The following is a 209,557-nucleotide window of genomic DNA, read 5'->3' on the forward strand; positions in this document are numbered from 1 at the left end:
TTGAAGATGAATAGTCAAGAGTCCAGCTGGAAAGTATAGGAGGAACTTAAATCACAGTTCAGGTTTTTCTTCAATGGCCAACACACTATATATAATAAACTTGGATTTATACCAAGTGTTGTCAGTTGCTTGCCAGCGTGAAAAAACACCTGACAGATGATAGATTCATTGCAGTGGTCTCAGCCTGCATTTCCTGGAATAGGTAATTGATGTCAATCCATGTAAAGCTGTGTATAGAGAGAAAGCTCAAATGCATCAATTTCTGGATTGCCAACATGTCTATGTACCTCAAAGATTGTTCAAGTGGTTACCAGAAAAGCTTCTGAAGCTTGGTGGGCTGCTGCTGCACACTAACTGTGTTGCAGTGTTGTGAATGCTGACAGGTATGTTGTGTGACTTTGAGCGAAGATGTTTATTTTCTTTTCTGTCTGTTCTTTCTGTGTATAGTTTATGCTTCTTGTACAGGCCAATAGAAAAAGCAGTTAACAACCCCATGAACTAAAGGCAAAGAGCACTTCTCTTCTGCATTGTAGAATATTATTTTGTGGGAAATGTTGCAAGACAATTTGTTAATTCCAGTTGGAGTCTATGGTAATGAACTTACATGCTACAAATTTTGTTTATGTAGTGTAAACTAATATTTCCTGTGGAAGTGTAGCAGTAAATGTTTTCTGAATTATTATGAACACAGAGGTGTAATGAGAAGGAACTCTAGCCTGAAGCTATGGGGTCTGTGAACTAAACTAATGATTGAAGCAATCATTCTGTCAATGATATGTTCCAGAAGCTTGGCCTATGTTTATTTCTACATGTTGAGTATAAGTAAATACCTCGATGGAAGCAATGTTCTAATGAAATGCAATGAAGCAATATCTGACATATGTTACTCCAACCTTTTAACAGAGACATTGACTGTGTTTGGGCTAATTGCATATTACTTACTGGAGAGGCCATTCTCTTCAATTGCTTTTTTTCTAGCAGAAAAGGCAGAACATAGCTTTTGCATATAAAATTAGCATGAGCATTGCTCTGGAGAAGAAAGTGGACAATGACTCCAATGCATATCACCATAGAAACAGAGAATATGCAAAACTGGAAGGGACCTATGAGGATCATTGAGTCCAGCTCCTGGTCCTGCACAGGACACCCTAGGAGTCACACCATGACCCTGAGAGTGTTATCCAAACTTGGACAGGCTGTGCTGTGCCTACTTCCCTGGGGAGCCTGTTGTAGTCCCCGACCACCACTCCCCTGACACAGCTTCAGGCCATTCCCTCAGGTCCTGTCACTGCTCACGAAACTGAAGAGGTCAGTTTCTGTCCCTGTTTTTCCCCTTGTGAGGATGTTGAAGACCACAAGGTCATCTCCCCTCAGTCTCCTCCAGGCTGAACGAGCCAAGTGACCTCAGCTGCTCCACATAAGGCTTCCCCTCCAGACCCTTCACCATCTTTGTGGCCCTTTGTTGGAGGCTCTCTAATAGTTTAGTATCTTTTATTATATCTTGGAGCTCAAAACTGCCCCCAGCACTCGAGGTGAGGCCGCCCCAGTGCAGAGCAGGACAGTCCCCTCCCCTGCCCGGCTGGCAATGCTGTGCCTGATGCCCCCCAGGACACGCTTGGCCCTCCTGGCTGCCAGGACACTGCTGGCTCATGTTCACCTTGCCATCGACCAGGTCTCCCAGGTCCCTTTTCACAGTGCTGCTTTCCAGCCTCTCGTTCCTCAGTCTATACACACCACCAGGGTTGCCCTGTCCCAGGTGCAGAATCCAGCATTTGCCCATTTTAAACTTCATACACTTGCTGATTGCGCATATCTCTAATTTGTCAAGGGTCTCTCTGTAGGGCCCCTCCTCCCTCAAGGCAGTCAATAGCTCTTCCCAATTTAGTGTCATCAGCAAACTTAGCATTCCTTCAAACCTGTGTCTCTGTGTGAGCTTTAGTTTTAAGACACAAACATGATATTGCAATCTGACAATTAATGCAGAAATTCATTAGTATAGGAATAGGGCAATAGTATACAAAAGGAATCTGCACTAGAAAAGTTAAAAGCATAATGTGTAATGTCAGGTTTCATGGTTTGTGATGACAGCTGAGGTTTGCTTTCTTGGCGTTTCCTTCACTTGAGCACTGCTGACCATGCTTCCTTGCATGATGAGCTAATTATCCATTTCAGGGGGTTATAAAGTGTAAAATTAAGCTGTGATAAGTTTCTAGACAACTTGTTTATATGGTAAGGCCTAATCATGACTGTCATCTTCATAAGATTTTTTTGAAATATCATGATTTGGTGATTAACACTGGAAAATAAGCAGCAGCCTCAATGGGAGACTGAGGAGTAGTTTTTGTTCCTGTAATGTTTATAAATGACAGTAGTATTACCAGTACTGATGATAGGGTGAAAATTACAGTAATGTGAGGGTAAAGTAAGACAACAGAGGAAATGGCAAAATGGAAAAAGTAATCCAGATAGAGGAGATTGTTAAAGAGATTGATAGAATAGGGTGGTGAAAATGGACTGGCTTTGTGGAATGCCTGGGGGTTCAATAATTCAATTAACAGTACCAGAGCAATTAAAACTTTGGGCAAACTGTAACATTCTACTGAAACATTCTATCCAAAAGGTCCATCTGGGTAAGAAGGCAACTAAAATCCTGGAAAATATGATTGTGCAGGGAACCTTGCTGTTATTTGCAAGGCTGTCAAAGTAATGGTTGTCACAACTGAAGCCCTGAAACACTTTGAGAGTAAGCACAGGAGGAATTTCTTTGAGCTATTTAAGGAGCATTTGGAAAATTGATCAGATGAATGTATATATGAAAACTGAAACAAAAAATATTGTTTTAAGCTAGACCTGTTGCTTCTATATCTCTAGGTTTTTCAACTATGTGAACCTACATAATCTAACTTCTCAAATGTACTATGTGTAACCTATAAAGGGTTACTTATCAAAAAGATCAACAAATTGTTACTAGTCATCTTGAAAAACCCTTGTGAGCTCAAGCTGTGTGCTATTCCTTATGCTGCTGTGTAGAGGGAACTGCTCAATCTCAGCAGCAACAAGCTATGGTTGAAGTTAAAGTTGCCATTTAAATACCTAAGATTCAGTAGCTAAAGTTTATATCAACATAGAAATAACACAGATTTGTCATTTTGATTTGGAGTTGAAATCTGTTTTTCTGGGTTTTGCATATATAAACTAAGTCCTGGTTTGTTCCTTTTCTTTAGTTTATTCTATTCTTACTCAATTTCTACTTTACTTCAGCTAAATAGTTTTGTGGCTTGTGTGATACACATTTGAAATTATTTTTCTTATCTCTTAATAGACTTTCCTCACGCGTGGATAGTAATGTGAAACAATTGTGAACTGATTTATGAACAGGTAAGTTAGATGATGATTGGTTGGTAGGAAAAAAGAGAAAAAAAATCGGAAGTCTGATCTGTTCTCGCAGAAGGGAAATGGATGTCATAAAATCCATTTTTCAGCCCTTTTTCACATTCTGGAACTTCGAAGATAACAGGTCAGCAGTAAGTCACTTTATTATTGCTGCAATGTGCTGCTGACAGTTTGAGGCAGAACATTTATGAAAAGCGGGTGATTTAGAAGAATAGAAAATTAAAATGAAAGAAATGCTACAGTTCCTCACACCTGAGCATTCTGTGGTAGGAATTTTTCCTTTGTTCTGGATAAAGACAGCCTTGATGTAAATCCTTAACTAAATGCCCCAGCATGGCATCATGTGTAAGGACATTGATTATAGCCAGCTAGTTCTCTGCTGGTCTGTCTTTCTGAATCTTTGTCCATTATTTCATCTTTACTCTTAAAGAAAAAGCTTTAGCACTATATTCTCCTAGCATTAAAACTTGAAAGAATGCACTTGAACTATTTTGAAGGAAGCAAGGGAAATGTGCATTTTTTTGTAATTGAGGTTAGAAGTCCCTGAACTTGGGTTTGGGGAATGGGGTGAGGGATGATGCTCAAGTAACTCTTTTCTTTGTTTCTGCTGTCTTAAGAAAGGTTAAATTTCTTTCCTTCTCATGGTTATTGATATTGTATGCATACATTTTTTCCTTTTAGGTAGTTTGAGTGACACAGTGTTCAGGAAAAATTTCATACCTGCCTATGGAGGTGCTTTTCTTTCATGAAGGCTGGAAAGAGGGCTGAAATCATGGCCATACTTTTAAAATAGCGTAGTTTTATTGTGCATGAGGAGCAACGGTATATTCCAACTCAAGATGTAATGGAGTACTTGAATGCAAATTTTTCTGGGGAAAGGAAAAAAAGGACAAAATTATTATTGCTAAATGAAGTATTACATCTTATGGCACATAAGTGGATATTTTGTGATGAGTGTAGTCTTTATTTAAACAACTGTATGATCCTTGTGATTAGGCATAAATCTTCAGGATGTGAATCACTGGTGTGATGCTCTGCCTGAATCTGCAACTATTAAGTAACAGCTTCAAGATAGCAGGCGCTGAGTTACAGCCTCAGTGGCACGTCAGCCTCTAGTATCAGTAGAACTGCTTAGTTACTGCTAGCTTATAGGACAGTGCAGGACTGATCATATTGCAGATTTACAAAATGCCTAAGGAGTGCTTTCTTTGCAGCACTCCAGATGAAGCCAAGGGGAATCCCTTTTATGATGAAAAAAGAGCTCAAGTTAGTCATTAAATGAGAGACTTATGAACACTCCACTATTCTTGAGTTCACGACAAATGTACAATTGTAAATCATTCTTAGTTTGGCAGTTCAGGTGATGATATCCAGGGTCATCTTCTAATTGACCCTTGTCCAACATACTTGTGAAGGAATAGACCTTTTTTTTTTGTTACCTGGTCTACAAGAAGCAGGTGCTGGAACACAAAAGCTGATGATTGTTCCATTGTTTGCATCCCTGTTAGTCAAATCCTTAGAAGCCAGGAGTCTGGTCATTAGTACTGAAATATGAATGCCCGTTTAAAATAAAGCTTTGTCTTAAGGACTACTTGCTGTTTTGTCAGATTTCACCCTGAGCTATTGCTTGTTCTTCTAGCTTTTTCACTGAGTAAGGACAGGTCTTGGACTGATAGAAAGTACGGTGGCTTAGCTGAAACCAACAGCAGCACCCAATTTTACCTTGTCTATGAACTTTCCCTGGTAAAGCTTAGTAATTATGTATAGGGTTATGTTATGTGATGTATTGTTGTTGTCTAACTGGGCAACAGGAGAGTTGTTAGTAGTACAGGCAGCATTGCTTCCCACTGACAATAAATTTAATCTGTGAAAAGAATTCATTTAACTGAGTGTAAATACGAGGAGAGGTTAGGAGATAAATTGTCTTTTTAACTAGAGGTTTGGATTAGTGCCTGTATGTGGGTCCTAACAGAAGGCACATGGTCTATAGACTTTTACAGTAAATACTGAGCCTGCTCACATCTCAAATCCATTGAGTAGAATTTTTTTACTGTGTGTTAATAATTATTAATATTTATTTGTTAATAAGTAGCTTAATAGAAAAAACCTTTTCTTCAACTTTTCTTGCACTTGTAGGTGTGCAATACTGGCTCTAATCCCCACCTCGCCTTTTAATTTTAATTGTCAGGTTACTTCAGCATACAAGGGATCATGGTACTGGTTGAAATGTACACTGATAACGCAGTAACTTCTCAGCAGACCCTTACGAACATCAGCAAGGAGTCCTTCACAAGAAATTGCAGTGAGTTCACTTCTTATTTTCAGCTTTTTTTTCTATTTGCATCTGTAAGAATTAAGAAAGATTGAGCAAGTAAGAAAGTGGGAATAGAGAAAAACTTCATAAAACTAAGAGGCAGGCTACAGATTTTGGATAGTGTAATAGCAACAGTTTTACTGTTGTTGGATAAGAAGTTTTTTTCTGGACTGCTTTTTTATATTTTGAATATAAATATATCAATTTAGCGTTTAGACACTAATTCATCAAAGCTAGAAATATTTTTGAATAATAAAACTCAACAATAAATCAATCATAAGGATTAATGGTAAGACTTCTTAAAATCATAAAATTAAAATAGTAGACTGGAAGTTAGAATTAAATTGTTCATAGGCAACTGTACAGAATGATTTTCAAAGGCAATGTGTGCAAAGAAAATTATGGCTGTTCAAACAAAGTAATTCAAATCTTACCAGAATTAATCAGGAAGAAGGCAGAATGGTAATATCTTAATTCAAGTATCTCAGTTAGCAACTGATCTAATTTAGTGGGAATCTTAAAAACTCCCCTGAGAAGGAGAAGAGCTCATACTCCAGAGGACACAGTAGTTTTCTTCTTTATTTAGCAATGATGTATTTAAGTCAAATTTTCCTTGTCCACTTTAATGCTAACATAAAACTGTGTCTACACAGAACTGGCTTCCAGGGATAACAGAGTGAGATGATAGTGTCTGTTTTCAAAGCATCTATTGATTTTAGACTATATTGCATAATTTTGTAGGAAATAGTAGAATAGAAAACTTTTCATCTCTTTAGAATCAATGGAATAGAAATATCAGGAGGTTTTGATTAAAAATTGATATAGAACTGTAGAATAATGTAAGTTGGAGAAGTTCCCTGAGATCATGAAGTCCATCCATTGCTGTGTGTGAGAAGAGAATTTTCATTGTACTGATTTGGTTGTAAGTGGAAATTTGCTGGAGAATAGTGCACTATTCTCCAGTATAAAAATAAGAAGTTGCACTATGTTTGTTATTGTACCAAACCTCTTGTAAACTTTAGACATGTGCATTTTCTTTGTGGCCAGATTGCATAGTCACAGAATCCTGAAATAGCTGTGAAACAGAGCTGCTTTGTTATTTCTGAGGGTAAAGCTATGATATTTTTATAGTAACAAGGAGTCTGTGTTAATTGAAGATGGTTTCTATTTTGATGAGCATTACTTACAGAAGGACTTTTTAATATTGCAGAATGCAGACAGGAACTAATCTCATTCTCTGGAGTATACTACTATGGGGCACCTCCCATAAGATGCATCTTTATTTTCAACAAATTGTTTTTGCTATATTCAATTATTCCATGTGAAATTTTATCAGATTCAGGATCTTTTCTGTAGTCCATTGAGAGGAAGAGGTTTCTGTGATTTTTACTTTTGCAATTACCCTCTTCTTCCTTGTCTGAAACACTTGCAACTGGTGAAAACACAAAATAATTTTATTAGTGCAGTTTCTGTCTCAGCAGATTTTTTGACAATCCTTTAGCCCTTGTGTTCTGATGAGCCTAAAAGCAGACTTAATTTTTGATTTCATGTTGACTTAAATATTTCCAGCTTTATCTCTTTTACCAGCCTAGTGGAGGTTCAGATTTCTTCATCATTTAAATTATAGAAGCTTTGCAACTAAATTCTGCCTTTTTACTGCCAGAAGATGGCATATCCTAGAGTAATTTTTGTCAAGGTGTACTAGTTTGAAAACAAACCAGTGGGAGACACCAAGTCAGAATAACAATTTAATGGAAATTAAAGAAAAGGGAAAAAAAAGGTAAAAGAAAAACACTGTCAAACTGACAGAGTCAAGGTACAACCTGACACCCTGTGAGGCAGGGTGGTGGTAGCAGTCTGGTAGAATGGTGGCTGCAGTCCTCTGAAGCAGTGATCCTGTAGTAAAACAGTCTGCTCTTCCTCAGGAAGTCCAATGGTGGCTGTGTAGCTCCTGTCCTCTGGAAATCCAGTAGGAAGCGGTGTCTCTGGTGTTCAGCCTCAGATTATATCCACGATGGGATGCTTGGTTCCTCCCTCTGGGTGGAGCATCTCACAATGGGGTAATGAGTCATGAGGCCAAGTGTTGATTAGGCTCATTAACAGAAGATAGTCCGGAGGGAGTTATCTCTGAGTCAGGCGGCAGGACAATGATGGGCCATTAACAGCAAGATAGTCTGGGGGGAGGAGGCAAGGAAACACTGCCCCACCTGGTTTCAACAGCTCCTGAGGATGGTAATAGAATACACTGCAACCCAGGACACAAGGTAATACATTTGTTCTATTTTTTTGGTGCTGGGGCTTTCTAGAATAAGGGCAAAGCAGAACTTGATATTCTTTTTGTCAATGAAAATGTATTTTTCCTGAAAAGTAACTTAAAAGTTATGGAAATTATTTATTTTCATGGAGATGCTTTATAACATTATTTTCCCTGTGCATTATGCAGAAGATATATAAAGTAATTTCTTTACTGGTTTTCTTTCTTAGAATCTTTTTCCAGACAAGTTGCTGAACATCTGTCTCTGCTATAAGTGTCTGTATTCATTCAGAATGATAATATACAGATTCCTTGAGCATGCATAAGTCTGCAATGTAAATATTTCTATCAGGTCACAGGAGGGAGGAGAACTTTTGTTTAGTTCTCTAGGGAGTCTAATCTAGAAACTAAGATGTGAAGCAGACAAGAAAAATGTAGGCAGATTGTGCTATGATGTGGAACAGACCTAGTAAAGTAGTTATCGAAATTTTGTAGAGGAAAAAGTGCCCTGAGACAAGGGCACAGGCCCAGTTCAGTGCTCAAATGTATCAAAACAGGTTTCTTCAAAGGAAGACAGGAGTGTCACCAGCTTACAAATTGTTTTCCAAGGAAATGTAAACAGGGTAGTATTTGTGAAGCCAAGCAGCATGTCAGTTGCAGTTTTTGTTTTTCGCTCTAGTATCAGCACAGCGTTGATAGGGGGCTGCACTGCCAACCTGATTTGATGCCAGAAGGGAGCAACCCTACCCGTGTTCCGTGCGTGGTTTGTGGCGACAGAAGCAGATTACCACAGTAACTCAAGGCACTTCAAAGCCTCGGTACTTGGCAACACAAATTGTATCTTGCACTGATGAGCAAGAGCTCAAGGAACTTTTGCCCTGTGCGCCCTGGCAGTGCTCATCTACTGCCAACTGTCTCTGCCGACTCCTTCTGCAGTTTCCAGGATGTTATTTCTGATATGCCTGTGCACTCACTGGTACCATTCACCAGTGATCTCCATTCCAGTCCCATTTCCCCAGCTCTTCTACCCATTTCTGCACTGCCAGCTCCTGGTTGGTAGTTCTTGATCTCGCTGTAGTTCTGCCTGTGCTCTAAACCTGGTGTCTTTTCTTCATACTATGTTCTTGAGGGAGGGGTGTAAACCCTATGGAGGCTACATGCTGACCTGAGCGATCTAGGAACAAAGCAGATGGGGCTGTGCATATGCAGGGTTATGAACAGGGCTGACACCAACAGGGTTCTCTAGCAGACATTAATTGGTTTTTAAAATAGTCCAGCTTTTGGTTTTCAAAAGCAATCAGGTTATCAAGAATAAACATGTAGCCAGTGAGTCCGAGAATGACACAGCACTGGTTACTACTCATGCAGTGAACTAAGTGACTTATCAGAATTCTTTTCTACTTTGTAGTCTTTTTCACTGGTTAGTGCATAAAAGCCTGCCAAACTGAGCAAGAGGAAAGTAACCTCTGAAGTAGAAATCCATGTTTAAAGACGCTCCAAGAGATACACAGAGGGGACATTTTTAATAACCATGCAGAAAAGAAAGGTGTACTCAATTGAATGACTATGGCAAACATCAGATTTAGGTATAAAAGATTACTTTCTCTGTCTCTCATATCTGACAGATGTGTTTTTTACTTGGATAAGTCTGGAGAAAGAAAATCCTTGGGATTTGATGGAACTTAGTATGTAACTATGAGAAAATTCAGACAGCAGCTATTGCAGGTTGACAAGAACAGTGGCTTGGGAACTGTTAATTTGACCTTGAACAGCAGGGCTACTTAAGCTATCTTAAACCTGTGTGTGCTGCTCCATGGCTTTTATTCTTATCTCTGTTTCCTCACCTGCTCATTAATGGAACTAATCTTTCTACAGTGATTCAATCTTCTCTTTGGAGAATAAATCCTGCTGAATTGATTATGGGTTTTTAATTTTTCTTTTTACTTTTTTGGTTATTTTCCATTATAATCAGTTCTCTAATACTTGTAGGAACCCAGAGTGCCGAGAATATTTCTCTGCCTGTTTTTAAGGGTTTTTACCCCCCTGGACACCACTGGTATAGCTTTAAACCTTGGAAAAAATTACCAACAGTCAGACAACAGCTAGAAAATACAGTGGTGTGAATTAGGTTATAGACTACTATGTAAGATTGTCACAGGGTGAAAAATTTAGAGGTTTTAGGCTTCTTTTTATAGTAATTAGATAAAAGTAAAAAAATACCAAAATGGAGGATTGTTGTTGTTCTCTAAGCCTTCTTCTCCTTCTCCTACTGCTCCATATTTTGCAGTAAAAGTAGTTTGGAATGATTGGATAGAAAATTCCTCAGTTCCTAGTCGTGTTACTGAATAATTGGTAGGAAAGTGAAAATAATGTACGTTTTTAGTAACTATTGGTTAAAATGTCTTTAAAAGGCTGTGTAAATCTTGATAATTGCTCCCACTCCTACTTTTCCTCCTTCCATGCTGTACCTGGGTCATGCTAGTGGCTCAGTTCCTCTGATAAGACTTAATAAACAACTATCTGGAAGCATTGAAACTACAGAAGACCTCTCGTTTTATCTTTTAAACTCCTTGCAAGGACTTTCAGCAAATTCTCTCCCATCAGGAGAGACTCAATTTATGGCACGTTAAAGTGTCAATACTGCTGTTTGGAAGATACCTTTACAAATCTTCCTGCCAGCAACAAAAGTATCTAGAGACAGAACCCCCCTTTTTTTGGCAATATGGTAGCTTAAATGCAGGCCAAACATATGGTGTGAATGACGCAAGTTATTTCTTGATTGGGAGTTACCATTTTTATTTCCTGTCCTGTAGCTACTACTGTTGTGTAGGTTTCTTGTAACTCTTCTCAAGTGTTTTTATTTACTTTCTAGAGAGGTTTGTCTGTGACTCCTGTGGCAGTATTTTTGTGGCAATACTTTTTTTCAGTTTCTTTGAAAAACGTTATCTAGATCTTCTAGGATACATTCCACTGCATCCTCTTCATTTGGATCATCTTCAGTCAGCATACGAGAGTATTCTGTATCACAGGTCTGGAAATGGGAACCAGGAATCATTACTGTCCACTGTGTAAAGATTTGATGAGACACACGCACACACATTCTCTGGGGAGATGGGGAAATACTTTTCCACAAAAATATGGTGAAACTGCTCCTCTGCTGAGGAATTAAATAGAAATTCCTTTGTGTCCTCACAGCCTCTCTTATCTTGGATGCTATGCATTCAGTAAGACTCAGGTCCTCCTTTTTTGTAAGTCAGGGTGTTTTCTTCCTCTTCAACATAGTTGTGATTTTACAGAATTTCTGCTCTGTTGTGACTGCTGTTATTATTTATTCTGGGTCCCATTTCATACATCTGCTCCACATTCAGAGTGAAAACTGCCAAGATACTGCTCTCACATCAGCCTTTCACCTTTTCCTACTGTCACAGCGATACTTTAAATTCCTTACTGTTCTACCAATCCGTTTACCAGTAGCAGGATGTCACATTCAAGACAGTTGATAGGAAAGATTTAAAGGTGGTACATGGTAGCAATGACAGACTTGCCTTGATGTCCAGTAAAGCTTTTTTGATGCAAGTCAGCCAGAATCAAGTGAAAAGATAAAGGAAGAATAGTCAGGAGAAGGTCTGTTAACAAAATGGGATGAGATGGTAATGAATGGGGATTAATGAGGCCAGATTCCTTGGGAAAGGCTTGCATTGCAGAATAATAAAACGGATTTCTCTGTTAAGTTTTGTTCTAGAGATAAATACTTCACTCTCTGAAGTGCATAAAAGACAACTGAAGACATGTCAACAAAATGCAGTCCACTGCTTTGCGAAGATGTGCTGACTTAGCTCTAAATGTGTTACCTCGCTCCTGGCTGCATGAAATTTGAGTGTTTTTCTATTTCTAGTAAAGTCCTGCCCTAAAGCCAGGGTGGAATATCCCTCTGCAATTATATCAACTAGGCAAAAAAAACCCCATGTGCATTCAACCTGGCTTGGGAGCATTCACTTGTCCCTGCAGATTCTACCTGAAGGAATTTGCAGAACTTTGAAGAAAACAAAAGAGCAGGTGAGGTATGAAAGGTGTACAGATATATTTATTGAGTATAAACAAGTAATCACATATTTAGTTGCCTGCCCTTTGTAAGCATTGTGACAGAAGTGGGAGGTGTTCAAAGAAGATTTTAAGAATAGTTTGGAGCATTAAATGTGTGTAAAGCATTGTGATGCACAAGGGAAACATGGAAGAAATCATAAGGCCCCTCTTGAACTGGAAAAAAAGAAAAGCATTTTCCGGAAAAGCATTTTCCCAGGAAAGATGAACTCTGACTTCCTGATAATGAGGTAGACAATGCCCTCTGTAAAAGAGCTAAGGGGAGGAGCCAATAGGCATGTATTTGAATCAACAAGAAGTTGAAACTGATAGAAAATTTGGTCTTTTAGAGCAGTGATATGGAATCTCTGACATGTGGGAGGAAAATTGAGTAAAATTCCAAAAGTGTGAGAGAGAGTACTTGAAATATGATAAATTTGTTTTGTAAAAGAATTATTGTTACTATTGAATGTGTCATATAAATTATGCTAGTCAGCTGCTCTGTTTGTATTTTTCATTTAATGCCATATAGGGCTTCTTGATATGATTGGAATAGCAAAAGAAACTTTATGAAATTAAACTTTCAAAATATGTTTTAGTTGGTTAGTGGCTTTGACAGAAAGTCAGTGGAGAAAGAATCATCTTCTTGCTGGCTCAAGATCCACTTTAAATTTAAGCAAAAACAACGAGTGCAGGGGAAGAAAAAAATGCCAAACAACTTAGTGTTTTGCCTGTGTTTAGAACTTTCTGGTGTTCAGATTTTTGTGGACTAGCTAATGCTTGTTTTTCTATGATTTTGAGAGTATAATAAGTTGCCATTTTTAAATGAATGATTTGACAAATATTCTTCATTTGTTCTAATAGCTGAAAGCTAGATAATAGAAGCATATGGAAGAGTAAATAGGTTCTTGTTAACAACCTGTTTGGGAAAAAAAATTGATCTCCTTTTGCAAACTGGACTCTGTATTCATCCAGGCAAGGAGAAGGTCAGAAAACCTTCATATTAACCTTAAAAATACTAAAAATCCTCTGTAAACTGCATTGAATTTGTTGCAGTAGCTGGAAAGACCACTTATATCCCCACTTCGACCCCCAGTAACTATGAGACATGAATAGCTTTCTTTTTTCTTATAAATGAATTACATTTCTATTATAGAGAGGCAGCCAGTTAATACATAGAAAACATTCACATGAGGTCAGAAATTTTGACTTTCTTCTTTCATTTCTGCTCCAAAACTGCTTCTGATATTTTCCTCAGTATTAGAATGTAGTCTTGGAATCTGCAGGTAGCTGATTTTTTCTAAGATTTCTGTAGTGCTTATGTTCATGTACATCTGCCTGTTTTCCAATGCAACTGTTCAATGATTTTCATGTGGAAAGATTCCCAAGTGCATTTGTTGCATATATGACTAAGCACAAAGCTGAATATTGGCATGGGTAAGCCTGGAGAGTAGACATAAAGGACAGTTTCAGTCTGTGAGATGTAACACTTTATTTTTTGTGTCCTTATTGAGTAACATTAAGGTGTGCTTTAACACCTGACTCAGCAGAATTGTGTGCTTCTACAGGAACAGTTTTTGTAGCTTGACTACAGGAGCAAATACAGACAGATCCTTGTAGGGGTAAAAGTCCTTACCTGTGCAATTTCTTTCCCTTTATAGTGCATCTGACCAAAGCTGTCTTGAAATCTCTATTACTGCCTATGAAGTGAGCAACTTGTTTTGCAACAGTGAATCAGCTTAGTAGTGGAATTAGTAGCTAGAACTGGCTCCTGTATCTACCGGGGACCTGCCCTTCTGTCTTCTTTACAATGTTGTTATGTTTGTAACTAATTGGTCATTCTACTCTGACTCAATTCCTGCTCTCCTTCACATATACACGCCTTGAATTCACTTGAAAGGAAGAATTTTCTTGTTATACTCAAATAAATTTTCTTGTATGCTTTGGTTCACATGAAACAGAAGTGGATAATGAAAATAACGTTAAAGAACCTTCACATTGTATTAGTTTCATTCTTTGATGATCGTAGCGCAATTACCTAAATAAGTTAATATAAGGCCAACTTACAGCGCTAATGAAAAACACCAGAGTGATGGCCTTCAGAAATCTGACTTAGAAGAACAATTGCCTTCTGTACACACCAATCCTTCCTGTCTCTTGTAGACCATTAGCTTCAACATCTTTAATTATTCTTCCTTTTCCTGACCATTTTTTTCTCATGTGTCTAGGTAGGCTTAATGGGTGACACACAAAGCCTCTTGAAAAACTGGAAGATAAGCAAACTTAAAGCATACACTGCTCTTTCTCTCTTAGGTATGAAAAATAGGCAACAAGCCTTAATTGTGTTTTCCCCATTTGGAATATTTCAATTCCTGCAGGAAGAAGTGGCATTCCTCCTATATGGATTCAATGGAAGTTGCTGGACAGATACCACTTTACACATAGCTCAAGTACCATGTAAACTTTCCATCAATGTCTTTTTATGACACTCAGGTGTGAGTATGGGGTAGACTTCAGTAATGTAGATAGTGGAAGGTGCTTTAAAGAAGTGAGCAAGTGCACACCATCGATGAGAACTGTATGAGATACCTTCTGGGATCTTCTGAATAAGCCTTTGGGTGCCAAATGTCTCATTTCACTGTCTAGCTTATAGTAAAGATAAGTTCAGTCTCTTTTTATCTGTCAAGTGTCTGAAGAGAGGCACTCTACTGACTAGGTGAAAAGCAAATACTGCTAGTAAAAATGGGAATAGATACTGATGGGAAAGGACAGTTCAGCTAGAGTTCTTACTCTCAAGGGTGTTCCCATTTTCTTTTAGAATCCTCATGGAGTACTCTTTTGCTTCACACTCTGCTTGATACAGTTGGGCCTCTGCATTGCTCAGTGTGGTCCAACAGTTTGTTTATTCTAAGTTTCTTTATCACAATAAAGTGACTGTCCTGGACACTGCTATTTTTGTTACTGCTTTTTACAATAGTGTCTGTTTGCTGTAGCCTTAACCTGTGAATTAATGAGATTAGGAATTCAAGCAGAGCTTTCTGTTGCTGCAAGTTGTGTTGAGCTTATGTTAAGGTAGGTATCTAAAGGTGGGAAGTTTTCCAACAGTGGTAATTAAACAGCAGAATGCACTTCCAAGTTCAGTGCTGATTTCTGAATGATATTTTAGCAGCCATCAATGAGAGTTTGAAATCTATCACTTTAACAATTAAAGACATCCCAGTGAGGAAACCATTGCCAAATCTAACTCCTGTTTGTTTCACCTGTTGCAAAATAATGAGAACAGCCTGATGACAAATCTAATAATCTGTGACACGTTTGATTATAAAATGCCCTCATCACTGTAGGCACAGTTTATTTCTCAATTTGCAGAAGCATCATTCTTTACTTTTAGAAAACAACCAATTACATGTGTGTGCATTTTTTGAAGAAATTGAAATTAAACTTAGAGATTTGTTAGAAATAAAATTAAATAATTGATATAATAAGTTTGCAGGACATTCTAACTTACATTATATTCCACAAAAGTTCTTAAACATTTAAGTTCTTTAACATTTAACTTCATTTCACCCAGAAGACTCTGTATAACAACAGACTTGTATATGAGACTTTGTACTGACAGCACTGCAAACTGAATGCACCATGAGGGCAGCATTTGGCTCACTGTCTTAGGAGCACTGCTCAATGTTATTGCAGTGGTGTTTGTCACCCGTTCTAGTGCGTTTTAGAGACTGTGCTATGACTTGAGCTCTAGCAGAAGGTCACACCCCAGAAGATCAGTGCACAGAATACTTCCTGCTCCATTATTGTCTGCTTTCTTTTACTTGGTACAGTCAAGCAAACATAAACATAGTAATTTACTATGGACAAAGAAACTAGAGAGAGTAAGAATCTTTACAAATATATGAGGAAAAAAGTGGAGTTAAAAACCAAGAAAACGAAAAGCTGTTCATTAATGAAGGAGAAAATAATACATTATTGTAAACTGAATTTCTTTTTTTGAAGAAAGGGCTACTGCTGTAAACCCCTGTAAGCGTCTATATAAATATGAGGTGCAATGAAGTAGACCAACTACAAAAGCCAAGGAAGATCTGTGCTTTCCTCAGAAGTGTCATATGAGAGAACAAATAACAGTCTTTTCTGTTTCTTTTCTGTTAATTGTAATTCTTTAAAGCATGGTAGGAAAAATATTGTAACACAAGTTGTAATAAATAACTTTTTTTTTTTTCCCCTAGGAAAGCTATCAGATGGAAAATTTAGGCACATTTCTGTGGTAGAAAACCAGTGGTGGTCATCTTTAATGCATTGAAGATGACACTACAGTACTTGTTTTTCCTATGGAGCCTGCCAATGTAGTCTTTCCCACAGGGTAATTTGCAGGGGGACTGATGAAGAGCAGAGAGTGAACAAGTTGGTGAGAAGAGTGGTTTATGGCATTCCATCTCACCTACAAGCTTTGTGGTGTCAGATTTTTTTGGTCTTTCATCTTGCATGCTTAAACTTTTCAGATGTCTGTAAAAGTAACGCACACTTAAACTTTGAGGCTTGATGTTCCCTGTACTGCTTTAATCAAATGTTATGAGAAAGTACTTTACTTGCTAAAACAAAACTTTTAGTGGGTGCCGCTGAAGTTTCTGGCTGAAGGTCTATGCAGCTTTTGCATATGCCTGAGGTGGGTCATTTTAATTCAAGATTCAGTAAGTTTCACTAATTTCTAAGGGGAAAGGGATTGGCTTCTAGAAATTATTCTTAAAATTCGTTCCAAATTTACCAAGACTAAAAACTTCTGGTTGCAGTGGGAAGAAGGACAATGATACTCTAGTTAGGTATTGAGCTACTTGGTTGTGTCTCAGGGAACTCAGCTGTGTGCCCAAATACCTACACAGGCACACACATTTAGCTAGTAGTTGAGTTGAAGCTCTCTTGAAAATATGACAAAATCTAAGTCTCTGATTCTTTGGAGATATTTTTTTCTTCTCTAAGCTGTTTTGTGATTTGATCCTTGTGTTTTTTTCATGTTCTTTCAGCTGCATTGTAGTTGTAAGGTGTTTTGCTACATAATGTTCTCTAACGATGACTTCTTTGGCTTTTATTTAGTTGTGAAATGATGCCCTGATCTCAATGGTGAACACTAGCAATAGCAAGGGAATAGCTGAGGCTAAATATGTGCTTTCTGTGATGCTTACTAGAAAGAGAAATATGTTCCAGACATGAAGGTGTCAACTAATAGTTCTTGCTACTCAAGGGACATGAGTGATTGCTGTACATTCTTGTAATGATGGGGTGTGTGCATTTTGTAAGATACCTGCCCAGGAATAATTTTCAGTGATACTTTTGTTAGCTTTTTTCCTTTGTGCCTGTGATTAATCCATTTCAGTACCTGAGTTGCTCAGAGAATGTGCATTACACTGTTCAGCTTACAAGTTTCGTATTTACATTATGGTAGCTTTCTGCCTTGTCTTATGTGATATAGTGGTTTCCATAATTTGTACCCACACACTGGTAACAACACCTTCCTAGCCATGATTTCAAATCATAGCACTGTGAGGGCAGCTGTGGGGAAAAGTAACTCCATCATATTCAGGCCCAATACAATCTCCACCCTTTATTCTATATTGTTTACACTATGCTTACATCCCACATAATTTAATACACACACACACACACACATATATATATATATCAGTTTGTAGCATTAGATTAGTTGTTTCTCTTTGCTTCTTACTGTGTTGCTGGGGGTTTTATCATGTGTTATGGAGGTTTTTTTCTTCCCCTGGAACAGAATGTTCCACTTATGACAGTAATTCAGGCAAGCCACTTCTTAGACTTTAATACTTTAATATTTAAAAAGAACCTTTCAGTCAGGCCCTTTTCTGTTTAGATACTTTTGCAGAGGAGCAATTGTGTGGATAAGAATAAAGGACAACCAGTTCCCTGAATTCCATTTTTTGACACATGTACCTGAAACCTGTTTCACAGAGGCTAAAGCAACTAAGTTATGACTTTCTACTCTATAGCTGTCATTGAGGTAATAGCTTGTTTTCAGTGCATTTGCTTCATATTTGCAAAAAAGATTGCTCTGAAATGTGTTCTTTCATCTCCACTTTATAATGTCACAACTTACAGCATTGAGATCTAGTATGTGCAGTGTCAAGCATCTTTGGCAAGATGCTGAAATACTTTAAAAGCATCTCCCTTGACTTTGTCAGGACTTCAGAGAAAGATGCTCTTCTGTAGTGTGAAAAGACCTTGCTTGGAGTGAACTAAATGACTCAAATACAGAAAAGAAACAGTGTGTGATGGTTTAGACCCTTTGTTTCAGCCCTTGGTTTCTCAATTGAGGAGGGAATAATGAGTTCCAACTGTAGTAGTGGGAAATTCTGTTTAAATTCAGATGTAGTAAGTCCCCATCACTCAACTCACTAAAGTGCCCTCCCATGTCAGGCGTGGTGCCATGGATACTTTGGGAAGGTCTGTATTTTCTTAATGATATCAGTGACATCCTGAACTCAGAATGTGGTAGACCAATTGCAGAATAACCCATATTAATAGCTTTTAGAATATATAGAAAAGCAACTCTTGCTGTTTAATACACTCAACTTTTCAAATTATTTTGTCTCTTCAGGTGATTTTGCCTATTACAAGTTCTTGCTTTTATGCAGTTAGGAAGCAGGATTTGTGCTTTTGAAAGATTGACTGTAGCTGTGTTGCCTTGCAGTCAAGATTTCCATGCGTGTTGGATTAGTTAAGAACTGAAAGATAAATATCAGACAGTTGTGGAGCAAAAGTCACTTGAGACAGATCATAAACTCTTTATTAACAAGGTAAACAAAATCATTAAAAGCTAGTAGTTCCAAGGGACTTAGGATGAAAGACAAAATTCTTCTAGCAGAAGCCAAAGACTGCTGTGCAACTTGCTGCCTCAGTTGGCTGTGCTCTGTGCCCACAGGGGAGGATTTTATTTCACCATTGTGGTGTATCTTGCTTTCAAAAGACATGGGGTTCTGAGAACAGACTCTGGCTGTTACATTTCTGATAATTCTAAGATTTCTCTACAAACACCCACTGTTGCACAGCAGGAAAGGCTTTTCCTCTTACATTCAGTAAATTAAATAATTTGAATAGCTTAGTGGAAATACCTAAGGTCTCTTTAATGTTTGGATACTATAAGTGCTTTTTTCGTTCACTTCCCTGAGGATAAGTCCTGCCTGACCAACCCAGTGGCCCCCTGTGGTGGATTGTCTATGTCAGTGGACACAGGGAGGCTACAGATTTCATTTATCTGGACTTCCATAAACGTGACATGGTTCCCCACAACATCCTTCTCTCAAAATTGGAGAGAGGTGGATTTTATGAGTGGACTTTTAGGTGGATCCAAAAGTGGTTGGATGGTCACGTCCAGAGGATAGTGGCCAATGGCTCAGAGTTCCAATGGACATCAGTGGCAAGTGGTGTCCCTCAGAGGTCTGTATTGGGACCAGTGTTATTTAAATATCTTCATTAATGAAATAGATGAAGGGATTGAGTGCAGCTTTAGCAAGTTTGCAGATGACACCAAGCTGAGTGGTGCTGTTGCCACACCTGAAGGATGGGATGCCATCCAAAGGGACCTGGACAAGCTTACGAAGTGGGTCAATGGGAATCTCATGTGATTTAGCAAGACCCAGTGTGAGGTGCTGCATGCGTGTGCAGAAAACTCCGGTACCAACACAGTCTGGGGAATGGACAGATCAAGAGCAGCCCTGCTGAGAAGGACTTGGGGGTGCTGGTGGATGAGAGGCTGGACGTGACCCAGCAATGTGCACATCCAGCTCAGAAAGCCAAAAGATAAGATATTAGTAAAAGGTTTTTCACCAGATAGTGGCTGGGCACTGGGCTCTCCAGGGAACTGGTCACAGCACCAAGCCTGACAGAGTTCAATAAGTGTTTGGATAATGCTTTTGGGCACGTGGCGTGATTCTTGGGGCTGTCCTGTGCATGACCAAGAGCTGGACTTTGATGAACCCAGTGGGTCTCTTGCAACTCAGCATATTCTATGATTTCAACAAAACTTGTCATTTATAGCTCTATAATTTTAACAAGTTCTCAATTTCTGTGTAAATGGATGTGTGAGGTGCAAAGCAAAGCTAAGGAAAATAATGGTATGTTTTCTTCTTTCTATCGGAATGAATACAAACAAAACATTACAATGAAAATAGCTGGGTCAATTTTTCTCAGTCGTATCAGAGTGAACACTGTGTTGATTTAATTAACTTTGTTGCATACAGTTGAAAAGAATATAGTATTTCGTCCCAAGTATTCTCTCTCAGACATCTGTTGAATTCAGTGTTAACCTTGCCAGGAAAGAGAGGCACTGTACTTTTCTGTTGGGAGAACTGGGAGATGTTTTGAGAGCCTTTTCTGATTAAGTTGACTAATACTATTAGCAAACCTATTTTCTTCTGCTAGTTCTTTGTGTTACATTTTAATTTGAAGCACATTGAAGCAGCAGTTTTGTTTTCTGTTGCATGAGATACACAACACAGTGTGGCTTACTCCATGGCAAGAACTTTGTCAGTATTATATTACTAATGTGAGAGAAATAAGTACAGTGCTTATATGTTAGGATTATGAAATGATAATAATTTATTTTATTATACTAATATCTATAAGATGAGATATATCTATGCCCTGTCAGTTTTCAGTGCCATGTTTACCCAGTACCTTCCTCGGGTACACAGTTTGATATGTAAAAAGACCTATTGCTTTTTCATATTAGAATGGTACAGACATGTTTGTACTTTGATAGTAAAAAACCATAGATTATCTGGTGGTGGGAAATAAAAAAGTTTTTAAAAAGCTCTCTTAACATTTGTGGGAAAATGAGTTGAAAGGAATTACCTTTGCCTTCCTGCCACCTCCCCCTCTATTTCCAGTAAAAGCTTTTCTGGTATGCTCATTGAGGAAAGTGCTGAGCTTTAAAAATACACATTTAATGATTTCTATAGCTTAGAGACTGACTGCTTTCCCTCAGAGTAAACAAGATTAATATACTTTTTTTTCCTATTCTTTTCTCTTTTCCCTTTATCTCTTACTCTTTTTTCCCCTCTGAAATTCTTTGAAATAAAATGAATAATCAGCTATTTCTAAGAGTGTTATTTAAAAGCATTTCCATTGATTATTTAAGGGGACAGTACATAACTATAATCATGATCTGACATTTGCTGCTTTGAATCTGTGTTAAACAGTAATTTTTTTCTTGTTGAGTACTAAATCATTTTCTGCAATTCTCATCTTTAAGATTGTGAACAAACCTGAGTTATCCCCTTTCCATTTACAGAATTTGGGACAAGCCTTCTAAAAGAGGAGGAAGATCTGGAGACTAATGTTTCTCAGCTTTAGTGGCCTAACTCTAACACACTTTTCTTGTGGAGGTGGCAATAATTCGATAGGACTATTTCCAGGCTGCCTTGCAAGTACAGGCAATGCGTAATAGTCAGCTAGAGGAGCAAGAGAAAAGAAGTGGAATTTATGAATATGGGCAGAAGCTGATGATGAAACTGATAACTCTACTTAATCTACTGGAGAAAGACAGAAACTCCAAATATTTTCAATGGATTGAATTTCATCAGTGTCTTACGCTGCAGTAGTGTGATTTTGTGCAGCATTCATCCAAGCTGTGGAAGAAGAGAGCAAAATCTGCTTTTGATTAATAATATCATAGTAAAGTCTGACCCTGTGCATCAATAACTTGTGATAACAAGTTACTTACATATGCTAATTTAATTTGTGTTCACAGTCCTGGGTTTCTAAAAGCATCCAGTTGATGCTCAGTTGTTACAAGTGTCAGCTGCTCTCAGGATAGTTATGCTGCTTCTTTGGAGGTTGACTGATGTATAATCCCAGCATAGACAACAGAATTCTCTGCCTTCCTCTTCAGTCTGATTAAATATGCCCCATGAAAAGAGAGCAGATGAAGTTACTTCTTAGTTTGAGGAAAAACTTTATCACATTAAAAAAAAAAGAGGAAAGGCCCTGTACAAACCAGGAGACGGGTTTGAGAATCAGCAGCACTAGTACATCTAGAGTAGTGTGCTTGCTGAGTCTGTGCCACGGTAGGCACAAGTAGCTCCAGGTGAGGTTTATGGCTCTTTTCCTCATGATTTAGTGCTCTGCTGAACATCAATGTGCAGGCTTCTTCTTCTGTGGTCTGAGTTATGTGTTAGAATTGCTGCTTCTGGTGTTCCCCAACACCAGTGAACATCTCTCCAGAGACAATACTTTTATGAATTTCAAATTCACGTCTGTCAGGCAAAAGGTAACTTCTTATTCTAGTCTATTCTGTTCAATTTTTCTCTACCCTTAGGGTTTAGTCAGGAATTGAGGGCCTTGCAGAGTTAACAGCTCTGATATGTACTCTACCTCCTTAGCAAAGTTAATTTAGTATTTGACCTTAATTTTTAAGAGTTTTCTCAGTGATTGGAAAGACAGAATAATATTAGCAGGGCTTTGTCAATTAAAACATGAAGACCTGTTCTAATATATTCAGAAGCATGTGGTGCCTTGTGTAAGAGGAATTTAATTTTTTTTCTGTTTTCAATTACCCCTAAAGCCAAAGGCTTGTATTTTGGTACCCAAACTCAAAGTTCCTTTATCACCTCCACAGAGGCCTCAAAAGAATTCAGACCCTTAATGCAATTATTAGCTTCCAGGCAAAATTTTTTCAGTAAGACAGGAATATGCATTTTGGGCTGAAGATCACATTACATTGATTAGGCAAATGGTGACCCAGATCCCCTTATAGCTGTATATCAAAATTTTATCAACCTCTGACACATCCATGTGGGTTTCTATAGAAATACTCACCTGACAGTGGAAGAAGATAGGGAGATTATTAGCCTTCAACTATTGGGTTGTCCCCGTGTCTCATTTCTGAATTCCTGTTGGGTGTTTATTATATTACTTAAAAATTCTTACAAGGATCTGAGCTCTGTGAATGGGCCTCAGAACCACTGCTAAGCGTACCGCTAAGGTACACTGGGAAGTTGCATAGTTCTTTTCTGTGGATGAAACTTGTGGATTTCATTCAGGGTCTTTTTCCTTCCCTGGAACTTGTGTATGTGTGTATTATTTGTTCTATTTCAAAGAATTTCTGTGGAACACCCACACTGGTATTTCCTGGTGGCAGGCAAGGCAAATGGAATTGTTTGGTAGAAAATGGTTAAGATTATCACTCCTGGCTCTTTCCGGTATTTAGGTCTATGTTGAGACAAGGTGTGGAACTCTGTGTCAGAGCTTGCAGCAGTGAAGCCACGCTGGGAAGTCTGTCAGGCTGTACCACAGCTCCCTCATACCCTTAGGGTCAGGCCCCTCTTGGGTTGAAACAAGGAGGGCTTGCCAAAGGTCTTGTTATGGCAGTAAGGTGGGAGGTGTGTAGGGTGCGTAAAGAGTTCTACACTTTCCTTTTTTGAGAGCTTGGCAGATGGTTAGACTGAATTTCACCCCCACCCTTGGTATACATTAGGATAATAATTGCTTTAGAATGTGGAGGTAGCTACATGTATTATGAGTGGGATGTATGTGATTAGGGATAATAGAAATGATCCAGCCAAATGCCAGCATGGGCAAGTTTACCTGTGGTAGTTTGGTAACTTCAAGGTAAATCTTAACCCTCACAGAGCTCTATGTCAGTAAGTCTTGTGCTATTTTTTTGTACCTAAGCTTATCTGCTGCTAGCTCTGAAGTGTCTCTACATCCTGTTAGTTTTATGGTGGTTACATGTCTGACAAGCTATGAAAAGTAGTTTTGGGCCCAGAGAAAATTTGTTTGGCTGCTTTCTCCCTCCTCTGTTAGTACTGGTCCTGCTACCCCATACACATTAGCCTGGCTAGGTGACAGCAGTGGCATGACTTAGTAACCATGAGGGTGCTGCAGTGCAGGGCATACACAGGATGAGAAGTGAAGATCATAATGCTTCTATTATTACTTCCTTTCTGCCTTGTTGAAGTTGCCAGTCCTCAGGAGAACTGTTTCAGGTGAGCCACCTCACCTGGCCCATGCCTTCCTGGTGATACGTTTGTCTATATGTTTTTAAGAGTCCAAACTCAACTAAACAAAAAAAGGCAGTGAATGTATTAGAACACACTTCTGAATAAAAGCTTACTTTGTCTAGTGTAAGGCCCTGCTGAATAGAGCTTCAGGTCAAGGCAAAGCTGTACCTTTGATCATGGAGGTGTTGCTGGCTGCCTTAAATTTTTCAGTTCTCATACAAGATGTAGATTTCAGTATTGCAAACAGGAAAGAGCTGCTGGCTGGACTGCTCTGTGAAGTCCTTTAATGCTGGAACATTTCCCTGTCCTTGGTCAGAACTCGCGTGGTGGAATCTCTGCAAATTTGGAGATGCTGTCCGGGAAGTTTTCCCTTGCATTCAAGAAGGAGCTTGCCTGAAGTCTAGGTGTGTATAGTATCTACAGACTTGATTTATTGTTACTCTCATTTGCATATGAATTTGTGGGCAATGTTGAAGTGCTGCTGAACATTTCAAGTGTTGACAGATTTGTAGGGTTTAATTGGTGAATATCTACTGATTAAATTATTAGTTGGTTGGTTTGTTGTTGTTTTTTTTTTTAATCTAAAGCATGTAAATCCAAGCAAGCTGGGCAGCATGAATTTCCATAGTAAATGTACTTGGGAAACACTATTCATGTGACTGGTCCTGGTGTCCCTTTTTCTTTCTGCATCACAAATATTGCAGTGAAAAACTCATTGTTTTGAAACTTAGGAATGGTGATTCCAGAGGCTATGTTACAGAGTACTCGTAACAGGCAAGTTTGGTATTTGTAAGCTTAACCTTTGCTTTGGGAAACTTGATTCCAGTTGTAATACAATATGCATGTTCCAGTTTTATACATGGGAGAGAGGCAATTCAATTAGTAACTATATCCCATGTGATATATGAACCCATCTAAATACAATTTTTATTTAAATACCCACAGCAGCTGCTCATGGGCTGATAATTCTTTATCTTTGACTGGTTTTGACAGATCATTTTGAATTATGAACATAGAACCACTTGAATCTGCTCATGAGCAGGAAGACAGATTGAATGGAATGCAATATTTAATACAGGAAACTCACAAGACATTTGTAAACAGTGGTGTATCCTTAGCAGCATCTCCTGCATTTTTTGTAGTAATCTGTGGAGGTATTTCTTAACAAACAGCCCATAATATTTGGCACTATAAATTTACATTCATCTTAAATAAGAGGAAGAAGTTTGGCACATGTAAATTTCTACTTGAAATAGGCACTTCAAAAGCCTTGAAATAAATGCAACAGGAGCAAGAGTTTCTCTAAATTCCTGGTGGGCACAGCCTGAGAGATTTTGAAATTTGTATCAGTGAAATAGGTTCTTCTTCACTGGTGCGAAAGATGTTCCCCAGTACTAAAGTAGAAACATCCACATCCAAAATACCTGAATGTTTTTATTTATATAAAAAAGCACCAACTTCTAAAACCTGTTTTGCTCTCTTTTTTTATATTTGTTCCTTTTGTATGTTATTTTTGAAAATATGTATTGGTATTGGTCAGTGACCTTCCTCAGTGATGCATTTAGTTACCAAATGTAAAGATGCTGCAAATAGCTCATGCTGTGCAGGTCTGCCAGTGCCTCCCAACCTTAGCAATGCGCCATAAGTGAACTGGAAGGAAGGCTGTCACGGGATTCCTGTCAAAGAGATACAGGCTGTAATCTACTGAATGCATCTTGTCTGAGTACTGTGAGCTTGCTTGAGTCCGTTTTTCCTCTCAAAATCATGCTTTTATGTGGAAGACTGTTGTGAATCCTGATTTAGTATTCTGCTGACTATGCCAATTTGTCACAATTGAGTGGTTTAGGCAGCTTAAAAAATCACTCTCAAAGGCATTGATGAAAGTAAGTTTTAATATAAATTTCTGGAAGGGCAACAAAGTTCAATGGCAACATTCGCTCTATTATTTAATATGTAAATGAAACATGCAAAGGAAAATTGGCTTAAAATCACTTTAGAATGATTTGCATAGAGACCAGGGACGCAAGTTATAAGGGTGTAAAGGGTAAGGAAGACCCTCCCATAGAGTCACAAGGTTCGGAGTGGACCCCATCACCAAACTTAACCTTAGATGTGATTGTTTTATGCTTAAAGGTTTTAAGTAGCACTTACTCAATTGAGTAAACCAGCATTTATAAAGTAATTCAATAAAATTGACTACAATTGTAACAGTTACTTAATTATAGTTCTGAGGTATCAATATTTATGCTATACTTGCTATAGGTTATTTAAATCCGTTCACACATATGCATGCACACAGACACAAACAAGTGTGTATGAAGGTACCTGTGAAAAATTCCCTGTGATTTCAGTCAAATACCTGTGTTGAGTGCCTTGGCTTTTCTCAGCTGAGGTGGGTTGATGCTCAAAGAGTGAGACTTTATCAGCCAGTGCCCTCACAAACATGAGAGTTTGCAAGCTCCAAGAACCATCTCACTCAAAGGGATATTCTGGCACATCCCACTGAAGTCCAGGAAAGCTCAAAGGGCCACACTTAGGACCCCTATTTATAGGGTAGCAAGACGTAATCTGTAAAATTTCCATCCTCAGACCAGTAATCACTGGAGTTTCCAAAACAATTATAAATTGTTTCCAATACAATTTCAGATTGTTTTCAAAACTCCAGCCACAATGGTATAATTCCCCATGGGCTATGGTTCAGATAGGGAAAATTGCAAGGCTGTAAGTGGGGGACTGATTGTGCTCTTGCCCTTCATCTAAGGGATGTTCCCAGCTTAACCATGCAAGAGTTCCTATATGGTCCAGGGAAGCTTGACAACCCAACTCATCACGCAAAGGCTGAGGCCCAGTGGGGCTTCCTGAGGTCATTGAGGGGTTCCAAGGAAGAGTGTGGGGAGGAGAATGCGCCACCATTGAGACTTGAGACAAGAAATGAGTGGAGGGGGGTTATTGTTTAAATAGTTATGTTTAGCTTTTGTTGGTTGGTTGGTTTGGTTGTTTTCTTTTTTTTTTTTTTTTCCTTCTTTTTGCAAGTTTAGCCAATGTCAAGGGAATGACAGGATAAACTGATACTGAACATTCTGTGAAACTCCTCTACCAAGGGAGTCTCCCGGCAAAATGGCTGTTCAGGGAGCAATGAAATCTCTTCATCACATACGTGTTTTAGAGGCAGAGTCCAGTAGGAATTTGGGCTGAAGTACTATAAACTCTTATACTGGGAAGGGCTAATATGTTTCAGGAGATTTTCAAGATCAGAAGACCTTTCCGGATGCCGTTTATTGTAGCTGTTTTGGAGTATTATTGTGCCCTTCTCAGTAAGAAGCTAGCTCAGTCTGTTTTCCTTTACTCCTAGCAAAATTGAAGAATGTGGATTGAAGGTTGCAGACATGAGACAGCCACAGTGCTGCACCAGCAATCACACAGGAGCATGTACTCTGCGTGCAGGCTACTACTTTGAGCAGTCTTATTGACACAAACTGGGGATGACCTGATTTCCTCTGCACTCAGTAAGGAGTGTCAGGAGGCCTACAAGGAATTTTATAGTGACCAGGCCACTTGCTGAAAATGTTTGTTCAGAAATAGTAATTCATATGGAAACTGCTGTCAGTCATAGCTTTTGCTGTGCTGCTTGTTTAACTGTGTAAGCCTGCATATTGTTGGGGGCTGAGACACAGAGATTTATTTGCACTATGTATCGCTGTAATGTTTTGTTAAAGCAATGCTGTGATTACAAGCACAGGTTTCTTCATTTGTTATACAGGAATATCCTGTAACTTCAGAGGCGAACTACAGGAATCGTGATGGTGTTTTTTATACCTCTAGCCTACCAAAATATAGCGAGATTATCAACGGGCTAGTTGTCCAGGAGGTTGCATCATAAAACAAAGTGAAATTGTTTCACTAGAGGTACAAGTTTGAGGAAGCCACCATTGCTTTCTTGATACTTGTCACTGAAGAATCATAAAAGTTACACGAAGATGATGTTTTATACATTCATGATGCTGTATTTTTGTATACAGCTTTTTCAAATTTATCGTCTACATTTAAAAACAATAAATTTATCAACACTGATTTTGTGATAGCCATAGTTAGAAAAGACAGTTTATTTAACAAGTATACATTTTCTCTATGTATGTTTCTCAGAAGTTGTACATGAGCAGACAGAGGACTTCACAGCATATGTTTGTAATACATCACCATCAGGTTAATATACTTAGGGTAATTTTTTCATTTGTGTGTGGCTGGCTGTCCTGGATCTTCTCAACAGAGTTGTTAAAAACCTGTGAAGATTTTTAAGTTCTTAAAACAGTATTTCAGGGGAAAAAATGTAAAAGTATTTTATAGGCATTGCATGACATTTGCTGGATTACTACACACGTCAAAAAAAAAAAAACAAAACCCAAACAAGGACAAGTGAGAGTACTGCAATGACATGATGGAAAATAGCTGGGTTTTTTTAGAGAAACAGACTGTTGAAAAGCACGGACTGACATTAGAAGGAAAGTCATTAATGAACGGAGCTCTTTGCTTCAGTGGATTTAAGATCAGGCCATAGATGGGAAAAGTATAAGTCTGGAATTGTGATACATTTTTATAAGAGTACAATACTCTATGACCAGGTTCTTTAATTATTCCATGCATAGAGAGTTTAATGTACTAGGTTTATGTATTTGAGGATATTTTACCTGATGCAGGGTTTTGATTTAGTAAGTGATACCACAGTGCACTGAATTCACTATACAAGTTACACTTAGCAGAACATAACAATTGACTATATACTTGAATCACAATACAAACATGATTCTTATTTTACTGTTCTTGTATGATATGCACACTGTTGCAATGCTCATTATCCCCAGTTGCTGGGAAGGAATGTGGACTAAAGCCAGCTCAAGCCTTTCTTCAAACTTCTCTTTATCAATTGCTCAGCTTTGGTGCCGTGTTGGGTTCAGCCAGATAAACACTGCCCTGTGCTGGTTTAGCTAACTCGGGAAGACATTCACACTCTTTTGCTAATGTTTTAACTGTTTGATAACAAACATTTATGTAACCAGTCTATCCATGCAACTGACATGTCATTTAACTAAAGTAGTTATTTAGTAATCATTTAACTAAAAATAAAGTAGTCATTTAACTAAAACAAAGGCTGCTCTCATTCAGCTTTCTCTGCAACAGTGGATTTTGTCTGATTTTGGTGGGAACATGTCTGTGTAAGAATGCCTAGCATATTTTCAGATGCAGGCACAGGAGTATTTTTACATGCATCAAGCTATGAAAAATTTGTGAAAAGAGCCCAAATTTTTTTTTTTCCCTTGTGGAAGTTTTTCATCATGAATCTTGTTACTTTATCTTTTGCAGAGAAGAGTTCATTGCCACAGTGGTATTTTTTTCATATGCGAATCTCCAGTTTAAAATCTTTTGACCTTTCTAAAGTCAATGAGAAGGGTTCTGTTAAGGTCACTGGAGACAGACTTAGTACTAAGGTACAAAGCTGTTAGACATTCATCAAAGCAATATATTCCCCTGGAAGTACAGATCCCATTAGAATCTAATGTTTACTAATATGCAAACTTTGGTAGAATTTAACTTAGTCTCCTAGTCATGTTCTCCTGTTCTTATATGTATTTGCAAAATTGTACTGCTGCAGGCAGAACTGAACTGCATTCACGTGAACTTAATTTTATCTATTTGTCTGGGAATGGGACTAAATTGTAAAACAGCTTAATAGACATGGGGCTCATTAGGTGTTCATTATAAGTACATTTTTATAATCAAATCTTATGTAATTTTGTTACTGTAGAATTAATACACTCGTAATGGAAAACATTGTACATTTCTGCTACAATAAGTAAAGGAGCCTGTTACATTTCAGGAAGTCAAACATAAATACCAGAGGTCGGAGACAACTCAAACGAAGTTTTTTATGCCATTGATTTATTTTGGATAATCCCTACAAACACTGTTGTGTGTAAGGTGCAACTGTGCTTTTGGACTGAGGCATATGTGTGTCTTCAAATTCCTCTTTCTCTCCCAAGCAAAAAAAGTAAGAGATAGCTGAAAGTCTCACAATATTTATAGCTAGGGTTTGTTAGTAGAATCTGGTTTGCTTTCCTGTGGTATGAATATCAAGTCCCAAAGTAGGAGAACGTTGACCAGGGTTGCCCTTCTAGCAATGCGGAATGTTTAGGAATAAACATCTGCTGATGTGTGCAGTGAACTGATGAGGCTTGAGGCCATGGAGGCGGTCTTGGAATTCCTCTGTGAACAACCATTGAAGTTCAGGTCCCTTGGAGCTGCTCTTTTCTTATGGCTGGTGTGCATGCTGTCTCCATCATTAGTGTCGAACACCACTGTCATGCTGGAGTCCATCCTGGACACAGCGTAGAGGCTGCTTTGCCGTGTGGGGTGAAACCTGGCTGCCTTTAGCTCCAGCTCATCATAGCTGGACACCTCAATGAAGGGGCACCAGTGGAAAGCTCGCTTGAAGCCAGCTCGGAACCTAGGAGGGAAGAAGCCTGGTGAAAGCCTGTGCTTGGCAAGAGCCAGCCTCAGGCCTTCATCTGAAAACATACATGGTGCTGGCAGGGCACTGACTTGGCAATTATCCTGCCCCTACACCTGGGTGTGGTGAAGTCAGTTGGAGTTTCCTTGACTGAAGTCTGAATAGGGTAAAAAAGATGGTAGTAACAACTAATGTTGGTTTCTGATTTTCTATATGCTTTCCCTGCATTTTAACAGTGGTATTTTCCTCATAATAAATTTCCTGTCCTTTGCCCGTGCTTAAGTAAACAAACACCAACTTTCATAGAACTGTCTTCACAGAAACTATTTTTGATTTGACCTCTGATGAAATCTGCATTTTCATCTTCTTTCAGCAAGAAACTTTGTAACGCTCTTTTCTCTAAAATACTATCCCAGTTTCCAAATTTCAATATCTCTTCTGTGTTTCTCTCTTAAGAGATGCTTTTACAGGAATGGTGTAACGACTAATAATTGTGTAAAATATTTGGAAAATAATTTTTAATAATTAAAGAGGATCCTAGAAAGTTGAAATCTGAATGTGAGCAATATAAAAACAGGTGTTTTGAGGCTTTAGATTATTAGAGTTTGCAATATTCATACAGAGTTATTTTAATTCAGAGGCAGGGATTTACCATAAAGACCATTATGTTTTGTGTGTATCCATTTCCAGAATAGACGTTTAATATAATAGAGGAGCAATTCCCTAGATATCTATGTATAACTGGAAAAATAACACCTTTTCACCTAGACCTAAAGCTTACCTGACTTTCTCACTTGTCTTGCGTCTTTTCTTTTATTCCAACAATCAGCTCTGTTGTTTATCCTGTCTGTAAGTTTTTTTACAAAATGGTTCAACTACCACAGTGATGTCTGCAGTTAAGAATTCAGATGAAGTGTTCAGTTAAAGTTAACTGATCTCACAGAAGTGACTTTTCCTTCCTCAAACTTTTAAGTTTGCCATGGAGTTCTCACATGATGACAATGGAGCAGGTAGGTTGCTATGCAGCATTCTCTGTTTACATGCAGTCCATATTTTGGAAAAATACTGAAAGAACCTCAGATGGAAATGGATTTAGTGATGGGAACTGTAAAACCAAAACATCTTTAAACTGTATTACTTTTCTTGGCACTTTCCATCCTCTTTCTAATTCAGGGCATGTTTTTTTTTCATCTTGAAATAATGCTCTCTTTATCTAGATATGTAATATCCTAATTAGCCTGGAAGATGAAGCTGGGAATGGATGTTCTAACTCTGTCTGATACTAGATCCAGCAGAGACATGAATTTATCTGACTCCCAGCAACAAGCTCTATTTTCCTACTTAATGAAAAGGAAGCAGACATTCTGGCATCTTCATTTCAATATGGACCTTAATTATAAGAAAATTGTCACCAGTATTTCATTCTTGCATCAAATTCTGAACAAGATGACCTTTAGTGTGTCTCAAAATTATTAATTTTTCTTTGGCTGTATTTTTTAATCCAGACGTTTAATTTTGCAATGTGCAAGTGTCAACATAAGCCACATCAGAAATAATTTTTTTTAAGAATGCTTTTGTAACTGTGCCATTAAAAGTTTTTCGAGAAAATGGGGTTAGTTTAGAAGTTTTAGGGTAGTAATTGAAAAATATGAGGCCTCATTCTTCCTTGCCTTTGATTTTTGCAGACACTTACTGAAATCTGGTTTCTGTTGAAATTAATGGAAAATTTGCCATTTGAGTTACGGTTCTGTTCTGGCATGCTAAAATTTTACCTCATCTTTTAGCAGGTGTAAATGATGAAAAGAGGCAGAGAAGGCTGTATGAATTTAGTCATTACCTTGTCCTTTTAAAAGATCATGAATATTAATTGTCATAAGTTATCCTCATCAAGGAGCAAGACTCCAGTGTTTTTACACCAATAAAAACTCATTAGGATTTGTTAACTTCATTTTTGATTAGACTCCTTTTGTCAGGTACTGCATGATCTTTAGCGGGGGTTTAGAATTATCTTGCAAAATTGGTATAAAGTTTGACAGTAATTAAACTTGGCACTGGCTGCTAAGTCAAAAGAGATTTGAAATAATATTTAGGATTACTGATTCATACTGACTGAGTTTGTGAAGTAATTAATTGTTCTTGGTGATCTTTATTTGATAATGCTAGAAGAAATACTGGAGAATAGGATTGCCAGGAAGATGTTTGTGTAGATCCTGGTCCTACAAGTTGAAATGAAAAACTTGAGTCCCTTCTGTAATGCAGTAGTCTCAGACTATCAAGTATCTGTAAAATGTCACCAAACTCAACAGGTGCAGTGCCTTTGAAATTCCGACCATAATGTGTTGCTATCAAACAATACTGTAATTTAGTATTGAGTAATGAGAATATAAGTCTTTGTATAATATTTATGAGCCTGTTGCAGCTCTCGGAGCACAGCAGAAATCTAATGGTGAGGTATACAAAACACAGTAAATCACATTTTATGTTACGTCCTTCCAGCAAAACAAAATTGGGGCTGCAGTTAGTGAACATATGGCTTGCACTTTATATTGCTAATGGCCATCTTCTTTATTTTAATCTTTTGCAAACCAAAAAACATTAAACTGCCATAGATGTTTAAATTTTGCAAGTGGACATAGGAAGGACTGGTTTCTGAAAACTGAATTTTGCTCTGAAATTTTAAGTACACCAAAATATTTACTAGAAGTACACCTTTGGTTTTTTGGGATTCTTTTCGAGTACAAACCTAAAGAAAGGTTGGTTTGTTTTTGGTTTTTTTCATTTTTTTTTCTTTCCCACTCACTGAAAACTATTTAAGTGAAAAGTCTATGTCTTTTATTTGATTGAAACAATTTATATTCTTGTTGACATTATGCATCTCGTTTCATAACCAGCTCTTACCTCTTATTAAGACAGCAGTAGATAATGGGATTGTACATTGTAGAGCTCATGGCAAGCCAAAAGCTGGCTAAATAGATTTGCTGAATGTATTTCCACCGATTTAATTGTTGATAGATCCCAGTAACTATGAAGTAAATGTGGTAGGGCAGCCAGCAGACGGCAAATGTCAGCACAACCACAATCATCATTTTTACCACCTGAAAGAAAGAAATAATAATGATATTTTGCCTTTTTTATTTGGACTAGCATTTCAACATCCATTAATAATTTTCTTGTAATTAATTTTTAAAGTTAGTCAAAGGAAAGATGAATATGCTTTTATATAGTTTTTCATTTTAATCTGACTCTCTTAATTATTTTTTTTCTTGACTGGAGATATTCTTTTACCTAAGAAAAATAACATGAAAATCTTCCCTAGCTTTATTTGTATTTATTTTTCCAAGTAGTGTGTTTGCTTACTTATATTTGGCTATCTAAAATAGCACTTTTTTCTGTAGGCGTAATCATGGCATAACGTTACAGGGTGTTTTATTAGGACCCCTCATTTTGATCTTTATTTACCGTGGTGTGTCTTTTTTTGTTGGCTGAGAGTCTATTTCTTGTCCCCAGTTTTCAGATGTGATTTGAATAACACTAGGTTGTAGGAAATGAGCAACTGCAGTATCCTGTATAATTTCAGAGCCTAACAATTCGCTTGGCTGGTGATCTTTATTTGTTGTTTTCTGCAGGCATCACAACATCTGTTAGCTACTATAGTTTCCAGTAAGCACAAATGAAGAGGAGCTCTGTTTTGTGCTCCAAACACATGAAGAAATCTTGCAAGTCATGTAAAATTTTCACTCCCATCTTTCTCTTTTCAGCTATGTGAAACACTAATCCAGCTACCATTTTCAGTGCAGTATGTCACATGTTTACACCACAGGTTTTCTTTTTGTAGCTAAAATGAAACTAGACATGATAGATCTATGCTGGGAAGTCTCTTGCTCCTTTGTACTTGTGAATACTGAGGAATAACAGGAATTGCTATTAACAGTCCCTTTATTTTCTCTGTACAAGGTGGCATTTCATACTGTTTCTAGTTTTACCTGAGGGAAAAACCAAAAAGCTGAAATTTGCCATACTTATGTGCCTTTGGTTAATACTTTTATAAAATTCCAACTAACATAATTAAATTATTTTCCCTATAAATGTTATGGTGTCCTATCCCATATTACATCTTCCTATGGGAAACACAAAGCAATTTTTCATTTAATAGCTGGCACCAGTTTACAATCTTTCCTGCTGGGTGGGACTGTAGGGTACAAGATTTTACTTATAAGAATATTTATTATTGCTGATATATATACACTGATCATCAATTAAAGGTAAAAAAGAGGCATCTGACCACATATACAACATTAATAATAGTTGGTTCTTCTAAAGCACTTTTCATCAGTTAACTATAAATCACCCTGTGATCAGGAAGATCAGTATTATTATAAAGGAAGGCAACACAGCAAAACATTGTATCACTTTCACCTTTCACATGTACATCTGTGTGTCTATATCTAAGCATATATAGAAGTTTATGGGACTATATATGCAATTTTTTTGGGTGGGAGGGAAGAGGTTATGATATTATGTGGACTTCCACTTTCTTCTGCTGGGGACTGGGCACTTCCAGCTCTGCTTTGCACACATTGTATAGATAGAAGACTTAACTCTGTAGTTTTACCACAATACTTAAGCTATCTGTCCGCTGATTTACAGGTGCACTTTGCTGGTTACTGTGTTCTTATAGATCTGTCAGGAATGGTAAGTGTTACCTCAGCGACTTTCAGGACTTCTGTAATTTCAGAACATTTGAGAGTCTAATTACTTACCTTGATTTAATTAGCAATTCTTGCAGTACCGTCTGTGCATGTGAAATTGTTCCTAGAGTTATTAATCATTGGACTATCATAGGTCCTAAATGAAAGGATTTGTGTGTCCAGATTTTCAAAATGTAAACAGACAAACCTCTATTTACAGTTTACATTTCATCTGTGCAGTGCTTGAGAACCAAAACAGTAGAGCTTCCCAGCAACTAATGTAGCTTAATGTGATTGAACACTGTGTCACTCATGCCCCAGAGTTGCTAGAAATCACAGAAAGAGTCCAGGTTGCTCATTTGGCATATTCAATTGTGTTAATATTTTCCAAAAGAAAGTTGTTAGTCTTTTTTCTAACATCCAAATGCTTACTGTCTAGTTTTCTGTGTTATATTGAAGGGCAAGGCAAGCAGTGCTTCAAGAGCCTACTTAAAAGTCTCCTAAAATCTAATAAACCTCCACAATCTGTACAAAAAATAGCTTTTAGATTTCAGCTGCTGCAAAAATTAACCCTGAAGGAATGAAGTTTTGGTTTATATTGCTGTTAAATATAATATTTCAGATTTTCTTTAAGGGAACAGAAATCCCCAAATAACTTTTACCCTGCAAAGAAAATCAAGAATTTTTATTGTCAAAATTTCAGGCAATAAAATCCTAATTTTGAATGTTTTAACTTTTTAAAGTTTTGAAATGAAAAATGCCAAATCACCCCCAGAGAATTGCATCTTTTCCTGCAAATTTACTGTTTCATTTAAAACAAAATAGTAATTTTTAAAACAGTGAGAGTAGTATAAGATTTTTTGTTGCTGTTTCTGTCTGGAAATCTATGATTAAATATTAAGTCATCATCATTCTGAAAGCAGAAACTTCTGAAGCAAATAGTGGAACTAGATAAAAAGCTAAAGATGATTTTAGATGGGCATTAGCATTTGATTTAATTTGTGAAGTAACAAGTCACTTGAATGACACACAGTGAAACGTATTACATTTTTAATCCTTCAGGTTTGCAGCTGTTTTTCATAAATGTAAAAAATAATCTAAAATGTACAGAATCATTTTTCTCTCAAGTAAGGCTGTATCAGTCTGCATTCCACTGACGTGAATGGTGATATACTGATAAATGTATGTCTATGGGCAGACATAAGATGGTGTTTCCTTATTCATGTATAAAATGGTTTTTCCCTGGATCAAAAAAGTACAAATTTTTCCTGGAGAAAGGGACATTTAAGAAAAGTCAACATTTAGTTGTCATTTTGAGTATTTGTGCACTTACTGACATACTTCCTAGAAGATAAGTGAGATATTGCAAGTCTGTGTGGTGTAAAGTTGTTGGAAACACAAGGCAATTAGGGTTAAATTTGAAGTCAACCACAGAAGTCGTGAGAGGAATCAAAAAGCCCTAGTCTGTTCTCATTTTGTCATCTAAGAATGACTGTGTGTTGGCAGAAACAGAGGAAAAAAAGAGAATCAGAGGAAAACGAGGGAGATTATTACCAATTTCCTCTTCTCTTTCAGAGAGAGGCACGCATGCTGTGCAAGGCCCTACCTTGCAGTTTATAGCTGCAGTTCTTGTCCATAATGTTGGTCTTCCCAGTATAAAGTTTCATTTATTGATTATATCAATAACTATGAACAGAACGTGACTTCAAGGTCTAAAAGTCCAGGGCACCTTGAGTTTACTTGGAATAAGTTCTGATGAACAAGTGCCCACAAACCAATAGGGCAAATAAATTAAACAGACCCACTATGAATTTACCACATAAACCTGATTGTCTTTTCCCAATTCACTAAAGAACCTCCAGTGACACTTCACAGGTCCAACTGCAGAGTATAAAAGACAGCTTCAGTGTTGGGGTTGTTTTTGACTATTTAAACCTGTGACTGGATTAAAAAAAAAGTTCTTTTTAATAAGCCTGTTCTGTTTCACTTTTTTGAGATATTACCATTTTTCAGTTGCTTTTCCTTCTGTTCCGAGTTGCACAGAATTCATTAATAAGGGTTTGCTCTTGTGCATTAGGAAACATTTTCAAAGCAAGAAAATTACTGAATTCAGTTGCTTGGCTTAAAGTCTAGCTCTGTTCCTGCCACCATTTCACCATGGAGCTTTCCAAAGTGTGAATTGCAGTGAAAATCGCTAACCTTTATCCCAGTGGCACCGTTTTCCCTGGTGTTCTGTTCAATCTCCCTTTGTGTATTGTGGGCACCAAGCATGACTGGAGGAAAGAGTGTTTTTTCTGTTCTAGGCAATAGTTTTGTTAAAATGAGTCATACTGAGTCTCTGTTATGCAACCTTCGTGCAAATCTAGAGGCTAGATTGGTAAATGGAAAACCAAAGTGTTTGTTTTCTGCACTGATTTTCATCAACCTGTTCTGCTGATATTGATGCACTGCTGCCTGTGTCTAGTAAAGAAAGTTAATTTATGTGCTTTGTGGTCTTGTTCATTCCTTTAAATCCTTTCTGTCTGAGTAAGAAGCATTCTTTCATTAATGAATGTAATGAGGAAAAAATACCTTTTTTGCTCTTTTAAGTATATAAGTTCATTGGAATTGGAGTTTGCAGGTTTGCCTTTGCTGTGAAACATTTGAAACAGTAAAAGTGAAAAGGAACCAGCAGATTCAGCTGCACTCAGAAAAACCAGTAAGTACTTTTTTTCCCCCCCCCATACTGTTTTTATTTTGCATGAAGAATAGCTAGAAAAACAGTCTAATTTAGATGTAGCATTGAGAACGACTCTTGAAAGATTAGGAATAAAATATACTTTTCTGAGAGACTCAGTTGCTGCTGGAGGAATATAGCAATTCACATTGCAAGGCATTGATTTGCCAGCAGTACCTAAGACTTGAACCATGCAATCATTTCCTTTTCGATCTTCTCTGCAGCTCCTTATTGTCTTTCTAAGTCATCTTTGATACTGCTGCTTCTACAAGTACAAGAATTTGGCTTTTGATTTTATTTGCACTTTTATCACACAGAACAACTTAATTACTTGCAGAATTTTTACTCCTGGGTGTTATGCAGATAGAAATGAGAAGCAACCAATTTGAGCCCATGGAGTGTAAGAATGTCTTTGTTTACCCTCTCCTGGATGTTATTTATTCATGAAAACAACTTAAACACAGTCCACAGATAATCCCTGAGGATCATAACTTTTGCCCTGTGCTCTTTTGGGAGAAATAAAATGCCGCACTAACATTTCACAAAGTGTTTCTTTCAACATGTTAGCATGCAGCCAGTAAATCCACTTCCCAGTCCTGGGGACATACATAGCACTTATGCATGAAGCACCAGAGAGAAAGGAACACAGATATGCCTTTGCTTCTCCACAATGCTTATTTGAAGTGAACTGTTTTTTGTGCAAGAAAAGTAGGATTCAAAGGGTAACTCTAATGGCAGTAGTACAGAAATAGGACTGACTGCTAAGATACCAAGTGCTTTGACAAGCTCAGGGATTTTCTGTGTTCTCTCAGCTCATAGGAAAGGACAGATTCTTAATAGCTGAAGGAGATGCACGTTTAGGAGGAGAAAGTATGCGAGAGCTTGGAAGTCTTTCAGCTAGGTAAGGTACTTGGCAATTCCAATGCTCCGGATAATTTTAGTCTTCTGACTTATGCTTTCCATCTGTTTTTCTCAATTGCTTGAAGTAAAGAAACTGTTATTCATTTCAGTTTGCATAATCCCTTGTCGCAAACAGAATTAATAATCATTTACTTTGTTATTTAAGCTCTGAAGTTCAAAAATGTATTCTCTTCTAGTGTGAATACTTTTTAATTAGTTTGCATACTTCCAAATGCTAAAATGTGGGGCTCCCCTCAAACCAAAGCAATTCTGACATTTTTTGTGAGTGGCCTTAGCTACTGCTATTTTTAAATGATGTTTCCCCAAAGTTGCATAGACCACAGGTTTGACAGTGCCTTTGAGTTTCTCTCAACATGTCAAGAAATATCTGTTCCATTGCAAAAAGGGGTAAATATTTTGCTCAGAGTTTTATTTTGCTTGAGAATGAATGATTTTACAAGCATCTGATTGGGGACAAGGAGGAAAAGTTTCCACAAGCTTTATGTTACTTTATCTAAGAAGAGATGTCTAAATTTCTCACAAGAGAGATTGTTGGATATTAGGCAATATGATAATGTCTGCTGCTGAGACTGAGAGTTTTTTTTCTGTAAGCTGGACAACAAGTAAAGGTAAGTGGCTTTGTATCATTGTCTTGGTCTTAAGCATTGAGTAGCATAAGAAGTTTATGTTCTTTAGAAAATGACTCTGTGTGGCTATTGTGGGATTGACATTATTGGGCATGGTTATCTACCTGAGACCTAGTTCTGGGAAAAAAGTGAAAAAGCTGATCTAGTGCTTTTGTACTTAAGGTTCATACCACCACTTATTTTACAAGACTTTCATTCCAGGTAAGGAAGGAATGATGGGACATAATTCACTTCCATGCCTCTAACTAAATATGAGATTTAGTGTGGGGGAAACAAAATAATACTATCTTCTTTTGTTTTCCCAATAGGGGTAGTTAATTCTGAAGTCCACTTTCTGACACAATTCTGAAAGCGTTCTGGAGTCTTTAATCCTCATTGAAGGCTCTCCCAGAACCTTGCCAATGTTTAAATGAATTTTCCATATAAAACTTCTGAAGGAATGGTAGTAGTGAATGTTCTCTTTTGGAAACTAGGTCTTATATATTGGACACTGCAATAAACAACTGATGAATTATGCCAATGAATTATGCAAAAGTTGCATACCATCCTACCTGTGGTTTACTTTATCTGGACTCCTAATAATGGAAACTGTCCTCCTGAAACTGAGATGGTACCTTTGGTTATCTTCAATAGAGGAGCACAGGCTCTTATTTCATATGGAAAGACTACTTTTTGAATTGTTTTATTTCCAGTTTATTCACCTAGGGCAATTAAATAAGTGATTTATATAATTAGAAGCCATTTGAATGTTTACCATATTTCTCTATAATTTTGGCACCAGAATATCATGGGAAGGAATGCAGATTATTTACTACATAGTTTGAAAAACCTCTTCCTTCTCTTTTCTGTTGATAAGAAAAACCTATGAATTATTCCTGGACTTTACTTGTGTAAATTGGTAGGCAAAATTCTGTTAGGAAAAAAAGCACAGTTAAAGCTATTTTCTTATTGCCATCATAATTATGCATTTGCAGTGGTAGTAGCATCTTCCCTTACAAAGGTTGAAAAAAAATGTTTATTACCACCTAAGAAAAAAAAAAAAAGGCAAAAAAAAATAATATTGTCCCGTTGTCCCCCAGTCTATTTTCTTTTAAGTTGACTTCAAAGAAAACTGTTAATGTCAGTGATGTTGAGGTTTATATTTTGCATTTGATGCACCTAGTTTATTTTCGTCATTCTGCAAATGGCTGTACAATGTTGTGAATTTATTAGGAGAAGTAGACTTGTGACTCACTCACAGAACATCTTGGAAATACTTGGTCAATAAAAAGTGATATATGCTCTGGTCAGTTATTGTTGAAAAGTATCAGGAGTGTCATTCTCCTGACAGCATCTACTTTTGTACAGACAAGCATTGCTTCAAGAATTAAGGTAATCACATGACTTGGCCATAATGGTCAACACTTTGGTCATTATTGCACTGGTTTGATACTCCTGTGATATCCCAATTCTGTGGAATAAGGTATAAGCTGACCCATGCCAGGGTGGCTGAAAGTGTTTCCTAGGAAACCTGCTCTAAAACCGGGAGAAATCAAAAAACTACTATTCACCCCAGCAAATGAGTAATGAAATAAAGCTGCTTTGAATAGGTTATTTACAATGTTGCAGTACAGTAACTTCTAAACAATGAAGTATTTGAGTTAAAGGATTATATTTGTTAGGTGAAGGCATTAATAGACATAACATAGGCACCCCTCTGTGTGTAGGTGTGTAGATTTCTGCTTTAACTCAGAAAAAAAACTGTGCTGAAGTTATGTTTTGTTTTCATATGAAGAGCAGCCTGGAATGAATGCAAAAGTGTGTGAGTGCAATACTGGAACTGCAGTTGTGTTCTGCTGAATATACAGATCTTGGTTCTGCAGTCCTCCAAAATGACTGATCAGATTTCCTGGGTTTTTCACCACACAGATGCTTGGCAGTATTCCAGAAAGATCAACAGACTGAAAACTCATGCTAAACTAATTAGTTCATGACTTCCCTCCAAGGACTCGATGAGGAGGAGATTTCTTATGTGCTCTCTCTTATCTCTTTGTATATATATGTGTGTGTATATATATTTACACACCCATGCATACACAGGACTATCCATGTGGTCATAATTTAGGATATATAATGGGATAACTTTGACTGCAGATTATATAAGACAACAAAAGACCTTTTGAAGTTTCCAAGGTTTGTTTATATGCTGGTGAAAAAATTTGCATACAACTTAAAGAACACACTTTGTCCTTCCTGAATGTGGGATTTTAAGGTTATCTGTCTGGAGGATCAGGTCCCAGACTTGAACTTGGGGAGAGCTGCACAGAGAAAATGAAGTCTGTCTTAAAAAACCCAACTCTATAGTTTGAAACATGGAGGTCATAATCTCCATGCTGAAAATCTGAATGTTGAAAAGGAGACATTTGACTTTCATTTGTCTTTCTTGTAGGTGTCTTGGTTTTATTGTTAAAGAACATTTATAGTTGAATTCAGCAATGCATTTGAAAACACACTGAACTCACTAACATTGGAGTGAAGCATTGTTGAAATTTTTGGTCTGTTAACCTAGTGTTACTTCCCTTCTTAATAAATATGAGACATTACTAAGCAGAAATTTTTGCCCTAGGACTGTCCCTAGACTTAATATTTCACATAAGTTTTCTGCCACCAGTTATCAGAAATAGAAAAATAACGAGGAGAAACATCACAGCAACTGTGAGTGCACAATTCTGAGCGTAATCACTGACCCTGCAGAACCAGTCTCTTAAATCTGCCCCTGACGTGGAGATGTTGCCGGCTGTTCTATGGAAAAGTTATAACCAGAAAACTTCCATCAGTTTGTCAGTAAATACTTAAACTGGCAAGGTTTATGCACAGTATAAAGCCACTTTTAGTATTTACTCTGCTTTTACTTCCCTGTGGTTGCTGCTTGAACCATGGATGATGCCTGTGGAAAGATGTGTTTGTTCACAGTTCATAGCTGAGTTTTAGGAACTTGAGACAATGAATGGAAGCTGGCACTGCTGTGGAGTGTTCTGTAGCTATTCAGATATAGAGAGCAGAGAAAGCAGCTTCCAGTAATTTTGTTACATTTCACTGTGTCAGTCGTGTTCAGAAAATGATCAAGAGGTCTGACTTTATTTTTACCTCAGTAGGAAATCTCGTTCAAAATTGTGGGCAAATCATTAAAAAGAGAACAAATTGCTAAAAAAAAAAAAAAAAAAATCCTGAAAAGGAGAACAGATGAACCCTTTTTTCTTTCAAGTTCTAAGACCATAAAATAGCTCTGTAAAAAATATTTTGAGTTTAACATGCAATGAAAATAATTCCCCTGTACCTCATGTCCCAATCTTTCCCTAGGCAACTTCTAAGCATGTGAAGAGTGAGACTGTGAAATAAAAATTATGATTCACAAAATTAATAATTACTTCGCTCATTCCCTACATGTTTAGTAGGTTTTCAGTCCATATACTCAGTAATATAAAGAGTTTAACAGAACTTTTTAAAACTTAAACCCAAAGATTATTGGTTATTCTGCCTCATGCTACTGGAAAAAATGCTTCTTTGTGTGCATGTGTTTAGGGAGGGGGTTGTACATTGTAATCAATGTGATGATTTTGCTATAATTTAATTAATGGCAAATGAAAATGCCCAAATCAGGCCTTCCTGTCAATACTCTATATTCTTGCTGAGATTTTTGATAACTATGGGAATGTATTACGGATCAAAATAGGAAAAGATATCTTATTCTGCTAGTATTTTCACCACAAAGATATTCATATGATATTCTGACCCTCATTACCCTTTTGAAGTTTTTCTTAAGAGAAAATAAGCTTAAAAAAAATCCTTTTAGCTGTAATAGCAATTACTTGCAAGTAGAGACTTTGACTATTGTGTTAATACCAATCTGGTGAGTCTGGCAGGGTATTTGTGTTTATGGTTATGGAACAACTGCTCAAAATCTTAGTGGAACACTAACATTTGCAGTCTGGTCCAATAACCTTCTTAATGAGCAGTCATGACTCACACATGCAGAACCATGGAGAAGAGCAGCAGACAGGATCAGCATCTGTGCTTTGTAAGAAGCATACTAAGCAGTGTGTCACATCTCCTAGTGTAACTAATTCCATCTGCAGGGTTACAAACCAAGTTTTAGGCACATGTAAGTTCATGAAGTCAAGCTCTAGCTTTATTAGGATTGTTTTACATCTACCATATTAACAAGGGTTATTTCATGCTTCCCATAAATGATCAGAGTTAAGGATATCATAGTAAGAGGTGCCCTGAAGCAGAATGAGAGGAAACATACCTTTAGTATTAATTTTTGTAAGTAATTTTACCTGTTACATTTCACTACTGAGCATGATTTGGGAAACACTTTGCACTGGAAAGGTAGTTGAGAGAAAAATATTTTTGTTAGAAAGTATTTAATACTAATTTCCCTCTAATCTGGGATATAATCTCTATATACCAGTCTTGATATCTGCCTCATTTAATGTATTTACTGAGGAGTTTTGTACAGCAAAATAAAGGCATGCCAAATAATTTTGATGATGAGACACTTTTAAGCAACTTTGCTGCTACAGAAGCAAGGCAGAGAAAGAATGTGGATATGGGAGAACTGCAGGAGCAGAAATCCAGCTTTGCAGTGCTGGTCATATACTTTGTATGGTACCAGTAGTGATTGTGTCCCTGGGTGGGGTGGTGGCAGTGACAGATATCACAGAGCAGATCGAAACTGCTGGACTGGTACTGTGCTAGTTTTGGGGGACATTTTACACTGTACTTCCATGGGTAGGATCATACTCAGAAAAATTCTGGCATTTGCTCAATTAAGGGCTAATAAAATTATCTGCTGTGAATTTGTTTGCCTGTTGTGAACAGATGAAGAGGAGACAGATGTTATTGACTGATTATAGCATGACCAGGTCATGCATTTAATGAAAGGAAAAAATGAGATATTAGGATCTTCCAGATGAGGCATTCTCAGTGGAGAACAGAGAATTACCCCTGTGCAGGACCATGGTGACACTACATTGCTGGAATTCCTTGTCTGGTTTTGGTCACTTGTTGCATAAAGATGTTATGTAAAGATGCTATAGAAAAGATCGGAAGCACTTTTTTCATTTATATAACAAATGTAAACAAAACCAGAGAGAAAATGGATATAAAAACATCTGTAGAGGTGACACCACTGAGGGATATTAAGTAATTAATTAAGCTATCTGAAAATAGTGACATAAATAGAGCTGTTTATAAAGAAATTTAGCCTGGAAAAGTGAACTCTAGGATTGGTGAGATTTTTTAGAAGATGGAGGTTTAAGATGATACCAGAGGAATTCTGTTAGAGTTGCCTGTGGTGACAGGTCTGAAGGCTGGTTCCTATTCTGTTTTCATTTAACATTTAAATATTGAAAGAGACAAAATGACACTCAGTGAGTAAGTGGAGAAATTACTGGACATAGTTCAACATCTTCCAGTGTCTGGCAAACAAAGGACGAGCTTGTTTTCAGGAGAGCCTTTAAAAGGATCTGAGAATTCCTTCTTACTGTTTTTTTTTTTTTCTTTTTCTTTACATTAGGTAAGAAATGTGACATTGTCAAACACAACCATAGATTAAAACTTGCCATGACTCATTGATGTGAAGATCTTCAAAAAGATTGTTTCTAGAGTAGTTTCACAAAGTCTGAGGTATGTGACTGTGATTATAACCTTGGAGGAGACTGATTTAAAAGTATGAAGTCATAAAGTCAGACTAATTGCTTCAGAAATTTCTCATTCAATTTTTTGTATTTCACACAGAGGAAACACAGTGTATGAGCATAACAAGCTGACACTTTGTGTGGTATTTTTGTCACACCTTCAGTTGCCTGAGGAATTAATCAGCAGACATTTCCATGTAAGGACCGGAATCTTTAAAAAGCATCTCTGTTTCTCTTGATTGTTAGCTGATAACAAAGCAGTGGAGTGTACAGGAGTGGTGCTAGCTGGGTTGTCCTTCAACCTCATATTACTTAGTATTTTTGCTTATTTGAATGTGCTGAACAATGATTGCTAAATTTGTGAATGTGGCTGCACTGAAGTACACCTGTGGTTTTCAATCACAATAGAGCTTTGGCCTACAAAAGGTGCTCACAGTGCATCAGCATTTTGGATAAATGATAATTTAACTGTAGCTGTAGGAAATTTCAGCTAGTCAAGCAATACAGCCACCGACATGTTATCATATAAGTTATAGGGCTATGACTGTTAGATCAGTGAGACCACCTGTTATTAAAACAGGTTTATTTAAAATGTAAAAATTTATTTCTCCAGCTTAATCTTTGCTGTTAGTTCTCTTCTAGTATTTATTTATTCTGTTTTGCATTTTATTTTCATTGTCACTCTCTGAAAAGTCAAAGAGTAGACCTATTTACAGAAGGTGAATACGGATGGACAAAAAAAAGCTATACAGACGCCTATTTTTGACAGGAGGGTTTGAAATTGAGACACAAATTGAGTTTCTGAACCTCATTACCCCACAACAGAATGGGTAGGTTGTTCCACGTATCGCTCCCAGAAATGTGAGATCAGCTAAAGGGAAGAGGTGCCTTCCCAGGGGAAGGTGCCTGTGGCACTTTGTGTATGTTTGTACCATTCTGGAGTGCATCCCTGATTCATCCTCTCAGTATCTCCTTGAACATTAGGGAGAATTTTTGGACATCAGGAAGCATTTCTTCACTGAAATGAAGTTGAATGGTTAAATGTTTGTCAGCCATTGGAAAAGGCTGCCCAGAGAAGTGGTGGAGTACCTGAAAGTGTTCAAGAAATGAATGGACATGGCATTTAGTGCTGTGGTCTACTTGACAAAGTGGAGACTGGTCAGAGGTTGGACTTGATCTTGGAGGTCTTTTCCAACCTTAAGAACTCTATGAGTTATGAATTTATTGCTTGTTAATTTGCCTAAAACCTTTCTGAATCTTCTGAAATCATAAGCATCTGGCAGGAGAGCACCTCAGATGCTCTTTACCAACTTTTAAATGACCCTTTCTTAAAATACTCTCTCTTCTACCTGCCTTAAGCTGCTCTCATATCAGTTCTGGTGTTTCAGGATTTGGTGACCAACAGTTCTTCAGCCACTTTACCCACCACCTTTGTGTTTCTCTAAAACCTGACATCTTGTCCCTTGGCCTCCTTGTCTCCAAACTGAAAAGTTCAGGCCATTTTCATCTCTTCGTAAGTCCATTGATGATTTTTAGCTGCCATTCCTTGGACTTTTTCTAAATCTATGAAATGGAGGGGGAAGAAAATGAGAACAAACCTGAGAAATATGTATGAAGTGTTCATACAGGAGTTCTCACAAAGACTGTGACTCGCCAGCAAACATATGGGGTTTTTTTTCTTGTTTTAGACTCAAATTTGAGGAAAAATTTTTATATTGAAACAATGCAGTTTTTAATCAATCTTCATTGCTAAAAGAAGTTGAGATGATACCTCAAACTGTGTTAGGAGAAGCAAAAATTACAGGCAGAAGCATAAGTGTGGAGGAATGAAAATTACTGAAAAAGATGCCTGATGACATATTATCACAAAGTTAACAGTCATAAGTAAAAGGAACAGTAAAGAAAATATAAAAGTTAAGCACATTTCCCATTCCTCTATATTCTTCTCATTGTGGCCAGGCAATGGCATCTTCTGTTGAGATGAATGTTCTTTTTTCAGAAAACAGTTGTATCAGAACTGTATCTCTTGATAAAAACAATAGTAACTGATTTTATTTGCAGTACATGGTTATTCCCTCTTATGGGTTAATTAAAGCTGAAAGAGTGATTGAAACTTGTTAGATAGCAAAAACAGGGTGTAGAGACAACATCTGAGAGCAAGTATTTGCAGTGGATATAAAGAACATTTTGACCTAGTAAATCTTATAGTAATATTATGAGACACCTGTATAAACTTATGTATGACAGCATTGAGACTATAATTCCATATTATGAAAATGAGAATTGCAGGAGAATAAATGATGTTCAGCTGAACATCAGTCAGTCTCATGCCAGGAGCTTTAAGAAGAAGGGATAATGGCTGCAAAGTCTGTGTGTGAAGCAAATATTCAGAAGTTCAAAAGACTGACGTCAGGCAGATTTAAATGAGTCAGTCCCTGAGATATTTGAGCTGTCAAAAAAAAAAAAAAAAAAAAAAGAAAAAAAAAAAGAAAAAAACCCGAAAAAGTAATGATGTAGTTGCATCCAGTCCTGAACTTCTAAACATTTTGTCTTTGACCTTAAAGATACTAAGCATGACTTTGTGTTGTCCAACCTACAGTATGCACTGTGAAATTCTTTGAATCCTTTGTTCCTTAATTTCACTTTCAGGAGGATTCAGGACTGTGTTGCACAATCATGTGTATGAAATGATGAGACTGTCTGTTGAACTACTAACAGCTTTCTTGAGCTTCAAATCTTTTGTTGGCAAACATTGTTTCCTTTAAAGGTTTTACATGAACTGTTTACATGAACTACCTTCTTAATATTAAATACCATTTCAAACAACCCTAATCCAACACCTTTGCACTGTATCATTGCCTGATATGAAACATAGTCAACTATTGTATATTTCTCCTTCATTATAAGTGCACAGATTTTCCATATGTCTAGATACCTATATATTAAATATCAAGAAAAACAGATGATTTCTTTGCCTGAAAAGGGCAAAGCACTAGCTCTGTTATCAGAGACAGGCTGAGTTATAGCTTTATTTGGATTCCAGTCTGTTAGTTCCTCTCCATGAATAACCAATTATGATTCATCTTTCCAAATACCAGTTATTTCATAAATCCTGCTGGAGAGCACAGCAGTGTAGCTAAAGTGCTGTCATGGAGCTCTACCCAAAAAGTCACTGATGCAGTTATAATATATCTGCACATAATTTAATTCGCTTGTTGCATGTCTTGAAAGTATGCATTCCTGTACTCTCACATTTAAAATCCTTTAATTAAGGATGCTATTCCTTGTCTCTTAAATATATTTAGAATTCTAAACAGGTGCTGTTTTTAAAGCATTCAAGGGATTTAATTGGGCCCTCTATTTCATATGATAAAAGTCAGATTTTCTCTTCATGTCACAAGATGATTATTTTACTTAGTCATTATGATAACAGGTCCTGAAGTTCTGGTATGTCCTGGATCTCCAATAATTTAATAATTTTCTTTCCACATTTGCTTTTGCAACTTGTGTCTGTTACAGAAAGTGATTTCTCAGGTTGTCTTTACGATCAGAACCCCGTCACCACCAGCGGAGTATTTGCTTTATTTTTTTCTGATGGCTGGGTTAAAGGGGAGCATTGGTGATAGCACAGCTAGTTGACCAGTGAAATCTTTTTCTGCTTATGTTCTGTAGGAAGGGTAATCTCATAACTTTGAAAATACACTTTTGGGTAAGTGACAACATGCATGGTGAAGACTGTAATGGTAATGTTGAACTTTTTGGGTAATGTCAGAGTGTGAAATCTGATCTTTTGAAATGATTTCAGTATTTCTGGAAATTAGTCCAATAATATTGCTTTGGGGCAAATATGCAAAGCATACTGAGCATACTGCATAGCTTTGTATGATTTTTTTTTTTTTTTGTAGTTTTCTCTGCTTTCATTCCAAATAATCTTTGAACATTTACAAAGCAATAGTAGTGACAATACTGGTCAAGCTGCATTCTGGTTCCTTAAGAGAGGCTAACATTTTTCCCTCTTAAAAAAGCTATGTTGAAACAAAAATAAATGACACTTTTGGTTTCATGGTAGACATTGCATGTCATGCCATAGAGCTGTCTAGGCATCTCTACTATTCTGACAACTGAAACTTCTGACAACTTGGCACTTTTCTCTTATGAGTCTGAAGATGCGTGAAGGAGAAAATGATCCTAATATTTCTTTTCATATATCCTCTGCCATAACAACTTTTTCTGTGTAGTATGGTGGGGGAAAAAAACCCCACTTTCATATTCCTTGCAGTGTCCTGAAAGAAATGAAAATGTTAGCGCTCTCCAGAATTTGCAGAAGATCTCGTGCTCTCTCAGGACCCAATATGTCCCACTCTGCTATTGCTGCAGCAGAGGAGCGTATTCCGCTGTTCAAACATACTCACAGTGATAGGAAGCAAACTGAGCAACTGAAAATGTTCTCATCATTGTGAATGAGAAGTTTGTATTAGGGTACCCTTTTTTCAAATCTGAAAAGTTAAATACATTTTAGTATGAAAAAAATTTTGTCAGAAATAAAAAGGAGAAGGCTGCCTTATTAAATAAGAAAAGTTAGGTTAAGAAAAAGAATGTTATAGGAAAGAAACCTTCATGGCACTGAAACATTATGAAAACTAAACTGGAGATAGTCAAATACTCAGTTCATAAGAAGTCCCAAATCTAGTTTAAGCAATACCTACAGTGAAAAAGATTGAAAGAAAATATCTGGGAAAATTTATTTGCATTTCTCACAAAAAGGTTATTGTTTAAAAATCTAAATTATTCATTACAAATGGGCTGATCAGTGCTTCTCTCAAATATACATGGACCTTAACCACCTGAGAATTACAGCAAGATTCACTTTTGTTTCAGTAGGATGAGAATCTTATCTAACAAGTGCTGATGGTTTGCTAGCCCATTGTCCAAAACCCAGTATTTTAACTCTGTGAAGGCTAAACTTTTTGTCTTAGTTTCCATATATCAGATACAGTATGTGCTGCTACATGTGGAGTAAGAAGTTAAAACCCAAATGCTTCCTTTATTTAATGACAAACATTAAAGTTACAAGAAGAACAGCTAATGAACATAGAAAACAACTTGTCCAACTTAATCAAATTTTGTATTGAAGATGATCTCTCATTGCTGCTATTTCTAGTGATTTGGTGTTTCTGAAAGAATCTACTGTGATACATTGAGACACAATTGCAGATGATTTTGTAAGTATTCACTTAGCGGGATTTAATGGAACAGTACCTTTCTTTTAGCTTTGAGCTGCTCGTGATATTTGTTGGATGTGTCGCCTGGTATTTCTCCTCCCCAGAGAGTAATTCCCACCATGGAATAAGTGATGCCCATAACAAGCAGTGGAAAGCAGTAGACCAGCACAATCACAATAACATGATACCTGCAATGAAAAGGTATTAAGGTGATAAGTGCTTTCAGAGGAGCTATACCAATGGAATGGGCTACTAGAAGTCAAGACTGCTACTTTAGTAGAAGGCATGTTTTATATTAACTGGCTAGTCCTTGGTGTTTTCACTGTCTTTTTGAAAGTCTTGAATTGTGCTGCAAATTTACATGTGTTTTAGTGCATGTGCTTTGTGGGGTGTCTAATGCTGAGCCTGCACTAGCATATATTATGGATTACTCTATAATTATCATGATTAGTGACTACAGAATAAGGTATGTTTGTCCATAACTAGCTGAGTTCATTTAATTGCACAGCCAAGTATCATGAGGGCAAGCTAGGCATTTGGAGCTCTAGTCTGGACCACAAATGAAAGAGGAAAATAAGTATTTTAGTGATACATTGATGCAAAGACCCTGATAAGAGTCCTGTCACTCAGTGTTCTTCATATAGCAGATCTGTTGCACACAGACAGCACAGATCTGTAGCCTATGTGCAATATAGTCACTACTGCTGATGTAAGCACTGGGAAAACAAAGATCATTTCTTTTGCCCTGTTAGTTCCTGGTTAAATGCCAACTTCGGATAAAATCCCCGTGAATGATCAGTGAAGAATCCTCAGCTGTCACTGAGCGTGACCTTCCTGCCCTAAAGAGAAATGTCTGTGTATGGCTCTTATAGTGATAAAAATTACATATGACCAGGACTTCTTTCACCTGCCTCAAAAAGAGCAAAAGGTCAAATTTGATTCTAGATGGTTACACAGGCTTTCAGCCTTGAACACAATGTTTTTCTTAAATGCCAGTGAAGACTTGAAAGGACAGATGCCTAAGCAGCCACTTATTCCTAATTCTACCAGAGGACAAACAGGATATATTTAATGACTGGTATTCTCACTTTTAGAAAGTGGAACCAGTTATAGGTTTATCCAGTTTTCTCTTTTGGACTAATAGCTGACATAAGTAATTGTGACAGTGTAACAGAATGAAATGCCAAAATCCATCCAGCCCTCTCATGAAGAGATCTAGAGAAAAAGATCTGGTTAGAGCCATCTCATTCTCTACAATTGCCTGAAAGGTAATGGTACCTGAAAGGAGATGGTAGAGAGGTGGGGGTGTTTCTTTCTTCTCCCTAGTTACAAGAGAAGAAATAGCCTCAAGTTGTGCCAGGAGAGGTTTAAACTGGATATTAGGAAAATTTTTTTCATGAGAAGGGTTGTCAAACATTGGAACAGGCTGCCCAGAGGAGCAATTGACTCACCATCCCTGGATGTATTTAAAAGATGTGTAGATGTGGCACTTAGGGGCATGGACTAGTGGTGGACTTGGTAGTGTGACTTGATGACCCTGGAGGTCTTTTCCAGCCTATATTATTTTAAGGAGAGACTAGAAATCCTTGTTTTCCTGGTTAGGATAAAAAGGAAGCTTGCTTTGAAATGCATGTTATGTTCCTGATTCTGACCTGTCTCTGTCCGTATAGAAGTAGCCATCTTAGATGGAGCAATGATGGTAAACGTGCAGCATGGGAGGGAGCACACTCAGAGATGTGGAAGAGAATAAATTCGTACCATTTATCACGTATAATGCTCTATCATCCTTACTTGGAAAATTGGCTCTACATTTCTCAGTGATCAAAGCTGCTAGTTATTCTGCATGTAGAGTATCTTCATGACACTCTAGAGATTTTGCCAAGCCTATTGCAAGTCTAGACACCACCATACACAAGTTTAAAAGAACAAAAGCTTACGTAAAATGCTGTTTTGGACCACCTGGCCATGCTACATAGCAAAGAGTTCTTCCAGGCATCACCTTGGTTATGGAGTATAGGCACTGGGGAAAGGCCAACAGGAAAGCCAAAATCCATATGCTCCCAATGACCACCTTTGTAGCAGTTGCAGAGAGCCTAGGTTTCAAGGGATCAATAATGGCCATGTATCTGTAAAAGAAAGCAAAGACCTTTGTGTCAGAGATTCATATATATCTAGAATCAGCCAAAGCTTAGAATGAAAGAGAAGGATAAATGCAGAGATAGTCGTGTTCCTGGAGTTTTGATGTCATTGTGCTCATTGTGTGGTTCAGCTCCAATGAAGGCAGTGCGGAAACAAGAAGGTTCATTGGATATTGTTTTGCAGGCATGGGACACCCAGTTAATCATATGTATATCAGTAGGGCAACGATTTTGCTAAGACCTAGACCACTCTGTTACTGTACAGCCTGATTGAAAATCAACAATGCAGCTGGATCCTCTGTTTCTCTGCTAGGTCATACAGCATTTATTTCTAATAAGAAAATTAACAGCCAAGCTGTCAGGACTGTTAGTCATCTGTCCCAAAGCTACAGGAACCTGGTAAGTCCACATGCATTTATTTCAGTAGAGATAGACTTGACTTTAGAATGTTTGCCAAAGAACCCCAGAGCAACTGGTTCATACAGAGGCTGAGAAAAGAGCCAGTTTAGAACTGGTAAGAGCACCAAGGGAAATAGATGCATGAAGCAAGAAAACACCTCATTTGCCTTCTCAGTTCCTGTAGGATAGCATTATATCCGGGTAGGATAGTGTTCTTCTTGCTGCCCCATAATTGTATTGGCAATTAATGTATGCTGGTAACCTAAGAAGAACATGCAAAAAATCATCAAAAAGTTTACTCTAAGCAATTACAATGCAAAAGCTTAGGGGAAAAAAAGCAACAAGAGAGAAAGCATCGAGACACACAGTAATAGAAAAACAAGTCTTGTTTCCTGCCTCTTGATCTCTGTTAGAGATACAAGGAGCAAGGGAGAAAGAAAATTTTTATCAATCACATTTTTATGAATATATTGTGTTTGCTGCAATTAAAAAACAAGTGCTCATCTCAAATGAAGGAAGGTGTGATATATCTTAATTGTTACAGTACACACCTAGGTTCTTGGTAGACTTTCCCAAGATTTTTAGGTACAGACATTAGCCACGACACAATAATAGTTGCAGGATAATGTTCCTGATGAGAATTTGTGCAAGAATCTTCTGCATCTGTATTTACCTGCTATGGTACATAAATTTCACTCAAGATAGTCTTATTTTTTTGAAAATTTTATACTTGACAGATGAGTAATTACAGAACAGATGTTTGTTTTAGCAAAGGTAACTCTGTTTATAGTTAATGATAAAATATGTGATAATCCAACAAAAAGTGCTATGCATCCTCTAGTAGACATGGTAACTGCGCTAATGTCTTAAAACCTCTAAATGCTGTCAGAAACAGGGAGTGATCTAAACCAGCTTCAGTTCTGAATCGTCAATTTCCATATCTAGAATTTTAAGCTTGTTCATTTATTTAGTGTTTTTACTGCACTTCAACATTTTTCTCCACAGGGTAACAATTAGTTCCCCTCTCTTTCACATGCCTTTTAGTTTTTTATTTCAGCTAAACTGGTACTTTTGGTATTACATACTGTGAAATAGTTTTGAGTGCTGGGTGTCTCTTGTTTCTTGAGAATAGCAGTTTCCAAGAAAATATACATCAGTTGGATTGTTGCCCTCTACCATGTAGGTGCTTTTTCCTCCAAAGACTAAGTACAACTTGGTAAAGCAGTCAGGTTTGCCAGTCAGGCATGAGCCCCGTCTTTCAAATTTGTGTTGACTGCCAAGTACTGTCCAAAAGCTTGATGATCTTTATTTGTTGTAAGTGATAAGCCATAAACAATCATTTTCACATGCTTGTGAGACTCTTAAGGCATCTCCTTCTAGCCTGGAATTATTCCTTCAAATTGTTACTTTTCTTCAGATTGCACGTTGCTATTATTTTATGTGCTATTGTCAGATTTCCATTACATTCATATTATTCTTATTCCCAGTTATATTATTCTTACTCGCAGTAGATACCAACAGAAGTTCTTGGTGCCTAAGATAAAATTTGGTTGTTTTATCTCCCTGTCTGCCCTTTAAAGACATAGATTGTTTGGGTGAAATGACTCATACAGCTGTACTGATGGAAATTTTAACAATTGGGTGTCTGAGTAAAGTAAGTCAAAGGACAAGGATTAGATGAAAAGCAGGCTATTTATCTTTTGAGTTCAAATTTGAGTGATAAGCCAACAGCCTAGATATTGCACAAGATCAATTACAAAAATGTAGGAGGTGATCATTCTAACAAACAAGATTGGAAGGAAGTGGAGGAACCTTGACTATTCCCTCAATAATACCTTTGTGCAGGATAGATTTAGCTGAGGAGAGTATTGACAGCTCTTTGTTACAGAGCCATGGATAACAAATCTAATTTATTCTACTTTGCCAATACACTGACAATTACAGTGAGGTATCTAACTTGTTCTCTAAGTGAGTTTTCTTAGAAACAAAATTGCCTAATTAGCATAGTGAGATATTACTTTATAACTGCAATTGTTACATTCACTCAGATTTGTCATAACAAGTTTGGTACCATTTTCTTAGAGAAGCCATCATTGCCACAAGTATAGTAGAAAACATGGAACGACTCTCAGTTGCAGGTCAAAAACTACCTCCACCTTTGAACAGAATCTGGATGTTAATCTCTGTAGCTAAAAGAAGCTGAGTTCTTGAAAAGAACTGAGTTCTTCCTGCACTGTTAGCTGTCATTTGCAAAGGAGACACACACACTTCTGCCAATAATTTTGTTTGCTGTAAATGTTATCTTGCCATTACAGGTATCTAAGGGTAGTTTATCTCTTTAGGCTCAATCTGAAGTAGCAGTAGCGAATTTTTCAGTTGGCTCTTTGATCTCTGTCCATTTAGCAAGGGTCTTTCCAGCAGGAATGAAAGTTCCTGCTAGCACAGGCTAGAGGTTCCATGCTTACATGTTGCTCAGAAAATCAATGAGGAAAGGAGGGTAAGGATGGGATAATGTGTATGTATAATATTGCCCCTATATATTACAATTACTCATGGCTGACAACTGTGTGTTGTGTCTCATGGTGTAGCTGTGTCATTACGGCTCATTTTTTTTACTCTGTGTGATATCCTTACATATATTAAGGATGGCAAAATGCCAGTTACAAGGAGGAAGAGTAGACATGCCATCTGAATTGTGCACTGAATGGTGCTGAACGTGGTGTAGGAAAAATAGGAATGTTTGAGTAGGCCGAGAGTGAAAGGGAGAATGATGAGATAGAGGCTCTATCAAAAGCACTGAGACTGGGGAACAGCTTGCTGAATGAAAAAACAGAAGTGAAAAGAGGAAAATGAGAAACCAATAGAAGCAAAGAAAGGAGAACTGTAGAACAACAGCATATAGAAATTGTGTTGAGAGAGGAGAGAATAAGAAAGGAAACTGGGGTCATGTAAGAGCAAAAGACATGACAAAAATCAGCCCTATCATACCAGAGATTCCAAGGTAAGTAGAACTGGTATAAAACCAGAGCATTTTGGCAGTGGGGCTGTGTGGTGGCAAGCCCTTCTGTCTCTGCAGGTGTATGGGAGAGAACTCCCAAAGAATTATTCTCTCTGTAATCAGTCAACCATAAACTGTATGCAAGGGCAACAGCAGGACTTCCTGGATGCTCTGGTGTCATCTGTCTGTATTACAGACTGTTCTGCTACTCCACTGTTTTTTCAAATGATCTGAACTTCAACATGGAATCACAGAATATGCTGAGTTGGAAGCAACCCACGAGGGTCATTGAGTCCAACTCCTGGCCCTGCACAGAACCATCTCCAAGAATCACACCGTGTGCCTGAGAGCATTGTCCAAACACTTCATGAACTCAGACAGGCTGGTGCTGTGACCACTTCCCTGGGGAGCCTGTTCCAGTGCCCAACCACCCCCTGGGGGAAAAGTCTTTTCCTGATACCTGGCCTAGACTTCCCCTGACACAGCTTCATGCTGTTCTCCCAGGTCCTGTCACTGGTTGCAAGAGTGGAGAAATCAGTGCCTGTCCTTCTGCTTTCCGTTGTGAGGATGTTAAAGACTGCAATGAGGTCTTCCCTCAGTTTCCTCCTCTCCAGGCTGAAAAAAACCAAGTGATCTCGGTCACTCCTCATAAGACTTCCCCTCCAGACCCTTCACCAGCCTTGTGGCCCTCCTCTGGGTGCTCTCTGATAGATTAATGCCTTTTTTATGTTGCAGTGCCTAAAATTTGGTTGTTCTGAAGCCAGTGACAAGTGCAGAAGCCCTCAGAGGTTCACCATGTTCTGTGATATTTATACACAGACCTCTCTACACCTTGTCTCCAAGGACAGTAAAAGGTGGTAGTCATTTGAGCTGAAGAAGGATTTCTAATGGCTACAAGCAACGGAAGGCTTGTTATACCACTGAAAAGTATTCTGTAGCTACACAGACATTTTTTCAGAGGGGTGCTGTGCCAATTTGCTTTGCAGTCTTTGGACATTTACTGTTCAGTCTGTCACCAGCCTTGAGCAGTGAGACTCCTTGCTGAAATAAGGACTCTGAACTTCCACTGAGGTGGTTTGATTTAAAGATTGGACTTCTAATGCTTTCTCACTCCAGTGGGAGCTGCTGATAATGCCACAGATAGCTTATTCCACACATCAAAGCAGGGATGAAGAATGTAAAATATACATTGCTGAAAGGAATGATCTCATTATATTCATTTATCACAACAAGCAGAAATCATTATTACCCCACCCAACATAAACATTTATACTTGGAAAATAATTATAAGATTGAATATGCACATTTAGAAATGCAGGGATGGAAATATGTGCAGGTAGACTCAAGCCAGCACTTCTAAGAATGTGGATTGCTCAACAACTGCACCATCTTCTTCTACGTATGACTCTAAAGTATTTTTAGGTAGCATTCCAGTTTAATACGCACATGATTAGCATGTGATTTTGTTTGTTGTGACTATGTGATATCTCACTGTCATCACTTCTCTTACAGTTTTATCTTGTGTTAATCTTTGTCCCTAACTGATTACTTCTGAAGTCAACAAGAGTCTTTCCACTGAGCTTAATGAGAAATCATTCAGGCTGCATGATATAATGGTTGGTGCATCATGGTGTACTTGCTGCTGCACTCTTTTCTTAGCTGCTGGGGTCAGAATAGATCTAGTTCCCTTCTGAACTGCTCTATTTGTCTAGAATCTACAGTTTAGTGTTCTGTTCTTGTTTCTCGGGTTCACCAAATCAAGAAAATCTGTTTTCTCTGAAACAATAGTAGAGACAGTCGTCTTTTGATTAATACTTATACACTCTTTAAGTCAGTAGTTTTACTGGCAGCATAATCATGTATCTCTTACAGTTTGCAATGAACATGAGACAAATAGCTGGTACATACTATAAAAGCTTAAGAAGATTGTGTATTATGGTCCCAACAGTAGAAAAGATAAAAAAATAAACCTAATTTGTCTTTTTGTAAAATAGCATACACTGGCTAATACAGCCAGGAAAACCTTTCATCTTTAATACATCGTTTAGAAAATTGTGGCAAAAATACACAATATGTTATTAAAACAAAATGGTGTTCAGAATTGGATCCTACAAATGCCCATCTGGAGACACAGTTGGAAGCCTTTAATCATCCTAACTGATTTGTTTCACCTGTTTACAATGTGTTTATAAACTCACATGGGGCAAAATGTAATCGTCCCAGATTGCAACAGGAAATTGGAACTTGACAGAGGAAGAGACTGAGAGAAAAATCATAATGCTTGCATGTAAGTGGCTTGTCAACAGGAGACAGGAGAGCATGCTTCCTTCTTGAATACACAGAAGCTGTTATTCCCTCAAGACAGAAGCTGATTTTGAGGCTTTGTATTTAGAATCAACTGGTATTTAAGAAACTTAGGTAGGGAAATTGCTGTGATTCCCTGTCCTTGTTTAAAACATTGCTGTGGAAAATCCTACAAAAAGTAAGCTATATAGAATAGACTAAAGGTAATGGAATGAACTGAGCTTTTAAAGGCATTTTTTGTATGTTGGAAACCAAGTCTTTAACTTTTGTATCCTTTAATCTCTATCTGCCTCCTACTAGAGCAAGGCTTCTTCTTCTCTTGCAGGACTGGTTTGTATTCATTTATTCAGACTCACTTTCTCTGCAGGAAGAGTGGCTGTGGGCTTTTCTGTAGGGCTGTAACCGGCTGTTGAGAAGGACTGGTTTTGGTGGCCTGAAGGGTCTGTTGTGCAGTGATCACCTTAAAGCTAACGCCAAAAAGAAAGAGTGTGTGACAAAGTGTCAGATAAACACATGGTACATTTGAGAGATCAGTGGGCAATATCCCAGGGGTGTAACCTGGCCTTGATTTACCCAGAGGAATGAGTGTTACACTGGGTGAATGGCTGTTTGTGCTTTGAGAAGGGAGAAACACTGAAGTTTTTCTGAAATCAGGACTGGCTTCCAATGCCTTATTTACAAGTACCTCTTAATGAAAACCAGGAATACTGAAAGTCTTCAGGAAGGCTGAGCTCTCATAAACAGTGCTTTCTACTTGAGGAGCATCTGGTAACTGACAATGGGCTAGATTTTTATGAGTATGTAATTGATTTTACACAATATATTCCATACCTATGAATATTGATAGAAAAGGGATAAGACTTTTCTTTGGTCTGTCTCGTAAAATGATAGACTAACTGACTTCCCCTGACAAAAGGGTTTCTGTTTCTCCTTTTCTTTTAATGTGATCTATGGGCTATCAAGGACCAGTATCAGTGCAAAGTCTGTGGAAACAGCTCCATCTGCATAAACCCACTTTTAGTGTCTGTGTTTCTGCCACTGTCATCTAGATGGCTTACTTCTTCTTTTTGCATTTATTTTGAAATAATTTTATTTTAGGTAAACACAAATATGTGAATGATACAACTTTCTCTCCTGGTTGGTAAATCAGTCAGAAAAGCATGCATTTAGGCAATAATATATAAGAAAATAATCAAGCAAACCTCTCTCCCCAAAACACTCCACACCTCAACCCTTGACTAACTTTTAGAAGTACCACAGGCTACATTGCATAGTAAACCACAGATACATATTTTGATAGTTTTCATTAAATTATAAATCAGAGGATGTACTTAAGGCTAAGACTGTCTTAAAGGAACCTCTTGTTTGAACATAAGGTTGAAACTTATCGGATATTTCCTGTCTGGACAAAGGAGTCTGGGGGCTAGTTGCCGTTGCTGTTGTAAATGTGGCTTATATTTCTAAAGATATTGGTGTATCAACCTCCATTTTTTACAGTGCCTATTGAAAGCAGCTTTTAAAATACTTACTCAGTACAAAACAAAAAGGAAAATATAGCTGTTATGCCTGTATTTCTTCCCAGACTGCCCCAGTATGTTATTAATAATGTAACTCTGACATGAATTTTGACCAAAACTGAAAAAAAAAAAAAAAAAAAAAAAAAATCCTGTCTTTTTGCCTGATCACTATGAAATTGTCCCATTGCAAGAAAAGGATTATTTTTCCTAGGGTTCTGCATGCTGAATTCTGCAGCCATTGCATCAAAATGTTCTGCAGAAATGATTTCTCTTTTCTAGGAGAGAAAGAAAGAGAATTGTCAAATCCAAGAAAATATTTTTAGGCCCCCAGGTTATAGAGAGTCTTTCATGTTTCAGCTCTTGATATTTGAACCCTTAATGCCCTCCTATTCAACTTTTTCCCTCCAGTTCTGAGGACTAGTATTTTTCTGAGGGCAGCCCAGGTACTGGAATGCACAAATAAGATGTGCTTCATCTTCAAATACTCTTTAAGGAAGACAGAGAAATGAGGAAGAGATTTCCTCTTTGAATTCTATAGTTTGATGGGCAAAGTAAGAATAGAAATAATAGTGATAATTTCTAAAGCATATCTTGCATTTTTTCCCTTCATGATATGCAGTGACCAAGGCTGATTCCTGAAGTCATGATTATGAACTCATCCATTAGTTTGAAAAAAACGTAGTATTGCACTTCAGTGTGGCAGTAGGGGGTATGGTAGGTAGTGTTTTCTGTAGTTATGTGGCACCAGAGGCTTTAGGAAAAGCTAGGTAACAGTATAGTGGCATCTTATGGAAAAAAAGACAGAAATGCTATCCATTTCTTCTGGTGAAAATATTCTCAGGTATGAGGGGGAGATCTCTAGCCTGTGAAGCACAAGAAACCTGAAAAAAACTCCATCTTCTTTTTTGTTTTTCTTGTTCTGATGTTCTTCCTCTCACAAGTCTTCAGTGCAAATTCCCACTTCTTTTACATGAAAATAATTTATTTTGAGACATCTAAATTTGAGGGAAAGGGAACGAGAGAGAGGCCAAAGGCTGCAGTTCTGTTTGAGCTAAGCTCTGCCAGGGCTGGCAACTGTCTGGGCAGTGCAGCTTTCCTGTCTGGGACTGCTTCAGCCTCCTCCATTGACCAGTGAGCCAAGAACAAAACACTTGGTGCCAAGCTCATGTTCAAGGATGCAAGTACCAATAGACCTTCTCAGTGTGCATCTTCTGCTCATGCTGCTACCATGTGACCACAAAACAGGGTCATGCCCTGTGCACTCCATATCTTAACCTGCTAGAAATGTTTGAGATCATTTTTACACATACATTTTCCCTGTACTTCAGTATTTCTGGGCACACAAGGTGGGTAACAGATACTTAATAACAGTTAGATAATAGATAGTTTGGAAGGAATATCAGTTTAAAATGTTTATGGTGCATGAAGGCCGTGAGTAATTTGTCCCAGGAATAGGAAATCATGCAGAGACTGATACCAAAATGTATTCTACTGGAAAGATAAGACATTTTTCAGTGTGCCAACTGCCTACTTCAGAATTGCAGTAACATTAATTTATAGGGCTTGTGCTACTATTTTGTGACAATAATAACTGCTCTTACGGAATACACCTGGAGAGATTGAAGAGCCTAAGTGATATTTTGAGGCTGTGAGTGTGTATATATGATGAGTTTGGGTTTTATTTTATAAGGTGAATCATGTGTTTATGCCTCATATCTGTCTTCTGTTACAAGCTTGTATCATATTACTTATGCTGGAGTCTAATGAGTGTATAGAGAGATTATTAACAGCCATCAGTAACTGAAAAATGTCACAGAAAAAAAGAAAACTGACCTAGTATATGTGTACTTCTGTAGATCTATTGAAAGTGAGAAAATAAGGTGGGAAACTAGAATGACAAGTATTGAATAAGGACATATATATGTGTGCTAGAAACTAGGTAATACTAAGGTTCATAAAAATGAGAAAAGACTGTACAAGAGGAGAAATAAAACTGTATATTAAATATATTTTAAAGTCACATAAATGTTTTTTGCTTCAAAGACCAAAAACTTGCTTGCATACTAGAAAAAAAAAAGAAATGCTAAGATATGAATAGGATTAGCAACTGCTCACCATCGCTATTAAAATACTTTAAGTCCAGACGAGCTGTTTTTAAAAAGAGTTAAATTCATTGACATGAGAAAATCATTATGGAATTGCAGAGGGAAAAGTAACTGAGGAAGTAATACTCTACATGTGCTAAAACCAGGAAAAAATGCATAATACTAAGTGCTCTACTGAAGGCATGTTATTTTATGCTATATTACTACACCCCCAAACTTGCACTGTAACCATCAGGTATCTGCAGAGAATTTTTAGGCCCACACACAGAACTGGTTATATGATGAGGCAGTCTTGGGACTCAAAATCAATTGCTGGCATACCTGAGCCACTTTCTTTGCATGCAAAGATCTCACAGGAAAGGACAGTGGGTCTTCAATGACCAGGTGGCTTAAATTCTGCCTAATTTACTGTCATTAGTATGTCCAAGAACAGTACTGCAGTCACACACTGTATTGCAATGATCACAGAGTTTAGGATCATGGATGGGCCCTTTAGGATCATGCACTGGTCAGTGACAAGGGCATATTGGCTCCAGAATTATCTCCTATTCTGTCTGTCTTGGACTATTTACCAGTTTATCCCCATAAGGTAGCTAAAGGAACTGTTGCACTGGAAGCAATGTAACTGTGGAACTGTGCAGCACAAGCTACAGAAGAATGCAGGAATGAATGCCCATGAAGCAGCACAGTGTAAAATCTGTGCTGCTTCTGGCACCTGAGACAACTCCGTTAAAGCTACCTATGGCATCTCTATAGTAGACTGCAGATAGCCTGTTGGAAAAGGAGAAAGCAGGGGGGAAAAAAACCACCAGGAAGGGGTGGTCAGAAGTGTGAATAAACCCACATAAATTTGAGTCTGTGTTCAATGATCAGGTACTCTTACACCAGTCTTGGATACTTTCATCCTCAGCTTCCAGATGCAGCTCACCCCACTGCAGGAACTGCCTAGTGCACAAATTCTGTGTCAGTTCAGTAATCTCACAGTTCACACAGTTTAGAATGCCCTACAGAATCAGATGTGAAAGGAAACATGTACTACCCATGACCTATGTTCAGTGATGTCCAGGTTTACAGTGACACATTTATACTCTATGAACATCTGGATGCTCTAAAGCAACCAGTGGAGAATATCACAACATACTTTTTAGTGAGTTACAACCCATGACCTTTCAGTATTTTGGGATGGTAACAATTTCTAATGGAAAGTCATCTGATCCCATCATTTCAGTTTCCTCAGCAGCTTTATCCTAATTTGCAGTTTTGTTTTAAATTTTTAAATTAATGTTTAAAGATGAGTTTACTGGGTTAAGACTAAAGCAGAGTGTTCTGTCTAAAGTATTGGCTGAACTTTTACGAAAGGCACATGGGAACCCAACTTCTAAAAATCATCCACCCAGCAGATCTTTGCCTTGAATAGGGCAGTCTGTACATCCAAGGACATTTCTTGGGATCTATTTTGACCCTTGGGTTTCCTCAACTCGGCAGAATTGTTTTTCAGAGGTAGCCAGGGAATGTTTAAAAGCACTGAATGCATCAGGTGTGATTTGGTATAAAAGGAATAGCAGTGAGAATAGGGAAGGAGGCATAGACTGCTCTTCTGTTTGTTTTATGTGATGCTGCATGGTACTACAGAGAGATCACCTAAACACAGCTATGGCATTGTTCACTGGGAAGATTTCGATTTGCCTTTGGAGGCAGGTGAACTTGGAGGATGTGATGGGGTGCAAATTGTGATTTCTTCAGGGGATTTTCAGACAAGAAGTAGATCAGAGTGAATAACAGTAGTTATTTACTCACTTCTGAGCACCAGCATTTCATTGGTAAACCAAGGAAAACATTTCCAATATATTTGTCCATTGCACATTGTCAGTGTGGAGCAGAGCTATTTTCTCTCACTCTGGAAATGCAGTTTGGATTCCTAAGGAACTGTATTCACTTTTGTTCCCAGTTTCCTAGCATAAATTTAGGAACTGCCAAAGTAGTAAGTACTACATGTCTGTGGATAATTTTTTCAGGAAAAATGAAATAAAGCCTTACTCAGAGCATCCAAGTAACTGCTCAACTAATGCCTTGATGAGCTGCAGCAGTAACTAATAAATACACAGCTCTAACTGTTAAATACTTCAACTAAAGCTCTTTTATGGTTCTGAAAACCTCAAGCTAGATGAGGCTCTTAAGCTAAACTCAAAAAGACAATGAAAGAAATCTTTGCTTGGTTAAAGGTACAATCACTGGTGTTACACTATCTTCTCAATTTTTAATGGGGACTAACAGTTGAGAAGATACATCACTGGCAGGAGGAAAGCATACTGATTTCCTCATGTCTTCACCCATTCCCAGAGCAGAGAAGTACAAGAGTTGCCAAGAATCTCATTTGCTCTTTCATTTCTAGCTTTACAGAATAGAAATGCATCTAGCTGAGAATGCCACCAAAAATTTGCAATTAGTAGGGTAAACAGAAAAGCATTATTATGAACTTGTCCATAAGCACAAACAAAAGGCACAACAACGTACCCCAATTTTTGTACCTGGAAATAAGAAATAACTTTTCAGAAGGTGGATTGAACCTTATAAAATCTTAACTACCCTCACTTGGAAATACTGCAGTTGTGACAAGTCAATTCAGCAAAGATGTATAATGTGATTTGAAAATGTAGAATGGAGTTTAGTGAGTAATTTCAGTGCATTGCTAAAAGGAATAAAAGATCTGAAACACAAATCGATGTGTTTTTCTAAAAGAAAATACAGTAAGTTATCTCTCCAGCACAGCAAATGTGTAAACAATAATAAAGAAACATTTTCCAGGGGAGACTTGCAGCACTCTCTGAGAAACAGTCCATCAATGCATCTGTGTAGGAAACCTGGGAACTACATCTCCCCTTTGCTGTATGGGTACTACAGCTCTCCTATTCCATTATCGTCAGGAGTACAAACGTAAAGTTTTTCCCTGACCTTTTTTCTTTGACAGTCACAAAGCTTTATTTTGTTTCAAGAAATCAGGAAAAAAAGAGAGCACTTTGAAACTATGTTCTTACCAGACCTCCAGATATGCACAGATGGCAACATAAATAGTCTCATTAGTTAAAATCAGGAGGAACAAAGCATCTCAGAGCTGTCTGTGAGAAAAGCTGTTAAAAACAGGGTCTGAAGTGATTTCTGAAGAGGAGGCAAATGTCTTTGCCAGCTGCAGAAATACAGAGAAGAAGGAAATTTGAAATCTTCCCCCTTTACACACAATCTCTAGAGCTCCTTGTCAGTATGTATTAGATGACTGGCTGAGAAACAGACTATTTTCACAATGGGAAGCAAAACCCTGAGCAATGGCTGCTGTTACAAAGTGTTAAAAGAGCACAGAAAGCAGCTGAAGTCAAACAGAGAGAGGAAATGTTTATTGTAAAAGAAAGCAGAAGAATAAAAACAATGAAAGACTGAAGGAGAATGACCAGAGACCAGGAGAAAAAGTGTGTTAGGGAGAGATCCTAAAGAAGTGCAGAGGAGCACAAGGAATGAACTATTGAGGTCTTTGCCTCTCACCACTATGATTGTTATCTCTGTATTTTTATTTTGGCAGAGAATCTGATCGCAATCTCTCACCCCTAAACTTTTCTCACCTGTCCACAGCGATCGCTGTCATGGAGTAGATGCTGGCGAAGACAGCCGTGATTGGGAAAAAGTTGTGGAAGCGGCAGTAAGCCTCTCCAAAGTACCACTCACTGTGCAGTGCATAGATGAAGTTGATGAGAGTATTGAAAGCAGCCATGGAGGCATCAGAGAAGGCCAGGTTCACCAGGAAGTAATTTGTTACTGTCCTCATGCGCTTGTGAGCCAGGATAATCCAGATGACAATAAGATTTCCAAAAACAGCTACTGCCACCACACCACCGTAAGCCAGAGACCACAGGGCAATGCGCCAAGAAGGTTGTACGAACTGATTGGAGAAGTTGCCCTCCGAGGAGGCTACAGGGGCAGAAGTATTTGCAGCTGGTGCTTCTGGTGCCTGTCCCCAGGGATTGCCTGCTTCAGCAAGGCTCACATTCCACCTGCTGCTCATGCTCATGTTCCAGTTGGCTGTGGGGACCAAAGTCATCTTGGGTGTTCCTCTCCTCTCTTCCAGAAATGATGTACCTCTCCCACCTCCCTCTCCCAACCCTCCAAAATCCCCAGCACCAGGTAAGAAGAGGGAAGGAAGAAAAGGGGAAGTAAGGCAGCTGAGCAGGTACTGGGAAGGAGAGCTCTGTGAGAAAAAATCTTCGGCTGTGCTGCTCAAACTGTTAGAAATGCTGTAACAGACGCGTCAGGAGAGCTACCTCAGAGTAGAACAGCATCCTACTTCTCCTCTGTACAGCCTCGTGCTTTTGATTTTGCTCAAGGAGAAGGGGACTGGGAGCCAAGGCACGTTTTATAGGCTTGTGAGTTCCCAGCGTCATGAAGGGAGTGGAGCGATAAACTCCATCGGCTGGTAAGCTAACACCTCTTTCCCTCTGCTCTCCCTCCCCTTTTATTTCATTCGTTTCCAGCAGCAGGCACTTTCAGAAGCTGTGGAGACCATCACAGGGAAAATGAATTCTCATCTCATTTATGTTGAGAGATTTGTTTTATATTGTCTTTCTTTAAGTTTCATTATTGTGGTTCCTTTTTTAAATAGTCTTTTTGCTTTGTATTTGCAGGGCTAATCAGCTGGCTTAGTTGAAAATCCCAGGACTGAGGCTGCCTTTTTTATTAAAGCTCTTTCCAGATGAATTTATTCCAGATCAATTCAGATCTGCTTTTTTGCTGCTGTGTTTTAATTTAGTACACGCTTTCCTTTAAACCATTCTGTTACCTACAGATTTAGAATAGTGACTCTTTCAGACAAATAAATACATCCTGCTGCTCTCTAATTTCACTTTTCATTCTGTAATACGTAACTGATATCAAGAAACATTTATAAAGCCATTTGCATATTCAGCAGACACTGATTTTTACTGAAACAGTATGCAGCCCTTAACATATGTGTCCCTAGTTATGGGCAAAATATTGTTTTCTTTGTCTTTGAAAAACATTATTTTAGTTCTTTTTACTGATTTGCATTTATTTTGCTTTTAGTACTATTATTATTTTGAGCAAACAATATTTTTATGTGCCTTTTTTGTATGATTTCTATAATGGTAGGAGAGGGTAAATGAGGAAATTTAAGACCTGTGGTTTCACATCCCAAATCGGTTTTCTTCTTAATATGTTAACAGCAGCTGGCATTAGAATGCATGCTTTATGCAAGGATTGATTGTAAGGGACTTCAACTAACAAACCTTTGTTATTCAATAAGCTGCACTCTTAAGGGAGAAAATCTGTTTTGGTGACAATCTTTCATGTTTCAACAATTTAGAGCTACTACTTTCATCAGCAGAGATTTCAATTGTATCACAGCAGTGGGAGCTATTCAATGTCCCTATCAGCAATGACACATTCAGTACTTTTTAAACAAAAGCTTCAAACAAAAATCAAATACTCCCGTGTACCATGTCCTCCCTGATGTATTTACCCAGTGGAAGCAGTGCCTGCACTTTAATTGTCAGGTCTTCACTGCAGTTTTAATTTGAATGACTGTAATTGTGGCTGTTTCTATATGAGCTTTTACCAGCTGACCCCAGCCCAAGCAGCAGCCCACGTCAGGCTTAGAAGCTTTGCTGAAAACCAGAGGCTCTGCTGTAAATCACCTGGTGCTATAGCATGTCTAGAACCCACCCATACACTGCAGATGCTTGTAACAGGAAAGTCACTGGAGTTAATCCCACAGTTCCATTTTGAATTCTAAATCTTCCACCTACCTCTTCTTTCTTCCTCTCCCTGGAGGTGAGCCTGAAGAAAGGCATGGTAGAAAATCTCTGAGTTTGAGAGATGAAAAAATTCAAATGGTGGTTCCAAAGAGTGAGGAACAATGGACTGACTAGTTATAGCAGAGACTTGGACACTCAGCTCTTGACTCCAGCAGTTTCGTTCAAGATTTTCATATGGCTATAAGCCAGAGAGTACAAACCCAGCCCTGTAGCCTATACCTTTCTACCTTTATGCCAAACTAGGAACAAACTAGGACTAGGACTTTATCCTTTTACTAAGCTGATGTGTTTTTCACATTCCCACACCAGCAGCACAAGTGTCCCACATGCTTCTGTTGCTTCCATCCAGCTCTCCCAACCTCAGCTCTATTATTCCTTTCCCTTGATTTCAGCAGAGACACAGGTACCTTATTTCGTGCACGCTGTACTGACAAGTGTGCAGCAGAGTGCAAACATACAGGAGCAGAGTCCTGTAGAGCACTGTGGTAACTTTCCCTGTATAGGAACATAAAGGATCTGTTTGAACTACTTGCTATAGTTCATGGAGTCACATTCTGGTCACACTTGCAAATTCTGTCTCATGTTTTCCTGAAAAATGTGCAATATGCAGTAGTGCTGCAAACTAGGGGCTGGATTTTGAGTTTGAAAGCAGAAGTCTAATTTCCTGTTCTGGAATGAGGCTTATTCTAGCTTTGTCTTGAAAAACTGCTTGCCATTGCATGTCAGGGTTTCAGGAGAGACCATTCCCATGTGTGTTTTCCTAATCATCTACAGTGCCCCCAAAGGAATTTGTTTTTAATGCATTCTTAGTCACAACGTGAGAAGTCAGTACAAGGTAACGTTTCCTTATTCTAGCAGAGCTATAGGTAAACTGAGTCCTTGAGGCTTCCTTTAAACACAAATCAGGGAGCGCTTTGTAGTCTGTGTTTATGAAATGTCAGCCAGGCCACCAACACAGGAGTGTCAGCTTTGCAGTGTAGAAATCAAAGTATCATTCATTCTGTTTTCTTCTTCAGAGGTACCCTGAGGAAATAAGCCTTTCCTGTAGGGAAATTTTTATATGCTATGCTGTTCCCCATCCCCTCTCCCCCATAGATGAGAAGAAAAACTGTGGGGTACCATTAGCATAAAAGGACAATCTAGATTTTTTTATTAGTCATTTGCTCAGTAAGGTGAATGTTATTGGCCTGCAGTATGCATCTGAAACTGGCAGAAGAGGTGGCTAATACCCGGAGTTGCTTTGTTTTGAAAAGTGAGAAACTGAACAGCACAGGACAAATGTTGGGCAGCTAGATCACTCTCCTGTGGGGAATATTTATGGCTCCTTTTGGAGATGTAAAAATTTGTTAGAATAAATTCTCTGTGTTCTGTCATTCATTCTTACTGAAACCACAGAGAAGCAGTTTGGTACAATCAATTGGAGAAAAACTAGATTGTCCTACACCCAAAAGGCTACAGCAAAAAAATAGGGTGACCTGCCTTGCTAAAATTTTACTTAACTAGATAAGAAAAGATGCTAGGCAGCCAGTCATTAATTAGATCTTATCTATAGGGGAAATTCACATATATAGAGAGATGTCAGCTGTGCTTCTCCATCAAAATTTGTATTGGTTACACATGTACTGATTGGAGTTTAGTCAGCTGAAAGCTATCTGTATTGAGTTTCTCAAAAAAGTTCCACAGTGACTTTGGTGAAAATGTTTGTATTAATAACTTCTGAGTAGCATAATATGCCTAACTGGGATGCACCTTATGCAAAGGAGTAGTACAAAAGAGAAGGATCTGTGTTTTTTCTCAGTATCTCCTAGACAATAGAGGGTAACTGTGCTGGCATTTTCTTCCACAACTCTTACAGGTATGTGATTTCTTACGCTAACTTTTGGCCATTCCAGCTTATGCATACTTGCAGTGGGAATGTTTGATTTTCCGCTCTGTAAGACTACTCAATTTTAGAGTGACTTTTTTCTGGTCGTCTGCTATCTGCTATTTGCTGATGGTCATTTGCTCCTTTGCTTTTCCACTGATTTGCTACTTTGTGCTTGTGTAAAAGCATGTTGTATTTTTAAACTGTGGTTAAGCTTGCCACTATTAGCAGCTCCCCATTCCCAGCTTCACAGAAACACTAGGAAATGTAAAAGAAATATCTGAAGTGTGAACAGAAAAGTAGCTGTGATTGTCTCTACTTCTTTCTTTGTGTTATATAGTTTGAAGCTATTTATTTCTTCACAGTTCCAGCTTAGCTGGCTCCTACATAGCCAGAGTGGAAGCTAAGCTCTTGACTTAGCATCTTGACTAGAAGGCAGATTTAATAGTTATGCTTTTCTTAGCTATTTATGAGATTATGATTTAATTTTCTACAGCTCTTCTGGTGTTCTTGAAGTTTTTGTTGGAAATCGTTCTTCCAGTAAATTTTTCTGTGTGCTATGGGAATGATAGACAGAGAATATCATCATTATTGCACAAGTAGGGATTGGTGGTAAAATAGCAGCCTGCATAGTATATCTAATTAGCATAAGCGATAACTGCATCATTAAAATATTTTACAAGGCCTGTCCTCCGTCCTTTCTTCTGTATATAGAACAGAGGGCATTGTGAAGTTTGCTTTTGGATTTGCTTGCTTGATTAGGCTTAGCCTATTAACCTCATTCCCTGCCTACTTCCTGCAGTGCCCAGCTGCAAGAAATGATCCTTCAGCAGGAACTTTTTTTATTCTTCAGCTTTGATAGCTCCCGTTCATCAGTCGGTCATGAAAAGGTTCAGCTAGGGCAGCAGAATTTATGCAATTTAAGGATGTTCAGCACTGTCCTATTTATCATGCCTGCGTATTTGCATTGTGCTGCTGTCATGACAGTGCCAAACTACCTAGATTTTGAACGGGTTACTTTTGTGTAGCTTAAAACACAGTTGGAAAACTCTGTTTGAACTTGGTTTCTGATAATTGTTTATGAATGCAAAAGTTTTATTCCTGTCACCAACTGCAAATGACTCAGTAGGATATTTAGCCCCAAACGACACCTCTGACCTGACCCTGAGACACTGGGGAAATGAGGTTTTTTTTTCCCATGGAAAATGGCCACCATTAGTGTCCAGGTGCATGTGGCCGACAGTGGGGTGCTGCCTCCTAAAATGGTGAACATTGCAGGATTTCTCCCAGACTAAAGCTGCCAGTAACTAGGATGGTGGCCGCCCTTGGAGCCCCAAATGCCGCCTCTCACCTGACCCCGCCCCATTGTCAGCCATATGTGACTGGAGGAGAAAGATGGCCATTTTCAATGGGGCAAAAACCTCAGTCCCCAGGTGTCTTGGGGTCAGGTCAGAGGTGGTGTCTGGGGCTCCAAGCATAACAAGTCCTAGATGTGGGCAGCTTTGGTCTGGGAGAAATCCTGCGCCATTCACCATTTTAGGAGGCAGCACCCCACTGTCAGCCATATGCGCCTGGATGTGAATGGTGGCCATTTTCCATGGGAAAATCCCCTCATTTCCCCAGTGTCTCAGATGTTGCAGCAAAGAGGTAGACCAAAACCAGAAATATGGTATGTGGCTCTTCATCATGGCTAGAGTGGGTCAAAGGGTGGGGAAAATCAGAGCCAAAGAACTGATCAGAAAGAAGTTTTCTTCTGGAAGATGATGCTGAGATTCAACTTTGCTGGAACTATTTTTAGAATAAAGTAAAACTCAATGTGTCTAGAGATCAGGTATGAGAAACAAACAGTAAATAGAAATGAAGACTATTTTGAATTTCAGATAATATTCACAAATTATTTTCTATGAGAAAACTTTTTTCTTCTTTGATGAAAGATTTCTTCAGCCATTAAGAATCTTCTTATCCTCCTGAAAGGATAAATATATGTGTTTTACATTTTCATCAGCATAGCTTAACCCTCTGTTCTTTAGCTGCTACACACAGGACATGAGTGAAGGTGCTAAATAGCTGGTACAGTGAGGTGCCCGTGCCAAAATGTAATTTGTAGGGCACAGTCATTCTGTGAAAAGTAATTCTTATTCATTTGCTTTCCTGGTCAGCTAGGGCTTTGAGAGGAAAATACATTATACAAAGTGTGATACTACCAATTTTTTGGAAGAAATTTAGTGGATTTATTCAAGTGGTTCTTCTACCTGACAGCAGTATATCTGGAGAGGAGGTAAAGGCAAAGTGAAATGGACCATGGTATAAAATAAATATTTTCTTGGGTTATTGTGATTAGTGTTCTTTCCTGCTATTATTGTTTTCCCCTTTACATTCTGTGGGACAGTCCTTGACACAAATTAGTGGGGAACCTTCATGATCTTTTTTTTCCCCTAACTGCTGTACATGCTTTATTTTCTCTAGTGGGAGACAATTTGTTTGCAATTGTAAATCCAGGAACCTCTTCCTTTTTATCTTTCTCCAACTTCTTAAGTGGCCATCTAATGACATAGGTGAGATGAATTAGCAACTAACTTCTATGTGTGCACTGAAGACGTGTTTCCCCATATTCTTATCTTCTTTTAAATTGCTTAAATAACTTTTTAAAAAGTTACATTTAACAACAGAATTATACGTAAGTCAGAATGTGTTCAATTGGATCTTGTAGGTTCAGAACCTACAGTCTTGAAATTAATGGGTAGCTGCTGTAGCCACCTTAAATTCCTGTGGGCCTGTTTGCAAGTCCACTGATGTCAATTGAAAATACACCTACTGGCAAAGCCATTTCCTCTGTCACCTATGGGGCTCTTTCCAGCAATATTTCCTTGCAAACATCCAAATTAAGGGGGATTTTATTGGTCACTTTTCTGACTCTTGAAGCTACTTATTCAGTTATATATATCGCGTATAATAAATTTACATCCATATTCTTACATAATAAAATGCGTATTTTAAGGTCTCAAGCAAGTTGAAAAGGCATGAATGGAGTCACAGGAGTTCAGTGCTGAGTAAAATCAGAAAATAAGATTTTCCGATAGCTTTACAATGTTATTTATATAGCATTAGTGACACGTCTGTGTTTCACTGTTACCAGAAAAGTAAAACAGACAGACTTTTTGCCTTGTTTTTTTAATAACAGGAGATATTACTTTATCACTGTGGTATCAAGAGAATATTCTATTTTTTTTTTCCTTAACTAAAATAAAATTTTTATGGCTTGGTCTTCATATAAAGCACTACAGGCAATTCACAGATTTAAAATACTGTCTAGAGAGTATTTAAAAAAAAAAAACAATAGAATCTCATCCACTTTAGAAGACTAATTGGAATATTTGTATGAAACTGTATTCTGTCAGCATAGAAATAGTTGGTTGCCCTTTGTTGTACAAGGGAAAAAAAAAGAAAAAAGGTATAAATTTACATATGATGTTACTATGTCCATATGACTTTTGACCAAAAATTATTTTACATTCTAAGTGCTAGAGCAGGATCGGAGTAAGTGAATTTTGTAATTGTTTGTGTGGTAGGCATGTGATAATTTAGAAAAGCTGTATCTGCCAATGTGTAATAAATATAGGGGGGAGCCTTTGGCAACACAGCAAACTTTTGTCTTGAAATATATCTATTTTGCATGGGAAGTAAAGGATAAAATGAAGATATTCTCAGCTATTCTCTCAAATGTGCAACAACACTTGTGTTTCCTGGTCTACATTTTCTAATCTGATTTGTGCCCTGCCTTTTTCAGAATCCAGTTTTTTCATCTGAGATACAAGTGGAAAGGATATCTGAACTTGTCTTTTCCACATCCTAAACTACTGTTGTGGGCTAAATGGTGACAATGTCTTGTCATATCTTGTGCATTTGCCCAGGTGACTGTCAGTGCAAAAAAAAATTACTGTCAAAACTGATGCACACAGATTATGGTATTCTCATGACATGTTATCACACACCTTCTATTTCTAAACTATAGAGTTTCTTAAGCCAAAACTTCTGCTGGTTAGTTGGTGTTCAGCAAAATAATTCATTTATTTGTCCAAAATCCCATATGAATCACCTCTGTAGACTTTTATGGAGCCTATTACTGAAATTATCATGTTTTAAGAACTAGTATTTTTTGCTGAAAGTTTATCTGTTCCAAAATGTATTTCTTTTCTTCTCCCTAATATTAAGGGTCTGTTTCTCTGTTGTGTGATCTTTCTTCTGCCTTTGGAATTGGAATGAAAGGAAAAAAACTACTGCCATATCAGTGAAATTCAATTTGTGGCTTCAAGAAGTCAGTCAATCTCTTGCACCTTTTCTGCAAACCATTGCACTATCTTATTTCTGCTATGACATATATTTACAAAGGAGTTCCTATTAATTTGATTTTCTATATTCGTGTTGAAAGAGATTATTTAAGTGAGAACAAGAGTTCGCGTGACCTAACCTTTCTCAATAATTCAGCAAGTTCCGGAGGTATTGTAAGGCAACAGCAAGGAAGGCAATTAATTTTCTGAGGTGAAATGACTTAGGCTAATTTATTTTTTGTGGATATGACATATATCACTAGATGAGTTTTGAACAAGCAGTAGCAAAGAGGGAGGGAGAGGCATGAAAGCAAAATGTAGTAACTAAATATAATTTGCAAAGAATGCATCTTATTAATTTGGCTCCAAGCATTAGCATTTAGATTTGGTGACTAATAACTTTTGAACAATGTAGAAGGTACTTAGATTTTTATCATAAGGTTCTTTTACAGTTTTTTAAATTAATTCTCAAGTAACAAGCCACTTCTGATCCTCATTGCTGGTTTTGGAACAAGAAAGCAACTTTCATGTGGAAATGATAAAAAAATCAGTAGATAGCCTTGTTACGGCTTTCCTGATCCCAGAGTCAAGGCAGGTGGATTGACAGTGTGTCTACACCTGTAACGTGTCATTGTGTTAACAGTGACGGTAATTGATCCTCTGGCGATTTCTCTAACCACATTAATCTGGCAAAGACATTGTTCTCTTTAAAGAGTACCATTTATTTAGGATTGGCACCAGGTAGCTATATCTTGCTAAAAATGCCTTCTAGCTTTGCTGGATTTCTTTTAAAATAAAGATGAACAGCCTTTCATGTCTAGGTAAACAGCGAAGGAAGAGGCTCACAGCTTGAATTTTTCACACATGTGCACACCCCTGTTCAAAGACTTAAACAAATACAGACAAGGTTGTTTTGAAGATAATTTTTTTGTCTTATGGTTGAATAAGATGTTTGACTTCAACAAGTGACAAATGAAAATGAGTTCTATGGAATTATGAACTTAAAAACTAAACCTCGCTGTAGAAAAACAGATGCAACTACCCTTGCCTGATGCAATGGTTCTTATAAGAGAGTAGCTGATAAACAGTCTATCAAAGGAGGTAAGGGAACCAGAATTGTAAAAATTAAAATGTGAGTCTTCCTTACCCTTCCTGAGGCAAACAGGAAAAAAAAAATCTTTCTATTAAATCTCTTACATTCCCTTCCAGCTATTGTCTGAAAATAATTTGTTCTCATATAGCAAGCACTGGGGATTGAAGCTATTTTATAAATCTTTAGCTCTTTTAAAACCAGATGGTGGGTGTTGATAAATGTTTGTTGTCTCTCTAAATTGTTCAGATAATCTCATTTTATCAAGTAGAATTTGTAGTGGTAGGAATTATGTGTAGAGGTAGCATTTGTAGGCTGAAGAAACGAATTTCTTGTGTCTGACTTCATGTATTCAGAGTGTTATCTAATGTATTTATTTCCGGATTTATCTGGTGGAGAAAGGGCCCTCCATCTCTCCTGCTGTAGAACACACATTTTCTTTTATGGATGATAAAGATAGGGAAATCTTGGGTTGGCATACAAATTCCAGCATTGCCCTAATGAAACACTGCTATCTTAGAAAGATGAACTAATGTTCCCTGCTGCAAAGCAGTGTTTTTCCTTCGTGTTCTTGTTCCTTACTGAGTTAGTGTGGGGGATGCCCAAGAAGGAAAAGCGCGGGGCAACTGGAGTCTGAATCTGTGGAAGTAGACAATGACAGCTACTAAAACCAATTTACATTCACTACAAAAAGAGAGAAAACTGAAGAGAAGGAATCCAAAGAAAGAATTAAAGGGTAAAAGAAAAATCACTGAATAGCAGAGAAATGGGTGATTGGAAAGAAAGCATTGAAGATAGTTGGAAACTGAACCAAATTGTTTGGGGGATGAGGGAGAGAAGGAAGGACTGAAACACTGCTTTTGTCTGTGGTTGTATTAAGGCTTGTATAATGATGAATTTTGACAGGCATCCATAGTGATGGATGCAGTTTTATCTGTCATCACAGAGCAGCCTTTTTTAGACCCCTGTCTTTCAGCAGCAGAATTTTATTCATCCTCCATTACCACAGAGTCCAGATGCTTCTCATGTCTCCAGACTTCAATTGAAAGCATTTGACTTGCAGACTGTGGAAATTGTTTCTGTTGTGAAATACAGCAAAGCATTTTGCTTGGGGGTGGGATTTTTAATGTTTGGGTTTTATTTTTTTTTAAATCTAAACTTTTGAGAATTTCCACTTGGGAGAAAAATCTCCAGCTCTATGTTGATATTTTTGTCTTGATTCAGGACCAAAGTACATATTGGAATTTCTCATGGCTATACACTGGAGGCTGAGTTTTTGCATACTATCCAGATTATGGCATCTCTTACCGGCATCCCTAAGTCATAATGTCAAGAAATTGCATTTTGATAATATGGACATAAAATGGTATGTTTCACTTAAGGATTTTCTTTACCCAGTTGCAACTTCCTCACCACAACTGCCATCAGTCTGCAGCAATCAAATGTGTTTTTCACTGCTGTCACCTCTTGTTTGAAAAGAGCAAACTGTTCTTTTTGTAAAGCAAAGTGCAACCTGGCATTCCAGGTTTATATGACTGACAAATTCACATTGATATGTTAATCAATGTATGTTGTCACCTTTGTGCCAAGCTCTTTCCTGTCAGAATGGCTCTTTGTCCCACAGGCTTTATTTTCTGCAAGATGCTTTGCTAATGCAATTAATCATCTAATCCAGGAAATCATCTCCCAGCACAGAGAACTGACATCATCTTCTCTGCTGTATATACTCTGCATCTTTTGTCCATGGTGCAATCATAGACTCTTGGATACATCTACGATGCATTTTATCATTGTAAATTGTTACCAGCCCTAGCTGGGAATCCCATGCAAAGGGGTTACTGTATATGTATGCATATATATATATATATAGGTATGTATGTATGTATTTATAAGTTTTTCTATCTTTACCATTGATTTCACTGAGCAGTTGGTCCAGTGGAAATCTCTTCTTCAATCCTATGATGTTAAGTCTTGAAAAGCACATGTATCCAAAAGTTCTAGTTCTAAGCTCTATACATAGTATTTCCTGGTTGGCACAGAATGCGTGAGGCTAGATTTAGAGATAAAAACCTTCAATTTTTAAAATAAAGGAAGCTTTATTTTAAAATAAAGTGAAGTAAATTACTTTCCTGAATTTCTGCTGCAATGAAAATTTTATTCAACAGCCACTGAGGATTTCGAATAAAGTGATGCTGCCTCTGTTTGTTTTAATCCAATAAAAGATGCCTCAATAGTTCCAGGTAAGTACGGGATGGCTCTTGAAAGGTGGGCTTCTGGGTGAAGAGCTGGCCACTAGGTCTTTTCCAGTACAAAGATGGGTAAAGCTGAACCCTCTATGTGACTATGATCAGCTGTAACTTTCTATGTCAGACATATAAAGAAATGAAGACGTGTATTACGGTCTTTCCCCCAGTGTGCTATTCAACTTTTTGTTCTATGGTGTCCTGGGAACTTACTGAGGAGATCAGATTTAGGGTACCATTCTTAATAGTCATGATGAGACCTAGAAAAAGTGGTTTTATTTACACTTTTGGTAGATCCAAAAGTAAATAATATCCTTCCCCAAAAAGGTATTCCATCTTGTCTCTTAAATTTGTGGCCTGATAATTTCTTTGGACTCTCCCTAATATTGTGGTTTATAAAACTCAAAAAATAGCCATTCTCTATTTTCTCCAAATCTGTTAAGATGTATCAGATGTCTTTCTCTTGCAAGGAGAGGATTTATAGTATTTTTAAATGTTCCCAAGTGTAAAATACATCATAAGTCTCATTTCTGTTAAATGTTGTTGCCTTCCTCTGCAAATCTTGTAGTTACCTGTATCTTTTTTCCTGAATGGTTATAGTTGCATTATATATTAATAGAGCAGTATAATTGTGTTTTGTTCTTTATACCCTTTCTGGCAGTTAATATGAAGAGTTAATATGTGAATTAGCATGAATAGTTAATATGTGAATTTTAGTTGCTATAAGCCAATGCTTTCTAAGAGTCAAGCAGCCATTTAAAGCCTAACATGGTGGGCCCATAGCCACAGGGAAAAGCTCTTTATTCTGTGAAATTTGTTACTGACTCTTGGTAGTAAAGGCTCTTTCTATACATGCCATGTTGTTATTTATAGGATTTTAAATTTCTTTCATTAAAATAATATTTTAAAAAGTCTTGCAGAAGGTAATTTGAAGAACTGAAAACATACCCTGAGAAACCAGAAGGCAAATGAGAAGGATTTTCACTGGACCGCTTTTGCCTTCCAAGATCAGAATCCTAACTTCTGGATTCTTGATATGATTGTCCTTGTGTTAGGGAATTGCAATGGATGAATGCCCAGAGAAAGAGAGAGAGGATAGGAGTCTGGCTGTAGAAATCTTTGAAGCAGCTATCCCTTAGGAGAAGACATAGATTAGGATAAGTGAGACATGAGAATTGCCCTGGTAGAAGAAAGCTGGGGCACCTGTCAATTAATTTCTTTTAGAATTATCTATGTATCAGCTAATGAGGTAGGAAAGGGCAGGTTTTTGTTGTATGATGAGTTGATAATTTATAACTGAGGCAGTAACATGATTTTACCTTCTTGTATTTCTTGGACTATTAAGAGAAAATATAGGCATTCCTGTAGGACTTAAAAAAAAGGGAACATCAATAGATTGTCAAAAACCTGTATAAAAATATCACTCCCTATTACATGCTACTGTTTTTTTACAATGTATAAAAATAACATTTCTTCTAAATCTTGTAAGATTTTTCTAGTTGGGATGAATTTTAAAATTAGATTCATAGTAGGCTTTAGCTAGAGATTTTAGCAGTGCCTTTCAGAAGTATAGAAAGCAGAAAATGTAGAAGGAAACTACTGAATAATCATAGAATGGTTTGGGTTGGAAGGGAACTTAAAGGTCATCTAGTTTCAACCTTCCATCATGGGCAGGGACACCTACTGCTTGACCAGGTTGCTCAAAGCCCCATCCAGCCAGGCCTTGAACACTGCCAGGGATGGGGTATCTGCAGTTTTTCTGGGCAACCTATTCCAGTTCTTCATCACCCTCACATTAGAAGGTTTCTGCCTAATATCTAATCAAAACCTACCCTCTTAGTTTGAAACCATTCCCTCTTAACCTGTCACTACATGCTCTTGTTAAAAGTCTCTCTCCATCTTTCCTGTAAGCCTCTTTTAAGTACTTGATGGCTGCTGTCAGGTACCCCTGGAGCCTTCTTTGGGCTGAACAACCCAAACTCTCCCAGCCTTTTGTTGGCAGTTTAAATTTTCTGGAAAATTACCATCATGGGTAAAATGCATAATTCCTCTATAAGGAATATGCATTAGATGAAAAGCAAGCAACAGCTTTAAGTAGTAAGTCTCAAAACTGGTAGGACTGTGGATTAGAAGTGGATAAATATACCCTTTATTTAGCAAAATAACATAGAAAAAAAAGAGGCAAAATATACAGTTAGTCCCTCATTAATTATTACTTTTGAGGTCACAAGTGGTGTTTCCCACCAGGGCTCAGTATTGGGGCCAGTCTTGTTTAATATCTTTATTGACAAACTGGATGAGGGGATTGAGTGCAATTTGCAGACAACACTAAGTTGGGTAGGAATGTTGATCTGCTGGCAAGTAGAAAGGGTCTGCAGAGGAGTCTGGACAGGCTGGATCAATGTGCCAAGACCAGTTGTATGAGATTCAACAAGGCCGAGGGCCAAGTCCTGTCCTTGGGTCACAGCAACCCCAGGCAGTGCCACAGGCTGGGGACAGAGTGGCTGGGAAGCTGCCCAGTGGAAAAGGACCTGAGGTGCTGGTCAGCAGTGGCTGAACATGAGCCAGTGTGTGCCCAGGTGGCCAAGAAGGCCAGTGGCTTCCTGGCCTGTGTCTGTGGCCAGAAGGACCAGGAGGCCACATTTCAAATTCTATGTCTGGTTCTGAGCCCCTCATTACAAGAAGTACATTGCAGTGCTGAAGCATGTCCAGAGAAGGGCAATGGAACTGCAGAAGGGTCTGGAGCACAAGTCCTGTGAGGAGTGGCTGAGAGAGCTGGGGGTATTTAGCCTGGAGAAAAAGAGGCTCAGGCAGAGGGAACCGTATTAGGCTACAACTGCCTGAAAGAGGTTGTGGATAGGTGGGGGTCATTCTCTTCTCCCACATAACAAGCAATTTGACAAGAGGACATGGCCTCAACTTGAACCAGGGGAGGTTTAGGTTTGATAATAAGAAAAATATCTTCAAGCATTGGAACAGGTTGCGCAGGGAAGTGGTGGAATCATTAACCACTAACCCTGGAGGTATTTGCAAGATGGGTAGATGTGGTACTTGGGGAGATGGCTTAGTGGTGACTTAGTGGTGCTGGGTTAGCAGTTGGACTTGATGATATTAGAAGTATTTTCCAATCTTATGATTCTATGATAATTAGGCTGGTTGATTAATTTTATCTTCTAATCTGCCTTGTATCTGAAAAACAGTCTGTGCCAGAAATACCTTGACTGCATAACTGCTATTCTCTTGGGATAAGAATCTAAGAATTACACTGACAAGAGAAAACTGAAAACAGCCTAAATGATAAGGGGAAAAACTAGCATTTGCTTCAGAAGGGCGGGAGGCTGTTTACATTTATGTCTGTCACATCTACTTCTTAAAGGTCAATACAGTTTCTTTTTAAGAAAACAATAAATTAAGTAATACAGCAATAAGACATCAAACACTGTAAAAAATATACACTGTCATTGAAGAAGAATGCTGGCATTTTGTAAGAGATGTTCCATTGACTAATGGAAAACACTGAAGAGGGGAAATTATTTATTTTCAAACATTAATAAGAGTTAGTGATATTTTCATGAGAGTGACAGTATTTGCAGTTCAGTAATGGCATTCATTTCAGGCACTTGGGGCTGAATTTTGATTTAGAGCAGCTGAAGTAGAATTGTGAGCCCTTCATCAGCCCAGCTACTCCAGTGGAAGCTAACAAAACTGTGTAAGGAACTGCTCAGGAGCTCTTGTTTGTAAATGAGCCTGGTGTTAACAAAAATCATTAGCACTTATTCAGATAATTTCCAAAGCATCTAAATTGAGGTACAGGATCTTCTTGGAAGAGAGTACTGTATTTTTGGTGATGAAATGTTAGTCTGCTTTTACACCTTGGGAAAATACCCTGTAGTCCTTCCTTTCAAAGCCTCTGGTATGGACATCCGTGAATAAATTGTGCAGTCTGGGAGGGTTCTCCATTGCTCTTATAGTGACCTGTGTGTGCCACTTCCTTGCTGAAGGTGGAACTTCCAGCTCCTTCCAGATACCTGTAAGATTGGTGCTAATTAGAGAGAAGGAGAGGTAAGAAAATGTAAAGGTGTTTGTCTTGAGGAAGAAGCAGCTGATGGATGTATAGAAGCACAAAGGACAGAGCTCACTGTGTAGCTGCTGTCCACTAAAGAAAGCCTCTGGAAAAGTAGCAGAATTAATTTCAAAGAAGGACCTTCCACCACCAAGCTCTTATTAATAATAGTCAAACTTTTAATAAATGTTAGTCAAGCTACTTATTCCCTTTTATAAAAGCTGGCAATATTTTTTTTCTCTAAATATGAATATTTTGAAAATAGCTGCCTGAGAGCAGTGAGAAACATAGAGCAGAAACATCTTGTTTTGTTCTTAATAAAGTTTACCATGGTGTCTAATTGGCTGCGCTTGGAGAGGTACAGGCCATCTAGGACAGCAACAGCATTCTGAACAAAGAACAGCCACCTTTCACAAAGTCACCCATTGCCTGTCCTTTGATGCTGTTTAATTGCAAAGACCTTAGTTAATAGGAAGATTTTTTGAAAAAGGGTAAGACAGTCTGTCTTTTAAATGGTTCACTTCTGCAGCTGAAGTAGAAAAAATAAACTTCTAAACAGTAATTCACAGTAATTATCTGAATAATTTTCTGGCAGAGATTTATGTTAGAAGTATGTGAAAGTCAAAGCATGAGAAAAGGTTAAAGAAAATACCTCTAGGTTGTGTTCTTCAGGCATTTATCTAATAATCACTTCCTTTGGATGCTTATTTTGTAAAGTAAATGACTGATGTTTATAAAGCTTTTTGGAAAATATGAATATGAACAGTGTGCAAATGCTCACTGTTGTTACTACGTGTGAATCATTGCATTAACAACAGCAATGACTTGTCTCAGGCATGGAGCCAATCCATCTCACAATGGGTTTCATGGGATGCATTTCTCTAGGCTAATGAGGAGGTCTGAGTTGACTTTTTCATGTTATTTAGGGAGGAAAACCAATTCTTCTTCCTAACATTTTCGTTCTATATGGAGACTCTAATAGAAATCCTGTGAATTTTTTTTTATGCGTAATAGCAGTTCCTGTAAGTGTTGATTGTTCAAATGGTACAAATAATATTCTTGTCTTGGAAAAATAGCTGAAAGCCCAGACTTTCTAGTACAGAGGAATAGCTTGGGAGTGACAATGCCTGCTCAAAGGTAAATTCATCAGCCAGTTCACATTGTTGTTTCAGAGTACTGAAATAATAGTTTTGACAGCCATCGCTTCTTGACAGAGACTGAATAGAAATCCTTGCAATTTGGGACTTTTGGTTACAATTGCTTACCTATCTCCGTTTTTCACAGCTGTTCCCATTGTGAGAAATACTTACTACTATGGAAACTTACTCTAACAGAGCTTTGTTTCTTGTCTTTTCTGCCAGCTGTTATAATAGTACAGAAAAGACTATGACACAGAATCGTCTTAAGCATCATGACTTAAGAAAATTTTAATACATGCTGGAAGTGAGTGAGAGAAAATGGATCATTGAAGAAATATTTAAGAAAACTGACATTAGCAAAGAGAATAATACTACGTTCTTAAATCATCCATATTACTTACACTGCCTGGAGTAGCTACTGATAGTGTAAGCCCAGTTGGATATTACTTGCATAGGTTTTTGGGTTTTTTTACAATTTCCTTTTGTCAATTTCTTCTCCTGTCTTTTCATTTGACTTTGTTCCCTGATTTCAAGATTTCAGTGAGTATCATTTTGGCAAATGTGGGTCCTTTTCACTGCACCTCATTTCATCGCAATCCATTTGGCTGCAGTCACTCCATTTCAAAATTTTTTTTTTTTTTTTAACTGCATTTTGTTTTATCATATCTCCTTTCCAGAGTGTTAGTTAGACTTTCTTCTCTGATTTCAAGAAATTCTTCATTTCATGAAAGGAAATGAAATCTTGCGATTTCAATGAAGATCAGTTTGGCAAGGCTCGTTCAGTCCATTTCACTGTCCCTCATTTCATCCCAATCCATTTCATTTTAGTCACTTTGTTTCAGAATTTTTATCACCCCACATTTAGTATTTGATAAGAAAATACTGATTCAAAGAAGGCTTTTTAAGGTGTTGCTTTCTGTCTGCACTGAAGTCTTCTGTCCTTGTTCTACCAAAGCTAGCAGAGTGCCTCTCTGACTTCACCAGTCTATTATGTGCAGCAACTTTTTATTGAGGTTTGCTATCTATCACCCTGCTATGTAATTTCCTTCTATTTTCTTAGCAGACATTATTTTTCCTTTATAGACATGCTGGCAATCAGATGTCTCTCAGTTCCAGCATTTTTAGCATTCATGTATGGGAAAGTTTAGTAGTGTTAATTAAGCTCTATGTCAAAACCAGGCAAAATGGTTGTGACCTAGACTCGTGCTTCAAGAGCATGGTGTGTCTTTTGCCCTCATGGTGTTACAAAAGTATTAAGATTAAGTATAAGAATAATTAATTATTATAATTAATAATTAATAATTAAGTATTAAGTATTAAGAATACTTAGCTGCCTGTTTTACTCAAGTGCAACAATATCAATGAGCACCCAGAGCCTTTCTGTGAAACTTGTGGGACTGAACAGGAGATTTGGGCATGTGGCACAGAGAGCTGTGGGCTGAGTGAAGAATCTTCGTGTGCACACGGGAACATCTGCCTTGCTTGTCTGAAGTTACTTATCTGACATGTTTTGTCGTGTAGAGTGTTGAAGTCTGTGAGTCAGAGGCCTGAGCCCAAATATAATTATAAATTCATTTTATAAATATGTCTTGACACCATTTTTCTGTTTTCTTAGTATTCAGCTCAACCAGCAGCACAGGCTTTTTTTTTTTTTTTTTTTTTTTTTTTGACAGTTTGAAAGAGTTGACTTCCCCTTGCTCACCTTTCCTATACCATTGTTGCCTGGAACAGCCCCATGTTAGAATACAATGAGTAGACTAGACAGAAACATCAGCTTGGAAAACACAGATCTAAGATTGTGGCAATGGTGTTAGAGAATTTATTTTAACTTTTATTGTACAGTTAATTTATCTATCCTCAGGGCTCTCTCCACATCTCCGTACATGGCATGAAAGGCATAAAATTCCAATGATGAGATCCATACAGTATCTGAATCAACTTCTATCTCTATTGTTTCTAAAGCCTAGTTTTACTTCCGTTTGCTCTAAACAAAGATCATTGAAGAACACTAAACCCCCTTGATTTCTGGACCATAAAAAGTTTGACATTGAATGTATTGGGCTTTACATTTTCTAAATTTAATCCACTGAAAATGGCAGGAAATGTAAGTAAAACCTCTTTATTTTAAGTGTAAAATTTTCAAAGTTATAACAATTTCTTATAGACTAAAAATATTTACTGTACATTTAAAGAATTCTTACAATTTTTTAGAATACAGAATCTTTCAATGTTTCTAAAAAGAAGTATCTTTTCTGGAATATCACCTATCCATCTATGTGTCTAGTCAAGACAGCAGGACCTTAGACTTTTAGCAATTGTTGATTGCTTGGGCAGTGGCTTTCCTCCTTTTCATGTTCAAGATAAAGAATTTCGGAAGATACATTTGTATTTAAAGAAAAGAGCTTGTGTCTCGCATTTGAAGCCACACATTACAGACCGAATACAGGATAACACAGGATCGAATGGGAGCTGTGTTTCTGTCTCCACAGATACATAATTAGGGAGGAATAGATGGCAGTGCAGAAGAGCAACAAGTCATATAATTGGACAGAAAAAATAATATTTAGTATTTGGTAACTAATGCAAATGAAGTCATGCTGAACTGGCAACTATGGCAACCATATGTAGCTGTATAAATTATTAATAAATTTCCTGGTTTGAAGATAGAGTTGAAAAATGATTTATGAAGCTCTTTTTCTTCAAGGGGGTGAAATGATGGTAGCTGTTCACCTTGTTTCTGCCATGCTGTGGTTATAAGTTATCAAATACATTGTTAGAATTGGCCCTTATTTCAGCACCAAACATGATTATGTGCTTAGTTCATTGGGTGGGGATCTGTGCAAACACAACTTACACAACTACTTGCAGAAATTTGTGTAGAAGACTTTTTTAGAGAAACACAACTAACAACAAATCCTGAGGCAGGATTTGGAAACTTGGTATGAAAGTGGAACCAACAATAAAATACCGTTTTATGGTTTAAGAAAGAAACCGAATTTAAATTAATTTCCATCCCTGTCATTGTTGGCCGGTTTGCTGTTACAGCTGAAGTGACAGGCTTTTCACAGCTTTCATTCCTTGAGCTGATTGGCTGAAAAGTTCCCAGTAAATAAGAACTTGAAAAAGGAACAGGGGGACTTGAAGCACAGCACAAGACAGCTGTCAGTGCTGCGAAGGAGTTAAAGAATCAGAGCCTGGAAATAACTCAGAGGTGCTACCTTATGTGTCCTGCTTAACCCTTGGCACCGATCCACACTCTACACCACAGCCTTGTGAACAGCTATAAGGATGGATAGAAGATGGTTGTGAGGGATAAGTGAAAAGAAAAATAGGTGCAATCAGTGGTCTTCTGATTCCTGAGTACCCTACTAAGCTCTTGAGAGTACAGTGTTATTATAAGACCTAGTTTCTTTTCTGTTCAGTACCATTTTTCATGTAGTTCCTTTGGAATGAGCTACAGCAGCATAGCTGTCTGTTAATTTGCATCCAGCTCTTACTTTGGCAAAGATCAGGATGAGTTTTGCTGCTTTTTCCAGCTGAAGCCTTGATAGGTCCTTAGCTCTGCTCTGGAGATAAGAAGTGGTAGAGACTCCAATGGAAAAGGGTGAGCAATGTTAAGAGCTGCCAGGAAATGGGCATCAGCTGAGCAACTTGGTGTTCAAGAAGGAGGACAAGAGTATAAACAATCCACATTAAGCAAGTGTGCAAGAGTAGAGGGGCCCCAAATTTGTTGACTAGGCAGAGCTGGGAGCTCAATGTACTGCTGAAAACTTCGCCATTTGCAGTTACTTCTCTTTGATGCTTTTCTTTGTCTATGCTTAGTATCAAAGCTGGGCTACCAAAAAAAAAAAAAAAAACCACCAAAAAAACCGCTATTCCTGATGTATTCTGTTAAAAGGGTTACATCAGCACCATCTCTTTATGTGTCTTGATTTCCTTTCAAAGGAGAGCATGAAGGCTCTATTGTAACAGTTCTTAGAATAGAGTGTGATGTGCACAGTACTGCCATGCCTGCTGCAGACAAAAGTCATTCTCTGCATGAGCTAAGTGCTCATGTGCACTAGCTGGTTTTTCTGATAGCTACACAGTGCTTGCATTTTTGTCTCTTAAAGGGAAAACTAAGTGAAATTTAAATATAATTTATTAACTGAATCCTTTCTTATTCTACAGATTTTTCTGCAAATATTGCACCAGAAGTGTCTCCTTTCTGGTGCTGAGACCTTTCTGTTCAGTTTACTTTATAATATCTTGTTATTCTATTTATGATGATTAGTTATGGTTTTTATTCTTAAAAAATACTGAATGTAGATACTCCCTGAATGGGAACATTTTTATTTTCTATTCAGAGGGTATCTGAATTCAGTTTATCCTTTCTCACCTTTTGGGTCCTGTAAAAGTTTAATTAGTCTCTTAATTTATGTCTTCATCTGCATCTCAGTTTTATTTACTCAGTTTTGGACGGTCAAAGGCAACAGATGGTGAACTTTTTAAAGTGAGTGTGTCTGGTAATTTCTACAATGCTTTGATATTGAATTGACCAGATTAAAAGCGTTTTCAGTAACAGAAGTACTGCATTTGTATTGCTCTTTATAGTAGTAAAGATAAGGTGGTTATTTCATCTACTTCTCCAGTTGGGAAGACTAGGAGACTCCTACTGTAACTAATCCAAGATTACTGCCAGTGGGATTTTGAAGACTTCTTGTGCATTTCCATGACATTATTGCAAGGGTCAACAAAAGCAGCTACATGATACAAATATCGTTTGAATCAAATGCAAATGTGTTTTGTGGTTAAAAATACAAATAGGTCTAGAAAGTTGTTAATAAGAGCAGGGAGTGCATAAAAGTAATTCTAAGAGCTGTAAGTAGGGAATGTGTGGAATTGTGTCTCTGTAGGAATTATACAACTACTTTATAAAATCAGAGAAATAATCTTTTCTACTTGGGTCTACAACCCAAAATGTTATCCTGAGGGCTAGTGTATGCTAAGCAATGTTTCTAATTTCTAATTCTGTGGCAGAATTTATGCTTTTCAGTCAGTCTTATTGCTGTTAATGCTGATCATAGACTATCCAGCTGGCTAAGAGTCCTAATCTACACAGTGTGTAATTGCTGTGAAACCCTGTATCTTGCTGGGAGCTGTAGTGAATTGAGCCTGTCTCCAGCTTCCAGAAAGTCTGGCTCATGATGCTGCTCTGGACTTTCAGTCTTCTGTTGAAAGTGGGCCAGTGTCCACTAAAGAACTGAAGAAAAAGTAAAGCTGGAACAGGGTGGGCTTGTGGCCCAGAGATAAGAGCACTTGTTTGAACGATCTGTGTCAGACACCTCAGTGTTCATCTCTGTATTTCATTCAGTGCTCAGTTTAATACATATCACAGAAGCAAGTGTTGCTTGGGATGGAAGAGGTTGCAATGCAACAGGCTAGTGCCTTAGTATGTGCTGGGGTCATGAAAGAGAATGGTCAGCCCTGGACATATCAAATATGTATTTTGGCAGTTGGAGAATACACCTTTTAAAGTGTTTGTTCCCTAGGACTGCAACGTGATTGAGCAGGAAGGAAAACATGTAATAAGATTTCATAAAACACCTAGTTACATATTTCTGTGCAAACTGAGGACTGGTGTCCTAGGAAGTGATGTGGATGCATAGAAAGCTATGCAAAGTTCATGAAAGATGCACCTTGTTTTTTCTGACACCTTCTTGTTCTTGTGCCTTATGTGTGTTCTCAACTTATCACTGTGCATGATCACTACCTTAAGGACAAAGGATTTTAAAGAATTCATAAATACCTATTCATAAATGACACCACTCACCTTGTATTTGCCGTGCTGCCTACATATGAGAACTAGTTTGTTGTTAGAACTTTCTTTCAACTCAAGAAAGTTAGCTTATGTCTTGTTTTATTCTGTGTAATCTCAATCGCAGGCAGTAATTCTTTGTACGTGACCACTGAGAGGAGTAAGTCTTTACCACCCTTGACACCTCCTGAAAGACTAGCAGCAATTTCTGACATGTCATGCATTTCCAGGTATTTAGGTTTGATAACAGATTTTAAACAAACAAACAAATTTTTTTAAAAGAAATGAGTTTGTGTTAGAATAGGAAGGAAAAAATGAGTGCCATTACTCAGCAATCCTTTTTTTTTTTTTTTTCCCCCCCCCGCTTTTGGCCTGGTCTGTTGCAGCACTAGGGATTTTTCTTCCTTTTAAGTAAGCATACAACCTCTGCAAGTGTCAAGACTGAGACATTTCATACACAGAATAATTCCTCCAAAGGCGTCAGTTGCTGTAGAGTTCAAAATGTGTTTACATGGTTGTTCCTGAAGTAAAGTAGCACCACCACCTTCAACAGAGTGAAAAAAAGGTTTTTTACAGAAAAATTCTATGGCCTCACCTGGAGTTCAAATAAACTACAGTTTCAATTCAATCATCAGTCCATGACACTAATACTAACTACATATTTGTGCCTTTAAGAATTCAAGAACCGAAACAATCTTTGGATCTAAAACTGACCTGATATAAGGGGGGAAAATGACAGAGTATTTGACAGGTGGCCTAGACAGACTGTGAAAGAATGAAATGTTGATGTTTGTACTTTCTTTGAGTATTCTCCCACACTTGCTGTCTTTAGCACTCTATAGCTGCATGCATTGCTGTTCTGAGATCTAACAACAACAAATGTAGTTAGGATGATATGGCATTAATTTGTGGAAAGAAACAACAATTTAAAATTGGACAAAGAACAGGATAATTTAAAATTAATTAAAATGCTGATACTTACTAGTGTCTGAAGCAAATGAAATTAAGTAAAACATGCTTTGATGTTTTAGCTGGGAGGAAGCAGTGCTAATAGTCTTTACTTGAGTAATTATAGCAATAGAAAATTCCTGCTGTGATCAGTATTTATTAGATGTTAATATTTTGGTAACATTCCATATTGCTGTTGAAATCTAACTGGTGGTACTTTTATAAATACAGCCAAAAGCATGTTCAAAGGGTGGTGTTAACTGCTGTTTCCTAATGAGCCATTTACAAGATTTCTTTGCTTTCTAAGTATGCTTCAGCCTTTTGTTGTTCCTTGTAATGCTTTGAAAAAAATGTCTAAATTCTCACTGATACATTCCCTTTTTTTTTTTTTCTTCCTAATAACCAGTAGGCCAGATGGAAGAGTTGTGATTTATTGGTATAGTCTTTTTCAGAAAATATCAAACCACTGAGTTCTACCCAGGAATTCATTCAAGAAAGGAGATGAGCTCCCTCCAAGCAGACAGGGCCACATGTTTTTGAAAAATACTGAATTTCACTTCAATAAATCCATGCCCATCTACATCCTCTGATAACCTACTACAAATATTTGTTCCCTTGACCACTTCTATTGGTGGCCCATTACCTAGGTATACCCTCTAAAAAAGTCTGTTCCTGTGTTCCAGTGAGGATTGCAATTTGTAGTATCCTCTACCAAGAGTCCTCTGTGAGATTGTTAAATCCACCACATCCCTCTTAATGTCCCTCCTTTTGTCCTTGCTTTTGTTCCCTGCCTGATCAAACTCTTCCCTCTTTTATTACCATTCCCAAAGCCTATGCACAGTTTTTCAAACATTTTAGTGACTTTAGTCCTTTCAAACCAGTTTAGGCTGAAATCCTTGATTTTTCTCTGACTTGTAGCCTGATTTCCATCTGTCCAGTTGCCTCTTCTGCTTGTATGGCTCATTTGTATTTGCATTATGTTGTTTTCTGTATGAGAAATGAGAGCTTTCTTCTCAGATCTTGTATCATCAGTCTCAGTAATTTGATGCAGCCTGGAGTAACACCTGAAAAGTCCTGGGACAATATTTGGATACATTTGTTGTCAAATTCAGTCAAGTGTTTAAGGAGCATGTGGGACCTGTGATCCTGAGGAGCTATGGTGTGCCACCAAATTTCAAGGCATTGTTCTGCATCATGACATGCTAGAGATTTTTAGTAAACAGCTTAGGCAAAATGTATTTTCCGAAGCCATCTTCTGCAGAACATTTGAAAATTTCCCCTGTGAGCCCAGCAACTCTCAAAATCAATTTGAAAGTTACTATGAAAATAATCTAACTTTGCTAGTGAGAACATAGAATTTTTTAGGTTGGAAAGGACCTCTAAGATCATTGAATCCAACCCTTTAACCAGACTTTCCAGGTTCACCACTAAACCATGTCCCTAACCACCATATCTGCATATCTCCTATATGCCACTTCAGATTTTTCTTGTCTTTTAAAGTTGTAGCCACTGAAAGAACATATACTTAAAGTTATAAGAGCAGCATTAGAAATCCTGCTTGGATTAATGATCCAGTGGATTAAAAAAAAAAAAAAGTGAAGAAAAGTTTGCTTATTACTTTAATTAACAAGAATATCAATTTTCTATGAGGACTCTTGACCTGCTCTCTTGGCAGATCTCCCATGACTGGGCTATTTCTTGACTTAGGTAGCTCACTATGTTCAGATCACTGTCCATTATTTTAGTTATATTTTGAAATTATGCTTTGGAGTTCAAACCCCTTAGAAGGGGAAAAGGATATTTTTTGGCATTGAAGTAGATGCAGGGGTTTGGAAAGAACTAGTGCTTTATAAGAATTTCACATCACAAATCAGACCATATATAGGTGTAGAAAAGATTTAAACAAAGCGCTGTATGATTTTAATGTATAACATTATTGTAGAGATCACTTCATCCACATATGTGTTAATCACTGACTGCAAACTGAGTGTATTACAGTGGGATTAGCAGCTATTGCCCAAACATATTGCTTTTTTTGTAACACTGAACTCAGTCATGCCTTCTTTTCCATCAGCACTGAATAAGTAGAGATAATACAGTCCCACATGACAGACTGAAAGCTAAGGGATCTGGAAACAGTCACTTCATTTTGAGAAATTAAGTGCTGGAATCCCATTTTTTCTGCAATATAAGCAAAGTAACCTGAACCCTACATCACAGTTGTTCATACATCCAAAGAGAATAAGGCCATTTTGCAAAAAAATTAATTGGGCATCAGGGATTTCCCCGTGATCTCAAAATCGCTGCACTTCTGCCTCCTGGTAGCCAAGCAAGCTAGAGTCAGAGCTACAGAACTGGGTCAGAGCTAGGTTAGTGCATGGGAATATGGTTTAGGAGTTTCAAGGTGTAGGGGGCTTGCTTCAGGGATTAGTGAAAAGAAGTGGATTGAGGGACTAGTGTAGAGTGCAGGGTTAGAGATAAGGGTTGAAGCCTAACTGAAGTGGTCTGCAATCACCATCTCACCCTATTGCCATGATGACTCAGATCTCCATGATTTTTTTTCTCATACACAGAATCATCAATTTGATGCTCTGAAGAGACCTGAAGACTTCCAAGCTATCAACAGAGTGGAACCTTTTTACACAAAGTTCACTGTAGATAATTCTCCTGTGTACCTACTCTGAAGGTAGCAAGAGGTTTCATATGATCACATACAAATGAAGAAACCAGGTATTGGAAGACAGAGGAATCTGGCATATGGGATCAAAACTGGCAAGAAAATGAGTTGATTTATGAGTGTCAGTGGGTTCCCCTCTGTGGATACAAATATGCTGCTAGCAAGAATTTTTCTTGCTTCTTTCCAGTCCCGTGAGATATTTTTCTCTCTCACAGAAGATACTAGTAGAGTTATATAAACTATGAACACCTGCGACCTTGCAAACCTTTGTTTATGGTACAGTAGAAAAATATTTTGACAATGGATGTTTTAGGATTTTAGCCAATCACCCCAAGGGGTGGCTGATCCTTTGACCAATTAGACTATGAAGAAAAAAGTCTATAAAAGAGTTTGTAAAATAATTAACTGAATCAATCTTGCTGCACAATTCCTATGCAGCCTACTATGGTTCAATTCTGTTCTGTTTCAGTTCACTTATTAGGAGATAAATGTGAAATTGCAATTCATTTCCAATTGATGCTTAAGGCTTTTAGCCAGTAGCATATATTGATTCAAATAAATCAGCTTTAAGGCTGATTCAGGTTAAGTTGGTCTAACATTTAGGGTCAGGCAAGACATTTCAAGATCTAGACAGGAGTGATACCTCACCCTCCAAAAAGTTTTCTGTGGTACTGATTTTCACTGTGTTTCAGCATGTGAAAAATATCAGAGGATATATCTAATAGTTCCTCTGTAAACTAGAAATAACCATTGTTTTGCATCTTTTTATAAATAGGATTGTACCTTGCCAATAGAAATTCTATTGCTTCTTGATAAAAATATAAAAGATGGAGAGAAGGTAGGGACAAAAAAAAAAATTACTGCTTGGAATTTTATTGAATTTCTTATAAAATCTTAGCTGAAACTGAGTATGAACTAGCTTGAATAGGGCTACAGTAATAAGCTAGCCAGAACAGGCAATGAGTAACATCAGTCTGTCTGGAAATTAGTATTAGGAACAGTTTTATTAAATGTCTCGTTACGTAAGCATTCAGAGAGGGTATTGATAACAGTTTAATGAAATCTGAAGGTAGTACTGAAATGATGAAAGAGATGCTCACGGTAGTTGAAGCAGATAATAAAATGTTAATTTTAGGAAAATACAAATTTGTAATATAAGAAAATAAAAAGGTGAACATTGGCAAAAACAAACAAAAGAAGAGGTAATTTATATAGCTGAGGAGGATCTCAGCAGTGCCTTACAAAAACTCACATACGTGAGTGGGAAGAGACTCACATGAAAAGTGGTTTTAACAAAGGAGATCTCAGGTGGCAGAAATGTGGTAGAAAACAATGATGGCTCATAGTGATGCTGCAAAGATAACCCACTCAAAGCTGACTTGCCATCCAACAGCATCTAAGGTAGGGAACTCTTCTTTGTATGGCACTGTTGTGACAACTCAGAACAATTTATTATCAGAGAAGTAACAAAACAGGCATTTCAAAGATGCTGGGAACCATCCTGTGCCACTCCATTCTGTGCTGGTAAATTGAAGAGTCCATAAAATAGGGGTGAATTTTAAGAGTTTTGGGGGAAAAAAAAAAAAAAAAGTTAGTTGTAAGGACTGTTTTCCATAGCTACTCTAATATGGATGTGCATGTATTGAAATTGTTTATGGCAGGTTAAAAATAAACAAAAAAGCCCCATATACAGAGCTAAGCTATGTAATTCCTTGCCACAGGGTATTGCAGATACTAAAAGTTTTCTGGTGTTCAGAACTGAGTGGATACATTAATAGAAGAAGAAATAATCTAGGCTATTAAAAGAAAGACATCAACTGTGGTCAGGAAATTTTAGAATGAAGAACTAAAAGCTAGGTGTCAATTCTTGGGAAATTTATTTCTCATTTTCTTTCTGCTTTTCTCTAGGAATCATCTACTGGTGTTACTGAGTACAGCATACTGACCTAGACAGACCTTTTGTCTGATGTTTTATGGTCGGTTCCATTTTCTCACTAAATCTTTTTAAACCTAAAGCTGTACTTTATCTAAACCTAGTAAGTGATCCTCACCCTTGCAAATCTTCCTCTTTACCTCATAGGGCTCATAGATGTGGTTACTGAGTCCATGTAGTCCATAAAACAATGAGACACCAGTTTTTCACTAAATGGTCTCATTTAAAAGGAAGACGTTTTCTGGGAAGAATGAGACTGTAAATAATAAAAAATAGCCTTGCTTTAATATGCATTTTTTGGTAATAATTGGGCAAAAAGATATTATTCTAATGTGTCATGCATGCCTTCCTTGCAAGTTTCCATTTTCCTGTGTTCCTGATCTCTTAAAAATTGACATGAAGTGATGTACTGGAACTAGCTCTAGGAATTACAAAACTTAGAAAAAAATCTCATGGTTGATAGGTCCTTAATATTGCTCGAGGAATAGTATGCTTTATTTTGGAAAAAAATAGCATAGCTGTGATGAATGCCTATGAATCCTTGTCATGCAAAAAACATTTTGCTTTCTGGATGAATTTAAAAGCATCTGGTATAGACAATTTCCTAGGAAAATGAATTTCTTTTTTGTCCTGTGGTACAGCACAAGTGTCCTTTAATCTCTTGCAGAAGAATTGCACATGCAGTACTTACTTTGTTGCAGTTCATAAGCTTATTTTTCATCAATTCCATCTGTATTGCTACAGTGAGAAAAGCTTGTGGCATTATGTTCCCAGGACTTTCAAAACAAAAGATAAAGCTGGTAAGCTTCAGGTTAACTCTGGTGGTCCTTCCCTGAAATGATGTGAAATATTATTGTATGTGATCTTACCAGCAACCTGCCTTCCTTGTTTCTTAATATGATATGATCTTAATTTAAAAAAAATTAACTGAGCTAAAGTGAGAGGAACTGAACAGTTTGTGGTGACTCAACTGATAGAAATGGCACACTCAAGTGGCACAAATGGATAGACTGTAAGTTCTATGTTAGAATTTCATGTCCTTTTGTGTGTGTTTTCTCAAATTTCTTTGCCTAAACTGTTGTGTGTTTGCAAAGCTTCTGTTCCTTTCTTAAATAGAAAGAATGAAAAGGTCTTATAAAGGGCTGGGATCTGCTGTATTTTCATGGATAACCAGACTGAATTTCTGAAAAGAAATATGTTGCTGAAATAGTGATTGCCTCAGCATACTTTTGGTTTAGGAGATAAATTTTACTGTTTTCTATTATGAGGTTAACTTTTATTTGAATAGGAGATTCACTAATTTTTAATAGCTTAGTGGTAGGATTACTTCCAGAATCATCAGGAAAAAATAGTATTCTCCTTTTTTACAATACTCTGCAATTAAATTTAAGTGAAATCTAGAATGAAGCATGTGTACAGAAAATTAATGAATACTAGTGTTAAACATAAAAGAATATGTATTTAAAAATCAGTCCAGTAGTGAGAGTTTTAAAAGAGTTGAGGGTGAAACTATCATTTATTTATTGTAGGTAGCATTTGATTAGGGTATGCATCACTTTCCAGTTAGTGTATAAAAACCCCATTTCTATCTAGGTAGGGAAGTTTTCACAGAGACAAACAAAAATCTGATGTTAATCAGAGAAAGAGCAGAGGTTTAGAGGGATCAATGTTCTGATCTGGCATTCCACACTCCCACCTCCTTATTGCTGTGTACTGGAACAGAGATTGTGACATTCCAATCCTTTGAAACACTGCAAAAATATGTCTCTACAGTCAGGTGTTTCAAACAAAGATTGGGTGTAGTGGAAAGGGGGAGAAGTGTTTCTCCAATTGAGTCTGAATACCTAAAGAGATCTCAAGTGTCCATTAAAGATCCATGGGGAGATTGGAATAAAAATCCCTAAAGACCCAACTGACTTTTCAAGGACAGTCCCCTCTGATCAGACAACCAAGAGATCCACCTGAATGTGATGGGTACATTCTATCTGTAGCTTTTCCATCTAGTCAGTAGTAGTAGTCAGTAGAGAATATGCACAGTGAGTTGTATATTTCATAGAAAACTGCTAGTGATAAGAAAACACACTTAGGCTGTCAAAAGCTAAACTGTTAGAGGAAATGATTCTTTCTATTCATTGTCAGACTCTTTTCTCTCTCCCTTGCCGAGGTAACTGCTTTTGAGTGCCCCCTGTGAGTGCCCCAGGAGGTAGGTCCTGCTAAGTAGAGAGGAATGGATTCCTCAGTGTGGACTGAACTGTGCTATGCTCCTGCAGGGAAGCTTGTGCACTGATTTACAGAAGGATGGAGTACAGGGAAAAGCTGAATATACAAGATGGAAAAAGAAGACTGCTTAGTTCCTTTGTGCTTAGGAGCAAACACAATCCCAAACATTTTCTTTCATCACTGGTCTCAGGATGATAACTCCATGAAATGAACAATCATAGAAAGTTAACAAGCAGCATTGTTGTTGGATGGTCACTTGCCGTTCAAAAATGTTTGTTCTGTCTGTGCTGAAAAGTTACAATTTACCCTGCATGGCAGGTAAAGACACTGTCCAGCCCTGAAGGTTCTGCAGGCCCAGTGTTTGCTTAGTCAGAAAACTTTTGTTTGAGCAAACCATGAAGGGTTACACCCTAGAGATACTTCCAACAGAAGGACATAGGGTCCTAGTGAAATTGTGCCTGATTTCCTCTGAACTCACCCTCTTAACTACGGATCCTGTGCTGCAATACGGATAGGACCTCCTCACTCCATGTGTCTGGGATACAAAGTCCATTTAAGTACCATGGGAATGAAAGGAAGAGCAAAAGGCTAGGAATTTTCTGTCTTTTTTGAAAGAATTGGAATTTTCTGAAAAGGAAAATCAGAAGGGAAAGGTGATAAAACACAGATTTAGAAGAAACATAAAGATTTTAGGTTAGGCTAGCTGTGTTGAAATTAGAATAGGAAGGAATTAGGGCCCAGCTAGAGTTAGGAGAGCTGGACCTGAAATGGGTTTTAAGATGTTAGTAACTGATTACCAAATAACTGATGATCTGTCATTTGCATGTTTGCATAGCTGTGCTTAGAATGAGGAACAGAAACATTGATAAGTTGGTGTAGGGAACAAGGACAATCACCAGTTTCCTCCCTTGGTGGGAACCCGTCCAAAAGTCACGCAAGAGGAAACTTAGAGGTCACTAAAGTAATTAGGATTGTTAAAACTCAGAAGGGCAAAAAGGTCAAAATGAGGAAGATTAATTACTTCATCTTTTTTAGGACTACTGACCCAATTCAAGACCACCGACTCAATTCAGGACACGCACTACACATGCTTAATGACATTTAAGCCCATTTCCATACGAAGTGGAGAATGGGAAGTGTTAAGGTTATGAATATGCATTTGTATTTTGGATATTCATAATTTTTGTAAATAAAAAGCTTTGTGTTTGCTTGGATCGGGGCCTGCGTCTTAGGGAGCTATCCCACGCAGAGCCTGGCGCCACATAAAACATACACCTTCTAACTCTGAACTGTTCGAGAGTTTTTGTCCGTCTCAGTTGGATATCGATATTAGATCAATATTCATCTTTTGGTAAATCAGTGATAAGAATGCATAGAAAAGATGAAGAGGGAATGATTACTTTAGGGTTTGTCATTCAAGTATTAGTTTTGCTTCTAAGAAATCAGGGTTATAAAATGAAACTACAAAGAGATAGATTTAAAAAAGCAGACAAATTTCTTTGTGCCTTATATAGTGAAACTGGGGATCTCTGCTGCAATGCTTTGTGAAGACCAGTGTTTACATGGATGCAGAAAAGCCACTAGAAGGCTTCGTAGATGAAAAAGAGCTGTTGATCTGTTATCAAGAGCTGATAAATCACAGGTATTACCTCAAACCCCAGAATTTATAAATGAACTTCATTAGATGATCTTTCAGGTCCCTTTCCAACCCAAGTCTTTCTATGACTGTATGAATTTCTTGCACCACAGATCACTTGTGACAAGATGACTATATGGGGAGGGATAAATACCTTTGTTGTCTTACTATCTTTCTTAGTAATTTGCTGTTACCTGCTGTCAGAGCAGTTAGATGTTTGGTGAGGCTGTCACTGGGCAGGCTAAGCCCTTCCCCTGATACAGGTTTCTTATGTGGTGAACTCAGATCTCTAAACTGTAACAAATGTAATTAGAATATTCACTGTAGTTTCCATGATCTTTGACATGGATGTTGTTGCAGTTCTGTTCTGGCATGTCTGTGACTGAAGCCCCTTAGATCATGCATGTAGGATTTTGGGAGAGCATTAAGAGAGGAGATACTTTAGCAGGGAGGGAGTGAAAACAAAATTATGGGAGTACTAGTGCATGAAGTAATTTCTGTGCTTACTGACATTTTGCAAGGTCAGTAAGCTTGCTGCTGCTTAAGCAGAAAACTCAGCTGTTGCTTTTTTCCTCTGGTTTGACTTCATTCACATGTGTCAAGATTCTAGAAAGCTGCCAGTAAAATTTCTGTCTAAAGTCTCCAAGGGTTGGCATCTTCTGTTTTTAGATAGGTAAATATTTTGATGAACTTTTAACTCAGTATATTTATTAGACATGCAATGTCCTAAGTAACAAAGTAATAAACCACATACAGACACCTACCAGCTTTCCAACTAATTATTGGAGAAATCTGATTTTGATTTCTGCTGTATTGTTTGCTACTTTTCTTCCTCTTAGAAAAATTGCTTACCACCTACATCTTAGCAGTACTGTTGATACTCTAGGCATTACATTTCTTCTAAACTTGACTACATTGCAATGCTGAGAGCACTTGCTGACTTTGAATTAGGAAGTTTTTCCTCCTGTTTTCATTTCTATGCAAAGGAACAGGAGACTGTTTAATTTCAAGCTGCCTTACATATGTTTATATCAAGTAAAGATAAATTCCTTGAACAAACATGGTGGAGGGAATCAGATAACTCAGGTGAACATTTGTCGCACAAATTTTGGCCATGCGTATGATCTCTAAATATCTTATCTTACCCCTCTCCTTTTTCTATGACCTCCTGTAGAATGTATGTCACAGTCCATTTCTGACAGTTCTGTGCAATCGTGCCTGCAGTATGAACCCTTCTGCAGGGTTGGGTTGCTACAAAAGTAGATGGTACAGTGAAAAACGGAAGAGAAACGGAGATCTCTGCATTTGATTTCCACTAATGCCAGAGGCCATTTGTGCTTTGCACGTACAGAGCACTTCATGAAACCAGATGTAACTGGTCCTTCTTTTCCCTCTTTTTTTAATTTATAATATAGATACAAATTTTGTAATTTCCTCAGGAAATCAATATTAAAATGGAGATTAAATTACTTCAATTTTTTTTCCTCCTTTAATATGCTACAGTGTTGTTAAGAAGATTTCAGTTATTCATCATTATTTGTCTCCATTAGAAAATGAAAGGGTACTCAGGGAGAGAAAGTTGTCTAACTAGTCAGGTTTGTATTTTGTTCCAGGAGAATGCTCTGGCTATCTTGGACCTACAGATGTAAACAGTCATTAAAATGCTGCACACATTTCAATAGTAGAGTTAACCTTGGTATTAGGCATGAAGCAAAACATACTGTAATATGAATAAATAATAATAAAATAACTTAGCAGTTCTCCTTTCCGCACACACCTTTTATTTGTTTCTTAAGGTTGAACCTGCTGTTGCAAATACATTCTATTTTTATACATTTATTTTTATATTCTATTTTCTGTGTATATTCATGTATGAGTGACTGTGCAGTTATTGCTAAAAGTAAGAGAACTCCTTTTAAATGCTTTTTCTTACTGTGCTGGCCGTCTCTAGCATCTGCACTTCAAGTCTGGAAAACAAAGTTTAAGGGTGAATTGAACAAAGTTTAACGTGGTCTAATCAAAATTGTGCTCTCTTCTCTTGCCAGCTGACAGAAGTAGTCTGCAGTGATTTCTAACAATGCCTGTGTACCTTCCAAACATTTCAGATAAACGGAATTGTAATACTATTTCAGTATATTGGTCTCCAGTAGGTAACCCTTAGCTTAAAATTGAGTCCATTGTAGAGTTACTGGAAGGAGCAAATATCCTGTCTGCTTGGTATTCTGAAGTATTTTTAAAACAATTTTTTATATCGATGAAGATCTTGAGAACTGAAGTTTGGAGGGTGTTCTGGTTGATTCCATTCTGCTCTTGTGCTCAAATCTTACATTCCTAGAATAGTCACAGAAGATTTGAGTGAAATTTTGAATGCTGTAAATGTTTTCAACTTGACACAGTGACAAGTTTACAAGACTCCCTGCAGGGTCTGAGCTAATTTTAGATGTAATTACAAAGATGTATTTAACTGATTGTGTCTAATTAACACCAGAAGATAAAACTGGAGCTTTTATAACACTGAATTCATGTAAGCTACTTTAATATTTTGGTATAAATTTAAACTAACTTAATCAATCTGCAATATCTCTAGATCAACTGGATACTAAAAAGAAGTCATCTCTAGTTGCATAAACTATTATATGAACCATTGTTGTGTAAAGCATGAAATGAGCACAATTGTGCTATAATCTACTCTGAAAAGTAATGCTTATTTTAACAACTTACAGGATGATGTCCTGTGTTCTACATCCAATGAGGGGAATTAATTTCAAATGTTTGTAGCATTTTTATTTCCTAAAAGGAACAAATGAAAATATGGTGAAATATTTCTGCTGTTGAAACATTTCATAGAATCACAGAATGGTTTGGGTCAGAAGGGACCTCAAAGATTGTCCAGTTCCAATCTTGCCTTTATCCAATTCACACAGAAATAATATATGTCTAGTTCCTAAACAGAAATAAATTTCTAGCCATTAATTTAGTTACTAAAGCTGAATTTCTTAGTAAGTTCATTAAGTGTTTCTGTGCAGTGCCTGCTAATGACCTTGTGAAATACATGACTGAAAATACGTGTGCAAATACAACTGTGCGCATGCTGGAGAGAGGCTCACCTTCTTATACTTTTGAGAGGTAAAATGTTTATGCAAACATTTTAACACACATTGACGTGAAATACCAGCCATGCATAAACATTCTGGTCAGTCCTTTCCAGCTGCTTGCAAACTGTAGGAGACAAACTGTACAGAATGCCATATTAAGACTTTTTGTCCTCATCAGCTCTGCAGTGCAATTCACCCATGCAACAGCAAATATATAACCTAGGGAGGGGGATAAGGGAGTTTAACAGGAAAGCAAAAATTTGAGACATTTGATACTGGCTGGTTTTGTTTCTTCTGGTGGTTTCTTCGTGATTTTCCTTTATGTCTGGTTGGAAAATGGGGCACAGTACGGAATGACTGATAAGACTGTCTGTGGTGGGAGTAAACTGATATGATCAGAGCCTTAAACTGCACGTAACTGGTTCTTTAACAGTAACATCTTGAGTGCTGTCAGTGATTCAGGTGCTAAACTTTATATTAATGCTTTCCTTACTTTGTTACCCATTAGGCATAAGTCATGTGCTGCCAGGTATTAATAACAATAGCCAATTTTCAAACAAAAATAAAACACTCACAGGGCTAGCTGGTAGCAGAAGTGTCCCTCAGGAATGCTTGCTTAATGCAGGTTATGTAGCACACAAGAGGGGAAGTACCTCACTCATGTGCAATCTTATATATGCATGGGTAAAAAACATAATTCCTATTACAGAATAAGATATAAACAGATACTCTGCTCATTTATGTAGCGGTGGCCAGCAAAGACAATCTCATTTGATTTCAGATATCTGAAAGGTGGATTTCCACATCTAAGTTGGTTGTCTAAGCTCCCTGTGCAGCCAAATCAGAGGACTTACCTCTGATTTGTTAAAATAAAGTTCCAGGCTGCTGTGCTTCAATGAAGCTGAACCATCCTGAAGAGGACCTTGTTGCTCCAGTCTGATTCCAAAGAATTTCGATGAGCATCTTTGGAAATAGCTACAGTCAGGTGGGGCTTAACGGACTGAACTCAAATACATAGTACTGTTTGTATTCCTCTGACAGAAGGAAGTCTTCTACCTCATTTGAGTTTGCTCAAGTTTGTAGCATGGTCCTGGTCTTGCAATAACTCAGTCATGTGCACAATACTTATTTAGATAATACCAAAGGGTTTTTTTTTTTTTTTTTTAATTGTGGAACTTGAATGCAGAGATGAATAGTAGCAAGATATATTAGCAAGATTATGCATTCTAGGCAATATAGAAAGGTCTAGAATGTGAGAACAATTTTTTGTTGAAAAAGTATAATACCTTCCCATTGTTTAGTAATAACTCAAGTGATTTATTTACCACGTACATGATTTAATTTTGAAAATAATAAAAAACATACCTCATTCAGAGATAACCAGACCATATTGTTGCATTATTTTTTGAAAGCAATATTGTTTTAATGATGAAAGTAACTCAGAGGACCAAAACTCCAGGTGATTTTTTAAAATTAGTTGGTTGTGCTATTAATCATTCTTATTGCTTGCTTTGCCATTTTCATGTATTGTTTATGCAAACATTCATAAATACTTGTGGACTGTTTTCATGTTGGCTATTTAATTTGCTAGAAATGGTTTGCTTTAGTATTCTCTTCTTTCATTTTGCATCTGTAGCTGTAAACATGAAAGCTGCTTACAAGAAAAAGGAACAATAATTTTCTGTGTGACATAGCTTTAATTTGCAGCTACTTCTTTCTTTCCTCTTTCCCCTGTGTTGGTCTATTCTGCCTTGTATAATATAATCCTTCTACTATTCTTTACCCTGGGAGGATTTTTTTTAACATGTCATGTAGTTTCTAAGCTAGATTTTGCTGCTTGGGCTGATTTTTAAACACCTGTAGCTACAAAAGCAATAAATCTTTACTGTGGTTTACATGAGGGACTAAAGCATGGTCACATCCTTAGTCAAGAGTATCTGTTATTCCCATGAAAACTTACTTACACCTAGATAGCAGGATTTATCAATGTCCAATGAAGGGAGGAGTTTAGTTTCACTGTTTTAGATGGTTTAGGAAAGAATTAACTTCAGTGTAAGGCTGTCTAGAATGGAGGGCTTCTGCACAGCTGACGTCATCTTAGAGAGAGAGCCCATGCTGCAAGCTTTCTGTGGAAAGATCTAAAAGACACTGTAACTGACTTATTTGCAAATGCCTTATTTGTGTTCCCTCCTGGTTTGTTTTGCTTTACTTTAAAATATTCAGAGCTGGTAGAAATTATTTTTCTTGCCTGTAGTTGTTATATCTTCCTCTGTGACTTTTGTAATAATAATCGTGAATTAGAAAAGGCAGAGAGAAAAATATTGAAATATAATGTGCTGTTTCATGTTTCCTCAGGTCTGTATTTTTGTTAATTTGGGAAGAAAAATACTGGATTTAATCCAAATAGTTATGTAAAGACAGAACTAATTTATCCTATGTAGCTTTTGCCACACTTATCATTGCTCTGCTTTTAAATCAGTATGGATATGTTTCCAAATATAAAAGGTATTCTTTGCATTTATAATTTAATTTAACTCCTCAGTCTCTGGGATTGGACTGAGAAATTGTGTGTGTGAGTGTACATGTATGAAACACTCAGTTATTTTTCAGAATGTAAAAATTAATATTTAGCACTAAGACATACTTTGATAGATTAGAATTGTTTGAAGCATCTAGTCAAACCCCCTGTGCAATCCAGGGCAAACTTTAAATTACAAGGGAAGTGCCCAGGGCTTTGTCTAGTTGAGTTTTGAATGCAGTTTCTCTGGGCTGTAATTCGTAGCCTGGCCATCATCAGAGTGAATTTTGTTTTTCCATTTATGCTGGCAGAATTTCCCTTGCTTAAACTTTTCACTATTTTTCCTTGTCCTTTTCTTGTGAAGATATGTAATGTGCCAATCTTATCTATTATCAATAATGTTGTCTCAGAATATAAATATACTTGTCAAATCCTGTTTCATTCCTCACTACATATGGTAAAACAGCTTTGAGAAGTACTGCTTACAAAACAGTGGACGAGATAATACTTATAACTCCAGTATTTTTTATTTATATGTGGAGTGGTGTATTTTGAATGCTTATTTAATTGAAATTTGGTTAGCAGTACCAGTCAACTTTTAAAATCAATGTTATACATTCCCCACTATATTTTTTTCCTTTAATGTCTAAAGTAAATGTCCTTTAAAAGTATGTACTCTATTAGATTTCTGATATATAATGATTAGGGTGCCGTAAGCTAGTTTTCCCCACTCCCACATGCTTGTATGTCGGGGTTATATTAAACTGTCCATTGCAAACACAAGAGGAGGACAAACACAGAAATTCTTGTGGGGTATTTTGTGTGTGTGTGAAAGCAGACCCCAACTACGCAACTGTTTGAACTGTTCTGAAAACAAGTAAGGTGACATTCAGCTCAGGATTTTCCCATTTATTTTTTGGTACAAATTCTCTGAGGTCCAGTCTTGCCCTGCAGTTTTTTCTGGAGAAGTTTAATTTGCAAGTAGTAAGAGATGAGGCTCCTCTGCAGCTTGACCCCACACTATCCATTCAATTAAAAAAACAACCCCAAATGTACCCTAAACATCTCAGACAGACAAGTCCAAACTGGTATCCAAGTGTCCTAACTATTCAGAAACAGCTGTAATCTTTTCAGTCCTCATCATAATCTAGCCACATGAGTGGACTTTACCACAGTGTGGCTGTCTTAGTTTAAATTGCTTTCACTTGTTCTCCTTGAGCTGAAAATTACTTATTCAACAAGTATGTTAGTGAGAGCAAGATGTACATTCCTAAAGAAAAAAAGGCTTTTACCATACTTGCAAGGAATAGAAGAAGTAGCTTTACAACTCCTCCTTGAGAGGAAACTTGGTTTTTCACATAAAGTAAAATTGCATGAGGAGAAAAACATAGAAATGTAAAAATAGAATTTTGTTTAACATCTTCAACCTCAGAACTACTGACAAAACCAGTGAAACCTATAACAATTGCTCCCCCAAGTACAAGAATGAGAGCTTAAATTTCTGGGGAATGTTAGTGTTCTTCTATAAAGTTGCAGAATATAAATGGGAATATAGTGGTGATAAAACAGTTTTTTTATCTCATAACAAACATGAAATATTGCCATTTACTAATCATAGCCATCATCACATTTTGATGATGAAAAAATAAGATTGTGTACTTTCTAGTTACTCTTTGACATCCACCAAACCAGCTTAATTTTAACCATTTCCATAGGGAGAAAAATTATAATATAAAAAGATTTTTACTTTATTGCATTGGATTAAATCACTATTATTTATGTAACTATGAAGGAAAATGGACCACTGACTTACAGGAGTTTTGAAAAGCTGTCCTTGTTGCCTACTGGTGTCCCAATTAAAGATGTATTGTGTTCTTTGGTAGCTGCTTAAGCTTCTTTTATGTCTTGGCCCCCCATTATGGATGACAATATATTCACCCATTTTTTCAGTGTGTTTTCTAACAGTACCTGCAGGTCCCAAGCACAGGACACAGTAAAAAGGGTCACCTGTTTGACTGGGAAGCGGAAAAGGATTCTATTCCCACTAAACTTGGTGAATGTTTGTGGCCAACTTAGAGCAGAGAGCATGAGTGAGAATTTACCCGTCTAAATAAACAGCACAAGAGGGGAGGGAGATTATTTCAAGGGTCTGGAGTTTTTCCTTGTTTGGCTGTAACCTGTTGTGGAACACTTCTGTTTCTCGCTTCATTTGCAGTCACCTGGAGCCTTTACTTTAAACAGAATCTAAACTCCATGCTTCAATTTTATTATTTCAGTTCATATATTTTATCAAATAAGGATAACAAACAGCATTGTTAGAACCTATATAATTTGTAAGTTACATTGTTAGAATTATTACAATATTAATAGAAGAGCTCTCAAAACTAACTCTTGGAATCTCTCAATTGATAAATTCCTAATTCTTGTAGAATTCTAGTATTTTTCCATGAAGAAGACATCAGTAATAGTAGTGTAATAATAGTAATGTCAGTGTATATGCAAATAAATTAAGTACTTATTAGCCAGGGAAAGCCTGTCTTTGCTCCCTGGTAATCTTCACCTGGATGGTCTCCTCTGCCATCCCTTCTATTTGCAATTCCATACACTCAATTAGTGTGTTGCACCTTGTTATTTCCCAGAGACAACCTCTTGTCTGCCTGTCTTTATCAGGAGAAGTTTCTCCCTCCTGTCAAATGAGAGTTACAAAGTGCTCCCCAGCTTCTGGGCGGTGGAACGAGGAGATGGTGGCCCGAGGGACAGGAACAGGGTGCAATGAGATGTTACAGAAGCACTGGGCAAGAGGCAAATGCGATTGACCCTGGAGGCTACAGCTCCACCCAGAGCCGTGTTTCACGTGGGCTGTGCACCAAGGTGAGAGCAGCTGGTGGGGAACAGATCTGATACTAGGAACAAAATTTCCTGCTTCCTAGGGTGGATGCTGGAAGGACAGATTCGTGCATGAACCTAGGCACTCATTTCCTTCACAGTCAAAACATGTTAAAACTAACTGCCCCATTTCATGCCACTGGGAGTGGATCTGGAAGAAGGCTATAGATGCTGAACAGGTCTATCCTCCCAGATGGAAAGCTAGCTCTGACAACAAGCAGTTACAGAAGTTGAATAAATCCATCTTTACCTTCCTGTGACCATAAATCAGGTGCAAACTGCTTCACCAAGTAGTCAGACATATTGCTGTGCTCATATTTGTGAGAAAAATGGGACAAAGTATGCATAGATTTGACTTCCTCTTTACAGAAAATGAATATGTAATATTCGCATTTCTTTGGATAAAGATTTATGTAGGGATTGCAGGTCATTATCTCCATTCTTTTAATATAGTTGAGATTAAAAACTTTGAAGGCAGTATTTTCCCTCTGTGACAGTTACTGCATGATCTGATGGAAAAGCTTCCTAAATCAACCATGAAGTGACAAAAAGAACAAAAGCCTTTGGCTTTCTGTCTATTAGACTGCCCCAAAGCAGTAAAATATTTAAAGGATTTGCTGTCTATTTATAGTGCCATTTATATTCACTAGTTTAGTAAGAAATGTAGCTGTCTCCAAGCAGTGCACAAGATAAATGGCAATGGACTTTCTGCCTGCAACATCTCTTAGTGCCCCCATCAGTACATAATAACAAGTCAAAAACAATAAGAAGAGTAACAGACTTTGGAAACTGCAGAATGGTGATTAGTGGGAGGGAAGTTATTTTTAATTTCAGAAAAGGACAAAATGAATTTTTACTGATTTCTATATGATGAGTAATAACTGATCTTATGACATTTAATTCACACTTGTTCAAAACCTAAATCATAAATAATACATAGAATAATTTTGCAATGATAAGTGATCAGTTGGGATTTCCATTATGTTTGAGGAAAAACAAATTGGCAAAGATTTGAATGATTGGAATACGTTCACATGTGGTATGTTGGTCTGCAATCAGAACGTGGCCTTCGGTCACCCAGAGCTTTTCTTGTTATGTAGCCAGAGCATCTGGAAGCACAGAGCTGTCATTTAAAGATGATATTGTTAATTGGTAAGTTGCTTGTTGCTGCCTGTTCTGAGCTTCCCCTCCCCTTCCCAAAGACACTTGCTCCTGCCATGTGCTCCAAGCTCCTTTGTTCTAAGTGCGGGCAAAGCCAAATGTAACTCAGACTCTTTAGCAGTGTCTGATTGGCCGCTCACCCCGGGTCCGCCCCCAGTCCTCCCCTTTCCCCTTCTCCTAATAAAAGAGATCGTAGAGAGAGGCCCCGCCCTCTCTTGGCTTAGCTATCTTCCTGTGAACGTCTCTTGTTGTCTGTCTCATTTGAAAGCTTCTAACTGCAGGGAATTGAGCGAGCAGGGAGCTATATTTCTCCCTCTTTGCTTCTGCTGATGGTATTTGCTTTGCAGCTGATATAGGTACCAATTCTAGAGCTACTAAAGTGCCAGATCGCCCGTGCTACCTCTCTAGGCTGCTCGAGGCTTTCTAAGGCATTGAAGTACTAGCCTAGCCGGTATAAAGCTGAAAAGATACCTTCCACAGTTGCTCTTTTGTGAAATTAAAAATTCTTGGGAACCACTGATTGAACGTGGAAGCAAATTCAGAATAAATAGTAGGCATAGGATAACTTCTACACACTGTTTTCAGTGCAGTACTAGAGCATCCCATGGCTGTCATTTTTTTTCCCCATGTACCTGATGTGGCTGTCCATCACTGTGACAGTCTACAATAAATATAAAGCAGTCACCATATCATTGTTGTGTATTTGTCACAAATGAGTGAATGTGGAAAGGGAAACCGGAATTACAGGAAGAAATATACTGAACTTCGCTCTCATTTTTTTCTCTGTATCTAACATCATGTAAATGTCTATTTTTTTCTCTTTGTTAAGGAGAAATATATGACTAAAAATTTAGTATATATCAAATTGCTGTATCAAGAGTAAGGTATAACAAGGGGGTTAGGCTCCTCTGCTGAAGAAGTAGCTCAAACACAAAGTACCAGTTCCTCAGTGTTGAGACCGGGTTTGTCCCAACCCAGAGTTGATTTGCTGTCTGAGAGACAGGCAGCCATACAGAGCTCCTGTCAGCTCATTCGTCCCAGCATTTCTGCTACTGGTGGTGACTCCTCGACTGCCAAAGTGTCCCCTGGTCCTTCAAAACCAAATCAGCACGTGTCCTGAGGATGTTGGAGCTGTGGGAGTACAAACTGGCATGGGACAGAGCACTGGAGTTCTTGCTGTAGGGTTGTGTGTTGTTGATAAATTTTGATTTGCCAAATGATTGTGTGAGATTAATAAAAGTCAGGATATCTTCAACAATTATCACAGGGATTTCCCTGTAAGCTGTTTCCATGGTGACCCTTTATAATAATGGCACACTGGGGGTGTGAGAGGATGGAGGGGATGATGTGGAAGTGACAGTTAAATCTGGGGGACAAACAAACCACACTTGAGAAGGATATCAATAAAGAAGGAGAAAGACCTGTCTTGCTTTTGAAAGTGACCCAAAACTAGATGACTTGCTTTGATCCAGTGGCAGCATGGAGAAGGGAAGAGAGGCATAGTACAGAATACGAACTACTGTTTTGCTGGAAGTTTCTCTTTAACCAAGGCCCTCTTATATCATGTGAAACAGAAGCACAGAAAATCTAGACACATCTGGATAGGAGTGTGCTGGAGAAGAGAGGAGATGAGGAGACAAAGAACATGAGAAGGAGAACACTTTTAAGATAATCAGTTTCAAACTTAATCTCCTGGGTTTGATTTTTTTATACAAGTTTCTTACTGACTATGCGAGTGACCAAGCACTGGAACAGATCACCCAGAGAGGTTGTGGAGCTTCCTTCAAGGGCTCTTCTCGGTGGTGCCAAGCATAGGACCAGGGGCAACAGGCAGATACTGATAAACAGGAAATGCCACCCAAATGTGAGTAACCAAACCAGAGAGGATAACCCGGGCATACCTAGGGATCTCCTCTCGCTGGAGGTACTCAAGAACCATCTGGACACAATTGCATGCCTTGTGCTATAGGATGACCCTGCTTGAGCAGGGAGTTTGGTCCCTTCCAACCTGACCCATTCTGTGATTGTGTGATAGGTTTTACAGCTGCGCTATTTTAGACTATATTAATTGAAACACTGCAAATTCATTTGCTAGTAGTTTGATAATGAGATTAATAAATGAAGCCAATTCAGTTGAAGTTCCCTTTTCTCTCTTTATGACAAAGTGTAATTCCTTAATGCAATCTTAAAAGAAAAGGAATAGCATTCAGAGTAATGAAAATTTTGCAAGGAGCAGGGAATCTGACCTGAGCATTGGCAGCTCTGAGCTAGTAAAAGCAGGAGCTTTATTTTAACAAAACCAGAAAGCATTCTTCCTGTCTTTATATTTCGCTTACTGTGGACTTGAGTATAATATGCTGGGATGGAGACCAGGGTTAATAGCAATCTGGGCTGTGTGGGTGGAGGCTACTGGATGCCCCTGGAGGGACTGCTGCTGGGGTCAGGTAGGATGGCCCTGAGAGGGGCAAGGGAGCAGGCATTGCTTGGTGCAATGTATGGTTCGAGTAACCTGCCTCGGTGTGCCAGTGGGGTGGTAAATCAGCACTAAAAAGCTTGAAGAAGCAGGAATATTGTGCAAAGAAAATGCTTTAAATGCTCTGTACAAGAAGCATATGGAGAGAAGAGTCATGTTCCTATCTGGCACTAAAGGTCCTGAGTGAATAATGATCTTTTTATTTTCATGATTTTTCTGACCTTCTGTGAAGGACCACGGCAGCTCTGAACAATTTTCTTCCTATCAGTGTTAAGTGGGGCCTTTGCAGGGGCATACCTTATAAAGCATTTAGAGGGTACAAATAACTGAAGTTGGGGTAGCCTGTTCTTCTTGATGTTCTGGCTAAGAAGAGTTTTTAAAGCAGCTTTGAAAAAAAAGCATGTTTTTCAATAGTGAAAGCATAGCTTCAGAATGGAGAGATCAGAAACATTTCTTTGAAGTTAACACACTTCTGACATTTAGAACAGACTGTCTGCACATCCTGTGTAATTCATCTCTATTTAAATTGTACCACATACATCGTTGGAAAATACTGGTTATGTTTTACATGTACAAGTAAAACTAACTTTACCCTCTGCATAACTAACTGCATTTAAAATGCTCTTATCAATTAGGAAAGAAGCTTGTTAAAAACAATGAGAACTTGTAGTAAACTTTGTCCTAGGTTTTTGTATTTACATTACAAGTAAATGTAATCCAAAGGGAAAACAAAATGGGGGGAAAACTGTAAAGGCACAGGAAATTTAACCGTTCCGGTATTATGCTCTACTAAAAAGCTTCTTTTTTTTTTAAAGTTTACTTTTTCTGGCTAAACCACTTCAGTTTGATACTAATCAACTATTGGTGGTAGTTAGAGAGTTTAAGAAAGTTCTTTGCTGAAAGGTCTTTGTAGCTCAGAATGTGGTTGCCATCAGGTCTAGAAATGCACAAGTTAAACGACCTGCAGCTGAATTTTGCTGGTCCCTTGAATAATATCAGTGCTGCAGTGGTGTCCCAGTGGACTGATGACTTACGCATTATGCTATGGAATCTTAATTGCAGAGATTTGGTGCCCAACTATACTGTCTTCTACATGTTAAAACAGACTGTTGCTGTGGAGTTTTGTGTCCCATGCAAACACCATGTATCCTCCTGCCTTAACTTCTCACTGTATGACTAGAAAACAGCAGGGTTTAATACTTTTTTTTTTCTTTTTCTGGCTAACTTTAATTACAAAGATGGTACCAACAACTATTAATTGGTTTACTCTTCAGGTGTACAAATTATTACTGTAGCTATGAGCTTATATGATGATAAAGTTCACAAGATTTGTCTGTTTTATTTTTGGTTTTGTTCTTTTTATTTACCCAAGAGTTATATAGTAATTAGCAGGAATTCTTACATGTAATTTACCAATGCCAAGTTGCCTTTGTATATCTAGATGAAATTATGATCACAGGAAATCATGTATGGGAGGTCTCAGAGCTGCATCATAGACTTCTTCAGCCTCAAAGGATATTTGATCATGGAAGGGATGCTGCCAAAATGTGGGGGGAAAGTGTTAAAGTGTTTTTTAAACTTCTCTACGTACTTGTTTCACTTCTTTCATAACCTGTGGAGTGTTCTTAGAGTGTTAACTGGTAGTGCTACATTTTGGTCGGTGCTTCTGCTGGTAACTTAATGAGAACAAACTTCAGGAAGTGTTTTAACAAAGTACCTGTTGTCTGAGCATGGACAAAGAAAAGTTGGGAAGGAACAACCTCCATAAGGTCTCTGTTTCAATGCAAAAGCAAGGAGGGATGGGGGAGGAGAGTTGTACATGTACAAATTTGTGTTACATGTTTGGCTCATTAGTACTAACTGATAAGCAAGATTCTAGGCTTCTTGGCAGAAGATACCAGTCATTACATCACGCTGTACTTTCAGGTTTTATTCACAGTGTTCCACGGGGGGTTGGGGTATCCCAGACCCTTGTGGTGTTTAGCTCTTAGTGCCTCCTCAGCATCCCAAGATACAAATGTGAAAGGTGTGAAGCATTGCTCCTGCCAAGCTGCTAACTGCTGCTGCTGCCTCTCTGCACTGTAATCAAACAGATGTACAGACTACACAGAGCTGCTGAGAGTGATCACTGGCCAGTCCTGTGCCTGGCTGACATGTACGCTATTGACTCATTGTGGGCATTGCATTGTCTCTGATCAGGCTGCTTGGCACTTAAAATGCGCGATAAAGCCTCTTTACGAGTTAAATCTTGTTTTTCTTTGTACTCATTTTAACTTTCTAATCATGCAGGTATGATTCTATTAACTGTGGTTAGTGCAAGTAGTTCATTCCTGGCTCTTGACTGAGATCAGACCAAGTGGCAATTAATTATACTGAGAGAAAGATAGATGGGCTGAGGAGCATCCACTTTCAACCCTGCCTTTGGGGTAAGCTGCAAGGGTGCTGTTATGTAATTTCTAGTGAGCTAAATGAGGATGTCAAATGAAAGATGCTGCTGCTGCTGATAACGGTTTTCTCTCTGAGAGCTTGCCTTCGGAGCACTTCACAAACACTAATTAAAGAACCACTGGAAAAGGCTTTGCCTACCCATGGATCTATGTGTTGCGTCTGCCTTCTCTGGATAAGAAAATCATTGCAAAAGAAATGTCTTCCTGCAGGGGAAATCAGCATAGAACTGAGATTATTGATCAGGACTTTGTTCCCAGGACTGTGCTCAGATGTCTTGTTATACAGGGATGATCCACTGAAAATGCAGCTATGAATACCAAGACACTGAGCAATCCTTTTAAAAAGAAGTAAATAAAAATGCACCATCTATTTTCAGAAGCAACTTTCTTAAGTGAGAATGCTTGCTTAGTTCCTCAACTTTATTCTCATTTCAAGTCTGTGTAACTAGTGGGAAAAAAAAGCAAATTGAGACAAGTTCTTTGCAGTTGCTATCCCCCAAGTCTTTTTGCTCAACAACTATTTTTAAAGTCTGAACTCAAACGTGTCAAATGATTAATGATTTTTCTAAATGCAAGTCTCAAGTTGGCTCTCTATTTCACAAACTCTTTCTGAATCTTATAATGGACTGGGTTTTGGAAGTAAAAGTGTTTTTTTTTTAAAAAATTCAAATAGCATAATGCCAGTCTCTAACTGCTTTTGTAATCATTATTGCTTGTCATTTTCCTCTGGTGTAAGAAGTGACTTTATGGTTAAACTGAGTCAAGACATCATGTATTTCTTTCTGTATTGTTGTTTCAACCTATTGGTATTTAATGAGTGTTGTACATTGTGTCTTCCACTATGTAGTCACCTCTTGCCCAGCCTCTTTGGCATTAATTTAATGAATAAGATGGAGTAGAAATTTTTCAAAATTCCATGGCTAGTTTAACAGTCTCTGTATGTGAATGATCAAATTTTGCTGCTTTGGAGCCTTCGTGTTCAAGTGTAATTCCCATTTCTGAAATGATCTTTGTAGAGGACCTTGCAGTCACTTCAGGAGGAGGTATAACTAGAAAAGAAATAACATGTCTTCCATTGTGCAGCCTAACTAATGCTCTAATTAATGGGGTATGTGTTTTGCATCAGTTATAATTATGTGTTACTGCAGAAACACACATATATTTTTTTTCTTTACTGGGATTCTGTTTGTGTAAATATCTCATTCCTAATAACTTGATACTGCCAATGTCATGGCTGTACAAGTGACCTTAGCAATGTATGCCACAGATTAAATGGAGTCTGAATTTATAGAGTTCACTGTGCATATAGGAGGCACACAATACAATCTGATGTCCAATGGTACCATTGGACAGAAACCATGTTTTGAACAATCCTAAATTTTTGCGTAACCGTGGGTACCTGGCCTGGAAAAGGTGAAGAGGTCTGCATGTTTGAGAAGGGGGGTGTGAAGTCCTGACTGAATGAGGAAAGAAAAATAGGATATGTAGAAAGAGAAATGAGAAGCCATTATTGAAAGCAAGAGGGAAGAAGAGGATAAAAATATGAACACAAAAGAACCATGAATATATGGAAAGAGTATGGGAGAGCATAGAGGATGGAATGAGATGCTTAGAAAAGGAGGGAGACACTATTACTTACCTAGTGCTGACTCTGGCTTTCTAAACGTGTTTTTGTTGTTGGTCACATAGCTAAACTATGAGAAAGCTGAGAGGAAATAATGATATAATGTGTGTATAAATAAATAAATAAATGTTAATATCCCAAAATAAAAAATGACTAAGTGTACAAAATCACATACTCAGAAGTTAGGAAATGCTAATGATCCTTGACCTTAATCAACCCCACTTGTGTATAGTCTTTAATTACGATTACGTATGACTGATTATTCAAAAATAACCAAGTAGCATCTGGATTAGTGAATTTTACTTAATCAAAAAGCATTAAATACTTTTTATTCTATTTTATTAGTAAAGGCTTAAACTTCCTCACCTGACCTGGCAATCTAATGGTCAAACGAAAGTAGCTCTATTTTCAAGGTATTTCGAAATAGTTTCAGATGTCAGCATGTCTTTAGCGAGATCACAGTTCACTACTCCCTCTGATACTTGACTGCATTTCTTCTTGTTAAAATGTCATTCCAGGAAATTAGGTAATTTCCTCACCAGAAGAAGATAAAAAAACATCAGAAAGGTCCTTGAACTGTTCCATTTTTCTGCTTTTCAGAGATAGGAAAAAACCCCAAACCACTACTTTCTTTTCAAGTGATCATCAGCTCTGTCTGTCACAAACAACTATTGTCAGCCTTTCTGGCATAGCTATGCATGAGGTTGACTTCCCAGAACAGCAACATTCCACTAGCAGAAGTTTGTTTTGCAAAAAGAAGCCAGATATTCAGGTGACTTGATGGGGACAGGAAGCAAACTGTTTTTCAGTTGTCGTGGCCTGTAACGTCCTCTTGCATTTCTAGTTATTCCTGTCAAAAAAATTTCTTCCTTCCCCTCTCCAAATAGTAATAAAGCACAACTTGGTATCTTCTTCCCACAACCCAGGTTTTCCAAAACTTCTATGTTCAATAAGTTTTAATCATTGCTGTGGGTGGTACTTTCATAGAGAAGTTATTGAAAGAAGTCATGTTGATATGCCAGGAGACTAAACAAATGAAATTCTTAATGGCTGATTCCACAGGCATAGAAAACAGGGTTCCATGCTAATGCTGGAACTTTGACTTATAGACAGAAATTATGTGTATCTGTAGCAGAGAAAACCAGCTTATTATGTGTTGTGTGCAATTAAAGCACGACAAATAAGCAACAGCCCCAGCAGAGTTGGTTATGATGATTTTCAATATTTGGTGACATTTCATTTAGGATGAAGTTGTGGAGTCCAGTCTTCTGGAAATGCAGATGCAGCAGCTGATGGTTTTTATAGCTATTGTAGGAGTTTTAGCTGGCAGGAACAGTCTTTTAGGTATTGTTGGTACAATTGATCTTCAGGCTGCCAAAGTAGCTTGTTAGTTATGTTCGGATCTAGCCTATTTTGAATTGACCCAATGCAATTTAGGAGGGTTATTTATTTATTTAAAATACAGATGGAAAATTGAAAAAGTGTTAAGATTGGGGTGGTAGAATAGGAACAACTATATAGCTGCACACCAAGAATTGCTTTAGATTTGTTAATATGAAGTGTCATACAGTGATTGCATTCATCTGCAGTTCTTGTACAAAGCACTATGAGACCAAGTATTAGAGGCCTGCAAGTAGGTTCTTGGCTTAGGTTAAAGATCACTGATATTAGAAGTGTCGTCCTTTTCTTTATAACATTTGTGCAACATGTGAAAAGGAGCATATACATCATAAAGCTGCTCTGGCAGGGGCCACTGTTCTCCTTTGGCTTCTTCTAGTCTGTGTTTATGTAGTCCACCGAGCACAACAGGATGGAGCTCAAGTGCTGTATTTTAGAAAAGGACGTACTGTGCACAGGATGTAAAACTGAGGTGCAGTTTTACATGGTTATGGTGGTTGAAAAATGAGTTAAGCAGCAAGTGAGTCCATAGGTCCTGTTGAACCGCCCAGCCCTGTGCAGGGGCTGTGTATGGCTCTGGGCTGACATGTGGGTGTGCTTTCTGAGCACCACTAGTGCTCAGCATCTCTGTGTTTTCAATTGGGAGAGGGAGGAGCTCACTGCTGACACTGTAATAAACAAAGACTTGGCAAACTCCGACACCTGTTAATTCCCCACAGCTGTCTGGAGTCTTTCAGTATGTTTGCTTGCTACTGCAGGTAAATCTTGTAAAGCAGACTGCAAGACAAATTCCCTGGAGGAAAATCCCTCCCTGCAGATATCAGTTACAAACTTCCAGTTGCTGCCTTGCTGTGTGCAGATGGCTGGTCTCTGCTGAGCCATGTGCTGCCAGCAGCCATCCTCACACCGCACTGTGCTTTGCTCCCAGCCCCTGGGGAACCACTCTTTGGCTAGAGCCCCACTGGTGGCACAGCAGGAGAGAAAGGGAATATGCTCCTTTATCAGCTCAGGAAACCTTTGAAACTTCTGTCTGTCCATGCCTGCTACAGCAGCTTGTTCTCACTTGTGTTGTCCTAGTGCCACCTTGCCTCCTTCCAGTACCCTTACTCAGATTTAATGAAGGGGAGCTGTGAGTCACAATGACTCCTGCAGTACCTAGGCATGGAAACTGCTTGGTGGATCTTACCCACCATTAGCAGCACCTGTTGCCAGGGCTGTCCCCTCCTTTGAACAGAGTTGGCTTTAGGGCCCGTGGGGAGGAAGGGTGGAAACCTGCTTGGAGGTGCAGTGATGGCAGTAGTTCCCCTTCACAAGGATTCCTTGCAGAGGAGGCCCTTGTTTCACAGGGACCAGAATGAGGCAAACCCTCAGCCTTTCAGATTATCCTCTTTGTGCCCATGCCAAGGCCGGAGTAAGACGCCTACCACCGAAGCTGTGGAACTCCTGTTCTGCTCTTGAGTTTTTCAATCTGCCTTTGTGGTGGCAGTCCCCAAAACCATGTGACCTGAACACTGCTGGGCTTAGAGTGATGGCAGACTGGCTATTGCTGAAGCCCCTTTAATGGCAAGCCAACATTTTAGTCACTTTGATAAGACTTCATTAGTATAGTGCTGACCTGCATTTGCAATCTGATTTAGGGCAGCCTGACAATGTCTAGACACCATGACTGTGACATTTCCTTCCAACAGCTGTTGGTAGGAACTTTTTTGATACTAGTTTTTCCTGTATGCAATCAGTGATTTCCTAGCAGTAAAATATAATAGCTCTCTAATGGCCTCTGTCTGCTGCTGTGCTGTTGTTCACTATGAATGAGGCACTCAGGAAAAAGAACTTGGCTTCTGGATGGGAATTTATTATAGAGGGGGAGTTGGTGTTTTAAAAGAAGCTGGTTTGGTCTATTCTATGAGGTGAAGAGGAAATACCTTCTCAGGCTGCCAGGGTTTCCTCTAAAAAGGGGTCCCTTGCAACAGCCTGGCAAGCTCCTTCCCAGGCACAGGGGCATTTGTCTTCTTGGCCAGGCTGACACTAGGAGGGCTGCTCCTTTTCTCTGTGGGTTTTGCCTCAGGAAAGAGGCCTGGGTCTGCTTATGCTGCTTGGGGTAATCACAGCTTAGCATTGTGGCAGGCCAGGACCTAAATAGTTTAATATCCTGCTACCAGCATTCCTGCCCCTCTGGTCTGAGTGCAGGAGGGGCCTCATATATGTGAGCAGTGCCACTTTAGGAAGCACTCCTTTACATGTGAATACAGCCTTGCTGGGGATTAACTTGGGTGGGCAGTCTGCAGATCAACTCTGTGCCCAGGTTGTCCTCTGACCTTGGGCAAATCTCTCAACCTTCTGACACTTCTCCATTCACATCCTTCTAGTAAAAAGTGTTACAAGTCTTAAAATGCTGCTATGAAGTAGGCTGAAATACCTGTGTGTCTTGAAAATTCTGCTGTGGTCGGATTGGAGAACTTGATCTGGGCACCTCAATGCTCTGCAGAATCACTGGGAATGAATCTAAAGCACCCCCTGGGGTGAGATTTAATTGTACAGAAGGGCATTGACAGCTTGATGTGAACACTCAGTTAGAAATTAGGAACAAAAGACACTTTACTAGTGAGGTCCTTTTAAATGTCAAGCTATATGGGAGGAACGCCCACAGAAATACAGTGCTGAAAGTTAAGGGCATTGAGTAGCAGATTTAAAGAAAATATGAAGTTTTATTAATAAAAAAATTGAGCTACACAGTGCTCATACACTTTAAATCCACCCTTTTACTTGAATTTAGGCTTAACCAGCTTGCTACAGCTTTTTGCTCCCTCTCCCACTCACCTACAGCAGCACAAAAAAACCTAGGGTCTTATATGTAATAAGATGAATGATTCAACTGCTCTTGTAACTAGGAAAGCTATCGGAGATTAACCTTTCATGTAACACCTGTGATTCTCTGAGCTCTCTCATATTTCTGTCAATATATTATCTGATAAATGAAGTCATGGTATGAAAAAGATACCTTCAAAAAATTGCTCTGAAGAACATTAGTTGCTATCTCTTATATTGGTATGAAAGTCCTCCCTAATGCTGTCACTCCCACTCCTTGCTACTCTCTTCAGAAAGCAATTAATCAGATTAAACATTTTTGGGAGATAAAGCTTAGCTGTTATTACAACCCAGTGAGTCTTGCTGTCTCGAGTCCACCTATCTTAGAACAAAGCCTGGCTTTTTCTGGAGTTAAATGTCCCTCTAGGGCACGCCATGTACCTCTGGAGAGAGTGGGGAGGGTGTCCTTGGCAGGAATCAGTGTATGTAGTAAGGAAAGAAAACAAAGCAGGGCACGTCAGCTACTCCTGTAGCAAACTGGCTGGAGGTGCAGCCTTCTTGGCCTCTACAAGCAGAGCCAAGTTCTGCCTGGTTTTGGGAAAGGACCATGTTGGTAGCAGCTCTCAGATATTCTGTTCTGGGTCCCAGTTTAACTCGTAATTCAAAACTCCTTCCCCTCCCACTCGTTCCCCATAAGTCACCACCTCCTTCGAGTATTGCTGATGGTGGAGCTGTTATTCTAGGGTCAAAAATACTCTCTTAGGTCCCATTAGCTTGTCTCCTTGTCAGAGTCCAGCTATCAGTGTTTTTCAGCCCCTCTCTCTAGCCTAGGTCAGCCCTCTTGACCCGTTCCATACTAGAAATTTTTGCATCCTGGAGCAGAGAGACTGCGAGAACCACAGCAGCCACGAATCTTTGTGTGAGCATCTTCCTTCTGTCCCATTTCTATGCTGAGGTCTTTCACAGTGTGCCATCAGCATTGCTTCATTAAGACACTAGAGGAGAAACAAGAGGAGTGAGAAGATGTCGACAAATGCTGTCGACAAACTGCCCCTCCACCTGCTGATGAAATTCAGTGAAATAAATGCCAGAACTGTTTGAAATTGCAGGCAAAGTACCGGATTGTTGGATTTTATTTTTTTAAAATAATAGAACAGGAGGCCCAGAGAGGTACAAATGTGAGCAGATCAGTTTAAACTCTTGCTTACTGCCCTAGGAATAAATTCTGATGTGTAGGGGAGAGGGGGAGATGCACATGGGACATTGTGATCTTGGTTTGAACTCTGTATTTAGTGGTGGTCAGCTCGACTTAGGAGAGCACAATGACAGCACTGAAGTAGAGTATGGGGTACAACAGGAGCCTGACACTGAGGTGTCTTTTTACTGAACCAACTCATGCCAGCTTGCTCTTAAGCAATCCTGAATTGTAAATGTGCTTCACTTTTGAAGGATCATTTTTATTGACCAAAAGGAGAAATCTGTGGCTTTGGGAAGGGTCAGGAAGGAGGCAGTGTGATAACTGGGAGCCAGACTGCTACAAGTTAGGAGTAGAGAATTGCCACAAACTCTGTCAAGCTTGCACCTTTGAAATGCAAATAAGACCAGTGATCAGAGAACTACAGAGGTGATTTTAATGATCTCTCCAGTTGCTTCTCAAGCAGACTGATCTAAAAAATTTTAATTCTCCATTGTCCTGTATGTAGTTGGATTCCTTCTTTTAAGGGCTAAGTGGTATTTTCCTTCCACTATCTGCTTTTCCTGCAGATCATTTTTGATGTAAAATTACTTCTCTAGTCCAACCCAGTGATAAAGCATTGAAACAGAAGTGGTGATGAGCAGTCTATGTTTGAGCAAAAATTTGCAGCAATTGCCCAGGAAATATGTTCGCTGGGGATGGCTTTTGAGCCAAAGGAAGGCTTCAAAAAAATATGAAGCTTCCATGTAGGAAGAACTTGTAGACAAGTATTAATATTTCCATAATTTCATCAGGAGACATTCACCAGATAGTCAATGCTCCTTGCCACTTGTATTACCAGGGCTCTCAGAAGATGCTGTAACTCTCAATTCCTTATGAGACCCTACATCAAAGGGTAAAGCAGTGCATCTAACTTGAGATGAGTGACTGAAGGGGATTTGTCCCAAAACTCACTCTTTTAAACTTGAAATATCTAGAGTCTAATGAATAAAATTCATGGCCCAGGCTCCATTGTCAGACTTTGGCAATGGTTCCTCTAACTTTGTAAAAGTGAGAGTTTGTGAGGTTTTGGATATAGAGCATGAGAGGTGAGAGACATCCCGCTCAGAGGGAGGTGCTGGCACAGCCCTCTGCAGTCCAGGAGAGCTCAAAGGGCCTCACTTAGGACCATTGTTTATAGGGTTACAGGATGATTGGGTTCATTCATCCATAAATTTCCATCCTGACCACATTCAGATCCATGAAAAACAGTCCTGGATAAAACACACGCTATTCGTGTATGAATCATATGAGTGATGTTCCAAGCTCATATGCATTGATGCTTACTGGGTTACTCTGCCACTGTGTAAGTTTTCTGGAGGAATTCTTGGCCCAGCTACAGCTCAAGCTTTATCTCCTTTGGAGCCTGTTCCACACCATTGCTAGTTTGGATAGGGGGGTTGAGTGCATCCATCACACTTTCCTAGGATTTATGCCCCCTCAGTCCCCTAATTACGATTTTATGTGCCCTTGTGCTTGGCAAATTAAAAGAAATAATTGGTAGCTGGAGCCATTTGCCCTTTGCATCCCACCATTAGAATTGCAGGAAAACCCAAAGGTGCACAGGTATAGTTACACTGCTACTGAACCAAAAAACTCATAGCCTGCAGAGGCAGAAACTGGCTCAAGTTGCTGCTGGGAGAGTTCAGTTCCAGCACTGCTGTTGCCTTCCTCTCTCTCAGGATAGCTGGAACTTGGCAGTTCAGCCTGTGGACTTTCCACAGGCCTGTTACTGGGGAAACAATCCCTCTGTTGTCGTTCAAAAGCTGTTGACAAAGTGTTTTGACCCTTCCAATTTTTTTGTCTCCACACCTGGATTGGCATAGAAAGATGCCTGGCTTTTATATGGCTGTCTGTGCTTTTTTACAGATAGGTCTCGTAAACCTGGGGTCCATCAAGATTCCTGTGTTTGCACCACTGACAAGGACATCCTTATATAGTCTGAAAGATTGCTGGGTGAAGGAACCTTTGTTCCTTTTTTTTTTTTTTGTGATATATATAAAGCCAATAAATACTCCTATGAAATCCTATAAGGCAGCTTGTGACATAACAGATGCTGGAGATATGCTGGAAATCATAGTGTTGTCCTCTTCACACTCAATCTAGCAGCCACCTCCCTATAGCAAAGAATGAAGTGGTGCTGTCATTAAAATTAATGAAAAAAAGTTTTAAAAAAACCTGTTGGTGCATTTATGATTTTGCTTACAAACTACTACAACAGAGCTGATATGTAGTATCTTACTCCTGAAGTGACATCTATGGTAACTTTTCAGAGCTTGATCCTATATTTTGTGGAAATCTATCACAGAAATTTGTGATATGGTAAAAAAAAAAAAAAAAGTTGTGTCCAAACAGATTTAACATGTGTGCTAATGATTTACCCCACATCTTGCCAGCACTTAATTTAGACTTCCGTAATGCAGAACTTCTGGTGCTCAGGTTGGTCAGTGGGTTTTGTTCAGGGCCTTTCATTTCCCCACTTCGATAGCTCCCATTTTGGACAGCACTTAATAGAGATGGTTATTAATGCTCTTGGCAACTCCTCTTTGAATGCTGAGCTGGCAATGTTCACTTCATGGTTTTGCCTTGCATACTCTTTTCCTCACTCACACTATTCCTTGGGAATAGTGAAAGGATATATGGCACATTTAGATAGTAAAAAAACCCCCCAAACTTCCTTTAATATTTAAGATATTATGCTTTCATTAAAGAAAAGTACTGTTTCAGGAAGAATATTATGGAATTTCTACATTCAAGCAGGCATGTACATAGTATAGACCTGGTATATTTCCTTCCAAATACAATAATAGGGGCAGGTCATGCTTAGAACATGAGATTTTTAATGATGGAAGAAAAAAATGTAGTTATGTTTTCAGAGTTTGTTAGACTGTAGAAGCGGAAAAGCCAAAATCAGTGAATTTAAACATGAATCATGTCTTTTGGGAATATGATATTGTGTATAAGTCTTGTGTGAAGATGGCAGATCTTAGGACTGCATGATGTGTTTAAATATTAGATTCTTCTTTACTGAGAGCACAACTTCTCTGAAGGCAACAACCATAGCTAAATCACACACACTGCCCAGGCACAAGGGCATTTGCCTTTTGGGAGCCAGCCAGAGCTTGGCAACTTATTCCAGGAAGCTGTCAGGACTTCAGGAAGAGCATCAGTTTGGATAGCACCTGGTTTCACTCACCAAGCATTCTTGAAATGTACTTTGTTTTTGATTTTTTTCTTGTTCATTTAAAATGCAGTTGTGTTGAGAGATTTGGGGATGCTGTTGCAAGCACCTATGCTGCTGTTCAGAGGTCAAGAGTCTCCAGGCAGTTTTCTTTAGGACCACATGGAATTTCTGACTCTAAGGGAGTTTTGAATAAGCAGGAGACAATGAAGGACCTTAATTTACCTTAAGAGAGATGACAGTGTGGTGCCTAGGCATTCCTCTAGTCTGTAATAAAAAGGGTTTGAGGTATTCTAGCAAATTGAATGCAATGGAGATTGTCTGAAAAGAGTCCTTAGTTGCAGTTGTATGGGGTAATTTGGGCTGGGAGAGACCAAAATACTGTGCTGTCCTGCACATAGGAAAATACTGCCTGACCACTGAGGATTTTTTAACATATAAGCCTAAACAGAAACTATAAAAGTATGAAAATAAGTTCTGAACAGCCTGTAATGTTTACTTTGAATGTTTACATATATTTACATAAATGTCTGTACTTATGAATTCATTTTCCATGAACCATTATTTTGGGGAGGCGTGGTGGTGCACCTTAATCCCTTGGCAATACCTTCCATAAGACACTTTGCTAATACCAACCTGAACCAAACTGCTGTCTTTGTTAGACTTGTTTAAAGAAAAAATAATAAATCTGAAGAGGTGGAATATCTCAGGGGTTTCTCTGAAAAGAGTTGGAAAATGTAAAGATAAGACCTAGTACAATGGTTAGATAAAAGCTTCCAAATGATTAGAAGAGTCCTAAGGATGTGAAATTCATGATACTTAATAAGGAAAAATACTTAACAACTGCAAGAACCACTGAAAAGATAAGGTTAACTCTTTTGACAATAGAAAGTACAGCACTCAGTCTGGCATCTCCTCTTTTGACATCTTCCTGCTAACCGCTGTCTTTCCCATTTAAATGGAGTCATATTAGGGTCATACTGGCCGACAAGAAAGCTGGAGAGGGATTTTTTTACAAGGGCATGTAGTGATAGGACAAGGGGGAATGGCTTTAAACTGAAAGCGGGTAGGTTTAGATCAGATCTTAGGAAGAAATTCTTTGCTATGAGGATGCTGAGGCGCTGGAACAAGTTGCCCAGAGAAGCTCTGGCTGCCCCCATCCCTGGAAGCGTTCAAAGCCAGGTTGGATGGGGCTTTGAGCAGCCTGGTCTAGTGAATGGTGTCCCTGCTCATGGTCAGAGGGTTGAAACTAGATGACCTTTAAGGTCCCTTCCAACCCAAACCATTCTATGAGTCTATGATATTTCTCATTTTCAAGACTGTTTCCTTTCTGGTTCAAAACTTGAAGCTTGCACCCTGTTCCTCATTTGGATTACCTGACCATTTTCTTTTTGATCCTTTAATCTCACATTTAAGAAAACACTGATTGTAAAATATTCTAGAAGTTGCCCATATGGTGGAGAGTTGAGTCATGAAGACCCTAATAAGTTGTTGATTAACAGTTTAACAGTTGTTTAACAAATCTGGCTGCTCCTTTCTTTGCTGATTGTACAGCATACAATTTAAAACACATTGGCAAGCATTATGTTGTGATGTGTTTTTGCCAAGAGACACCAAGGTCTGGGTTATCTTGGCATGTGTGCTGAAATAACACAGATAAGAGACGTGGAGGTTATCCTCTGGCAGGTTAATCCTTTGGTTAACCTGCCAACCAAAATTTCCAGCAGAGAATAAAGAAGTAGTGATGACATGTTGGTTTTCACAGATGATATTTTTGTGTTGCTGCATTTCAGCTTTTCAGGATTGTGCTGTGGGCAGTCTGTAGCAGAACACTGTGTGCTTCTCCCTTTCCCTGCACCTAAGTAGCATCCCCATTCTTGCACAGGGCTGGGCTGGTCCCCTTGCACCAGGTCAGACTGAGCTCTGCTGTGTGAACAGTAAGACTGCTTCTCTCCAATGTTTGTTTTTTTCATTAGGAGCAGAGATGTTTTGCAGTAGGCAGCAGGTGCAGTTCATTCTATCAACTCCAGGTACAGTGCATCACTTCAGCTGAAGCAACTCAAAAGTTGCTGACTGTGGAAATCTAAAATAGTGGGGTTCTGATGACTATTAATTCCCCAAGCACAGCACACACTGCATATTGCTCACAGAATTAAAGGGGAACCTCTCCACTTTCAGTATTTCCTCCTTGAAATCAGGGAGAAAAGACTACCTGAGGAATAGCCATTGCTGTTGCCATGACATTAGAAATTAATACCAATTCATATTTGCTTTATGTTCTTAGCACTCTCTAATTTCCCACAAGGAAATCATGACAATTACAGGGTGAGAGAGGGAATAAAGCACGAGCAGGAAAGACTAGAAGACAAGATACATTGGCTTGGATCTGAGTGAGAGGGAGAAACCAAGGATAATGACAAAGTTGAGGTAGGGGTAGCTGGGGATCATGAGCAGAAAATGTGAACAAAAATAACAGAGAAATTACATTCTGTCCCTTTTTATGCATACCTAATTGGAACTGCCATAAAACTGATGCCCAGTGCATGGAGAAGACTTGGAGAAATCTATAGCGGCCCAATGAACCAAAGAGGACTCCTGAATAACAAACAGCAACCAAAACCCTCTAATTTCATAGCGGACCATTTCTTTAGAAGAAGAACAAGCTTAATATAAATACAAAAGGACTGGAAAAAAACACCCCAAAATTATCCACAAAGATGAGACAGCAATTTCGTGACAGAAAAAGAAACTGAAGAAAATGTTATGGAACCCAGATGCAGGAGGAGTGTTTTAGACCTTGATTACCCAGTGGCTTGAATTTACAGCCTTTCTGTTCCAGAAGCTTTATTAGAGAAGCAAAGGTCTCAGTCTTTTCATCTTGGAGGCTGTGAGGAAGGACTGCACAGCCTTGCTGCACTGCCCTGCCTGTCCCCTGAGAATTGTGGCTATGTGCCCTTTACAGTACCTTTCAAGAAGCCAGGAATTAACTTCTGATAACTTCAATTTGTACTTGTATGAAGGCTATATTCATCTATGATAAAGAATTCCTATAGAATTCTATCAGAAAGGTCATATTGATTTTTTTCTCCAAAAAACCCCCTATACTTGATGGATTTTATATTTACCCCTAAATGTTTTTCTTTCTGCATGAGGATGCCTTTCTAACCACAAGGTAATAAAGAAAAGGAAATGATCATGTTATTTTCACTGTGGCTTTAAAAAAAAAAAAGTGTCTTTAAAATATAAGATGATGTAATTTCAACCCAGCTACAATTTCTCTGCTTTGTGGTAGGCAGTGCTCTGTAAAAGCAGTTTCCAATTACTATGGAAACATGTTTGTACACACACACTCACCAGCACACATGAAGAGGCTAAAAAGTGCCATCTATTGGAAATGATGTCTAAGTCTGTCCCTATGGCTGAAAGGAGACCTGTATGACTGCTGGAGTGCAAGAACAACACTGTATATTAAAGGTAATACTGTCACAACAACAAATGTGCATAAATTGGCTACACTTAGTCAGAAGCTGTCTTCTCACATTAAAGCAGCTCAATTTGATGCTCAAGGTGAATACAGCAACAATTTGCAGCAGGTTTAGAACAGAAGCAGAGCTGGATTTCCTGGTATGATTGACTGCAGTAAAAAGAGTTGGCTGCCTTCTGCCAGCTTTCCTTTGACTATTTACATGCATGATATCTGCAAAGGTATTTTTGCTTGGCCTTGCCTTTTTGTTTTTCCTATGCTGTCACAAGCCACAACATCCAAAGTGCTCCCGCTTTCTGCCAGTGGCTGCCTGGCTGACAGTTCATGCAACCCCGGCAGCAGCCAACAGCTGATTGTCCACCTGAAACTATGAGCTCAAGGAGTAGTGAAGAAAGGGCTTATCTGCCTTGAAGATTGGCAAATGTGTCAGAGACCCAAAAGAACCAATTTCAAATGCACAGGGTAAAAGCTTTAACAGGAGAAAGCTGGAAAGGAACAGAAGTTGGGTGAGATACATGAGCAGGAGAGGCAACAGTGGGGCATCTTCAGGCATAAATGAAATTGCATAAGTCCTAAATTCATCATATGGAAAACTGTTTTCCTTGCTAACAAGGCTGAGAGCTTACAAGATCTAGAACTTGCCAAATCCTGAAGCACATGCAATCATGGAGGTAGAAATGTCTAGGAAGTTACAGGTGTATAAACTCCACTGAAAAAATGCTACGCAAGACCAGATGTGGGTTTTTTTGAGAATCACTTAACAATATGATGTATTTTGTATTCTTTTATGTACCCAGTGCTTTTGAAAATGTCAGAGCACTGTTTGTGTGTTTTATATATATATTCTATGTCTCTATGGAAGAGACTTTACTAAGTGGGAAAATTAGGTCTGAATGATGCTGTGTTTTGTGATGAGATGGGCCTTTCTTTTGGTCTGTCACTGTCCTGGTTCCACCTGCAATAGAATTAACTTCTTTCCTATAGCTGGCACAGTGCTGTGTTTTGAGTTTACTATGAGAATAAAGTAGATACCACACTGTTTTTTTGGCTGTTGCTCAGCAGTGCTTACCCTAAGTCAAGGACTTATCAATGCTCAATGCTTTGGCAGCGAGCAGCTGCCCAAGAAGCTGGGAGGGAGCGTGACCAGGACAGCTGTCCCAAACTGGCCAGAGGGATATTCCACACTATGAAACAACATATTTGGTGTATAAACTGGGGGGAATTGGCCAGGAGGTGCTGATTGTGACCCAGGAACAAGCTGGGCCTCGGTCAGGGGGTGGTGAGCAATTGTATTGGGCATCACTGGTGTTTCTTCGATTTTGTTCCTTTTTCTTTCCCCTTATTAATATTACTTATTTGTTACTTTATTTCAATTATTAAATTGCTCTTATCTCAACTCATGCATTTCACGTTTTATCTGCTTCTTCTGCCCAGCCACTGTTGGTGAGAGTGAGAGTGGCTGTGTTGAGGGCTGGGGTTAAACCACGACAGAGACAATGCTGAGGTGAATTTTATGTCAGTAGAAACCAAACCAGATTGGACTAGGTTGCTAATGTTTTCTCACTTGATGAGAATTGAATGTAATTTGAAAAGCCAAAAGAGTAATTACACTGTAATTATCAATTGTCAATGCAATTATGTGTGTGTCTAGTGGAATTCAGCTCTTAAAGGCAGAACACTGTCCTAAATCAGACACTTGGGTTCGGTGAATGTTCTGTAATAATGCAGCTGAGAAAATTTATTGTCCTACTTAAACCTTTCAGGTAGGTTTTCTGGGTTATCTCAGCAGCTGATTTATAGCTTCTCAAGACAGAGGACAAGCAGCCCTTGGTAGGGTGCATCAGTCATCTACAATCAGGGAGAAAATATCCAACTGCTTTTTTTTGTCATCTCAATTACAAGGTTTATAGAAATGGCCTCCCCTTCTGCAAAAAAAAGACAAAATGGGACTTGAAGAGGAAAACACCACATTGCAAGGGCCTAGGAAAATCAGTGAGGGAATATATGCCTGCACTAAAAGCTCTAAATATAGTATTACTTCCTAATCAGCTGAACAGTTTTGTTTGGTGAGAATGCAAACCCTTTTTCTTTAGCCAGCATATGGAAGTATGAAAATACATCTACCTGTTGTTTATCCTTTGTACAAGTGGATAGTCTGTAACTACAGCATGAGCAGGGCTTTTCTGCCTTGCCTGGGCTGTTTTTCCTGAGCCTCTGCAAAGTGCTGTGACAGCGGAGGAGGCAGTGCAGGGTTTGTTGTATGTGACAACAGATCATCAGTGTGCTTTGTGAGCCCAATGCAATGTTTGTGTGTTTTGAGATGCTAAATTGCTAGTTTGTCTGTCTAATACCATTGGAAATTTGCTGTTCATTTTTTGTCATGATTTGAGGAAAAGAATTTTCAAAGTTGTATTAGCTACTGCATTTCAGAGGGGTTTATACTACAAGAAAGGCAAGCTGCTTAGCCAAAAATTTTGGTTTGCTTTCTTTAATAAACTTAATCTTTATTTCTGAGTCTCATCAAAGCCTTTTGAATGTATGAGTAGCCAGCAGTCTGTTTACCAAGGATCTATTGAATTAATTGTGAATCTGAGAAAAAATCAGTTGTGTCTGTAAGGCCCTTTACTTTTCATATATAGTGTTACAGCCTAGGCACTTTTTCCACCAGAAAAGCCTTTTCTGTACTAATAAAGAAGGTTAATTTATAAAAGGCTAATTTCTAAATTAGCACTTCTAGTTATGAGTTTTTCTCCAAAGTTCCTGAATTGTAACTCATAAAGTACTTATTTGTTGTTGTGAAGTTTGGATGATGACACAAAATTAATTTACTGATGGCAACCTTGGTCTAATTTATTACCAACCAAACATCAGGAGGAAATTCTATGTTGCGTGGGATTTTCATGAGGTGTGATTAATTAATACCAATTCATCAAAGCTCACAGTCTGTTAGTTCCAAAAGGAAATAAATATAATTAGAGAGCAGCTGTTAATACATTTTTTTAGCAGGAATTTAAGCTGTGCTTGAACCTTTCAGTAACTGGAGAGAAACTGAGCTCAAATAACTTTAAGCTTTTGTACTGGAACAAATTACTGCTAGCACTAACTATTGATTATTAAAGCATTTTTTCATACTTTAAAGCACTAGTTGATGTTCCAAATTTTGGTCAGCTCAGGGGCAAAATTAGATTGGTCTGTTAACAGTTGATGTTGCAGAAACCAGCAGAGTTAGCACTGATTGGAGATGATGTGTTGTGACTCTCACAGCTCATCGTTTTTATCCAATGGGCTGTTACTGATATTAAGATTTAGATGGGATATATTTTGTTTCCTAACTTTCCTCGACTGTTGTTTGTGGGTTACAGCTTCTGGGCTTTGTAGGGCAAGGTTCACAGCATCCAATCTGAGATGGATATTGTTCAGTAACCATTGAGAACCAGTCACTAAATGTTTCGTTCTTCTGGGTTCTGGTTAACACACCACACCCCCGCCCATTCCTGAACTCCTCCTCTTGTTCCTTTGTATCACAAGCAAGTCTTTTTAGAGGTGAAAGGAATCCAAAGTGGCAACTGTCAGTACCTTATTTCTAAAAATAAATAAAGCGGTGTGCTGATGGAAAAATCAGGAAAATAAATATTAAACAGAAAATTATGGATGCATGAAAGGTTTATGGATTTATAATTCAAAAGAAATCAGTAGATTTTATTCTAGTACTGCTTAGTCAGTGTTCAGAATCTAAGCACTAAATAATTCTATCACCCAGTCTGATATTTTGCAACTAACTGCCAATTAGGAGGATTTGAGCAGGACAATTAGCACCAGAAATTGGCAGGTGTTTAAAACTCCCCTTGAAAAATCACCTGGAAGTGCCTTTCTTTGGAAGCCATTTAAGTTGCTCGTTTCTGATATAAAACTTCTGCCAAATGTTTGGATCTGTAGCATAGATATGCCAGGATTATTAAGCACTAGGGAGTTCTTTGTGGAAATTTAGCAATTCATTATCTTGCTGTAGATCCCTCTCAGGAAGTTATCTCACTCTGACTGCAGCCTTAATCTGTTGCAATGCAGAATAGAATGGATTCACACCATTGACCACTGGCTGTGATAGAAGATGATTTGCAAAAGCCATGTGAGGAAAATCTGGTGTTAGGTTCCAGGATGCTTGACATCTGGAACTTTATGTAGGGTAGACCACACGAACAGCAGCAAAACAACTTTTCTTTGGATACTCACCTGTCTAACTCTGCCCTGTAACAGATGAGAGGTGCAAGTAAAGCCAGTTCCCATGCCTCACCCATGGAAACAGTGATCTCCCAGCTGAGGCGTCCCTAAGGCTTTTTACTGCTCTGGTGCTTGGGTTTATCTTTGTTCATAGTCTATGAAACGTTTCCCTCCATGTCTGAAAATAGAAATAGATGGTCTTGCTTTGGTTCTAAAAGCAACACTGCTATGTTAATACAGTGCTCTGCCGCTCAGATGGGTTAATTAGCTGTGTTATTTGGCCCCTGGTGAGCGAGCTCGTTTAGACAGGAGCTAGGGGCATTGGAAGAAGTTTGGAATTGCTGTTCAGAAATCCCTAAATAACTCACACCATATATACACACTTACATTTCATAATTTGTGCTCTTCATGCCAGTTTGATTTAGTTCAGTCTGCTTCCTTAATTATACCAGAATAAGATATTCTGCAGTAAAATTTCCAAACATGGATTACTTTAGGAATAGCTGCTGTATTTTATACTTGCACCCTATGTTATTGTATTTCAGCTTTCAAATGTAGATCACCCTTACCATATAAAAATTCAGAAGTTTGGAAAGGCAAAAACTTTTAATCAAATGACCATAAAATTACCAATAATTTTTGACATCTACATTAAGAATATGAGTAGAAATGGTTATGTGAGACTGTTATTCCTAACAGACGACTAATGAAAACATGGGTTTGGAAGTAAACTGTATGGAGTTCAGTTTTTGTGTAAGCTAAAAAATACAAAAGAAACAGCTGATTCCTGGAGAGTGGTAGGTATTTGTTAGAGTCACCATAAATTATGGATCAAAATCCTACCACCTGCAACCAATGGTGATGGGCAAATCAGTAAATAACATTTAATATTAGCCCACTGAAAAATTTAGAATCATATTATTTCTGATAAGGTTTGTCACGAAAAATGTCAATACCTCCTCCCCACAAGCAGAAGCTGTGAAATTAAGTTCTACCTCTATTTGCAACTCCTAGCACCAGATATGGGTGTGGGCTATGATGTATAAAGACATTCTATCTGGCAGAGAAATTTTGATCCAGAAATCATTGAAGACTGGGAAATATCACTCTCTGTTGTCCATCTTCTGGCATGCAGCCACAAATGTCTGATATTGATCATCACTGGAGATTGAACACCAGACTAAATGTATCTTTGGTTTGTTGTGATATACAATTCTCATAATTGTGGGTGAGCTGGAGTAAAGAGTGATTTGGAAGTGTATTTCAGATAGTGAGTACAGAAAATTAAGAACAATGGTGCAGAGGCAAAACAAGAAGCCAAAGGCAAAACAATGCAAGTGCCACCACAGTGCCCTTGCAACTTTGGACAGGATTTGCAAAGTGGATTTTGCTAGCTGCCTTATTGGAAGCCTTTTCTGAAGTTCCAGATGCACCATTCAAGTGCAATTAAAGGGCAGTAGCTTGAAACAGAGCTTGCAGTTTGTGTGCTTGTTCCGCAGGCAGCACTTCAATTGCTGTGATACCCACAGAGGGTAAAAATCTAGAGCAAGGTGCCAGCTCTGCTTCTGACAGCAAACAGAAGGTGCAGCAGAGAGCATGTGATTATATACAGCCTTGTCCATAGAGGCAGTAGAAGATTTCCTTTGTACAAATTAAGTCAAGTGTTTATCAAAAGAAGTGTGGAAATATGAACTTGTGTTAAGAACTGCACTGGGACTGTCTTCAGTTTCTAACTGCTTCGCCTGGGTACCTCTGAGCAAGTTGATTAGATGGTTTTCTATCTGAGGTGGTTTTTTTTAAATCCAGCCTGAATCTCTCTTACTTTGAGGGGTTTTGGGGTTTTGGTGGTTGGTGGTTTTTTTGGTTTTGGTTTGTTTTTTTTTTTTTTTTTTTTTTTTTTTTTTTTTTTTTTTTTTGGTTGTTGTTGTTTTGGTGGTGGTTTTGTTGGTTTGTTTTTGTTTTGTTTATTTATTTTGTGGGTTTTTTTGCAAACATAGGGATGCACTTACTGATGTAAAATCATCAAAAGGGTGGCTCTTCTGGTTTGTGCTTTGGAAAACAGGTAGCACAATAGGGCTCCATCTCAGCTGCTGTTTCTGGATTCCTAATTGCTGTGAAATAATACTGTGGGTAATGTATTACCACCTGTAGCAGAAACAAATCTCTCCTTTGTCAATCAGAAAGACATTTGGCAGATGGCTTTTTTCACCATTGGCCTGAGAGATGACCCAGCACATACTCTAGGATAATGTGTTTACAGTGTACACAAGACCTCTTTAAACAGAGGTGGGGTGGTCCAAATGGCACAAAAGCAATTACACTTGCAGAGCTCTCAGAGCACTACATGCAGCTCTGTTGTCAGGAATCCACTTTTAATTTTCTCCTCTCATTTTTGGTGTCTCTCTCTGCTCCCAGCTCATGGCCAGTTTCCATTTTCTGCTGTGTCCTGTAAGTTCATTTGGCAAAACCTCTGTCTCAGCTTTGGTTGATTTGAGCATGAAGTGCTCATGTTTTTGCTACTGAGCCCAGCATAGTTCAGGGGTGGAAGTGTGCATTAATAACATTTTTTGTGTCAGGTCAATGAGGGCTAATGGCCCCTGGAGTCAGTTGCTGATACTGTCAAGTTAAAATACACCAAGTAACTATGTGCTCTTGCACTGTATCCTATCAAGCTTTCTAGTTTATTACATATATGACACAAATTATGCCAATATTTTTACATAACACTATGTAGAGAAAACATGCACAGAAAAAGCTCAAGTATTTACCCTCTTTCAACAGGCAGAAAAACTAAAGCACCCTGGTTTCTGTGCCCGGACATCGCAGTTCAGCCACTAAGCTGCAAATACAGCAGCAAAAGAAGGGAGAGCTCAGCACAACGTTTTTGCTCAGAACTCATTGCATATTGCTAAGACACCTTTGCAATTGTAAAGCTGTAATAGCTGAAAACACCTTCTAGATATGCTGTTTCTTTTGTGAAGAATTGTGCTTCTCTGACACAAAAGGCCCCCAGGCAAATACAAAACTTAAAACTGAGTAAGGACCTCACTTCAGTATTACCTCTGATGCTTTTTCTTAGAATAACTTTCTTTCAGTGAAATATGTACCCAGCTGCTTTTGTATTAGAGCTTGGCTGGAGCATCTGCCAGCTCCCAGGTACAGAGTGCACTCTCAGGTCCAGTCTCACAGCTGTGTCCAGCAGCTCACTACTATTAGGCTGGGAGAAACAACCAGGGAGCACTGCCTTCTGCTTTGCCTTCATGCACCAGCACTGAAACAGGATGTGAGAGCCTGGTGGGAGAACTCTCATAAAACGAGCAAATCAGCCTACACAGGCTGGGAACCTGCTGATGGCAGGAGACTGGCATGGAGGTTTATGAGCCAGTTTTTCTGGGGAACAGCTTCATAAAGCATTTTTGTCATTGATGTGCTTGTGGACTGAGTGGCCCTTCTGTAGAGCTTTTACACTTGATAATACACATCCTTAAATATTAGCACTTAGAAAGATTTTTCTTTCTAAAAAGAAAAATATATTTATTAGGCAGTTCAGGCATTGACAGTGGTGTGCCAGTGGTCTTTGGCCTCCTTCATAAATACATAGAATCTGGGACAAGCTGCTGAATGGAAGAAACAAAGTTAAGCCTATAACTAAATGTGCCCAAATATAATGCATATTGTGCATTTGGAATTAGCAAAGGCAGTTTAGATTGAACAGAAACAAGTACGAAAGAAAACGAGTAGGTTTTCAGGGGGAAAAAAAAAGCAAACCAAAACCCCAAAAACAAGCCATAACATAAATGTCAAACTTATTTGTGCACAAAACTAAGCCCATATGAAATCATATAGACAGCACAGCATGTGTGAGCCCTGGGCAAATGCACAGGTGGTCAGATAACCATACCAGGAGCCTGCTGGTAGAAATTAGCATGTACTGTTTCTTTCCTGGCTGGCTGGAAAAAGTCTTTCAGCTGGAAATTATTTAAAAGCCCTCAGTTTGCCACGGGTTACCCACTGAGTCCTACAGCATGGATGGCCTCAGCATTTGGGGCTTAGAGGGTTAAGAGAGACAAATTATGAGATGCTTTCCATAAAAACCAATGTAGCCAAGCATTTATGCAGTGCTCTTGTTTTCTGAGTCAGCCAAAGAAGCCAGCATGCCTCAGAGGTGGGCTTGGCAATCCATTGTCCCTGCAAGGAACTGTGAAAGGAAATGCTGTGCAAGGCAGCACAGTCATGTTAGATCTGTCACTGTCGAAGCCCAGATGGCTGTGAGATACTGTGCTATGAAATGGCTCCAGAAAGCTCAACTCTCCCTCTCTCCTAGTAGGCCATAAGCAATTTTCTTCTTGTTCAGTAATCCTTCATGTGAGAACCAGTCATTGCATAGCATTGAAGGTCTCTTGAGAAGCACTAAGAGGTTTCAAGTTCTGTTGGCTCAAGCGCCCAGAAGTTAAAAGTACTTCTGAGTTCAGATGATTCTGTGCAGTTTAGGCTATTCTGAGGATAATGACCTCAGGCTGGATATCACACACCTCAACATCATCAGGCTACCAACCACTTCTTAATTTAAGGGAGCTAATGGTATTGATAGGACAGAAGATTAATTTAGTTGCTCCTTTTTTATATTACATTAACATCTAGAAACACAAAAAGGAGCTCATCATGTTGTACTTGATGCCATTTATCAGTATATTAAGAGACTATCTCTGTCCCAGATTTATATTCTCAACAAAACCAGAATCAACAAAAAACAGAAGTAGAAACGAAAGTTGAATAAGCTGAAGTGGCTCCCCAAGGTCATGCAGCAGACTTCTGGGAAAGCTGATGTCTCCTGATTTCCAGCCTTGTGCTGTGCCCGCAGATGTATGCCACTGACACTTCTGAAAGGGATAGCAAAGCAGCAATAGTCAAAAGCCTAAGGGAGTTTGATAACCAAGCATAGCCTCTATTTTCCCTGCAGTTAGCCAGTTGCCTGTTTATCCCCTTGAAGACTAATGGGGAGGAAAGCAAGCAGTCTATAAAGCAAGGCGGCCACTGACTTCTGAGGCGTGATGTAGGAGTGCGTGGTTCAGAGCTCATCACAGCAGTCATGGCAGCCAAGGGTTTGGGGGGATTTCTGTTGCTATGAATGCAGAAGGTTTGGCTGGGATGGGGCAGAAGGCTGGAACCAGTAGATAAACAGCACCAGAGATAAATTTGTAATGAGCAGTTGTAGCTGTACTATGATTATTTTTCATTCCCCCGGTATTTATTATTCTGTTGAGCTGTGCTGCAGGGGCTTGGCTCTGGAGGTGTGTGGCAGTGAACTAATATTAAGTCTGTCAAAGTGAGAAATCTGAACTGTAACAGAGCTGAAGCTATTTTTATATGGTTCAGGAGTGTCAGTGGAGGAAAAATAGATGAGGTAAAATCTGCTTCATTTACTTCACTTTAGGCTCAATTCAAACAGAAAGATTTAGAAAGCATCCAAAAATGTGGATTGTCAAATCGATATAAACTAATAAAGGCTGGCAGACAATTAGAGCAGGAGTGGCAATAGCATTTCTGGCCTAAGTGCTAAATAAAACCAGATTTCTCTCAGTAGCTCCACTGGAAGAAATAATCTGTTTCTAATTAAAAAGAGCTTGAATAGAAGTGTGGGATGTAATGGCAAGTATCCATAGCTGAGGCATCATTAGACTTAAAGCCTAACTGGGTAATACTAAAGAAACTTTCTAGCTCTAAACTCAATGAGTTACAGAACTAGCATATAAAATGTGCCTTTGGAGAAGTGTACATGTGGACTATGATCCATAACAAACTCTAAATAAAGTTGCATGCTCAGCTTTGTCATTAGCTTTTCCTAACTTGAGGCCTCAAGTGTTCAAAGTTGACTATGAATTAAGGAGGCAGGAGAGGAAAAAATGACATTTTAGCATCCAGATCTTATAAACAGAGCCTCATGAACAGAAACCAAGTTCTTAAATTAGCCAGGCCCAAACCATCAGGATTGATGGTTCCTTTGCATCATCTTTGGTAACTGAGGATCCCAGGACATAATCTTGGACTGAAGCAATTACATGAACTTCTTTGGGAATCAGGGAAACTAAGGCCCTAAGTGATATTAAGGAAGTTGTGTATATTATTGTTTCTGGCCTGAAAAATTCATGGCAAATTCATGCTTATATTATCTGACTCTATTTTAATCACTGCTTTCATGGCTGAATACCTCCCCAGGACTGGTTGTGAGGTAAACCAGACTTCTGCAATCTAATGTAACTAGCAGATGAATCAGTCTCAAGCAAAATCATAGTGTATTCTAGTTTAGTAGACTGCTTAGTATTTGATCCGGAAGTATTTCACAGTATATGGAATATATTTCTGTATTATCTCTTGCTGCTGCTCTTAGCACAGTACTCTGAGATTAATTTGGTTCTGGTTCAGAGGCTTGCTCGACTCTGTTCCCTCTGAGGCAAACTGGTACAGCTGCATTTACTTTGGCACTTAGGTCCTTGGTCAAACAGATTAAATACTAGAGGGTCGTTCTGACACTTGCCTTTGAGTGGGACGTTAGGATGTGTGTGTTCCCCAGGTGTCTCTGCACAGGGCAGAAGCAGGCTCAGTGACATGGTAAAGCTGCTTCTGTAGGAAAGCAATATCCAGATACAGCAAAAAGGTCAAGGAGCTATTCAGCATGAAGAAAGCTGAAAATATCAGTCCTAGAGAAAGAAAAGTCTATTTATTGGAACAAGAGCTGTGACACTAAGTGCTTTCCAAACCTTTCTGAGTGTCTTGGAGTGGCCAAATTAAGCAGGGGGTGTTCTCCCATTTCTTCCATGGTGTTGGGCACTTCAGTCCATGACAAGCCTTATATTGTTTCTCATGGCAGAGTTCAGCAGGGCTCTTCTGGACCTGGCCAGCATCCGAAGTCCTCTGTCTTGCCATGTTTCCCACCCCTCTGCTCACCAAAGGAAGCTGGCTGTTTCTAGCAATAGTTGTCATGTGGTGATAGCAGACTAAGCAGCTGGCTGGGAGACAGACAATAATCACTCACTGTAGGAATCTCCTGAATTATCAAGTCCTGTCCCTGTCCCTAACAGGCAAGCCTGACACATCATGATTTTCACAAACCAGCTAAACACCACCTTAAGACAATTTGGCTCTTTACCCTCTCTACTTGTCTTGGAACACAGTTCTTGTAGTTAGAAATTATCTAATTCCCAGTTTAAATGTATTTCTGGTGACTTTATATCCATATGCTTCTTTCTCATATTTTTAAGCCCCCCAATTCAATTTTATTTTTTCCCTGCCAAGGAAAATTCAAAATGCATAAGGTATAGTAAAGGAGTCTAAGCCCGAACCTCTTCTGTTTTACTTGTCCTAATTGTTTTGTGATGTGATTGAACAAATAGCATGGATGCAAAAGTATAATGTGAGTTGATTTGCAAAGACTTCTGATTAATTGAACCTGTCACAGTATTAGTTGTTTCACAGTGTGTAAAAAGTACCTTAAAAAGGGCATTGGTTGCCCCTGGATTGTCCCATTGGACATTAAAATATTCCTGCTGGTCATTTCCAGTTTCTTTCTGGAAGACCACTTGGATATCTCTGAGCATGTGCATTATGATCTCCTAACATGTACTGAAGTTTTATTCTCTTTCTGTTGTCTGTTATTTGTTGGAATTAACCTAATGCTTAAAACTATATATTTTGATTATATACCTTGGAAGCCTTTCCTTTCTTTGTTGTCCTCCAGCCTCCTGGGTGGTTCAGTATGGCCTTTTAACAGGTTTCCCACACTTTTCAAACTTTCAAGAACTATATTTGTAAAACAGAATCAAATGAAGGTAAATGAAGAAGAACAGTCAAAAATTAAAAACTGACACTATTTTCAAAGAGTAAAGACAGTCAGACATACAAGTTGACTCATTTTGTACATTCCATTTCTTTACTGTGTATGTTATTTTGGCCTGTTTATAAACACATCACAGGTCTCATCTATCATAAGAGTGGGTCACTGCTCCATACCTTGCATTTAACTCTCTTGAAGTTTTTCCTTCCTTCACAGCCAACAGAGCAGGAACAAATTAAATTTTTTTAAAATTTCTTTTTTGTCTTTAGGAGCGTCAGTAGAAGAGGGGTAGTTCTAATTTAATTAATCTCAGGTGATGTTAAAATAGGAAGAGTGATTTGGCAAAACACTTCTTGTTTACTTGCTTTGCTGATGGTAACAAAAGCTGTTAAAGGGTCTGGTTCTGTTCTCACTCAGCTGGCTATAGGGGGGTGGAGTTAGTGGAAGTAGTTGGGCTCTAGACAGAGTTGGCATGGAGTAGGCATGGCTCTTACTGAAAATCCTCTACTGGGACTTTAACCATTGATTCTATGGGATGGGATCTGCTTCTGTAGATAAGCAGAGACAAAGCTACTGGGTCAGAGCAAGGGCCACCATAGTGCAGGGATTCAGCATACACTTGCTGGAATGGTTCAAGCTGAACTAAGTGACTGCAATTCCTCTATTACAAGGATTTTGCAGCCCAGTGCAACTGGGACATCTACTCTTACCCCAGCACTTGCTGAAGGAAGTATTGTCCTGCTGTGTACTGCCTGAGCCCTAAGGAAATAAATGCCTGAGGAATACATTGAGTGCACCCAGTGTTAGGAGAAGAGTAAGAGAGATGTAAGTACAGCCAGAGTGAAGTCCTGTAAATTTAATCTTCCAATATGCTTGTCAAACATGTGCAGGGACTTACTGACATGTATTTAATAAGATCTGGGAAAAACGTTTCGTAATGTTATGACTAAAACTAAGAAAACAGTGGAGGAGTATATAATTTCATCTCAAGCAACACAGTTTCCTAGCAAATATAGCACAGTGCTTAAAGACTTGCTTTTTGCCTTTCAAAGCAGTTAAAGTCTCTTACCTTTGTTTTCTGCTAACTAGAAGTTAGCATTCTAAATGTGAGATATTTCCCTATAATTCTGAGTACGGGACAAGGATAAACAGAGTTGGTAATTTACTGACAGCTCAGTCTCCTTTTGCTTTTTATCTGCTTGCATGTCTGTATCAACATGACAGGCAAAGTAAAATCCTGTTTTGGTGCAGTTCAAGATCTGTGGGTGCGTGAATACATTGTGAAGAGAGCTGTGAATATTTTTTAAAAATGATACTCAGAAATTGCAACTTGTGTGGCCATGTTTATTGCCCTAAATTATTTCTGGAATGGTATTTCTCTGCAGATAGAGAGCACTTTGATTTAGACCCCTGCTTTGCCTTCACTGTCTCTGATTAAAAAAACTCCAACCCTGTAGGCAGGGGAACACTGGCACTGGTTGTCTGTATCAAGCAGGGCCTCCTCCCCACCGCTGTGGGCAGGAGAAGACAGAAGCATTGCTGCCTGTGCTTCCCCTGTGCTCACTCACACGGCATCCCAGCAGCAGGGAAAATACAGAGGGTTTAGGAAATGGCCTGTGTTTTGGGCTGTGTGGCCATGGCCCTGAGGCAGCTGCTGCCCAGCAGATGTAGGCTCTGGCCAGGCTCAGGGTCTCTGCAGAACTGGCAGCCTGGTGCCCATCAGGAACAGCCATGGCAGTTATTACAGGCAGCAAGGAGAGCGCAGTGTTTGTGTTCTGTGGGCTTCAGGCATTTATTCATTCCTGCCTTTTTTCCAGCTTCTCTGCACTCAGTGGAGACTTCTGGCGCTGTCATTAGCCAAGGGTGTGCTGCCTCGATTCCTGAGCAGGGACCAGTGGGAATGATGGGGAGCCAGCCTGGTGTGGGATCTGTCTCATGCTGACAGAGCAGGAAGGCATGTTTGGCATCATGGAGCCCTCCCCACTTCAGGGAACTCATTTCAGGTTCTGCTCTGCATCCTGTGGTTGGCTCCCACAGTGAACTGGAACCATCAAACTAAAACTGGCTCACCCAGTAGGTACCCTTGGTAGACCAGCTCTGAGAGTCAGTGCAAAACTTTGGCACAAGCATTTGCAGAAGAGATTTTGCTTTAGTTATTACCACTATTTCTCTTAGATGTCTAGCTTTGAGCAAGATTGTAGTGTACATCAAACATTTGCAAAGTGAAACTCAAATCCCAGTGTTGTGTTTCCATCATTTCTGATCTGTTTTAACCTTCAGTCTTGAGATGCCTCCTAGGTGTTTTTTTCACGCCAGTCATTTGACTGTGTAAGTGAGAAAAATCAGTGACACTTTCAATTAATATTGCTAGCTGAATTCAGCTGATGACTAAGTGCCACTTTTTTTTTTCAAGTTGCTACAATGATAGCTGAACATTTAAGAAAATATATTTCTGTTGCTGTTCAATCTAGTAATGATCTCATTTGGGAGGGGAACACAAACCCCTGAAATACAAAATACTATCATTTCAAAGTCGAGTGTATTACTCATGGAGTGAATAGAATTAGCTGACTTCATGACTACTTCTGCCTAAGTGTCCTTCATTCCTCTGGGCACCGTAAAACAAGTCACTCAAAATTTTAGTCTCAGGAGGGGAAGATAAAGGTAATTTCATACAAACTCCCCACACAGCATCCAGAAAGCTCTTAGTAGTGATAAACATCAGTGTATTTCCCCCAACTATATTTAATTAATTTTTGTTATGTTTATTTTTATTCTAACTAAACATTTGCATAGATAAATAATGAAACAAAGAGGAAAGCATCTCCCTTTTGGGTTTTTCTTTGTACAAAGTAGGCATCCTAAGTTTGCATAGGTCAGTATGGTGGGTTTTGTTCTGTAATATGAATGTGTTTTGTAAGTGGGCTTAAATTCATAAAGTTATTTCAGAAAAATACTAACTATATTCTACATGGAGAAGCTGTTGGACAATGAAGAACCAGAAGGAGCTTTGATGAGGGTGCAGAAAGTCTTGCTGGCTGCTGTTTGTTGAACTTGGTGGGTGATTTCATGCTGAGTGAGCTACAGCCCAGGAAAATCTTGTTCCACTTGTTCCAAATCGGCAGCGAAGGTGAAATGGAGCTCTCTGCAGGAGCAGTACAATCCCATTCCTCTGTAATACTCCATCATGGTCCAGTCATTGCTCCAGTAAAGCCACTGTTAAAAGGGAGGTTCAACAGCCTGTGTTTGCCTGGGAAAGCAAACATCAAGGAAACTCCTGATTTTGTCCTATAGATTTTAGATCTTCTGGTGCATTTTAAAAGGTATGTTGTAAAGATCAGAGGTACCAGTAACCATGCTTCAAAATGTATTAGGTCTGTTAATTTTCTGTGAAAGCCATCACTATGTGTCTCTCTGCTTTCCCTTGCCAAAACCATTGGACAGCAGCTCTTCTGTCTTATATTTAATTACGCACCATAAGCTCAAAAGCTCAAACCTTTTCCTACTGAGAGTGATGGGTAAATTTACACTGTTTACACTGAGCTGCTTCTGTAAGGTGGGAGAAATGTGAGTTTAATTGGTGCCAAGGTCCTTGCATGACAAAATCCTGATAATTGTAATAGTTACCAGTGGCCCATGCTGATGTTAGCTGTACTGACTTTATCTCCACCAGATAGTTGGCTTACTGAGTGAATCACAGATGTCATTGTGCATCTTTGTTCATGAGAATGAGAAGAAATTGGTGTGAGTGCTTTCCAGGCCAGTTATGGGTAAGCGGAGTAAACGATTTTTTTTTTGCGTTTTCACCTCCTAGAGACACTCATATCACTTGCAGAGAGACAAAAGAAATGGAAAACTGTGTTATTCTTGTGTTACAACTGCTTATCTGGGGTGTGGCTCTTGGAAATGAAGTGTAGCACAAAAAATCCACATTAAACTCTACATGCTGCCAGTGTCCCCCAGCACAGTCACACAACCCCCTTTTGGGGAGCAGTTCCTGCTGCCACAGAGGCAAAATACATGCCTGTGGTGGTGATGAGGTGTCCAGCTCAGGTTGAACATATCCACCTGGCTCCTAAATGTCATCCCCCTTCAGTAATGCCCTCTGGGACAATGAGTGCCACTGCTTTGCCTCTGGGTGCCCCTGCTATCCTGCCCCACAGGCCATGGGAGAGATGGCACCCTGATGGGGCACAGATGGGGTGCCTCCAAGGATGGCACTAGGCTCAGACAGAGGGGGATGCAGGAGCAGCTAGAAACCCACCACCCTACTACTATATCACAGAAAAATAAGCTGTTAGAGGGAGCAGTGAACAGAATGCTCAAACTCTCCTCCCTGCTATGTGAGTGTAGCCTAGCACTGACTTTTTAAATAGAGGCTTTCACAGCAAAATGAAGTTTCAAAAAAATAAGTCAGCTATTATGTTTCACTTGCTATTGGAGAAATGTATGCTTAAAAGATATGCTTCTTCACAAACTTGGTTCCTCACCTATGTTTTTTGACTCTCAGAAATGAATTTGCTTCATTTCAGTTGTAAAGGAAAGAATCACACAAAAGGAGTCCAGGGCAAGCAAATGAGAAAGCCTTGGAGGGCAGACAGTGTGTCCTTGCCAGTACCTTGCTGCCCATGAAGCTTTCCCTCTGCCTGCACGTAATCTTGGGGATGAAATGCCAATGTTGAACTTTCTGTAAAAGACACTGCACTTGAAATTGTAAAAATAGTTCAATCCATATCATATCCCCACTTAGGTACCCCTACTGTGGGTGTCAGGCACACAGTGGTCTGTTGCGCAGAATTGACTCAAGCCCCTCTGGTTCAGCATTGTGACCACTGGTGACAGTCTCAGGACGTTAGGAAAGGTACAATCAGTTTATCCTCTTAATAACTCTTGCCTTGAATACTTAACAACTGGTTAAAAAAAAAAAAAAAAGCTTAAAGGCACCACCCAGACTATGGTACACTTAGAGGCTTACAGACAAAACTGCTAAAGAGACCTCCAGTGTGGTATTTGACAAAATGTATGAGTTTAGTTTTAAGTACAGTAATTGATTATATTGAGGAAAACACCAGTGTTTATACTAGTGAGGACTTTTGAGGATCACTCTTTGCTTAGCTTCAGCAGATACATGCCTTGTCAATCTCTGCCTGAGGTGATACTTCAATCATTGTTGTCCCACTGTGTAATGAATGATATGAAAAAAAAGTAGGCATTATGACAAACAGATTTGTTCTGTGCAAAATGAATACAAAAAAATAGCTCAATGTCCACTTAAAAAACCTTGTAGTTTTTCCTGTGAAAAGTAAAAATGAAAAAGGTTTCGTTCTGTAAGTGACTTGCATCCACCATATCTGAGCTGGGCAGAACTAAGTTTTCAATGAAAAGTAAGGAATTCCTCCCAGAGTAAACGTAGCATTTTTAAATTACTTTTTCGATCACATGCAGCATAAGTTCTACATTTCAAAGGAATTGCATATAATTTCATGAGGCATCCATGCAGACCTGAAATAAGAACCAGTATTAATGAAAACTGACTTTCTTCAGGAACAGGGGTGTGTGTCTCTGTCCCTTACTGGCCTTGTCACGCATTTTAGCACCAGACCAAAGCATGAGATGACTTTCTGTTTGTTACAGCTTCTGTAAATTCATTCTGTTTTCATCTGTTAATAAAGAAGATGAGAATATCTTGCCTGGAACACAAACACTCCCAAACCTTCTGGACATATACATACATGGTTATCTTTTATGAGCTGTTTCCCCTCTGGAGTCTGTAAAACCATGACATTAAAGGCTGCGGCAGCTGTCGCTTTGGTTGCCATAGGTTATGCTCCCCTTCTGGCTTCACTGGTTTCTATCCCCCTGAGCCACCTTGAAAGTGTTGACTGAAACTACAAAGCTTTGCCACATCCAAGGCAGACAACAAAAAGGTTATGCTGGAGAGAAGGGTGGTGATGGAGGTGGGGAGGAAGGGGGATGTGGAAGGAGCTTCTCACCAGCTGCTCCCTCCTCCCCAGATGACTCCTGGCCCTGACACCCCTGGATCTCATTTTCAGTTAGCTTCTGGGAACTCTTCATGAGCACTTGCACTACCTGATGAGCACTGGCCTTTAAGGGGAGCAAAAGAGCAGATTTCAGGCTCCTGATGGTACGGTTTTACTTCAGCCATAAGCAAGAGAGTATGAGTAAAAAGAAATTGAGAAGTACAATAAATTAAGGTGGTATTTCACAGTAGCCTGCTGTCAACTAAAGATCCTCGCCCTGTTTATGATAACATTTATGTTTTTAGGCTTCCAATTTTTGAAGAAATCACCACACTAGTTGAACAGGTAAGTCTTTGTATTGCTATGGAATTGCAGAACAGTAGGCAGGCAGTATTATTGGAATAAATGTATGTTGGCAGCTATTAGCCCAGGGAATTATTATGCATGCAAATCTGAAGAGCCCAATGTATTGGCTCCAGAAGCAAAATCTCTATGCATTAGTCTCTCTAAGCAGTGATGACATGATCAAACATTATGGATAGGCTATTACATAGGCTATCTCACCCATAAATTATACTCTGGAAGTGCTTGATATTAGCCACAACAGTTTGGCAGCAGATAGCATAAATCAGCTGCGTATGTTAAGCCATTCCCACATTGCTTACAAGCAGGACATGGGGAGCTCCTTGGGTTGCTTCACTACTGCCTCATTTTTAAAAGCCTCAGAGCAAGCGTTATTTTTCTCAGGATTCCTTTCAAAACAGTGTTACTGGCCACTCAAACTCTGGGTTTTTAATGAGGTGCAACAGCAGTCACACTTCTGTGGCAGCACCATTTGCACCTTCAGTCCCAGGTGGCAGTGGGAGAAGCCAAACCTGCCTCTGAGGATGCCCCTTTGGATGACATTTCTGTAGAGCACAAGGCTGTGGGCACCTGTAGCAAGCAGCAGCCTCCCACTTGCAGCCCTGGGAAACTCTGTCCTGACAGTCTGCATTCAGACATGTTTATTGACTGAATATCTTGCTGGCAGTCCTGAGATGACAAGCAGGTACTTAGCATTCAAAATCCTGTACAGGTTGTGAATTGCTAACAGGCAAGCAAATGGGGACTCAGCCTTTCAAGAACCAAATCTGTTTGTCCCAAAAGCAGTTTCTTTGCTACATTTTCCGACTGAATTTGCTACTCCTAGATGTTACAGTTCCCACAGGCTTGAGTCCTGACACCTCTCTTGGTAGAATTGAGCAATACACTCACTTTGCATTTCCAGAACAACAACCACAGCAGGGTAGTTGTTAGATTTGTGCATTGATCTTTCCTCATTGGTGGGAAAACCATGAGCTTTTAGCTTTTAAATATGTATTTCTACATTATCCAGTCCACAAAATGAAAAATAAAGAATGCAGGAGAGTACAGATGGAGTAGAGAATCAATAGAGCATATAGTCAGATTTTAATAAATCTATTTGTATTATCTTGGGGTGTTTTTCTGTTTTCTGCATGGGACAAGGCATGCCTTGACTGTACAAAATACTTACCAACTCTGAATTTCTATGCTGTTTGTGAAAGGATACATGGCTGGATATTCTTAAGGAGAGAGAGAGTGGCTTTTCCAGATTTGAAAGATTTTGGCACTTCTGATATTGGGGGCTCTTTAGACAAAGTGAATGGGAATGTTACCTTAGCAGCTAAGCCAGCATCATGCTCAGAGATGTTTATAGTTTCACCCTACCCCAAACGTTTCCATTTCTGAGTGCCAGGTGGTGTGCAGGGAGGTGTTTGAGGTGTTTGATGATGCAGCACTGCAGATGGGCCATGCACGGGGCCGTGTAGCAGGGAGGCAGCAGTCGGCGAGCACCAGGCGGCCCCTGCATGCACAGCCCTGGCGGAGCAGGCACAGCACCACCACATCTGGGAAGGCTCTGAGCAGCTGCAGCCTGCCGTGCAGGTTTTAGCAGGCGAGAGAACTGGTGCGAGATGAGGCACAGGGAGGCAGAGGCCAGGTATGGTTTTTCACACAGGATATGTGAGACTTGACGTACTCACCTTGTCTCTGGACACCTGAGCAGTGCTCGTCACAGCCACTGCAGCCCTGCAGCAGGATCAATGAGGCTGCAGGTGAGGCACGACTGCTGCTTGTCTAACCAGTGCCACCTGAACCGGTGTGCACACACGTCCCACTCCTCTTCAGCAACCCAGGCTAGCACAAAGGCATGCTCCCCACAGAGCACAGTGCGAATCTAGCCTCTTTTTTCAAATCCAATTATAAAACTGTTTTATAAACCTCTGACAAGCCATGTTATTGTTAGCAAAAGTCTTCAGGTACTTTTAACACCAATTCATTTACCAGCATGCAGCTGCTAAGTGGGCATGCAGCCTATTGTTTCCCCTGTGGGCCCCATCAGGAATATCTGAAATAGGTACTGAGTGGGCAGCAGCACAGTTTGCAGCCACCAGAGCGCAGAGCCCGACCGGGAGAGGCTCAGCAGGCTCGCACTGCTGCCTGCAGGCACGGCTCTCTGGGGACATAATTACATCACCGTCACGAGGGAGAGGGAAAACAGTCCTACTGTGGCAGCAGAGGTAATAAACGAGAGCAGCCGTCTCCCTCAGCGGGGATAAGAAAAAATTGACAGACAAAAGCAGAAGAAATGCCCTTCTGTGCTAGTTCTTGCATCAGTCCAAGGTGGACTCTTGGCCGCTGCTGGCTCTAATCACACCTGAAAATTTCTTCTTAGCAAGAAACTCTTCCTGAGCTCTTCTTGCCACTAGATTTGCTACAGTGTCTCCTTTCCATTTCTAAGTTTCCTATCCCAAGAGTCTACTTCTTCAGGGCCCACCACACATCCCTCTTTTCCCTCTTGGTCCTCCCAAGAATAGAAGAAGCCCATCTACAGTTTCCCTTTAATTTGAATGGCTTGTCCCAGAGCAGGAACCATTTCTGAGTCCTTAGCCTTCAGAAAAGCTTTTATACTATATATGTAAAATACTGTCTATAGAATGTCTAGTCTGATTGAGGACAACAGAACTAATGCCCTGCTTCAGATTAAAAAAGCACATTTAAATGCCTCTATGAATGATAGAGTTTCTAGAGAGAGAACATCTCTACAAACTTTTTTTTCACCTGTCATCTCCATCCCATAGTCACTGATTTCTCTTGCAGTCTGAGATACTTCCTTATCATTGCAGTAGACACTAATTTCTTCTGCCTGTGAAGCAGCATACTGGGCATTTCTTGTGTGTTTTCTGTGTGTGCATCTGTCACCTCACTCACCTTTCCATGTAACCTAGAAAGACACTTGATTTTTTTTTTTAAGCCAATGTTGCCCTCAAGTGGACAAAGAAATACATGCAAGCACCTCCACTTTGTTTGAAAAGAGCGCGTCTGCAGGAGAGTTTTCACCCTTTATTTTCATTGAGCGGAGCTAAAGCAGTGAAGCTTTGGGGGGCAGTTCAGCTGAGGATAGGGACTATGTGAAGGCCCGAAGTTTTATATGAGCACTGAGACAAAGTATGGAGCCAAGGTTTAAAAGGCCGTCCTTGTCAGGGCAGCCCGGACACATGGGTGTTACTCCAGCTGCATGGTTGGAATTGCCTCCAGGTAGGAGAGAAATGGAGTCCTCCAGTATAGCCTGGTCTCCCTTGCGTGTGTCCACATAGGTTAGGCCTCCAGGCATGAGAGAGCTGTTCATTCCCTTCGGCACTGCCTCCAGCTGGTGTTGGGCCGCATTTGCTCTTCTAGTCACAAGGTGCTGAGGGCTGTTTTCTCCCAGGAAGCCTCAGTGGTACATGTGGTTTGTGAAAGACAAAGGTTTGCTGTCCTGGGAAAAAGGAGTCCTTCTTACAACCTATCTTCTGTTTATGAGGAGCTGCTTCTCACAGGCTATTAGTGCAAAACCAGTGCAAACCCCCTTGTTCTTGCTCTGCAAAATGAGCAAGCTTAACTGGTGGGCCATAGTTTTCACTCACGTATATGACTCCAGTGGGACTGGAAACATGGCCACATCCTGAGCTTTGTGGAAAGGCTGGGCAGTTCAGTTCATATTTAAAAAACATCTACCTGCGAACAAGAAAATACAGGACACTAGTGCTGCCATGCTATTTCAGGCAGCTGTGAACTTAGGCTGGGATGTTACAATTCAGTGCAGAGCTCTTTCTATAAATATCGAATTCTGCAAGATGAAGACAAAGGAGAAAAGCCAAGGCCAGTAGGAAGGAAGCAATAAACCCCATAATTGTCTATATACACATGCAGAGTGTATAGGAAATGAGCTCGAAGTGACATTACAGGAAGGAAATTATGACTTAGCTGGTAATGTAGAATTGTAATGAGATAAATCAGAGACCTGAAATTTTAATATTGATGGATGCAATCTGTGCAGAAAGGAAAGGAGAAAAAAATGAGAAAAGGTTGCACTGTACATCAAAATCTTGTGTGCAAGCTGCACAGCATAGGTGGATAATGAAAGAAATGGTAATGGTGATTTTTATGAGTCAAGAGGAGAAATCAGAGACAATATAAAAAGAAACATACAGATAGCTCCAGATATAGATCACTGACTTGGAATTAAGAGGCTGATAAACTGTGTCTGAAAAAAGATATCAAAGCTGATGGTGTTGCAGAAAAATGAGTATGATGGAATCATTGTCCCTATAATGGCATCTGTTATCCATACAAAGAAGAATGTTTACCAGTGCACTATGGAAAAAGATTCCCATTTTTAAAAAGTCACCGAGAAATATATTTTTACTGAATGCAACCTTGTCCAGTAAGGAAAACATCCTTGAAGTAGTAATTCAGGAACCACTAATGTTCATTTGTGCTGGTCCCAAGATAAGGATACCAGTAATCTTCATGATCTGTGAAGGTGATACCTTCTTAATGTTCCTGTACCCACAGGATAATCTAGAGCTAGGTTCCTTTCTTCTTTAAACTTGGTGGTTCTTAAAATCAAATACCACTGAAAATTAAGACAATTAAGGCTCGATTCACTAGATGTATGCTGAATCCTATGGTTTGCACAGGAATACTTCTATAAGATTTTGTGTTTTTCCAGGTTTAGAAAAGAACTATTTTTAACATGCCTTTTGAAGGTATTCTACTTCTCATGGGCTGAGTATAAATGTAGAGCAAGAGCTATGATATAATGAAAGGTTGGAATTCTTGGCTGAAGAAAGATGTGTTTTCCTTGCTCTGCTGAAAATCTAATATCAAAACCACGCAGGGGAACAGAGCTAGAAGCCCACGTTGCCTTCTCTCAGTTATGTATTCAATCCATTAGGCTTTTACTGTGATCAGTGTCTGTATAATTATTCTGAACCCTGACAGCCTTTTGAAGAAGACAAAAAATCTGAGACCAAGTTCAGGTACTTTCAAGATTTTGTGTGAGCTTTTCAGTCTCTGAAGATCCAGATTTTGCTAATGCTGGCTTTTAAATAGGAAGCAAAGATTTCAGGCATAAGTATTTTTATACTGCAAAGAATAAGAAATCAGTTGTTCATTTGTCAAAGAGTATCTATATTGACTCACTCTGATTATGATTATTGTGATAGTTTTTGCTTCTACATTAGTGGTTTTAAAGAGTAAGAAGATTGTTGTGAAAGAAGGTAAGAAAATAATTTGTGGAATACAACAAGAGAACCTTAGAGAAAAGAATACAGTAGTAACTGGGCTTTTTGAGTAATGAAGAGAAATATTAATTGAATACATTATTGATTAACTGTAGAAATTATTTCCAACTTGTGAATACTCTTAATCACTTGGCTACATTTTATGGAAGAATAAGGGAATCTTCTCAAGAAAAACAGAAAAAAGAATACTAAAAAAGAAGGGAAACAAGAAAAGAAACATAGAGGCCAAGTTCTCATTATTGTAAATCTGGTTTAACTTATTAAGATGGCTTCATAGATGCTTTGCATCAGCTGAACAGCACGAAGTAGCTAAAAGCACAAGTAGATCTAGCCCTCCTTCTGGAAAACAGTGGTGTCTTAAGACCAGAGATTAATGCTAAAATTTATAAATGCACAAATAGATGTTATGAGGGAAATTTCAAGAACACCAAAATAAAAATAATCTTAGATAATCAAAGGAAAAAAAACAAATAAACAAAAAGTTGAAAATTAAAGAGAAGGTAGAAGAAATCATTAAGGCTAATGCACAGTACTACAGAACTGTATTTGTTTATCAAAAAAAAAGTTCTTCAGCCAAGATTTTGTGAAATAGTCAACTTAAACCTAGAGGTATCAAAACAATGAAGAATGCTTTCATTTGAATAGTTACAGTCTCAAGTCAATCACCTTCAGCTACATTTCTGTCTCATTTTTCTATATGATCAAAACTATTTGCTACATGAAACTACTTTTGGAAAAGAAATACAAAAGCAATTCTTCAGTTGCAACTTGAGGTGTTTCAGGGCACCAGATTTTGTTTTTGAAGGACAACATACTGACACCAGAGGGGTTGGTGGGCTTGCTGGAGAAAAGAACTGAGGTGGTATCAGGAATCCTGTCTGATCTCTTGCAGTCAAACCAAATTATTTGGGCTTATTTGTCATTTGGGCTTATTTGTCATTAACCCATAGATGAATGACTGGTGTAAATCTAAGTAACACATTTCAGCAGCTAGGGAGAAGCACAAATAGACTTATGGCTATTCTGAGCTATGATAAATTGGCTTCATTCACTTCATTAATAATTTCTGTCAAATTCCTCTATTTGAACCATATAGTTTAATAAAGAAAACTTTGTTCTATTTAAGATTTGTATCAGAAGTTCAGGTATGAGATTCCTTCCTGTATTTTTCTGACATCATAACGTGGTTGATGTTAACTTGTCCAGTTAAAGAGGGGACTCTTCTATTTTTATGGTAGAACAGATCTAAAAATGCCTGATCTACTCCATAGAGCTCCACTGCAGTGAGCGCCTTATAAGTGCCCACCAAAGAATAATGCCAGTCACAACAGTTTACAGTTTAAATGGTGAAGACAGAGAACAAGTGAAAAATGGCATTACTAAGAGCTGAGATGAAGAGGTTAGAACTACCAAGTGAGACAGACAGCTAGGGATGAAACACAAGCTCCCTGATTCCTAAGCCAATGTCTCTCCCCTAGATCATACCACTACTTTCATGAGATTACTTTGGAGCTTTACACTGAGTACTAATGACCCAGAATATCAAGCCCTTTTTATTTAATGTTTCCTCAGCTTAAAATAAGATCTATATGTTCCTGCACAAGCACAGAATGGCTGCTCTAGGAAACAGTATTTTGCCAGGGTGAACACAACACTATTTCTAGTTTGTATGTGTCATACAGTAAGATTCTGTTACTGCATCTTTTGGTGATTTTTATAACTTATAAATAGTGTTTTCTTATCATGCCAGTAAATAAAAAATAACCTGCCCCAGGAAGGTTCAGTTCCAATCACTCCAGCATAATAACGCTATAAACTTTTATTCCAAGACAAAACATGATACAGCTTCTATCTACCTTCTGCAGAGTACTTGCAAAGACAAGACAAAAGTAATAATTATTATAACCATCTTTTTATGTGGATGTGCAGGAACATAGTGAACTGCCAGGGTGAATTTATGGTGGAGTAGGGGATAAAACATTAGCTCTGCATCAACTCCAAAACAAGTTGTGCCTGAGAGGCAGCCGTTCACTTTTGGTGTTTCTGATTTTAAGCATAAATTACTGGTGCAGACACCATAGTTATAAGAAAATTACACTCCCCTGCACTGTGGATTAATGACTTTCAGAAAGTTAAAATGAAGTCAGGCACTCTTGGAACTGAAGATATAAAAGGTCATGAGGCTTGGAGGATGTGCTTGCTCTCTTCAGAGTTGTACAAGAAGTGATTGATAATAATTTCAGATAATAAATAATGATTAGGAACAAGAGGAAAATAAAAAGATCTGCAGCATTGTGTTGTGCAATATGTAGGCCAGGTCATTACATTGCAGCTGGCATACTTGCAAGACTGTGAATAAAACCAAGACCAGTAAATCACAGGCTCAGGCTTTTTTCTAGCTTAGATTTGGTTCATTTTTTGTTTTGGTTTTAGTTTTTTGTTTTGCTGGTTTGTTTTTTTTTTTTCAATTGTTTGCTTGCTTGCTTGCTTGTTTGACAATGGAATTATGTAAAGATCATCTGTCAAAATATATTGGGGGGAGTGTCTCACTCTGCAAGATGCTAGAAGTCTTTTTTAATATAGGGACTGTGAAAATACTGGGTCCTTAAGCAAGACATGCCTAGGAAGAGATTAAACCATGGAACGCCTTATTACTGGGAGATAGAGGGCAAAATGTGTCTGTTTCTGCCAATGCACTGCATTTCAAACCTAAATACTATATGCTTAGTACTGAAGTAGAGTTTAAACTGAAACAGAAAAGCGATGTTTTCTCTGATTGCCACCCTGAAAGTCACATTTGTAAGGAGGTTTTAATGTAGGTTCATAGAAAAATGCAATAATTGGTTCTTTGTGTAATCACAAAGGCCTAATCCTATACTCATTAAAGTAATTGATAAAACTCTCATTGACGTCAGTGGTGTGGGATTGAGCCCTAATACAGCACACTGGCTTTTAGACATATGTGTCACATGTGAGAGTTAATAAATAAAAGGCACAGAGACACAGACAGACACTACTTGGAAGAACATCTTTTCAAAGACTGAATACTGTGTCCTTATCTCACAGACACACACAGACAGTGAAATGGCTGATCCAACCCAATATTCCTCCTGCTCCAGGATAATGGCAATGTTTTAAGTGAGGGGAAAGGAGTGCTTCTAGACGTGCTTTAGCCTAACAAGGAGAAAACACACATTTCCAAAATTGTGAAAAAGAAAATGAGAACGTACAATAATTTTACCCACCGCACAACAGAGGTGTTCTTGAAGAATCACACAAATTAATCACAGTATTGACTAAGCAATCTCCAACTTCATTTCTTGGAAAAGCAATTCTACATGCACAAAGGAAAAGCTGAATAAGGGTTTAGTGATTTAGGACCAAGTGACACGCTGAGCTTAGTAACTGTATCTTACACAAGGTAATACTTTTGTGCCCAAAATACTTCTCCTAGGTCAGTAACTGCAGACTAGATGCTTTTTCCAGTGTAAACAAATGAAAGAGCCTGGACTCTTCATCTTCTCCAGCTGAATTAAATCCCCCAATTCCATAGTAGGCCAAATCTTGGCCTTAGGTAAAGTAACAGAATTGAAATTAATTTATGTTGATATTGTGTTTAGATTTGAATGGTGACAACTAAAGCAGGAGACCCTCAAAACTCTGACTTCTGTTGTCAATATTAATCACGTTTGTTATAATAATGCCTAAAACTAACCAAAAATCAAGTTCCATCGTACTGACACTTTACAGAAACATTCTTTATTCCACTTTTTTGGAACGTTTGTATTCCCATGTTTGTATTCTCAACAATTTATAAAAACTAGTGTTGCAACTCTCTTTTATTTCCCATACTCTTTGAATAGCAAACTAGCCTCATAACCAGTCATGAAATGCCTCCTTTCTCTCACTTTCATTCATAAAATCCACAAAATTCCACAATCAAATGCTCCTGCAGGATTACACCCTCACAAAACCAGATGAGGAATTCAGAATCCTACTGACCCAGAATTAAACATGCAAGCAGGTTCACATCTGGGGATTTAAATCCAAACTCCTTTCCATAGAAATTCAAAGAGGATCAGATCGGAGGTTCTGGTTTTGCACCATTTCTAATTCTAATAATTTTAACTTAATCCAAACCTTAGCTACAGAACTGTACAATTTTAATCAGGACACTACTGACAAATTTGAAAGTGAAAATAGGAAGCTGAGAGTGACATTTGCAGCTACTGCCATCCATTAGTAACACATTTTCTATCAAGTAGGCATTTAAAGAACTTCATTTTTCTCTGTCTGTTTCTGCACTATTGTGACTACTAATTTCAGTGGAGTTATCCCTAACTCACCCCCATATAAGTGGAAAAAGGTTCCATCTTCAAAACAAGAACAACATGGCCTTATGTAGGCAGCATTAATTTTCATTTGCTCTCTGTTCTTTGAAAAAAAAGGTACTTTTATTTCTTCCCAAGCTTTATCTTAAAGTAATTATTTGCCCAAGTCATCCTCAATGAGGAGTGGGTTTTTGGTTACTGAGTACATTTTCTGGTTTATATTTACCATCATAAAGCATGCTGGTTTTGTTGAACATTTTTTACTAGGAAATGAAATGGGATTACCATCAGAACTTTTAGACATTGCCTTGATTCAGTTTGAAATTGAGCACATTTTCAAGTTCCCTAAATAAAGCTTCTTTTATCCACAAACAGGTCAAATGTGACTCTGCAGCCAGCCACAGCACATGGGCAATTAGAAGTGCCACATCAATTCTTGAGGCCATCCAACTCAGGTAAGTGGATTTACAGCTGGGGTGCCTGGGTCAGTCTGCTGTGAGAGCAGGCTACAAACCTCCACAGCTTGTGGACAGAGAGGTAGAAAAGGTCAAGATGTTTGTCATATCAACATCAACACATACATTTAAAAACCATATCACATCAACAGATACATTTAAAAACAGCAATTTAAACCCAGGCACAAACCAGTAACTTTTCAGTTCAACATGAGCTTACAGCTTAGTTCTGCTATACCTGGGAAGAAAGGCGTTCTCTGACTTTGTATCTAGATAAAACCTCCAGGTTTGCCTGACAGCAACATAATTGGGAACTTTTCCCATACCAAGCAGGAAACTCACATTTTGTTTTGCTAAGATGCAAACTGATTTCCTTGACAGGAATTCAGGCTTTCTATGTTTAAAACATTGCTGTTATCAGCACAAAGGCTTGGTGCCCTCACAGTGCCAATGTGCTCTAGGTGCCTCCTGGCAACAGTGAGTTACCCTCATGGGCAAGCACTGTCTTCGGTGTGTGCCAGAAGGGGTTGCTTGGTCTTTCCACAGCTCCCATGTAAAGGTGAGATCCCTTTTTTGACCAATCTTCTGATTCCAGAAAACTATTTGCCATTAACCATTATGAGAAAGAAGTTGTCTTACGTACAAGAGAGATGAGACAACCCAATCATAGAATCACTGAGCCTGGAGAAGACCTCCAAGGCCATTGATTACAACTATTAATCTAACACTGCCAGGTCCACCATGAAAACATCTCCCTAAGCACCATACTTACATGTCTTTTGAATGCTTCCAGGGGATGGGAATCCTACCACTTCCCTGTGCATCCTCTTTCAATGCTGGACTACCCTTTTGGGGAGGAAACTTTTCATAATATCCAACATAAACCCCTCTGGTGCAATGTCCTCTCATTCTGTCTTGTTTTTACTTGGGAGAAGAGGCTGAGCTCCACCTGGCTACAATCTCCTTTCAAGTAGTTGTAGGGAGTGATAAGGTCTCCCCTGAGCTTCCTTTGCTTCAGGATAGACAGCTCCCTCAGCTGCTTCTCATCAGATTTGTGCTCCAGACTCTTCCCCAGCTCTGTTGCCCTTCTCTGAACACGCTCCAGCACTGCAGTGTCTTTCTTGTAGTGAGGGGCCAGAACTGGACACAGCACCAGAGATGTGGCCTCACCAGTGCCGAGTACAGGGGGACAATCCCTGCCCTGGTCCTGCTGGCCACACCATTGCTGATGCAGGCCAGGATGCCGTTGGCTTTCTTGGCCACCTGGGCACACACTGGCTCATGTTCAGCCAGGTACAAGGTCAGGATTGTCACAGGATTCCTGTAGATATAGTGAGAGCTTAGCGCTAGAGGGCCAGCGGCAGGGCTTTCGCTTGGAGGGGAAATGAGAAATTGCGATTCGGCGCTGCGCGTATGTTTGTGTGCCCGACCCGGCGGCTCCTCAGCCTCTCCCTGCTGAGGGCTCCCCGGGCAGGCCCCGCCGCTCTCCCGGCCATGGCCGCTAGAGGCCGCACCGGTCCGGCCAGGCCTGCGCCGCCCTCGCTCTCGGCGCTCATCCCCCGGCTCCCGGCGCTCATCCCTCGCTCCCGGCGCTCATCCCCCGGCTCCCGGCGCTCATCCCTCGCTCCCGGCGCTCATCCCCCCGCTCCCGGCGCTCATCCCCCTGCTCCCGGCGCTCCTCACTCCACCCCGAGCAGCTCCGGCGGCCGTGAACGCCCCCGCGGGCGGGCCGGGGGCGGCCGGGGGCGCTGCCGATGGTAGGGGGAAGGCGGTGGGAGAGGCGGGGGTGGCGCGTCTCCGGCATCCGCACGGCGCTCCTGCGGGCGGGGTCGTCTCCCGGGGCGCCTCATCCCTGCTCCTGCCGGCGGCGCCGCGGGGAGCGCTCATCCTCTGCCGCAGTGCCCCTGCAGCCCGCCGAAGCCATCTTCTCCCGGGCGCTCCATTCGGCATTCCCGGGCTGTGCCTGGGAGCGGGGCCCCCTGCGCTCACAGCCTGGAGCAGGAGGCGGCGGCAGGTGACACTGGAGCTCTCCCCGGAGATGCTGCTGATCCGAGCGCTCCGCGGCCACCGGCGGGCCTCGGTGCCACATCCCGCCCAGGCTCCGCGCTGGGGCGCCGGGAGCGCCTGGCTCTGAGGCACGGGCATCCTTCTCGTGGGCTGTGCTGTGCTTGCTCACTTCGCGAGCTTGGGAATGTCCGGGTGTAGTGACAAGGCTGGAGCGATGCCGCTCAGTTTCCCCGTTCTCAGCCCCAGCGCATCGCTCTGCCCCGCGATCAAGCGTCACCCCTCTGCATCTGGGCAGAGAGCGAAGGTGACAAAAAACTAAGGCATCCTTTTAGGACAATGTTTGACCAGCAAAATATCCACTGTAGATGCATGATGGGATTTTTCAGACAGGCTCAGGTGCTTTTGAAAATGCTGTGACTTCTGTTTCTCTTGTTTAGGTTGTACAAACCCTTCATACACTGCCTCCAAACAGGAAAGCCAGGAGCTGTTCTAAATGACAGTAACACATCTCATCCATCCATCCATCTACCTATTCATCCAACCGACCAGTAGAATGCCTCTGCTCACAGAAAAGTTTCAGTGCCAGCAGCTGTAGCTTGGGTTTTCCCAGGGTAGTTATTCCTAACAATACCACTGGACTTGGCCAGCTGGACGTCAGGCCCAGCCAAAGAGCTTCAGTGTGGTTTGCGGTCTGGATTAGGTCGCTAGTGACAAGCCCAAGCTGATGTCATGGAGTATACTAAGAAGCTTTCAAATAATTAAGGCCAGGTGTTTTTCAACACTATGTATTTGCCCAGAATTTTAATGCCTGTTCCTCTGCAGCTTGGAATAATAGTTTAAATCTTTCTCACCTTTTCCCATATGAGCAGGGGTGGCTTTTAACTAGAGAAGAGTGGTGATTGGGTAATGGTTTGGGTACAATTTCAGAAAAATATGGGCACAAAAGAGTTAGAGACAGCAAAAGGAGGTATTCTGCCTAATGCCCTCAGCTACCATTAAGAAACATGAAAATCTAATTGTACTGAATGGAAACGTACATCTTCATCACTGATTATGACACGGAAGAAAATTACTATATGATTGGCATCATAATGGCCAATGTTGAAATGTGATGACACGCCAATATGATGTACATCTCCATTAGGAATGATAAATCAAAGGTTATTCATTTGTGCTTGATTTATGCCTGGGAAATGCTACCAAGGGAAATCTTGATTTAAATCTCTCAAGTCATAAAAAAAAAAGCCGGGAGTGCCCTCTTCTGGCAACAGATGACAACTGTAGGCCCTGCAGTTCTCCCTGTTGCTTTTTATTTCTGAATATAATTTAAATTTTCGATCTTTCATTGTCCCTTTTATCACCACCATGGTTTGTGATATTTTCAGTAATATAATTCATAGTCCTTTCTTGTATTTTATCCTCTGTTTCAGAAGTATACTGGATAACATTTAATCCTGTGAAATCTCCCTTCTCACAATCAGAGGCCTTAATCTTGCTGGTAATCTTATTCCACGAATACAGCAGGAAACTGCACAGGGTGTGTGCAGTTTGTTACTGAGCATGGAGCAAAGGAGTCTTATTTTTTCTGAGTTAGATGAGAGACACAATCTCATGGGCATATTGAACAGGATCTAGACCACACGAGAAAATAATTATTGATGGGACTGAAATGATTTGCTGAATTGTTGGCTTATCCTAGGCATCTACTCTGTAGTTGCCTGGATTTAATAGCTGCAGAGAAAAGAGTGGAACAGGAGATGAGAGGGAGGAAATGCCTCGACTTTGTGCTTGCTACCATTTCCTGCACTTGTTGAGCTTGTGCATGGCATGCCACGCTGTCTGTCACTCACAGCTGTGTGGGAGCATCGGCTCTGACCTCTCTTACATATAGGTAAAGCCTTTCAGCTGCTTGTACCACCCCACCTCCAATTCCTAAATCTTCTAGCTTTTAAGATGCATCTTTCTCACTCTTCATGCAGTTAAAATTCTTGCTTAAGTTCACATTATTTAACAGCTGAGTTGCTGCAACTTCCTTTTCTCTGGCCTTGACACGTGTGGGCTTGCCTTTGCCCTAATCATACTCCATGTGGCTGCTCTTGCTTCAAAAATCATTTCCCTGGCCTGTCTCTTTGAACATGTCACTTCTCTCTTGGCATCACTGTGCTACCTCCGCCCCTGCCCCCCATCTCACATCAACATAAGCTGCCTGTCCTCATTTCCAAGGTCCCCTGGGACCCTACCTATCATCTCTTATTGTCAGGAAGCAGGAGCAGGGAACAGAGCAGCTACAATAACTGCCCTGCCTGAGCAGACTTCCAGCTCTGCCACACTTGGTCCTTACATTCCTTTTTGGAGGAGGATGTGGGTGAATATTACTGGTCAGGAGCAAAAAACGGGGTGACTATTAAAGGGAGTCAGGAATGAAGACAACTCTGATGTTTAAGTGCTCTTAAAACCTTAAAATGGTTCATTACCTTTTGTTGAGAGTTACCATCCTGTGTTCATCTCCAAGCAAACACATTCTCATTTTCTTCTCTTTTTGCCCTTTCTCATTTGCCCTTTCTTCTCGTGGTATCTGTCACACTTGGAAGGTACCCTACATAAACACTCTCAGATTTATGCTGGTAGCTCTCTAGAATCTCCTTAAAGCTCTCCTTTGCCATGAGGTCTCCAAAAGATTTGACAGCCCTTAGACTGGTAATATTGCTGTCACTGAGCATTCATTTCCTTTATTCTCCCTCTGTCTGTTTGTATCCATCTGTGGTCTCTTGTCCTCTGTTTAGTTTGTAACCGCTTTGGGACAGCGCCATCATTTTGGTCGATGTTTACACAGTGCTGTAGAAAATATTTGTTGTTGGGGTTCCTGTGTGGTCTAATAGTACAGAAAATAAATAAAACCAGTAACAGCCTGTGGCAGGTGCTCTCTTCTTGCATAGTCCTCATTGATTTCAGGGTGTGGGCTGAGCAAATTGCATGAATGTGGCTTGAGTCTTGTGGGTAACTGAGCAAAGGACAGAAACAGGAGAACAGTGCTGTGTGTTCCAGTCTAAATGTTGGCCAAAATGCCTCTAATCAAATTCTTCAGCCCCCCCCACTTCTTTTCTTTTTTTTTTTTTTTTTCATAGACCAATGTAGAGCAGAACCAGGAACAACCATTTAGCTTTTGTTTCTTTCTGAAAAATAAAGCAGAAGGGCTATAAACAGCAGGAGGAAGAAAAAAATCCAGACATTTAAAGATCCTTAGACCTCACCTTTTGCCCTTTTTAGTTGGTATAAAACTACTTTAAAACCCTAATCCTCAGCTATTTTCATAAGCAGTAGTAAACTGTCTTTGCCTGAGTTTCCTAATCTTTAAATTGAGTATCTCTTGCTTTAACTAACATAGGGGCCATAACCCTATTTTTGTAAGTCTTCTGATGATTGACAGGGAGATGTCATGAATTGTTATTATTCTATGATAACTTGAGTTTGGTTTTATTAGAAAAATATAATAAAATACTATTTTATTCTATTGCCTGCTCTGACCAACCTCCAGAAATGCCCAGGGCTTGCTAGAGAGGGCAGGGGATATGGCTGTATTGCAAAACATTCAAAAACAATTCTCTATGGCTCTGAACTGCAAAGCTATCCATAGAGAGCTCTCTTTAGGTCGATACAACTCATAAAGTGAGCAATCTTTGGGATCAGATCTGAATCCAAATGGCACAAAAGTGAGTTAAAGTACCTTCTCAATGCCAGTACAACACAGAACCCCAGTCTGTGTGGTTTACAATACCAGCCAAGAGCAGACAAAGAAGAATTACTTTGTGTAATAAATCAGAGTTCAGTGTTAATTTTGTATCAAAGTGTAGGATAAAAAGGACAAGTATTGAGTGGGGTATAAAGGAACTGTATGAAACCCATAGAAGGCTGAACTTTTAGTCTGAGCTGTGCTTTGGGTGGTTGTAGAGCCCAATGTTTAGTGTCTCTTAATCTGGAAGTTCCCCATACACTTTCAGGGTACTGATTGAGAAAATTAAGATATTCTGTTGTAGACAAAAAGAGCCCCAAAAGAAGACCACAGGAAACAGCCATTGACGAGCATAAGAGAAGCCAGGCTGTGTAATGGGACATATCACATGATGCAGTAGACAGCTGTAACACAAGATGCTGGATTGTAAAGTCATGCTTATCCTCAGTGGGAATGCTTTGTTTATTGGCACTGATCCCTGCAGAGCCAGCAGTCCAAGGAAGGTGTCATACTGAGAAACAGAACCCAAATTATTAAAGACCTTAAAGCAATGCAGCTTCTGTCATCTACTCTGAACTAAGGCTTAGGAGGATCATTAGGTTTGTGATCTGATTGCCAGAGTATGATCAAAAGTTACATGCCTGAAAGAATATAAATGCATGAGAAAAAGGAAATTAGAGAAAAAAATATTTCTGTGAGATCTTAAGTGCAAAATTTAGATACAGACTTGGATGAAGAACATTCAGCTTCCTTTAAGTAGGTCTTTTAAATTCTTTTTGTCCCATGCCCATCTTTCATCAGCTTTAAGCTGATCCTGGTGTCTGCAAGCTGTCCATTTTTTGTCCTTATTACTGTCACTTACGGACAGACTTAGTCAGGACTTGACAATTAAACAGTAATATGGCATTTCTGTTGATGTCATGGAGACCATCCTACAGAGGCATTCAGTTTGGGAAGCATGAAATTATTTTTTTTATGGCCTGAATGATTTTTTTGGGACGTATTTTTTTGTGTTGGTTGGAGCTTGGTTTTTCTTCAATATCTAGTAAAACTATTCTAGAAGTAGAAGGAAACACAATAGGTGAAAAGCAAGGCAGTTAATGAGACTGAGCAGGCATAAGAACACAGTAGTTAGATGGTATGCTATGGGCCAAAGTGAAAGCATTTATTTATTGTCTCAATCAAATGACAACATAAGGTTCTTCTTTCCCCCCTTGCATTATTAGTCTTATAACACGGAAAACATTTCCTTTCCCTGTGGAACTCCTCCAAGTCAATCCACGACAGTAAGGAAACCCAACCTTTAATACTTTGTTATAAATAAAACATCAGGAATAAAGATATACAACAACACATTATGACAGATATTACCAAAAAGCATGCACAGATCTGTTCAATAATGTCTCTTTGGAAAATTCCTCTCCTGATGTTTCTAAGCACTTAGGAATTTAATATCTGAGCACCTCACAATCACTAATGGATTTTAGTCTCCCTTCACTCCAAAGGCAGAAAAGTACGTTGGCCTTTTACAGTTTAAGAAGTGAATAGTCAGGGACTTGCCTGAGGTCATATGTAATACTTCTGCTGGCAGTGGGGCTTGAGTCAGGTTTTCTGTGTCGTGGTCCAGTACCTTGAGCCATCTTTTCACCCACTAACAGATCTGCATCACAGCATTTAGGAAAGGGCTGTGTGATGCATAATGCTCTTTGGCCTTTTTTAATATTCCAGGTCCTTCTAGTCCTGACTAATTATCCGAAAGAGTTTAGCTTAGCCTTTGAAAGAAGCTGCTCTCCAGTGTGGTATACATTTGCCCTGACCTTAGGGGTTGTACACAGCCCTACAACAACTTCTGTATTTGTAGCCCACTTCCCAAAGGAAATTGTCCTGGCATGGTTTGGGACTGAAATTCGCAATGTGTTTAAAAAGCACTTTGCTGCATATGGCTTGGTTGGGAAAATTCTACACAGGCAAAGTGATAAAGAAACAATCAAATGAAAAAACTTCCTTCCGGCCAAGATCTAAAAGGGTGGATGGCGCCCAATCGATTCTCCCCCCATATTTAAGTTCTCTAACCCCTACCTACGGGAGCACTTAAGCACTTCAGCCTTAAATGCATGAGCAATCACGTTGCCTCAGGGTGGGGGGTTGGGGAGAATATTCATCTGCTTTCCTAGGTCAGGACCTTGACCTGGAGACTGTGGATGTTTGATTCTTTTGAAAACCAGGGCATTTCTTTAGCACATTACATGGATTTGGGAGTCTAATTTTAGGCAGTTGTAATTTTAAAATCCAAGCTTAAACACACTCCCCATAGGAACACAGGATCCCTGTTTTTGGGGCAGAATCCTCCCACCAGGGATGATTTCTTAAAACCACTGGCCAGCAAAGAAAGAAACAAACCCAACCAACCCTCCTAGCAATACCCTCCCCCTGCAAGCCTTTCCTATCCCCAAGGTTAGTTTGGGATCCTGGGTACATTTTGAATGGCTGTTGATACAAAGTCGTGCTCTTTTCATTTTCATGTCACTTATTTAAAGAGGAGTCTTGAAGCTGTTGTTTACTGCAGCAATGCTTAGGAGGGAAAAGAATAGCGAGTGTATTTTCAAATGCCCTTAGCAGCTTTCTTTTTATTTTGCTCTCCAAGCCCCTGCTATTCAAGTTCCCTTCTCCTCAGAGCACTAACAGCTAGATTGTTCTGTGCAACCAGCTCCCATTAGCAAAAGGAGTCATGCACATCATTCCCATGAACTGCTTTAACAGCACAGTCTTATATGACGAGCCGTGCCTCAAAGACAGAGGAAGCTAGATAAATATTAGCCACACAGTGTTCTCATTTAAACTTGCATTTAAAATAGCATTTGGATTTTTAAAATGTATGCTTGTATTATTTGGTATCCGTCATCTTTGTCTTCCCAGTTTAAGAAATTAGATATGCCAGGGCATAACAAATCTACATGAGAAGCATGGGGTTTGCTGGTTTATGTTGGAGAAAAAAAAAGGGGGGTGGGGGCTGACATTTGGATTTACTGTCATACCTCAATAATCTACAAACCCTAATTTCTCATCAGTGAGTTTGTTTCCTTTATTTGCATTAATTGCATTGAAATTTCTGTCAATTATTTAAACTCTGAGTAGTCACAACTCATTTATTGCTTTGTATAGATAACATGAGATCTGACTGTGACTAAACTCATATATGGACAGACAGATTGATTTCTTTAGATTGTGGCGATTCCCTGGAAATCCTTCTCCCTCCTGGAAAAGAGGAGTTCAGTTTGATATGAATTAAAATATGCCTGTGACTAACTGTTATTTGGGAAGCATACTAATTTCACTGGTTGTATCAAAATCAAGCTCAAAAGTATAATTGGAAATGTGTATACTCTCATTGCAGAGATTCCAACATGCTACACAGTATAAAAGAAACAGAAATATTATTTTGTTGGGTAGTGTGGGAGGAGAGAAAGACATATTTTCTCCTAATGTCAGACAATTAGTTTCTGATTTATATCTTAAAGCACACCAGTTGTTAAACCTTGCAGTTTCATCTTAGCTACCACAGCTGTGTTTGGCTTTACAGAAAACTCATAAAAATTTAAAATCATTTTCTAAGGCTCCTAGACTTCTTCTTTATTATCAATGACAGTGAATCCTGTGTCTAGATGTGGATTTTGCATTTTTTCAAAAAAGACCTCTTCTTTTGGTTGAGTTTCAGGGTTGGTTTTTGTTAAATCAGTGTACCTTTCATTCTTCATGGTTAACAACAGTGATTGACAGTCACATGGATGTTTTTCTGTAGCCATCAGTACCAGTGACCAGGAAAACAAGCAGATAGTCCCAACTGCATATTAAAAAGTAGAAATTGTGTATCTTAAATACTTCAATGCACTTTCAAAATGACCATGCAACCCTGCTCGAGTGAATGGATATAACTTAAAACACAGTTACCTTAAGGGTGGAATGCACCCCTGATAACTGAAATTCTCCGAGCTGTGGTTACCATTTACTCACAATTTTGGATAATGTAAAAAAGCTTCTGTTCTCAGGATTGTTGCATATTACCACCATTCATCAAAATATTGTGGTAGTTGTCTATTCTTTCCCACTTTATATTATTTTCATATTTTTTTATCTCTTGGAGACTGTGAGAATCTGCACAATAACAAACCAATGGGTTTATACATTGCAGTATGGACAAGAGAAAGCTTTCAAGTGCCCTGCTTCCAGGAGGCTTATTTAAACCATAACAAAATAATTAAAAATTGCTTGACCATACCTTTTTAATTGGCTCCCTGATAGAAGGGTTAATAGGAATTCTAATACCTGTGCAAAAAAAGACAGATAAAGAAAACAGTGTAACATAAAATAATTCAGATTGTCTCTGCGTAAATGAGGCAATAAATGCCTGCAACATGAAGCTCAGTCTGACTTCACAGCAGGGCTTGGTGCTTAATTGAAAGTCCTAACTAGACCCATTTATCAAAGAAATCACTCAGAGGGAAATTTAACTATCACAATTAATCTATATTTTTTAGAAAGTCCCAGCAAGGCACATTGAAAATTTCTTTGGAAAGAGTTTTACAATGCTATTGCTGAAAAAAGTCAAGTGCCAAACCTCTCATAGGTAAAAAAAAAAATAAAATGTGGGCAGGCACAGGGCACGTTTTGCGAGGAGCAACTTGTATTGCCACTTAGACACAGCTCAGAGTAATGAGCACTGTCACAGCAGGAGCTCAAATGGAAATATTTCTTCCTAAGTCACAAAATTGCTCCCTTTGCAAACTGGAGAGAACATCTGGCTTCTTAAGAGAGCTGCTCCACAATGTGCCTGTGGACTTGGGGTCCTTGGCACAGTTTTGCTTGGCTCTTCAGGACCCCCAGCATCCTTCAGCTACCCCCATGAGTCCCTACTCACAGTTTGTCCCAGTGCAGGAGTGAGGAGCCAATGGCCCTTTTTGTTTCAAACACTTGTGTTGAGAGGAGATCTCTCCAGCAGACTTGCCCGTGCTTGCATCAATGTTGAGTGTCCTCCAGTGATCAAAGTTTCATCCTGAAACCAGGGTATTTCCCCTGAGTAACTGGTGATATTCAACTCCCAGCTGGCATTGACTTAGCAGCTGTACAAATTGGAAAGAAAGGTGAATCTGAGCTCTGTTCTTGCACAGCTTCACCAAAATTTGGTGTTTCCCAAGAGGTTTACCATTGGTTGCTATGTAAAGACTCAGTAACATTTGACAGTTTAGTTCCATTTTCTTTCTTATTTTGAAAAGCAGCCCCTTGCTTTATGCAGAACCCTACCTCCATTTCCAAGCCTCCAGTGTAAGCCTGGTATGCTGCAGAAGGCTACTTCTGGAGCAGACAACAAGTAGAATTACATTTATGTGCATCACGTGGCACTTGACGTGCCTGAATGAAGATGAAAAGAAAGCCCCAAGAAAGTATGCAAGTCTCTGTCATAAGATTCCCCCTCAGTCACTCAGTGAGCTGATAGATGGTAGTTTTTAAGGCTTCTGGACAGTAGTGTATACCACCTGATAGGCAGGAGTCTGCTTCTTCACGTTGAAGAAGAGCTGCAGAACTCCAGCACCTGCATTGGAGGCAGGATGCAAGGAAGTGGTGTACTCACACTGGCTTCAGTGAAGGGCAGCAGCAGGTACTTCAAAGCACAGAGAGAATGAGGACAGAGATTTTCTCTCACTTTTGTGTGTCTTGCACAGCCCCCACCTACTCATGTTTCCCCAGGCTTAAAGGGGGCCCATAACTCACCCTAAGGTAGCATAATTTTCTCTTCCATTCTTCATAGTTAGAACACTAGCAAGTATGACCCATGTTAACATTTTTGTGCATGACTTTCCTCCTTTGTCTTCTGTGGGAAAAGTTTCAGCGTGGTCTCTTGATGTCACTGAAATTGTTTACTGCCCTTTTTTTTTTTCTGTATTTCCTACATTATTCAGGTTATACTAATCACCAGAGGGGAAGGCAACAACTCCAGAGCAGACTGAATTGACGTTTAATTGGACATCCTGTGAAATAAACATTGTGACTTGTGGATAAGATTAAAATGTGAGTCACAAGTCTGGTGAGTTTTCAACTGTCAGGGAATGCAGTGAAGGAATGAGGCAAGAACAGCAAAGAGAGAGCAGCTAGAAGCAATGCTCAGTAGAACAGCAACTGCTGGACTTGCATACTTGTTTTCACTAGGCTTAGACTAAAGGTCCAGTGGACAAAATTGGAGAAAACAACTGATAGTTCTTTATTTAAGAATTATTACATTTTCAAACAGATTTTCATTTATATTGATTTGCCTGTACTGAACCCATCTGTGAGTGCCCTCTGGCAGTAAACCACTGTCCAGCTCAGCTAAATTCTTGGATATTAAAGATGAGTACTTGGAAGTGCTTCTGGAGAAGAAACCTTCAACAACAGGTTTGGCATCTTTTATGTACTCCCTTTTTATGTTTGATACTTTGCAATACTTCTGGTGAGTGAATTTGCTGGAAGAAACAATTTGAAAACTACATTGTAGTATATTTGTTAAAATATGAGTTCCAAATCATCGAATCACTGAATGGGTCAGGTTGAAAGGGTCCACAGTGGCTTATCTGGTCCAACTTCCCTCCTCAAGCAGGGTCATCCTAGAGCACATGGCACGGGATTGCATCCAGATGGTTCTTGAATATCTCCAGTGAGGGAGACTCCACAGCCACTCTGGGCAACCTGTTCCAGTGCTTGGCCACCTGCACAGTAAAGTTCTTCCTCATGTTCAGGTGGAACTTTCTGTGCATCAGTTTCTGCCTGTTCCCTCATGTCCTAGTGCTTGGCACCACTGAGCAGAGCGTGGTTCCGTCCTCTTTGCATCCTCCCTTCAAAGGCTTATAAACATTGAGGTGCCCTCTCTGTTGTCTGCTCTCGAGGCTGAACAGGCCCAGCTCCCTCAGCCTTTCCTCGTAAGAGATGCTGCAGTCCCCTCATCGCCTCTTTTGGCCTCTGCTGGACCTGCCCCAGGAGCTCCATGTCTCTCTTGCGCTGAGGACCCAGAACTTGACACAACATTCCAGATGTGCCCCACCAGGGCTGAGTAGAGGGGCAGGATCACCTCCCTCAACCTGGTGGCAATGCTCTTCCTATTGCGCCTCAGGATACCATTGGCCTTCTTGGCCAAAAGGGCAGTGCTGGTTCCTGGACAGCTTGTTGTCCACCAGGACATCCAGGTCTTTCTCTGCAGAGTTGCTTTCCAACAGATCAGCCCCAGCCTGTGGTGGTGCTGGGGTTATTCTCCTTCAAGTACAGGACCCTGCATTTGCCTTTGTTGAATTTCAGATGCTTCTTCTCTGCTCTTCTCTCCAACTTGTCAAGGTCCTTCTGAAGGGCTGCACAGAGCCCTCTGAAATGTATATCACAACATTTCACATGAGCCTCACTTGATTTACCTGCATAGACCTGATGCCACACATGGGGACAGAGCTCCTCATTCAGACACTTAACAAACATCATGTCAAGCTCCTACATAGAATCATTGAATGGTTTGGGTTGGAAGGTCATCTTTAAAGGTCATCTAGTCCAACTCTCTTGCAATGAGTAGGGACATGTTCTACTAGATCATGTTTCTCAGAGCCTGGTCCAACCTGACTTTAAGAGTTTCCAGGAAAGGGGCATCCACCACCTCTCTGGGCAACCTGTTCCAGTGTTTCACCACCCTCATTGTAAAACACTTCTTACTTATAGCTAGTATAAATCTACCCTCTTTTAGTTTAAAACCATTACCCCTTATCCTATCACAACAGACCCTGGAAAATTTATCCCCATCCTTTTATAGGGCCCCTTTAAATACTGAAAGGCCACAACAAGGTCTTCCCAGAGCCTTCTCTTCTCCAAGCTGAACAACCCTAACTCTCTCAGCCTTTCCTCGAATGAGAGGTGCTCCAACATTCTGATAATTTTTGTGTTTCTCTGCTGAGCTCACTCCAACAGGTCCATGTTTTTTCTCTACTCCAGAGCTGGACACAGTACTCCAGGTGGGATCTCACCAGAGCAGAGCAGAGGTGCCGAATCCCCTCCCTCACCCTGCTGGCCACACTGCTTTGGATGCAGCCCAGGATACATTTGGCTTTCTGGGCTGTGAATGCACATTGCTGGGTTGCGTTCAGCTTTTCTTCCAACAGCACCAAGTCCTTCTCGACAGGGCTGGTCTCGATCTGTTCATTCCCCAGCCTGCGTTGAAACCAGGAGCTGCCCTGATCCAGGTGCAGCACCTTGCACCTGGTCTTGCTAAATCACATGAGATTCCCATGTTCCACTTCTCAAACTTGTCCAGATACATATGGATGACATCTTGTCCTTCAGGTGTGTCAACCACAGCACTCAGCATGGTGTCATCTGCAAATTTGCTGAGGGTGCACTCAATCCTGCTGTCTATGTTGCTGATGAAGCTATTGAACAGTATGGACCCTTGAAGGACACCACTTTTCACCAATGTCCACTGGAACACTGAGCCATTGACTACTACTTCACAAGCTACAAGCTAAGTTCAGCTCCTTTCTCCTGGACTGCTTTCTCTTTTGCCTCCATCCTGAGGGGAGGGAGAGGCTGGCTGTGGTGGAAGATTTGATGATGGAGGCAGCTGTCTGGCAGAAATTGGCCAGACACCAGGTCAGCTGTTGCGCGTTGCACCTGCGGAGTGGCTGATGGCAGCCTTTGCTGGCTGCCGTCTCCCAGCGGTGCCTGCACAGCAGCCACCTGGGTCTGAAAAGCTCCCAGCCTTTGACAGCTCCCAGAGCTCTCTGATCCTTTGGACGTTTATTGTAGCTTGGAAATTGCAAAGGTTGTTGGTTTGCTATTTACCACCAGGTGGCCTAACCATTCCACCGTTCATGAGGAACGCGACTCCATTAGAGAACAGCAGCTGGAACTTTTTAAGCTTTACATATTTTTCTTCCCAAGCCTCAACCTCCCCTCCTTCCTCCTCATTCAGTTGATTAAAAGCGATCAGGGCTGCTCTGATTTATCCATTCAATCCTTTACTCTGAGCAATTGAGAAAGCTGGTGCTTCCAGCCGCCCAGCCCCAGCTTTAGAGATCAAGCTCAGCTGTCTGTTTACCTCTTAGCCCAAATGAACTCTTGCCATAACAACGGAGGTACCTTGGACTTTTCCTCGTGTGGTAGTAACTGGAGATTGATTCCTTTGTTTGTTGCCTCTGGTATGTCTCTGGTAGCTGGTTTTGTGACCACCTAGGAGTTCTGCACTGGCCACATAAGCTGGATTTATTTTTTTATAAGCTGCCTTGTGCCCCTGGAGCTTTGCAGCGTGGATTCAGTGGGCCAGAGGATCTGACTCAGCAAACGGGGTTTGATTTTTAAACCCATAGACAGCAGTCCCCCTGCTCAGTAGTTTTGGGATAGCCGTGTGGGAACTGGCTCAGCTAAGGGCTCCTTGGGTTTCAATGGAGTTACAGCTCATGCTTTAAAAGTTGGGACTGACTTCCCAGCTTGGACTTAAGGGAGCCAGACTTACTGAGCTGAAAATGGGAAGGAAGATACTCTTGGATGTTATCTCAGGCTTTTTTTTTGATGAGAAGGGTGGGGAAGGCTCTAGCTGTCACAGCAGTATGAACTAAGAAAAAACACATTGAGCCAATGGTATTACATTGACATGCAGGTACTGGGAAGCCACTGAATGACTTCTTAGGAGAAGGAAGCACAATTTCAGGAGAAGATGGGTTTTTTCATGTACTGCAACACTGATAGCTTAGAAAACGGTATTTTCTACCATTTTCATAATGCCTGAAATTTTTCAGAAGGTACTTTCAAAACAAATCTTAGTAACTAAAGTAATTAACTAGGATTATTTGGTTAAAACACCCGTAATTCATTTATTTACCCATCTTTGTAATTATGCATTTCAGTTTTGGTGTGAGTAAGGACAAGATGCAGAGATGACAGACAGGACCATCATGTTAGAGCCCAGCAAGAGAAGCATCTTCACAAGATCAGTTCAACTCAGCTCTGGAACTGGTACCTGACAATTCCAAACCAAAGGTATGCAGTTTCTAAATGCCCCCTATCATAACACAATTGCAGCAAGTCACAGCTGCGTTGGGCAGACTTTCCTAAATGATGTGGTGATTGAACTTTTAAAAATACCAGTCATTTGGAGAAGATATCAAGAGTCCTTACATTTGGTAAATGGATTAGTTAGAAATAATAAATACTTGGAAATTTGTAGATACTTACAGTTGCATCACAAAAATATCATGAAGTAGAACTGGATATTTCAGCTACTTTAACCTAGCCTTGGGCTTAGGAGAGTCCAATTCTGATCATTTGCAGGATAAGCTATCAAGTTCAGGGTAAGGAGACTTTAGCCAAGGTGTTACTCTGGATTTGCACCTCTGCAGATAGAATCAGATGCTATCTTCTAGTCTATGCATCCTCTGAGAATAGAATTAATTTTGAATTCTTGTATCATCTGCTTGCTTGTGCACTTATTTGCTAACTGTCTGACTGAGTGAGATATTCTGGGTCAGTATGATTTAGGCATCCTTTATTACACAGTTTCCAATTCAGTACATTTTTTAATCAAGACTAAATTGAAGTCAGGTTCCAGGTACATATAAATATAATATATATTTAGTGAATACATTGCAAATTCCCTAGTCTAATTTTAAATGTAACTATAATAGAACAATAAATATGAAGGTTCCTTTATTTTATAGAGGAGTGTTAAAATATTGCCACATCTTAAAGGCAAGTTAAAACCTATTTTCATATTTTTAAAATCACATTAGCTAAAAGCTTGTTAAGGAATAAATAGTCCAGAGGATAATTGAGACTTAGCTGGCTTAAGCATTAATGAATCAAAATCAGATGCCAGATCATTAATTAATTCTACAAATTATAATGTTGCCATTACTGGCAACTACTGTGAGAACTAATACCAAGGAGAAAATTAAACTGCATACTTTCCTTTCTTACTACATATCTTTTGCCAAAAATAAAACAGCAGTAGGGGTTTTTTTGGTTATTACATATATTGTCTGTTTTTAAAAAACTTTTGAATGATTCTTATTTTTTTAAAACATTTCAATTTCTTTAGCATGCTATTTATAGAATCTGCCTATCATAGACTATAAGGATATTTCCATCAGTGCTGCAACCCACAGAAACTAAAATGTAGCAAAAGTGACAGAAAAGTCAATTCAACACTTCTGAGGCCTCACAAAACTTCATGCCCCTTCAAATCAGCCTCTTTGGTAAAAGACAATAATAGATGGGTCTTGCAATGTGGCCTGAAGTGCCACTATCTCAGGTTCTGCCAGACCAATGCAGAAAATTAATTAGATGAGAAGTGAGAGAGGCAAAAGAGAAGGTCAGCTGGACATTTCTAGCCACCACTTCTCATCCCACAAGAGGAAACTTCAATATATTTAAGTGGTGGTGGACTTTAAACACTCTTCTGCAGAGTGCAGAACCAAGCTGGGGAATGGGCTGTGATGGGACACCACTGAACCTTATGAAGAATAAAACACTCAGCAGTGATGAGGTGATACAATGTGAGATAATATAACGACATGATAGAACATCAGCCTAGTCAGAATAAAACTTTAGGGCCAGAATGACAGAGAACCATTATCTGAAAACTCACAGTATTGGAACTCTTTGTCTGGTGTGGTGTATGTTTTCCTCTTTTCCCATCATGTGGCAGACACCAAGATTATCTAGGATCTAGAACATTAAGGTGGTCTAAAACATACTCAAAGTGCTTTAATTAAGCCTGTAGAACCATCAAAAGCAAATGTACTGCAGTACTAGTGAAATAGTTTGCTGACTTAAGCATCACTAAGTAAGTGGGTAGGTGCAATCTCCTCTGAGATTAAATTGTCCTGAAGGATCCAGCATAGACTGTCAAGTCTGATGCCCATAAGAGAAATCCATGCCTGTAAGAAAAAGCGGTGGAAAAATGTCCCATTTTTTTTCTCCATATCAATTGCTATTTTCATTCAATTTTCTTCCTCTTTTTAATTGAAAAGAAGAAGTCTGGGTAGATTATTTCTAGGTAAAACAGTAAAATAACCTGAAATAAAAATATTCTTGCAGTTTCCCAAAATGAATCACAGCTCAGTTTCCAGTAGGAATCTGAGACTCATGAATCTTGTTACCAAGAGCTACATTTCAGCTGCAGAATAATAAGCTGGCACTTTTTTTCAGCCCTCAGTGTCTGTCCACCATTAATGAAAGCCAAATCTTTGCCAAATCAAACCTATCATCTTGATCAGAAGGTGCTAGAACCATGCCAACTGTCTTTTCTGATAGCTTCATATCTATGCTGAATAGATGAATTCTTGGTAATTTTTTACCCTTTGGATCCTTTGAACTACCTAAAGATGTTAACCTTTGCCATGCAATAAAAATTAAACTGTCAATAGGCAACACTTTGGATAGTAATGTGTTCTAATATAACTACATTATCTATCCCTCTACTGAATTCATGGCCCTTTTCCATGTTTGGAGTCAACAGATAGTACTAAAGCTGATTTATTGTAACTTTTGGCCTTCTGGCAAAATTACAGTATCTAATAATAGACCAGTAATTACAATTTTCCCCCGAAGTTGCTGTCTTGAGCACAAGTCCAGAAGAAGCTGAGAGCAGCCAACAGTGGATGCCTATGAAACACGCATGAGAGTAGGACAAGCACGTAGAGATGCTCCCTCCGAGGACTTTTCCAAACTGCAGCTACTTGTGTCTCACCAACTTCTCGAGACATTTAATAGTACTTGAAGAATTTTTCTTGTGTGAATTTGTCCAGTCTTTCTTTTTGTTAAGATATACAGCCAATATGGGTCACTCTTCTAGTTTTAGTCTCTCCAGCTACCCTGCTAGATTGGTAGAAAGATGATGGGCTTTTTTTGTAATGAGTAATGACTCAGAGGTGGAAAGGACTCTTTTTACATGGTTGGATGGCCAAGTTCATGGTGCAATAGCTGCTATAATTCTGCTGGGATTTCATATTATCATTAATGATTTGCTAGGGCACTTGAAGCCTGCAATGCTATCCCTTAAAAGGATTTAAAATCTAAACACATTAAAAAAGCTCTGCATTTGCGCTGCGTGGTTCCTATTTCTGACACTACAGCCCTAATTCTTTTGACACTCTGAAATCTGTCACTGTTAGAAGTTATTAATGCCACCATCAACAAGGAAAACTACAAACCCAGGAACTTTTACAACTGTGGTGTGAAAGCACAGTATTCAGCTGCTGTAAAAACATCTTTGGCATAAAAGTGTCTTGTTCTTTAGCTTGTTTTCATATTTTTCCACTCATAAAAGTTAATTAATTACAGTAATTAATGGTAAGACCAAATTTATGCAGGCTAACAGAAACTTTGTTCCAGATGGACTCTACCAGGTAATGAGGGGCAGTTGATAGTGATATTTTTCCTTTCCAAAGGGTGTCCAGTGGAAGATCACAGTTAGGGCAGTTTGGGGAGAAGGAAACAAAACCACCATTCATCCATACAATGAGATGTCTTGTGACAAATAGCTTACTCTAACTAACTGGTGACGCCAAAATAGATGCATTTTTTTAATCCATTTGTTACTGTCTTACAGGCTTTCAGCCAATTTATCGAGATAATTTGTGTAGAATTGATTTTTGTATATACTTTTATTGGATAGGCAAGCACTCACTGATGCTTAATACACAATGGTCCTATCACACAGTGCTGTATAATCAACAGCCACCCAAAGATTGGATGGCCTGGAAAAAGCCTTAGATGGGGCACAATTTTTTCTAAAAAATATAATTATGCCAATATAATGTCCCAAACAGAATCACTAATTTCCCTGTGCATGTCCCTTTTTCATCTTGGATTGTGTTACTTTGGATGCTTTTATCACTGAATGAAAGCAAGTGTATGCCAATTGAATTAAGTTCCTATAGTTAAGATAACTGTAGTGATGCAAAAGGGAGAACTTTCTATGCAGTCGCATTGTCACCAAGCCCTGAGACTGTATCTGCTGTCTTTGATGGAGAGGCTGTGGTCTGTAATGCTGGTGAATTTGCCACAGCTCTGGCACTTTAGATGCTTCTGGTTTTAAACCTGGTGTCCCTGATCCACTCCCCACTGTGTCATTTTGCAATTATGAGTTCATTGGCCCACACCTTCAATGAGCTAGCATGCACTCTTCCTGCTATACTGTCATTTACACTGAGTGTTATCAAAGAAAGAGAAAGGCACCACAATATACTCAATGAGCTTTTTAGATTAACAGTTTGGGGAATAATATAAATTGTAGTAGAAGCAAGGTGGTTTGTTGGGTCTTTTTCTTGTTTGTTTATGAGGCTGTCCTAGAAGATAGGACACAAAGAGGAAAATTCTGCCCTTAGGAAAGTTAATGGGAAACAATTCAGCAGTTGCAACAGGGATAGGATTTTTCTGACTGTATATTACTCCACTGCCATCCTTCCCCCTCTGCCTCCTCTCCAGCATGCACGTGTTAGACAAAGAACAGCGCCTCTCCTATTTCAGCTGTCATTTCAAAGGAAGAAGACTGACTTAATTCCTTATCACCAGGTCACTTAATTGCTTGGTGGTCATAAAGGATAACAATTTTTATTGTTCAATTTAATTAGACAGCTTCTAGAATAAAATCATTTGAATTTTCTCATAGCACAATCTATCTCTTGGAAAAAGGATAAAAGCTTATTTCAATGGGAAATCATGGCTTGAGTCACATCTGGAAAAAAACGCCAACACCTCAAGTCACTGAAATAAAACTTCTTTGTGTAGACAAATGCAAAACCTATTCTGATTTCTGTCAGAACTGAGGGTGATATTAAGTGTTTTTTAGCTGTGTTGGTTTTTGGAAAAGAGGTTAAGCTACTAGCTAGAGAGTGTAAAGAGGGCCTGGGAAAACTGAAAAATAGATTATCTCAGCTGACTGTGGCTAAGGATGAAAGCTGTCTTTAGGATCTAACATTTCTTTAGGGTGCTGCAGAACCTTACTGCTTCAACAGACACTGTAGCCACCACACAGCAAAAATATAAGTTCTGCCATTTAAAAAATCTTTTCCAGGGGTCAAAATATCTGACTTATTTACAGAAAAGGAGCTGATTGAGGGCTTGCCCATAGTGGTGCAGAAGGATGCCATCCTCAGCAGGGTTTACTCTTTTCTTAAGAGCACACTAAAATCGCCTGAAGTTCACCAGGAATTTTGTAGCACCTGTCTGGCAGAAAATCTGCTGGTCATCTGACTTTTCCAGTGGGTATGTGTGTGATGACTAAAAGAGACAAAGAAGTAGAGAGGAAAGGCACTGAAAGGGGATGCTTTTTTACTTCAGTAAATTTATAAAATCAGTAATTGCTGGGGGAAGCTCAAAGCCACATGCCCAGTCAAGAGATTCTACACTTTGGCAAAGTAGTTTTTTTTCAAAAGTTCTTCTACAGCAATCAAAATGTATTAATTTTTTCACAGGTTGTGGAGCTGAAAGGGTGAAGTTTTCTACCTTGTTTAAGGCTAGCAGTTTGCCTAATGTATTCACTGAAGCATTATCAGAGTAACGCTTTTTAATTTTATTTTTTAAAATACCCTGCTAAACCAGCAAAAGCAACCTAGTCCAACTCAAGCACAGATCACATTTGTTCTGGTATAAAACATCTTCTGGAGGTTAATGCATGTTGTTTGAAAAGAAATTTAAGTTGTCCAGAGAAGGACCACTGGAACGAGAGCATGAACTCCTGTCCAGGTGTTATGTTCTGTTTTAAATAATGTAACTATAGGCCAGTTTCCCAAGATACTAAACTGAAAAAGCCTGGTCAGCTAGGACATGGAGCCTTCCCCTTTCCTCTTCCTTCTCTTTTTTGCCTTCCTGATTCCTTTCAGGAACCCATGTAGATGTGCCTCCTTTGCAGCCAGGCATTGCTGGTGCAGTAACTGGAGTTAGCAAAATACACTGGCACTGAATCCATCTCTCTGCTCATTTCCCCTCAGATTTGTTACCTTCCAAATTGTTTGTCCACCCTATTACTTGATAAAGCACTCAGGATGTTGCTGCACTTGAAAATGACCTTGTTTACTGCAATCCTGCATATAAACTGCTAGTATATGTCTAGATCTTCTATGAATTCATGCAGCTCAGTATAGACCCACTAAAGCTAAAGAAGCTGCTCCAATTCACCCCAACTCTAGGTCTAATCCATCTTTTCTCATTTGGTCCTTTAACCAGTCCCTTTTTTGTTCCAACTTCTTTTCTCATTTACATTTATCAATCTAGTATTTTGAAATTTTTTGTAGTCTGTTTTCATTTACTGTTAAAAATGCATCCCCAGTATCAGGCACATAATTTTCTAAGCCTCCATCATGCCAAGAGAGTTAGTAAAACATCAGTTTTTCACTTCAGTTCCCAACCCATATGTTTTCAAGTAGCACTGGGGAAACATTTTTTAAAGGACAGACTCCAGAGATGTCTTCTAATATCATCAGCAATGGTAATCAAAAGCGGCTTCTGCAGAAGCCTGTGGGATTATCAGTCTCTCAAAAGGAAATTCAGCAGCTTTTCTTGCAGTAACATTTATTCTCCACCCTTGCACCTCAGGCTATCCTTCACCTCAAGGTGGTGACACCCTGGACAACTCCATTTCCATATGCACTTCCTATTCAAATGTCAGGAGGGACCCTTAATCCAGGGTAAAAAGCCCTCCTGGATTTCTATGGGAAACGCAGCTCAAATGCTAATAACAGTTTATCATAGTTCCTAGGTGATACAATTATGCCTCATTTACAGTTGCAAAACACCTCTGAGGAAGTAGGGCTTTTTTACTTCTCTAATTTAGACATAATTTCAGCTAGTCATGACATCAGTGTTAGGACTAAGGCTTTACCACAAAGGAACACACTGCTAATTTCAAGCTTTCTTGGCTAATTCCGTTCGGACCCAGAGGTGATACAGCCTGTTTCTGTCCTGTGATTGGCAGCACACTGGATCTTTATGAATATCCAGATAATGATCATCATTTCTGCAAGCCTTCCTGCTAGTGACCTCTTGGACAAGGAGAATAACATAGAGCACAAAGGGGCAGTGAGCGCCCTGTTAGTAAGTTCAACCAAGAATTTATTTATCTGCAGCAATCTTATTATTTTGTACTCTGCCATTTCTCGCTATTTCTATTCTTCTCCCTCCAAGTGTTCTATTTCCTTTTCTTTTTCCTCCTCTTGAGTTCCTCAGATGATGCCTTCAGGACTTGCTGTGCCCCTGTCCCTCCCCACAGGATGGAAGCATTTTGGTACCACCTGGGCCATACTTGACTGTGGAGCCCAGCAGAGCCCCACAGACACTTGGAAGAGGATTATGGGTCCTTTCCCACAAACCTAGAGATGGTCATCACCTGCCTTGGCTTGTGACTACCTCTTCACAGGTAATCCCTGAGAGCAGTTTATTGACAATGCAAACATAAAACTCCATTGAATTTCTGTAGGGGCGAGAAAATAAGCCCTTGCTTGGCCACAAGAGCAGCAATGTGGTGAAAAGCAACAGCAGCCATCCTCTGCAACACCTCCCAGCCAGGCTTGCTCTCCTCAAGCATTCGGAAAAGGGCTTCGCAGTAGTCCCCAGCCCCTGCAAAGAGTGTGGGGAATGCAGGGGGTCAGGGCCTGTGCCAGGGTAAGGGGTGCAGCAGCAGGATAGGCAGGCAGAAGGGATCTGACCGCAGCCCAAGCTGTGACAGGAGAAATTGCAATGTAAATTCTGCACCCTGGCAATAAATTTCACAGTAGCCTAATTTTTGTAGGAATGGCGCCTTGGGCAGAGCCTGTGTGGGCCAGAAAGGAACGGGCTTAAAATTTTCTAGAACTCCCTAATCCTCTTTATCAGTCGCTTCTCCCTAAACTGCTGCTGCTGCTCCCTGAGAGATTTAAAGCCACAGTGGCTTCTTCAAGGCCTCTTCTTGATTATTATGTTTATTCTCATCCAGTCAAGACAGAGAAACATTAGCATGTGGTTTACACTGCGGGACCAATCACAGATACCAGCACTCAATATTTGAAATTCAAGCAGTAGCTACTTGCAACAAACTGGTCAGGATCAATCTGGAGATAAAAAGGAGGGTTCTGCATTTTTAGAAGGTGGTAGAGATCCATTGTCGAGGTCTGTCAGTCTTACCACCACATGCAATGACACTCACAAAGTATTAATACATGTGCCTGTGCTAGGTTTAATTCCTTTCTTTTGTTTAAAGTTTTTTTTTCCCCTTGCAACCATCTGCTTTTCCTCTCATGTTTCAAGTCTTTATATCTATCTGTCAAGCAGGCAGTGGATTCAGGACAGGTTTTCATGCCAAGGCATTCCTTTACCTAATGAAAACAAGTGAATAAAACATAAGAGAAGTAGCTTTAAATTAAAAATAGAGAGAAAAAAAACCTTAAGAAAACCAGTATCTGAAGGAAAAAATTTTTTCCTAGGAAAATGCCTATCGAATAGATGAATTTCTATTTATTTCTTGTAATTTAAGTAGGCACCTATAATTATACCCTATTTAAATAAGGATAAGGACCATGTCTGGCAGAAGAGAAATATATGCATATGTGAAGAGTCAAGACAATGCAGATAAACTTCTGATGGCATGACATATTCATGCAGAGTAGTTTCTTTTCAAAACTATAATTTCCTCCCAAAGGCCCCCAGTTTGTATTATTAATGACATTTTTCTTACCATTTCCATTGGAGGGGGAAAAAAGACAAAAACTTTTCTCAAGTTTGAAAGGAAAACGCAGTGTCTGAGCCACAAACATCAAATGCTTTTGCACAAGCCTTTGAATGGATTTCATCCACATGGTTTTGTAAATGAATAGAGTGAGCACCCACTCCTGGCCTGAGACCCTGTGCTGAGGGACTCAGAGATGAGGTACAGCCAAACCTGGAGGGAAAAAAACCATGGAAAAATCCCTTTCCAATACTACACTACAACAGCAGCCGCACACAGCAGGGCCCCTTCCAGAACACCAGTCCCATTTCACAGTAGCTTTGGTGAAGTGAGTACATTTGGACCCTGATTTAAGTTGCAGGTAACACTGACGGCTTGGAGCTAATTTAAGTCTACACCAAAGCGTTGCGAGGAGCGGGGCCATTAGAGTAGTGTCAATCTGTTCCTTCAGGTTTCTGCTGGCTGCATGGAGCCTTGGATGCCATATCCTAAATGTCTGCCACCAACTAGCTGTCCCTCTTCTCTGTTTAATGTGAATATCCTGTAATTGGAGTGTCAAACTTCTCGCTGCCACCACTGAGGAGGTGGATACGGAGGAGGAACCAGAAGAAATCCGTCTTTGCCATAATGAATGCATGCAGTTCAGACCAGATTGGGCTGTTCAGATGTTTTATTCCTCCTTTTCATCTCCTTTGTGGAGGCTCAAGCAGTACCAGAACACAGAGAACTCCTTTTAGGGCTTCAAACCCATCAAAGATCTGCTGGGTCCACTGTGCGGGAGACAGACAGGGAAGCTTTTTTTGATGCATCTTTCTAATCTCTGTGCTGCTGGTGCTTTTTGCATATCTTGTTGGCTGTTGGTGTGGGGGCACGTGGCAGAGGTTCCCCCCTGGAAGTGGGGGCTGGGGAGTCGGTCCAGGCTGCTCTGCTGCTTTGGTGAGGCAAGCACCTGCCTCGGAAGGGGTGACAAATAGCTGGTTTTACTGCAGTCTCTGGTGCCTAATTGTACAAGGTGGCACAAACGTAGATGCAGTGCCCACACTGAGGCACAGAAAGCACAAGCAGGTGTTTACTGTGATGCTGTTAACTCATTTACACAGCCGTTTCTAGGGGCCTGGGCAGTAGCTCTCAGTGGCTGTACTCCGTATGGCCTCTAGCATTTTCTGGCTGTTTCACGGATGTAGAGAAGATCTATGGCACCCAAAGGCCCTGGACTTTTTTGCCCTCAAGCTGCTGCTAGCAACAGTTAGGGTCCTTAGAGGAGCAACAAGGGGGGGTCCATAGTGCAGAAGAAGCCCTTGTTGCGGCTGTCTGTGTTAGCTGTCTGGAGAGGAGTGCAAGGTCTGTTAGCTCAGAGCGCTGAAGGAACACATCCATCCCACTGCTGCTACCCTGCGATTGCCTTGGTGAGGCACTGATGTGATACTGCCCTGGCCTGTCTTGGTATCATTGTGTGTGCCCACCTGCTCTGTTTGTTTCGTCTGTTTGCTGTCCAGGTGGATGGAAATCAAAGCTTTTGTGGTCGCCTTACTCCATTCACCTCCATCTGAAAAGATACCTGTAGCTACAGCTGTCTGTGCCTTTGCAAGCCACCCGCACCATGATGGACACCATCTACTCACTGACAAGCAACAGGAGATTTTAATATTGTTCTGTTGTCTTACTTAAAGATCTGAAAGTGAATAAACCACACATGTGTCCCGCTGCTAAAGCTATCAGTCAGATGTAAAAAGATTGGGCACTTGCAGAGATGTGGAGAAATCTGCATCTGTTTTCTAGGATCCCACTTTCTTTTTCTTAAATGCAAGATTTATAATTTTTTTCTGGTTGTATATAGTACTGCTGAAGTCAAAATTAATACTTGGAATGACCATCGTCATGTTGACTGTTTTCCTGCCGTTTTTCTGATCAGGCCTTTAAAAATTAGCTAATATCCTCTCACCACTGATTATATGAAATTTCCTACAGCTATTTAAACAAATCAGACTTCTACAAATAAGAAGCAAACTCAAGAACAGACCATAGTTACCTTGGAGAGATATTCCAGACCTAGCTGAAAAAATACAGGAGTCATTTGTAGTCAGAAATATGAGTTAAGATTAGAACATTTGATTTTTTTTTTTTAATACATAACTAAATAAGCTTTCCCGCAGGCTCGAACAAATCATCACTAAATCCACATTTCAATAGAGAACAGGAAAACTGGACTGGATAACTCTTATGCAGGCTGGGATATTTTACATCTCCTATTCATCTATTCACTCTTTCACAGTGTTGCCCAGAAATCTTAGAATTCATGCATTGGGGTCCAAAAATAGCTTAGGAAAGAGTACTAGATGAAAAAAAGAAAGTACTTCCCTGGAAAGCAAGATTTAAAAAATATATTCCATAAAAATTATTCTCTGTAAATGCTACAGAACATATTAAGTTAGTGGTGTCTAGGTCAAAAATAAACCATTGGAAGAGTGCTTTTATCTGCCACTTGGAGCAGGACTAGATGTCTTTTTGCATTTAGCCAGTATGCGTAAATTATTTTGTGTATTGCTTAATTGTTGAAGGTTTGTACAAAATAATTTTGCAGTTTGAGATTCTATCCTGTGGTAAGAAATTCCTTAAGTAAAGACCTAAGTGAAGATGTCTTTCTGATTTCTGCAGGATTCTGAACTGAAATAGGTAGCACTGGCATTCCTGACCACAGCAAGCCTCAGAAAATAGCCATCAATAGCCTTGGCCTTGTACAGCTGACCCTGTTTGAACTGTGATTACTTCTCCAGAATTCACCCAGATTGTATTGGCAACCAGCATGAAGTATGAGCCCAGTCTGTCCTAAAGACTAATAACTTAGCCATGAAAATTGGCTTCACGTGCTGTGTTAATCGAGTCTCTCTTGAAGTTAGAACGAGCAGTAATTTCCACAGGGAGTCAGAAAATTAATACAGCCCTGAAATGCACACCAAATTGCCTTTGCACTTAGTTGCCTGCCTACATGCTAGTTACAAGATGGTAGCAGTACCAAAAGTTTTGTTTTGACTTGTCTTCTTCATCCATGGGGAATAATGATGCTACATAGGTGATGAAAGGCACCTTAGTCCTTTCATGAAATGACAAAGGACTGGAAAGCACTGTGGTGCTCAACCTATGCTTCAAGCCATGCTGTGTCTCCACACATGCTAGATCAGGAGCATCCAAACTCTGCCCTTGACACAGGAGGAGTGTTCGTGGGATTAAATCGCAATGCCAGTGGGCAGGGTTTGCACCAAAAGCCTTCTCCAGAGATGGTAAAAGCCACAATAAATAAGTCAGGGAACCTGCATAATAACACTGAGAATTTATTTCTGTATTTATTAGCAGTGTTCCGTTTACTGAAGTCCAACCACTGTTTAGCCCTCCCTCACCAGCTCTGTCTCTTTCTCCCTTCTCACCCCTCTGCATTTGGTTGTTCAGACTCCTATGGATGACCACAGAGGAAATGGAGAGTGCATGCAGGATGTGCTGGGTGAATGGTGAACCCCAAGCAAACACACTGTTTATTCAGAAATAGTTCAGGCTGTTTTCAGGACCAAGAGAATACTGATTTCTGATTGTGCTTACCTCTTAAAGGGGAGCACACAAATCTCTGTGGTAACTTTCCATTTCAATGGCTACTGAAAGAAATCTGTTTTGGGAATTGCCTTTGCTTACTTGTGTAAAAATCCTTTTGTGCCATTAAGATGCTTTGCAAAGAAAAACAAGATCTAGGGGCTTGTCAAGGTACAGTTTTCACTACCCAGTAGAGTTAGTCTCATTAAAATGGACCTCGTCTCCTCACTGCTCCTGCACATACTGTCAGTTTATCACAGATCATCTGACATCTCCAAAATGGAAAGCATGACGTAAAGCTGGAAAAGGAGCTCGAGACTGAAAAAAGTCAAAATGAAAATTGCAGACTTTGGAGTAATGGGTAGCCAGAGAAGATGGCTGTATCCAAACCTGTCAAGTATTCAAGGTACCTATATGCCAGCCAGAGGGAACAATAAGTGTTCAGGGCTGTGTACCACTCGCTGCCCCTGGCCGGCTCTGCAAGGAGCAGTGCACAGTCCCAGAGCCATGCATACCAGAATAACCTTCTTAGGAAAACCCTGCCAAAAAAACCCCTTGCAGGAATAGCTATCTGTCTTCCCCCCACCTCAGCTCAAAGAGCATGGACACAGCCATGAGAGGCTGCAGCTGGCAGAGGCTGCCTGCCCAGTGTCCTGTCCAGACCCCTTGCCCACACAGAGCAGGCCAGCTCAGGTCTCTCATGCAGTTCTCAAGGGCAGCGGTCCTGAGTGCTGGTTTACTCTTGAGTTTTGGGCTGGGAGCTCGGAAACAGCAGAACTGCCTGTGTGAAAAAGGACAAAACAGCCACCCGAGACCTTCTCTGGGTCAATGAGGGGTGCAAATCCTGCGTTCTGTTTGACAAAAGGCAACAACCAGAAAACTACCAGGAGACAGAGGGGACACTGAGAAAGCCCTGGATGCAGAGTGCTGTGGCTGCAGGAGACACAGGGGTGGGGTTGGGGCGAAGTACCTTGCCTTCCAGGGAAATGTCCCTCACATTGGCTGGGAGATGACACCTGCTAGCAAAGAGCAGCTGCTGACTTTCCTCTCAAAGCTGGATTGCCTCAACTGGGTTTCCACAGTGCTCAAGTGGGCTCAGCAAAGGGAATCCTTGATGGCCACATGCTGCAGGGAGCTCCTGGCTTTCAAGGTGGCCTTGCTTGAGTGGACACTCCCTCCCCTCCCCATTATCGAAATGCCTTCAGAGAGAGCTTGCTGTGGGAGATGTAATTTCTCCTGTTGGTTTCCACGTGACAGCAGTAAATTCTTTTAATGCTCCTTAAGCTGAATTTTCCACGGTCAGTTTTCCTAGGAGACTATTTTTGCATGCATTTCCTCGTCGCCTGGACAAGACCAAGACAGATTTGAAGCCAGACTGTTGCAATAACTCAGCTCCACATAACAAGCCAGGTTCAGTACGGGTGGGGAAAACAAACAGTCTGGGGATTGACAGGAAGAGAGATTTAAATGCTGGAGTAGAGCATTGTATTCTGTCTGGGGCTTCAGTGGGTTTTCAGCATAGCAGAGGGAGAGGCTGTGACACAAAGCAGTTCCTTTCTATAGGTATGTGTATACTTATATATGAGTGTATGTTGAATATTTAGATTACCCCCCCTTATTCAATGTGTAAAATGCACAGGTGTATGACTGGAACCCAAGACTTTACCTCTGACAGTCCCTCTGCTCCCCCAGATACCTTTGTCCCAGGCAGTGCCCCTGGAAAAACAAACAAAAAAGCAGACCAACCCCAAGCCGCCATCAGCAGCACAGAAACAGCAAGGCTTTTTTATAAACTGCCATTCAAGAGCCCTGTAATTGAATGCATGGGGCTGCGCTCTGTGCTTCCCTGGGGAGTTTGCCTCTCCCACTCCCTCCTGCAGCAGACTTTGACACTGGGAAAGCAGTTTTCCGGCAGGAGCAGCCTGGCCCTGCCCACGCTGACCTGCAGTCAGCGGCACCGTGCACTGTCTTCACCGACAAAGCGTCTACACAGGGAGCTAAGGAGGATCCTAACGAGGGAAAAGGAGCCACGGCTGCAGGATGAACACTGAGCTCACAAAATCCAGAGGCAAACCTAGGCCGGGAGGTGTTGACTTTGCTGTTTCCTGCATGTGCAGGTGACAGCAGTTAATGTGTTAAAATGGCTAATGTGTCATTAATGGAAAATGGGATTTAAATGAAGAATTCTGGATGTGGGAGGCAAATCCCTTAAACTCCGTGCTATAAATGCTGGTTTTGTGAATGAGCCACTGCCACCAGGTACTTTGGAGGAAAAGCCTAGCTAATAACTGGAGAAAATGGCATGGCACAAAACTCTCCAAGCGCTTGGCCTGGAGGCTGTGTGTCCGTTAGAGGAAATCAGAAAGTCAAAACAGACACTGTGTAATTTCTCTGTACTTGCATTAACCATATCCCCAGCCCCAGCAGTGTGGCTCACTTTCGTATAATAAAGCGCTTTATTCCACACCATTGCAGCTAAGTATCCTCATCAGATGGAGCATCACAGTGGCTAGAATTCACTTTTCCATTAAGGAGATCGTGCATCTTGCTAAGACATTAGTCTATAGCTCCAGCAATGTTTTGATTATTTTTAAGAGGGCAGAGCTTGGTGATAAACATTCATTCTCTCAGCCCCAGAAGAACTTTTAATTTCATAAAAAACAAAAAAACTTTTCATTTCTACTATTTGGCAACTGCCTTGGTAAAATATTTTGTCTAAATTACAATGTTAATCCAGTTGTGTCAGAGCACAAAAATTGTTCCTTTCTAGGCACCAGAACTGTTTTCCTTGTGAGGCTTTATTACATTAACTCTTTGGGAGCCCTAACATCAACAGAGCTGTCAAGGTATCGGTCTTTGCCTTTTTTGACCTGGAGTACTGCCTGAAGGTTGGACAAATTAAAATCTGAACTGGACTCTTTTCAGAGGTGCAGGGGGATAGGAGAAGCAACAACGGGTGCAAGTCGGCACACAGGAAATTTGGATTGGATATTTGAATTTTTTTTTGTTTTTCACAGGAAGGGAAGTCAAAACACTGGACCAAGAGCCCACAGAACCTGTGGTCTCCATCCTCAGCAGTTTTAGAACCCCATACGGACAAGGCTCTGCACAACCTCATTTAATTGGTGCTGCTTTGAGCAGGGGTTGCCCTACATGATCCCTGAGTCCCTCCCAGCCTGAATTACTCTGTGATTTTGTCATCAACACAGAGAACAAGAGAAAGGGGAAAGCAGCATAGGCAATTTTACAATTTCTTCATATCCGCTGTACTCCAGAGCCAGAGAAGACCAAGCTGTATCCCCAAACTTCCTACATTTATAGCCTCTACTGAAGTACATGTGGATGCTTGGGAGCTGCACCAGCTGCTGAAGGGCACAGCTGGGTAAGAGCATTCTTTCTCTGTGTGTGGGAGCCTGGAAGGGCTGAGGGTTTTTTAAGCATTTTTTGTGCCCATGGGCATTGCCACATGCCCTTTGGAGCATCATATGTGATGGACTGATGCTGAGAGGTCTCTGGCTGAAAAGTCCTGAGGTTGCTGTCACAGAGCCAAACTGTTGTCTCAAGTCTGCTCCAACCACTCTGAGGTTTGGCTGGGTGGGTATAGCCAAGACCACAATTAAAAATGAGGATTTCTGCAGTTCATTCAGCTGATAGGAATTTCTACTTGCCTTTTAGTCCTTGAAGTATTTTTAACTCCTTGCTGACATATGACCATATTTGGGATTTATATATTTATGTATCTGTAAAAGCAGTAAAACAATATACAGATGGGTTTTAATGCTATAATAAAATCCCAATAATAAGCAAGAGCTTCTCTGAGGCCACCTTAAACCCTGATGAGACTTAAATGCCAGGTTGTTATTGTGGCTTGTTTACTCTCACTTCTAGCTGCATTTTACTGTTTGGCTTCCTAAATCTCAGCAGGGAAAGGACAGCTTAGCTTGCTTGAAGACCGTGCTGCTCTGAAATGATGACTGTTGCTGTGGGGGAAGGGGTTGCACTCTCTGTGACATGATTTGTAGGACCCTCTATAAATCATTTACCAGCATGCCTTCACTGTAAGCTTACAATCTGTGGAGCTTTAAGAAATGTGAGGAATAACAATTTTGCAAAGGAAGAAAAACCAAACCAAAAAAACAGATGAAGAGATGGACCTCTCTAAACCCCTTGCCTGGAAAAGCAAAAGCCTGTATTTAAGTCATAGGGACAAGCCCTGAAAACATTTAATGGGTGAGTGCCTTCCTGCGCCGCCACCACGTGTTGTACGAATCGCGGCTTCGTGGCTTCGGAGCAGACAGGGAGGAGGCTTGGCCAGCCCTGCGCGGGCAGTGCAGCTGTGACCCTCGTGTCTGCCTCTTGAAGTCCTTAATAAATCATCCTGCCATGCTCATAAAGTGGAGTTCAGCAGCAAAGCAAAGGCCTGAGCATGCAAACCCAATTGGAAAATCAAGGGTTTCTAAAAGGGGAGGGCAATACCTTCCTTTTCTGTCACAGGGCAACACCCACATGTGGTTATGGATGACACCGGAGCAACAGCTGGGGAGCTACCGTGGAGGCATTACACTTTCTTACTGCCGAAGGAGATGTCTGGCATCGTTCTTACGCCAAATGGAAATGCTGATACAGATTTTAAGTGATAATTAATGTCAGTCAGCATTATTATAAATAGAAATCCCATCTCAAACAATATTTCTCTTTTTGATGATGGATTTGGTGATACAGCGATCTTCCTTCCCCTGTCAGGTGCTTCACTTAATACAGTACAGCAAGGTGACTAAAAAATGAGCACTCCACAAAATCAGTAAAAATTGCATTAAATGGTTGAAGAAGTGAGGTATTTTTGAGTGGGATTCAAACAGAGATGTTTCCACTGTAGGTCAGAAGTGACCAAGAGGCTGAAAGCATTTTCTACCCAGGATGCACCATGAAATCTAAATGACCTGACAGGTAGCAATAGGTCTGCCTCAAGGATGGGGCAAACAGCACCAAAAAAAAGCTGATGAAGCTGAGGAGTTAATTTTCCCCCATTTTATTGGCTGAAAGGGACAGGCACTGGGGATTCACTCCATGATCTCCCATGGACCGCAGTCCCTTCCCAGGGTAGATCTGCTGTGGAGCTAGAACATGAGGCACAAGGTCAGCATCCTGTATTTGGTGATAGCCAAAAAAAGTGCTTCAGAGAAACTGTAAATCATGTAGAAGATGGTGCAGCATTTGGTAAGGTAGGCTCACTCCAACAAATTATAACTAAATACAATGTATTTATGTCAAGGGTAGGGATGCAGAGTGGAAGCCACTTCTGGAAGTGGGCAAGCAGGGTAATCCCACAATAACAGCAAAGGCTTTAAGGTCCTAATGGAGAAGCAGTTGAACACAGGTTGTGAGGGCAAAGCTGTACTAAAAAGAGGTAAAATAATTGCTATATAAAAAGAAAGGAATGTGAGCAGATTCAGGCATGGGCTTCTTAGGTTGTATATCATTGAGATGAGGCGAGTTCCTGATACTACTCAGCTCCAGAGTTTATCTTTTTTAATAAGGGTGTAGCAAAATTGGTGACTACACAGAAAAAAACCCCAAAATGCCACAGCAAATGCCACAAAAACGGTTTAAGACCTGAAGAAAGTGCTTTAAAGTGAGAATCAGAGAGAGCACAATCTGTTTGGCCTATTAAAAAAAAAAAAGAACTGAAAGGTGGCTTGATTACAATGTGCTATTACTTTCATGAAACAGTGGGAATCATGAAGGGTTTTAGCATGGGAGGTAACAAGACCTGGTAACTGGAATCTCGAGACAGACAAATTGACATGGTAGGAATTGATTTTTAAGAAGAAGGGTCTGAAGCTCTGATCAAGGTATCCATGGAAGTAACGAATCCTCCACCTCTTAATGTCTTCTGATCAGGACATACAGCTTCACTTCAAGCAGAAGTCATGTTTTTGTCAAACATGCTATTGCTATCTCCCTTGTTTTTATGAAAGTCATCCTTTAGCATTTCTAATGGCTGAGACCTTTTGTGGCAATAAATAGAAGGGAACAACAGAAGGGCCCAGAATTATTCCCCAGAATATTTTTAAGTACTCAGTAATTACAGGAAGTATTAAATAGTTGAAGGAAGTAGTTTGCAGAAAACCTCTGATCTTCATTCTTTAAAAGAAATTCCTGGCTCACAAGCTTCTTTTTTTTTGCTTCTTGCAGAATTATTGGCAGGAACACAACAGGATTTAGCAGGTTTTTCCCAGTGCTGCAGCTCTTGATGGCAAAGACTGAGGGTTCGGAAATGCCCTAGGAAGGCTGTCAGGAGCCACGGGCATCGGGCAGTGACAGCAGACTTGCAAGCCAAGAGCAGCCTCCCTACCAGCATGTGTGATAGCTACTCCCACCACCACCCCTACAGACCTTAGCCCAGGGAAGACTCAAGGGAACATTTCCTTCTGCATTTATGCCAGCACTAATGCTACGAATTTTGGTTTACCTTGTCCAAGATATCCAATATACAGAAACTGATCCTGCCTGTGGGATACAGGATTCTCTTTTCAAGAAATAATATCTAGAGAATGATCAAAGGCATCCATAGTCAGTGGATTAAATGGAAGCTGTGGATGCTGGCTTATATTAGCTTCCAATGGAGTGTCTGCTGCTGATTTTGAAGTGCCTAAACTAAAGACACTAGAGACTGAAAATGTTGCCTAGCTATGCTTGATCTCTGTATCCCAGAGGAGTAAAGAAAGCAATAAAAAACAAATACTGGCAGGAACTGCAACATTCCCCTAGTGACAATGCACAGGGAGCAAGCAAAGCAGAGTAGGAAGCTGTTCCCCCAAGCTACCATAACAATGTTCATGTGCAAAATCATGTTTTGCACAATTTTCAGGGTGACTATGGAATTTATTCCAAAGGTAGAGCAGGGGCTACAGAGTGGTGAGTGTGAAAAATGGGGGGGAGACAAATTATAAGGTAAACAGCTAGGGAAGAGACTGAGAAAAGTGCTGGAGCAGCAGATTAATGCTCAGGGATACCCTGATGTGAGTTCTGTGACAGAGAATGAACATTTGGGACTGAGGTATTTGAACTTCCTACTCAGATTCCTGCAGCCAGCCTGAGTTTGCTGATTTGATTAAGGATTGACTGTGCCCATGTGAATTTAAATTGATTTCTCATTGCAGCATGAATCCCTTCCCTCCCTCCCTGGGAGAGAAGGCACAGCAGCTGAAGTCACCTTTACAAGTCATGCTGACATGGGAGAAAGAAGCTAAGTGGGAGAAAGAGGCTTATGGGATAATGAGCAAATATTTTTTAATTAGTGGTGAACTAAGCATTTCCTCTGTTTTCTGCTCCAGATCCTGTCTGGCAGAAGAGAAAGAAGGAGGCAGGACTGGGAAGGGGTAGGAGAGCACTAGGGTGAATGGGATTCCACCAAGTGCCTTTGCTCCAGCTATGAGCCCTTATCTCTCACAGCTGGGTCTCCTTCTTGCTGTGATATGCACAATTCTCATTTTCCCCTCTCCGCTGCAACAAGCATTAATTTAAAATTCCAGCAGGCACAACTTTGGAGGCCTCATAGTTTCCAAAGGAGAAGTAAGCCAGGTGAATCATGAATTCACCCTGTAGGTGACAGGGACTCTTTTCTGACTGGTTTTCCCTTACCTTTAGCCTCGTTCAACCCTCCAGTATCACTGATGCATTAGTGAAGCGCCTCAAATCTGCAAGTGACATAATTTGCTCGACAATCAGCATTCTCCATCAATAATGAAACTAAAAACATAGCTTAATAGACAACAAGGCTAGAGCAGCTGGCAGTGCTGCACAAATCTGGCACTCTTGCTGCTGAGTTTATTAGACGTTTTATAGTCCTGGGAACTAAAGATAATGGATCCCGTTCCCATATGCTACATCAACAAGAGCTGGGACTTTGTCGTGCCATTGATCTATGAGGCAGCAGTGAATACGACCCAGACACAAATGCTAAAATGAATCAATCCTAAGCTGTTAAAGAGACACCACGAAGCACTTTCCAGTTTTCAGTTCTTGCTTTCTAATCTCCATTCCATGAAATACTCTCCCAAGGGCTTTTAAATACAACACTTTGCTGCAGACTTTGGGATCAGGTTGAGAGGAATTGCCCCTGTGGATCAGAGAATAGAAATGAAATTTAGAGCCCATTACCCTTAGCAGGCATTTGTGAGCTCCACCCCTTCCCTATGAAGCAAAAAGCTTTTGGGGATTGCGTTAATTTTTAAAAAGTGCTGTGTGATTATGTTCATACAGCTTTACTGTAGGCTTCATAAAGCTATTCTCCTTGGATGACTGGAAAACAAACTTTGATTTGTTTCCAAGTATGGAAAACTGTAGGTACCTGCAGCCAAGAGAATTGAAAATAAAAGAAACAGACTTTAGTCTGAACCTGACCAATAGTGAGTACTACACAGGTGCTACATTGGCTACTTCAGAAACTATGATACCTTCCAATGTTAGAATGTGAAGCTGCCATGGTCGCTGCAATCTCAAATCCATTTGTATTGAATCTACACCAGTGTGCTCTATTTTAGCCATTTGAAACACCTAATACTCAATATCCACAAATTGTTTTAAAGCAAGCATGCAAGGAAAAGGAAAAACTCTAAAATAGCAGCCTCTAGACTGACACCTGAAATATAAAACAGACACAACAGAAAAATGCTATGATATAAAATCGGTTTTCAAAGCAAGGAGAGACTGTCTGGCTATGTACACAAAATGAAAGTTTTACCAAGACATTATTGCATAAAATAGTTTGGAGAGTTCCTACTCAAACGCAGGGTTATGAAAAGGAAAGACAATCAGCTCACTCCTCCTGATTATGGATGCTAAGAGGAGCTGATGACGGCCTCAGGCGCTTTTGTGGCTCCATATGCCCAAAATCTCTGCAAAAATTACATCAAGTGGCATTTGGTATTTAACCTTGCTGTGCCCTTTACAGCGGGAAATAATGCTACTTGGGTACAACAGCTCCACAAAATCATGTTTTCCAGTAATTAGTATCAAGTAAATAACTCAAAAAAACTGGATGGAGAACTAAAAAAGAGACGAATGTATTCATTAGTATGGCAGATTATTTTCTCCTGTATGTATCTGAATGGATGGGCAAATAATGAGTCTCTTAGATTTGTGGAGCATCTCACACCGGGGAGAAGACCTGATTGCTGTGCACACTGCATCATTCTGTTAATTTGGACAATGAAACCAAACAGCTGTTTAACAGCACACCCAAGTTTACAACCTGAGATAGAAGCAATGTAATTATTTTGAGACAAGTTAGACTGCTAATGCTAGTATGTGGATGTAAGAGATGAGTTTCTCAATGGCTCTATGAAGTCCAGACTTAGCTTGCAGGAGTGAAACAAAAAAACTGGGTGCAGGGAAGCACTCAAGCTTTACATGATTCCTGCAAATCATATGGCAGACATTTTATTGCTGCTGGTCAAGAAAAAATGCATTTCGATTTTTCATACTAAAGAAAGCTTATTAGGAAAGCTTCCCATCAGGATGCTCCTTTGTAGGTGTGGTAGCTGTTTGAACTTTTGGCTCAAAAGAATACAATAAAACTAATTTAGGTGCAAGGGGAATAATACAAGTATTGGGTTTGATAAAATTCTGTTTCCCCCAAAAGAAATAATCTGAAAACTCCAGTATGGATGATGGTTTGGTGAAAGTGTAAAAGAGAAGTTAGCAGAGTTCAAATTGAAGTCTCCAACAGCAGCCAGGCTGTGAGTGACACATGCAATACCTTATGTGAAGCTCAAAAGGTTCCTGTCAAAGTGAAAAACAGCCCAAAATAATTTTATTTGTTATTACAAATAAACCATGTTACACTTATTTGAAATACATTTTTTCATATTTTTCTAAAAAAGCTTCCTTTTAAAACAATAATTTTAAATATAGCAATTATCTGAACACTTGAAGCCCAAAACACTTCTCCCATCACACGACTGTAATTCTCACCCCAGGATGTAGATACAGTCATGAACATATACCCTAACTGTAGGGCACTTCACACTAGGAAAACCTCATGTGCTGAAGAGAGAGGTGAGCATCACACCACACAACCCACTGTCCAGAATGAAGGGCATCTGAGGAGCAGTTTTATCCCTAATTCTGCTACTCACATGTTGCCATTGACCAGCTGAGCTGATGATTCTGGACTCATTACTGCCACAAGCTGGGGTTGGAGGGATTTAGGTTTGCATGTGAATGATGCCCATGGCAGAGGGTTGCAACATGCGTAGTCATGAATTGGCTGCAGCCTGAAAAGGGAGAAGTGGAGAAAAATCATGAAATGCTGAGAACTACAGTAACACTTGTGTTCAAGCACTGCTAAAATAAAAAGCTTCATGAAGCTCAGACAAGAGATCTAGTTTGGATCTTGAAAAAAACCCCAAACATCTTCCCAAGATTTGAGAGATTTACATGGAATTGTTTTCCTGATGGGCTTTCCCTTGCACCTGTCCTCACCCCATGAGGTGGGCCATCCATCCGTTCAACTGGGTCCCATCGCACAACCCTTCTGCTTTTGTCCTGCTTCAGTCCCTCAGTCTTTCCTCATTAAGTGAATGATTTAATCTTAAGAGCTCACTAGCTCAGTGACTCCTATCCAGCAAAACAAGCTCCCAGTCCTTCTCCGCTGTACCTGCTGCCCCAAAGGCAACGCAAGAAAGCCCAGCCTCACTGGCTTGGTGTCCCTTTAGCTGGGCAGGTTTAGCTTCTCTTCTCTGCTCAGCGGGTTTTCCTGGCTGCTGAAACCTCTTACCAGCCCTGCTGCCTGGCTGAGCAGGCGGCTTAGTGCGTGGGAACAAGCTGGACAGCTGCTCTTCCACCTGCTCCTGCCAGAAAAGTGTGCTGCACCCCGGGAGCCTTGAGATGGCATTCAGCCCCTTGCCCACGTGCAGAGACCTCCTAACCCCTGCACAGCCCCAGAGGATGAGGCATGAATCAAGATGCTGTTAACGCAGCACAGAGGGGAGATGTGGTGGAGCCTGGGCAGTTATGGGGGGGCAGAGTCTGGCCATGGGGGCAATGGAGCTACTAAGACCAGGCTGCTCCTCAACAGCACAGCTCAGTCTGTTCCAGTCTGCCCACAATCCCCATGCTGAACTGTCCAAGCTGTGAATGAAACCCCCCAAATAATTAAACATCATCTACTTTAGCAGCCACTAGCAGGAAAATAAATAAGACGTCCCAACAGAGGAAGATAATTTCACGTTTATGCTTCCAAGGGAAAAGGGAATTTGAAACAAACAAAACATCTTTTTTTCCCCTGCAGAAAGAGAAACTGCCTGTCAAAGCAGGACCGTAGCGACTCTGAGGACTCTGTGCAAAATTCTTCTGTTTGCTTCTGCATTTGATTAGCTGCCTGCATTATGTGTTTTAATTTCCTGCCATTGAAGCACATTGCTGTCATGGTGATAGATGCTATAGAAATGATTAAAATAAATAAATAAAAGTTCAGAACACTTTTGACCAAGTCTGTGCTAATTAGTGCATAAGACAAACAGAAAAATGTTTTCTGGGATTTGTGTCAACCGTATCCAGATTCCTCCCCTGGTTCTCAGATATCAGCAAAACCCTTTCTAGAAATGGAAATAAAGAAAGGCAGCAGATGGTGCTGAGAATACTCAGAGTAAGACATCTCCATTCAGACCCAGATATTAGTGGCAAACTATGGAGTTTACAACCATTGTGGAGCAGTGAATATTTAATGTATGGTAGTAGAAGAGTGAAGAAGGCAATAATGCAAAATTATTGGTAAAGGCTAACCAGAAATCATTCAGAACTTGTGTGGGTGAGATGGTACCTGTGATGGCAAAAGTTCATCTAGCAGGAATAGGTGGAAGTGGAGGGAAAGGAGAAGGAGGCTATGCCTTGGCAGAAATGTGGGAGGGGGGAGATTAATCTTGTTAACACAGTTTATAACACCAAAATGGTGGTGTGGTACTGTTCATCTCTACTGGACTTACAAAAAAGAAAACCAAAATAGTAATAATTGTAACTAGCACAGGGTTCAACCAAAGGCATCCTAAGAGTTTTACAGGCGTAAAACTGTCTGTACTTTCAAACTGAGGAAAGGATTTCTCTGATTGACAGCAGGAAAGAAATACATAAAAATAACTCCTTTCCAAAACCAAAGAGGAGTTATTATTTCTTGCAGAGCTTCTACCATAAGCCATCATCATCCCCTCCTGGCTGCCTTTCCTGTAGAAATTCAAAGGTACAACACATATCCTCAAGCCATGTAATATCACTGCTGTTGCGCTGTCTATGCAGTTCTGAACAAATTTTCTGTGATCAGAAAATTTATCTTAGTTGGAAATAGGGAACCAAAAGGATATTTACTGGATGCAGTCTATATTAAATTAGCAGATGTTTAGTATTTTTTTCCAAGTTACCATTATTTCTCAGACAAATACAATCTCAATTTGGGCTATAAGTGTAAATTCTAATCTCAGTAATAACATCTCCTATCATATTGCACTGCCACCTGCATATACTTTGCAATGCAAATTGCCCGAAACATGTCCTTCCTTTCAGCCTACATCACTAAATGGAGGTGAAATCCCACAGTTTGCAGTTTTGGCTTTGTACAATGTAACCTGTAGACTTTGACCTCAGGTCCAGTGTAGTAACTGAATCTCTGCTGTTGAAGAAACCTTGCTAGGAATTATGTCTTTACAGAACATGGAAGTTTTATCAGTGCTGCTTTTGTTACAATCTGGAAGGAGTTGCTAACCAGTGTTGGCTGCGTTTTTTTTCAGATGGCTGTAGTCTGTACAGGGAGGTGTGCAGGGCTAACAGAGGAGCAAGTGCTCTGCTGGCACAGCTATGCAGTAAGGGCTGTAAGTAAAGAAGCACAGTCTTGGGATTCAAGGGGCCCTGTAACACCCAGTCATTCAAGGATGGACCAACCATCTGCTCTGGGGACCTGTTGGTTAGCATTGGTAACTGTGGTATCATTATCCCAGCTCTCACACGTGTTCTGCTAAATTCACCTCTCCTCGACAGACTGCTTTGGTCTCAGACAAATCAGAAAAATTATCCTCCAAAACTTACCCAGGTGTCACCAGATGACTTGGCAAAAGCAATCACCAGTTAGGCGAGGACCAGCATCTTCCATGGCCGTCTCCAACTGATGGTTTATGCCACTTTGGCTGCAGAAGGAATGACGTTTCAGCCACAAAAATCCCATCTGCTATGTCAGAAACCTGCAGGCCATAGACCTGGCCATTGCCAGCTGTTGTCACTGCCATCAGCAGCCCCAGCCCATGCTTTGACCAGGAGGAGTTCCAGATTTGCTGCATCATCTCATTGCATTTTGGACGCGTCTCCTTGCCACAGGTATTGCAATAGCCCAGGAGGGCAGATGCAGCTTCAGGGTGGAAAGGAACAGCTGAGGAAACCAAAAAGTGGCAGCTGGAGCCTATGGAAGGCTGTAGGAAACACGGGGAAGGTGTAGGACATAGCCGGCACAGCTTTCAGCCACTTTGTACAGAGCCAGCCCCATCTGCAGTGAGCTCAGACTGAAAGCCAGCCGTGCTGCAAAGCACCTAGAGAACAAATTGGGCAGCTGTGGGGAAAAGTGCATTCCACAGCAGATACATCGCTATGAAATAGCCCAGCCTGCTGACTGGACAGCCTGCACGGATCTCACTAACACAGCAGGCTGAGCAACAAAGGTGTCAATTTACCAGAGAACAGCATGTGTACTCAGAGACTGGCAGGGAAGACATACGTGAGTGGGAGAGGTTGAGTCCATCACTGCCTCCAATGCAAAGTTCAGGAGGGAAAAGTTTAATGCACTCCAGAAGGTTACCAAACATGCAATTTGGATTGCTTATCCACATGCCTTTTCCAGCAGACTGAAGTGTTCGTGGTGAGGGGCAGGGGGCTCCTGCCGCTGGGTAATGGAAACCCCAGCAGTGCCATGGTCAAAGTGGCAAAGGAGCACCTTGCTTGAGGTGGGTTCCAGTGTGAGGTCTGTGTCAGCCCATGCTGCCTGACTGAGAGCAGAGGGCATGTGGCCAGATGAGGAGCAGACTGTTGGGCAGGAGGAAGCATCTTCATAGCGAGCTGTTTTCTCCCAGCATTGTTCAGAGTAAGTTCTGAGCTTTCACCAAATTCTGCCTCAGGGTAGAGCACCAGCCTAACGCTGGGCTGAGCCCCATGTTTGTGGCCTCAGTGATGGGGCTGGGAGCTCTGCTGGGTGGCAAGTGTTTTCATGACACCCAGACACCCTTGCTTATGTCAGCTAACTGCACTTGCAGCTCCAAGGAGACCTTACAACTCGATGGCAACACTGCTTTTGTTGCAATGCAAAGGGACAGGGCTGCCACGTTGCTATCCTGCAAGCATCACCCTGCAAACCCAACTTCTGCATGTCCTCATATGCATTTCCTCCCAGTTTTAGGTACAGATGCAGATGTTTTGGGGGAGTTTTCTTCAAGGCCACATATATCATCCATCCTGTAACTGATTGCAATGGCACCAACTCCTGTCCTTGACTGTGCTTCTTTGTCAAGCACAGCAGCGATAGCAATCACTTCAGGTTTTGCAAGCCTGCAGATCACTATTGCCAATCTTTGTATGAACAAGAACTAATTAATCTTCAGCACATCTTTGTGAAGAAGGTAAGTATTATCATTTATTATCTTTCCTGTTTTACAAATACAAACGGAGATGGCAAAACAAAAAATGATTTTCTGATGGCCAGGCAAAGATAAACACATTGTGGACAGTAGATATAGTATTGCTCAGTGAAAGAAGGCAGACTGTGAGATTCCCAGTTTTTACCTTAATGCAGATAATGAAGAATAGTCATCCTAATAAACAGCAGTTCTTTGAAATGGAGGCTTTCTGCTCTGAGAATAAGTAAAACAGCAGGCAGAATATTTTGCTAATTTTAGTGTAAAAGAAATACAAAGATGAAGGGCCCAAATTTTGAAACAGAGCAGCAGCTGCACACATTTGGTTTTAGTTTTTAAAAAGAGCACATTTCCCATTTAGGCTTCAAAGTGGCTGCTCTGTCAAAAGGCCCACTGACATATTGAACCTCTTGACATTTTGATTTTTAATTTACTCTGAAATATTGTGGAGGGATCAGTTAAGTGCTGAACTTCATTTTTCTTTTAGTCTGCTGCAGTCAAATGGAGTGGAGCTGTGTCTTTAAAATCTTGCCCCATTTTGCCTGTAGTAGGGACATGGAAAATTGGCTTTCTGTGTGTGTGCAAAGGCAAGAAAGGATGTAGAAAGCTTGCTGAAAAGAACTGAAAATTGCCTATTTCACTGTAGCTTTGTCTCAGTAAGATGCTCCTTGTCTGTGGAAATAGTAGTTGTTTCCTACCTTCTTGTTCTGTATTTCAGCAATTACACTGGCCATTTTAAGAAACTAGTTATAAATGCGGATTATTTTCATGTCTGGTCAAATGTTGAATAATGATTTAGTATTCCTGTGCCACCTCCTTGCAAAGCACTTCAAACTGATTTGAGTACATGATCCTGATCTTTTCAAAAATCTTAACTGAGAAAGAAGTAGCTGAAATTATCCTGGAAAAAAGCACTCAGGTGGCTCATCATTTCTTAACTGTGTGAGATGAGAAGGGGAAAGGCAAGACAGTGGTAAAAAAAAAAAGCAAGGGAAGAATTTCTTGGGAACAAGCTCAAGATGCATCCAAAGGGAAATCCCTTAGGGCCTCCAAGGAGGTAAACAACTATCATTAAACCATCCTGCAGCTCTTTTAGCTCCCTTACCTTCTTTTTTTACTGTCTTTCTGTCTTGTGGAGAACCCTGACACAGTGCAGTGCTCTGAATTTATTAATTCTTTGTATGTTTTGATAGATGACTTTTCCATATTTTTTTTCTCCAAGTTCTGGGCACCACTGCTGTCATTCTAAAGTTTTCTCCTGTTAAACAATACATTTAAAGACTAGTCTGAGGAAGGTGCCTCCCTTCTTGATGGGCACAGCACCTGGGCAACCAGCACAAAGACAGATTCAGGCGACAGCAAGGCAGGAATAAAAGCAGGGTAAAAGGGAGACCTTGCTCCTCGTGTACCTACATTGGTCACATAGAAATGGCCCAGGTAAAGAATCACTCAGGTGCCTAAAATTAGGAGACATGAGCATCAAAAGGCAGAGGATGTGATGGGCAGGTTTCCCCAAGCTGCCGTGTTTCATTGTAGCCCAGTTCAAGAGGGATTGGTACAGCCTTTGCCATTGCTGCTGCTTGGGCATACAAAGAGCCACTTGTCTTTACTTGTCCAAGAGGGGAGCTTAAGCATTGAGAAGATTGCTGTCTGGTGAGCAAGCTAGAGGCAAAGCAAGACACAATGCGTGGTACTTGCAGCCACCGGGTCTCTTATTTTTGAATGTGGGAGGGGAGGAGCAGTGTGTGGTTTTGTGTTTCTGTGGCACACAAGATGGTGCCACGCTGGGGAATGCTGCTGCTTCCCAAGGGAAGAGGACGTTGAAAGTGTCTGAGGATGTCAGCTGTTGGGATGAAGATCTGGAAAGATCATAAGGTTCAAGGCAAAGATGACAGAAAGCATAGACCTTCAAATGGCCTGGACATCTCTTCAGATGCCTCTACAGAAATTTCTCAGACCGGTGGGAGGGATCACTCACTAAATGCCAGGCAATTTAGCATACAAAGAGCAGAAAGGACAACTGTGCATGTACCAGCAAGATGGACGCAGCACGATCCCATGGATCTGGGAGCAGGGAGCCTACATATGCCAATGCACAAGATCAGAAGAAAAACCTAAGGGGCTCAGGGCAGGCTGGTGACACCTTGCTCTGCTTGGATAGTGAAAGAGGGGAGCTGGGGACTGCTCACCATTTGGTGATGTCTGCTCTATGGGGAACACAGTACAGTTTACAGAAATAAAAGAGTTGTTGGATGAACTGGAGGTGTTTCATTGCTCCTGAAAGAAGTCCCTAAGCACATTAGTTAAAATGGAGCTCAGCCTGTTCAAAGGTAAGTGAAAGGCAGGGGTAGGTGGTTTGGAGCCTGACTGCCATTGGGGAGTGCATGAGAAAGGTTTGCCCAGGACAAGTCCATCATTAACCCAGACAAGTCATCAACTCTGGCAATGAAGTTCAGGGAGGCCATCTTGCAGAGAGAAGCTCACCAGCCACCAAGGCAAGGGTCTGCCCTGGGGTTCTGCACTGGGAGGTACCTCCTCTCTGTTTAATTACAGGATGAAAGCATCAGGAAGGCACAGCTGAAGAAGCAGAAGAGCTTTCCTAGTTTTCTTTCTGTTCATTTAGTTATACAGGTGCCAGGTTTGCCAGCAGAACCTCTTATTGAAGTTTCAGACAGCTTTGTATTGATTTGAAGTCAGAACATTGTCCAACTAAGTGAACCTGCAGTAAATTTTATGCCAAGTTAAGCCTGTACAAAAACATCTTGCAGTGGTTAAAATGAATTGACATTTAAACAAAGTAAACATAATTTGATAAAACTTCAGTGAGAAGATGAGACTACTCATATTGCGGCCCTGCAAGAGCATTTGAGACAGTTATTCATATAATTCCTGTTGCACAGGAAAAAAGCCTGGGTTTGAATCTCTACAGTAACATTAAACAGAAAGAATTTTATGAACATTTTTTTTTTAAACATCGTGATTACAATTTAAAGACCTAGTTCTAATTCTTTGACCAAAATAATTTTTTATTATAGTATAATTCACTATTCAAAAAGAGTAAGGTGGCAGATAGTGTCTAAAGCCAAGACAAAACTACAAGATGCCATGTAAAATAACTGTAATTAAACAATCAAATGTAGCAATTAAACATGAATGATTCTTTATTAGGCTGAATGAGGATGCCAAACAAGACTCCACAGGTGGCAAGTTTATTCCCCTATGCTCGTTGGTATTTTCATTACCAGCTCTTGGCATAGTCAGACATGCAAATCTGTCCATGTTCTTAAGAGCAAGCCCCTATTTAGGTATCCTTCAAACCAAGGAGGATATGCAAATATCAGGGAGGACAGGATTGAAGTATAATGATGGTGTTTAGGAGATAAATTGAAGAAATATGCTGAGAGTCAACAAAGTCAATGTTCTGTACAGGGAATAATGAAATGCACCACCATAGCATGGCAGTAGAAAATTCTGGGAAAAGTGTTGTTTTGCTATGATATCCAGAGGTCACCAGTAAGTGCCTGAGAGAGGTGCCAGCAGCACTGATTTTTGACAGACACAACATCCAGGCAGCTGAGATGGGCTTTGCTGGGCATCATGGCCACGACTGGGTGGCAGTGCTTTGTGAAGCATGGGAACTCTCCTTGCAGGCGGTGCTTTTTCAGAGCCAACTTCCCTGCCAGAAGCCACAGGCATTTGGTCATGCCTTGCAGCCCTGCAACCCTGGAGACATGCCAGGGAGGCATTGGTACAGCTGCCAGGTTTGCCTGGGCTGGCATCCAACGTGGCCAGTGTCCCCCTTGCAGGAGCAGAGCCACCAACTCCTGGAGTCACCTGCTGCCTCGAGCCTCTTTGGGGCAGCATTTTTCCTGGATTGCAATACTTTCCCCAATGCTCTTCAATGCCTGAAGGCAGGGATTGGGCTCTGCCTGCAAGGCATTGTCTGCCTTGCAGGAACTCATAAATATGACTCCAGGCTGAACACCTAGCCAGTCAAACCCTACATGAACCTGCATGTGGGACAAGCTGCCAGCTGGACAAGCTGCCCCAGCAATAAAATGGTTAATAGCAGAGCTGTGGGAGAACCAGGTGAGATGGTAATGCTAATTATGCTGCTCTCATTCAGCAACAGAGGCAATGGCACGCAGCAATAGAGCACTGCCTTTGCTGTAGGGAGCATTTTATTTTTAAAGAATAATCCAAAAGAGCTCACAGGAAAGTAACTGAGGTGATAAAGGATTTGGAAAATAAGACCTGTGAGAGAAAGGCATGTTCAGGATGCAGAATAGAGGGCTGAGGGGACACATAACTGTCCACAATCATGTTAAAGGGCAGTATAAAGAAGACTGGGACCAATTCTCATTAGTCAGAGAAGACAGAATGGTAAGGAATGGATTTTAAGTCCGGTAGGCAAAAATTAGATCAAATATTAAGGAAAACTCACCAAGATAAAATAGGTAATGGAGCAATCTGCCAAAGAAGTACAGACAGTGGCCACCACTGTAGATGCCAGAAGTCACCAGGCCCCCAAAGGCAGTGGGGAAACCACCCAAGCAATTCTCTGGTAATCAGGCTGGAGACCATGGCTAACCCCCCTGGGGATCTCCTCTCTCCTGAAAAGTTCATGAGTACAAGGCACCCCAGAAAGAACAGACTATGTGGGAGGGCTAGAAACTATTCAGGTATCTCAGTGACAGGGCAGAGTTTTTGCTGTAGCAGGGTCAGTACTGATGGGTTTTGCCAAGCACTCTGTCCTTGGTTCCCAACTGCATTTTCTCACCAGGGATGGAAAGTGACAGCCTTGCAGCTGGTCCCCCTCGTGCCTGGCTGTAACATGTGCTTGGGGACTGGTGCCAGACTTGGGCAGGTTCTGGCCTTTCTGTCCAGTCCTCACATGACACACGGAAATAACATGGCTGCTATAAATCCCAAATTACTGTCTGAGGGTGTGCATGGACATTTTGCACAAGCTTTGCCCTGCACCAGCTTTGGGCAACAGGGAAGCAGCCTTGGAGCTGCAAACCAGACAGATCAGAAGGAATCTGACTCCTCTGGAGCCGACACACAAGGCAGCAGGTTTCATCTTGAGCATAGGCAGCCAATGCAATGGTGTTCAGTGAGCTCTCCGTGTTTATTGAAGTAAGTTATCACAAGATGTAATTAGGACAGGAACTTCACAAAGGAAGGAGCTTGCATACAGGACATACAAGGAGCTCCTCTCTCCTTCAGCCAGAGCTGGGGATCAGGTCACCTGTGGTGATATTTCCTCTTCAGTGCCACATGTGCATAAGGTCTTCTGCAAACAGTTGTCGCTTAATTAACGCTAGCAGATATGTCCACCAGTGCAGTTTTTGTTTCATATCCCAGGGAAAAGATGAAATGTCTACTAATTCAGAGACCAAATTTGAATTCACTTTGCAAAACCCTTCAGTGTTAGCTGAAATCTATGCTTTACAAAGCAGAAATAATAATTAAAAAATGATAATAACAACTAAACAAAAAGAGCACATTGCACTGTTTCTATCAGTGTGCACAGGCGGTACTCTCAACTTTTGTGTGATGGATGAGGCCTGGGCTTGAATTGAACCTTTCTGAAGTCAATATGTGTCTTCTTTCACTTCACTGGACTTTGGATGAAGGTGCAGTTTTCCACAGGCACATGTAGCCTGGCTGGCAGGGAGGACAGTGGGGATAGGGGTCTGTATTCACACAGGCAGTCCTAGAGCTGGGGCCATCCAGCCTGCTAGAAACAGGTTAATGCACTTGGGAAATGGAAAGAAAGGAGTTTGGCTTCTGGTTCGGCACCACCAGGTGCCAGCCCACAGTGAGACAGAGAGCCAGTGCCAGTTGAGGATCTAAATTCAGATTTATTGCTACCCCCAAGCAATCAAGCATCATGACTCAAACCTAAATCAGCAGAATTCAGGAAATACTGAAATAATAAAATGTGCTATCTTTCCATTACCTTTTTATTTCTGAACCTCTGTGAGTAGTTGATGTCACAATTTGAAGAATTTACTTTTCCTTTCAAAGAAAGTAATATTTATTTACTTAGGGCAGATGTGAAACTCACTGGCTTCCAGGAGCTGAAGTTTTAATGAACAGTAGAGATATGAGCCTATGGAAAAACGGCAAGAGTCGATCAAACTGCAGCTACACAAAAGAACATTTTGTTCTGCTTCCGATATGGCAATATTTACCTGCCGTGGTAAGAGATCCAAAAGTCAGGCTTTCCTTTGCATTTCTGCCCAAATCTGTATTTACAAAGCTTGCTTTTGTGCTATCCTCTCCAGCACCTAAATCAGTGAGCTCTCTCATACCAGTGATGATATTTCCGCAGAAGACAGATTAATTTTTTTTTTTTTCCATTGATCTGGGACTTGAAACAGCTTTGGGGAGGGAGACAGATAGGAAACAAGAAGGGATTTAAGCCTTTTGCCTCACCTTTAAAAAAACCCCGTGCAGCATTGCTGTCCCTGGAGTGGGCCCACATTATTACTACAGCCACAGCCACATCATCAGAGCTACAGCACTTGGAGTTGTAGATCATCAGTCTGCTGTCACAGCCATGATGTATGATGGAAAAAGCCATCCATCTGCAAACGCCGAGCACAAAGAGCCGTGGCTGCAAGGATGCAGCGTGGCATGTGCAACATACACAGCAGCAAGCATTTTCCAAATAAAAAGGGCATAAACACAGTAAATTGAGACTCATCAGAAGGAAAGGGGAAGACGTGCAAAGCCTCTCACCCCCAGGTCTCCAAAATTGCTAGTGTGTTCTCAAATCCAGAAATGACACCTATGAATCCAGCTAATGCTTCTTTCACATGCACACATCTTTCTCTTAAAGCTCACTTTTTTTTTCTTTTCCAGTGTAAAACCTCAATCATATTTACACCTGCTTTAGGATCTTTACAGACAGAAGATATTTAAGGCTGTGAAATCTTGGGAGAAGGTAAAATGACATGGTGGATCAATCAGCTGATGCTTCTTCCCTGCACAGCAGGAGACTCCAGCAAACCTCTTGTATTTTCTGTGGAGACTCAGCTCTGACTGAATTTTTCTTTTGGCACTATAAGAGAAGAAAGATATTTAAATTTTAAAAAGAGGAAGTGAGAGAGATGGAGAGAGCATAAGCTTATGCATGGCTGCAGGTTTCTCAACTAAAAGGAACTGTTGGTTGTCCAGGAGAGAAGCCATTTCTTGTGTTACTCAGCTGCACAATGCTCCAAGTGTGGGTGCAGAGAAGGTTTGCAGCTAAATAAAATTAAATAAAAATAATTTTTAAAAAATATGATGCATTGGTCACAGAGCCAGAGATGCGGATGAATCCTGAGATGCTGATCATCCAAAATGGTTGTCCTGAGTTTTTAACACCTGCCACTGGTGACAAGTAAAGCCAACATTTTATCAAAGCAGACATCAAGGAAGAGTTTTGTTTTTTCCCTCTCCATGCGAGAACAGCCTCGTGCAAAAGTCAGAAGCCACAAAGATGTGGGTGTCACTGTAAAGGGATACGGGAGTAAGCAGTTCAATTGCGCTACCTTGTGCAGGGGGTACAGCCATTCACTTTTGAACAGCTACAATACAATTTTCAAAACATCTCCCTCTCTGTAACGTAATGCATTTGAAACACCACATTCTTGCTCATTAATAGTAAATTATGGCATGTACATTAAACTGTTCTTGAGAATGTAAGTCTAAAGGCCTTTGACAACCCCATCCTCTGTTTCTGGGGAATGTGGTAGGGTGTCATAGTATTAAAAAAGCATTTCTTTCCTCACATTTGACATACTTTTCAATATCTTATTTTTGTTTAGGAAAAATTACTAATTCCTCATACTAACTTGCCACTACAATTTTTGCCATTACATTTTTTTAATCTGTTCACGTCAATCTGCCAAGAAAAGAATTTCGTTTAGTTTCATTTATCACTAGATTATTTTCATTTTTGATTCATGCTTTTCCCTCAATAAATATTGAGGGAAATCACAGAATTGAGCCAGTCACATATTTTTGTTGCTAATAGTTTATTTAAGGAAATTGGACCTTTTTGTTGGCCAAATCATCACTTGTGACAGCTATTAATTTCTTTATAACTGCAAAACATGTTTTGTGAAGCCACAATGCCTCTAAATCAACATACTCATCCCTGGAACTCTCCTAAGCAGATGATGAGCTTTGCTGGAGACGACAGTAATTTGGCTATTCCTCAAAATGGCAATGAATTTTTAGAACTTGGCTGCACAGAGGTGAGTTGCCTTTTGAAGAATGTTGGAAAAACAGAGAGTTACAGAATGACCAAGGAGGCATCCCAGGAGGGCAGCCCAGACAGATGATCCTGGAGATTCTGTCTGCAAAGTACCAAAGCACTTTTGGCAGCACAGCAAAGCCTTTCCAGCCCTACACCAACTAACCCATTTCCTTTGGGAATGCCTGGCATAGAAAAAGCGTAGGAGGGTATGAAAAACTGGTGACTGAAGTGATATCAGATCTAAAAATCATTCTTCAGAGGTCTACCAATGAATGCATCGGTATTGTCTAAAATAAAGAAAACATCCACAGCAAAGCGGGTGGCACACTTGGCAGGGCCGGGATCCCAGGACAGCTGAGAGCATGCGACTGTGTGTGGCCACAGCTCAAGAGGGCTTTTCAGTTTTTCTGCTTGAAACTCTGCCCCATTTTGGTTTGTTTTCTTTCTTAAACTGCTTTATTCAGTGCCAGCTCCTGAAAAGAAATGTGTGGGAGAAAAGCTCTCAAGGAAAGATTTCTTTTTAGCTTAAGTGGCTAGGCCAGCAGTTTACAAAGCCAACAAAGGCCCAGGTTGCACTCTCCAGGACACTCAAACTACCATAGGCAGACTTTCCTCATTTAATTCAGGAACTGAGTTTTGGCTTGAACACTTCCCCTGTTTATCCATATCCAAGTAAGGGATTTCTCTAGTGATGCCTGAGGGGATGGGTCCCCTTTCTGACAGGCAACGGGAAGGAGAGGATGAAGCTGCCAAAGTCATTTTTGCCAGCCAAATTACAATGGACAGCTGATACGCTGCCATCCCGACCCCTATGGCAAAACCTCCAAAGTGCCCTCATTCCTGCCTCCTCGGCCCCATGTGAGGTGCTCTCGCTCCACTGGGACTGCTGAACTCAGACCTCAGTTAGCAGGTGCTGCCCTCATTTGCAGATCCTTGAGAACGGCTGGTAATTAGGAGATTTCCAGCACAGGTTGCCACCCTTGACAGCAACATGGGAAGAACAGGTAACTGGCTCATATGCAAAAAACAAAACAAAAACCAAAAGCAATTTAGTATTACAAGCATTTCAAAGGAAAGAAAAAACAGAAAGAATTTTTGAAGGATAATGGTTTTAATAAACTGTTAGCCTTATACAGATGCATAGATAATTAAATATCAGAGGTAACTCTTGCTAATTATCTAGGAGCTGAACCTCCCATTTGCATCTTCAATAACAAGAGTTATGTAGCTTAAATGGTGCCCACCTCTACACTAGAGTTTTGTGCTTTTAAGGCTTGAGCAACTATAATTAAAGAGCTTTTCGGAGCAAGCGCAGCACTGTGCAGTGTAATGTGACATTCAGAATATATCAGCATCGCTTTACACAGGAGTTCTGATTATTTTCACTTGCGTGCTTCAGCCTGTCATTTATCTCCAGTGTAGCTCATCTACCTCAAACCCTGGTGTCTTACCTAGTTCATGCAGTTTTCCCCATTCCTATAAACCTCTGTCATTTTTAATCACGTGTTTTATGTGTTTAATTCTTAAGGTAAAGACCTACTTTTATTTGCACACTAATGATTTTACTAGCCTATTGCATAATGCAAACAGTCCTAAAATAGGGCAGCTAATCAACACGAACGTGAGACATGAAGATTGAGGCAGCATCATCCATTCACACAGCAATGGATGTCTGCAACTGAAGAGATTTTTATTTTTCTGTTAAATAGGATGCCAGCAGGAACTGAGACTGCTCTTTGATTCAGCGATAATGAGTCAACGTTGCACCAATGAAATTTGCATTTTGCCAGTGGTATGAAAAGCACAAAATTATTCTTCTTAGTTCAGATTTAGGCTCCCCAAATACACACTGATTTGCTGAAGTCTGAGTGCTCTGAAGCTCGTATTTTCGTGAATGAAAATTTTGGCAATCTAGTAAAAGATAGCATCCAACATGAAAGGTAAAAGTAGGGCAGGTGACTACCCATCAACATTCCTCCTGGAGCATCTTCTTCTCTGAAGCACATTAACCTATCTTCCTCTTGCTGTTCCCCTGCTGCAAGTGAAATCAAATTTTCATCAGTTTTTGCCATATCTGCTTCATCTGGAAACTTTCTGAAAATATATTAGGAAACCTGTATAAGGCTCTGTACTGAGGCAGAAGCACATTTCTCTGTGCTGACACCTACCATGTCAAACTATTATCCAGGCTTCCTGCTGCCTGATGCTGCAGGAGAAAGCTGAACTTTGACTTCAGGGTAGGCAGTGAAAGGTAATTTGGTCTGTGTATCACATCTCAGGCAGGAAGAAGGCTGCAGGTCTCATATAAAACAGACCTGTGAGGCCATGTACAATGGCTGTGGTGGTTCAGGCAGGGACTGTGAGGCACCAGTAGTCCCACAAGGCTGGAAGTCACCTGGAGGTGGTGGCCTCCTGCCCTAGTGTGAAGGAGCACAAAGGGGAAGCGCCACATTGCCACCTAGCGCGTTGCACTGCTCAGGTGGACGTGTTTATAGAAATGTGTGTGTGTGTGTGTGTATGTACAGGTCCTGACACACCAGGTTAAAACTGAAACAAGTTTACAAGGACCTAACAAGATGTAATCTTCTTTATTGGCTGGTTCGGTAGCATGGACAGTAGTGGTGTTTCTGATTTTTTCTGATAGTACTTCTGGGTTAATGCAGAAACACTACATGACTGACCAGCACCTAAAGACCATTCCTTGGGCATTTCAATGACTGTGTGTTCTATCCTGAATACAAACACCATCATCTTATTTCTGTTAATTTGGGTAGTACCAACACCGAGTTCCACGTTTTCTGCAAAATTAACAATACAGTCTATATCCAAATGGAATAGTTTGTATCCTGAAGATGGAAACACGACCATCCTACAACAACTATAGCTGCTGGTATCCTGTAATCTAGATAAAATACTCCTTCCTGGCAACAGAAGTCCTGCATAATTCCTGGGCACTTTCAGAGTGCTGGTAGGTGAGCCTCATATTGAAAGTCAGTCTTTTGCTCATGGGTGGCTTTTAACAAACTGATGGAGATTGCCCAGAATCCTGTTACCCAAGATATTACAAATCAGCCAGTCCATCTGAAGATGTCCTTCCCCAATCCAGAGGATGGGGAGGAGGTGACTACTATTTGTTGCATTGTACTGATTAACAGGGAAGAACCTGAGCTGCCAGCACACCAGACTTCCCAGCCTTGAATTAAAAGATATGACTGTCCACTTTTTTCCTCCATGAAGGAGGCACTTAAGCTAATTTTGGTATATTTTTCCTTCTGCGTTTGATGAGAAAAAGCAGTATCCTGAATCTCCCATTAGAAACTATTATTTAACACATTTATGAACAGTGAAAACAAGAACATCAGTTAACATTTGCAAGCCAAGTCTGTAACTGCAGAAACAACAAATTATTTTTTAAATTAATGACCAAAACTAAAGTCCCCTTTCGATTCCTGACACTGGGAATGCAAAGCTACTCCCAAATCTTACATAGTTTCTCTACTATCAAGCAACATGGCCTCCTCAGTGGTGGGGTTGAGGAAACGCTCTGCTCAGGGGCTCAGGACTGTGCCCTCCTGGTAGGAATGTATAGCTACTTCCTTCAAAAAGTGTCTTCTACCCTCTCTGGGTACCAGCCTAATTCTCTTTCCCTCTCCTTCCACTCCACGACTGCTTATATCACTTTTTACATAACCCCCCCGCTTTGTTAATTTATTATACCAGGACAGCAGACTGTGGCAGATTAAAAAGATGGAAGCAAGGCTCCTTAGGATTCCATGTCCTTTGAGTGGTACATAAAAAAATGCTGTGTGAAATGTCGTGAAAGTAGATTTTGAAGTTTTGACAGATGTGAGGAAAGGAGAAATGTTTGTCATTTGTCTTAATGACACTTCAGTACGTTTGGAGAGCCTAGGGAAAAAAACCCCAAAACAATGCCAAGTGGCAATCCTGTAGGGATGTGAACTGTTTCCAAAACTGATGCTGGGGCTGAGAGCAGGCCCACAGCATAACAGCAGGCCTGGTCTTGGGCGCTGGCTGCCAAAAGGGAACAGGAAGTGGAATAAAAGTTAGTGAAAATCATAGTCCTCCATGACTTAAGCTTGACCTTTGAGTAAGAGCTGGCTAGTCTATTCCTCCCCACAATACTGCAGCCCCAAGGTCTCTTTGAACACAGCCAGCAGTGCAAACAGAAATATGCAAATATTATAGGAGTATGAGAGAATGCATTTATATATAA

At 39.7% G+C, this 209,557-nt stretch overlaps 1 protein-coding gene and 1 long non-coding RNA gene across 2 annotated transcripts; one reads left to right on the forward strand and one right to left on the reverse strand.

Annotated features, from left to right (window-relative positions):
• Positions 1–28,155: 28,155 nt before the first annotated feature.
• On the reverse strand, positions 28,156–66,257 carry TACR3 (tachykinin receptor 3). Its single transcript, XM_032110186.1, has 5 exons — positions 65,496–66,257; positions 52,361–52,549; positions 50,461–50,611; positions 33,468–33,664; positions 28,156–30,566 (listed from the first exon to the last, which is right to left on the reverse strand). The coding sequence occupies exons 1-5, from the start codon at positions 65,969–65,971 to the stop codon at positions 30,251–30,253; spliced, it is 1,329 nt and encodes a 442-aa protein (XP_031966077.1). The 5' UTR covers positions 65,972–66,257; the 3' UTR covers positions 28,156–30,250.
• On the forward strand, positions 66,232–177,540 carry LOC116444627. Its single transcript, XR_004240413.1, has 5 exons — positions 66,232–66,343; positions 154,308–154,387; positions 166,079–166,187; positions 170,027–170,159; positions 177,340–177,540. It is a non-coding gene; the product is annotated as an uncharacterized LOC116444627 (long non-coding RNA).
• Positions 177,541–209,557: the final 32,017 nt, after the last annotated feature.

This window comes from Corvus moneduloides, chromosome 5 (genome assembly GCF_009650955.1).
Source record: "Corvus moneduloides isolate bCorMon1 chromosome 5, bCorMon1.pri, whole genome shotgun sequence".
Taxonomy (NCBI): domain Eukaryota; kingdom Metazoa; phylum Chordata; class Aves; order Passeriformes; family Corvidae; genus Corvus; species Corvus moneduloides.

Bases quoted from the DNA above. Each gene is read 5' to 3' on its own strand.
- TACR3 (XM_032110186.1), bottom strand. From the start codon at position 65,971: ATGACTTTGGTCCCCACAGCCAACTGGAACATGAGCATGAGCAGCAGG. The intron at 52,550-65,495 runs GTGAGAAAAGTT...TTTCTTTTACAG, and splicing joins ACAGCGATCGCTGTGGACAG to ATACATGGCCATTATTGATC. The intron at 30,567-33,467 runs GTAAGAGCTGGT...CTTCCCTCCTAG, and splicing joins TACTGCTGTCTTAATAAGAG to GTTCCGAGCTGGCTTCAAGC.